The sequence below is a fragment of the Taudactylus pleione genome, unplaced genomic scaffold (genome assembly GCF_031769625.1).
Source record: "Taudactylus pleione unplaced genomic scaffold, aTauple2 ptg000660l, whole genome shotgun sequence".
In the NCBI taxonomy this organism is placed as follows: Eukaryota; Metazoa; Chordata; class Amphibia; order Anura; family Myobatrachidae; genus Taudactylus; species Taudactylus pleione.
Genome location: NW_028285062.1, coordinates 793,226 through 1,081,583, shown reverse-complemented (window position 1 = coordinate 1,081,583; position 288,358 = coordinate 793,226). Strand labels below are relative to the sequence as shown.

At 48.0% G+C, this 288,358-nt stretch overlaps 3 protein-coding genes and 2 pseudogenes across 7 annotated transcripts; 2 read left to right on the top strand and 3 right to left on the bottom strand.

The window, feature by feature from the left end:
* Positions 1-10,281: 10,281 nt before the first annotated feature.
* Positions 10,282-10,400, bottom strand: LOC148478358 (5S ribosomal RNA; annotated as a pseudogene).
* A 29,358-nt stretch (positions 10,401-39,758) lies between these two features.
* On the top strand, positions 39,759-41,159 carry LOC148478357 (uncharacterized; annotated as a pseudogene).
* Positions 41,160-63,208: 22,049 nt separating this feature from the next.
* Positions 63,209-173,211, top strand: DGLUCY (D-glutamate cyclase). Of its 4 annotated transcripts, none has more exons than XM_088455546.1 (14): positions 63,209-63,270; positions 75,129-75,243; positions 90,109-90,262; positions 90,342-90,540; positions 91,298-91,448; positions 96,198-96,320; positions 102,357-102,554; positions 106,876-107,136; positions 109,915-110,014; positions 110,743-110,891; positions 111,017-111,136; positions 111,538-111,689; positions 112,097-112,241; positions 172,549-173,211. In XM_088455546.1, the coding sequence occupies exons 2-13, from the start codon at positions 75,141-75,143 to the stop codon at positions 112,235-112,237; spliced, it is 1,851 nt and encodes a 616-aa protein (XP_088311672.1). In that variant the 5' UTR covers positions 63,209-63,270; positions 75,129-75,140; the 3' UTR covers positions 112,238-112,241; positions 172,549-173,211. The 4 variants fall into 4 exon arrangements, with proteins under 4 accessions (XP_088311672.1, XP_088311671.1, XP_088311674.1 ...); XM_088455545.1 differs by lacking the exon at positions 63,209-63,270 and adding an exon at positions 64,826-64,880; XM_088455548.1 differs by lacking the exon at positions 63,209-63,270 and adding an exon at positions 66,667-66,751.
* On the bottom strand, positions 118,470-141,877 carry GPR68 (G protein-coupled receptor 68). Its single transcript, XM_088455542.1, has 2 exons — positions 141,829-141,877; positions 118,470-119,668 (listed from the first exon to the last, which is right to left on the bottom strand). Exon 2 carries the CDS (start codon positions 119,577-119,579, stop codon positions 118,470-118,472), a length of 1,110 nt encoding a protein of 369 aa, XP_088311668.1. The 5' UTR covers positions 119,580-119,668; positions 141,829-141,877.
* On the bottom strand, positions 165,731-267,504 carry CCDC88C (coiled-coil and HOOK domain protein 88C). Of its 2 annotated transcripts, XM_088455544.1 has the most exons (31): positions 267,323-267,504; positions 259,782-259,882; positions 253,184-253,292; positions 225,640-225,709; positions 220,402-220,460; positions 216,540-216,623; positions 216,048-216,188; positions 212,214-212,398; positions 210,816-210,897; positions 209,413-209,571; positions 208,046-208,192; positions 207,036-207,180; positions 203,444-203,625; positions 201,012-201,149; positions 199,860-200,930; positions 199,493-199,620; positions 198,499-198,640; positions 197,747-197,896; positions 196,390-196,551; positions 195,950-196,227; positions 195,022-195,165; positions 183,180-183,366; positions 181,281-181,426; positions 180,371-180,460; positions 179,737-179,969; positions 175,042-175,230; positions 173,066-173,134; positions 172,542-172,610; positions 170,520-170,822; positions 169,810-170,027; positions 165,731-167,869 (listed from the first exon to the last, which is right to left on the bottom strand). In XM_088455544.1, exons 1-31 carry the CDS (start codon positions 267,380-267,382, stop codon positions 166,949-166,951), a joined length of 6,162 nt encoding a protein of 2,053 aa, XP_088311670.1. In that variant the 5' UTR covers positions 267,383-267,504; the 3' UTR covers positions 165,731-166,948. The 2 variants fall into 2 exon arrangements, with proteins under 2 accessions (XP_088311670.1, XP_088311669.1); XM_088455543.1 differs by lacking the exon at positions 169,810-170,027 and having other exon boundaries at positions 170,524-170,822.
* Positions 267,505-288,358: the final 20,854 nt, after the last annotated feature.

The following is a 288,358-nucleotide window of genomic DNA, read 5'->3' as shown; positions in this document are numbered from 1 at the left end:
GTCTTCGTAGCTCCCTTAGCGAATCGATGATTTGCTATTCTACTGAATAAGGCACAAGACCAATCACCTAATAATTGGATCACTTGTTATAATGTGATGTGCACTGGCCCTGATTTATTAGCTACATTTGGAACGCATGTTGTGATCCTATTTGTTTGTATGTTTGGAAATCACAACAGCAATCACCTAATAAATGTTTCATTTGTTATGTTATTTGAAATGTGCTTGTTTTATTTGCTATATTTTGTACGCATGTTGTTGGCACATTTCCTTAGTTATTTTAGAGCACAACACCAATCACCTATGTTTGTTTTTTTGTGGGAGTTTTTTTTGTGTTTAAATACACAAAGATAATCACCTACTAATTGCTTAGCTTGTGTTATTTTTTACTTACCTGTTGGGTTTGTTTTTGTTTGGGTGCAAATATTTTAGTATATGATCTCTCTCATGTATTTAAGTATGTTTGTTGCAGTCCCTTTTACCCAGTTGATAAAGAAATTTCAAACCATTTTTTGTTTTGTTTTTTTTGATTTGCACAAAAATTTTATTAATGTAATTTTTTACAATTTTTTTTTTTTTTTGGGTCAGCCAAAAAGGAAAATATTGTCAATTGCACAAATATCAAATATTACAAAATAAAAAAAAAAAAAAAAATCACAAGAAAGGAGATGGAGGTTTTGGACTGTACAAATATGGGGCAAACACAGATGGATTTTGTGGAAATTAGCCAGTGCTGTCAACGCCTTTTCATCCGCTTGGCCTGGTGTTGCTGGGAGCATGACTTTGTCCGTGTGCTCCTGCGCCTGGCCTGGCCAGAGGTAGACGTTGTTGCCTCTGGCCTAGGCATAGGGCTAGGCACATTTTGAGGGATGGCCGATGTTGCGCCTGAGGTGGAGGGCCCTGATGTTCCGTCAGGAAGGGAGGGCGGCTCCAACATGCGCAGGCGGATGAGCTGCTCCAGGGCATTTGCTATTCTCACATTGGCCGCAGCATTTTCCTCCAGGGCGTCTGCCACCCGTAGCAGATTGGCGTCCATCCTCAGAATCTCGGTGTTCTTATCCGTTTTTTCATTGAGATCTGTGAGGAGGGCCACTGCCTGCGAGGGGGAATGCCCTGGACTGTCTGCCACAGGGTCCCTAGCCGGATATACTGCTTCCTCCCCTGCGGAGCCAGCAGATCTACTGCGGCCAGGGCTGCCATCAGAAATCGTGGGGCCCGGGACTCACAAAATAGGCAGGGCCCCCCCACCTCCCCATGTTTCTGCAACTCCAGCCCCACAGTGTCTCCCTAGCAGCACCCCTCTGTCTCTATTCTGCCCCCTACAGTCCACAGACATTTACCTTCTCCTGTATCTTCTGGCTGTTCCTCCTCGGGCTGCAGCCGGATCCTCTGTCAGTGGTGCGGCGTGCATGATTTAATGGCGTCATGCGTGCCTTGCCTCAATAAAAAAAATTAAAACTTTATTGTACCAGTTGCAATCCCCCCACATTTCACTCTCTCTCAGCGATCCCCCCACATTCCCCCATCTCAATGACACCTCCTACTTTCCCCTCTCTCAATGATCCCCTCCACATTCCCCTCTGTGACCCACCACACACACTCCCGTCTGTCAGTGACCCCCCCACACACACTCCCCTCTGTCTGTCAGTGACCCCCCCCACACACACACACACACACTCTCCCCTCTGTCTGTCAGTAACCCCCCCCCACACACACACTCTCCCCTCTGTATGTCAGTGACTCCCCACACATTCACCTCTTAAACCTTCTATCGGATGAGGTGTTGTCATGTGTGCAAACCACTTATCATACTAAACATAAAATAAAGACACTGAGACGTGGATTTGGCAGATAACTTGATGGCGATTTATTGGAGAAATTAATATTATTTATTAACTCTTAAATTAATTAAGGATGTATGGTGGCAAAGAAAGGACGGCCAGAAATCAGCCAGATCTGCTATGCCCACACACAAACAACAAAAGACATAGCAGGCGTAGATCGCCCAGAGTGCATACACATAACCATGTAAACCATGTCAAACACAAAAGGTAACGCTCACCCTCTAACTTGACTACCCACCCGTTTAGGTGATGATACTGCCCCCCGTTAGGTTGGTACAGCCAACTACCAGTCAACGAAGGGAACGCCCTTAACTCATAATTGCACCCGGACTGGTGAACTGCCGTTCTTTCCGCCACTACATAATTAACTACAACAACCTGCCAATAATTGCAAAGGGAAGGGAGGGTGGGCAATCTGGAACAAAGAGGCTTTGGCCCTCACTTCTAGCCCCTTATATAATGTCTCTATTGAAAACCCGCCCCTGCTAACGATAGGCTAACTCTAAACAGTAATTTGCATACATGCCGGCCCCCATCCTAGAGGTTTAACACACCTCTTTTCTTATGCAATCTTTCGGTTTCACGTCTGTCAGTAACCCCCCCCCCCCCCCCACACACACACACTCTCCCCTCTGTATGTCAGTAACCACACACACACACACACACTCTCCCCTCTGTATGTCAGTAACCCCCCCCACACACACACACTCTCCCCTTTGTATGTCAGTAACCACACACACTCTCCCCTCTGTATGTCAGTAACCACACACACACACTCTCCCCTCTGTATGTCAGTAACCACACACACACACACACTCTCCCCTCTGTATGTCAGTAACCACACACACACACACTCTCCCCTCTGTCAGTGTCCTCCCCACACACTCCCCTCTGTCAGTGCCCCCCCCCAGACACACACACCCTGTTTGTCAGTGCCACACCACAGATTCCCCTGTCTGTCAATGCCCCCCCACACACACATTCCTTTCTTTCTTTCAGTGCCCCCCCAGACACAGACATTCCCCTCTGTCTGTAAGTTCCCCCCCCAGACATTTCCCTCTGTATCATTGCCCCCCTCCCCCCTGTCTCTCAGTGGTGCCCCTCCCCAATTAACTTACCTCTGTCAGTGTCCTGAGAGGTCCTCCTGCTCACTTCCATCTGTTGCAAGGGGCTTGACTTGCAGAGAGTCCTTGTGAGCAGACTGGTGAGTCACACTGCAGCTCTCTCAGGCATATGCTGTCTGCTGAGCTGCTCTGTCTGTGCTCATTGTCAGGTGGTTGGTCTGGAGGAGGGGCCAGCCACCAGGAAGTAAAGGAGGCTATGGAGGCTATGCTTGCTCATTAATCACTGTCAGTGACAGATGCCCTGTGCTGCGGTGCGGATCCTCAGTGAGAAGGATCTGCTATGTGCCGGGGAATACCTGCGGGCCATTACTCCCAAGGGGCACCTGCTGCATGACTGGTAGGTCTGTCCCTGTGCGGGCCCCCCTTGCTGCCCGGGCCCGGGCCTCCAGACCCGGCAGTCCCCCCCTGATGGCGGCCCTGACTGCGGCCAAAGCTCACCTCTGGAGCAGACTTGTCCTCTTCTGTGCCTGTGTAAAAAAATGAAATTAGTAAATTAGAAACTTTACTTCTACATTTTTTTTATCTAATTCTCAAACATTTTTACCTGCGGCAACATGTGGAGCCGCAAAGTCTGGCGTGTCTGTGTCCATGTTGGACACACCAAACACCTCCTCTTCCTGCACACACCCCTGTGCCAGCTCCTCAAAATCTGTTAGCTCCAATGACACAGGGGTTGGCCACCACCTGTCCCATATAAAAGTACTTCCTGCAAGAAGCAGAGGAAAAGGATAAATATGCCTTTGTAGGGGCACTCTTATGACAGATAACTGTTTATATATGGATGATGATGGAATGATTAATGTGAATAAAACTTAACGTTTAATATACACCTTTAAAAGGAAGTTCTCCCAAGAGAGTGATGTGTAGATATAACAGAAATCTACTAAGGAAAGAAAACAACAATATAAACGTCCTTTGAAGTGTAAATGAGAATTATTATTTATTATTGATAAAAATTCAATGAGTAATCGGCTCCTGTTAAGGGTAATGAACAGGAGCGGATTGGGCAAGCGGGACAGTTCCCACTGGGCCGGTCCCATACACCCCTCTGCCGGGCCGGCTGACTGCCTGCCGGGCCGGCTGACCAGGCCAATTTCTATGTGTTGGGCCGGCTGCCGTGCTTCCTAGATTTGCGTTCCTAGGGAATGCAAACAGGAAGCTGTTACCTGCTCCGGCTAGCAAGCACTTCATAGTGCCGTTAGGCTGGAGCAGCGCTACACCGACGCGGCAGTGCAGCAGTGTATGGAGCTGTTGCTCCAGCCAGGGAACAGTCAAAGTGTGGCTGTGTTAGAAGGGGTGGTCCATTTGGGCACAAGACCACCCCCCAGAAGTGCGGGCAGCGGGAGACACCAGTTCGGACTCAGGAGCTGAGGAGCGGGATTACCGGGGCGGTTCCTCGTCCTCCTCAGCTTCTATTCACAGTGGTACTCCAGCATGGTCTGATCATCTGAACCGTGCAGCCGCCGCACTACTGTCAGACACAGCATGACCTGGTGCTCTAGGTAAGAAGCCCAGGTGTCCTATATGCAAATACTGTAGATCACTGTCTGCCTGTCCAGCTGTGAGGAGACTACAAGCCCCAGCACACACTTTGTCAACTGGATGTGCTGGGACTTTTAGTGCCATCACAGCTAGATAGGCCATAAAAAAACCAAATGAGAGAGATATATATATATATATATATATATATATATATTTACCAGCTGCGTGTGTGTGTATATGTGTATACATATACACACACACGCAGGTAGCTGGTAAATGCCTGGGTGCCTTCAGGATAAGTGTATATGGACAGTAAAAAGCTGTGCACTCACAGGTCTTGGTAACTCACAAAAAAAATGCAGGTGACATGACACCACTTTGAGAGAGTGATTACTGGTGTCATGTCACCTGCATTTTTTTTGTGAGTTACCAAGACCTGTGAGTGCCGCAGCTTTCTACTGTCCATATACACTTATCCTGAAGGCACCCAGGCATTTACCAGCTGCGTGTGTGTGTATATGTGTATACATATACACACACACACGCAGGTAGCTGGTAAATGCCTGGGTGCCTTCAGGATAAGTGTATATGGACAGTAAAAAGCTGCGGCACTCACAGGTCTTGGTAACTCACAAAAAAAAAAATATAAATATATATTATATATATATATATATATATATATATATATATATACACAAATTTATAGTAAGAGGAATTTAATGAAATTCCTCTTACTATAAATTTGTACACCTTGCTTAGTCTGCTTTAGTTACACACGCACATTATATATATATATATATATATATATATATATATATATATATACATACATATATATATATATATATATATATATATATATATCATGCCGGTACTCTACACAATATTGGTACCTGTCAACATGCCCTCCCTCCTCCTGGATACTCTCTTTCTCTATACATACGTACTCCCCCTCAGTGTCCGTGCCCTCACCCTCCCTGTAACTCACACTGTGCGTACTTACCGTGCTTGTCACCTTACTCTCAATATTCCTGCCACTCATACCCACTGTCACTTACTCTTACCACATTCACCTATGTATCACTCACACTGACCCTCAACGTCCCTACACTCATCAATTACAGTCCTGCCAGTCACACTATCACTAAAGTACAGTACCACACAAACAACCACAATGTTACCGTCACACACACTCACCCTAAAGGTGGGTATCCACTTGCCGACAATGAAGGAGTTTCAGGGGCCGTAAGCAGGGCCGTTTCTAGGGGCAGACGACCTGTGCAATCGCACGGGGCGCGCCGCCTCCGACCTCTGCAGCAGAAACAGAATATTAACTGCCGGGCGCCCGCTGAGATTCAGTTACCAGCGGGCGCCTGGCAGAGCAGAGCAGAGCAGCCGGAGAGACGGAGGCTCCGGCTTCCAGCTCCCGGCTCCCCCAGTGTGCACTATGGGAGGACGTCATGACGTCTTTCCCATAGTGCAGAGGAGCAGCCGAGCGGAGCGGACGCCGGAGCGTGGCTGAAGGTAAGTGTTACTGTTTGGTTTTTTTTATGTGCAGGCAGCCTGGGGACATTACTCTGGGGGCACTTCTGCGGGGGGAGACACCACTACTGGGGGCACCTGGGCACTACTACTGGGGACATTACTCGGGGGGCACTTCTACTGGGGGCATTGCTTAGGAGGTACCATTACTGGGGGCATTACTCAGGGCCCAGGGGCACTACTACTGGGGGCACTACTACTTGGGGCTTTACTACTTTGGGCACTAGTACAAAGGGAGCATTACTATTGGGGGGACTAATACAGGGGCATTAATACTGGGGACACTATTACAGGGGGCATTACTATTTCAGGCAATACAACTGGGGACACTACTACTGGGGCACTACAGCAGGGACCATTACTATTGGGGGCATTACTGATGGGGGCATGACTACAGGGGGCACTACTACTGGTGGCATGGCATAGGGGGCACCACTCCTGAGGGCACTACTACTGGGTGCACTGTATAAAGGGCATCACTACTGTGGGCTCTGCATAAGTTGCACTACCACTGTGGGCACTGCATAAGGGGCATAAATACAGGGGACACTGCATATGGGGACAACTACAGGGGGCACTGCATAATGGGCACTTTTGCCTGAGAGCCAGTGGGGGGGAAGCCTAAGACCTGTCGGGATGGAATGGCAAGGGAGGGGGCTGGAATGAAGTGTGTATTATGTGAATCTTGTTTTTTCAATGTGTTTTATGTGGTTCTGGATTTAATAATGTATTTGAAGTGGCTGTGGTTTTAAAACGTAGTTTATGTGCCTCTGGCTTTTCCAATCTATTATGTGGAAGTGGTTTGTTGCAGTGTATTTTATGTGGATCTGGCTTTTATTTTCAATGTGCTGGGTTCGCTCCCAACGCGACTAAAAACGAGTGTGATGCAAGGTCATACTTCTGCAAATGTCACACCAAAGGCATGCACACAGAAATGCGGCGTGGGCTTGTGACAGCTAGGCCACACCCCATTTTTTGAGCGTGCGCCTACGGCGCGTGCATGCTGTCTGTCTTATGTTTAACTACATATATTTTTCAGCGCTTTGCCCCTGACAGGTTAGCCAACCCAGTACTCAGTAGTCACAGTGGCTGTCATTCTGTGGTCTTTCGAGATCACACTCCCTTACTGTGATACCACACCCCCTTACAATGAGGCCACGCCCACTCCACAATATTACTGCTTCGAGGGGGGGGGTGCATTTTGACTGCTCGCACTGGGAGCCTCAAACCCTAGAAACTGCCCTGGCCGTAAGGTTATTGTTCAGTCGTTCATTATACTGTGCAGTGGCTATTGTGCCTACACTGAATGATATGTCGTTCTGGGCAGGCACCCTCCTTCATCCACGAACATGCTCAACCTGACGCTATCATCAGTTTGACCATTATGTTCGGGCGATGCCAACAACGACCAGCGGGAGCGTGCATTGCTGGTCGTATCCGGCATATCCACTGCACAATTAATGAACAACTGAATGATAAAGTCGTTATCGTTCATTTATATCAGCAAGTGGATACGCGGCTTAACACTCAAACTACGTAACACAATCACCATCAATTTTCTCCATAACAAAAAATTTGCAGGAAAGGACGGAAACAGACACATACAGAGGGGAGGAGAGCGAGAGGGGGAAAGTGGAAGATGGGAGGGAAGAGAGAGACAAAGTAATGGGATGAGGGAGAATATTAGAGCAAAAAGGGAAATTGTGGAGGGAGAAAAGAGATATGGGGAAAAGACAGAGCGGAAAGTGAGAGATGAAATAAGACGGGGAAGAGGGGAGGAAAAATGGGGCAGGAGAGTGAGTAGGAAAAAAATAAATTCCGGCAGCACTGGGAAAAGCAATAGTTAAAAAAAATAAAAAGAAACCTAGGCAACACTGGCCATTACATTTAGTGTGTGTGTGTGTATATGATGTTTTTAAAAGTTAATTTTTGTGTGGATGTTTTTGCTTTAATGTGTATTTTGGGAAGAGTATTAGCCGTATCCACACTAAATTTTCACACACACACACACACGAGATTCACACTGGGATCTATGTAAAAAGCAAAGTAAAAGAGTCATAAAAACATATTTTTGCATCCAACTCAGAATCAGGCCTAGTGAGGAGGGATCCCGCCCCCCTCAACAGACCCCGCCCCCATTAGGGCTGCTTCCTTAAATTTCCCGGGCTGGTTTTCCATCCCAATCCACCCCTGGTAATGAATATACTAATGAACCCTAATTCAATCTACAGGGAGGCACATATGATTACCTCATACAGTACATATCTGGCGAACTATAGTAGTTTTTAAATTAGATTTCTGTTGTGATCGACATATACATAAATGATAGTCGGTCAGAAACAATTGTAAGAAACCACACTATGATAACTTATACCCCTTTTACACCGGAGCTAAAACCCGGGTTTTTGAAGGGTTCAACGGGCAGCTCCCTGGTGTAAAAGGGGAGAGAGTTGGATTGCCGGGTCGAGTGACCCGGCAATCCAACCCAGGTAACTAGCAGGGTTTAACACGGGCATAGCCCGTGAAACCCTGCTATGGGAACAGCGCACTCCGGGTCACGAAGACCTAGAGTGCGCTGCTAGCCGGCCGATTGGTCCAGCTTCAGTGGCGCTTGGAGATGACATCATCTCCAAGCGTCCACTTTCACTCTGCAAAAGCCGGGTCTATGCAGACCCGACTGCGGTGTGAGCAGCGCAGACTCGGGAATATCCCGAGTCAGCGCCGGCAAAATTCTGGGTCTGATCCGGATAGGAACTTTGTTCCAACTCCGGGTCAGACCCGGAATTTAGGTGGAAAAGGGGTATTAGAAAGATGATTTATTAGGATAATCCAGCAGCTTTGAAATCTGTGTCCCCTGTAGATGAGTGAGGGATATATATTGTAATTAAATATCAGTACACATATATAGACATTGCTGATATTAATAAAGTCTGTGTCCTCATATAACTAAGAGGATTGTGTTTGGGAGGACTTTTATCCCAAGTATGTTAACTCATATTGGTTTTAGCAGATATGCTAGGTAAAGAATAGTACACCATGGAGTAGTGATAAATGCGTATATTAAATTGCCATATAATAGCAGTTTGCACTGTGAGAAACAAAGTGATATCTCAAAACAGAAAATATGTATAAAAAAGAAAAAAAAATCCAAACAATAATGGTAAGTACACAATGACAGTGTTACATGTACTGAATAATGACACTGTCTTCAGTGCAATAAAGAAAAATAACAGAAAAATTATACTTGTACTGAATATTAACCTAAACCATGGACAAATACAACATATTTGTGTACATATGTAATAAGGATGTGCCCTGAAAAAAACAGGGTTATGTGTCACAACACAAGGGTAAGTAAATGCATAAGGTGAATTACAATATATAAAGAAAAAATCATTGATAATTAAAAAAAATGTTCATGAACAAAGAGAAGCAATAGTATATATACTGAGTAGTGACACTCTCGTCAGTAAAAAAAAAAAAAATTTTTTTGCACGTGTACTAAATGAAAACAGAATTTGACATTTATATAGCATAAATAGATATATATGAAAGGGTTTAAGCTGAAGGAAGAAAGACATGGAATAAAGTAACGTGGAGTCACTTCTACTTTCCCCTGTCTACATCAAACAGGGGATGAGAGAGTGACTACAGCATTTATTCCAGGGGAAACAACAGACAGCGCTTCTGCTGTCTGAGAATAGAACTAAGTCTCACCCCTGTTACTCTCAGGCATTGCAGGGGGAGTCACAGACTAGGACTCAGATGAGAGAGCGCAGGAGAGCAATAGAAAGATACCTCACAGGAAAAGTCCGTGGGTCAGAGCTGCTGGTGTGGTTATTTAGAGATTAGCATGCTAAATGAGCATAGACAGAGACAGGACACATGTTTCACCAGGAGTCTTGTTCACCTAATCACCAGACTTTGCTCTGGCTTCCTGCCTTTTACAGAAAGTCTGCCCAATCATAGGGCTGTGTTGCCGAGTGGCTGTACATCCAACCAATGACCAGGGGATGTCAAACAGCCCATCATGAAAGGAAGGGGTGTATCCAAAGAACAAAATTAGCAAATGTAAACAAACTGAGAGATTTTGTGTGTCTGACAGCACACAAATGTTGGATAATGCACTATCATAGTGCAAATGAACAAATAACGATAATCTTATGAAATTCATGCATAAACTTCATAAAACATAAGTATCAAATAAAAGTTTGTGAGAAAATATTTTTAAAGAGGATATATTAATTATAGTAAAAATATATACTTATAAACTTAATAGATTAAAATAATACATACAGCACCTGGTATTCCCAGGTGGTCTCCCATCCAAGTACTAACCAGGCCCAACACTACATAGCTTCCAAGAGCAGACGCGATTGGGCATGTCCAGTGTGGTGTGGCTGTAGGTTATAATAATGATAATATATCAATATAATAAAAGTGTGAAGTGATGTGAGTGACTATAATGTAAATATATAAAAGGATGAAGTGATGGACAGAAAAATATTAAAGAAGTTAATAAATTTAACATAATATACAGTGTAAAAGATAAATGATGAAAAAAATAATAATGTGAGTACTGGGGTAGTTGGAGAATAAATGATATAGAAAATTGATATAGGAGTGCAGAAGAAGCTCTAAAAAAATAAATAGAGCTAATGAACTGGTGTAATTGTAAAAAAAAAAGGGGGGTGCTTGGTTATGATGGGTGTATTAACCCAAATTATTGATGAATATGTGTAAAAGACAAAAGATATATTGAAAAAAATAGAAGTGATTAATTGTAAATTATCTGTAGAATCGGTTGGTAAGAATAGGAGTACATAACATTGCTATATAGAAAATAAATAAATATTAAAACGTAAACTTCAATGAAAGAAAGTGAAAAAAAAAAAAATTATAATATATAAAGGAATAAAAAATATGACGATGAAGACTTATTGAAATATATATCAGTATATATAAACCCTTTGCTATAAGAAATTATACTAGTATGGACAGTGGGAAAATGTTTGTAGAGATATAACAAGTTAGAAATATTGAGAAAGTAGAGTGATTAGTCAGTCAGGAACACACTATAGTTTATATTTTCATTGAGACCACCAGGTATCAATATTCCTAAACGAAAGATCCATTTGCTTTCTTTTTTCTGGAGGGCTTTATTCAAATCTCCTCCTCTAAGACCTAGTTTGACTTTTTCTAAACAGAAAACCTTCAGATCTTGTGTCCTTCCAGAGTGTACATGATGAAAGTGCTTCGCCACTGTAGTAATAGGGTAATAGGTCACATGCCCAGGTGCACTCTGCTATACTCTGCTAATAGGTCACATGCCCAGGCGCACTCTGCTATACTCTGCTAATAGGTCACATGCCCAGGCGCACTCTGCTAATAGGTCACATGCCCAGGTGCACTCTGCTACAGTGTGCTAATACAGGGCTGATTCAGCATGGACCGCAATAGCAACCGTGTATGCAGACTTGCAGATTGTTGCGTACTGCGCATGCGCGGCGATCGCACTGTGATTACAGATGCACTGTGGAATCCATGGCAGAGTGAGTGACAGGCCATGAGCGTGTGGGGGTGGTGACTGTGGAGTGGTTGCAGAAACACAGGTGTGCCTGTCCGTTTGAACTCCGTTGCTTGGGCGTACATAAATTAGCCACTGCGATTGCCTGCGCAGCTTTAGTGCTCACTGCGTGTGACGAGACTTTTTGAGTCAGGTCAGACCTGCTGTAATTGTGCATGAGAGGCTGATGTATACTCAGGACTGTGAGGTAATACGTATGCGAGAAAGTATAGTGGGCTGAGCGGTGGCAGACATTAGCATATTTTACAGCTTCATTGCGTGCGATCGCAGTTGTGATCCGTGCTGAATCAGGCCCGCAGTACATGCTTGCTCAGTACCAGGTTAATAAATGTGCTTTTTGTTGTGACTTTGCACCATAAATTGAAATGTCTGTTAGAAGAGACTATTGAGGCCGCAAGCAGGGAATTGGTGAAAGGGTATTTCCATCAGAACAGTCTTTTGTTTGGATGCTGCTGAACATACAGCTGTGATTCCTGGATACTGGGGAATTCAGGTCACTGCCGTGTTTGCTTAGTAAAGAAACAATATAGAAAGCCTGGACGCATAAATAAAGGTCTCACGTGGGTGTTGAGTGGTTTTACAGTAAGTACAGGCAAATACAAAAACTATACTGCAGATCTCAAGGTTAAGTAGCCAAACACAAAAATGGTTCCAAAAGCTGAGTATACCTTTCAGAGCAGGATCTATGAAATGGGCAAGACTGTAATATCTCCAGAAATATGCCCATAAGCTGAACTATGTTTGTAGGCCTGCGCAGCCTAGTTTATTAGGGCGTGCACCACTGGAGGGGCATGTCTAGCACCACCCAGGGGCATGTCTAGTACTGTGGGAGAAGGCAGCCAGTTTGGCAAAACAGGGGGCGTGGCACTGCACAGGTGGGCATTGCAGGGGTGTGACAGTGCTTTCATGTCACTGTGGCCCTGCCCACCAATATACAATGCAGAGAATACTGGAATTGCAAAGCAGGGGAGGGTCTATGATTACGCAATTCCGCCCAGACCACCCACTTACTCGGGAAGAGCTATATTCAGGTTTGATTGAAAAAAAAGGGGGAAAGGGTATCTGGGAAGAGATTATGCACAGGATAAATTATGTATTCTGTAAACCAGCTGTAGAGAATGTAATTCTTGGAGAGTGAGTCTCTCCTTCTATTTTTAATGGCTGGTGGTACTCCCTGGAGTCAGTGGGGGGACATTTTTTGGAACAAAAATGTATACTGTTAAAAAAAACTTGACTTTAACTATATTTTTTAAATAGTTAAAACATTTGTTATATATATATATATATATATATATATTCCATAGACAAAAAAAATTACGGTTTCACATGTCCCATTATAGCTTCTTAAACATGATCTGAAATATCACAAAACCTACTGAATTTCTGACACTCAAACTTAAAAAAGCAGTGAAATTGCGATCATTAAGGCTAACGCCTTAATGGACATGTTCCTTGCGCAATACAGATATGGTATGCCATCACACCCTGTGGTTCACTGCAGATTCAGCACTCTCACAGAGTGAGATTGCTGTCACTCACACAATGGTCGAGCTGCTAATTCACAGAATTGTGTGCTCATTGGAATACACACATGCAATCTATGCAACTGAGGTCTGAGCAGTTATGTGGCTCCCACAACCCACTCAGTGCCCACAATCTTTCCATTCGTTCACCAGAGCAATCCCTCTGGGTTTCAACATCCTTCTCACTTCATACATCTATCTCATTTAGAGTACACATTTAGCCCCTAATTGCTAAAACTATTATACTCTGTCTATGCATGTACACTATCTTCCGTTAAACGTCTCCATGCTGCTATATCTTCCCCAATCCCTACTGCTGTGTGGTCTCCCAACTTTGCTAGTAGGAATTCCCCATCCACACCACCCTGTCTTCCTGCATCCGTGCCAATCTGTTTCCTTAAATCTGCACCACTACCTTCCCCCCAGCCACACTGCTCTGCCTTCCCCTCATCTTTGCCACTCTTTCTACTGTTGTGTGTTCTCCCATCTGTGATAGTCTGTATTCTGTCATCCGCACCAATCTGTCTTTACACATCTGCACTGCTCTGCCTTCTTGGGTCCATGCCAATCTGTGCCACTCCATACACATTGCTCTGTAGCCCCAAACCTTCCCACTCTGTCTCCCCCCATCCATGCTGCTGTCTTCCCCCCACCACTGTTTTCCACCTATCTGCATCACTTTGCCCCCCCCCATCCACACTACTGTTTTCCACCCATCTGAATCACTTTGGTTTCCCCCCATCTCTACTGCTTAATCTTCCCCCTCTCCACGCCTTTCTGTCTCCCCCATCCACACCGCTCTGTCTCCTCTCCCCATCCACCCCAATCTTATCCCATCTGCGCAGCTCTATCTTCTGCTCAGACCTCAGTTGCAAAGACTGCATGTGTGTATTCCAATGAGCACACAATTCTGTGAATTAGCAGCTCCACCATTTTGTGAGTGACAGCAATCTCACTCTGTGAGAGTGGTGAATCTGCCGTTAACCACAGGGTGTGATGGCATACCATATCTGTATTACGCAAGGAACATGTCCATTGAGGCGTCAGCATTAATGATCGGAATTTCATTGCTTTTTTTAGTTTGCTAGTGTCAGAAATTCCGTAGGTTTTGTGAAATTTCAGATCATGTCTAAGAAGCCTCAATGAGACATGTGAAACCGTAAGTTTTTTCGTCTATGTAATGTCATAGCTTTTTTTTATAATTTATTAACCGTCAGGGATGGGAGCAGCAAATCGGGCCACCTGCAGGGAAGAAGGGCAACAAAAAGGTACACTAGCACTGGTGGTGCAGGGCACAGCACACGTAAGGTATTTTGGGGGTGCAGAGGGAGAGAGGGCTGTAGGGGGCAGGCTGCAGGTATGCAGGGCAGTGGGACAGTGCACAGGGGCAGCAGCGGGGGTGCGGAGCAGTGGCAGCAGCGGGGCAGTGCACAGGTCCAGCAGCCGGGGACAAAGGGGCTCACTGGCACTGATGGCCCTAAACTGCTTCTTAAGGCCCCTAAACACAGAACGATGTGCTCATGATACAATATACTGTAAGATTTCCCTTGAACACTCCCTGGCACTCCAGGACACGATATGAAGCCTAAACAGCACATTTTGACATAAGAACTATTGTGCAAGATTTAAAGATAGCTGACTGCATGCATGAATCATGAGATCTGTGATGCAGGCATCTGTGTTAAAAAAAATGACTCAAAGATGCCAACATGGATCAGTAATATTGGTGTGTGCATGCACCTGAGGAAAAAACATAACATTAAGACTCAGATGCATGGACTGAGCAATGAGATCAGTGTACATTGTTTTTTTTTTTTAAATGGCGTGTCCCCTCCTCCCTAAAGCACAACCAGTCGGTCCTGGTTATGAAAATACAGGGGACAAACGACATAGAGGTCCCCTGTGTTTATCACAACCAGCACCACGCTTTTTAGAGCCAGTCCTGGTTGCCAGAATACAGGGGGCAAAAGACGTATGTGCCCCTGTATATAGTGCAACCAGCACTGGGCTCAGCAGTGCCGGTCCTGGTTTTGGAAGTACAAGGGACAAAAAGTGTAGTGGTCCCCTGTATTACCCATAACCAGCACCAGATCCTTTCTAGAGGGGAGGGGGGGTAATGCCACAGCCAGAAGAACCCATTTGCCAGGTCACCCGGCCACTAGTCATACCAGGCTGGGGATCCCTGGGGAGGTGGGAAACCCCCCCCAATAAAGGGGTCCCCATCTCCAGGGCACCCCAGGCCTAGGCTGATAGCCCGGAGCTATCCTCGGCACCCCTGGAGTGTTGGGTGCTGGGTTGAAAGTGTATAGTGTAGTGCAAAAAAAGATTAAATAATATTGTCTTTTGTAGGAGAACTACAGGGTCCAGCAAGCCTGCCCCACATGTTGGTACTTGGAGAACCACTCGTACCAGCATGAAGGGCATTACGAGCTCACTGGTACCAGTAGTTCCACTGCCAAAGAAATATTTAAAAAAATACATTACACACACACTTAGAAAGTACAAGTTTATTAACACATACATGCACACTCACTATCTCACATACTCACCTAGTATCCCTGCATGCATCAAAACACAGATGCCCATACAGATCAGTGTGACAAGCACCTGTGATAAAAGATACAGATGCATGGACGGATCAGTGAGATTAAAATAATTTAAAAGTATTTAAAAAATAATAAATGGCCTGCCCTCACCCCAAAGCTCAACCAGCCCCAGGCTTTGAAGACCCAGTACTGGTTGTGTTAAATAGAGGGGACAAACGATGTAGGGGTGCCCTGTATTAAGCACAACCACCAACAGGCTATTCAGAACCAGTCCAGGTTACCAAAATACAGGGGACAAATGACGTAGGGAGTCCCCTGTATTTAGCGCAACCAGCACTGGGCTCTGATCCGGTCATGGTTCTAAAAATACAGGGGGATAAATGTGTAGGGTTCCCCTGTAAATTCCAGAACCAGTACCACATTTTTTCTAGTTGGAGGGTAATGCCACATGCCAAAGCATTACCCCTAACTGGTAGTCAGCCCAGGCCGGGGATCCCTGGGGAGGTGGGGACCGCTCAATAAAGGGGTCCCCCTCTCCAGGGCACCCCAGGCTTGGGCTGATAGCCCTGGCTATCCCTGGCACCCCTGGGCGTTGGGTGCCGGGAGGATTGTGTATAAATGTGGTGCATAAGAGTTAAAATATTGTCTTTTGCAGTAGAACTACAGGTTGCAGCAAGCCTCCCCTGCATGCTGGTACTTGGAGAACCACAAGTACCATCAGGTAGGGCATTAAGGGCCTGCTGGTACCTATAGTACCCCTGTAAAAGAAATATTAAAATAAAAACAGAATACTGATTGTTTTAATATTTTATTCTCCTGCACCTTCACTCGAGGGGTGGCAGCCTTTAAGCTCTTTTATATGGCTGCCACCTCCCCCAGGAATTCCCAGGCGTCTTCTTTCTTCGGCAGCTCTTCACTGCTGCCTCCCTGCCATAGGACTGCCATGTCAGTGCCTCACGCTGGCTTATATAAGCAGCTGAGGGGGCGGGCCGATGACATCGCGAGCCGTGATTGGCTCGTGGCGGCCATCTTTTTTTTTTGTTTTTCAACAACATTTTTTCTTTATTGAAGTATGACAGATATACGAAGTAAAATTTGAAGTAAGCAATTTCATTTGTGGGTATAGGAAATTACATATTAATAACCATTGGTCAGTATACCAATAAAATAAGTTAACAGCATATTTCACATTGGTGTATCCAAAAGAGAATATAAATAGAATAAGTTAACAGCATATTTCACATTGGTGTATCCAAAAGAGAATATAAATAAAATGGTGTACGCCTGGGTCCGCAACCATCATTTCCCAACCAAAAGCTAGATAGTATTAAGGGATATCGTGGGGTCTTGCGCGCAAACTCATGTTTCGTACCAAAGCGTATTTCTGAAACATTTCTATATCTGTACTTTGACCATCTGAGACAATGTGTCTATGTAGCTTTCCCATGTCTCGAAAAATTTCTCTGTGAAACTTTCTTTCTGTAGCAAGATTTCCAACCATTCCATTTGGAAAATATGAAAAAAAAAATACCCAAAAATAGGGTAAGTGTGGGAGCTGTGGGTTGTATCCATACTTGTAAAAAAAATTTTTTGCTACTGCTGATTTCATTATTAATAATTTCCGAACCCCGTGTGCCATTTTGGTACCTGCAGGTGTAATACCGAATATTGCCCATTCAGGTGACAAGGGTAAGCAATTTACCAAATGTCTATTAACATAGTTCCCTATCAGGGTCCAAAATCTCCGTATTATTGGGCATTCCCATAGGCAGTGCATCAATTTAGCCCCATGTGCCCCACATCTAAGGAACGACGGATTCTCTAACAACCCCATAACATATCTGCGATGGGGTGATAGATATGTCCTGTGTAGTATATTCAGGAATAATTCTGTATATGATGCTGCAGGTACCAGTTTAACAGATAATTCAAATGTTCAACAATGTTTCTGTACTTAGAGATGGAAAATAGTCCCTCCATTGTGCCAGACCAGTTTTCTGCTTATCGTATTGTATAGGAGTGTGTAGGAATGAGTGATGTATTGAAATGGCCTTATAGGGGGGATTTTCTCTCAACAATAAGTCCTCTAGCCTGTTATTATAATCATCTGGTGAGAGTATCCTAGAAAGATTGGCTACATAGTTTTAGGTCTGTAAATAAGCCAAGTATTGGATATTGTTCCACCGCCTGTATAAACCTCAGTGGGTTTCTGGAATCACAGTTTATAAGTTGTCGGATCATGTGGTCTCCAAGTACCAGCATGCGGGGAGGCTTGCTGGAACCTGTAGTTCCACACAGGGGCGCCGAGAGGGAGGGGGGAGCGGGTACAAATTACCCGGGCCCGGACTTGCTGGAGGGGCCCGGCGGGGGCCTGGGTCTGGTACCGCCCCCCTCCCTTCTACATCACAGCAGCCCAGCACACGCTGCTGTGTGCTGGGCTGCAGTGGGAGACTGCTCACAGCAGCTGGAGCAGTCTCCTATGCCTATGGGGGGAGCGATCACGCTGCTCGCAAAAGACAATGGGCCTGATTCATACCCGGATGCAAGTGGCCGTTCGCACGTTCGGCGTACGTGCCGAAAAATGTAAATTCAAGCGCTCGCTCGTAATTTCGTACGCAGCTAATCTTCCGCCCCATAGTCTCCCAACCCCTCCTCTAGCTAACGAGCGAGCCAAATTGCGACCGTACATCTCCAATTTTGCATGCAGGGAACGCTCGCACAAGTCCAAACTGGAAGTGGGCCTGTCAGATTTCGATTACCTGCTCGTTCATTCTGCATACCTACTTCAATCGTATCATGCCAATCAAGAGATCAATTAGCTAAATTGCTCTTCACATGTTTGAAATTCGTTTTTTTTTCCTTTTCAATAAACTTTACTCTTGTCCGTGTTTGTTTTTTCACGCAGAATACGTACGGTTTAAACAATGGTTTCCTTTATCCAAAATACATGTTTTTGTCATTTTTCCTATTGTTTTCCGTGTTTTGCCTGACGCATATTTTACTTGTTTCATTTTTTGATTTAAATTAGCTAACGCATGTCACTGCATTGAGCCAATCATAACTCACATTAGATTTTTGAGCCTGTCGAACACATGACTCATACACTAACCAATAGAATGGTTCCTGTTAATTTTCCAAATACATTAGCCAATCAAAATTATTATCTTGTCTTTATTAAAACTGTTTTTTCCAAAATCCACCATTGCCATCATGAGAGCCTCTGCGTTCACCAGGCGGGAGCTTCTTGTCCTGATGGAGGTAATGGACCGGCGGATAACCAGCCAGCCTCCCCCCATCAGCAACAGAGAGAAGTGATCCGCCTATGCGGAGGTTCGCCGCCGCCTGCGCTCCTTCGACTCACGCCGACAGATTGGCCAGCTGAAGCGCAGGTGGTCGGATCTTCAACGCCGCACACCACGCTTGCTGGCATGTTTTAGACAGCGTATAGCTGAAAGTAAGATTTTTTTTTATCGCTTTCCTTTTTTATTTTGCGGCCCTATCTGCGTGTGCATGTTTTCATTCTTGCCCTGTTTGTTTATTTACTACATATTTGCGTGTGCATGTTTTCAATCTTGCCCTGTTTGTTTATTTACTACATATCTGCGTGTGCATGTTTTCATTCTTGCCCTGTTTGTTTATTTACTACATATCTGCGTGTGCATGTTTTCATTCTTGCCCTGTTTGTTTATTTACTACATATTTGCGTGTGCATGTTTTCATTCTTGCCCTGTTTGTTTATTTACTACATATTTGCGTGTGCATGTTTTCATTCTTGCCCTGTTTGTTTATTTACTACATATCTGCGTGTGCATGTTTTCCTTTTTTTTTTTGGTAAATAAATTTTGACGATGTTTTCAAGGTTATAAATTAATCAAAACTTAAATTGTTATCCATCATTTAGGGGCAGAGCGCAGACTACGCCATCATCGGCAGCGATGCCGTCGGCCACGTCCCCTATCCCCAACTCCCAGCCAATCCTCCTTTCCCCACCCTACCCCTAATTCACCCTCCAACCCAGCCTGGCCAGACCCGGATGCCCCTCCCTCTAGGATACTTCCAATCCCTCAAAATTCCCCCTCCCCTCAACCCCCCTCTCTCTTTTCATCACCCTCCCCTCCAACCACCCCTCTCTTTTACACCCCCTCCCCCCCTTCAGAAATCACCCCTCCTCCAACAGACCTGCATTGGCCTACCTCCGAGGAGGACGATGGTGGGGCTACAGGTCCAGGCGGCATTGTCAACGGTATGTTTCCCTTTTACCTTTTTTTTTTTGGGGGGGGGATGTTATCCTTTGCCTGTGCATTTTTCAAATTTTACTTATTTATAATGTTTGTTATATATATATCTTGGTTTAAAAATGTCTATGATGTTTGCCCCTTACACATATCACACATGTCCAAACACTCATACTTGTATCTCTTGTTTACGGTACCCACCAAAGTAGTTTTTCTGCGTACTTCTCATTTTTTAAAATTTTTAGTTTTCTGAGTCATTTTTGGGAATTTAGTTGGGCCAAGAATGTTGGATTTGAATTGTAATGTTTGTCCAAATTGTCACTTTTTGTAAAGTTGCATTTCCTTTGGCAGTTGTTTGTCAAACAAAATTATGTTGTTTTTTTTATTAAGCACCTCAAATTTTTAACCCACAGAGGACCATAGGCGGGTGACGGAGGCAGCAGCGTGTGTGCAGAGGCTGAGGGGCCATGTTATAGGCATGCTGGTGGTCCTCGATCACATGGCGGGGATCCTGCGCCATTAATTTTTGTGTTTGCCAAATTTGGACATTTAAAAAAAAAAAAAAAAAAAAGTTTTGTTTAAAGTCTCATTCCTTCTCTGTAAATATTATATTGTTTAACCTTACATAAGTCGACTATTGCAGCAAGTATTTTAAAGTACTGTAACTTAGATTGTAGAAAGCTGAATTATGTAAGCTGGCACATTCAACACCTAACAATACCAATAGGTTTGTAGAATATTCTTTTTTTTTTTTTTTTTTGGGGGGGGTTAAGGTAAATATTAAATGAAACCTGTTTAGGCCAAGATTCGAAAACATACTGATTCACCATAATACCTTGGGGTGTTTGATTTGAGCCACTAAGCATGGTAAAATACTGCAAAATTTAAATCATTACAGGATTAGCCCTTAAGCAAGTTTTCATTTTTTGAACCAGGTTACACTTGCATGTAATTTAGAAAGGAAATGTTTTTTTTAACGTAACTAAAATTTATTTAATCAAAATTAAGAAACACAAAGTGATTAAGGACAATCAATACACACAGTGAAAATCAGCCTACACCCAAAATATACAAACACAAAACAATCAAGAACTGTTTGACGAAGTAGCATGCCAACATGATTCCACAAATGAGTTGACGACAAATTTGGTCCAGAAGTTAAATCTAATGTGTCCACATGAAGTCAATTTTTACGATCAGGTAGTAGTCATGGTTTTCACGAAAAATATTATGGAATAAAACACACAAAAAATAAAAAAAAATTAAAATTGTTAATTACATTATTACATGTCTACATTGTGTCATCTAACTTCATTTGGGACAATAATTACCTAAAAAAACGGGCCACAACATCATCGCGTATGGCCCCCCCCACATACTGACCTCCGACCAACCTCGGCGGGCCATCCTCAGGCAAGGCATCCTCTGGCTGCATTGGGACACCACTCCTTATGGCGATGTTGTGAAATATCCCACACAGGACCACAATTTTCGAAACCATATCCGGCAAATACATGAGCTCGCCACCATAGCGGTGGAGGCATCTGAATCGGCCTTTTAAAAGGCCGATACAGTGCTCCACCACTTGCCTGGTGGCTGTAAGTGTGGAATTATACTCACTTTGTGGCCCTGGTGTGGGAGCCAAATAAGGAGTGAGCAGCCAGGGCGTGCAAGGGTAGCCACTGTCTCCTGTGAAAAAGAAGATACAAAATCAGGATCACTGTGTATCAAGCTTTGCATTGGTATCTTAAAAAGGTCTCCACTTACCCAGAAGCCACGCATCACCAGCTTGTAGGTTGTTTAATTTATGCCAAATCCCTGATTGCCGGATGACGAATGAGTCATGTGCACTCCCGGGTAATTTTGCATTCAGGGACAGGATCTGGAGGGAGGCATCACATACCATTACATTCAGTGAGTGATAGTGTTTTCAGTTCCGAAAAATGGCCTCCAGCCGTGCTGGAGGCTGAAGTGGTATGTGAGTACCATCCACAACCCCTATGATGTGTGGGAAGCCAGCTATTTGGTAAAAATTGGCCTTCGCCACACTAAGGGAACCCATATTCAAAGGCATTTTAATAAAATGATGGATGCTTGAAAAGGGCCTCCATCACTGCCCTCAGGATCCTTGAAAAGGAGGATTGGGAGATTCCCGCAACTATTCCCACCGTGGTTTGAAAGGATCCTGAGGCACAGAAATGTAACACAGCCATAAATTGTGTAAGTGGTGGTATTGCTGTAGGACTGTCAATTTGCCGCTCAAGATCACTCTCTATTAATGAGAGAGTGTCTATGATGATTTGGGGCGGAAGACGGTAGCGCCTTAACACCTCATCATCGGGCATTCCAAAAAGGTGACACGTGTTCTATATATATGGGGCCTTGCATGCCTACACCTGGGACGAGATTGAGGTTGGTCGGCTTCCGGCAGCATGGCCACAATAATACGACCAACATCAACCTGAAATGGTAAGAATTGTAGTTAAGGTATGTTGCCCCCAAAAAAGACAAAAAAATACTTATCTTTACGATAAAATCCAAAGATGCTTACATGCCGGGGTATTGTCATGATTTCAAAAACCTACATTTCAAAATACCAAAAAAAGTTTAGAATTTGGGGTGGCCATTTGTAATCTTGTGTTTTTTGAAAATGGTTCAAAATAAAGGGGGTGAACACACATTTTGAACAATAGTAAACCTACATTGAGAGGACTTCCACAATTTGCCCCAAAAAAAACAACCAAGAATTTGAACGCTAAATGGTTCGCATTTTTACAAGGGGAATAAAGCCTACAAAAGTGCGCTAAATGGTTCGCATTTTTACAAGGGGAATAAAGCCTACAAAAGTGCGCTAAATGGTTCGCATTTTTACAAGGGGAATAAAGCCTACAAAAGTGCGCTAAATGGTTCGCATTTTTACAAGGGGAATAAAGCCTACAAAAGTACAGTAAATGGTTTGCATTTTTACAAGGGGAATAAAGCCTACAAAAGTGCGCTAAATGGTTCGCATTTTTACAAGGGGAATAAAGCCTACAAAAGTGCGCTAAATGGTTCGCATTTTTACAAGGGGAATAAAGCCTACAAAAGTACGGTAAATGGTTCGCATTTTTACAAGGGGAATAAAGCCTACAAAAGTGCGCTAAATGGTTCGCATTTTTACAAGGGGAATAAAGCCTACAAAAGTACGGTAAATGGTTCACATTTTTACAAGGGGAATAAAGCCTACAAAAGTGCGCTAAATGGTTTGCATTTTTACAAGGGGAATAAAGCCTACAAAAGTACGGTAAATGGTTCGCATTTTTACAAGGGGAATAAAGGCTACAAAAGTGCGCTAAATGGTTCGCATTTTTACAAGGGGAATAAAGCCTACAAAAGTGCGCTAAATGGTTCGCATTTTTACAAGGGGAATAAAGCCTTCAAAAGTGCTATGGTTCGCATTTTTACAAGGGGAATAAAGCCTACCAAAGTGCGCTAAATGGTTTGCATTTTTACAAGGGGAATAAAGCCTACAAAAGTGCGCTAAATGGTTCGCATTTTTACAAGGGGAATAAAGCCTACAAAAGTGCGCTAAATGGTTCGCATTTTTACAAGGGGAATAAAGCCTACAAAAGTACGGTAAATGGTTCGCATTTTTACAAGGGGAATAAAGCCTACAAAAGTGCGCTAAATGGTTCGCATTTTTACAAGGGGAATAAAGCCTACAAAAGTACGGTAAATGGTTCACATTTTTACAAGGGGAATAAAGCCTACAAAAGTGCGCTAAATGGTTCGCATTTTTACAAGGGGAATAAAGCCTACAAAAGTACGGTAAATGGTTCGCATTTTTACAAGGGGAATAAAGGCTACAAAAGTGCGCTAAATGGTTCGCATTTTTACAAGGGGAATAAAGCCTACAAAAGTGCGCTAAATGGTTCGCATTTTTACAAGGGGAATAAAGCCTACAAAAGTGCGCTAAATGGTTCGCATTTTTACAAGGGGAATAAAGCCTACCAAAGTGCGCTAAATGGTTAGCATTTTTAACATCCCCAAAAACCATAAAAAAAATTTAATGAGTCCAAAATGTGCGAAAAACAATACATGAACATTTTACAATCAAGTTAAAAACAAAACTTACCAATACACGATAAATAAGTCACAGAACAAAAACATCGTTGGGGCACAGTCAAAAAAAACCTAGAAAAAAAAAAATAAATTATTTTTGGACCCAAAAAATATGAGATATGGTAAGAACTTACCCTTGTTATCTCTATTTCTACGAAGTCCATAGTGTTCCACAGGATACCTTGGGGTATAGGCGATGGCGGCAGACATCCAGGCACCACAGAGTTAAATTTTAAGCCTCCCAGGATGCACTGGGGTCCCTCTCCTATACCCCGCCCCCGAGCCTCAGGCCACTCAGTTTCGTAACAAGCCATAGGCCGGAGCAGGAGCAAAAAAGAGAGAGAAGAAAGTCTGGAACACACAAGAATCACATTCGCACCAGAAGGAGACGGAGAAACCGGTGACCAGATCAAAGCCCATCTGCAGTACAGGTGTGACAGGGCGGGAGTCCTGTGGAACCCTATGGACTTCGTAGAAATAGAGATAACAAGGGTAAGTTCTTACCATATCTCATATTTTCTACTGCAGGGTCCATAGGGTATCCACAGGATACCTTGGGGATGTCCCAAAGCAGTATCCTTTAAGGGTGGGGACGCTCCTGTGCTGTAAGGAGAATCCGCCGCCCGAAGGAAGCATCCTGAGAGGCGAAGGTATCAAAAACATAATACCTTACAAAAATATGGACAGATGGCCACGTGGCTGCCAATCACTGCTGAACCGCTGAAGCGCCACGTCGAGCTGCCCACGAAGGACCCACAGACCTAGTGGAAGAGCTTTAAAAGAGGATGGAACAGAAAGACCTGTGAATCCATCCTGCCAAAGTTAGCGCAGTGGCAGGCCAACCTATTTTATGGAAACCAGAAAGGACAAAACCGAGAGTCTGATTTCTTAAATGGACTGGTACGGTCAACTTAAATTCTTAGAGCCCGTACCACATCCAAAGAGGCCTCACCAGCAGAAAGGACTGGGGAAGTAAAGGCAGGTACTATAATTTCCTCATTGATGTGGAAACTAAACACCACCATAGGTACAAAACCAGGGCAAGTGCGAAGCACTGCCCTGTTCCTAGGAAAGATGAGAAAGAGGGAGGTCTACATGACAGAGCCCCCCATTCTGAGATCCTACCAGCCAAATCAATGGCCAGAAGGAATACATTCCTAGCCATAAGCCATTTGAAGTCCACTGAGCCCAGTGGATCAAATGGCGGTCCTCAGAGAGCCCTAAAGACCACAGCCAAATCCCAAGGAGCCACAGGTGGAACAAAGGGATGTTGAATATAATGTATACCCTGCACAAAGGTGCGGACATCAGTAAGAGTAGCAATCCTACGATGAAACCAACAGGGCAGAAACCTGCACCTTCAGGTAAGCAAGGCGAAGACCGTTATCTAAGCCCACCTGTAGGAAAGCCAATACTCTGGATATCCGGAATACCCGAGGAGCAGAGCCTGTAGGGCGACACAACTGAAAGAAAGTATGCCATACCTGATGGTAAATTCTTGCAGATAAAATCTTCCGAGCTCTTAGCATGGACATAGGCCCTGTTAACTATAGAGCTGGAAAAACTCCTAGACCTTAAGAGGGCAGTCTCCACCGCCACACCGGCAAGGACAGACAACCCAGGTCTGGGTATCAGCCAGGATCCTGAGACAACAGGTCTGGTCGTAGAGGTAACAGCTTCGGAGTGTTAACTGAAACACTCCAAAGATCTGAGTAATAGTGCCGTCTGGCCCACGCACAAGCTATCAGCAGGAGCGCGCCTCCTTCTTGCTATTACTGGAGGAAGGGATAACGGAGGGACGAGGTACACAACTTAGAAGGTCCACTGGACCAACATACGTCTACCATAAGAGTCTCATCTCTGAAAGGCTCCACTTGTTCACCAGAAGATTGAACACCTCCTGATGAAGAGGACATTTCCCTGAATGCACGTCCTGACGGCTGGGAAAGCCTGCTTTCCATCTGAGGATTTCTGAATGAACACTGCCGATGACGGCAGGGATATAGCCTTCCACCCAAGCCAGAATTCGAGACACCACTGTTAGTGTCGCCCGACTTCGGCAACCACCTAGGTGGTTTACATAAGCCATCATGATGGCGTTGTCAGACCGTACCTGCACGGTATTTCCGTGGAGGACCTGTCCTGCATGCTGGAGAACCGTGAATAGTGCCCAGAGTTCTCAGATGTTTATGGAAAGCGCAAAAACTACTTGAGTCCACCTGCCCTGGAACAAGTGTGGACCTGTCACTGCTTCCCAGCCACGGATACTGGCGTCCGTTGTCAGAAGGACCCGGTGCGCAATCCCAAAGGGGGTGCCCCTTGTTTAGGTAAGCTTTCCGCAGCCACCAGGCCAGAGAGAGACAAACCTTCGGGGAAAGCACTATTGACTTTATCCTATGGGGCAACCCATCCCATCCGGAGAGGATCAATTTTTCTAGAGTGACACTGGGTACTCTCCAACATGTCGAACAGCGACACCCTGGAACCCAGGAACCACATTGCCGAGTGAATAGACACTCGGCGACTCTGCAGGCAACTGCGTACCTTTGCCTGTAATGCAGAGATCTTTTCCTCAATCACAAAGATCCTCAGATGTTGGGATATGGAGCATCCTCTGTGAAGAATCAGAGAGGACCATTTCCAGTGTATCAGTCAGCCCTAACGTAGCAACACAGATATTGTCCGTTGCAGATGGCACTGAAGGTTCTCTGGAGACTCTGGTAACACCAGGAGGTCGCCCGGATTGGGTAACAAGCGGACCCCCTGCATCTGCAGGTGGGCTGCCATAACTGCCATGACCCTGGTAAAACTGGAAATGCTTATCGACCACTGCAAACCTGAGGAAAAACACTGGTGTTCGAAGAAAATAGGGACATTCAGGTAGTCACCCTGAATATATCCAACGACACCACAAAATTCCCAGGCTCCATTGAATGATGGAATGCAGGGTCCCCCTCCTGAACCAAGGAACCCTTAAGAATTTGTTGAAGGATTCGAGGTTGAGGATGTCCAGGTAAGACCCATTGGGTTTCCATACAAGAAAGAGGATGGAGTAATACCTCGTTCCCCTTGGGGCAACGGAATAGGTACTATAACTCCTGCCTGTAGCATAGAGTGTAACACCCTCAAAAATTACAGGGCTTTGTCTTGTATTGACAGAAGACCTGTAATGAAAAACCGTCTGAGAGGCTTTTACCGGGAGGAGAGGACATACATTCAAGAAAATACTTCTCTTACCCCAGTGTCCGTGGAGGTCAGACACCAGCACTGGGTGAACTGGAGAAGCCGGCCTCCAACTCTGGGGTCCCCCGAGAGGAGGCCCGTCCCTTGAGGCTGAAGGCTTATAGTCCAACTTGGGAGTAGGACGTCTTGTAATCCAAGCCTGTTCTTATGGCTGAGCAGATTTCCTGGCTACTGACTGTCTTGGAAAGCTATATTTTAGACTTACCCTGGCCTCACAGGGCCGAAAAGACAAAACCCCAGACCCCGATGCGACTGTAGCCGATGGCAGACAGGCAGACGTAGCTGCTGCCTGCGGGGCCACAATTGTGTCCAGATGAGGGCCAAACAGGACCTGTCCCGTAAAAGGCAAAGCATTCCAAATGGAATCTGCATCCACTTTCCAAGAGCGCAACCACAGGGAACGGTGAGCCGCTACTGCTGCCGAGCCGCTACTGCTGCCGAGGAGATTCTGGAAAGGAGTAGGCTATATGTAAGACTGTCTCATTATGAACGTGGCTAAGTCTCTGAGAATTTGCCACTATCCACCTGCTCTGCTGGAGAGTCAGTGTGCAGAGATCCAGTTACCTACCCAGCGCTCCATGGCTCTGGCCCCCCAGCACACGGTCATAGCCGGCCTGGAAGCCCCTCCAGCAAGGGAATAATTGGATTTTAGATATATTTGCACCTTGCAATGTGTAACCTCCTTCAAGGAGGACCTGGAGGGCATGGGCCACGTAACACTCCTCACTAGGCGTGTAACATGAGAATCTACCCGTAAAGGTAACTCCCATTCGGAAAAATAATTATCCGCAAAGGGGTATGCAAAAGGTCAACCATTTTTGAGGCTGGAACCGCTTACCCGGATTTTCCACGCCTCCTCTAAATGATCCACCTGACCAGATAGAGGAATTACAGTGGCAACACCCTTATCCTTAAAGAAGGCATAGTTGGATTTAGCCACGGGGGATATGTAATAACCAAAGCCGCACGGACTGCCCGTATAAGGCCAGGTATATAGACTTTAGACCCAGACTACGCCTCCTTTGCACTAAGGGGCTCGTGTCTGAAAAAGTCAATAATGTCACAGTCATCAGACATCATGTCCTTACCCGTCTGAGACCCGAAAGGCCGTTTAGAAGGCCGAAATGGTGACTCCCCCTGCAAAAAACGTCCATCAGGTGCTATACCATTTGGACAATAAATTCACCCACACAGGCTCCTGCGAGACCTGGGGGGGCGAAAAACAGGATACACTGGGGTACCATCAACTGTCCAGGGACCCCTGCATGTGATGAGACCACCACTCGCTGCGATAACCCCTATGGGGAAACGCAGGGAGTGTTGCCCACAAGGGCTGTAAGCATCTTAGCCAGCCGAGGGCGGTCGCTTTTTGTGCAGGCACGGTGACAGAAATGGGGCGTGATATATAATACAACATGCCCTCCATAAACCCTCAGCGTCTACATATCCCTCCGCTAACTGCACATGATATCAGTACATTATAGCTGGAAGAGGATATCCTCGTTCACTTTCAGACATGAGGATTGTGAACGGAGCGCATGTGACCTCCCACACAGAAAAACCACGTTTACTGTGAGGTAATAAACACCCTGCAACACCGCACCGCAAGGGCTGTAGCAGAAGAACAGGGATAGGAAAAAAGGCTGACAGTCAGAAATGAAAGTACAGGCAAACAGCGCTAGCATTTAAGTCACATACAATGCAAAGATAACATCCTGCATTACAGGCACTGCAATCAACTACACAGACCAGAGCCTGGTAGGAAACAGTGCTGCATACACTGACCTTATTGAAGGAGAGGTATGCGGGGGACCCGGACCGCAATGGCACCTGTAACAGCTTCCAGCAGCGTTTGTCATTCCCAGCACATGTAGTGAGAAAATGGCCACCGAGGAGCAGAGAGGAGGCGGGCCCGGGGGAGGAGCGCTGACACAGCCCGCTCAGACCGCTGTGGAATGGCACTGTGCAGCGGGGGAGACGCCGGCTGTGAGACAGGGAAGGCGTTCTCCCCTGGCCTGCTATTAACCCCTGGGACACCGCGCTGTACCGCACATGCTGCGGTCCGCTGTCCCTGGTGGTCTAGTGGAAGGCGCAGGATCAGTACCTGGCCCCACGCGCAGCCGGTCCCCAGGGAGCCCCCTGCCTGGGGACCAAAAAGGACTGTGTTACCGTCGGGTGCCCACCGCGGGACCCCGCCGCTTACCTTGTCCCCCGTGCATCCGGCCACAGTCCAGGTAGCCGGGGTCACCGCTAGCTGTGACCCCAGCTACCAACCAGCATCCCCGGATAGGTACCGGCGTACTGGTACCAGCGGGGTGTAGGAGTGACAGCATGGACGTCAATACTGACTGTCCTATGCTGGAGCACTCTAGTTGTGCAGCCACAGCTGCGAAGAAATCTTCAGGGGCCTTGAAAAGACCCCCCTCTGTACGGTGCGACTGGTCCGGCCAGGCACCGACGAAAACTGAGTGGCCTGAGGCTCGGGGGCGGGGTATAGGAGAGGGACCCCAGTGCATCCTGGGAGGCTTAAAATTTAACTGTGGTGCCTGGATGTCTGCCGCCATCGCCTATACCCCAAGGTATCCTGTGGATACCCTATGGACCCTGCAGTAGAAAAAAAAAATGTAGATCCATATTTTACACAAGGATGACGGGAAAAAACTTACACCAAAAATACACCACAAATAAAATAACCACACCAAAAAATGCGAACGGAAAGTTGGTTAAAAAAAAACGCCTCGAACACACTCCAAAAAACCTCCTCCAAACACTACTCCCTCCAACAATACACTCCGAACCACGCAACCTCCAACAAACAACACCCGCCACCTCGACTCGAGTCGCCAAAAGCCATAAATAGTGTTTAGTTTCCCGCTCAAATTAAGGACGGATCATAGGAACGCACAATCAATGATGCGGTCGAATAATAAGGACGCATGTATAAATACGTCACGTAAAAAAACAAACGGTCTGGTGTAGTTCAAGTTTTTTCATGAAAAATGGCTACAGACCAGCCAAACAATGGCCAAGAGGCGGCCGGTAAGTATTTCTCTCATTTCTATTCAAGGATTATTTTGAACCAGAATATAGTGAAAGATTGACATCTAAATTTAAATTAATTTAATTTAAATAGGTGTTGAGGATGACATGGAAGAGACTGCTGGGCCCAGTATTCCGGATAAAGCTGGCAAAAAGAAAAGGCAGCCACAATTAACAAGAAAAGAGATGGAGGTTTTGGTTCAGAAGTGTGTGGACATCCTTCCACAGGCAGACAGGAATATGGGTGTAAGCCAGAAGTGGAGAATATGGGAGGAGATAGCCAGTGCTGTCAATAGGGTGGGTGATTATGTCCGTCTAGCCCGGGATGTCAAACGCCGGTAAGTTAAAACTAAAAAAACAAAAATGGATACAGAGCCAAATAATGCAGGAATAATGCCAACTTTTTCACCCACAGATGGCAAGACTTCAAATATCGCCTGAAGCAAAAACTGGCTGACAGGGCTAGGCATGCAAGGGGGACAGGTGGGGGTCCCACCCCTGTGTCATTGGAGCTGACTGATTTGGAAGAGCTGGCACAGGGGTGTGTGCAGGATGTGGAGGTGTTTGGTGTGTCCAACATGGATACGGACATGCCAGACTTTGCGGCTCCTCATGTTGTCCCAGGTAAATGTTGTGATGTAACCAACTCTGAAATGTTATTGTGACAATATGTAGATTCTAATGTGACTCTTTTCTCTTTTTTCTCACAGAGACACAGGCGGATGAGTCTGCTCCAGAGGGGAGCCTTGGCCGCAGAATTTCTGCTGGCTCTGCAGGGGAGGAACCAGTACATCCTGCTGAGGACCCTGCAGAAGCCAGTCCAGGGCAATCCCCCTCGCAGGCAGTGTCCCTCCTCACAGAACTCAATTTTAAATCGGATTACCATACGGAGATTCTGCAGAGATGGACGCCAGTCTGCTACGGGTGGCTGAGGCCCTGGAGCAAAATGCTGCGGCCAACGTGACCATTGGTCAGGCTCTGGCTGAAAATACCAGGGCCAACATCAGAATAGCCAATGCCCTGGAGCAGCTCATTCACCAGCACATGGTGGAGCCGACCTCCCTTCCTGCTGGAACATCAGGATCCTCCACCTCTGGCCCAACAACAGCCATTCCTCCAAATGTGCCTAGCCCTGTGCCTAGTCCAGAGGCCACAACATCTGCCTCTGGACAGGCCAGCCAGAGGACATCCCGGACCCGGTCTGGCGCCCACCCTACCCCACCCAAACGGGGAAAAAAATGATGACAGCACTGGCTACTTTTCCCACACTCCTTCTGTGCTTGCCCCATATTCCTTTAGGGCCAAAACTTCCCTCCCCTTTCTTGTGAATTGTTTTTAATGTGTTTGTTTAAGTTGGCCAACACTGGTGGTAATATGTTTGTCAGAATTATTTAAGTTATTATTGCCTAACACTGCCCAAAAAGTGTATTTGCAAAATGCACCAGAAAACTTTAAAAATGTGTGTATGAAATTAAAAATTTGACAAATGTTCTCCATTGTATTGTGACATTATTTTAAAAATGGTTTAGAGTTAATCCTGGCCCACAAGCCAAAAATGACCTAAAAAAAAAAAAAAAAAATGGGTTTTAAAAAAAGGGTTCTTTAAGGAACACTTTAAAATTAAAAAAAGGATGCAAATTCTCCTGGCCAAAGCAAAATGGGAAAATACACACAAACATGATGACATTATTGTTACAATAGCACAACACCAAAATAAAAAAAAAAGAACATTCCTACAAATGTACGCTAATTGATTGTGTAATCCTGAAATTAGCAGCTGAGATTTTCATCTGCATACGGTTTTGTGCTAACCAAAAAAACTATTTTCCAAACACATTACAAGCTGGTTTGCAATTCAAAGTTGATTGTTTTTCTGACAAGCCGTGATAAATCGATGAAACATCGAGGAGGCCCGGACCGGAGGACAAGGCCATCGCCATTGTGGTCGAGTAATCCACACCCCAATCTGTGCGAGCAAGTTGAACGGAAAGAGGATCAGCCAGTGACGTATGACTTGGTACGAACACATTTGACGTTCGCATCTGAAAATATATGTACGCCCCAAAAACGCCTCACCACGCCTGCGTTTTTCCATCTCCACCCACGTCAATGCCCAAAACGGCCTGTTCTGTCAATCACATTTGACATGTCACTTCCTGTTCGCAATTTGACGAACGAGAGAAAAAAAAATCGCAATCTGCCGTACGCACATGCGCGGTGTAACACCGGAGCATGCGTGGTTTCACAACATCGGAATGCAACGAGCGTACTGATGCTAACGAACGGCTCTGAATGAGGGCCAATATTTTTACTATCATTAAATACACCACACTATACACAATCAATCCAGCACCCACTTCTCCTGGGGTGCCAAGGATAGCCCTGGGCCCTAGAGAGGGAGACCCCTTTATTGGGGAGTCCCCAGCTCCCCAGGGATCCCCGGCCCAGGCTGACTAGTGGTCAGGGGTGACCAGAGGCGTCACTAGGGTTGGTGTCACCCGGTGCTAAAACTCATGGTGACACCCCCCCTCCACCCAAAAAAAAATAAAAAATCAGGACCAAGGTGCACAGCTCCAGGCTCTCTCCCCCCTTACCAGTCACGCAGTCCAGTACTCACACTGCAGTGCTCCTCCCAGAATGCCGGCGGGCATGAGCAGAGAGAGAGAGGGACTCGTGAGATGATGACATCATCATCTCATGGGACCTGTAGCGCTGCATTGGCGAGATACAGCGGGCACTAACTATGATGGCAGCATAGCCACTTAACATAACAGTACCAGTCCAGACTGGACATTGGACTGGCCCAGAGAGCCTACTCTTGCTTGCAGGGACAGTGACAGGGCCGTTTCAATGGGCTAGAGCTCCCAGTGCAAACCTCCAAAATACGCCCCCCTTCCACAAAAAAAGGTAAAGATAGTAAATGTGGTCTCACGATAAAGAGCATGGTCTCAAATGAAAAGACTACCTTATGAATAAATAACTTTGACATAACCACAGGATTAGGGATAGCAAGACCTGTTAAACTTTCCAAGGTACACCATCAGTCGTCACCCCCCCCCCAAGGGGAAAAAAACACATTGCTCCCCACTGAGATAAATAACAGTGCTCTCCATAGAGATAAATAACATTGCTCCCCCACAGAAAATAGCATGTGTCCCCAGTCAACCAGCCCCCCTTGTGTCCCCACCCAGCCTGCCCCTCCCTTCTGTGCCCCCAGACAGCCCCTCTTCTGTGCCCCCAGACAGCCCCCCTTCTGTGTCCCTAGACAGCCTGTGCCCCCTTCTGTGTCCCCAGACAGTCTGCCCCCCCTTCTGTGTCCCCAGACAGCCTGCCCCTCCTTTTGTGCCCCAAGACAGCCTGCCCCCCCTTCTGTGTTCCCAGACAGCCTGACCCCCTTCTGTGTCCCCAGACAGCCAGCCCTCCATTCTGTGTCCCCAGACTGCCAACCACCCCCACTTCTGTCCCCAGCCAGCCACCCCCTCTTTTATCCCCAGCCAGCCACCTCCTCTTCTGTCCCCAGCCAGCTTCCCCACTTCTGTCCCCAGCCAGCCAGCTCCCCCACTTCTGTCCCCAGCCAGCTTCCCCTCTTCCGTCCCCAGCCAGCCACCCCCTCTTCTGTCCCCAGCCAGCTCCCCCACTTCTGTCCCCAGCCAGCCAGCCCCCCCACTTCTGTCCCCAGCCAGCCAGCCACCCCCTCTTCTGTCCCCAGCCAGCTCCCCCACTTCTGTCCCCAGCCAGCCAGCTCCCCCACTTCTGTCCCCAGACAGCTCCCCCACTTCTGTCCCCAGCCAACTTCACCTCTTCTGTTCCCAGCCAGCCAGCTCCCCCACTTCTGTCCCCAGCCAGCTCTTACCCTCTTCTGTCCCCAGCCAGCTCCCCCACTACTGTCCCCAGCCAGCCCTCTTGCTTCCTTTACCTTCATCTTGACTGGCTCCTCTCTTCCAGCGGAAGCGGTGAGGCAGCAGGTTCCTAACTTCCAACAGCGGCGGCGGTGGGCGGGCTTCTAACTTCCAACAGCAGCGGCGGCAGGCGGGCAGGCAGGCAGTGGGCTCCTCTCTTCAACCACAGCAGCGGCGGTGGGCGGGCTTCTAACTTCCAACAGCAGCGGCGGCAAGAGGGCAGGCAGGCAGCGGGCTCCTCTCCTCAACCGCAGTGGCGGCGCAGGTTGACGCCATGACGTCACTCGCTGCGCGCTGCCTTCTTTAAAAGAAAAAAAAAAACACTTTTAAGCACAGCAGCCAGGACTGGCGGCGGCTGCAGAAGAGGGTGGGGGAATGGGCGGGCAGCAGGCAGATTCCCTGTCTGTGACGTTGCAGCAGCTACTGTAACAGTGGGGGAGTGTGCGGTTTTTGGTGTCACCCCTTTGGAGGGTGACACCCGGTGCGGTCCGCACCCCCCGCACCCACCTTGTGACGCCACTGGGGGTGACACTTCGGCTGGGGGACCTGGTGAATGGGCTTCCCTGGCTATGGCATTACCCCGCCCCCCCACTAGAAAGGGTCCGGTGCTGGTTCTGGTAAATACAAGGGAACACTATGCATTTTTTTCCCCTGTATTTCCAGAACCAGGACCGGCTCAGAGCCCAGTGCTGGTTGCGCTGAATACAGGGGACTCGTAGGTCGTTTGTCCCATGCATTTTGGCAACCAGAACTGGTTCTGAGAAGCCTGGTGCTGGTTGTGCTTAATACAATGGATCCCTACGTCGTTTGTCCCCTGTATTTAGCACAACCAGTACTGGGTCTCCAAAACCCAGTGCTGATTGTTCTTTTGGGGGAGGGGGGCAGTTGGAAATTCAGATTACTCTAAAGTCCTCATTTCATATTGTTTTGCCCTGAAATTTAGCATGCAGCACTGAACAGCAGTTCTACCCATCCATGCCAAATTTCAGCCCGGTAACTCCAATAGCTTTTGAGGTGTAGCCCCTTAAATGCCATGACCCCCCCCCCCCCTCTGGAGTTCTCTATGGGAGAAATCTTTTTTTTTTTCACTTCAGCCTTTATATAAATATATACTGTATATACATACATCATAAACTTTTTTTAATCTATATAAACATTTTACTACACTTCTTATAGAACTTCACAGTCCTGCAAGAAGAGCAGCCAGCAACAGGGGGCGATCTTTAGGAGTGAATTTGCCAGGCATCACAATCGCCCCTTGGTATTGACTGTAGCCAGGAAAGAGAAGGGAAGCTGCAGATTCCTGCAGATGCAGGTGGGCCCTTCTGAAGCCTGGCCAGCAAAAAGGGGCTGAGGAGAGGCTGCTACAGCAAAACTGAGAGGCCTGCCGGCTGGGCTGAGCTTGGCAGCTGCAGTAAGATTAGCTTGCAGCAGCCGCCAGCAGGCTCCTCTGAGATGGTTGCATCAGATGTGACCGTGTGAGGGAAAGCCCACCCTGGAGTGGTCACATTTGATGTAACCACGCTAGGCAAGTACTGTAGTTAAGGTCATAAATGTCTACTAAATCTTCTTAGCAATATGTCAGTTTTCATATGAAACGATAATCCACTCCCCAAATTCCTTGAAGATCTTCAAAACTTCACAGCCCCTCCCACCAAGTGAAATTACCTTTAGGAAAGAGAGATAAATATGGTAGTATCATAATAATTGAAGACTACTGAATTATGTGTTCATGTCTTGTATATATTAGTTCATAATGAGATGCTCTTTTGTTTGAACCTAATATTATCCTTCTCTGATGTACACGTCCAGCACACTTTCTGAAAGCCATCAAACCTAATTTGCATTCTCCCAGAAAACTGACCAGACTACCAGAAGGGGGTCATTTTTAGTGACAAAAACTTTGTTCAATTTTTTTGGAAGCTAATCTTGAGTTGGAGGATTGTTCCATAATCCTGCGACTCCCCACAAACAGTTATGATTATGCAAGTGAGATTTCTTTTAATTCTTCCTTTTGTTTTATAAGAAATTATTTACCTAAAAATGTATTTCTATGTATTTTTATTCATTGTTCTTGCATATCCTTTAGGCATTGTGAGTATTTTATCATAATAAACTTTACTTAATAAGCTTGGACCCTGTGATTCTTAGTAGATCAATTTGCCTGTGGATGCCGTTAATCAATGCTACATACTGAATCTGTACTACAGATTGCTATTTGGGTAATGATAAGTAATTATGTCGGGAGAACATAAAGCTTCATATTTGGAGTGGGTAGGTCATGAATAAACCTTATTGATGGCAGAACCTGAAAATTAAAAGTAAGCGTGTGAGATACTGAGGGGTGTAATCATTGTTAGTCAGACCTGTTTACCTGGTTATTTTTTTTATTATTAACTCGGCCTGATTTACCTAACTCTCTAATGTTTATTGATTTGCGCATGTGCAGATCTGGTCCTGCGATGGTGGTTGCAGTGCCCCAAAGGATGCAGCATGTCAGTGCTGCTGGCATTTGGGGATGGTGATTTTGAACATTACAGAAAACGGGGGCGTGCCGAAGCCAGCGTCCTTGGCTTCACTGCCCCCAGTAACGTGATTTTGCTGGACATCCTGAGTAACCTGAAAGTTGATCCCATGTTTGGAGGCAGCAGCAGATCAGGGAAGTCATCAGTGGGAATCTTTTTACTTAAGATGAATCCTGTGGTTTTAGCACTTTATAGCACAGCCGCTGCGTACAAAGAAGCATCAGGTGTGCCCTAACAGGGCTTTAATGCCACCTGTGCTGGCCTTGCCCCCACTGCGCATGACATCACGCATAAGGGGTGGGGCCAGCCAGCCCCCTGAAGCTCAGTGCAGCTGTATACATGGCAGAGGGGCAGCGTTACTGACTGCAGGGTGGTGTTCCAGGCACCGTGCTAGCCAGAAGCAAAGGCCATTCAGCAGTAATGATGCCCTGTGAACGGTGCGGCGGTAACCCTTAGTTACGGCCCTGATCATTACTGTATAACTCTGATTCAGGGCTACGGAATGTAGCGACCAGACATTTACTTTCATTGTGTAACTTACGCTCAATATCAAAGCGCATCTCTGGTTGTTGGGTATTGGTTCCTGCATATATACACTATGGAGCTCATCCAGACCCGCTTGCAAGTTGCGGTCGCTCGCTTGCAAAAAGGGGCCGGACATTTAAATGAAGTGCTCGCACTGCGTCGCGTAAGGATGCCCACTATATTTTAGCGAGCTACGGCAAAGTGCGCTCGCAAGTGTCTGAAGACGCCCCCTTGCCACTCGCAACACACGTCATCTCCGGGAAATGAAGGATTAATCGGGACCAACGTGAGCCATCGGAGCTGATCGCAGCCCTTGGGGTTGCCTTAACCCGCTGCAAGTACAGCGATCAGTGCTGGCTGAAATACATGCAGGTGACGTGTACAATGACGCCACTTTGCTAATTATGCACGCCGTTAAACTGCATTTTGGCGGCCTGACACGCCTGCGTTCACACATCCACACCCCCATTCACAAGCACCTTCCCCTGTTACCACCCACACGTGCACTGCGAATTATACGCATGCGCAGATGGGCTAAAATCGCTCAGAGCGAGCGATCGCGCCTTAGCGAGCGGGTCTGAATCAGGTCCTATATTAGTAAATGCATCCTCAGTTCCCTGGTGTTTGGGTAACACTGAAGGACTATGGGCTGCAGCAGAAAGGTTTTATGTTGCATGTTGAGTATTTATCTGCAGAACATTCATTCTGCTTCTAATGAACCTATAAAAAGGGGAAGTGAATGTTTCCTTTAGAAACAAGAGAGGAAATGTCAGTATTACGCCACAGTGTGCGCAGATTGTGTGTGGAGATTCTGCAAACCGCAGCCTGCCACGCGCTGTACAGATATACTGATGTTACAATTGTAAAAAGAGGTCACTAATTATCTGTTAGGGATTTAATATTCAGTGCTCTGCAACACTTGCTGGCAACTGCAGAACAGATGAACAGGCCTAAAAGCTGCACGCTCCATTTAGTGCAAAAATTGACTATTTTACTAGAGAGCATAGCAATGGTCCTGGTTCAGAGATGGACCCAAACCCGATATATTCACTGTTGGCCGAAGTTATAATCACTGGTCATGTGTCTGAGTCGCGTGGCGCATGCGTCCCGATGGATTACCGTTGTCGCTTGCAGTGAGGATTCATTTGCAAAGTGACTGACAGGCAGGGGCCATTTGCGGATGGAGGCTGGTAGCGACCGCTTTCGGGGCATGTCTCAGCCAGCGATTGCGATCCTGTGCGCTGTTGCAAAGATTCTGGCATCTCAGTTCTGACAACCATTCTTAGTTACCATAAGGTTACTCAGAGGTCCGGTGATCTGCGTCCGATGGTGCGTCTATGTATGCAGACGCTTGGATTTGGGAAGCCGTTGGTGGCTGCGCCATTTGCATCATTTAGCACAGTCGCTGCGGACAAAGACACAGTCACAGCGGGATTTGTGTCCATCCCTCAATTGGACCTAACGTGCACAACATTACGCTCCGTGTAACCATTTGTAAGACTTCAGGCCTGGACCGACGGTGTGGACGGTGGCAGAACTACTAACGCCACTTCCTAGTCCTGCGCACTGGCACTCTATGTCCACCCAGTATGTTTCCTCCTACAATGCTGCTTTTTGTAACCACATTTATTTCCTAAACAACATGAGATAAAGAGGACTGAGATCTGTGCAGCACAGTTTTTTATCTGGGCTGATAAAATCAGGGCTCTTCCCAGCACCCCTGGGCAGTGGGTTTTGGGTTAATAGTGTTTATGATTGTAACCACTATTTAGGGTTAACCTATGTGACCTCACTATAATATGTATACTGATTTTATAAACTGTGTGGTAAGAATTGAAGAAGTATTACTATGTGTTTCTTATCCATGCTTACTAGTTGATAAATATGTTGCTATACCACAAATGTGTATTAAATATATGTGCTTATATATAATTATTAATTGGTGGTATGGGCCAGAATCGGCCAGAAGGTTTTGGCTGCCTGAAACCGGTTAGGGCCGGTGCTGCAGATTGTGCACACGGACACTAGAAAACAGTGCCCCATATACAGGGAGAGTTGGAGAGAGAGGTCGGTTAGAGATGGTGTTTAGCCGGAGGTAATGGCTAAAAGAGGAAGGAGAGGAGATGTGGTCAGGTACCTGTAGTGCGACAGACGGAGCCCGTGCTCTCGCTGGGGGGAGAGAGGGAGAGGCAGTGCTGTGCTGAAGCCACAACCAAAGTCCTCTAATAGGCAGAACCAGAGGAGGAGAGAAGGATAGTTGGAGCACAGAGAAAGGACCCCTGACTGAATAGTCGTACAGAGGGTCCTGAGCCAAAGGAACAGTAGCTGCATTGTAGCAGCACCGACCAGTGACACACAGTCAGCGTGGTGATAGATCACAGATCGGCAGTGTTATCACCTAGCTGAGGAGGGGACCTGGTGCGGGTGCTGTCAGCGAGACAGAGCATCAGGTCATAAGAGGACCATCCCTGTACATGGTGCTAGAGTCAGGGGAGGAGAAAAGTCTCCTCAGCTGGTGTATGTGAGGTACGAGGCACTGGGGAATGCTGTTTAAACTGTGTTTTTTGACCAAGGTGGCCCTGAAAGTGAAGCAGTCCTCTGGTATAATCTGGGATCAGGTCGGTAATATTTCACAGCGCCACTCACCGCTAACAGTTATATCCAATCCCCTGCATAGCGCCACTCACCGCTAACAGTTATATCCAATCCCCTGCACAGCACCACTCACCACTAACACTTATATCCAATCCCCTGCACAGCGCCACTCACCACTAACACTTATATCCAATCCCCTGCACAGCGCCACTCAGCGCTAACAGTTATATCCAATCCCCTGTACAGCACCACTCACCACTAACACTTATATCCAATCCCCTGCACAGCGTCACTCACCACTAACACTTATATCCAATCCCCTGCACAGCGCCAATCACCACTAACACTTATATACAATCCCCTGCACAGCGCCACTCACCACTAACACTTATATCCAATCCCCTGCTAAGCGCCAATCACCACTAACACTTATATCCAATCCCCTGCACAGCATCATTCACCGCTAACACTTATATCCAATCCCCTGCACAGCACCACTCACCGCTAACACTTATATCCAATCCCCTGCACAGCGCCACTCAGCGCTAACAGTTATATCCAATCCCCTGCACAGCGCCACTCACCGCTAACAGTTATATCCAATCCGCAGCACAGCGCCACTTACCACTAACAGTTATATCCAATCCCCTGCTCAGCACCACTCACCGCTAACAGTTATATCCAATCCCCTGCACAGCACCACTCACCGCTAACAGTTATATCCAATCCCCTGCACAGCACCACTCACCGCTAACAGTTATATCCAATCCCCTGCACAGCACCACTCACCTCTAACAGTTATATCCAATCCCCTGCACAGCACCACTCACCGCTAACAGTTATATCCAATAAACAGTTATATCCAATCCCCTGCACAGCCCCACTCACCGCTAACAGTTATATCCAATCCCCTGCACAGCCCCACTCACCGCTAACAGTTATATCCAATCCCCTGCACAGCACCAGTCACCGCTAACAGTTATATCCAATCCCCTGCACAGCGCCACTCACCGCTAACAGTTATATCCAATCCCCTGCACAGCCCCACTCACCGCTAACAGGTATATCTTATATCCAATCCCCTGTACAGCACCACTCACCGCTAACAGTTATATCCAATCCCCTGCACAGCGCCACTCACCACTAACAGTTATATCCAATCCCCTACACAACGCCACTCACCACTAACAGTTATATCCAATCCCCTACACAGCGCCACTCACCAGTAACAGTTATATCCAATCCCATGCACAGCACCACTCACCACCAATAGTAATATGAAATCCCCTACACGCCACTCACCATCAACAGTTATATCCAATCCCCTACACAGCGACACTCACCACTAACAGTTATATCCAATCCCATGCACAGCGCCACTCACCACTAACAGTAATATCCAATCCCCTACACAGCGCCACTCACCGCTAACAGTTATATCCAATCCCCTGCACAGCGCCATTCACCGCTAACAGTTATATCCAATCCCATACACAGCGCCACTCACCACTAACAGTAATATCCAATTCCCTACACAGCGCCACTCACCACTGACAGTTATATCCAATCCCATGCACAGCGCCACTCACCACTAACAATAATATCCAATCCCCTACAGAGCGCCACTCACCACTAACAGTAATATCCAATCCCCTACACAGTGTCACTCACCGCTAACACTAATATCCAATCCTCTGCACAGCACCACTCACCACTAACAGTTAAATCCAATCCCATGCACAGCGCCACTCACCACTAACAGTAATATCCTATCCCCTGCACAGCACCACTCACCGCTAACAGTTATATCCAATCCCCTACACAGTGCGACTCACTGCTAACAGTTATATCCAATCCCCTGCACAGCACCACTCACCGCTAACAGTTATATCCAATCCCCTACACAGCGCCACTCACCGCTAACAGTTATATCCAATCCCCTGCACAGCACCACTCACCACTAACAGTTATATCCAATCCCCTGCACAGCAACACTCACCACTAACAATTATATCCAATCCCCTGCACAGCACCACTCACTGCTAACAGTTATATCCAATCCCCTGCACAGCACCACTCACCGCTAACACTTATATCCAATCCCCTGCACAGCACCACTCACCGCTAACAGTTATATCCAATCCGCTGCACAGCACCACTCACCGCTAACAGTTATATCCAATCCCCTGCACAGCACCATTCACCGCTAACAGTTATATCCAATCCCATGCACAGCACCACTCACCGCTAACAGTTATATCCAATCCCCAGCACAGCGCCACTCACCACTAACAGTTATATCCAATCCCCTGCACAGCGCCACTCACCACTAATAGTAATATCCAATCCCCTACACAGCGCCACTCACCACTAACAGTTATATCCAATCCCATGCACAGCGCCACTCACCACTAACAGTAATATCCAATCCCCTACACAGCACCACTCACCGCTAACAGTTATATCCAATCCCCTGCACAGCACCACTCACCGCTAACACTTATATCCAATCCCCTGCACAGCACCACTCACCGCTAACAGTTATATCCAATCCCCTGCACAGCACCACTCACCGCTAACAGTTATATCCAATCCCCAGCACAGCGCCACTCACCACTAACAGTTATATCCAATCCCCTGCACAGCGCCACGCACCACTAATAGTAATATCCAATCCCCTACACAGCGCCACTCACCACTAACAGTTATATCCAATCCCAAGCACAGCGCCACTCACCACTAACAGTAATATCCAATCCCCTACACAGCGCCACTCACCGCTAACAGTTATATCCAATCCCAAGCACAGCGCCACTCACCACTAACAGTAATATCCAATTCCCTACACAGCGCCACTCACCACTGACAGTTATATCCAATCCCATGCACAGCGCCACTCACCACTAACAATAATATCCAATCCCCTACACAGCGCCACTCACCACTAACAGTAATATCCAATCCCCTAAACAGCGCCACTCACCGCTAACACTAATATTCAATCCCCTGCACAGCACCACTCACCACTAACAGTTAAATCCAATCCCCTGCACAGCACCACTCACCACTATCCAATCCCCTGCACAGCACCACTCACCACTAACAGTTCTATCCAATCCCCTGCACAGCACCACTCACCGCTAATAGTTCTATCCAATCCCCTGCACAGCACCACTCACCGCTAACAGTTATATCCAATCCCCTGCACAACACCACTCACCACTATCCAATTCCCTACACAGCGCCACTCACCACTAACAGTTATATCCAATCCCATGCACAGCGCCACTCACCACTAACAGTAATATCCAATCCCCTACACAGCGCCACTCACCGCTGACAGTTATATCCAATCCCCTACACAGCGCCTTTCACCGCTAACAGTTATATCCAATCCTCTGCACAGCACCACTCACAGCTAACAGTTATATCCAATCCCCTGCACAGCACCACTCACCGCTAACAGTTATATCCAATCCCCGGCACAGCACCACTCACCGCTAACAGTTATATCCAATCCGCTGCACAGCACCACTCACCGCTAACACTTATATCCAATCCCCTGCACAGCACCAGTCACCTCTAACATTTATATCCAATCCCCTGCACAGCAACACTCACCGCTAACACTTATATCCAATCCCCTGCACAGCACCATTCACCGCTAACACTTATATCCAATCCCCTGCACAGCACCATTCACCGCTAACACTTATATCCAATCCGCTGCACAGTACCACTCACCGCTAACAGTTATATCGAATCCCCTGCACAGCACCACTCACCGCTAAAAGTTATATCCAATCCGCTGCACAGTACCACTCACCGCTAACAGTTATATCCAATCCGCTGCACAGCACCGCTCACTGCTAACAGTGATATCCAATCCCCTGCACAGTGCCACTCACCGCTAACACTTATATCCAATCCGCTGCACAGCGCCACTCACCGCTAACAGTTATATCCATTCCCCTGCACAGCAGCACTCACCGCTAACAGTTATATCCAATCCCATGCACACCACCATTTACCGCTAACAGTTATATCCAATTCTCTGCACAGCACCACTCACCGCTAACACTTATATCCAATCCCCTGCACAGCACCACTCACTGCTAACACTTATATCCAATCCCCTGCACAGCACCACTCACAGTTATATCCAATCCCCTGCACAGCACCACTCACCGCTAACTGTTATATCCAATCCCCTGCACAGCGCCACTCACCACTAATAGTAATATCCAATCCCCTACACAACGCCACTCACCAGTAACAGTTATATCCAATCCCCTACACAGCGCCACTCACCACTAACAGTTATATCCAATCCCATGCACAGCACCACTCACCACTAATAGTAATATGAAATCCCCTACACGCCACTCACCATCAACAGTTATATCCAATCCGCTACACAGCGACACTAACCACTAACAGTTATATCCAATCCCATGCACAGCGCCACTCACCACTAACAGTTATATCCAATCCACTGCATAGCGCCACTCATCACTAACAGTTATATCCAATCCCATGCACCGTGCCACTCACCACTAACAGTAATATCCAATCCCCTGCACAGCACCACTCACTACTAACAGTTATATCCAATCCCCTGCACAGCACCACTCACCACTAACAGTTATATCCAATCCCCTGCACAGCGCCACTCACCACTAACAGTTATATCCAATCCTATGCACAGCGTCACTCACCACTAACAGTAATATCCAATCCCCTACACAGCGCCACTCACCGCTGACAGTTATATCCAATCCACTACACAGCGCCATTCACCGCAAACAGTTATATCCAATCCTCTGCACAGCACCACTCACCTCTAACAGGTATATCCAATCCGCTGCACAGCACCACTCACAGCTAACAGTTATATCCAATCCCCTGCACAGCACCACTCACCACTATCCAATCCCCTGCACAGCACCACTCACCGCTAACAGTTATATCCAATCCCCTACACAGCGCCACTCACCGCTAACAGTTATATCCAATCCCCTGCACAGCACCACTCACCGCTAACAGTTATATCCAATCCCCTACACAGCGCCACTCACCGCTAACAGTTATATCCAATCCCCTGCACAGCACCACTCACCACTAACAGTTATATCCAATCCCCTGCACAGCACCACTCACAACTAACTTTTATATCCAATCCCCTGCACAGCACCACTCACCGCTAACAGTTATATCCTATCCCCTGCACAGCACCACTCACCGCTAACAGTTATATCCAATCCCCTGCACAGCACCACTCACCGCTAACAGTTATATCCAATCCCCTGCACAGCACCACTCACCGCTAACAGTTATATCCAATCCTCTGCACAGCACCATTCACCGCTAACAGTTATATCCAATCCCATGCACAGCACCACTCACCGCTAACAGTTATATCCAATCCCCTGCACAGCGCCACTCACCACTAACACTTATATCCAATCCCCTGCACAGCACCATTCACCGCTAACACTTATATCCAATCCGCTGCACAGTACCACTCACCGCTAACAGTTATATCGAATCCCCTGCACAGCACCACTCACCGCTAAAAGTTATATCCAATCCGCTGCACAGTACCACTCACCGCTAACAGTTATATCCAATCCGCTGCACAGCACCACTCACTGCTAACAGTTATATCCAATCCCCTGCACAGTGCCACTCACCGCTAACACTTATATCCAATCCGCTGCACAGCGCCACTCACCGCTAACAGTTATATCCATTCCCCTGCACAGCAGCACTCACCGCTAACAGTTATATCCAATCCCATGCACACCACCATTTACCGCTAACAGTTATATCCAATTCTCTGCACAGCACCACTCACCGCTAACACTTATATCCAATCCCCTGCACAGCACCACTCACTGCTAACACTTATATCCAATCCCCTGCACAGCACCACTCACAGTTATATCCAATCCCCTGCACAGCACCACTCACCGCTAACTGTTATATCCAATCCCCTGCACAGCGCCACTCACCACTAATAGTAATATCCAATCCCCTACACAACGCCACTCACCAGTAACAGTTATATCCAATCCCCTACACAGCGCCACTCACCACTAACAGTTATATCCAATCCCATGCACAGCACCACTCACCACTAATAGTAATATGAAATCCCCTACACGCCACTCACCATCAACAGTTATATCCAATCCGCTACACAGCGACACTAACCACTAACAGTTATATCCAATCCCATGCACAGCGCCACTCACCACTAACAGTTATATCCAATCCCCTGCACAGCGCCATTCACCGCTAACAGTTATATCCAATCCCATACACAGCGCCACTCACCACTAACAGTAATATCCAATTCCCTACACAGCGCCACTCACCACTGACAGTTATATCCAATCCCATGCACAGCGCCACTCACCACTAACAATAATATCCAATCCCCTACACAGCGCCACTCACCACTAACAGTAATATCCAATCCCCTATACAGCGTCACTCACCGCTAACACTAATATCCACTCCTCTGCACAGCACCACTCACCACTAACAGTTAAATCCAATCCCATGCACAGCGCCACTCACCACTAACAGTAATATCCAATCCCCTACACAGCGCCACTCACCTCTAACAGTTATATCCAATCCACTGCATAGCGCCACTCATCACTAACAGTTATATCCAATCCCATGCACAGTGCCACTCACCACTAACAGTAATATCCAATCCCCTGCACAGCACCACTCACCACTAACAGTTATATCCAATCCCCTGCACAGCACCACTCACCACTAACAGTTATATCCAATCCCCTGCACAGCGCCACTCACCACTAACAGTTATATCCAATCCTATGCACAGCGTCACTCACCACTAACAGTAATATCCAATCCCCTACACAGCGCCACTCACCGCTGACAGTTATATCCAATCCACTACACAGCGCCATTCACCGCAAACAGTTATATCCAATCCTCTGCACAGCACCACTCACCTCTAACAGGTATATCCAATCCGCTGCACAGCACCACTCACAGCTAACAGTTATATCCAATCCCCTGCACAGCACCACTCACCACTATCCAATCCCCTGCACAGCACCACTCACCGCTAACAGTTATATCCAATCCCCTACACAGCGCCACTCACCGCTAACAGTTATATCCAATCCCCTGCACAGCACCACTCACCGCTAACAGTTATATCCAATCCCCTACACAGCGCCACTCACCGCTAACAGTTATATCCAATCCCCTGCACAGCACCACTCACCACTAACAGTTATATCCAATCCCCTGCACAGCACCACTCACAACTAACTTTTATATCCAATCCCCTGCACAGCACCACTCACCGCTAACAGTTATATCCTATCCCCTGCACAGCACCACTCACCGCTAACAGTTATATCCAATCCCCTGCACAGCACCACTCACCGCTAACAGTTATATCCAATCCCCTGCACAGCACCACTCACCGCTAACAGTTATATCCAATCCTCTGCACAGCACCATTCACCGCTAACAGTTATATCCAATCCCATGCACAGCACCACTCACCGCTAACAGTTATATCCAATCCCCTGCACAGCGCCACTCACCACTAACAGTTATATCCAATCCCCTGCACAGCGCCACTCACGACTAATAGTAATATCCTATCCCCTACACAGCGCCACTCACCACTAACAGTTATATCCAATCCCATGCACAGCGCCACTCACCACTAACAGTAATATCCAATCCCCTACACAGCGCCACTCACCGCTAACAGTAATATCCAATTCCCTAATAGCACCACTCACCACTGACAGTTATATCCAATCCCATGCACAGCGCCACTCACCACTAACAGTAATATCCAATTCCCTACACAGCACCACTCACCACTGACAGTTATATCCAATCCCATGCACAGCGCCACTCACCACTAACAATAATATCCAATCCCCTACACAGCGCCACTCACCACTAACAGTAATATCCAATCCACTAAACAGCGCCACTCACCGCTAACTCTAATATTCAATCCCCTGCACAGCACCACTCACCACTAACAGTTAAATCAAATCCCCTGCACAGCACCACTCACCACTATCCAATCCCCTGCACAGCACCACTCACCACTAACAGTTATATCCAATCCCCTGCACAGCACCACTCACCGCTAACACTTATATCCAATCCCCTGCACAGCACCACTCACTGCTAACAGTTATATCCAATCCCCTGCACAGCACCACTCACCACTATCCAATCCCCTGCACAGCACCACTCACCACTAACAGTTATATCCAATCCCCTGCACAGCACCACTCACCGCTAATAGTTCTATCCAATCCCCTGCACAGCACCACTCACCACTATCCAATTCCCTACACAGCGCCACTCACCACTAACAGTTATATCCAATCCCATGCACAGCGCCACTCACCACTAACAGTAATATCCAATCCCCTACACAGCACCACTCACCGCTGACAGTTATATCCAATCCCCTACACAGCGCCATTCACCGCTAACAGTTATATCCAATCCTCTGCACAGCACCACTCACCACTAACACTTATATCCAATCTGCTGTACAGTACCACTCACCGCTAACAGTTATATCCAATCCCCTGCACAGACCACTCACCGCTAATAGTTATATCCAATCCGCTGCACAGTACCACTCACCGGTAACAGTTATATCCAATCCGCTGCACAGCACCACTCACCGCTAACAGTGATATCCAATCCCCTGCACAGCGCCACTCACCGCTAACACTTATATCCAATCCGCTGCACAGCGCCACTCACCGCTAACAGTTATATCCAATACCCTGCACAGCAGCACTCACCGCTAACAGTTATATCCAATCCCATGCACACCACCTTTCACCGCTAACAGTTATATCCAATTCTCTACACAGCACCACTCACCGCTAACACTTACATCCAATCCCCTGCTCAGCACCACTCACTGCTAACACTTATATCCAATCCCCTGCACAGCACCACTCACAGTTATATCCAATCCCCTGCACAGCACCACTCACCGCTAACTGTTATATCCAATCAGCTGCACAGCGCCACTCACCGCTAACACTTATATCCAATGCCCTGCACAGCGCCACTCACCGCTAACAGTTATATCCAATCCTCTGCACAGCACCACTCACCTCTAACAGTTATATCCAATCCCCTGCACAGCGCCAGTCACCGCTAACAGTTATATCCACTCCGCTGCTCAGTGCCACTCACCGCTAATAGTTATATCCAATCCCGTGCACAGCACCACTCACCGCTAATAGTTATATCCAATCCCCTGCACAGCACCACTCACCGCTAATAGTTATATCCAATCCCCTGCACAGCACCACTCACTGCTAACACTTATATCCAATCCCCTGCACAGCACCACTCACCACTAACAGTAATATCCAGTCCCCTACACAGCGCCACTCACCGCTAACAGTTATATCCAATCCCCTGCACAGCGCCACTCACCGCAAACAGTTATATCCAATCCCCTGCACTGCGCCATTCACCGCTAACAGTTATATCCAATCCCCTGCACAGCACCACTCACCGCTAATAGTTATATCCAATCCCCTGCACAGCACCACTCACTGCTAACACTTATATACAATCCCCTGCACAGCACCACTCACAGTTATATTCAATCCCCTGCACAGCACCACTCACCACTAACAGTTATAGCCAATCCCCTACACAGCACCACTCACCACTGACAGTTATATCCAATCCCATGCACAGCGCCATTCACTGCTAACAGTTATATCCAATCCCATGCACAGCACCACTCACCACTAACAATAATATCCAATCCGCTGCACAGCACCACTCACCGCTAACACTTATATCCAATCCCCTGCACAGCGCCACTCACCACTAACAGTTATATCCAATCCGCTGCACAGCACCCCTCACCACTAACAGTTATATCCAATCCCCTGCACAGCACCACTCACCGCTAACAGTTATATCCAATCCCTTGCACAGCACCACTCACCGCTAACAGTTATATCCAATCCCCTCTACAGCACCACTCACCACTAACACTTTTATCCAATCCCCTGCACAGCGCCACTCACCACTAACAGTTATATCCAATCCCCTGCACAGCACCACTCACCACTAACAGTTATATCCAATCCCCTACACAGCACCACTCACAACTAACATTAATATCCTATCCCCTACACAGCGCCACTCACCACTAACAGTAATATCCAGTCCCCTACACAGCGCCACTCACCGCTAACAGTTATATCCAATCCCCTGCACAGCGCCACTCACCGCAAACAGTTATATCCAATCCCCTGCACTGCGCCATTCACCGCTAACAGTTATATCCAATCCCCTGCACAGCACCACTCACCGCTAATAGTTATATCCAATCCCCTGCACAGCACCACTCACTGCTAACACTTATATCCAATCCCCTGCACAGCACCACTCACAGTTATATCCAATCCCCTGCACAGCACCACTCACCGCTAACTGTTATATCCAATCCGCTGCACAGCACTACTCACCTCTAACAGTTATATCCAATCCCCTGCACAGCACCACTCACCGCTAACAGTTATATCCAATCCCCTGCACAGCACCATTCACCACTAACAGTTATATCCAATCCCCTGCACAGCGCCACTCACCGCTAACAGTTATATCCAATCCCCTGCACAGCACCACTCACCACTAACAGTTATAGCCAATCCCCTACACAGCGCCACTCACCACTGACAGTTATATCCAATCCCATGCACAGCGCCATTCACCGCTAACAGTTATATCCAATCCCATGCACAGCACCACTCACCACTAACAATAATATCCAATCCGCTGCACAGCACCACTCACCGCTAACACTTATATCCAATCCCTAGCACAGCGCCACTCACCACTAACAGTTATATCCAATCCGCTGCACAGCACCACTCACCACTAACAGTTATATCCAATCCCCTGCACAGCACCACTCACCGCTAACAGTTATATCCAATCCCTTGCACAGCACCACTCACCTCTAACAGTTATATCCAATCCCCTGCACAGCACCACTCACCGCTAACAGTTATATCCAATCCCTTGCACAGCACCACTCACCGCTAACAGTTATATCCAATCCCCTCTACAGCACCACTCACCACTAACACTTTAATCCAATCCCCTGCACAGCGCCACTCACCACTAACAGTTATATCCAATCCGCTGCACAGCACCACTCACCACTAACAGTTATATCCAATCCCCTGCACAGCACCACTCACCGCTAACAGTTATATCCAATCCCTTGCACAGCACCACTCACCGCTAACAGTTATATCCAATCCCCTCTACAGCACCACTCACCACTAACACTTTTATCCAATCCCCTGCACAGCGCCACTCACCACTAACAGTTATATCCAATCCCCTGCACAGCACCACTCACCACTAACAGTTATATCCAATCCCCTACACAGCACCACTCACAACTAACAATAATATCCTATCCCCTACACAGCGCCACTCACCACTAACAGTAATATCCAGTCCCCTACACAGCGCCACTCACCGCTAACAGTTATATCCAATCCCCTGCACAGCGCCACTCACCGCAAACAGTTATATCCAATCCCCTGCACTGCGCCACTCACCGCTAACAGTTATATCCAATCCCCTGCACAGCACCACTCACCGCTAATAGTTATATCCAATCCCCTGCACAGCACCACTCACTGCTAACACTTATATCCAATCCCCTGCACAGCACCACTCACAGTTATATCCAATCCCCTGCACAGCACCACTCACCGCTAACTGTTATCTCCAATCCGCTGCACAGCACTACTCACCTCTAACAGTTATATCCAAACCCCTGCACAGCACCACTCACCGCTAACAGTTATATCCAATCCCCTGCACAGCACCATTCACCACTAACAGTTATATCCAATCCCCTGCACAGCACCACTCACCACTAACAGTTATAGCCAATCCCCTACACAGCGCCACTCACCACTGACAGTTATATCCAATCCCATGCACAGCGCCATTCACCGCTAACAATAATATCCAATCCGCTGCACAGCACCACTCACCACTAACACTTATATCCAATCCCCTGCACAGCGCCACTCACCACTAACAGTTATATCCAATCCGCTGCACAGCACCAGTCACCACTAACAGTTATATCCAATCCCCTGCACAGCACCACTCACCGCTAACAGTTATATCCAATCCCTTCTACAGCACCACTCACCACTAACACTTTTATCCAATCCCCTGCACAGCGCCATTCACCACTAACAATAATATCCTATCCCCTACACAGCGCCACTCACCACTAACAGTAATATCCAATCCCCTGCACAGCACCACTCACCGCTAATAGTTATATCCAATCCCCTGCACAGCGCCACTCACCACTAACAGTTATATCCAATCCGCTGCACAGCACCAGTCACCACTAACAGTTATATCCAATCCCCTGCACAGCACCACTCACCGCTAACAGTTATATCCAATCCGCTGCACAGCACCACTCACCGCTAACAGTTATATCCAATCCCCTCTACAGCACCACTCACCACTAACACTTTTATCCAATCCCCTGCACAGCGCCACTCACCACTAACAGTTATATCCAATCCCCTACACAGCGCCATTCACCACTAACAATAATATCCTATCCCCTACACAGCGCCACTCACCGCTAACAGTTATATCCAATCCCCTGCACAGCACCACTCACCACTAACAGTTATATCCAATCCCCTGCACTGCGCCACTCACCGCTAACAGTTATATCCAATCCCCTGCACTGCGCCACTCACCGCTAACAGTTATATCCAATCCCATGCACAGCGCCATTCACCGCTAACAGTTATATCCAATCCCATGCACAGCACCACTCACCACTAACAATAATATCCAATCCGCTGCACAGCACCACTCACCGCTAACACTTATATCCAATCCCCTGCACAGCGCCACTCACCACTAACAGTTATATCCAATCCGCTGCACAGCACCACTCACCACTAACAGTTATATCCAATCCCCTGCACAGCACCACTCACCGCTAACAGTTATATCCAATCCCTTGCACAGCACCACTCACCGCTAACAGTTATATCCAATCCCCTCTACAGCACCACTCACCACTAACACTTTTATCCAATCCCCTGCACAGCGCCACTCACCACTAACAGTTATATCCAATCCCCTGCACAGCACCACTCACCACTAACAGTTATATCCAATCCCCTACACAGCACCACTCACAACTAACAATAATATCCTATCCCCTACACAGCGCCACTCACCACTAACAGTAATATCCAGTCCCCTACACAGCGCCACTCACCGCTAACAGTTATATCCAATCCCCTGCACAGCGCCACTCACCGCAAACAGTTATATCCAATCCCCTGCACTGCGCCACTCACCGCTAACAGTTATATCCAATCCCCTGCACAGCACCACTCACCGCTAATAGTTATATCCAATCCCCTGCACAGCACCACTCACTGCTAACACTTATATCCAATCCCCTGCACAGCACCACTCACAGTTATATCCAATCCCCTGCACAGCACCACTCACCGCTAACTGTTATATCCAATCCGCTGCACAGCACTACTCACCTCTAACAGTTATATCCAATCCCCTGCACAGCACCACTCACCGCTAACAGTTATATCCAATCCCCTGCACAGCACCATTCACCACTAACAGTTATATCCAATCCCCTGCACAGCACCACTCACCACTAACAGTTATAGCCAATCCCCTACACAGCGCCACTCACCACTGACAGTTATATCCAATCCCATGCACAGCGCCATTCACCGCTAACAATAATATCCAATCCGCTGCACAGCACCACTCACCGCTAACACTTATATCCAATCCCCTGCACAGCGCCACTCACCACTAACAGTTATATCCAATCCACTGCACAGCACCAGTCACCACTAACAGTTATATCCAATCCCCTGCACAGCACCACTCACCGCTAACAGTTATATCCAATCCCTTCTACAGCACCACTCACCACTAACACTTTTATCCAATCCCCTGCACAGCGCCATTCACCACTAACAATAATATCCTATCCCCTACACAGCGCCACTCACCACTAACAGTAATATCCAATCCCCTGCACAGCACCACTCACCGCTAATAGTTATATCCAATCCCCTGCACAGCGCCACTCACCACTAACAGTTATATCCAATCCGCTGCACAGCACCAGTCACCACTAACAGTTATATCCAATCCCCTGCACAGCACCACTCACCGCTAACAGTTATATCCAATCCGCTGCACAGCACCACTCACCGCTAACAGTTATATCCAATCCCCTCTACAGCACCACTCACCACTAACACTTTTATCCAATCCCCTGCACAGCGCCACTCACCACTAACAGTTATATCCAATCCCCTACACAGCGCCATTCACCACTAACAATAATATCCTATCCCCTACACAGCGCCACTCACCGTTAACAGTTATATCCAATCCCCTGCACAGCACCACTCACCACTAACAGTTATATCCAATCCCCTGCACTGCGCCACTCACCGCTAACAGTTATATCCAATCCCCTGCACTGCGCCACTCACCGCTAACAGTTATATCCAATCCCCTGCACAGCACCACTCACCACTAACAGTTATATCCAATCCCCTGCACTGCGCCACTCACTGCAAACAGTTATATCCAATCCCCTGCACTGCGCCACTCACCGCTAACAGTTATATCCAATCCCCTGCACTGCGCCACTCACCGCTAACAGTTATATCCAATCCCCTGCACTGCACCACTCACCACTAACAGTTATATCCAATCCCCTGCACTGCGCCACTCACCGCAAACAGTTATATCCAATCCCCTGCACTGCGCCACTCACCGCTAACAGTTATATCCAATCCCCTGCACTGCGCCACTCACCGCTAACACTTATATCCAATCCGCTGCACAGCACCACTCACCGCTAATAGTTATATCCAATCCCCTGCACAGTAGCAGGGAGTAATACACATTAAGATCTTGTCTGACTGTCATCATAATACAGGACACAGGTCAACTACTACATTAGCTGTGAGGAGATAATATACAGAGGTCACTATACTTGCTTTAATACTGACAGACTGTCACTTGATATATTTAAGAACGGAGCGAAACACTGTGATAAGAACTTTATAGCATACTTTAATGAGACAGCATACTTCCCAGCTACTGGATCTATTTAGTGCAGACATACCTAAAGACTATTCTACGTAGTATAAAGAGAGGGCTTACTCTCAGACTATGCCTCAGTAAGGGATACAGGCCCTGATTCAGAGCCGGACGCTCTGACAGAGCGCTCGCTCTGAATCAGGGCTGTCCCTCTTCATTTTTAGAGCGGCCTCCTGGCCGCTCATATAGCTGTGGGTGACCACCCACAGCTATAGCGAGCGGCCAAAAAGATGGTCGCGATCGTCAAGACCATCGCGACCATCGGGCTTGCGATGAGACCCTTGTGGTATGGTCTCGTTGCCGCAAGCCCTGGAATGCTTTCGGCTCTATCAGAGCCGAGAGCACTCCCACTGACATCACTTGTGATGTCAGTGGGGCCGGCCCCAGACGGTAGGCGTTCCCATGGGAACGCCTCCGCCATGGACAGCCACGCCCCCGGCACGCCCACCAAAGGGGGCGTGCTGTCACTCACCATCGACAGCACGCCCCCTTTGTAGCGAGACCCATAGCGACGGCTTGGCCGTCACTATCCGGGTCTCGCGCATGCGCACGACGGGGCCGGCTCCCTCGTGTGCATGCGCAATGGGCCAACATCGATCCGCTTGTGAGCGCTCAGCGCTCGTGAGCGGGTCTGAATTAGGCCCACAGACTACTACACCGTGTAGCCTACAAAGCAGAGCAGATAGTAAAATATTATATCTTCAAGTGCAGTATAGACAGTACAGGATATCGTCAGCTGGTGAAACATCAGATTGGACTACCTGTATCATCTATAATCTATCATCCACCAGCATAGATACTACTTAGTCAGCATTAATAAACTGTTTCAACCACCGGAAAGAGCTTGCCTACATAACAATTTAGGAAAAACCTGTTGACAACTTGAGACTTGACTTACCACAGCTTCAGTAACTAGTGGTTACTTTGTGACATCTATTCAAGAAAAGGATTCTGCAAATGTTGCTATAGTATACTCAGGAACAATTAATAGAATAGATATCAAGCCCAGATTTTAAATTTAAAAGAGCGCACTCCAACTTGGGACTTAAGTCCTGATTCATTCGCATGGGAACGCCTCAGTTTGTGAAGCCACCCCCACGCCACGCCCTCTAAACCGGTGCGAGCTGTTGATCAAAATCGACAGCCGCCCCCTTTTGGTGTGAGACCCGGAGCGACAGCGCCCGTCGCTAGCCGGGATCTCGCGCACGTGCACGTCAGAGCCGGCTCCGACGTGCGCATTTGTAGTGGCCTAACATTGATCCGCTCACGAGCGCATAGCGCTCGCGAGTGGGTCTGAATCAGGCCCTTAGTAGTAACTCAGTATGGCCATGTCAGGTTTATAGGTTAAAGTATAAATATAGTCATTTATTGAAAAGAAGTGTTATTAACTTGGCTACATATTTCTATTGTTGTATGTAAAGTGAATAAGGGTACGTACGGAGAGTGTAAAGTTAGGGAACACATAGCTGGGACCAGTAATAGGTACAGTACATCAGGACACATTTAGGGATGAGGAAAGAGCACTTAAGTAGAGATTCATGAAGCTATAACAAAGTGGTACTTATGCAGAAACTGTACGTTATTTCACTTTTAGGTTTGATGATCGCCTTTCCTACGGAGGGTCCTGTACAATCAATAAATGTAATTGCTTCTTTTTTTAATGTGCCACTTTGAATGTATATCTGACCATTTGGTGGAGCATATGTTATTTGTCTATTCACATTCAGCCTTTATATAATCCATTCCTTTTAAAGCTTGGGTGGAGGCACTTCAGCTCATATACTGTCATAACCAGGTATCACAGAAGAAGGAAATAGTATCATCTAGGGCAAGCTGAACCCCGGTTACATAATGTTTTTATACTGGTGCACTAAAGGACTCAGCAAGCCATGTCATGCCCAGATGTATTGACTGTCAGGGCATGCAGTCAATTGGAGAACCACAAGTGCCAGCATGCCCTGGCATACAGGATGCTAGACAGGAGCAAGTGCCACGGGGCAGCACACAAAGCCTCTGCGCTCTGTGTGGTGGTACTGGTCTCTCATGGCTAGTTACGGCTCAGAATATATATTCCTGTAGGCATCCACGTACTAGCCACAGAAAACAGAACAATGCTGAACTTGTCCCCAGAGGGATCCCACTGCGAATGGGCAGCATAGCGCTTATCATTCCTATTAAATTTAATGGCTGCACTTTTATTGGTCAGAACATGAGGAAAACCATCTTGATTTGTTAGAACCCAAGGGAGGAATAAGTTTACTAGTAGTAACTAGTTACTAACTAACTACTAACTAATCCGATTGGCTTATCTCACGCTCTGACCATTATGCAGGTTCTCCCTCATCCGCCGGATCTAGTAAGGGCACTAAAGGGGATGGATCACATGATTTAGTTCACAGGTTCTCAAACTCGGTACTCAGGACCCCAAACAGTGCATGTTTTCCAGATCTCCTCACAGAATCGCAAGTGACAGAATTAGCTCCACCTATGAATCTTTTAAAATGTGTCAGTGAGTAATGAATACACCTGTGCTCCTGCTGGGTGACCTGGGAAATGTGTCAGTGAGTAATGAATACACCTGTGCTCCTGCTGGGTGACCTGGAGAACTGTGTGGGGTCCTGAGGACCGAGTTTGAGAACCACTGATTTAGTTGACCACGTTGCATATGACCTTTTTTGGGATATGGGGATTACATGAAGGCGCACACACGTTTTCAGTTGTGATTACCAGTACAGAGGGTTTCTCATGGGTTTCATGTACTGCACCAGTGCCGTAACAGGGATTTAATGCGCACTGTGCAAGCTCTGTCGTACATAGGGGGCGGGGCCAGGCAGCCAGCACACGGAAGCTGTATACATGGCATGGTGCCTGCCTGTAGCGTCCGGTCCAAACGTTGTGACGGGCGGCATTGCAGCAGCATTACTGGCTGCAAGGGGCCGTTCTAAGCCAGAAGCAAGGGCCATGGGGCAGCAACAGTGTTATCCACAGAGCACTGTTTTAATGTGAAAATATTATTATTATCATTTATTATCATTTATTTATATGGCGCCATAAATGTTCCGTAGTGCCTCACATGGGACATAAACAAGTTGTAGACAAGCGACTTACAGAACAATACAATACAATATGTCTTTATTATAGCCCTGTTTTGCTTTGTGTATTAAAGGAGAGCAAAATATATAAAAGAATGTAAAATATAGAAGGTGATTATCACGGCTAGGTTTATCTGGCTAGGTGCCTGTGCCGCGGTGGCTTTATTCTGAGCAGCAAGCCTCCGCAGGGCTGTCCGGTGTGTCCTTAGGTCTTGGGTCATTAGGACTTCTTGGTCCCAGTGGCCCTGCCAACTTGTTGTGACATCATGAAGTCACATGTTTGGAGGCGGAGCTGGTACATTTATACCGCACAACTGCCCTGGTGACAGACCTATAGGAGCTATAAGCATTATTTTGTTAATGGAGGAGAACAAAATAAGATCTGACTGTATATTGGAACCTTATATAGACGGATGCAAATGACGGTTCCAGCCAAACTTATTTGGTATTATATCTATTGCTGAGTGGTTCAGTTTTGCTGAAAACCGAACAGAGAACTTATTAATAGCTTGATAAAACGGCCAGATGCTAGCCTCCTATTTCTGCAGCTGTGAGGAGCCTGCGCCTCTGTAGAGACGTATTTCCCTGTATATAGACAATGTTTATAGCTATCTTTAACTCTTGCAGTATTAGATATTTGCAGTGACAGGGTTAATGCTTTCTATTTCATTGTAATAATTTAGGATTCATTTTAGAACAACTGTAAGGTCATTATATATTGTATAAAGGGATTCTTCATCAAACATGATTCATTTATATATTCTATATGTATGTGCATTGTCCTGATGTCATTGCTTAGAAGTGTAGGATCATCCGAGTCCCATAACTTGTATATAAATGTTTATTATTTGCAGGAGGAATTCGCTGTTTACTGCCCGAACTGGCAACAGGTGAAGACTTCCCAGGAGAATTGCCTCCTCTCTCCCCAGTATTCCAGAGCACGGGCAGCATATAATGGGTTCTCTAGCTGGCAGCGCTGCCTCACATAAAAGGGGGGATGTAAGGACAAGACAGCAGTAAGAAGCCATAGTAATGACTGGACAGTGCGTAGCTACTGTAGCTTTATCCTTTGCTCAGATAAGCAGCACACCACTGCATAAAGTCTGCATAAATTCCAACGGTCCCACATTAGGCAGACAATCCCACTCTAAAGGCCCTGTCCCTGATTGGGGCAGCTCTGTCCACATCCTGTCTGTATAGGCGGATGCAGGTCTTCTACCTTATGTTCACATTCCAGGACAGTCATGGCCAAACCACAGAAGGGTTAGAAACTTAGAACCATGGCCCTCATTCAGAGCCGTACGCTCTGAGCAGAGCGCACGCTCTGCATGAGGGCCGGGCTCCTTTTTCATGGAGCGTCCTCCTGGACGCTCGTATAGCTGTGGGTCACCACCCACAGGCTATACGAGCGTGCATTTTGATGGCCGCGATGGTCGTGACCATCGCGACCATCGAAATTGCGAGCCGGAGCCTGCGGTTGAGGTTTTCAACCGCAAGCTCCGGAGTGATTTTGGCTCTATCAGAGCCAAAATCACTCCCACTGACATCACTAGTGATGTCAGTGGGCCGGCTTCTGACGGGAGGCGTTCCCGTGGGAACGCCCCCGTCAGGGAGGCACGCCCCCGGCACGCCCACCAAAGGGGGCGTGCTGTCAATCAACATTGACAGCACGCCCCCTTTGATCGGACACAACGAGCGAAGGAAAGTCCTTCGCTCGTCGTGTCTGGCGCATGCGCACGACGGAGCTCCCTCCGTCGTGCGCATGCTCAGTGCAGACCATCGACCCACTTGCGAGCGTACAGCCGCTCGCGAGTGGGTCTGAATCAGGCCCTATGTTATTTGTCAGATTTCATGATCTATTTTCTTACCACTCTAATGGTGGGTACACACTAGATGATATGGTCCCTGAGCGATATCGTGTAATGTTGTCCCCGGCAGGCTGTGCTCAACGTCGTTCATGACATTGAGCACAGCCGCTGAACGATATCATTAACGATATCGCTCAGCGCCGGGCTCTCTCCCCCATTCCCTGACATGCAGCAACCTGACGAGATCGTCAGGTTGGCCTGCATGTCAGCCCGATGAACGATGATGATGAACGACCAGCGGGAACGCGCGTCGTCGTCATCGTTCATCTTTTTGGTGTTAAAAATGGACGATAAAGTGGACGACTGAACGATAACGATATCGTTATCGTTCAGTCGTCCACTTTATCGCCCAGTGTGTACGCACCATAAGGGGCCCATTTATTAATACTCACATGCTCAATGCAATCTGGGCTCAATATTAGCATCCATGATTTGCAGTATGCGATAATGCTACCTGAATGTATTATATAGCACATACAGGGGCAGGGGCTACGAAAGGATCAGACCCTTCCACATTCCCCTTTATATGCCATCAGACCTATCACTCCTAAACATAACCCCTTTATATGCCATCAGAGCCCCAACATGTCCCTTTATAAGTTATCAAAACCCCCACATGCCCCTCCCCATTCACCTTTATATGCCATCAGGCCCATCGCTCCTCCACATACCCCTTTATATACCATCAGAACCCTCCACATTCCCCTTGATATGTCATCAGATCCCTCCTCCACATACCCCTTTAAATGCCATCACACCTCTCCACATTAATCTTTATACGCCATCACTCCTAGTAACTCTCTTCTCAAACAGGAAAGGGTCCATTCTGTGCCACTGACAGAACTGCTGAGTCTCTTTAAGCAGCGTTAGCATTAGGCACTAGTACCGGCAGTCTGTGCAGGTCTGGCGCATGCGTCTAAAAAGGGGGTGTGGTCTAATGTTTATAGACCACACCCCTAGATGATGCCACTTAGGGGGTGTGCCTGGATGGCATGCCTCCCTTTTTCTGTCATGCTGAGGGCGAGCCCAGTATTTCATCAGCAGCTGAGCTTCCACCAGCCATCTCTTTGCACTTCATGTGCGCGTCATCCATTCTGCTCTCCCGGCAACGCTACTCTCTGCTTAGCAAAGCAGAGCTGCGGCAGTGCGTGCTCCCGACCACCCGCAGGACACTCAGGAAGGTTGGGAGGACTACGCCTATATGGTGTGGTGCCCCTGTTCCACCGAACTAATCGAACACCCCAAGAGACATCCCTAAGCCAGAGGAGGCAGGAGCAGAGAGGGCTGGCAGATCTCATGAGGTTGTGATTCTAAAAAATTCAAATGATTTTACATCATTTCCAGACAGTACGGGGTTACTAAGACTCTGGACAGATGTCCTGATTTCTGGACTGTCCGGAGTAATCCCAGACAAGTGGCAACCCTAGTGTGCGGCATGCAAATTATGTTTTCGGGGGAGGAGAAAGGGACAGAGGATAGTACAACATGTCTGAAGTGCTGTTCATGCCACTGTGATGTGACCACACCCCTGTGACGTGACCACACCCCTGTGACGTGACCACACCCCTGTGACGTGACCACACCCCTTTGATGTGTTGTCATGGAAGCAACGACAGTTGTGAGTGTTAAGTAGACTAGCAACCACTAGCAGACCATGAAAATGATAGCACGATTACGCCAGTGTAATCGTGCTGTCGTTTATAGGTCTGTGATGAGCCTGCACTGAATGAGCAGTCGTTCAGTGCAGGCTCATCAATCATCTGGTAACATGCTGAACCTGACGTTACCGTCAGGTTGACCTGCATGTTTGCCCGATGAATGATGTCGGAAACAACCAGCGTGCACGCGCATCGCTGGTTGTTTCCGACTTTGAAGTGCCCGATTTATGGACGATTTGCAAGCGATTGCACGATAACGACGTCGTTATCGTGCAATTGCCTGTCAAAATCGCCTAGTGGAAGGGCAGCATTAGTGGTTCATTCACGATCAGCCAGTAATGAACGGTTCCTTTGTGCTGGTAACCATCACTGTCAGCATCACCTGACCCTGACCAGCCGCTATAATGTAGTGTTCTCAGGCGTATTCTGCCTCTCCAGGAGCAGGCGTAGCCACATCAGCATCCTCTCTTATCTGGGCACATAGAAGGTATGCAACGTAGGTCTGTGTCGTACTCACTCTGCGTCAGCCCCCAAAGTGATGAAACCGGGTGGCCGCACCTGTTCCCCGTGACGTCAAGCCCCCTTTCCAGGCACATGCAGGGGGGCTATTTGCTGCACCAGGTGTCACTGACCCCAGGGGCTAAGTGACTCAGGGCCTGACTCAGAGACGGACGCTCGGCCAATATTTAGGCAGGTGTGCAATGTTTTGCTACTGCACATGAGCGGAAAGTCTTGAAAACCCGTACTGCACATATGCGAACCAAAGTGAGTGATGGCGTGTTATGGGAGTATCGGCATGTCTGGGACCGCTGCTAAGTTCCCAACTGCAAATGCACAGCTTCAGGGGCCATGTATAGTTGGATTAGAGGACAGTTGCTGGAGTAGACCCCAGACTACCACAAATATCGATGGTGCAACCGATGTTGTAGTGTTTATAATCTCCATTGCAAAGGCACAAACCACGCAAAATGAAAGTGGGGGTCTCATCGCTCGTTCCCTCCATCGCACCAGAAAACTAGAGATTGGCATTAGCTTATTCCCATAACCGTTATTGCGAGAGTGCCTGTGACTGCGTCTGTGATCGTGGATGCATTACCAACCATCTCTGACTCAGGCCCTCAGCATTATATTTGCACAGTGGTATAAAGCACAGGTTCTCAAACTCGGTCCTCAGGACCCCAAACAGTGCATGTTTTCCAGGCCTCCTCACAGAATCACAAGTGAAATAAATAGCTCCACCTGTGGATCTTTTAAAATGTGTCAGTGAGTAATGAATACACCTGTGCACCTGCTGGGTGACCTGGGAAATGTGTCAGCGAGTAATGAATACACCTGTGCTCTTGCTGGGTGACCTGGAAAACATGAACTGTGTGGGGTCCTGAGGACCGAGTTTGAGAACTGCTGGTATAAAGTAATTCCTGCTTGATCACATACTATTTCTGTGTTGCAGATTGCTCTGTATTGTCAGTCTGATTTCTCCCCTCTAGATGTCGCTGTGGTACCCAGAACTTATGTTCCCTTGCAGGAACCTTTGCTCTGTGGCTGTGTATCACTCAGTGGTGTGTTTCCTGCCTGTTCTGTCATTTATACTACAAGGTGAGTAGCTGCCTCCTTCCATAAGTGTGTATGTAGCTGGCCAGAGTCCCCATACACAGTGTAATAAGCCCTGCACTGCTATATAATGTATCCAGCCCATATGCCCTGCACTGCTATATAATGTATCCAGCCCATAAGCCCTGCACTGCTATATAATGTATCCAGTCCATAAGCCCTGCTATAGTATGTATCCAGTCCATAAACCCTGCACTGCTATATAATGTATCCAGTCCATAAGCCCTGCTATAGTATGTATCCAGTCCATAAGCCCTGCACTGCCATATAATGTATCCAGCCCATAAGCCCTGCTACAGTATATATCCAGCCCATAAGCCCTGCACTGCTATATAATGTATCCAGCCCATAAGCCCTGCTATAGTATATATCCAGCCCATAAGCCCTGCACTGCTATATAATGTATCCAGCCCATAAGCCCTGCACTGCTATATAATGTATCCAGCCCATAAGCCCTGCTATAGTATATATCCAGCCCATAAGCCCTGCACTGCTATATAATGTATCCAGCCCATAAGCCCTGCACTGCTATATAATGTATCCGGCCCATAAGCCCTGCACTGCTATATAATGTATCCGGCCCATAAGCCCTGCACTGCTATATAATGTATCCGGCCCATAAGCCCTGCACTGCTATATAATGTATCCAGCCCATAAGCCCTGCACTGCTATATAATGTATCCAGAGGGAAACTCCTAGTGACCATCACATGTACACAGTAATTATCCTCATATCAGATGGAAGACTAATGCACCGCGCAGGGCTGCACTGATTGCAGATCAATAGCATTTATAGGTAATGGATTTCCAAGCATCACTGCAATGAGATCAATAACAGGACCTGTGCAGTACCTGAGCTTCGCTGTATCTCTAACTGAAGGACAGTAAAGGGAAACATGGCTGAGGGCGGCGACGTTGCCTATAGGTGGACAGAGGGGTCGTTTATTACATCGCTCAATGTGTACCCATGTCGTCCGGGTACAAGTGTGCACCCAGCTTTAGATTTGGGAGCTCAAATCTCAATTGTAGTGTAAGAATAAAGCTGTCCAGCATCTGTGGGCTACATACAACGGCATCTGGTATTTACCCTGCATGCACACATAATACAAGTATTTGCCCCCTTTGCATTGCAGCGTGGTTTGCTCAGGTGTAAAGTTACTGTGGTTCTTTGCTTCCACCCCAGAATCAGGACGGGAATCGCTGCCTTTCCTCCATGTGGGTGGCAGATATGTAATAATCTAGCAAACAAATAGTACACATGTACTCCAACTCCTATCCTCCAGTACCACCAACAGGCCATGTTTTGTGGATTGCTTTAATCACGCCCAGGTGAGATCATCTATATTGCTGGGTCAGTAATTATCTCACCGGCTTCTGCAGACAGAACTCCTCATCACATGACCTGTTGGGGGTACAGTACATGCGGGTTGAGGCTGAGAACCAGTGTGTCACTAGATTAAAGTCAGAGATTGCAGATCTGGGTCTGTGAAAGGCCACATAGTCTTGGTCCTCAGCGTCCAATTTACATGAGTGATGATAAACCCTGTTTCTTCTATATGTTTGCCAGCATTGAATGATGAGGTGCGAGAGTTCCGGGTAAGACCCCTCATGTACAGTATTAGTGATTATACAGTCAGGTGCATAAATATTGGGACATTGACAGAATTTTCATATTTTGGCCTCTATTCACCACCACAATGGCTTTGAAATGAAACAAACAAGATGTGCTTTAACTGCAGACTTTCAGATTTAATTTGAGGGTAATTACATCCAAATCAGGTGAACGGTGTAGGAATTACAACAGTTTTTATATGTGCCTCACACTTTTTAAGGGGCCAAAAGTAATGGGACAAACTAAACAATCCTAAATCTAACTTTCCCTTTTTAATACTTTGTTGCAAATCAATTGCAGGCAATTACAGCCTGAAGTCTGGAATGCATAGACATCACCAGACGCTGGGTTTCATCCCTGGTGATGCTCTGCCAGGCCTCTACTGCAAATGTCTACTGCAAATGTCTTCAGTTCCTGCTTGTTCTTGGGGCATTTTCCCTTCAGTTTTGTCTTTATCAAGTGAAATGCATGCTCAATCGGATTCAGGTCAGGGGATTGACTTGGCCATTGCATAACATTCCACTTTTTAGCCTTAAAAAACTCTTTGGTTGCTTAATGCAGTATGCTTCGGGTCATTGTCCATCTGCACTGTGAAGCGCTGTCCAATGAGTTCTGAAGCATTTTATTAAATATGAGCATATAATATTGCCCGAAACACTTCAGAATTCATTCTGCTGCTTTTGTCAGCAGTCACATCATCAATAAATACAAGGGAACCAGTTCCATTGGCAGCCATACATGCCTACGCCATGACACTACCACCACCATGCTTCACTGATGAGGTGGTATGTTTTGGATCATGAGCAGTTCCTTTCCTTCTATGTACTCTTCTCTTCCCATCACTCTGGTACAAGTTGATCTTTGTCTCATCTGTCCATAGGATGTTGTTACAGAACTGTAATGGCTTTTTTAGATGTTGTTTGGCAAACTCTAATCTGGCCTTCCTGTTTTTGAGGCTCACCAATTGTTTACATCTTGTGGTGAACCCTCTATATTCACTCTTGTGAAGTCTTCTCTTGATTGTTGACTTTGACACATATACACCTACCTCCTGGAGAGTGTTCTTGATTTGGCCAACTGTTGTGAATGGGTTTTTCTTTACCAGGGAAATAATTCTTCTGTCATCCACCACAGTTGTTTTCTGTGGTCTTCCAGGTCTTTTGGTGTTGCTGAGCTCTCCGTTGCGTTCTTTCTTTTTAAGAATGTTCCAAACAGTTGATTTGGCCACACCTAATGTTTTTACTATCTCTCTGATGGGTTTGTTTTGATTTTTCAGCCTAATGATGGCTTGCTTCACTGATAGTGACAGCTCTTTGGATCTCATATTGAGAGTCGACAGCAACTGATTCCAAATGCAAATGTCACACCTAGAATCAACTCCAGACCTTTTACCTGCTTAATTGATAATGAAATAATGAGGGAATAGCCCACACCTGTCCATGAAATAGTTTTTGAGTTGATAGTCCCATTACTTTTGGCCCCTTAAAAAGTGGGAGGCACATATAGACACCATTGTAATTCCTACACCGTTCACCTGATTTGGATGTAATTACCCTCAAATTAAATCTGAAAGTCTGCAGTTAAAGCACATCTTGTTTGTTTCATTTCAATGCCATTGTGGTGGTGAATAGAGGCCAAAATATGACCATTCTGTCAATGTCCCAATATTTATACACCTGACTGTAACTTACAAAAATCTTCTCTTTTTTTTAGTTTGTAATATTCTAAAGATCCTTTTCGTGTATTATGGGAATATAACCAGTGTGACCAGCCGAGGAATGACAAAGAACAGATAGAAAGAAATATCCCCATATCCATGGTATTGGGGTGGGCAATACACTGAGAGGTGTCCCCGGTAAGCAATGATTTGATGGGGAACCGTAACTAGCTATGTGCAGGTGTGCTCACCTCTGCTAGGTGTAGGCTCGGAGCCTGTAGGTGCATCGGGATCAGGATAAAGGGCTAATGCCTAACATCATGATGATTTCCCATCGGAGGTAGAGAATCCTCCCCTAAACGCTTTCCTGCCCACCTGCGCATTTTCCCTACCACAGGTCTGAGGACTGCTAATCACCAGTAGGTGCAATAAGGTGTATGGCGGCCGACGCGTCACGTTGTGCAGGAAGTAGTCTCTGAATCACCTACCAGGCTGCTACAGCGCAGATTTGCTTCTCTGTGACATCACATTACACCACCTGGGAGTGTACGCTCCCCTGTAACATACGGCAGGAGTTTAGTTTCCAATTATATTTATTTTCTCGTTATAGGGTGCAGGTAGCGTTGTTGTTGTTACACCGACCATTTGGGAGTGTGAGGAAACAGCCACTATCAATTCCCCTATAATGAAAGTACACATACAGCGAAGTCTCTAACATCGCCACGTTATATAGCTCTTCCCTGGTGATAAATCCCGGAGCTTGCTCTATCTCATCCATAGATGTAGGGTTGGATGACAGCTGGTGTTTGGGGACTGATACACATTCACTGTCATACTAAGTGTAGTATCTATATGTACATTGGCATGTAATAGTAAGGTGAGGTAGTGTATTATGTACATTGGCATGTAATAGTAAGATGAGGTAGTGTACCTTTATGTACATTGCCATGTAATAGTAAGGTGAGGTAGTGTACCTTTATGTACATTGCCATGTAACAGTAAGGTGAGGTAGTGAACCTTTATGTGCATTGTCATGTAATAGTAAGGTGAGGTAGTGTACCTTTATGTGCATTGTCATGTAATAGTAAGGTGAGGTAGTGTACCTATATGTGCATTGTCATGTAATAGTAAGGTGAGGTAGTGTACCTATATGTGTATTGTCATGTAATAGTAAGGTGAGGTAGTGTACCTATATGTGCATTGTCATGTAATAGTAAGGTGAGGTAGTGTACCTATATGTGCATTGTCATGTAATAGTAAGGTGAGGTAGTGTACCTTTATGTGCATTGCCATGTAATAGTAAGGTGAGGTAGTGTACCTATATGTGCATTGTCATGTAATAGTAAGGTGAGGTAGTGTACCTATATGTGCATTGTCATGTAATAGTAAGGTGAGGTAGTGTACCTTTATGTGCATTGTCATGTAATAGTAAGGTGAGGTAGTGTACCTTTATGTACATTGTCATGTAATAGTAAGGTGAGGTAGTGTACCTTTAAGGATCATACAGCATAGAAGGACATGTGATCAGGAAGTGGAGATATAGGGGAAAGGAGAGCAGCCATGGGGAGATGATGCATTAGTACAGGTAAATAAAGACAAGTATTACTGATAATAAATAACCTACATACACAGCATACTTGATGATTCATTGCTATGTAGAAAGGTACATCAGGATATGACACTAAGGACTGCAGCTACTAGGAGCTCTATCATTAGCTATTCTGTGCTATCCAATCTTTATCCTCTCCTACTAATGGCTGATTCCACTTCTAGAGAGGCACAATTTAATCTTCTGGGCCCTTTCCTGGAAGACAGAGGTTATCCCCTCCAGGCGTATGGCGTGAGACTCTAGGAATCGGGGCCTCCGCAGAATTGGAACCAATGAAGGCCGCAGTCGAGCGTATGCTGGACACACCCCTAGCGGCGGAATTCCAAGCAAAATATATATATATATATATAATATAGGGCTGGATGACAGGCAGTTCTGATCCTCCAATTCCACAATTTGAGTTTTCTGGTGCGTACACACTACACGATATGCTCCCTGAGCGATATCGTGTAGTGTTGTCCCCGGCAGGGTGTGCTCAGTGTCGTTCATGACATTGAGCACACCCGTTGAACGATATCATTAACGATATCGTTCAGCGCCGGGCTCTCTCCCCCATTCCTCAACATGCAGCAACCTGACGACATCGTCAGGTTGGCCTGCATGTTAACCCGATGAACGATGATGACGAACGACCCGTGGGAACGCGCGTTATCGTTCATCGTTTTTGTGTTAAAAATGGACGATAAAGTGGATGACTGAACGATAACGATATCGTTATCGTTCAGTCGTCCACTTTAATCGCCCAGTGTGTACCCACCATTACACTTTTGAAGCCCGATTTGATGAGACCCTAAAGCTGGCCACACATCTTAAGATTATCTGTCCAACCAGCCAACTAGTTGATCGGTTGGAATGAAAATCTGGTAAGGTATGAAAGCAAATGACAATCAGCAATTTGCTCCTAAATGCTGGAAAATGGACAAAAACTGTTGTTTGAACAAATAGTTTAGATCAAACATTTAACAAACTTGTCTGACGACCATTATCATCCGTTTTCTGGCATTTAGGAGCAAATTGCTGATCATCATTTACTCCCATTCCTTACCAGATTTTCATTCCAACCAATCAACAAGTTGGCTGGTTGGATGTAAGTTGGTCTAGTCTGTGTGGCCAGCTTAACTCTATTTCTTACAGGGACACGGACACATTTACTTGTGTTACAATAAGGCTTTTTCTAGCACACCTACTTATTTCTCTGGGGAATTCTCACCGCCTAAGACCAGCGAGTACACCGGCCACGTTACGCCCTTTCCGTGCAGTGAGTATACACTAAGATAGAGTAGACAAAGCATCCGGGGCTGACACTTTGTGAAGGAGCTAGTGGAGACCATCACTAACAGTGCATACAACACCCCATTAATAACACTTTCTGCTTACCCGATAAGGAGGGTGGTGTATAGTAGCCAATCACTGCTGTTCCCATTGACACTTTGTGTTTGATCTTTGCACTGTTGGTGAGCCTGTCCTAACACTCTTCTGCTCTAATCGGCTTGATTGGCTTCTGACCTGAAGGCCGGGCTACTACAGGGCTGGATTTTGGGCCACATGGGCCTGGGGCAGAAAATGATCAAGGGCCTATTGTGATGAGGGGAGGTGGTGTGGCCAGTGCCAGGTGGGTGTGACCAGTGCCAGGTGGGTGTGACCAGTGCCAGGTGGGTGTGACCAGTGCCAGGTGGGCGTATACACCTTTTGCACTATCAGCCCCAATGTTTCTCTATATTCATAAAAGTATAAAACATTTTGTGATGAAAAAAGAAATATAATTTCTGATTTATGGCCGACAGTGTGGAGAGCTGGTCGTCGTCATATTATCATGATGATGGACCTATTTTTATGTGGGGCCCCAGGGCTATTGTCCCATCCGCCCCTTTGTTAATCTCCTGATTACAAAATGTGAGAATATTAGGGGGGGGGGGGAATTAAATTCCTCGTAATCGATTCCAGTTCCCCCGGGACCGTGGGGTGAAGGCGCTCTGACTGTGATGGAGCTTAGCTGCTGTGGTGGAGGGTCCTCCGTCCTCAGAGCGCTGGTGTAGTGCGGCTGGTCTGGGATCCCTGCTTTGTCCTCCACAATGTGGTCAGGATTTATGTTGCTGGAGCACCCTCTAGGCAGGCGCAGTCCCGCAGTGCTTTTGGCAATATATGTCTTTTGGTCAGCTGACTAGTGACATCAGCTGGGCGCCATGATTTCATTATTGTGTCTAACGTCTGTGCACTATACTTAACGGCAGAGTATCCGGTAACTTCTGTGCTCCAGCGTTATAGTTATTAGCATCCTGCCTATGTATGGAACCAACCTGCCTAATCGTTCTGCACCTCTGTGACCCAGACTGCAGCCTGTCTAATCGTTCTGCACCTCTGTGACCCAGACTGCAGCCTGTCTAATCGTTCTGCACCTCTGTGACCCTGACCTAAGCCTGTCTAATCGTTCTGCACCTCTGTGACCCTGACCTCAGCCTGTCTAATCGTTCTGCACCTCTGTGACCCAGACTGCAGCCTGCCTAATCGTTCTGCACCTCTGTGACCCAGACTGCAGCCTGTCTAATCGTTCTGCACCTCTGTGACCCTGACCTCAGCCTGTCTAATCGTTCTGCACCTCTGTGACCCTGACCTCAGCCTGTCTAATCGTTCTGCACCTCTGTGACCCTGACCTCAGCCTGTCTAATCGTTCTGCACCTCTGTGACCCTGACCTCAGCCTGTCTAAGCGTTCTGCACCTCTGTGACCCAGACTGCAGCCTGTCTAATCGTTCTGCACCTCTGTGACCCTGACCTCAGCCTGTCTAAGCGTTCTGCACCTCTGTGACCCTGACCTCAGCCTGTCTAAGCGTTCTGCACCTCTGTGACCCTGACCTCAGCCTGCCTAATCGTTCTGCACCTCTGTGACCCTGACCTCAGCCTGTCTAATCGTTCTGCACCTCTGTGACCCTGACCCCTCAGCCTGTCTAATCGTTCTGCACCTCTGTGACCCTGACCTCAGCCTGTCTAATCGTTCTGCACCTCTGTGACCCTGACCTCAGCCTGTATCTCCGTTGTGAACCTGTAATGTGACCATGACCTCTGACTAGTCTTATTGTTCTGGATCAGTCCCTGTGACCCTGACCTTTGCCTACTGGAGCTGATTCTGTACCTCGCCTGCACCCCCACATTGTCTAAGGGGCAGTCAGAGGGCCACGACCCGCAGGCTTCCGGCAGCAAAGTCCACCCCACCTTGTGGTAGTTCTTGTTGAATACCCAGGGGGTCTCAGGGGTCTGCACCTTGACTCTGCCAGGCGGTAACCCTGGTCTGACAGCAGCTAATTCCCAGAAAGTGGCACAACGACCTCTATCTTTGTATATGTCTCCTCGCACCCCATAGATATGTGCAGTACAATTAGCAAAGATTTTCTGTCCTAGAAGACGGTCGTGTCCAGAACACATCGCTAGGAATGTGATTCCCCCTTTAGGATTTAAGCGGGGATACAGAGCGCATATAACCCACCCCCATTTATTTATACCTTGCACCCACATTCACCTACATCACAATAACACACACATACTGCAGTGACGCTGCATATTCTTGCCTCCGGGCCATTACCTACTCACTGATGATTGTGCCCACTGAGGCTGGGTGCAGTCGCCTGAATTCGCCTGTCGCTGAGTGCGGCCATAGTCTGGACAATGTATACACATGATCTGTAGCTTTATCCCCAGAGTACTGCCAGCAGCCTATGTATTACTGTGTAACCAGTTAGTTAACAATTGATACTTGGGAGTGAACCCTTGGAACACAATAATACACAGTGCTGTCCTCAGACTGAGCTGACGCCTCTCATGGATTTACCTGTAGAGTCATCGTCCCAGGTAGGTTACACAGTAAGACTGATTCTGCAGTGCTGATGTACACGTAGGTGAGTGGTTTTTTTACACGACTGCGCATGTGCGTAAATTTCTGAAAACCCCAACAGCATGTACATGAGTGAAACAGTGTGTGCGCACATAAGTACGTAAAGTGATGGCGTTCTTGTGCGGTGACTGGAAGGTGACTAGACGTGCACGCAAATAAAGTCTGTCTCATGGGAGTAATATGAGAGTGACGCAGACGTGCCAGTGACAGCAGCTGAGTTCTCAGACACACAGCTTCAGCCATAGGAGACCGTGGTCAGACGGAGAAGCCGCACCTGTCATAGAGCTGGCGATGGTGCGCCGATGGTGGCGAATCACCGGCAGTGTGTAGAGACGCAGAAAGTGGGCGTATCAGTGCTTGCACATTCAGACGCTGGATACTACACCAGGGGATGGGCTGACACTAGCGTTTGCATATCATCGCAGCCGCGACTCCAGCAACAGACGCTAGGGCGGACGCAGCAGCCGCCATCTCTGCATCAGGTGTTAATAGAGATTTAGGGGTTTATTTACTAAGCTGTGTTAGGAGATAAAGTGAACGGTGATAAGGTACCAGCCAATCAGCTCCTAACTGTCATTTTTCAAACGCAGCCTGTGACATGGCCGTTAGGAGCTGATTCGCTGGTACCTTATCACCATTCACTTTATCTCCTAACACTGCTTAGTAAATAGACCCCTGTGCGACACAACGCCGGTATAACATCTCTGCTAGTACAGCTCTCAGTCACTTATATGCAGGTCAGTATATATTACTCCTTGTGCGAGCGTATTATCAGCCTACCCTCGGCCCTTTGCTGGCCGCATCCTAATGCCGGGAAATCCTGGGGAACAGGTAAAGGAACCAAAAAGTGAATTATATCTGTTCTCTAATGTTTCATTTTTGGGGGACTAAATTCCATTTGTGATGCAAGTTTATGCCCTGATCCGTCGCTAGGGGGCGCTCAATGCTCTAATGTTCAGTTGTATGAGAGTCATTATACCTTTGTAGCATTTTTTTGGTTTTTCTGTTAGTGCCTTCTTACCCTTGTAGATCCAGGATGAGTAGGAATAAGTAACGGTACAAGTAGATATCGCAGCGACGGATACGTCTTATGGCAGATCTTGTGTTTGCTGGAGGTCGGGTAGAGCATTAATGAGATGATGATGTGGGCTAACCCCAGCACTACCTACTTACCATTCATTGGATTATTGACCCTTCTAGCTGATGAGACAAATTGTTAGTGTGACGATTGTATTATATCTAGTTGTGGGAACCTATTTCCATTAGTTAATTGACTTTTCCATTTGAACTTCTGCAGGAAGATTCCCCTAGAGGGGGAAAACTGCATCAGACAATATTCCTTCTTGTGTACATGACATGTTACATTATTATATTGTGTACACATAGGGTATTACAGATTACACTGTCAGACCCTTAGTGTTCATTCTAGCATCCTGCACCTGTCACAACTACTGCAGTTCTTCTTTCCTGCCTGGAGTGTTGATCTGGTGCTTCTAGCACACTCAGCTAGTGCAACAAACTGCTGAGACACATACCACAGTGTACTAGAAGCACCAGAGCAGAGAGTGACACCCCAGGCAGGAAAGAGTAACTGCAGGGGATGTGACAGGTGAAGGGTGCTAGAATGAACACTAGGCCCCAGTGACGCTATTGTGGGGTGTAAGTGTAGACACCTGTGTGCTAGAAGTGCACCTTGCACAAATGTCCGGCTGTACACTTACATATATATATATATATATATATATATATATATATATATATATATATAATAAATACGCCTTAATACGCACATGTACTCTGCGCTTGTGCTTCTTCCGCTAAATGCGCCCACGTGTGATGCAGTACCTTCTGTATCATTGTACTAATCCCATTGTTCTCAATATGGAAAACACCTGTACAAATAGTCTTCTACTTCCTGCAAGTGAAATAGTCTTATTGTAATGACCTTCTATTAGACACTGTAATACTTTCTCAGAGATATATATATATTATATATTATACATGACCCCAATCTCTCTTCCTCTCCTCTCCTGGCTGTGCCAACAGGCACATGTAACACTTTTGGGTCAGGCTGGCAAATTATGGCATTGCCACCCTTTGTATTCCCTACAGAGTTACTCCACAGTGGGCTCATTTTGGCTCCATGGCAGAACAGCCTAATACTCCGCAATAGTACAGGAAGATGCTATTGATTTTGTCAGCTGAAAAGCGATATTACAGCAGTGGATACATTCTACACCCCCTCTCTGTGAGAATGTTCCGGACTGACTGGCTGGGGATTACATATAATAACTTGATATCTCTCCAAAGCTTGATACATCTCTCCCTATGGATGGAATTCAATTGCGCCCGATCGCCCATCTAAACTGATGGACCGATATTCAATTATCTAAGTTTTTTTGCACATGTTACGCCCAAATATATCGGGTTTAGATGCGCAAAGTGGCTAAACCCATCTAAAGTCCTACTTAGCGCACTCCAATGGCAGTTTGGCTGCACAAAAGAGGGACTTATCGCCGATTTCTGCTCGACATCTCAGGAGGCGGCGAACGGGAATCGCGCATTTGCACCCGTCAGCTGAAGGGCGCACAAGAAATTGGCAGCACGTGAATACGATAGAATTCTCCCCTATGTGAGCCCCTTGCCATGGCTGTCATTCCTTACCTGGTTATAGTTTCTCGTTAAGGTTTTGCCAATTTGATCCTTGCACCATGATAACGCCTTGTGTGACTTGCTCCCTGCCGCACTGAGGTATTTAGATACTGTATATTTCCTGGGATATACATCTAAGGGTCAGTTTTATTATTCCAAATATTCCCAAAGGCTCTATACGTAGTCCCCTCTGTCTCTTTACACCTTGTGGCATGGAGATCTCCCTACTCCTTTGGTCCATGGTCTCTTCTCTCTCAGAGCACTGGGGTCAGGGGTACGATTCTAAGTTGGGCTCAGTATGAGCGGAGTTTGTATGTTCTCCATTGAGGAATAGAATGCATATATATTACTGTCACCTGAGCAGAGGTCATGGCTGTGACAGGTGTCTCTGGTGGTTTCTGTGGGTTTTAACACATGGTTTGTTTACTAGGAGGCCACGGGTATGGTCTGCCTCCATGCGCTGAGGTCCCTCGCTCCAGCCGCTGTCCGAGGTCTCATCCGACGCAACAAAATCAATGTCCGCAACACATCGGGGATGTCTGCAGGTAAGAATCACTGTGTATAATGCTGGTCAATAAACGTGTTCAGCGGAAACGCAGCCGGTTATAAAAGGTAATTATTATTTTCCTGTTGGCATAGATATTGCTCAGTATGAGGAACGTACGTAAATGACAAAATCAATTTCTTGTATCATCCAGGAAAACGTTGGTTTGTACAAGAAGCTACATACACACACATGCAGCATTTACCTGAGTATCTTCTACTGCGTTTTTCAGACCATAAAGCGGAATTTATTATTATTCACAAGCTGGGTAAATAATGGCCTGCGTCCTATAGGTGTCCTTAAATCAAAGCGGCCGCCATTACTAACACATGAGGTATGATCCTAAGGTGAGGCACCATCACTGCACAACCTCATACCTCTCTCCCTGGGGTGGGATGGTATGGTCCATGTGAGTTACACAGGTATATATCACCATTGATGTGATAACGGCAGCTATGGTTGGTCAGAATTCTGGTGCAGACATACTACAAGCTGTACAGACCTGGCCAGCCCCAACTTACAGAAAACGTATTCTTGAAACCAATGGTACATATGAGCGTGTCGGAGACGTGTGTTGTCCTTATCTGCAATTACTTTGTGATCCATTTGTGTTTTTTACGAATGTCCAGTTATTATATACAAGCAATGTGGCCGCTGCTGTCCTTTAGTAGCATTGACATTTTATTTGCACTATTTTCTGTCCAAGAAAACAGAGTGTTGCAGCTCCCATAAGTGGTAATAATTCAGATAGGCACCGCAGGATAACTGCTGTACATATATTACTAGCTGCAGTGTATGTGTGTGTGTGTGTGTGTGTGTGTGTGTGTGTGTGTGTATATATATATATATATATATATATATATATATATACACACACACACACACACACACACACACACACACACACACACATACAGAAGTGGTTTTAAACTCTTATGACCGGGTAATATTGTTTTTATTATTATTTGATATGATCTTTGTCCTTTGTGGGCTACCTCTCTGCACTGTGCGGGAACAAACCCATTTTAGTATCTGTGCAAATGTGATATTATTGTGAACACATAATGACGTTACACGGGTATCATATGCACAGAGGACAGATGCAGGAAACAGAAGTACAAACTCCAGAAATGGTGACTTGGTAAATAATTAGAGACTCAGGCCAATGTACAACTACTGAGATGGAGATTAACCTTTTCTTGACCACCAGCGCAGTCCGGTATCTATATATCAGAGAGTATGTAGAATCGGCGCGCAGATGTGTATTCCGTATCCTGATTTATGTCAAATACAAGTGCAAATAGTTGAAACGTGCGTCAAAATCTTTCACACGAGAAATAGCTGTGTTTGGAGAGAGTGTAAAAATGATTTTTCTACTTCAGGGTCCATAGGGGGTCCACAGGGTTGACCTTGGGGTATAGCTGGATCTGGATCCACGGGCACCACGCAGTGAAAGCTTTAGCTCCCAGGATGCACTGGGTCCATCCTCCTCTATATCCCGCCCCGAGCCACAGGCACCTCATTTTAAGTTTGTGCCCGGCCGGAGTCGGGTCACCGTTACCACAGGGGGGCTGATTAACAGCCCCTAAGCTTTTTTTTTTTTTTTTTGTCGTTTTTTATTTTTATTAACTTTAAAGACTCTTCAGAGCGGCAGCGTCGGACTGTTCACCGGACGTCCAAGCTGCCGCTCCTACACCCCGCCGGCACCGCAACGCCAGTACAGATCTGGGGATCACGGTGGGACCCCAGAGTCTGTGCTAGCCGGGCTCTGGGGGATCCCTAGACTGCTACCGGATCGACAGGGAGCAGGTAAGGATCGCATTCACCGCATGTGTATGATGCAGTCTTCTGCCTCTGGTCTCTGGGGACAGACTGGAGGCGCTGGCAGTGGCCGCGGGCCCCGCCTTTCCGGAGGCATACCCCGCGCGTCTACTAGACCACCAGGGAATGCGGCAAGCGGGAGCCGGCATCCCGGGGTTAATAGCTGGCCAGGGGAGGCAGCCTTTCCTGTTTAGTGGCTGCTCCCCTCAGCTCAGCGCGCCTTTCCGCACAGGTCTGGTGTTGCTGAACTGTTCTCCGACGGCCACTCCTCCTCTCAGTTCTCGGGCGGCCATCTTTTTCTCTGAAGTGGCAGCGCTGATCTCCCAGGCTGATTTGTGGACCAGTCCCCCTGTGTACCTCTCCCCCTGCTAAAGGACAGTGTATACAGCACTATAGCCCTCCCAGACACTGAATCTGGGCGGTTGATTATAGTGGTAAAGGTGCAGTGAGTATTACTTCTGCATTGTATGTGACACTTGCTAGTGCTGACTGTCTGTGCTATTTTCTAATCACTGTCAGTCCTTGCCTGTCCCTTTCTCTCTCCTACTGCCCTAACAGGTGTGTGTGTGTGTGTGGGAAGGGTTGCTCTGTAACCTCACTTATATAGATTCAAGTATTTGTGAGATTTGTCACATACAGTTGTTTGCTACACGGTGCCATGTCTGTGGATCGGCGTGTTGCACACTTGTGGGTTTACCAGTGGTCCGCTTTTGTGCCTCCCAATATATTATATTTATATATCTGTATATATTTATATTTCTACTTCAGGGTCCATAGTTTTCCACAGGATACCTTGGGGTATAGGTGATGATGTCAGGCATCGGGCACCATAGAGTAAAGTTTTCAGCCTCCCAGGATGCACTAGGGTCCCCCTCCTATACCCCGCCCCCGAGCCAAGGCATCTCAGTTTCGTTGGTGCCCGGCTCGGAGTCGGATGCACCTGTTGAGAGGGGTGCTAAGGATAGCCCTGAAGTTTTCTTCAAGGCAGCTGTGGCTGCACATCTGGAAGTACAGCATGGACAGTCATTCTTCACGTCCATGCTGTCTTCCCTACACCCCGCCGGTACAAGAACGCCGGCACTGATCCGGGGATGCTGGTAGGCATCTGGGGTCACAGCGGTGACCCCAGATGTTTGGGACCATGGCCGGATTTAAGGGGGACAGCAGGTAAGCAGTGGGGTCCCGCGGTGGGTCCCCGCTGGAACATGGTCCGGAGTCCCCAGGCAGGGGGCTCCCTGGGGACTGGCTGCAGCGTGGAGCCAGGTTACAGACCTGCGCTTCCACTACCCCCCTGGGACAGCGGACCGCAGCTGAGCGGTAGCGCTGCGGCGTCCCAGGGGTTAAATGCATGCCAGGGGAGCGCGCCTTCCCTGTACACAGCCGGTGCCTCCCCCGCTGCACACAGCCTCTCTGTACTTGCCGATTGGCCCTGTGGCAGCGCTCCTCCCCCAGGCCGGCCTCCTCTCTGCTCCTCAGTGGCCATCTTTACAAGAAAGCATGGTGGACGCTGAAGATCGGTGGCATCGCGGTCTGGTTTCCCCGGCATACCTCTCCTCCGTTGGAACAGGTCTGTGTATGCAGCGCTGTGTCCTACCAGGCTCTGTGTCTGTGTAGTTGAGAATCAGCGATCAATTTCTTTGCATTGTATGTGACTGCTGCTAGGGTCTGCTGCCTGTACTTTCACTTTCTACTGTCAGCCATTTTACTGTTCCTGCTCTTCCTCTGCTAAAGCTCTTGCGGTGCGGTGATTGCAGGGTGGTTCTCCCACTATACTAACGAGTATCAGTGAGAGGGGTCACATACTTACCATCATGTCTGAGAGTGATTTTCCTCTCCAGCTTCTGTGTACTACGTGCAAGGCACCTATAGCGGAGGGGGAGGGTAACGCGGAGGGGTTATGTCGGCAGTGTTATTTATTGGCGCGACCAATTACTGTCACGGCTCCGGTACAGGAACCGCCCTGGGCTTGTTTCGCTAAGGCGCTTACAACCCTAGTGGGCCAGTTAGCTCCACCACCTGCGTTTTCTCAGATGGGATTGTCCCAGCAGTCAGTGGTGTCGTCACCCATGCAGGGGTTCCCGAGACAATTGATGGTACCCCACAGTCTCCCCATTTCCCCTCCTCAGGTCTCTCAGGAGCCTGCGTGGGTTAATTCTCTGACAAGTTCTGTACAGCATTTGTCAGACGTGTTACAAGGGGAGTCTGTGTTGCGGCCTCACAAGCGGCCGGTGGCGTCTGTCCACTCCTTATGAGGATGACGAGGGGACGACCGATGATGGGGGAGATTCTGGATCTGTCGGACCAAGAACCTCTCCATACTAAAGAGTCGGACGCTAAGTCCAAGGTTTATATTCCTGGCCTTATTCGGGCAATCCGCACGGCTTTAGTTATTGAGGATGATGAACGTCCGGTATCAAAATCCAAATATGCCTTTTTCAAGGATGTTAAGGGTGACGCCACAGTGTTTCCTCTTTCGGGTCAATTGGTGGACCACTTAGAGGAGGCGTGGAAACATCCTGGCAAACGGTATCAGCCTCAAAGACTCTTAGCAGTGGCGTATCCGTTTGCGGACAATTATTTTTCTAAGTGGGAATCCCCGCCACAGGTGGATTCCCATGTGACACGCCTGGTCCGAAGTGCCACGTTGCCCATGCCCTCCTTAAAGGATGCCACGGACTGTAAGGTGGAGATCTGCCTAAAGTCCATTTATTCCCTCGCTGGGGGGGCAGCCAGGCCGGCTATGGCCATTTGTTGGGTAGCCAGAGCTATGGAGCGCTGGGCAGATAGTTTAGAGGCGTCTTGCGATTCCGACTGTTCGGCTGAACAGACCGAGTTGATAGGCAATCTCCGGGATTCGGCCACTTACATTAATGAAGCGGCTTTAGATATCAGTACCCTGACTTCTCGGATTTCTACGCCAGCTGTGGCGGCTCGTCGCACCTTATGGTTGCGATCTTGGAAGGCGGATCCTGATTCCAAAAAGGGCTTGGAAGCTTTGCCTTTTAATGGAGAAGTCCTATTTGTTCCGGATCTGGACAAAATTGTAGCCACGCTGGCGGCAGCCAAATCGGCATGTCTCCCGTCTGCTGCAGTTCCTTCCAGTTCAGGTACGTCATCCTTTCGACTTTACAGGGCCCAGGGTAGGCCTAAAGCACAGTCTTTTCCCTGACAGGCTGGCCCCAAGAAATCGGCCAAGCCCCGGAAGCAGGCCTGGAGTACCAGACGTCCGGCCCCTAAGTCCGATGACAAACCTGCGGCCTGACGGTCCGGACCTCCCTTTGGGGGATCCCAGAGTGGGAGGCCGCCTGCTACGGTTCGCCCAGTGTTGGTCGGTAACTACGACAGACAATTAGGTTCACGAGGTGGTTTCTCACGGGTATGCCCTCTCCTTTCGGCACAGACCCCCATCCCGATTCTTCACCACGGGTCTTCCATCAGACCGGAACAAAGCCACGGAACTGCGGAAGGTTTTGCACACTATGCTCCAGGCTGGAGTTATAGTGCCTGTTCCTTTCTCCCAGAGGGGCATGGGTTTCTATTCCAATCTGTTTTTGGTGCAGAAACCCAATGGGGTCGTACCGTCCGATCCTCAACCTCAAAGCACTCAACAAGTCCTTGCGGGTGCCGAGGTTTCGGATGGAGACCCTATGGTCCATCATTCTGGCGCTGGAACCAGGGGATTACATGGTGTCGTTGGACAAACAGGACGCTTACCTGCATGTCCCTATTCTTTCGCGCCATCAACAGTTCCTCAGGTTTGCAATCCGCAACGATCACTTCCAGTTCCGGGCGTTACCTTTTGGCCTGGCGACAGCACCACGTGTGTTCACCAAGGTTATGGCTGTCATGGCGGCTTCCCTGCGGCTGCAGGGAGTCCGCATGTTGCTGTACCTAGACGACCTTCTGTTGGTAGCAGGATCTCCGGAGCTCCTTCTACACCATTTGGATCTGACGATTGCAGTACTGCAACAGCACGGCTGGTTGTTAAACTGGCAAAAGTCCATCCTGATCCCGTCTCAGAGGATTCTGCACCTCAGAGCCTTGTTGGACTCCAGTCAACAGAGAATCTTTGTGACTGGGGAAAAGATCTCTGCCTTGCAGTTGAGGGTGCGCAGTTGTCTGCAGAGTCGCCGTGTTTCTCTTCACTCGGCAATGAGGTTACTGGGCTCCATGTTGTCCATATTCGACATGGTGGAATATGCCCAGTTTCACTCCAGACCTCTGCAGCAATTGATCCTGTCCAAATGGAATGGACTGCCTCAGAGTCTCAAATCCCAGACGATGGTGCTCACTCCGGAGGTTCGCCTGTCCCTTGCCTGGTGGTTGCAGACGACCCATCTCAACAAGGGTCGTCCGTTTTGGGTGGCGAACTGGGTCCTATTGACAACTGACGACAGTTTTCGGGGCTGGGGAGCGGTCACCGTGGCCTACATAAATCGGCAAGGAGGAACCCGAATTCGGGCGGCACTCGTAGAGGTGTCCCGCATCCTGATCTGGGCGGAGCGCAATCTCCCGGCCATATCAGCGGTATTCATCCCGGGAGTCCTCAACTGGGAGGCCGACTTTCTCAGTCGCCAGGACGTTCATCCGGGGGAATGGTCTCTGCACCAGGACGTCTTTCAACTTCTGGTGGACAGGTGGGGTCTTCCAGAGATCGACCTCATGGCGTCACGGCACAACAACAAGTTGCCGGTGTACGGGTCTCGCACAAGAGACGAAAAGGCGTCTCTGGTGGATGCTCTGTCCGTCCAGTGGACGATCTGGTTTGCTTATCTCTTTCCTCCGTTTTCCCTTCTTCCACAGGTAATCCGGAAATTCAAACAAGAAGGAGGGACGCTCCTTTTGATAGCTTCCGTGTGGCTCAGACGGCACTGGTTCTCAGACCTTCAGGGTCTGTCCGTGGACATTCCTCTGCGGTTGCCACTACGACCGGACCTACTGTCACAGGGTCCTTGTCTTCACGTGGACCTGACTCGGCTGTCTTTGACGACGTGGCTGTTGAGACGGCCATGTTAAGGTCCAGGGGGTTTTCCAGCTCTGTAGTACGCACTATGCTGAGAGCTCAGAAACCGTCTTCTGCAAGAATATACCATCGTGTGTGGCATACATTCTTCCAATGGTGTCGACCGAGAGGTTATGCACCTCGGGCGTTCCGTCTGTCTTGAGTGCTAGCCTTCCTACAGGCGGGACTAGACCATGGGCTTCGCCTTGCTTCTTTGAAGGTGCGGGGTCTGCCCTGTCTGTCTGGTTCCATCGTAGGATTGCTACAATCCCTGATGCGCGCACCTTTATGCAAAGTGTTCTTCGAATTCAGCCGCCATTTGTTCCACCGGTGGCTCCTTGGGATTTAGCTGTGGTCCTGAGGGCTCTCCAGGGACCGCCGTTTGAACCACTGGGCTCAGTGGATCTTAAATGGCCGACAGCTAAAACAATTTTCCTTCTGGCCATCGCTTCGGCCAGACGTGTTTCAGATTTATGGGCTCTCTCTTGTAGACCCCCTTTCTTGATTTTTCATGGGAACAGGGAGCGGTGCTGCGCACTCGTCCTGATTCTCTTCCCAAAGTTGTTTCCCGTTTTCATATCAACGAGGAAATCGTTGTGCCGGCTTTTAACTCACCTGATCTTTCAGTGGGTGAGGCCACTTTGGACGTTGTGCGGGCCTTAAGGATTTATGTTGACCGCACTTCTTCGTTTAGGAAGTCGGACGCCTTGTTTGTCCTCTATGGCTTCCGTAAAAAAGGTTGGCCTGCTTCAAAGCAAACTTTGGCAGGTTGGATCCGTATGGCAATTTCAGAAGCTTATCTTCATGAAGGCCTGCCGGTTCCATCCTCTGTGAGGGCTCATTCCACTAGGTCTGTGGGTCCTTCGTGGGCAGCTCGACGTGGTGCCTCTGCAGTCCAGATCTCCAAGGCTGCCACGTGGTCCTCTGTACATACCTTTTGTGAGGTATTTCGCGTTTGACACCTTTGCCTCTCAGGATGCTTCCTTCGGGCGGCGGATTCTCCTTTCAGCACAGCAGCGTCCCCACCCTAGAAGGATACTGGGAAATTCCTGAGGACTCTGACTCCTGTCCGGGAGGTGGAAACCAGGTCTTCTATTAATGTACCAGCATTGGTTAGGACGGTACAATCCTTTCTTGACAAATCAAAATTCCCAAATTTCAAACCGGTAAAAATGAATTCAGCTGTTTTTCCTCTCGCTGACCAGTTGACTGACCACATGGCGGAGGCCTGGCAGTCGCCTAGTAAGAGGTTCCAGCCGCAGAAACGTTTGGCCTCTAGCTACCCGTTTCCTGTAGGTCATTGCAAGAAGTGGGAATCCCCGCCTGCGGTGGATTCTCATGTTACTCGCTTAATCAAGAGCGCTACGCTGCCTTTGCCTTCCATCTCCTCCCTAAAGGATTCCACGGACAGGAAAGTGGAGACTTACTTGAAGTCAATCTATTCTCTCTTGGGGGCTGTGACCCCTCTGTCTATGGCCATCTCCAGAGTGACTAAGGCCATTGAGAGCTGGGCCAATGTGCTTGAGGATAACCTTGCTGAAGAAGCTCCTGAGCTCCAGAAAGCTTTGGTGGGACAGATGAGAGATGCTTTGGATGCCAGTCTGTTGACCTCCAGGGTCTTGGCCACAGCTTGTGTCTGCTCACCGCTCTTTGTGGTTACGCTCTTGGAGGGTGGATGCTGATTCCAAGAAAGGCCTGGAGGCCTTGCCCTTCAATGGAGAGTTATTTTTTGGTCCAGACTTGGACAAAATTGTAGACACCACAGTCTGCTTTTCTGCCTTCAGCAGCTGTGCCTTCCAAGGCTAGAACCTCTGCATTTCGGTCCTTTCGTACTCAAGGGAAATCCAAGGGTCAGTCCTTCCCCAGGCAAGCGGCCGCCAAGGCAGCCGCTAAGCCTAAGAAACAAGCTTGGAGTGCTAGACGCCCTGCTTCCAAAGCAGAGGATAAACCCTCTGCCTGATGGGACGTGTCTCCCTCTGGGGGATCCCAGAGTGGGAGGCCGACTTCTTCAATTTGCCCAGTGTTGGTGCAATACCACCACGAATACGTTGGTACGAGAAGTGGTCTCTCAGGGGTACGTCCTCTCCTTTTGTCACAGGTCTCCCCACCAGTTTTTCTGCAAGAGTTCTCCATCGGATGAAGCCAAGGCCTTGCAGATTCAGGAAGCCATAGAGTCCTTGCGGAAAGCAAGGGTTATTGTTCCATTCCCGCTTTCTCAGTGCGGGACGGGTTACTACTCTACTCTGTTTCTGGTTCAGAAACACAATGGGTCTCATCAGCCTACTCTCAACCTGAAGTCTTTGAACAAGCTCCTCATAGTCCCCAAACTCAGGATGGAAACTTTGCGTTCCATCATTCTGGCTATGGAACCTGGGGACTACATGGTTTCCCTGGACATCCAAGATGCATACCCTCATGTTCCTATAGCACCTTCACACCAGCTGTATCTGCGGTTTGCTATATGGCAGCACCACTTCCAGGTTCAGGCTCTAACCTTAGGCCGCTCCTCGGCCACAAGGGTATTTGCCAAAGTGATGGCAGTCATGGCTGCCCATCTTCTGAGCTAGGGTATACGGCTTCTACCGGATCTCGTCGACCTCCTGTTGCTGGCGAGTTCTCTGGAGGTACTTCTACAACCTCTACACCTGACGATCACTTGTCTGCAAGTGCACGGGTGGCTGATAAATTGGAAAAAATCCTCCCTAATTCCCTCGTAAAGGATGGTACATTTTGGAGCCCTTCTGAATTCTCAGCAGCAAAGGATCTTTCTAACTCCAGAAAAGATCTCCTATGTACAACTACGGGTGCGCAGTTGCCTGAACAGTTGCAGAGTGTTGGTCCACTCGGCAATGCGGGTTCTGGGGTCCATGGTGTCGGCATTCGACCTGGTGGAATATGCCGAGTTCCATTCCATGCCACTGCAGGGGCTGATTCTATCCAAGTGGAACGGGTTACCACACCGGATCAGAACTCAGATGCTGGTGTTGTCTCCGGAGGTGCGTCTGTCCCTATCTTGGTGGCTTCAGACATCTCATCTCACCAACGGTCGCCCCTTTTGGATCGCAGACCGGGTTCTCCTGACAAGAGATGCCAGTCTCTGGGGTTGGGGTGCAGTGATGGTTCACTCTCCCTTCAGGGCCGTTGGACAGCGGAAGAAGCAATTCTCCCGATCAACAGTCTGGAAATTTGGCCCATGTATCGGGCCTTCCAGTTGTCAAGTCACGTTCTTCACGGAAGAGCTGTGCAGGCTCAGTCCGACAAGTACATCAACATCAAGGGGACACTCGCAGTCGGGCAGCATGACAGAGATGTCATGCATCCTGTCTTGGGTGGAGTGCCATCTTGCAGCCATCTCGCCAGTGTTCATTCCAGGAGTCCTCCCCTGGGAGGCAGGCTTCCTCAGCCGTCACGACGTGCATCCCGGGGAATGGTCGCTTCACAAAGAAGTGAAAAAGTGGGGCCTTCTGGAGGTGGACCTCATGGCCTCCCGTCACAATCATAAGTTGCACGTGTTCGGATCCAGGACAAGAGACGCACAAACTAGTCTGGTGGATGCTCTGGCGGTCAGGAGGTCCTTCCAGTTTGCGTATCTCTTCCCTCCGATATCCCTTCTACCTCGGGTTCTTCGGAAATTCAATCAGGATGGCGGCAAGCTTATGCTGATGACTCCAGCTTGGCCCAGACGTTCTTGGTACTCAGATCTTCGGAGTCTCTCCATCGACACTCCGTTCCTTCTGCCTCAACGTCCGGACCTGTTGTCTCAGGGTCTCTGCCTTCATCTGGACCTGGGCCGTCTGTATTTCACGGCATGACTCTTGAGACATCCATCTTAAGGTCCAGGGGTTTTTTCTAGCTCAGTCATTTGCACGATGCTTCGGGTGCATAAGCCTGCCTCTGCCAGTACTTACCTCAGAGTGTGGCATACTTATTTTCGCTGGTGCGCCTCGAGACTTTACGATACCTAAGTGTTTCGTGTTTCTAGGATTTTGGCGTTCCTTCAGTCTGGTTTGGACCTTTGCTTACGCCTGTCTTCTCTGAAGGTTCATGTCTCCACACTGTCTGTGTGGCTTCTTTACCAGATGTCCACACCTTTTTCCAGGCTGCTCTCAGGATTCAGCCTCCCTTTTTGCCCCCAGTGGCTCCTTGGGAGTTGGCGGTGGTTATTTGGGCCCTCCAGGGGCCTCCATTTGAACCCCTTGAGTCTGTGGAGCTCAAGTGGTTGACTTCTAATACTCTTTTTCTCCTGGCGCTTGCTTCGGCGCTTTCCTGTCGTCCTCCCTTTCTGACCTTTCACCAGCACAGGGCAGTGCTTCGCACTCGCCCTGGTTTTTTTGCCTAAAGTGGTTTCTAAGTTTCACATTAATCAAGAAATTGTTGTGCCGGCCTTTCAGTCACTTGACCTTTCGGCTGGTGAGGCTTCCTTGGATGTGGTCCGTGCTCTCTGAATTTATGTGGACCTGACTAGTTCTGTTCGGAAGTCGGATTCCTTGTTTGTTCCACTTTGGTTTTCACAAGAGGGGTTGGCCGGCCAACTAACAAACTTTGGCCTGTTGGCTTCGTTTAGTTATTTGTGAGGCTTATACACAGGAGGGTTTATGAATGGAGTAAGGGGAATAGGGAAATGATTGCACAGGAATGAATAATTAGTGAGAGGTGTAAAAAACAAGAAAAAGGTGGTGCAGCCCAGGAGTAAACTATATCAGTAACAAAGGGTAGAGAAGGAAAGACTCCATATACGGGGCACACTCCTATAATATTGAGAGTTGTAAATAAAAACTTAAAATTTTATTAATATTCATTAAAATAGACAAGGAAAAGATGGCTAGAGTAACCTATCAAGGTAAATAATTAAAGGACACAACAAAACAACAGAACAAAGGGGAGACAAATTCTCCAATTCTAGGAGATCACTGAAACGTTTCTATAGTAACTGTAGGCTCTGATAGAGCCAAAATCACTCCAGGGCTTGCGGCAGCGAGACCCTACCGCAGGGTCTCGTCGCCAGCCCGATGGTCGCGATGGTCTTGACCATCGCGACCATCATCATGGACGTTCGCATAAGCTGTGGGTGGTAACCCACAGCTATGCGAGCGTCCAGGAGGACCCACCAAAAAAAACCAAAACTCCCTGATTCAGAGCCGGCGCTCGTTCAGACCGTCCGGCTCTGAATCAATAACAAAGGTAAGTTCTTACCATATCTCTTGTTTTTTGATCCTTACATATGCTGAATAATTTTACTTTTTCTTATAAAATTTTGCAGTGTAAGTGTATGTGATATATGTAACGTGTTTGTTCTTCACCAGATCCTCCAAATTGTGCTTAGGTTTTTTTTGTTAGTTTTAAATTCCTGTGAAGCCTGAGCAGTACTCTGTCTCTGCCACAAGATGGAGCCCGTGCTCTTGTAAATGAATATTAAACCAGGGTTTCATAACCTGTGGGTTGAGAGACCTAGATGGGCCCGTAATGAAACACTACTTCTCCGGGCATTGTATAGGGGGCACTACTACAGTGGGCATTTTATAGGGGGCACTACTACTGTGGTCATTATGTGTAAGGGACACTACCACTGTGGACACTGTATAGGGGACACTACTACTGTGGACATTGTGGGCGTTGTGTATAAGGGGCACTACTACTGTGGGCATTGCATGTGAGGGGCACTACTACTGTGGGCATTGTGCATAAGGGGCACTAGTGTGTGTAATAATGTGAATAAGGGACACTACCATGTGGGGTGTAATGTAAATAAGATTGTGTTACTGTGTGGCGTCATTTGAATTGTGGGTGCTATTGTGGCCACTCCCCTTTCTTGAGACCACACCCCTTTTTGCAGCTGTCCCTTTATAAAGAATGGGAGGGAGGGCACAAATGTATAGTTTGCTGTGGGGCGCTGAGCACCCTAGCACCGCCCCTGGCTGTGTAATTGGTTTGCTAAGCAGACATGCAGTCATTTTGGTCTCAGTGGGAAATGTAAGACCCGTTGGCTTAGCGCGTTTGCAGACTGTACAGGTCCTTGTCTTCTAGTCGCGGTGGCGTCAGCCTGCGCGTCATCTCCTGCAGTTTCAGCAACCGTCACATAGACCGTGATTGCTGGGAAGGACTTTTACACTGTAACTTAGGGTCACTGTAATTTAGGGTCACTAAAGTTTTTTTTTTTCGTTAAACCCTGCTATGGATTTTCTAGCCATAAGGGACATTGCACTTCAGTTACCCACAGGCGTTAATGCCGGTCACCATGTGTATGCCAATCACACTATATATGCCAGTCACCCTGTATAAGGCCGGTCACCCTGTATAAGGCCGGTCACCCTGTATAAGGCCGGTCACCCTGTATAAGGCCGGTCACCCTGCGTAGGCCGGTCACGCTGTATAAGGCCGTTCACACTGTATATTGCGGTCACCCTGTACAGGCTGGTCTCACGGTTTATGCCGGTCGCCCTGTACAGACGTTGGCAACCTGGGGCACTCTCTAGCGGGTGTAGAACTACAACCCCCAACTTGCCCCTGGGTAACGGACACAACACAGCTGGAAGTGCCGCACTCAGGAGGGAACCTTCCTTACTCCATCATTCCCCCATAGCACCGTTCCAACATAGCACACTAGCCCCGTTCCCCCCTAGCCCCGTTCCCCCATAGCACCATAGCCCCGTTCCCCACTAGCCCCGTTCCCCCATAGCCCCGTTCCCCCATAGCCCCGTTCCTCCCTAGCCCCGTTCCCCAATAGCACCATAGCCCCGTTCCCCCATAGCACCGTTCCCCCCTAGCACCGTTCCAACTTAGCACCGTTCCCCCTAGCCCCATTCCCCCATAGCACCTTAGCCCCGTTCCCCCCTAGCCCCGTTCCCCCATTCCACTATAGCAAGATTCCACCGGGAAGCAGTCAGGAAGCCGATGGACGGAATCCCGACCGTCGGCTTCCCGACTGTATAATCCCGGCAAGGGTTAAATGACAGCCGTCGAAATACCGACTCCTGTCATTTTCCCTATGTCGGGAGCCCGACACCTGGCTTACCGATCAAAGGTAAGCCGGGTGCGGACAGCCACGCGGGGGGGGGGCACTTAGGATTAGGCACCCTCCCAGGAGGTTAGGTTTGGGCTAGGGGAAAGGAGGGTTAGGCACCCCCCCCGGGGGACAGGTTAGGCAATGGGGAAGGGGGGATTAGGGTTAGGCACCCCTAAGGGAGGGTTAGGGGGTAGAATAGGTTAGTCAATACTTACTTTTCGACGATCAGGATTTTCACTGCTGCTGGGATGCCGCTGTCGGGATTTGAACCATGCCATGCGGCCAGCGGTAAATCATACTGAATCCATTCCACCATGGCACCATTCCACCATAACACATGCCCGGACCATTGTATTTTATTTTATCGACAAGACACCAATGTTTAAACAATTTGGTATTTCTGCAAACTGTGATGAGTACAGGTAACCCAACTCCCCACGCCTCCATTAATTACCCCAAATAACGTCTTTTATGGAAAAATATAGTCAGTGCCAAAGTCTACATTGGTGATTTATTCTTCAGGAAAGTAACATTGCATTATGGCGGGATGTAACATTACATTATGGCGGGATGTAACATTACATTATGGCGGGATGTAACATTACATTATGGCGGAATGTAACATTGCGTTATGGCGGGATGTAACATTACATTATGGCGGGATGTAACATTACATTATGGCGGGATGTAACATTACATTATGGCGGGATGTAACATTGCGTTATGGCGGGATGTAACATTGCGTTATGGCGGGATGTAACATTACATTATGGCGGGATGTAACATTACATTATGGCAGGATGTAACATTACATTATGGCAGGATGTAACATTACATTATGGCGGGATGTAACATTGCGTTATGGCGGATTGTAACATTGCGTTATGGCGGATTGTAACATTGCATTATGGCGGATTGTAACATTGCGTTATGGCGGGATGTAACATTGCATTATGGCGGGAAGGTCCTGCCCAATAACTAGTAACATGAAACGTCAGATCAGAGGATGTGGAACCTGATAATTTATTTATATGTTTTAGGCTATAACCAGGCCAACGTGGTGATCCTACAGAAATCCCTGGCAGATGACTTTGAGAGGTTCTGCCAGGCCAACAGCGGCCCTCTCCCCCTGCTGTACCGCAGTGCCCCCGGTGAGTGGCAGTGTCCCCCGCTGAGCAGTGACTCTGACATCCGGTGAGTGATCCCCCTGTCGGGCTCCTCGTTTATCTGTCTGTGGTGCGTTTGTCATGTTCCCACCTGGATTATGTTGTAGGACAGACTGCCTTCAGTATCGGAGGTATGAGCATGGCGTCTACACTGGGACTGTCACCAGCCTGGAGACTTACTCTGAGCAGCTGAAGGACATGGTGACCTTTTACCTGGGCTGCAGTTTCTCCTTTGAAAGTGCCGTGCAGAAGCTGGGGGTCCCTGTGCGGAACGTGGAGCAGGAACGGAACGTCAGCATGTACAAGGTAAGGGGTGACTGCGCTGTGACCCCGGGTAATGGGGTCTTTGTCTGAATCTGACCAACCTGGTCAATGTGTGCTAGCAGCCACATGCTGTTACAGTAGATCTGTCATTCCATGTCACGTGGACCAGGGGTCCTCACCTGACCATCTCAATTGCACCCACGGGATGTAATCAGGAAGCTGGCTGTCGAAATGCTGACCACCAGCCTCCCGACTGTGAAATCCCGGCATGGGACTAGTGATAGGCGTCTAAATACCGACGCCTATCATCAGCCCTACGCCGGAATCCCGACGCCCGGCATACCGATTGTAGATAAACCGGGTGCCGGGGGTGGGGGGTTAGGGGGCGTTAGGATTTGGGACTCCCGGGTGAACTTAGGGTTAGCACCCCCCTGGGAGGGTTAGGTTTAGGCTAGGGGAAGGGGGGCTATGGTCAGGCACCACCGGATGGAGGTTAGGTTTAGGCACCCCCTCGGGAGGGTTAGTTTTAGGCACCCCAGGGGGGAGGTTAAAGTTAGGCACTAGGGGAGGGGGGTTAGGCACCCCTAAGGGAGAATTAAGGGGGGGGGGCAAAGGGAGGGTTAGGGGTGTTACTTACCTTAGTCTGGATCGACGTCGGTATCTCATCCGCCGGGCTTAGGTCCGGTGGTGAGCATTATACCATCTCTGCATCTGGGGGAGCTCTCCGTATAGGCACAGGGAACAACGTGTTATATCAGGTCCCTCTCCTGTTGTTCATTCTGGGCTCTCTCTCCTGCAGACTGTGGTTCCCTGCCAGGCGGTGGGTCAGTTCTCCTGCAATCTGGTGGTCACCATGAGACCGATTCCTCAGGACAAGCTGCTCGCCGCAGTGATAGCCACACACCCTATGGAGAAGTACCACGGGGCACCCGTCCATATTGGCTCCTCAGGTCAGAAGTCCTCATAACCATCTCATTATAATGTAATGTATATACATCACCTCATCCCAACTTATCATTTATACCGATGTCATATACAGGAGATTATACAGATATTAGCACCACTTGTACTTTAAAGATTACTATAAGATCATCTGTCCAGTCTGGCTGGTCGGACCGTTAAACTGGTAATGTATGGGAGCAAATGACAATCCGCCATTTGTTCCCATACACGGGCGAACAGACAAATTTGGTTAAGTCCTTTTGATCTATCCAGTATCTCCGGTTTTGTCGGTTTTGCTGCTTCCTGCTCCTGTGAGTGTCCGTGAACAGCCGTGTGGATTCCCTCCCCATTATTAGTAGCCCTGGAGCGGTGCGCCTTCTCACTGCACCCACCATTTACAGCCTGTGAGGCCAGTTACCTGCTCTTAGCGTTACCCAACCCAACAGGAGACACAGAACACTGTGGGCCTGATTCAGAGCCAGACGCTCTGACCAGAGCGCTCGCTCTGACTCAGGGCCCTCCTACCTAAACTTGGAGCGGCCTCTCGGACGCTCGCATAGCTGTGGGTTACCACCCACAGCTTATGCGAGCGTCCATGATGATGGTCGCGATGGTCTTGACCATCGGGCTTGCGACGAGACCCTGCGGTAGGGTCTCCCTGCCACAAGCCCTGGAGTGATTTTGGCTCTATCAGAGCCAAAATCACTCCCACTGACATCACTAGTGATGTCAGTGGGGCCGGACCCAGACGGCAGGCGTTCCCATGGGAACGCCTCCGTCTGGCAGCCACGCCCCGGCACACCCACCAAAGGGGGCGTGCTGTCAATCAACATCGACAGCACGCCCCCTTTGGTGCAAGACCTGGAGCGACGGCTTCCCCGTCGCTCCCGGGGTCTTGCGCATGCGCACTAGGGCACCATCGACCTGCTTGCGAGCGTTCAGCGCTCGTGAGCGGGTCTGAATCAGGCCCTGAGTCGGGTTATACTTAAAAAGTTTTCTCGATTATCTGCTTCAAATCCTGCCCCCGCGGTGCTTCCCTGTACTGCTGTCCCTCCTGTGGAGGCTATTGTCCCCACCTTTCAACGGGTGCACCTGGCAGTGAAAAAAAAAAGGTCACCGGCGAGGTGCAGGTAGACAACAACCTTAATAAGGTCCTTATATGTCCATACGTTCTGACCGTCAAAAATATGAGTGAGTGCGATGGTGAGGCAGAACATTGCATCTCCACTCTGCAGGATCCCACGTCCCATATGTAATGTCAACTCTGTGATCTGGCCTCTCAGCTGGACTTCTGCAAGAAAGAGATATCAGACCTGGAGGGTCGGCTTTGGGGAAATTATTTTAGTCTTTGTGGATTTGCTGAAGCGGGTGCTGAGGGAGCAGAGAAGTTCCTAGAAGACCGGCTTGTCCAGGTGTATGGTCGGGATGCTGTGTAGTGAGTGCATCACCCTCCCTGTCAGTCACCCCAGCTGGGAGCTCCTTCTCAAGAATGCTTTGCTCTTCTCTGCTCTGTTTGATACGTCTGCATGGATATGAAAACCACTCTGTTTCTATCTAAGCTATGGAGGTAAAAGTCACTCCCAATTCGCTATTGTCAAGCGCAAGCTCCGGGATCTACACCTCCCATACCCCATGCGTTTTGCCGCCCAGCTTCGTGTTACGGATGGAGCTACACACTCCTTTACCTCCCCGCAGGGCGTCAGTAACTGGCTGAGGCAGAGACTTTGAGCTGCACGTTGACTTCTATGGTTGGCTGCCTTTTACTAATTGTTTTTCCTGCCACAGTTGCTGAGCTGGCTGCCTGCCTGTCCTGGACTGGTGCCTGATGCTCGCGGGCCTGGTTTTCCTTGGGTTCCTGGCTCTCATTAAGCATTGCTCTGACCATTCTGTATGTATATATTGTCCATGTAACTCTGGGTCTCATTCAGACCGGCTTGCAAGCAGGTCGATGTAGAGACCCTGCACACGCGCAGTGGCCGCACTGCGTGTGCGCAAGCCCCGGAGCGAGAGAGAAATTCTCTCGCTTCGGGGCTTACTACAAAAGGGACGGCTGTCGATGGTGATCGACAGCTCGCACCATTTTGTAGGCGGGGCGGGGGGGTGGCTTGCCAAACGGAGGTGTTCCCAAAGGAACGCCTGCCATTTAGGGGTGGCCCCACTGACATCACTCATGATGTCAGTGGTGAGCTTCCGGCTCTAATAGAGATGAAAGCTCACTGGGGCTTGCGGCAGACGAGACCCTACCACAAGGGTCTCGTCGCAAGCCACAACCTGGCCGCTCGCTAAAGCTGCCTAGCGAGCGGCCAGGAGGCCGGGCCGGAGAATAGATGCGGCCGCCCTCATTCAGAGCGAGCGCTCGCTTTTTTCGAGCGCCTCTGAATGAGGTCCTCTGTCTTACTGTGCGATGAGAGACAGCTGTTGGAAATGCTCTTAGTTTTTTGCAGGACAGCTCCTGCTAAGGATAGCTTTATTGGTTCAGTTCCTACTTCCCTGCCCGCTGGGTACACACTTAACGATGTGCAGCGGGTCCCGGCGGGGGTGTCGGCATCAGCAAGTGTATGCACACTTGCCGATGCCGGGAGTGATGGCGCGACAGCAGGTGCCATGCTGCATGCAGGTCTGACGGGCGATGTCGCTGACGACGCATGGGAACGCGCATCATCACTGATATAGCGTGTGCACACTGGCCGATTTTCCCGATTATAGTCTGATCCGCCGAAAGTAGGAGTTGCCTGCTCCGGCTCCTTCTGTCCCGACTCCTAAACTGATTGCTGAACTGGGTTTAATTCATTACTGGAGACACCGTAATCCTCAGGACTCTCCCGTCACTCCACCACTCTCTCATTGACCTCATGCTGGTGCCTCCGGTTCTGATCCCTTCCACTGCTGACATGCAGTATTTCCCTCCTCCTATATCGCACCACTCCCCAGTATACTTGGATCTTGATCTGTCTTTGTCTCAGGGGATCCAGTTCTGGAAGTTAAATCAGAAGTGGCACCCATCAATTCCAACCAGAAGGGATTTAACTATACCTGGGAAGATCTTTTTCATGGACAACGTGGGAAGTACTAATGAGGCCCTTTTATGGGATTCCTCTCAGGCATTTCTTTCCGGGCCCCAGGTGTTGATGATATTTTTATTGATACAAAAAAGTTCCACGAGTTCTTCATCTGTCGTTTGTTGGAGAAAAGTAACAATTTGCTAGAGACTGGTGTTCCCCCTCCCCCCACACCTCTGTGCCCGAAGCCCTGAATGTACTGTTACACACTCTGGGTAAGGATCCTTATCAAATGCAGTTGTATAGGACCATCTCCTTCCTATCTACTGATGTAAAAATTCTTATATATTCACATGGTGCCACACCTATCTCACCAATGTCACTGTGTGCCCTGTGCACAGACTGCTATGTAGCCTATCCTATTCATCCACCATTCACACCAATGTCACTGTGTGCCCTGTGCACAGACTGCTATGTAGCCTATCCTATTCACCCACCATTCACACCAATGTCACTGTGTGCCCTGTGCACAGACTGCTATGTGACCTATCCTATTCACCCACCACTCACACCTATGTCACTGTGTGCCCTGTGCACTGACTGCTATGTACCCTATCCTATTCATGTGACCGCAGGCCCAAAGCCCCTCTCCCCTCACCCCTTACCAGCCGTGTGTATGATGCCACACCTATCTCACCAATGTCACTGTGTGCCCTGTGCACAGACTGCTATGTAGCCTATCCTATTCATGTGACCGCAGGCCCAAAGCCCCTCACCCCTTACCAGCCGTGTGTATGATGCCACACCTATCTCACCAATGTCACTGTGTGCCCTGTGCACAGACTGCTATGTAGCCTATTCTATTCATGTGACCGCAGGCCCAAAGCACCTCTCCCCCCCACCCCTTACCAGCCACACACATGGTGCCACACCTATCTCACCAATGTCACTGTGTGCCCTGTGCACAGACTGCTATGTAGCCTATTCTATAACTAACGGATGGAGATGAAACAAAGTGCAGGTTTTTTCCTAGGTTATTTCCACTACACAATGATGAAGTTTTCATGAAAATAGGTTCCATAGTGTCCTTATTATATTGGTATAGATTTGAAATGTAAAAAAATAACCTTAGTGTCCCAGTTTACCCCTTCTTAAAGGGAATACAATGATTTCGCTTATGTAAGAAGTTTCTGCATGTGCATATGTCATGTTACATGCAGATATTCTTGTCATGTTACATGCAGATATTCTTGTCATGTTACATGCAGATATTCTTGTCATGTTACATACAGATATTCTCGTCATGTTACATACGGATATTCTCGTCATGTTACATACGGATATTCTTGTCATGTTACATACGGATATTCTTGTCATGTTACATGCAGATAGTATTGTCATGTTACATGCAGATATTCTTGTCATGTTACATGCAGATATTCTTGTCATGTTACATGCAGATATTCTCGTCATGTTACATACAGATATTCTCGTCATGTTACATACGGATATTGTTGTCATGTTACATACGGATATTGTTGTCATGTTACATACGGATATTGTTGTCATGTTACATACGGATATTGTTGTCATGTTACATACAGATATTCTCGTCATGTTACATACAGATATTCTCGTCATGTTACATACAGATATTCTCGTCATGTTACATACAGATATTCTCGTCATGTTACATCGCACAGCTTTTATTCTCTACCATGAGATGTACTTATGATTTTCCGGGCTGTCTCTGTGCAGATTTCCTCGGTATCAGAGATCTGCAGGAAACCGATTATGGAGACGCGGTACAGCCGCAGCCGGGCGATGTCCCGGTATTCTGGGCGTGCGGTGTGACTGGAGTGGAAGCTGTTCTTAGCTGCAGTAAGTATCCCTGTCTGTCTACCTGTAACGATTGATGAATTCTTGTGCAATTTATATATTAATAATATAATACTGGTTGTGGGTTTGTCAATACTACATGAAACTTTACTGATGTCTTTATATACCCAAATGAATAACTGCGGCTATACAACAGCTCATTCAGCACAGGTGATACATAGTCAGGATTGCTGAGGAAATGTAACTGATCTATATACACTTATGTACAGTATATCCTGCGCGGATCTGGCCGATTTCCTGGCTCATTATAATTTATAACGAAAGCTGTGTTGCTAATATATATCACAAGACCTTTATGTTTTCTTCGTATTTATTTTCTTTTACGGTTGGGTGTTTGCTTTATGGGCCCAGCTTAGCTCTTTTTTTTGTGATCCTTGCAAACCATGAAATGAACATGATTAGATAAAAATAGCGGGCGAAACGCGTCATTTCTAATTGGCAAGCAAACCCCCCCCCCTATTTTATGTCAGTTGATAGAAGATATATAGAAATCTGTTACAATATTATTGGGCAGTGAAGCAATTTAATCAATGGTTAAATCCGACACCAATAAAATAGCCGGGGGCGCTGAGAAGGATAACAGCCCACATACACTAGCCAACAGATTCCCGGATCCTGTGATTGGATCGGAAACACCGATCTGCCGGTCGGATATGCCGACCGGTGACCATCCATGTTCCGCCATCTGTCAGAGGATCGATGAAATCATACATGTTAGAATTCACCTATTTGCAAATCATGATAATATTTTGATCATGATCGGCAAATCAGTGAAATCCAACTCGTTAGATTTCACCGATCCTCCAACCCGGCATCTCTGCATGGAATGGGTATGTAATGCCGGCTGTCGGGATGCCTCCTGTCACATTACCGACAGCGGCATCCCAATGGTCGGCATCCTGATAGGTCGGGTAAGTATACTTACCCCCCCCCCCGACCCTAACCCTCCCTTCTTGTAGCCTAACCCTAACCCTCCGCAGCCTAACCCTCCCCTTTAGAGCCTAAGCCTAACCCACCCTCCTTCGTGCCTAAACTTAACCCTCCTCCCTTAGTGCCTAACCCTAACCCTCCCCACTAGGGGTGCCTAACCCTAACCTCTCCCCCCCCAAAAAAAACAAACAAACCTAACTCTAATCTCACTATGGTACCTAAACCTAGCCATCTCCCCGCGTGGCTAAGGTCGCCCCAGGCTTACTTAGTTCGGGCAGGCGTCCTTCTGTGTTCCGGCGTCTGGATTAAGATAGGTGTCTGTATTTCCACGCCTATCTTAAATCCCTTGTCGGGCATCAGCCATCAGGAGGTCTCATAACTACATCCCCTCTGCATTGCGACAATCCGTCGGTAGTGTCCGGGTGCCATTACTCTACTTGAGGTAGGAACAGTAATAGTTATAAAACATTTTTTATTCAATTAACATAACAATCACGTATCATAATATCACATTTCTTTATTTTTAAAACAATTTTATTGGTGTAAACTAGAGGAAAAACAGGTAGCAGAACTGTATATGAAACATAAAAAATAATAGTACATAATCATTAACACATAATATCACATTTCATGTGTAATCGATCTAATAATTATACACTCATCTGAACCATAACAATTTTAATCAAACTGGATAAACTAATTATCCTCTACTAGGAAACATACAGGCGACCAAGTGATAAACTTTCTGCAATTATAGGGAAGGAGGAGGCTTATGGAGGATAGGATGAAGCCAGGGAGTGAGGGAAGGAGGAGGCTGATGGAGGATAAGGTGAAGCCAGGGAGTGAGGGAAGGAGGAGGCGGATGGAGGATAAGATGATGAAGTGAGGGAAGGAGGAGGCTGATGGAGGATACGATGAAGCCAGGGAGTGAGGGAAGGAGGAGGCTGATGGAGGATAGGATGAAGCCAGGGAGTGAGGGAAGGAGGAGGCTGATGGAGGATAGGATGAAGCAAGGGAGTGAGGGAAGGAGGAGGCTGATGAAGGATACGATGAAGCCAGGGAGTGAGGGAAGGAGGAGGCGGATGGAGGATATGATGAAGCCAGGGAGTGAGGGAAGGAGGAGGCTGATGGAGGATAGGATGAAGCCAGGGAGTGAGGGAAGGAGGAGGCGGATGGAGGATACGATGAAGCCAGGGAGTGAGGGAAGGAGGAGGCGGATGGAGGATACGATGAAGCCAGGGAGTGAGGGAGGAGGATATGATGAAGCCAGGGAGTGAGGGAAGGAGGAGGCTGAGGGAGGATACTATGAAGCCAGGGAAGGAGGAGGCTGAGGGAGGATACAATGAAGCCAGGGATTGAGGGAAGGAGGAGGCTGATGGAGGATAGGATGAAGTCAGGGAGTGTGGGGAAGGAGGCGGCTGATGGTGGATACAATGAAGTCAGGGAGTGAGGGAAGGAGGAGGCTGATGGTGGATACAATGAAGTCAGGGAGTGAGGGAAGGAGGAGGCTGATTGAGGATCCGATGATGCCAGGGAGTGAGGGAAGGAGGAGGCTGAGGGAGAATAGGATGAAGCCAGGGTTTGAGGGAAGGAGGAGGCTGATGGAGGATAGGATGAAGTCAGGGAGTGAGGGAAGGAGGAGGCTGATGGTGGATACAATGAAGTCAGGGAGTGAGGGAAGGAGGAGGCTGATTGAGGATACGATGATGCCAGGGAGTGAGGGAAGGAGGAGGCTGAGGGAGAATAGGATGAAGCCAGGGAGTGAGGGGAGGAGGATAGGATGAAGTCAGGGAGTGAGGGAAGGAGGATAGGATGAAGTCAGGGAGTGAGGGAAGGAGGATACGATGATGCCAGGGAGTGAGGGAAGGAGGAGGCTGAGGGAGAATAGGATGAAGCCAGGGAGTGAGGGAAGGAGGAGGCTGATGGTGGATATAATGAAGTCAGGGAGTGAGGGAAGGAGGAGGCGATGGAGGATACTATGAAGCCAGGGATTGAGGGAAGGAGGAGGCTGAGGGAGGAAATGATGAAGCCAGGGATTGAGGGAAAGAGGAGGCTGAGGGAGGATACTATGAAGCCAGGGAGTGAGGGAAGGAGGAGGCTGAGGGAGGATACTATGAAGCCAGGGAGTGAGGGAAGGAGGAGGCTGAGGGAGGATACTATGAAGCCAGGGAGTGAGGGAAGGAGGAGGCTGAGGGAGGATACTATGAAGCCAGGGATTGAGGGAAGGAGGAGGCACAATGGGAACTAGCTGGAGACACAGAGAGAGGGGGGCTGGCAAGACAGAGTGTCTGCTGGCTGGAGAGACAGAGAGGGGGCTGTCAGTGTTGGCTGGCTGGAGAGACAGAGGGGAACTGGCAGGTGAGACAGAGAAGTGGCTGGCAATGGAGCTGACTGGAGATACATAGAGGGGCTGGTTGGAGAGACAGTGGGGAGCTGGCTGGAGAGAAACTAGGGGCGCTGGCTGGAGAGACAGAGAGAAAGGCACTGTCAGGTGCAACAATGGGGGCTGGCTGAAGATGCAATAAAAGGGGGGCTGACAGGTGAGACAGCGGGAGCTGGCTGAAGAGACAGAGGGGGGCTAGGTGGTTTGAGAGACACACTGGGGGCTGGTTGGAGCTAGAGACACATTGGGGGGGCACCACCATCTTTTTTGCCTCCGGACACCTGGAATGAACTTACGCCACTGTGCACAAAGATGTAATAAATATTGGGTATATTGAAGTGTTCAATTGTCTTTTATGCTCACTCCAAGGAATATAAATTGACATATTTTTCCTAAAAGCAGGCGGACTTTGATTAATATGCAATGAAGTGGTCCTACGCTTTATATTCTACAGTCCCAAAGTATTGGCAAATATATGGAAGTCTCAGGCAGTAGTGAAAATTCTTTGAGGGTCTGTTAGTATATAATCTGCAGTATATAAAATCATTTAAGGAATCCCAAGTACGGCATGAAGATGTCTGAGGTCCACTGAAGCGATGTTCTGAAGGAGCCGCAGTAATATGGTATCTACAGGGCTTTCAGATACACAGCCACGTTACGCTGCAGTGCCGCACAATCCAGCTCCGCTGGCTGCAGTACAAGTAATCCCCAACAGGCTGATTACACTGACCGATCCAGTTACACGCCACTGCCCACAATGCTTTACCACTGCCTGTCCCTCTGGCAAACATAGATGCACTAAATGAGACTAAGGGTCATTTTCAATATGGGGCGAAAAGTCCGTTATCGGCGGTAATTTATCGCTGATGATGTCATTTTCGCCTGTTTCAATTATCCCCGTATTCAATTTCAAAGACTTTTTCGCAGGTGCAAAAAGTCTTTGTAAAAAAACGGGGATAAGTTTTCACCATGTAATAGATTGCGAAAAAAAGTGCAGATTTGTGGTTTAGGGGTGTAGAATCAAATAAAATAGCCTGCAGTCTTTTTAATGTCCATTAAAAGTAATCTGTGTCCAAAAAAAATGTAAAACTTTTCCTCAGGACACCCCAAAAAAATTACTTTCATTTTGGGGGCGAAAAAAAAAATGTGGGGGAACAAAGTTTTAAGCTATCGAAATTTGTTCAGGGGGGTGTTCCCAAGTATGCGGCAGGTGTTTTCTAGAATGCGGGTGGTTGCGGCTGGTCCATTTTTGAAGAATTTTATACAATGACTTTAGGGACTTAAAAATATGCTTGCACCCAAATTTAATGGGACAAGTTATTTAAAAAACAAACCTAAGTGCTATTTTTCACCCTTCTTCTAAGCCGCATTTATGCACCTATCACGGCTATAAAAACCCAGACTGCCTTCATCAGCCCAAATCGGGGGTACCCATAGTGATCCCCCATGTCAGGACATCTTTGGGGCTGACAGGAAGATTTCCCGAAAATTGAATGGACTTTTCGATACTTACTTTTCGCCGGATCCTAATCGAATACTGGGATAAAGCGGGCACGCGCCCGATACTTTATCCTAGAAAAAGCAGCGATGATGGCGAAAACGTGCGTTTTTTTTTAAGGTAAGTGGGTTTTTGGGGTTTTTTTTTGTACAAGCAGCACTACAGGGGCGTTATATGGGGACACTACTACAGGGGCATTATATGGGGGCACTACTACAGGGGCATAACTATGGGGGCACTACTACCGGGGCATTATATGGGTGTACTACTACAGGGGCATAACTAGGGGGCACTACTACAGGGGCGTTATATGGGGACACTACTACAGGAGCATTATATGGGGGCACTACTACAGGGGCACTATATGGGGGCACTGCTACAGGGGCATTATATGGGGGCACTACTACAGGGGCATAACTATGGGGGCACTACTACAGGGGCATAACTATGGGGGCACTACTACAGGGGCGTTATATGGGGACACTACTACAGGGGCATTATATGGGGGCACTACTACAGGGGCATAACTATGGGGGCACTACTACCGGGGCATTATATGGGTGTACTACTACAGGGGCATAACTAGGGGGCACTACTACAGGGGCACTATAGGGGGCACTACTACAGGGGCACTATGGGGGTACTACTACAGCGGCACTATATGGGGGCACTACTACAGGGGCATTATGTGGGGGTACTACTACAGCGGCACCATATGGGGGCACTACTAGGGCACTTTATGGGGGGCACTACTACTGGGGCATTATATGGGGGCACTACTACAGGGGCATAATTATGGGGGCACTACTACAGGGGCATTATATGGGGGCACTACTATATTATTTCCTTCCTTTCAAATCAAGGGGGTAACGTCGGCGTATCTAAATATATTTTGGGGTAAAAGGTAAAAAAGTTCCCTGACCCCTGCCCTAACATTTTTTTGTCGTTATGCTTCAGATGAGTGGATAATTATTAGATTGATTACACATGAAATGTTATTATATGTGGTTCCTACCTTTATTGTAGCGCTGTGTAATCTCTGTATAAATCTGACACCTGTACTGTAACCTGCTGCTTTAGCAGGCGTAGGCTGCCTGGCTACGTAATACAGCGCAGGAACACTTCCGTACAGCGCCTGGCGAGTTAGTGTACACCGCGGCGGAATTATTGCCTCTCCTTTATGTGTAATGTGTCTTTGTTCCTGCAGAATCCCCCCTGGCCTTCACCCATTCTCCAGGCTGCATGTTCATTACTGACGTGAACAACGAGGACACAGCAGATCCTCGTGCCGCAGAGGTCCCGGAAGTTGTGCAAATCTCCTCCAATCCCCTTCATTACAGCCTGGTCTCCCAGTGCACAGCAGACAGGATCCGAGCATTGGAGACCATCATTGGGGTGGACCCAGGTATGAATAGAAAACTCTGTATAATATATGTACAGGGCTTATTATCACACTGTGGCCGGACCATTGTTCACTTTGGCCGCACACAGATTTCTGCTTATTGTCTGGATGATTATGCTTAGTACATACCTGAAGGATATATCTGCAGATGACGGTTGTTCATACACACTGAACATCCATCGCTGCCATATGGCTGGGGGTCTCGATGCACACGCAATGTGTCAGCCGTTCAATGGCCGATATATGTCGTCCAGTGTGTACCCAACATTAATCGTCTCCATGGAGATGACCACAGGCATTGGATCATCATCGATCATTTTGACCACTGCCTAATATCGGCTGCGATAGTGCAGCCTGCGCGGCCATTTGTTGAATTTTCCCATTGGGAAGCCTGGACCCCTGATTAGTCTGTTACTCTCCTTGTAGAAGGTTTTTGGGACTGTAGCAAAAAAAATATTATTAAATTATGGAGATAAAAAGCTCCTCCAGCTCTGGGTTTGGTTAAACAACGGTTACTAGAGGTATTACACCATGAGCGGAGGGGCAGTTACTATTAGTATTGAGGTGGGGGTTTATAATATAAGTGGTGGGGCCCCTATGTTGAGTCTCTCCCCACTTTGCCTCAAGGTAATGTCCTCAAGGTTTATGCACATAAAGGGGGCGATTAAAAAAATTTTTCACCTGCTTTTTTTTTTTTAAGGCGCCCGACGGAGCTATTCCAGGATGCAAGCAGAAATGTGAGAAACCCCCTGGTTAGGGTGCGCTAACCGCAGTTAGTACGCCCTAACCAGAACTTTATATGGGTTTTGCCGTTTTACACGTCTAAACCTGGGGCGCAGAGGGCGATAATTAGTGAGCGTCCAGAGCAAATGAATTGCAACACTGGGCGCTCATTAATTATCACGCCTAAAAAAAACAATTGAATCGCCCCCAAAGAGTGGTACTTACTACGCCGGGTTAATTAATCTAATTTACGTATAACAGGTTGGCTGTCGGTGCTAAATATTCTCAGAGGTTTTCTGTGCTTAGACCTTTTTTTTTGTCTCGTGAAAAGTTGAAATCCGCCACATTTATTTGCTATTGCTGCCTTTGTACTTTTTAGTTACATTTTTGAGTTGTACCGTAAAGAGATTAAAAAAAATAAGTAAATAAGATTTCCCGCTGAATTGTTTTTGTCGGATTTCAAGTTATTTTTATGCTACAGTGACTAAAAAGTCTAACATATTTTTATTTTTTACTTGTTACATAGGCGAATGATATCCTCATGTTTTTTTTTTTTTAGTTTTTTTAATTATTATTTTTGTCATACATCAATTGTGCAACCTTTGATAAATAGGTGCAGGCAGATTGATGCTTGGACCTTTAAAGAAACGCATCGCAAGAAGCTCCTCGCCTCTAGAATAGAAGCAGTGTTTTTTTTCCCTCTATCGTGCTGTCTAAGGCATCGCTAGGTTAGTATTTCATTGTATTGTATTTTATTTTATTTTGCTACTGCAGTGATAGCAGTTATCAGGGTCTGCACACGGCGTACTGAATACGGAGGAGGTGCTGGCTGGCAGCTCTTACTGCTGTCCCCATTCTCTCGGGGGGGGGGGGGGGTGGAACCCATCACCACCGCCGTAAGTAGTGACAGCAGAGCAGACCCACAATGGCAACTTCTCCGAATAAGACTGTGCTCTGGAGGTGACATAGGTGTTCATTGTGTGGTGTGATTCTAGCCTAGGGGCTTGCACACAGTAGATGGTGCAGAGCCTCCGGCAGTTTCAGAAGACCCCACTCTCACTAGACACAAGTAGCCATTTTGCTTTGATGGTCTGTAACTAGACCGTGCTGGGCCTGGGAAGAGGAGGAGCATATCGCAGCTGTATGAGTATCCTCATTGATGGGAATACCGCCCTAACCTGACAGGCACTGAGACCCTCCCCCTCTATGTCTGCCTAGCAGGGAGGTGATAGAGTGTATTTGTACTGTTACCCTGTCTGGTCTTGTCTGTGTAGTTCATGCTCTTTCCTATGATTATATACAGTATTACACCCGTCCACCTTGCTCATCTTGTTCTGTCTCGTCAGACAAGGGGAGTACTTCCCGAGCAGGACAAGGTCGTCGGGCCACATAAGCAACTTTTTTTTTTTTTTTACATGTTTAAAATGTCACCCTAAGTTACCTATTGGACAGTATGGAGCAACCGATCTGGCAGAGCCGGCCCAGGCAAAAATCTTTAGCGTCGTCCAGGGATGGCCACACGCATCGTTCTTTCGGATTAATGCGGGATCGCCATGTTGGCATTTAATGCAGAAGATGATCAGCAAAATAATGTTGATTTTTTTTCTTTCTGGAAGAGCGATATTATTTTCACGTGTGCACCCTTGGCGGTTGGATTAGTGTTGCGCTTGTGCAGTTAATAGATAAATGCGCAGCAGAGTAAGAGACGCTGGGGACCAGGTAAATATATCGCTGCTGCTGCCTCTGGGTTGTTTGGATCGATGCTATTAACACTCAAGGTCTCCAGAGTCCATCCAAAAATCCTGACCCATCTGACCTGAAAGTCGATAAAAAATTTTTTATATAGCACACATAAATCGAAATTGTTAAAGTTACCAGTTTCTAGATTGGTGTGAAAAAAGGTTAATAATGCAGAGGAGATCAGTTACAAAATTCTGATGGTCATAACTATAAGGAAGTCCTGGTTAATAAAATAATGTTCATGTGTCGAAATTCTGAAAAAACACAAGGAGGGTTCCTGGTAGATGGAGGAGTAGGGGAAATGTGAAGAAAAGTCTTGTGTATAGAACGGTGATGGTATCAGCTTTCTTCATTCCAAGTTCCGTTGTGCTACATACAATATATACAAATGTTGCATATCACATTAATCAGCGCAGTCTAATAGAGTTGGACGGGACTCACGCCAGGCAAGTCGCGCTGCATGGTGCATTGAGACTCGATGTATGAGGACACACGTTGTACAGTGCTGGCACATGGTCATTTGTCCATACTGTCACAGGCTCAGTGTTTTCCTGTCCACAATCATTACTTTTGTCCTGTTTGTTTTGTACACAGCGACATCAGGGTGCACCCGCCCATAGCTGCTGGTTCGGCTTGTTCCCATGCTTTCCAGTCTCCCCCAGTTGAATGTGTTAGGAAATGGGAATTTTGTTCTTCCTTCCTCCCCCTCTCACTACTGTCCTGTGGGGCTTGTTCAGTTACATAACTGATGTTCTTGTATATAGATGGGGGGAAGCTAAGACCTTATACAAAGGGTTTATTAACGCACCCATGCATGCTCCTGTCTGCACCTCTGTACCCCATAGTCCCAGCTCCCACCAGTGGATTTTGATAGAAGAATTTAGTGTAAGTACAAATATCCCAAATGTTTTATCGGGTGAACCAGAACAGTGTAACAATACGGGACAGATGAAGGCTGCAGGATTGTCCTGGTGGTGCAGAGTCCGTCTCATTGTACATTGGCACTGATTGTGGTATAGTCCAGGGGAGGGAACTCCCAGCACCACCTGATAATAATGAGTGTACATCTGTGTCCTATATATTATTCTATTGCTGGATTACTGTCTTTATTTACAGAGGGGCACAACACCAATCTACGCTGCGGGGAGCCGGATTTCTGGTTGTCAGTCAGCGAGTGCCAGGGGGAGATGTATCTTCCAGAGTGGCACGCTAGGTTAGGTTGATACGAGCGCAGTCAGACGATGCTGTAGGCACTGTGCGTGTGCCCGAGTCTCCCTGATTGTTACCGCGGCGAGACGCAGAACGTATTTGGCCACATGGAGTGTGTTTGGTTTTTTTTTAGTGAGCGTTCCCGGGAGGTAACTGGGGCTGGATGGGCAGGCGCGGGCATGTCGCTGACAGCGCACTGCATCTAGAGGCGCACAGCCGCTCACACAGGACGCCATGGTCAGATAGAGAGATTGCATCTGCCGTGCGGCTGGCGCAAGTTTTGATGGTGGCGTCTAGGCGCTGCACGTGCGGCGTCTCAGTTTTAAAGAGATCGGTCTCGTGACATTAGCATAAAGATACAACTGCGGCAAAAGACGCGGCCGCGTGCAATTCTGAATCAAGCCTATAAAGTGGAGAAGTTTCCCACAGCAACCAATGGGCTCTTAGCTGTCATCGTATAGAGTCTATGCCGTAGACTGCGCTAGATACATGACCGTTAGACATTGATAGGTTGCTATGGGTAACTTCTCCACTTTATCTCTCAGGGTTTGATTCCCCCCAACCCCCGCCTGGTGTGTAAGAGAAGATAAGAAAAATATTCTAATATAACAATACAGATGTATAAACCGCAATATTTTCTGATCTGTTCCAGGTGAGCGAGGCATTAAACACCTGCTTATTAAGGACGAGCTGCTGAAGTCCTGTCTGTCTCTGTCTCACGCCAAATCTGTGCTTATAACCACTGGATTCCCCACCCACTTCCAGCACGAACCTCCAGAGGAAACAGATGGCCATCCTGGAGCGTTCGCTATTGCTGCCATGCTGCAAGCCCTGGGGAAGGAGGTTGCCATAGTAACAGATGACCGCGCCATCAACATGAACAGAAGTATTCTGGAGAAGGCTATAGAGCAAGGTATATTTCTATCAGGTTATATATATATCTAATAACAGTGGCAGATGCTTCATTTTCTGAGATAAAGCTGTGGTCATGGGGGGATAGCATACCTCCCAACATGACCCTCTCCAGGAGGGACACAATGCTCTGGTCCTGGACTTCCCTGGTAAGAGGTTGGGGCTGCAGCGCGGTTCAAAATTCAAATAGGGGAGTCACACCAACTGTCATATCACACGCTGCCCAACATCACTGGCTGGGACTCACTGGCAGTTGGTGTGACTCCCCTATTTGAATTTTGGACTGTGCTGCAGCCCCGCCTCTGGAGCCTCCACCAATCATAAATTACCAGGGAAGTCCAGGACCCCAGAGCATTGTGTCCCTTCTGGAGAGGGTCATGTTGGGAGGTATGGGATAGGTGAGAACGTATTACACATCATGCTGCAGCCTGGACATAGGAAGGTCTCCTGGGGGTGTCAGGAAGTTTGATCTAATCGCACTTTCCCCATCCTCATACACTGAACTGACGATTGTCATAGGATAGATGCCTAATATCGTGTAGGACCCCCTCTAGCCTGATGAAGTGTAGCAACTCGACATGGCATCGATTCCACAAGTGGACGGAAGACCTCTGGAGAGATGTTGACCCATGCTGTATGGATAGAATAGTTTGGACCTCTCCACCATGTCCCATAAATGCTCGATTGGGTTCTTGTTGGGTGATTGTGGCGACCACAACATTTGTAGGAACTCTCCAGAATGCTTCTCATACCATTATCCTGCTGGAATATCCTATCTTTGTGGGGGTACATAAAGTCCATCAAGGACTGCAAATGCTCATCAAGCACTGCAACACAGCGGTTACTGGTCAATGACATGTTCAGGTGTACCAGCGAACCAAACCCATGCCACGTGAACACACCCCACACCATTATGGAACCACCACCAGCCTTCATGGTGCCTTCTTGACAACTGGGGTCCATGGCCTCATGGGTTCTGCGCCACACCTGAACCCTACCATCAGCCAGAAACAACTGGAAACCATGACTCATCGGACCACGCCACATGTTGCCAGTCCTCCAGGGTCCAATTAGCGATGTCACCAGCCCAGGTGAGGTGCTGTGTCTGGTGTAGTATTAACGGGCACACTGGTGGGTCGTCTGTTGCCATATCCCACAGAAGCTAAAGAACTCCAACTCCAAAAATTCACACTGCCTTGCCATGAGCAGCCTAGCCAGTGTCCAAACTGACTCACGAGATATCAGATTACAACTGATGGGTCTGGGAATTTCAAAGGCATCACAGTATGAAGACACTAATTACCATTACCTGTACATACTGCTATCCAATGACTTTTGGCACGTCAGTGTATACTAATATACTAAGATTGCTAAGCAGTATCACTCGCATGTATTTGGCACAGGGTCCCTGGTCTCTGGGGCTATAAGTCAGGGTCAGACTGAGCCTTCAGTGCTAGGTGATTGTTTAGTGTGTGCGCTTGGACTCACTGCAAGCCACCTGATCTGGAAAGGCTTACTGTATACTGATTCGGCTGTGATGTCTGACTGCTCCCTATAGCTATTGGCCACCCTGCATATCAGACCCTGACGAGACCCAGAACATGCATTTTCCTGCCCCTGAGCCATTGCCTGCTGTCTCTGTGTACTGGACCTCTGCTACGGCCATTGACCATGCTCCTAGCTGACCGTTCCACCATCTTGCCCATAAAGTGCATCAAACCTCTGGATTGGAATTGCCTGTGCTGTTGTTTGACCCCTTGCTCCTGCCACGTATCCTATACATATACCAGACCCAGGACTGTTCAGATTACACTTTTGTCTATTGTAAATTAATCTGTTGCTCCCTATATCATCAGTATCATTTCAGTCCTACTGTATATCTGCATCCCTGTGTGCTAGGGCTCCTGCCATTGGGGTCCTCTTCAGATTCATCTGAGTAAAGGTTTGACCCTGGTATTAGGACAGAGAGTCTGTTCAGTTTTTTTTTCCTCCTGTGCAGCCCTTCTACCGATATATGAGAGTAGCTTTACATTGCCCATCACTGTTGTACATTGTTAGACCATCGTTTGTGATCATGCACATACATGTACTCCTCGTCATTTACCGCTTACCGCGCGTTTCTCCGCCATCATTGCCCTGTGCTTTCTATTGAGCTGTTCTCGAGACCCTAATTTTCTTTCTTTGGAATATTGCAGAAGTCAGAGACTCTCTCCAAAGCCTTGGCTCAGCCTCTCGTGCATACTCTCACAGTATATCCTGCTTGGACTACTGGAACCTCTGATACTGCAGCCCATCATCAGTTCTGCTACCAGAGTCATCACACCCAGATGCAGAGCACTTCCTACAGTCTCACCCACCATATTACTCTTAGTGTTTTCCTTGGCTGCTGCTAACCCTACAGTATAACACACTGCCCCTTACTCCTGGACTGAATCCTCCATCTCTACCTAACCTCTAATATTGTAGCCTCTGCCTTTGTCACTTACATCCATGCCTGTGACTTAAACCATCACTGTTGGGGATCTGTTAGTGTGAGGCACAGCAGTTATTATCTAGCCTTGTGTCGCTGTATCCATTATGAAGAACACATGGTTAGTCCTGAGTGTACTTATGACAACCATCCACCAGACATAATTAAGCGAGGTGCCTTCGGGCTGTTAGAGTAAGTACACTCGGTACTGATGGATTGTTGCGCCGTTATCTATTGGCCCTTGTTTTGTTCTCATTGTATTATTGTTGCACCATTGGCTCATCGTTGATACTTTTGTTTTATATCCAGGAGTGCTGAAGGCCTCTGTGCCGCTGCTTTCTTACAAAGAGGAAGCTCCGGATTCCGCTTTGAAATTCCTGTGTGAGAATGGAGACCCAGCCTTGCCCAGGTTAGAGAAGACTATACCGACTAGCAGTGCTCCACCTGTTATGTAACCCCTCTGCCAGCCTCTGGCAGGTACTGAACTACAAATACCAGCATTATTTGCTTGTGCTCCTCACAGATATTACTCTCTGTTGCCTAGTAGACCATGCCTATCACATTCTCTGGTGCCTAGTAGACCATGCGTATCACATTCACTGGTACCTAGTAGACCATGCCTATCACATTCTCTGGTGCCTAGCAGACCAGGTGTATCACATTCTATGGTACCTAGCAGACCATGCCTATCACATTGTCTGGTGCCTAGCAGACCATGCCTATCACATTGTCTGGTGCCTAGCAGACCATGCCTATCACATTCTCTGGTGCCTAACAGACCATGCCTATCACATTCTCTGGTGCCTAGCAGACCATGCGTATCACATTCTTTGGTGCCTAGTAGACCATACGTATCACATTCTCTGGTGCCTAATAGACCATGCGTATCACAGTCTCTGGTGCCTAGTAGACCATGCGTATCACAGTCTCTGGTGCCTAGTAAACCATGTGTATCACATTCTCTGGTGCCTAGTAGACCATGCGTATCACATTCTCTGGTGCCTAGTAGACCATGCGTAAACCATATAGTGTATATATCCCTGATTGAATATCTGTGAGGCTTCACCTGTATATTGGTATATTTTTGCATATTTGAATTTAGGCCAAATCATTTTTATTCTCATCTCTCTCATTTAGGTTTGACCACTTGGTAGCCATAGAGCGAGCTGGACGGGCAAGCGATGGCAATTATTACAATGCCAGAAAAATAAACATTAAACATTTGGTGGATCCCATTGATAGCCTATTTGTGGCTGCACAGAATATTCCAAGCATCACCACGACCGGTATGTACGCGATTTTACACCTAGCACCTTCCTCTGTCTCAGCGTAATCACCAGTGGGGTCGTTATGGATAGCGGTGATGATTATATACAGCAGTAAGATGTGTGCCCCTTTCTTCTGTCATCAGGAATTGGCGATGGAGGAAATGAGCTCGGAACAGGCAAAGTTAAGGAGGCTGTAAAAAAGTATATTCCAAACGGAGACACCATTGCGTGTGATGTGGCCGCAGACTTCGCGGTTATCGCTGGTGAGTGAGTGACGCTGGAAGGCGATGGAGCGAGGACAAGAGATCTGTCTGTGTTTATAAATGAAACCTTTGTGATTTTGTTCTTTGCCCTTGGCCACAAAGTGGACACTAGGGCAGCTCGGTTGCACAGTGGTTAACAGTGTTGCCTCACAGCACTGGGGTCATGGGTTCGATGCCTTACCAGGACCTTATGTATGTTCTCCTTATGTTTTAGTGGGTTTCTTCCAGGGGCTCTGCTCTCCTTTAATAAATGTGTACAGGTAGGACCATTGGCTTCTGATAAACAGTAATTTTAATGGTACGTAAGCTGCCAGGTTACTGTGGCCGGCGCTGTGTCAGAATGTGGCTTAAGCTGCTATAGATACTGCCATAGATCTGACACTCCTCTTCTTCTCCTCTAGGTGTGTCTAACTGGGGCGGTTATGCTGTTTCCTGTGCCTTATACCTCCTAAATACCTGTGAAGTCCACGAACGTTACCTGAGAAGAGCTGTTGGATTTTCCAGATGTTCAGAGCAAGAGCCGTGGGTGTCATCGCTGCCTTCTGTCAGTAAGGTAAAGTACCCTGTGTAAATGTATGTCGTTCTTCTAATACGGATGAGAGTAGATAACTAATTATACTGCCTCATTAAGAGGTCTTCTCACTATTGGCACCGACGTCCCAGCCCCTGCAGCAGGCGGGAGCCCATGCCTTGGGTTTGTATTTCATAGGTCAGACTCCAGTCATCGGGAGCTTCTCTAGCTCTGGCTTAAGGGCAGTGGTTTTACTTCTATCTGTCCAGCAAGCTTTCTCAGTGGTGAATGACCACCTAGTGCATGCCGTGCAGGGGGTGGGGCTTCTCTGTCTTGCACCACTCTCAGTTTGGGGCAGTTGGCCACAGACCTAGTTATATAGGAGAAAATCCCCAGCAGTACAGGATGATTGCGGCCTCTGTGTGAAGTATAGTTTGTATATCTAATAGGAGGAGAAGCTGCTGAGGATACTGGTCAGCCATGGAATCCGCAGTGGGAAGACAGGAAATCTGGCCATGGAGGTTGACGGTCTGCCATTCTTCAATACCCATTCTGAGATGATCCAGCGTCTCCTTGATGTCACGGTGTAACCAGGTCAGATGCAGCCCTTTGGTTCTTATCCATAACCATACGTCATTGTACTACGTACAAATGAAATGACAGCCGCACTGTAACACTGTGTTATTATTGGTGAGTACAGGACGTCTCTTATATTCTGTGAGACGTACAAATGACATGACAGCCACACTGTAACACTGTGTTATTATATGTGAGCACAGGACGTCTCTTATATTCTGTGAGACATACAATATGAAATGACTCCCGCATTGTAACACTGTGTTATTATTGGTGAGCACAGGACGTCTCTTATATTCTGTGAGACGTACAATATGAAATGACACCCGCACTGTAACACTGTGTTAGTATTTGTGAGCACAGAGCGTCTCTTATATTCTGTGAGATGTACAATATGAAATGACATCCGCACTGTAACACTGTGTTATTATTTGTGAGCACAGAGCGTCTCTTATATTCTGTGAGACGTACAATATGAAATGACATCCGCACTGTAACACTGTGTTATTATTGGTGAGCACAGGACGTCTCTTATATTTTGTGAGACGAACAAATGAAATGACTCCCGCACTATAACACTGTGTTATTATTGGTGAGCACAGGACGTCTCTTATATTCTGTGAGACGTACAATATGAAATGACATCCGCACTGTAACACTGTGTTATTATTTGTGAGCACAGGACGTCTCTTATATTCTGTGAGACGAACAAATGAAATGACTCCCGCACTATAACACTGTGTTATTATTGGTGAGCACAGGACGTCTCTTATATTCTGTGAGACGTACAATATGAAATGACATCCGCACTGTAACACTGTGTTATTATTGGTGAGCACAGGACGTCTCTTATATTCTGTGAGACGTACAATATGAAATGACATCCGCACTGTAACACTGTGTCATTATTTGTGAGCACAGAGCGTCTCTTATATTCTGTGAGATATACAATATGAAATGACATCCGCACTGTAGCACTGTGTTATTATTGGTGAGGACAGGACGTCTCTTATATTCTGTGAGACGTACAAATAACATGACGCCCGCACTATAACACTGTGTTATTATATGTGAGCACAGGATGTCTCTTATATTCTGTGAGATATACAATATGAAATGACTCCTGCACTGTAACACTGTGTTATTATTGGTGAGGACAGGACGTCTCTTATATTCTGTGATAAGTACAAATGACATTACAGCCGCACTGTAACACTGTGTTATTATTGGTGAGCACAGGACGTCTCTTATATTCTGCGAGACATACAATATGAAATGACTCCCGCACTGTAACACTGTGTTATTATTGGTGAGCACAGGACGTCTCTTATATTTTGTGAGACGAACAAATGAAATGACTCCCGCACTATAACACTGTGTTATTATTGGTGAGCACAGGACGTCTCTTATATTCTGTGAGACGTACAATATGAAATGACATCCGCACTGTAACACTGTGTTATTATTGGTGAGCACAGGACGTCTCTTATATTCTGTGAGACGTACAATATGACATGACTCCCGCATTGTAACACTGTGTGTAACGTGCCCTAAGCGCAGACTGAGCGGAGACACAAGTAACATTGTTGTAAAATCCTGATATGTAATACAATTGTTATGTAACTTAGCTTTGCGCTGAAATGTAATACTTACTATTGTCATTTGTTGTGTAACACTTGGCCTAAGAAAACGCCGTCCATTGTCGTCCTCTTCAAAGTATTTTGCGCTACAGTTCACACAACTTTTTGTCGTCGGCCGTCATCTCCTCCCCGTCTGCTTGTCCTCAGGGTGTACAATCGGGAAGCCGGCTGCTTTATCCCGCCGTGGGATAAATGACCGGCGTCTATATCTAGACGCCGCTCATTTCCCCGACGTTGGGAGACAGGCCCCCGGCATCCCAATCGAGCGGATGCCGGGCGCCGCGAGCGGACAGCCGTGGGGGGGGGAGGGTTAGGTTTAGGGCACCTGGGGGGACTTAGGGTTAGGCACCCCCCCGGGGGACTTAGGTTTTGGCAGCAGGGAATGGAGGATTAGGGTTAGGCACAGAGGGGAGGTTAGGGTTAGGCACCCCTAAGGAGGGTTAGGGTTGGGTTACATTAGACAATACTTACCTTACCACAATCAGGATTTTCAGCGCTGTCGGGCTTCCGCTGACGGGCTCTGCTGTTTTGTCGGGCTGCCGCTGCCGGGGATTCGTACTCCCGGCCATGCGGCAGCCGGGATATCATACCGATTCCGTCCTCAGATATGAGGATGACAGGGATGGACAAACTGTATCCAATCAGGTCTCCAGGAAGTTCACAGCAGCACAGAGAATTTAATAGGGGATCGTCTGATTGTTAATTGATTTTATTAAATGAAATACCAATAAAATTCAATATGCATTGATCCTTATTTTCACATATATGTTTAAAACATTGTAAGAAATATATACATGAAAAATGAATGACAAATGGTCATTCATTGGTCAATGGCCGTGCCCCCTGCCTCTCACATCAGCCTGTGGTATGGGCCGTGTCCCCTGCCTCTCACATCAGCCTGTGGTATGAGCCGTGCCCCCTGCCTCTCACATCAGCCTGTGGTATGGGCCGTGCCCCCTGCCTCTCACATCAGCCTGTGGTATGGGCCGTGTCCCCTGCCTCTCACATCAGCCTGTGGTATGAGCCGTGCCCCCTGCCTCTCACATCAGCCTGTGGTATGGGCCGTGTCCCCTGCCTCTCACATCAGCCTGTGGTATGAGCCGTGCCCCCTGCCTCTCACATTACTGATACATGCTCATTCCTCCTTGTCTACCTCATCTGTGTCACGCTTGTCTATCTGCCTGTCCCCTTTAGAATGTAAGCTCTTACGAGCAGGGCCCTCTACCCTCTTGTGCTTCTCCTTACTTTATTTTCATCTACTTCTTACTCCCCGCTAGGGCACCTAACACTTGGTTGCTTATGCTCTGTTGCTGGTGTTATGGTCGCTAATGTATCAATGTATATTATCCTTGTCCTTTATTGTATTGTACTGTAAGTCACTTTTTGGTTATGTACTATGTAAGGCGCTGCGGAACACTTGTGGCGCCATATAAATAAGCGATAATAATTATTAGATAGATTATATATATATATATATATATATATATATATATATATATAATCTATTTGTTTGTAAGAATGTAAGCTGAGTGCTTACATACACTGCTTTCCTATGTTGTACATAATAGGGGCTAGACACCCCTATAGAGTTAGCAGTTTGCTTCAAATATAATACATCAGTATATTGTACCTGCACCTTTTAACATTTACATTATCACTGGCAATGTTTACCTTGTGGCCTATAATAATAGTCCAACTCCACTTCATACGCGGCTCCCCGAGTCACTATGGCCGTCCCCCTTATTAGACGTGCATCTGACACTTGTGTCCCCGAGTCACTAAGGCCGTCCCCGTTATTAGACGTGCATTTCACCCTTGGCTCCCCGAGTCACTATGGCCGTCCCCGTTATTAAACGTGCATTTCACACTTGTCTCCCTGAGTCACTATGACCGCCCCCGTTATTAGACGTGCATTTCACACTTGGCTCCCTGAGTCACTAAGGCCGTCCCCGTTATTAGACGTGCATTTCACACTTGGTTCCCCGAGTCACTAAGGCCGTCCCCGTTATTAGACGTGCATGTCACACTTGGTATCCTGAGTCACTATGGCCGCCCCCGTTATTAGACGTGCATTTCACACTTGGTTCCCCGAGTCACTAAGGCCGTCCCCGTTATTAGACGTGCATTTGACACTTGGCTCCCTGAGTCACTAAGGCCGTCCCCGTTATTAGACGTGCATTTCACACTTGGTTCCCCGAGTCACTAAGGCCGTCCCCGTTATTAGACGTGCATGTCACACTTGGTATCCTGAGTCACTATGGCCGCCCCCGTTATTAGACGTGCATTTCACACTTGGTTCCCCGAGTCACTAAGGCCGTCCCCGTTATTAGACGTGCATTTGACACTTGGCTCCCTGAGTCACTAAGGCCGTCCCCGTTATTAGACGTGCATTTCACACTTGGTTCCCCGAGTCACTAAGGCCGTCCCCGTTATTAGACGTGCATTTGACACTTGGCTCCCTGAGTCACTAAGGCCGTCCCCGTTATTAGACGTGCATTTCACACTTATCTTCCCGAGTCACTATGGCCGTCCCCCTTATTAGACGTGCATCTGACACTTGTGTCCCCGAGTCACTATGGCCGCCCCCGTTATTAGACGTGCATGTCACACTTGGTATCCTGAGTCACTATGGCCGCCCCCGTTATTAGACGTGCATTTCACACTTGGTTCCCCGAGTCACTAAGGCCGTCCCCGTTATTAGACGTGCATTTGACACTTGGCTCCCTGAGTCACTAAGGCCGCCCCCGTTATTAGACGTGCATTTCACACTTGGTTCCCCGAGTCACTAAGGCCGTCCCCGTTATTAGACGTGCATTTGACACTTGGCTCCCTGAGTCACTAAGGCCGTCCCCGTTATTAGACGTGCATTTCACACTTATCTTCCTGAGTCACTATGGCCGTCCCCCTTATTAGACGTGCATCTGACACTTGTGTCCCCGAGTCACTATGGCCGCCCCCGTTATTAGACGTGCATGTCACACTTGGTATCCTGAGTCACTAAGGCCGTCCCCGTTATTAGACGTGCATTTCACACTTGGTATCCTGAGTCACTATGGCCATCCCAGTTATTAGAAGTGCATTTCACACTTGGCTCCCTGAGTCACTATGGCCGTCCCCGTTATTAGACGTGCATTTCACACTTATCTTCCTGAGTCACTATGGCCGTCCCCCTTATTAGACGTGCATCTGACACTTGTGTCCCCGAGTCACTATGGCCGCCCCCGTTATTAGACGTGCATGTCACACTTGGTATCCTGAGTCACTAAGGCCGTCCCCGTTATTAGACGTGCATTTCACACTTGGTATCCTGAGTCACTATGGCCATCCCAGTTATTAGAAGTGCATTTCACACTTGGCTCCCTGAGTCACTATGGCCGTCCCCGTTATTAGACGTGCATTTCACACTTGGCTCCCTGAGTCACTATGGCCGTCCCCGTTATTAGACGTGCATTTCACACTTGGCTCCCTGAGTCACTATGGCCGTCCCCGTTATTAGACGTGCATTTCACACTTCGCAAACAACAGGGAGCCATCTACAACTAGAGAATTTGAAGTGTGCAGCTAAGAAAGACAGGGACATGACATGTCAGAGCAGAGGTCCTATTACCTGTATTATAGCAGGGGTGGGGAACCTTTTTTCTGCCGAGGGCCATTTTGATATGTATGTAACATTATTGCGGGCCGGTGCAGGCCATTCCCCCTCCGTGACACGTCACACTTGGGTGGGGCCACAATCGCTGGTGATTACAGCAATGCCCGGAGCAACCTGAGGATACTTCGGAGAGCTGTAAGGGCAGCGGTGTGACCATCTTAGGACGTTCCAGGCAGCACTGCTGCATAGATTCCGGCAGCAGGGTGACATTCTAGAGGCTAGCAGAAAAAAAGCTAAAAGGGCCAGACCAAATTATTCCCAGGCCTTATACGGCCCCCGGGCCTGAGGTTCCCCATCCCTGTATTACAGTATGGACTATAATACATGATAAGGGGACCAATTTTGAAGATGGTCCCCACCTGCTGAGGGCCAAAGTTTTGCTACTATTGTGAACTTGTAATGGACCCTATACTTACTGCAATTCTGTAACTCCTGTTGTGGAAATACGGAGCGCAGTGGTGTCAATTCAATTAGCTGCTACATAGTCGCAGCTGCGAGCAAGTGCTGCTATACTCCACGCTTACAGTACCGTCGAACTTGTGGATTTTTGTTCGCAGCCCCATAAGGCTGAGTGCAAAAATCCACGAGAACGGGTAAAGATTTGGGCCACAAGAGGGGTGAGTTCCGCTGCCGGCGTTTCTACCCCATTTCAGTGGTAGCGCCAGCCCCTCACTCCTAATTCAATTTACCCCAGTAAATGTCTGAATAAATAATATACATTAGCAAACTGTAGCTATAGAGACATACAGCAGTGTGCCTGTTGAAAACTCTGAAACCAAGATATAATTATTGTTTCAAGTATCAGAAGATATTCTAGTACGTCGTAATGCCAAAAATAATTGGGCAACGTAATTTCTGAGCGGAATACAGCTATTATTTTTAAACAATTGATTTTTTTTTTATAACACTCTAATCCAGAAATAAAAAAAGAACATTGTACAGTAACATCTCTCCTTATCCGGCTCGTTCTACATCCTCATTTCCGTCGTTTTCTACCTTAGAAACCGTTTGTTTGTACAGAGCAGAAGTCTCGGTGTCCACCGGAGACGGCTTTATCCTGCCAGCCTCCATATTGGAGACATCCGTACAGTTTAATTCATAGGAGTCTTTCCTTCTAGCCTTCATGCAGCTTAAAAAGTTCAAGCAGGAGTCTTTAACCCTAACAAAATCTTTGTAGGTGTTCTCGCTGGCGAAGCAGTAGAGCGCCGGGTCTGCCACACAGTTGAAGCTGGTGAGGAGCAGCGAGAAGTGATAGGTATTGAATATTTTTGAAGCAAATGAACAGTTTTTCTCAAACAAACTGCGAATGACCACCAGTACGTGGTAGGGGCCAAAGCAGGTCAGAAATATAATGACTGTACTGAGGACCAGCTGCTTGATCTGGAGCTTCTTCCTTGTCTGAGTTCCCTGGCTCTTCCGAACAACTCTGAAAATACGGCAGTAAGAGAACAGCAGCAGGAAGATTGGGAAGAGAAACCCAGCAAAGAACCGGTAGTAGTTAATACTGTGTTCCCAAGTTTTGATAGGGTAATGTTCAAAACAGACAATATGGCTGTCAGGGTCTTTGCTGACCTCCCCGTGTTCAAAGAAGATGTAACTGGTCATCAATTCTTTCAACCAAATGACCATGCTGACCAGAAGAGCTGCCTTAATAGTCCTCAGCTTGTGGAACCTGAAAGGGTGTACCAGTGCCAGGTATCGGTCCATAGAGATGCAGCACAAGAACGCAATACTGATGTATATGTTCTCATATAGGAGGATGCCACAGATCTTACACATGGTCTCATTGTAGGTCCAGTTGTCATGTTGGAGGACATATTGAAGCCAGAAGGGCAGAGAGAAGATATACAGAAGGTCTGCCAGAGTTAGGTTGACCAAATATATTCCAAGCTCGTTCTTGGCCTTGATTTGTAGATAGCCATAGTACAAAGAGAAGCAGTTCGCTGGGAGGCCAATGACAAACACCGCTACATATACCACCGGGAACAGCGTCTGATGTATGGTGTGGTCAATGGTGCAAAAGGTGACATTGTTCTCCAGGTCTTCATCTGTTCTGTTATCCATGTCACAGGAGACAGGCAAGGAAATTGTTAGCCTTGGGTGTCATACCGCGCCACTTGATGATCTCTTATATGTCATCGTAGTTAAGATCTCTGTGAATAACAAATATTAGCTGGTATTAAAAAAAAAAATAATAAGATCAAAGCCGTAACCCATGTATTTGTGTTTTAGTATATAGCATTAAAAAAAAAAATCATCCCCTTGGTGTTGCTTTATCTCTCTCCCATGTTCCTTCACCAGTTTCCATTCCCAATCACCCATGTCACCCCACTTTGTGCCCTCCCCCCACTTCTCTCCTTTCACTTCTACTGTGCCCCCCCCCCCCCCCTCTCCCCATTGGGTCCTCCCACACCCCATCTACCCTTTGTGTTCCCCTTACCTGTGCCATGTCTTTTCACCTGCATCTCCTCCGCACCTCTCCCACATGCCTTCACCTTCCCTCTCTGCATCTCCTCCACACCTCTCCCAAGTCCCTTCACCTCCCCTCTCTGCATCTCCTCCGCACCTCTCCCATGTCCCTTCACCTCCCCTCTCTGCATCTCCTCCGCACCTCTCCCACATGCCTTCACCTTCCCTCTCTGCATCTCCTCCGCACCTCTCCCAAGTCCCTTCACCTCCCCTCTCTGCATCTCCTCCGCACCTCTCCCATGTCCCTTCACCTCCCCTCTCTGCACCTCCTCCGCACCTCTCCCATGTCCCTTCACCTCCCCTCTCTGCATCTCCTCCGCACCTCTCCCATGTCCCTTCACCTCCCCTCTCTGCATCTCCTCCGCACCTCTCCCGCGTCCCTTCACCTCCCCTCTCTGCATCTCCTCCGCACCTCTCCCATGTCCCTTCACCTCCCCTCTCTGCATCTCCTCCGCACCTCTCCCGCGTCCCTTCACCTCCCCTCTCTGCATCTCCTCCGCACCTCTCCCATTATCCCTTCACCTCCCCTCTCTGCATCTCCTCCGCACCTCTCCCATGTCCCTTCACCTCCCCTCTCTGCATCTCCTCCGCACCTCTCCCATTATCCCTTCACCTCCCCTCTCTGCATCTCCTCCGCACCTCTCCCATTATCCCTTCACCTCCCCTCTGTGCATCTCCTCCGCACCTCTCCCATTATCCCTTCACCTCCCCTCTGTGCATCTCCTCCGCACCTCTCCCGCATCCCTTCACCTCCCCCTCTGCATCTCCTCCGCACCTCTCCCGCGTCCCTTCACCTCCCCTCTCTGCATCTCCTCCGCACCTTTCCCGCGTCCCTTCACCTCCCCTCTCTGCATCTCCTCCGCACCTCTCCCATGTCCATCCACCGCCCCTCTCTGCATCTCCTCCGCACCTCTCCCATGTCCCTTCACCTCCCCTCTCTGCATCTCCTCCGCACCTCTCCCACGTCCCGTCACCTCCCCTCTCTGCATCTCCTCCGCACCTCTCCCGCGTCCCTTCACCTCCCTCTCTGCATCTCCTCCGCACCTCTCCCATTATCCCTTCACCTCCCCTCTCTGCATCTCCTCCGCACCTCTCCCATGTCCCTTCACCTCCCCTCTCTGCATCTCCTCCGCACCTCTCCCATTATCCCTTCACCTCCCCTCTGTGCATCTCCGCACCTCTCCCGCATCCCTTCACCTCCCCTCTCTGCATCTCCTCCGCACCTCTCCCATGTCCATCCACCGCCTCTCTCTGCATCTCCTCCGCACCTCTCCCATTATCCCTTCACCTCCCCTCTGTGCATCTCCGCACCTCTCCCGCGTCCCTTCACCTCCCCTCTCTGCATCTCCTCTGCACCTTTCCCGCGACCCTTCACCTCCCCTCTCTGCATCTCCTCCGCACCTCTCCCATGTCCCTTCACCTCCACTCTGTGCATCTCCGAACCTCTCCCGCATCCCTTCACCTCCCCTCTCTGCATCTCCTCCGCACCTTTCCCACGTCCCTTCACCTCCCCTCTCTGCATCTCCTCCGCACCTCTCCCATGTCCATCCACCGCCTCTCTCTGCATCTCCTCCGCACCTCTCCCGCGTCCCTTCACCTCCCCTCTCTGCATCTCCTCCGCACCTCTCCCATTATCCCTTCACCTCCCCTCTCTGCATCTCCTCCGCACCTCTCCCATGTCCCTTCACCTCGCCTCTCTGCATCTCCTCCGCACATCTCCCATGTCCATCCACCTCCCCTCTCTGCATCTCCTCCGCACCTCTCCCATGTCCCTTCACCTCCCCTCTGTGCATCTCCGCACCTCTCCCGCATCCCTTCACCTCCCCCTCTGCATCTCCTCCGCACCTCTCCCATGTCCATCCACTGCCTCTCTGCATCTCCTCCGCACCTCTCCCATGTCCATCCACCGCCTCTCTCTGCATCTCCTCCGCACCTCTCCCATGTCCCTTCACCTCCCCTCTGTGCATCTCCGCACCTCTCCCGCGTCCCTTCACCTCCCCTCTCTGCATCTCCTCCGCACCTTTCCCGCGTCCCTTCACCTCCCCTCTCTGCATCTCCTCCGCACCTCTCCCTTCACCTCCCCTCTGTGCATCTCCGCACCTCTCCCGCATCCCTTCACCTCCCCCTCTGCATCTCCTCCGTACCTCTCCCGCGTCCCTTCACCTCCCCTCTCTGCATCTCCTCCGCACCTCTCCCATGTCCATCCACCGCCTCTCGCTGCATCTCCTCCGCACCTCTCCCATGTCCCTTCACCTCCCCTCTCTGCATCTCCTCCGCACCTCTCCCATGTCCCTTCACCTCGCCTCTCTGCATCTCCTCCGCACCTCTCCCATGTCCATCCACCGCCCCTCTCTGCATCTCCTCCGCACCTCTCCCATGTCCCTTCACCTCGCCTCTCTGCATCTCCTCCGCACCTTTCCCGCGTCCCTTCACCTCCCCTCTCTGCATCTCCTCCACACCTCTCCCTTCACCTCCCCTCTGTGCATCTCCGCACCTCTCCCGCATCCCTTCACCTCCCCCTCTGCGTCTCCTCCGCACCTCTCCCGCGTCCCTTCACCTCCCCTCTCTGCATCTCCTCCGCACCTTTCCCGCGTCCCTTCACCTCCCCTCTCTGCATCTCCTCCGCACCTCTCCCATGTCCATCCACCGCCTCTCTCTGCATCTCCTCCGCACCTCTCCCATGTCCCTTCACCTCGCCTCTCTGCATCTCCTCCGCACCTCTCCCATGTCCATCCACCGCCCCTCTCTGCATCTCCTCCGCACCTCTCCCATTGGACCCGGTTAGGTTCATTTTATAAAGTAAATACAATAAAAGTAAAGTTTTACTTTCTAAACTAAATTACATAATTTAGGCCTGATTGAGACCCGGTCGCTAAGCTGCGCTCGCTCGCTCTGAGTGATGGTCGCACAACTGCACATGCGTATAAGTCGCAGTGTGCGTGCGCAAACAAGCGTCTGCAATGTGAAATCGTCCGCTCGTAGTACACAGCCTGGCCGCTACTTTGAGTGCCGTTTGTGGGTGGTAACGGGAAGTTGCTTGTGAACGGGGGAGTGCCCGACCGTCAGAACGGAGTTTAGTGGGTGTGCATAATTAGCAAAGTAGCGTCATTGAACATGTGACTTGGATGAATTTTCCATGAACTGCTCGCACTGCTTGCGGGAGCCTAGGTCTACCTTAAGTGCTGCGAGCAGCTCCAATGGCTCCCGATGGTCCCGATTAATCCTACATTTCCCGGAGATGTTTGTTGCGAGTGGCAAGGGGGTGTGTTTAAACACTTGCGAGCGCAATAAGCCCTCGCCCGCTAAGACATAGAGGCGTCTTTACACCGCAAAGAGCGAGCGCATGTATGTTTTGCATAGGCGGCCCCTTTTTGAGAGCGAGCGGCCGCAAATAGCGTCCGGGTCTGAATCAGGCCCTTAGTGCCCCATTTTCAGGACAGCGTGTCTTTCTTTCTCTTGTGATTATTTCTCTATTGTTTTTTGGCAGCACCCCTGACAAGAAAATAGCCACTGTATGATATAATGATACAGGGCTATATGAACACTCCCTTACATCAATATATATGAAAATATAAATGTGTGCAGGTTTATATTCACATTTCTTCTATAATCCTATGGTTATTCAGACTGGCTGCGGGAACTGGGAGGACGGGGGTGAGACCTTTGTATGGGCCTGGCCTCATGAAGTGTGAGGCCAAGTTCCCTGTTGCAAACGTCCCTCTTCTCATCACGCTGGGGGCTGCTGTGTAGCCTCCAGCCTCTCCCTGAACAGTGCTATGCAGGGCAGCGGTGACCGAGTGCTCCCCCAACCTCCCCCCCACCTCCAGGACACTGCAGCTCACTGGTGGAACAAAAAGACACTGTCCGATAAGCAGGACTGTCCTGGTGAAATTGGAAGGTATGGGATCCCCAATGTGGCCCCTGAATTGTACAGGGAGGCAGAAGTTGCTGTGGCACTCACTGGGACATGGGGACCGTACCCCTGACATATAGGCTATCCTGACTGGCTGGTGGTGGTGTAAGGTCGGGGAAATGATGCCATACAGCAGGGATGGGGAACCTCAGGCCCGGGGGCCGTATAAGGCCCTCGGAATCATTTAGGCTGGCCCTCGTAGCTTTTTTTCTGCTAGCCTCATCTGGCTAGTGGGGTGCCTAGAATGGTACATTGCAGCCAGAATCTATGCAGCAGTGCTGCCTGGAGCGTCCTTAGGACACCTTAGACGGTCACACTGCTGCCCTTACAGCTCCCGGGCATTGCTGTAATCACCGGCGATTGTGGCCCTGCCTCATGTGATGTCACAAGGAGGGGGCATGGGCTGTACCGGGCCCACAAATAATGTTATATATATCAAAATGGACCTCGGCAGGAAAAAGATTCCCCACCCCTGCCATAGCTGATGGAAGTGTATATTCCCATGTGATGTGTGACTGTTGGCAGCGGGCTGGTACCATGCCACCCACATTGGTCCCATTGTACAAAGAATGAAATGATCAGGGATGACCTGTAATTTAGTGCATAGATTTCCATACAGCCAGAAATGTATCATCTTGATTCCTGTAACGCTCCCAAGCTGTAAATACAATTTACTGAGACATATCCGCCATGGGAGCCAGTCTCTGTCTAATCATTGCTATGGGATTGTGCTGAGGGTGGTGCAGTCAGACACACAAGAACCATCAGTCTCTTCCTACTGCCCACAACACTATCATACATATGTGTGGGGGCCTCGGGGTCAGCTCATACATAGGTGGGGGCCTCGGCTCATTCATTTGTGGGGGGCCCCGGGGTCGGCTCATACATATGTGGGGGGCCCCGGGGTCGGCTCATACATATGTGGGGGCCCCAGGGTTGGCCCATACATATGTGGGGCACTCGGGGTCGGCTCATGCATATGTGGGGGCCCCGGGGTCGGCTCATGCATATGTGGGGGGCCCCAGGGTCGGCTCATGCATATGTGGGGGGCCCCAGAGTCGGCTCATGCATATGTGGGGGGCCCCAGGGTCGGCTCATGCATATGTGGGGGGCCTCAGGGGTCAGCCCATACATATGTGGGGGGCCTCGGGGGTCAGCTCATACATATGTGTCAATTATACTTGGTGATCAGATTAGCTTGAAACCAGTCTATGTCAATAAAACCAAGTGCAATGTTCTGGCAAACAGCGGCCTTATGAATGTAAATACATATGCACTGGTACAATCGCCTCATCTTTGTTGAGTAGTAGATGTATACATTAATATAGGATATATATTTCTATTCTATATTTATACAATAAAACATAAAATAAGGCATTTCATCAAGATAAAACAGGTTCCAAAAATGACCCAGAAATACATAACAGTACTGGGGTAAATTTACTAAAGTGAGAGTTTTTAGAAGTGAGTTTAAGAAGTGATGTTGCCCATAGCCTCTAGCTATTATCTGCTAGATAAATGAGAAGTAGAATCTGATTGGTTGCTATGGGCAACATCTCCACTTCTAAAAAAAACTCTCACTTTAGTAAATTTACCCCCTAAACTCCACAGCATGAGTTGCATGATTTTGGCTTCTCAGCACTTCCCAAAATCAAATATAAATCTAATTGATCTTGCTGAATTATGCCTTAGTCCAGACTATAAAATAACACCATATTTTTCCAACTAGCATAACGTTAATTTTTAACAAACCTGACACCCGTGCTGCTTACTGAACCTGGGGGGTGCGGCCCGACACCCGTGCTGCTTACTGAACCTGGGGGGAGCGGCCCGACACCCGTGCAGCTTACTGTACCTGGGGGGTGCGGCCCGACACCCGTGCAGCTTACTGTATCTGGGGGGGAGCGGCCCGACACCCGTGCAGCTTACTGTACCTGGGGGGAGCGGCCCGACACCCGTGCAGCTTACTGTACCTGGGGGGAGCGGAGCTAGTACCAGAGCCTTGGAAGGATCTGTATAAAACAAACATACAGTGCCAGTCCCAGTATACATAGCCAGTCCCTGAATCCCTGTATACACAGCCAGTCCCCTGCATACATAATCAGTTCCTGTATACAGAGCCAGTGCCTGAATCCCAGCATACACAGCCAGTTCCCGCAGCTTCCTCTAAACGTAGGCAGTCACATTGGGATATGTAATATATATACGTAGGCAGTCACACATTGGGATATGTAATATAAACGTAGGCAGTCACACATTGGGATGTGTAATATAAGTGTAGGCAGTCACACATTGGGATATGTAATATAAGCGTAGGCAGTCACACATTGGGATATGTAATATAAGCGTAGGCAGTCACACATTGGGATATGTAATATAAGCGTAGGCAGTCACACATTGGGATATGTAATATATACGTAGGCAGTCACACATTGGGATATGTGATATAAGCATAGGCAGTCACACATTGGGATGTGTAATATATATGTAGGCAGTTACACATTGGGATATGTGATAAAAGCGTAGGCAGTCACACATTGGGATATGTAATATATATGTAGGCAGTCACACATTGGGATATGTAATATAAACGTAGGCAGTCACACATTGGGATATGTAATATAAGCGTAGGCAGTCACACATTGGGATATGTGATATAAACGTAGGCAGTCACACATTGGGATATGTAATATAAGCGTAGGGAGTCACACATTGGGATATGTGATATAAAGGTAGGCAGTCACACATTGGGATGTGTAATATAAGCGTAGGCAGTCACGCATTGGGATGTGTAATATAAGCGTAGGCAGTCACACATTGGGATGTGTAATATAAGTGTAGGTAGTCACACATTGGGATGTGTAATATAAGCGTAGGTAGTCACACATTGGGATGTGTAATATAAGCGTAGGCAGTCACACATTGGGATATGTAATATAAGCGTAGGCAGTCACACATTGGGATATGTAATATAATAAACACTGCTAGGGGATGTACTAAATAAACACTAATAAGGCGTGTCTGATAATACAGCCCTATTATTACCAAGTAAGTGAGTCTGGAGCATCAGCCACTAACGTGATTGACATGCTGCCGCCATTTGGGGAAGGGGCAGTGACGGACAGCGTCTCAGAAATTGGGGGCGTGCAGAGTCCAATCCCTGAGTTACCGTGAGGGTTATGCAGATGTCTGATGGTCACGCAGGTGATCCAATGGCTGCATCTCTTGATGAAGCATCGGATCAGAGAAGTCGGCAGTGGGCGGCTTATTATGACAAATTCTGGATAAATGACTGCACATAGGGTAAGGCGCTAATGGGCAGGTTGTGCTGCGTCTATGAAGAAGGGTATCTGACTTTCTGATAGTAAATTAAACAATGATGGTATAGATGTGCTCAAAAACCACTTTTGTTCTGGTGTGCAAATGAAAATGATAAAAGAAACAAGGTATCTAAAGGTTTAAACTAATCTTTACTATTCAAAACTGAAAGTAAACATGCAAAGAAAAATGGCATACAACTATACATTACCAAAACGTAGCTCTGATCAATGTCAATGATGCAATTAAAAAATGCCCATACTAAGTAGCAAAGACAGCTAAAGCAGTAACGATGGTGGTGAACACCTGAATAAATTGTGTGTGGGGGGGGGGGAGTTAGAGCCTCCACAATGTTCACTAGAAAAAAAAAAACAGTAAGGGAAGAAAACATGGGATACTGAAATAACTTGTTGCAGAGTTTAGGTCTTATAGGGAGTAGCCCCGATAGGTTGGTGTAAAGTTGAGGGGGTACGGAGACCACAATACCGTACTCCTACCCCGAGAATCATATCCCGGGCAACATCATCTGTGCATACCATTACTTAACTAGCAATTATCAAAGTGCGGGATGCCGCATTATCACTACACTGAGCTATCCAGGACATAACCCCCCCAAGACTTTCTATTGTGGTCTCCATACCCCCTCAACTTTACACTGACCAATCAGATATATTCCCTATAAGACCTAAATTCTGCAACAAGTTATTTTAGTCTCCCATTTTCTCTTCCCTTACTTTTTTTGATCGCGATTAACAAATCGGGAAAATCCAACATGTTGGATTTCTGCGATCCCGCGATGCCGGATTGCAGCATCACGGGATCGTGGCAATCCATCGCTGATGGATGGGCCCCATTAGTATGGACATTTTTTTTTTGCATCATTGACATTGATCAGAGCTACGTTTTGTTAATGTATACCATTTTTCTTTGAATGTTCATTTTCAGTTTTGAATAGTAAAGATTAGTTTAACCCTTTAGATACCTTGTTTCTTATTACTTACGACGCCTCCGGCAGCTTTTGCGTATTGTAGCACAGCTGCTGGGTACAAAGACGCTACAGCGACCGTCTCAGAATCGGGGGCATAGTCCCATAGTGAGGGGAACAGCAGCATTTTGTATCTCCTGTAGTTTAGAGATAAATGACCTAGCACATTAATATTATTATTATTATATTATTATTATTATATGCTGCCGGTGATTCTGAATCTGCCAGATACCTCGTAATCATTTCATTAGCTTTAATATTTAGCTGACAATATGTCACTATTCTCTGCTATCTTGTCCATGAGGTAATAACGTTATAGAATACACAGTAATGGAAGTAACAATAAGTACAGCAGCTGTTGTCATAGCCAGGTGTAGCCCTATTGTGTGCGGGCTGAGGGACATCATCAGTCAGTAAATCTTTAATGAAAGAACCTGCAGGATTATCTATAGGGACATTACAATCACCCGATAAGATGATTCTATCACAATCAAACACAAAGTTTAGCCCTGAATGCAGAGAAGTTACTTCCTCCCCTTGATGGATGATGATATATAAGTAGCAGCACTGAGACATCAAGTGATAACTCAGATCCCCTGATTGATGTGGTTATAGTAAGATGATCTGATTACAGTGTTGCAGCACCAGCTTATAGCATGGGGAAACGTACTGTATGATTGGGGGGTGATGTTACTATTAAGCACATGGTCCCTGCGGTACCTAGCCAAGGGATGTACTTTACATCCCGGCTGTATGATTGCTGCCGCTCAGAATGCCCGCGCCAGAATCCCGGCACCAGTCACAATCCTGGTGCTGCCATCCCGTCTGTACGTAGTGGGGTTAGGGGAAGGATAGGCTGCAGGGGGGTTCGTTTTAGGCAGCGGGGAGGGAGGGTTGGGGCTAGGGGGAGGGTCAGGATACTTACAGTATCCTAACCCTGTTGGGATGCCGGCATCGGGATTCTGACCGCCGGGCATCCCGTACCCATTCCCTAGCTAAGCCTCAGCACGCATCATAGTATCCAACTTGTAATTGCAAAGTCTCATTGGTCGATAACCTGACATTAAGTGAAGCAAACTTGAATAAAATCTTTGTCCTTCAAAACTTTGTTTCCCAGAAGAGGTACACAAATAATGTATTTTGTTGCCCATAGCAACCAATCAGATTCTACTGAGCTGAGGGGCTCACAGTGCCCCCCCTCCCCAGCTTGGCGGTGCTGTAACTAAGTTTCTTTTTCCTAAAGGGGGTGTGTCCACACCTCCTAGTTAGACCACGCCCCCTTCACCCAGCCCGGCTCTTATCCGCCCTGCCTGTAGTGTCTACATGGCCATATTAAAGGGTTATAAAAACAACAACGTATTTTCACTATTAGCTGAACTGAATCGATCTGGTCACTTTCCTGCAAGATCCATCTGGAAATATATTTGCTTGGAAATAGCTGCAACTGTCTTAATATTTTGCTACAAACTAAATGTATTCTTTTGTAAGGTTACATTACACTGGCCTCTGGGCCTGATTCAGAGCCGATCGTAAGCGGCCGCTCGTTCGTTACGAGCGATGTTTGCACAACTGCGCATGCGTACGGATCGTAATACGCATGCGCGAACCAGTCAGTGCGGCCGAAAATCGTTTGTTCGCTAAATAGCGAGTGCCTGCTATTTTGAGTGACAGGAGGAGGCGTATGTGGGTGATAACAGGGGAAGGTGCTTGAAAACGGGGAGTGGAGATCCGAACGCAGGCGTGCTTAAAGGTCAAAACGATTTGTTTTATGGGTCTGCATATTTAATACAGCAGCGTCATTGACCACGTCACTGGGTTATTTTTTAGTCAGATCTGCTCGCAAGATTGCGGTAGGAAAAAACTACCACAAGAATAGCGAGCAGTTCATACGCTGGTCGATGTACTCGATTAATCTAATAAATAGCGGACATGACGTAGGATGCGAGCGGCCAGGGGGCGTAGTTTTCAAAAAAACGACCGCATGTTTGGTTCACTCGTTCAGACCTAGAGGCGTGAACAGACCGCAAAGAGCAAACGGTTCATTTGAATAGCCACCCCTATTTTCTGAACGAGCGAGCGCAAATAGCGTCCGGCTCTGAATGAGGTCCTCTATCTACTGATCTGCAGAACTCTGCTCTGTTTCAGCTATCAGATGACGGATACATGTAGCAAAGCCAATCCAGGAACCAAAAATGTCTGGGTTTATAATCATTAAATCTGGGGAATAACGGGAATCAAAATACACTGTGGATTGGGCCAGGGTCAGTGGGATAATAACAACCTTCTTGGTTCTGGTCGCCTTATCCGGCCCTGTCAGACTCTCCCAGATGCCTGTAGAATAAATGGAATCCCATGATGCATTGCTCTCAGTCACTGATTGCTCTCCAGAGCTTAATACATCTGCCCTTATCTTTTACTTTGAGGACTGAAGAATCAGCTGTATCAGCAGAACCACTTACTAGTAAATGTATTTGCAGGAATGTACTTAGATGTATCCCTATCCTCCACTGGTACTGCACAGGAATCACCTTGTATTCCACGGGAAACTCTTTTGGCAAACCCAAGCAGTTTCCCAAGCTAGATATGATGTGATTGGCTGGCAGTGTCCTACAGACTCCACCCTCTTGAGCTCCATTCATGTCAGTTTATTTCACTATCCCATTAATTTCTGGAGGCGGGAGATCAGCGTGATTGCCACTACCGGGCCACTCCGTCATGCCTGGGTAATTAGTACCAGCTCCCCCCTCTTGGCGCCCCTGTTTAGATGTAGTGCACAGCATTCACGCCCATGACACGCCCAGGGGACTCCCATGACACGCCCAAGGCACTCCCATGACATGCCCAGGGGACTCCCAAGACACGCCCAAGGCACTCCCATGGCACTGCCTCTTTTTGCATCCACTTCGAACCACCTCCCAGTCTCCACCCTAAATCGCCCAGCGGTCACAAGTGCTGTTATACGTAACTGCATACGCCATCGCACACCTAGGTTCATGCAGTAAGGGTTTCTTAGACTTTTCCCGCAGGTGCACAGAATCGCTGAACTGCTAAACATCGGCTTTATATAAGTGGCGACATGATTTGAACGCACTGGAATATAGTGAATAGTACCCAAAAAAGTGCTGTGTGACGCAAACTGTATTGACGCAACTACACACACACTGGGAATGGACGCACGGCATAGGATGTGTATTAGTCCGCTATAGGGGCTTACTTAGTAATTATTGGGGTTTAGATTAATTATAGTTTCTTATCAACCCTATTCGTAGCAATGAATAATTAAGCTTTGCTGAAATATAACAATATACACCCACAGGGAGAGGGACTACGAAAATAGCCCGTCCCTGCAATGTGTGACTGAAAATGTCGGGGAGGGTCTTTCAGTGATTGTGCAGAGTGTAACTCATAGGATACAGCAACTAATGCAATCTGAAGATGGCATCAGCTGGCAGGGCCAGGCGTGCTATCTGACAGTATAGCAGCCCCCATAGAAGTGTTCATTTGCAGTTGTAAATGGAGGGACCGTGGTAGATATTTATGGGGTATCCGGGGGAAGCGTAATAGGTGCAGGGATCCCCTGAATGAGTGCTTTCAGGGAATATCCCGCAAATATAGTTTCATAATTATGCCCCTTAGTCTTTTACACTAGTGACCAGCAGAATGTGTCTGTAATATGTTAAAATGTATTATTTATAATGGACAGGGCTGGTGCTTATTCTCTAGGTCTCAGTCAGAGACCCCTCCCCCCACCCCCAATTCCTTGGGAGTCCCTGCCCCATAGCCCCTTATCCTTTTGGGGTGTCACAGCATGGTGCGGGGCATAGGGAGGAGTCACATGAATTAAACGCCTCCCTGATGATACATAGATTACAGTACAAGGCATTAACAAAAGCAACAATAGACTGTAGTTCAGATACACACAAATGACGTCAGTGCGGGTTTTGCACAGTTCTGCTACATGTTTTGGGGCTTTATAAATAGAACAATGACAAAAATAATTGTCAGTAAATGGGTTTATGAGTGTGGTTTGTTCTTACATGAAGGTGTACCCACATACCTCCCAACATGACCCTCTCCAGGAGGGACACAATGATCTGGTCCTGGACTTCCCTGGTAAGAGGTTGGGGCTGCAGCGCAGTTCAAAATTCAAATAGGGGAGTCACACCAACTGTCATTTCACACACTGCCCAACATCACTGGCTGGGACTCACTGGCAGTTGGTGTGACTCCCCTATTTGAATTTTGGACTGTGCTGCAGCCCCACCTCTGGAGCCTCCACCAATCATAAATTACCAGGGAAGTCCAGGACCAGAGCATTGTGTCCCTCCTGGAGAGGGTCATGTTGGGAGGTATGCACCCATTGCCTACATAGTGGTGTCATACTTGGGCCATCCAGCTGCAATGGAACTGCACATCCCAGCATGCCCTGCCACAGTTTTAGTAAGAGCAAAACTGTGGCAGTGCATGCTGGGATGTGTAGCTCCACAGCAGCTGGATGGCCCGAGTTTGGCAACAGTGGCCTACACAGTGGAGACCGCCATTTTGTTTGCTGAACTAATCAGTGCAGCCTTTCTGTTCTTTAGCAACCAGGAACATCCCTAAGTGATGTCTATTGGATCTACCACAATATGGCTGCCGGGCTGTTCTTATACCACAATATGGCTGCCGGGCTGTCTGTATACAACAATCTGGCTGCCGGGCTGTCTGTATACAACAATATGGCTGCCGGGCTGTCTGTATACAACAATATGGCTGCCGGGCTGTCTGTATACAACAATATGGCTGCCGGGCTGTCTGTATACAACAGATGCACTGATGACTCTGGTAACTGGATCAGTAAATTACCAGACTCTGTCTCATTAAGTATGAACACGATATGAACACTGACCGTAAAATCATCCAGTCACAATACACTGTCTGCCAGGAAATCGATACCGACTCTCAGGCCCCAAGGACCATTTTCCTATGAAAGCCGTTTCCGCACATGAAGACATCTGGTTGTGTCTCATATACACTGAGTCAGACACTAGAGGGATGAATGTACTCACTGCTCATTATTTCCAATCATTCAGAAAACCACTCTAGAAGAGGAAGAGATAGTCCGGGAGTCAAAGAGTTAAATGATTCTTCCTGCAGAGAGGATTTAGGAGAGGGTAGCTTATAAAGCTACAAATCAGGACTTTATAAAGCAGACGGGTCTACGTGTGAGCTCGCAGGACCCACTCGGCACAGTCCCCACACTTGCAGGACCCACTCGGCACAGTCCCCACACTTGCAGGACCCACTCGGCACAGTCCCCACACTTGCAGGACCCACTCGGCACAGTCCCCACACTTACAGGACCCATTCGGCACAGTCCCCACACTTGCAGGACTCACTCGGCACAGTCCCCACACTTGCAGGACCCACTCGGTACATGCACAGAATGGGTCATGCGTTTGCGCAGTCACCGCCATCGGATATGTACACACGCCATTGAATTGGCCCCATGTCTTTTACTGACTGTACGAAACTAATTATACATAAGACTAGTAATTAGTAAGTGATACTGTCCTTACAAATAATGAGAGGCTTATCATGACTGGTTTGTCTAATCTTACGCTGGTGTCTTATTAATGAATATTAACGAATCACTCCCAAGCAACCGTTACATTACTTCATTGACAAAAATGTGTCATCTCCCAGGGAAAAACAAACAAACAGTATTTTGCCAGGATTCGGAGGGCCTATATTTTCAGAAGGGCCTGGGACTGCTCTTGGGTATGGTAAAATTCCCTCTTTAGGTTACAACTTTCAAGTTTCCTTCTTGTTCATTTACTAAACACCTTAGGAGTACAAAAAATGTCATGTGGCCACGCATTATGGGGGAGTGGTCATACCGCATGGGGGCGTGTCTTCCTGCAACGCTTACTGATAGCTTCGCTTTCTAACTCCATCTTCTGCTCCTAACCCACATCTTTATACCGTCAGGCAGCGTTGGCCATGCGATACAGCACAATGCCTTTTAAGAGTAAGTGAGCAGTTAAGAATAATGTGAAATGTTCTGCATTTTGTTTTTGGACCACGCCGATAGAGCAGAGCCCACATTCTGTATAACAGGTTGGTCATAGTAGCAATATAAATTGCATGTAAAAGCAATCCGATGATCAGAATGAATGACATGGTATCTGTTGCGACACAGGGTGTCCAATATAATCCACAGGTATGAGAACACACTGACATAGACAATAATTGGTGACAGTTCTGTTCCCTCATGTCCCGGGAGCTCTGCTAATCTCACAAGTTAGGATTATCTCGGCATTAGTAATATTTACAGTACACGATAGAGCTAAAGGCACTGTCTCTGTATTGATGAGGAGCTTAGTGGTTAATGATTGTGGCTTTACGCAGAAGGCCTCTCTGGAAGAGTCAGCTAATCTACCATACGCCCCCTGAGTGTCTGCTAATGACTGATTCTTCTAGCCCACTAATGTATGCACAGTCAGTACACCCAGCACATCGGCCATATACAGCGGGGACATGGCCAGATAATTTAGCCACACTTAACCAGGAGAGCAGCATGACAGGAGCTTATGAACACATAAAATTATTTAGGTAGTGTCGCTGTTAGGAGGGTTATCACCACGTACAGTCAGCCACAGGAGAGGGTTATCGCCACGTACAGTCAGCCGCAGGAGAGGGTTATCGCCACGTTACAGTCAGCCGCAGGAGAGGGTTATCGCCACGTACAGCCAGCCGCAGGAGAGGGTTAGCGCCACGTACAGCCAGCCACAGGAGAGGGTTATCGCCACGTACAGTCAGCCGCAGGAGAGGGTTATCGCCACGAACAGTCAGCCGCAGGAGAGGGTTATCGCCACGTACAGTCAGCCGCAGAAGAGGGTTATCGCCACGTACAGCCAGCCGCAGGAGAGGGTTATCGCCACGTACAGCCAGCCGCAGGAGAGGGTTATCGCCACGTACAGCCAGCCGCAGGAGATGGTTATCGCCACGTACAGCCAGCCGCAGGAGAGGGTTATCGCCACGTACAGCCAGCCGCAGGAGAGGGTTATCGCCAAGTACAGTCAGGTACAGGAGAGGGTTATCGCCACATACAGCCAGCCGCAGGAGAGGGTTATCGCCACGTACAGCCAGCCGCAGGAGAGGGTTATCGCCACGTACAGCCAGCCGCAGGAGAGGGCTATCGCCACGTACAGCCAGCCGCAGGAGAGGGTTATCGCCACGAAGAATGCTCTGCCCAGACATAAGCTAGTTGTAGCTGAATTGATCCCCTGTAAGGAGGAATACTGTACAGTGTAGACTGTAACAGAAATGTAACAATAGACAGTTGGATAAAAATAGTAAAACTATTGCTCTGCTAAAACCGCACAGATAAAAAAAGGGTTCTCTGTCAGCCGTCAGCACAGCAGGCAGGCAGCACTGCAGACACTAGAGGCTGTCACTACTGTGTATACAATCAGGCAGGCAGGACTGCAGACACTAGAGGGCTGTCACTACTGTGTATACAATCAGGCAGGCAGGACTGCAGACACTAGAGGCTGTCACTACTGTGTATACAATCAGGCAGGCAGCGCAACAGACACTAGAGGCTGTCACTACTGTGTATACAATCAGGCAGGCAGCGCAGCAGACACTAGAGGCTGTCACTACTGTGTATACAATCAGGCAGGCAGCACTGCAGACACTAGAGGCTGTCACTACTGTGTATACAATCAGGCAGGCAGCACTGCAGACACTAGAGGCTGTCACTACTGTGTATACAATCAGGCAGACAGTAGAGGCTGTCACTACTGTGTATACAATCAGGAAGGCAGCGCAGCAGACACTAGATGGCTGTCACTACTATGTATACAATCAGACAGGCAGGACTGCAGACACTAGAGGGCTGTCACTACTGTGTATACAATCAGGCAGGCAGCACTGCAGACACTAGAGGCTGTCACTACTGTGTATACAATCAGGCAGACAGTAGAGGCTGTCACTACTGTGTATACAATTAGGCAGGCAGCGCAACAGACACTAGATGGCTGTCACTACTATGTATATAATCAGACAGGCAGGACTGCAGACGGCTATCACTACTGTGTATATGATCAGGCAGGCAACGCTGCAGACACTAGAGGGCTGTCACTACTGTGTATTCAATCAGGCAGGCAGCGCTGCAGACACTAGAGGCTGTCAATAGTGTGTTTACAATCAGGCAGGCAGCGCTTCAGACACTAGAGGGCTGTCACTACTCTGTATACAATCAGGCAGGCAGCACTGCAGACACTAGAGGGCTGTCACTACTGTGTATAGTATCAGACAGGCAGCGCTTCAGACACGAGGGTTACCACTAATGTGTATACAATCAGGCAAGCAATGCTTCAGACACTAGAGGCTGTCACTAATGTGTATACAATCAGGCAGGCAGCACTGCAGACACTAGAGGGCTGTCACTACTGTGTATACAATCAGGCAGGTAGGACTGCAGACACTAGAGGCTGTCACTACTGTGTATACAATCAGGCAGGCAGCACTGCAGACACTAGAGGGCTGTCACTACTGTGTATACAATCAGGCAGGCAGGACTGCAGACACTAGAGGGCTGTCACTACTGTGTATACAATTAGGCAGGCAGCACTGCAGACACTAGAGGCTGTCACTACTGTGTATACAATCAGGCAGGCAGCGCTGCAGACACTAGAAGCTGTCACTACTGTGTATACAATCAGGCAGGCAGCGCAGCAGACACTAGAGGGCTGTCACTACTGTGTATACAATTAGGCAGGCAACACTGCAGACACTAGAAGGATGTCACTACTATGTATACAATCAGACAGGCAGGACTGCAGACGGCTATCACTACTGTGTGTATGATCAGGCAGGCAGCGCTGCAGACACTAGAGGGCTGTCACTACTGTGTATGCAATCAGGCAGGCAATGCTACAGACACAAGGGCTATCACTACTGTGTATACCATCAGGTAGGCAGGGCTGCAGACACTAGAGGCTGTCACGACTGTGTATACAATCAGGCAGGTAGCGCAGCAGACACTAGATGGCTGTCACTACTGTGTATACAATCAGGCAGGCAGTGCTGCAGACACTAGAGGGCTGTCACTACTGTGTATACAATCAGACAGGTAGGCCTGCAGACGGCTATCACTACTGTGTATACGATCAGGCACGCAGTGCTGCAGACACTAGACGGCTGTCACTACTGTGTATACAATAAGGGCTGCAGATGGCTATCACTACTGTGAATACGATCAGGCAGGCAGCACTGCAGATACTAGAAGGCTATCACTACTATGTATACAATCAGGCAGGCAGCACTGCAGATACTAGAGGGCTATCACTACTGTGTATACAATCAGGCAGGCAGCACTGCAGATACTAGAAGGCTATCACTACTGTGTATACAATCAGGCAGGCAGCACAGCAGACACTAGAGGGCTGTCACTACTGTGTATACAATCAGGCAGGCAGCACAGCAGACACTAGAGGGCTGTCACTACTGTGTATACAATCAGGCAGGCAGCGCAGCAGACACTAGAGGCTGTCACTACTGTGTATACAATCAGGCAGGCAATGCTACAGACACTAGAGGCCGTCACTACTGTGTATACAATTAGGCAGGCAGCACTGCAGACACTAGAGGCTGTCGCTACTGTGTATACAATCAGTCGGGCAGCGCTGCAGACACTAGAAGCTGTCACTACTGTGTATACAATCAGGCAGGCAGCGCAGCAGACACTAGAGGCTGTCACTACTGTGTATACAATCAGTCGGGCAGCGCTGCAGACACTAGAAGCTGTCACTACTGTGTATACAATCAGGCAGGCAACACTGCAGACACTAGAAGGATGTCACTACTATGTATACAATCAGACAGGCAGGACTGCATACGGCTATCACTACTGTGTATATGATCAGGCAGGCAGTGCTGCAGACACTAGAGGCTGTCACGACTGTGTATTCAATCAGGCAGGCAGCACTGCAGACACTAAAGGGCTGGCACTACTGTGTTTACAATCAGGCAGGCAGCGCTTCAGACACTAGATGGCTGTCACTACTGTGTATACAATCAGGCAGGCAGCGCTTCAGACACTTGAGGCTATCACTACTGTGTATACAATCAGGCAGGCAGCGCTGCAGACACTAGAGGCTGTCACTACTGTGTATACAATCAGGCAGGCAGCACTGCAGACACTAGAGGGCTGTCACTACTGTTTATACAATCAGGCAGGCAGGACTGCAGACACTAGAGGGCTGTCACTACTGTGTATACAATTAGGCAGGCAACACTGCAGACACTAGAAGGATGTCACTACTATGTATACAATCAGACAGGCAGGACTGCAGACGGCTATCACTACTGTGTGTATGATCAGGCAGGCAGCGCTGCAGACACTAGAGGGCTGTCACTACTGTGTATGCAATCAGGCAGGCAATGCTACAGACACGAGGGCTATCACTACAGTGTATACCATCAGGTAGGCAGGGCTGCAGACACTAGAGGCTGTCACGACTGTGTATACAATCAGGCAGGTAGCGCAGCAGACACTAGATGGCTGTCACTACTGTGTATACAATCAGGCAGGCAGTGCTGCAGACACTAGAGGCTGTCACTACTATGTATACAATCAGGCAGGCAATGCTGCAGACACTAGAGGGCTGTCACTACTGTGTATACAATCAGGCAGGCAGGACTGCAGACACTAGAGGGCTGTCACTACTGTGTATACAATTAGGCAGGCAGCACTGCAGACACTAGAGGCTGTCACTACTGTGTATACAATTAGGCAGGCAGCGCTGCAGACACTAGAAGCTGTCACTACTGTGTATACAGGCAAGCAGCGCAGCAGACACTAGAGGGCTGTCACTACTGTGTATACAATTAGGCAGGCAACACTGCAGACACTAGAAGGATGTCACTACTATGTATACAATCAGACAGGCAGGACTGCAGACGGCTATCACTACTGTGTATATGATCAGGCAGGCAACGCTGCAGACACTAGAGGGCTGTCACTACTGTGTATTCAATCAGGCAGGCAGCGCTGCAGACACTAAAGGGCTGGCACTACTGTGTTTACAATCAGGCAGGCAGCGCTGCAGACACTAGAGGGCTGTCACTACTCTGTATACAATCAGGCAGGCAGCACTGCAGACACTAGAGGGCTGTCACTACTGTGTATAGTATCAGACAGGCAGCGCTTCAGACACGAGGGTTACCACTAATGTGTATACAATCAGGCAAGCAATGCTTCAGACACTAGAGGCTGTCACTACTATGTATACAATCAGGCAGGCAATGCTGCAGACACTATAGGGCTGTCACTACTGTGTATACAATCAGGCAGGCAGGACTGCAGACACTAGAGGGCTGTCACTACTGTGTATACAATCAGGCAGGCAGGACTGCAGACACTAGAGGGCTGTCACTACTGTGTATACAATTAGGCAGGCAGCACTGCAGACACTAGAGGCTGTCACTACTGTGTATACAATCAGGCAGGCAGGACTGCAGACACTAGAGGGCTGTTACTACTGTGTATACAATTAGGCAGGCAACACTGCAGACACTAGAAGGATGTCACTACTATGTATACAATCAGACGGGTAGGACTGCAGACGGCTATCACTACTGTGTGTATGATCAGGCAGGCAGTGCTGCAGACACTAGAGGGCTGTCACTACTGTGTATACCATCAGGTAGGCAGGGCTGCAGACACTAGAGGCTGTCACTACTGTGTATACAATCAGGCAGGCAGTGCAGCAGACACTAGAGACTGTCACTACTGTGTATACAATAAGGGCTGCAGATGGCTATCACTACTGTGAATACGATCAGGCAGGCAGCACTGCAGATACTAGAAGGCTATCACTACTGTGTATACAATCAGGCAGGCAGCACTGCAGACACTAGAGGGCTGTCACTACTGTGTATACAATCAGGCAGGCAGCGCTGCAGACATTAGAGGCTGTCACTACTATGTATACAATCAGGCAGGCAATGCTGCAGACACTAGAGGGCTGTCACTACTGTGTATACAATCAGGCAGGCAGGACTGCAGACACTAGAGGGCTGTCACTACTGTGTATACAATCAGGCAGGCAGGACTGCAGACACTAGAGGGCTGTCACTACTGTGTATACAATTAGGCAGGCAGCACTGCAGACACTAGAAGGATGTCACTACTATGTATACAATCAGACGGGTAGGACTGCAGACGGCTATCACTACTGTGTGTATGATCAGGCAGGCAGTGCTGCAGACACTAGAGGGCTGTCACTACTGTGTATACCATCAGGTAGGCAGGGCTGCAGACACTAGAGGCTGTCACTACTGTGTATACAATCAGGCAGGCAGTGCAGCAGACACTAGAGACTGTCACTACTGTGTATACAATAAGGGCTGCAGATGGCTATCACTACTGTGAATACGATCAGGCAGGCAGCACTGCAGATACTAGAAGGCTATCACTACTGTGTATACAATCAGGCAGGCAGCACTGCAGACACTAGAGGGCTGTCACTACTGTGTATACAATCAGGCAGGCAGCGCTGCAGACATTAGAGGCTGTCACTACTGTGTATACAATCAGGCAGGCAGCGCTGCAGACACTAGAGGCTGTCACTACTGTGTATACAATCAGGCAGGCAGCGCTGCAGACACTAGAGGGCTATCACTACTGTGTATACAATCAGACAGGCAGCGCTGCAGACACTAGAGGGCTATCACTACTGTGTATACAATCAGGCAGGCAGCACTGCAGACACTAGAGGGCTGTCACTACTGTGTATAATAATATTTTAAAACCTATAAAAGAGAAAAGCCACGAAACATCTAAAATCTATTTAATATCTATTTTAGAATGTTTTATTGAACAGTAAAGGAGCATATCCACTTAGCGATTGAACGATAACAACATCGTTATCGTTCAGTCGCTAATTAATTGTTTGCAAATCGGCCATGTACATGTCAAAAGCGACCAGTGATGCGCGTGCCCGCTGGTCGTTTTAGACATCTGTCATCACCTGAACATGCTGGTCAATCTGATGATGTCGTCAGGTTGCCCATGTTCGGGGATGATGGATGTGCCTACACTGAATAACTGAACGCTCAGTGTAGGCACATCACAGACTGTGAAACGACAGCACGATTACAATGTGGTAGTCTTGCACTCATTTCTATGTCTATTAGTGGATACGCACCTTTAGAGGCCGCTGTATGTGAGGAAAAGTGTGAGTGCAGGCAGGAATTGTGGGTACTGTATCGTGATTAATCTGTTGTAATATCTAACATAGGATACATCGTATTCTTTTCTGTTTATAATTTCTTCTTCTTTTGTTCATGTAACTAACCCTACTGTTGACCAAAAGGCTAACACTGTGACCTTAATTCATTTTATTGTATTATTTATTTATTGGGGTGCCGGGGGTTTAAATTAAGCAGCCATGATTTTGCCAGATAAAAAAATAAAGTAGGAAATGTATAATTACAGTATATCACTGAATGTGTCAATCTGTACAAGTCTCTATAAACCCAGTATATTGCTCTTGCTTGCCCTGATCCACAGAATGCTAGTATATATTTCGGGCAGATAAGATGCAGGTGATGGGGTGTGATTAATGGGTTCTCACCTCAAGGTTCCTGGCTTTGTAGAATGTCCCTTGAGAATCAGCGAAACTTGTCACCTCTATCCATAGAGCTTTTCCTCCTAGCGTACAGTATCACCTCCTGTCCTCCTGCTGTACAGTATCACCTTCTGTCCTCCTAGCATACAGTATCACCTTCTGTCCTCCTGCTGTACAGTATCACCTTCTGTCCTCCTAGCGTACAGTATCACCTTCTGTCCTCCTAGCGTACAGTATCACCTCCTGTGCTTCTGCAGTACAGTATCTCCTCCTGTGCTCCTGCTGTACAGTATCACCTCCTGACCTTCTGTGCTTCTGCCGTACAGTATCACCTCCTGTCCTCCTGCTGTACAGTATCACCTCCTGTCCTCCTGCTGTACAGTATCACCTCCTGTCCTCCTGCTGTACAGTATCACCTCCTGTCCTCCTGCTGTACAGTATCACCTCCTGTCCTCCTGCTGTACAGTATCAGCTCCTGTCCTCCTGCTGTACAGTATCAGCTCCTGTCCTCCTGCTGTACAGTATCACCTCCTGCCGTACAGTATCACCTCCTGTCCTCCTGCTGTACGGTATCACCTCCTGTCCCCCTGCTGTACAGTATCACCTCCTGTGCTCCTAGCGTACAGTATCACCTCCTGTGCTCCTAGCGTACAGTATCACCTCCTGTGCTCCTGACGTACAGTATCTCCTCCTGTGCTCCTGCCGTACAATATCGCCTCCTGTGCTCCTGCCGTACAGTATCGCCTCCTGTGCTCCTGCCGTACAGTATCGCCTCCTGTGCTCCTGCCGTACAGTATCGCCTCCTGTGCTCCTGCCGTACAGTATCGCCTCCTGTGCTCCTGCCGTACAGTATCACCTCCTGTGCTCCTGCTGTACAGTATGTCCTCCTAGCGTACAGTATCACCTCCTTTCCTCACAGATATGCACCGTGAGCTTGTAGTCTCCTTCATCCCCACTGCGTCCGCCTCTGCTCTCCTCCCGGCCCCTCCCTGGGCTCCTGTGTGGGATATAGAAACAGGGCTGTATACATCTCCCACAAGGCTGCCTGAGGTATCTGCATGGAGCAAAGCCCTGGCCACAAAACCTATTAGGAAACAGAAAAAGAGATGAGTCAAATATATAAAACAGAGGAACAAAAGACAAGAAGGTCGTGTCCTCAGTATCTGAGCATTAAACAAGCTTTCATTTGTGTTTTGTACTTGGATAATTATTTGCTGTATTCTCAGACTGGGACAGGGGGCTGATTCAGACCCAGTCGCTATGAGCGTACGCTCGCTCGATGCGTATGCAAATATTTGAAAGTGACGCGGCGAGGAGCGATCACTTGCCAAGGCATAAGCACGCCCATCTTACCTGTACGAGCGTTCGCTTTGTTTATGCAGACTCCCCTTAGCGAATGCAGAGACGCCCACTGCCCCGTGTCATCTCCTGGAAGTTTATGCAAACATTGGTACATCGATCACTATCGGATGTGAACGCAGTGCTTGTGGTAGCTTTGTTCTTCCGCAAGCATTGCGAGGAAAACAGAGTATAAAATAGCCGGTGAAGTGTACTATGACGCTGCCTGTTAATTATGCACGCCTCTAAACGGCGTCGAAACACTCAGGCACGCCTGCATCCGCATCTCCAACCCCCCCGTTTTTACTGGACTGCCCCTGTCACCTCCCACACATGGCCTCTCCTGTCACTCACTCTGCTGGGCTGGCTGCGATGTGCGAGCGAGGGATCTGCGAACGCACTGTGTAGTTTGCACACGCGCACTGCGATGCATGCGCAAATTAGCAACCATCGGCAATAGCGAGCGCAATGCGGATAGCGTCCGGGTCTGAATCAGGCCCAGCGTTCGGTGTGGTGCCCATTCTGGCAGCTGCATTTACAGACACTGAGAGAAGAATATATAAAGTGTCACCCAGCCCCCCTCACAGCTCGGAGAATGGCGGGGGAGCTCAGTATTTGGGGGTCTGCATGTTACATATAATGGCTGACCCGGAACTCATTTTAAATCATTTTATATATTTTTGGGCCCAATTTTCCTAACAGGAGCTCCTGCCTCTAGGCTGCCAAAGTCACCGGTCACTTCTGTATTCCTCCTACTCGCTCTATCTGCTGCCCGTCACCCCCTCCTCCTTCTCGCCCTATACGCTGCCCGTCACCCCCTCCTCCTCCTCTCTCTATCCGCTGCCCGTCACCCCCTCCTCCTCCTCTCTCTATCCGCTGCCCGTCACCCCCTCCTCCTACTCTCTCTATCCGCTGCCCGTCACCCCCTCCTCCTACTCGCTCTATCCGCTGCCCGTCACCCCCTCCTCCTCCTCGCTCTATCCGCTGCCCGTCACCCCCTCCTCCTCCTCGCTCTATCCGCTGCCCGTCACCCCCTCCTCCTCCTCTCTCTATCCGCTGCCCGTCACCCCCTCCTCCTCCTCTCTATCCGCTGCCCGTCACCCCCTCCTCCTCCTCTCTATCCGCTGCCCGTCACCCCCTCCTCCTCCTCTCTCTATCCGCTGCCCGTCACCCCCTCCTCCTCCTCTCTCTATCCGCTGCCCGTCACCCCCTCCTCCTCCTCTCGCTATCCGCTGCCCGTCACCCCCTCCTCCTCCTCGCTCTATCTGCTGCCCGTCACCCCCTCCTCCTTCTCGCCCTATACGCTGCCCGTCACCCCCTCCTCCTCCTCTCTCTATCCGCTGCCCGTCACCCCCTCCTCCTCCTCTCTCTATCCGCTGCCCGTCACCCCCTCCTCCTACTCTCTCTATCCGCTGCCCGTCACCCCCTCCTCCTACTCGCTCTATCCGCTGCCCGTCACCCCCTCCTCCTCCTCGCTCTATCCGCTGCCCGTCACCCCCTCCTCCTCCTCTCTCTATCCGCTGCCCGTCACCCCCTCCTCCTCCTCTCTATCCGCTGCCCGTCACCCCCTCCTCCTCCTCTCTATCCGCTGCCCGTCACCCCCTCCTCCTCCTCTCTCTATCCGCTGCCCGTCACCCCCTCCTCCTCCTCTCTCTATCCGCTGCCCGTCACCCCCTCCTCCTCCTCTCTCTATCCGCTGCCCGTCACCCCCTCCTCCTCCTCTCTCTATCCGCTGCCCGTCACCCCCTCCTCCTCCTCTCTCTATCCGCTGCCCGTCACCCCCTCCTCCTACTCGCTCTATCCGCTGCCCGTCACCCTCTCCTCCTCCTCGCTCTATCCGCTGCCCGTCACCCCCTCCTCCTCCTCTCTCTATCCGCTGCCCGTCACCCCCTCCTCCTCCTCTCTCTATCCGCTGCCCGTCACCCCCTCCTCCTCCTCTCGCTATCCGCTGCCCGTCACCCCCTCCTCCTCCTCGCTCTATCCGCTGCCCGTCACCCCCTCCTCCTCCTCGCTCTATCCGCTGCCCGTCACCCCCTCCTCCTCCTCGCTCTATCCGCTGCCCGTCACCCCCTCCTCCTCCTCCTCGCTCTATCCGCTGCCCGTCACCCCCTCCTCCTCCTCTCTCTATCCGCTGCCCGTCACCCCCTCCTCCTCCTCTCTATCCGCTGCCCGTCACCCCCTCCTCCTCCTCTCTCTATCCGCTGCCCGTCACCCCCTCCTCCTCCTCTCTCTATCCGCTGCCCGTCACCCCCTCCTCCTCCTCTCTCTATCCGCTGCCCGTCACCCCCTCCTCCTACTCGCTCTCCATTCTATTGGTCTCTTGGTTTATCTTCTACCTCACTGACCGATCATTTTCTGTCTCTACCTCTTACACCACCTCCCACCCCCTTCTGCTACCTGTCAGCATTCCCCCAGGGTCTGTCCTTGGTCCCGTCCTCTTCAGGCTCACTCTCCTTCTGTCTCCCGCTATCATCATATGCTGCAGTCACTCAGATCTACCTGTCCTCTCCTCACCTCTCTCCCTCCGGCCTTTCTTGTGTCTCTTTCTGTCTCTCTGACATCCCATCCTGGGGGTCCCAACATTTTCTCAAACTAAACATGAGAGTTGTGATACTACTGCGTATAATGAGGCTATATATATATATATATATATATATATATATATATATATATATATAATATGTATCCCTTACATTAGGAAGAATGCCAGATTTGGTTGCACAGGAGAGAGAGAGATAAGGTGGACAGGGATAATGTACCAACCATTTAGCTCCTGTCATATTCCAAACACAGCCTGTAAAGTGACAGTTAGGAGCTGTTTGGTTGGTACTTTAGTACATAGACCCCTATATCTTTGCCCCGGGCTGTCCATGTGCTCTCACCCATCCTTTGACCTGACAAATTTATCTTTTCAAAGGATAGAAATGTGTCAGGAAAATGAGTTTTTGCTCCTGGCCTTCCCTCTGCGGAGAGACTTAAACACCTTGGGAAGTCCTAGAGGCCCTGTGTAATGTAACACTCCCCAGTGGCGTAACTAGGGGGGGGTGCTGCTGGCTGTGGTCCAGGACAGTGGTTTCAAGTAAGCGCAGTGCGTTCCACACTACACAGTAACAAACACACAGTACCCGGCGGCCATTGAGAATCACACAGACTCTCATTGCGTGCTGCACCAGGGCCATAGCCGGGCTGGAGCTCACTCATGAGGTCCGCCTTCCGGCTCACGCAGTCTGTGATAGGAGAGACGTCATGGGGCACTGCATAAGGAGGACTACTACTGGGGGAACTGTATAAGGGGCACTCTCTAGGGGGGACCACTACTGGGGGAACTGTATAAGGGGCACTGTATAGGGGGGACCACTACTGGGGGAACTGTATAAGGGGCACTGCATAGGGGAGACCACTACTGAGGGCACTGTATAAGGGGCACTGCATAGGGGGGGGTACTACTGGGAGCACTGTATAAGGGGCACTGCATAGGGGGACTACTACTGGGGGAACTGTATAAAGTGCACTGTATGGGGGACCACTACTGGGGGCACTGCATAGGGGGGGGGACTACTATTTGGGTCACTGTATAGGGGACACTGCATAGGGGGGACCACTACTTGGGGCACTGTATAGGGGACACTGCATAGGGGGGACCACTACTTTGGGCACTGTATAGGGGTCACTGCATAGGGGGGACCACTACTTTGGGCACTGCTACTGGGGACATTGCATAAGGGGCGCTACTACTGGGGGCATGAAGGTGCATATGGAATGGAATGTTCCCATAGTGACGAGAAATGGTGATGTCATGTTGACACGCCCCCATTTTTTTTCAGTGTCCGCGCCCCTTGTGGAATGTGCCAATGTTGTAATCGTACTGTCGTGCCACTATCTGCTAGTGGATACGCACCTTAAGAAAATAACTTTTGGGGCATTTACAACCCAGAAGGTAATTAATAAATGTATCAAATGTACTAAATGATTGCACTTCATATGACTCTGCAATTGTTTATCCCTTCTTGTAATATGTGAGCTCTGACAGGCAGGGCCCTCTTCTTCATGGTCAGCCCCCAGCCCTAACCTCGCTTCCCGGGCTCCTCGTCTCTTGCGTCCTAGCTGGAACCAGAAGGGTAATTTTAGTCTGGGGGGCAGCACTGGCCCATGAGCTGTTTTTAGGTATAAAGCACAGACTTATTTCTCAGAAAGTAAAACTCTTTTACAGAAATGGTTGTTTTTTACATTATATCTATACCAGTAGAATAGCCCTGGTCACTTCCCCTTCCTGCGATACCCACTGTTCCCCCTGCAGGGCGGATGTCCGTTCTCTTCCTTCTATGGGAGCACATAGTTTGAAACAGGGGACTCACGAGGGTGCCCCAATCTTTCTATTTTACACGGTGGGGGAGGTAGGCTAAAGAGACTTATACCCTTTCAGACATACAACCCGGGAAATTTCCTGCTCAGACCCGGGAATTTCTCCTGTGCAAATTCCCGGGTATTTGGTCGAGACCCCCCTTTCACACTACATTTTCTTCCCCGGGAAATTCCCAGGTAGACCCCTTTCAGACAAGAGCAGGGTTTTCCTGCTTACCTGCCTCTTCTCTGCCGTCTGCTCCTCCCAGCCAAAAGCCGGCCAATCGTAAAGCAGTTTTTTTTTTTTTATTATAATTTTTTTTAACATTTATTTTAATTCCCTGGTGGTCCAGCGGGACTGCGGGTGGCCCGCTGTGGCACAGCCGGCCGGTGCTGGGGGTGGTGAGCAGCAGCGCTGAGCGTCCTATAGGACGCTCTGCGCTGTCAGCTACATGCAAAAGCTGCTTGGCGCTGCCCGGGAGTAGTAAATTCCCGCGTAGCACCATTCAGACAGAAGCAGGGTAATTTCCCGGGACTTAAGTCCCGGGAAAAACCCTGGTCGATTGCAGGGGCGGCTTCCCGGGTAGGCACCTTTCAGACAGACTCGGGTACCCGGGAATTTGTCCGAGGCAGGCCAAATTCCCGGGATTCTCGAGATGTCTGAAAGGGGTATTCAGTCCCTCCCCCACCTTTTACATTTTTTAAAATTCTTCTATAACATTATAGTTCCGTTGTCGCGAACTCTATCAGTAACTCCCAGCGGCTGTCAGCATGTCCCCACCAGGCCTGATGTAGGCTTTTCTTTTTTTAAGCCCTTCATGGCGGGCGACAAATCTCACTTGTCATCCGCATATTTAGTGTACAAGTGGATGAAGAGAGCGAAGGTTTCTTCTAATAATACGTTTACTTTTATTTATAAAATATATATTTATTTAAAAAATGGTGGTTGCTTAGTTATAATGGCATCACTGTAGTTCACAAGTGGAAGATTTGTAAACAGCTGGTTTAAGCAGCATGAAAACAGTAGTGTCTGTATAATAATTAGTGCTAAACAAATTAATAAACTCTATTCATTTATTATAATGTTTGGCAGTAGTATAAGCCCTCTGCTTGTCCCTTGTCCGGGTTTTTAGGATGCAGTGGTAAGCCACTAAATTTGATTTGACTAGGGCCCAAATTGAATCTGCTCCGATTTGCTGATCCCGGCGCGATTTCTAGCCGCTAGATTTTAAGTGAGCAATTCGTTTTAAGGGAAACTCAACCTGGTTTAGCCTTCAAACTAATTGCTGCTTTAAAGTTTGCCAGAATTGTGCAAGCAAACCGGAGCCCATTATATTGGCTCCGGTTATGCCTTGTATGGTGTCTGGTACGTGGGGCTGTGTCAGTGATACTAGTGATTGTTGGGTAATGTGTCAGAAATCAGAGCCTATTACATTGGGCCCTATGCCTTGTATGGTGTCTGGTACGTGGGGCTGTATCAGTGATACTAGTGAGTGTTGGATAATGTGTCAGAAATCAGAGCCTATTACATTGGGCCCTATGCCTTGTATGGTGTCTGGTACGTGGGGCTGTGTTAGTAATGCCAGTGATTGTTGGGTAATGTGTCAGAAATCAGAGCCTATTACATTGGGTACTATGCCTTGTATGGTGTCTGGTACGTGGGGTTAGTAATGCCAGTGATTGTTGGGCAATGTGTCAGAAAAAATAGCGCTAATATATATGAGGCCAGTTATAAGGTCACTCGACTCTGTTCAACCAAATGTTTGAAACCTAAGTGCATTACAGCGCACTCATAATGCATTAATGGGTTATTACCCCTTATCAGGGCAGTGAAGTAACCAGTTAGCAGAGATGACTGCTGGACCCCAGTAAGCTGCCAGCACTGCTGTGAAGGAGAGCTGCTGTCATTGGCCAGGTTATAGCTGATGTTAGTCACTGTAGCACTGGTGAGGAATGACGGCGTGCTGGTGGTGCACTTGTACAGTTACTAATGTGGCCATGAATGCTGAACGCAGTCGGGGGCTTGGTACATCTTATCGACAGTCATCATGTCAAGATGATCAGAATGTGGATAAAACATCCCTGGTGGTCTAGTGGTGACTTTCCTGCTACGGCGGCTCCAGCAGCGTCTTCTGGGTCTGGCACTGACATCAGGATGACTTCTGGCGGATCCTGTGCGGCTTCCAGCAGTATGACTAATCATAATCCCTAACCCCCCCCCTACCCTAACCTGACCCTAACCCTCCCCTCCCGTAGCCTAATCCTAATGTCTACTTTTCAGATGACATAACTGTCGACATTGTGGTGTCAACATTATAATTTTAGTCCCCCATGGCAATCATAATCATCCTCCTCCTCCTCCTCCTCCTCCTCCTCCTCATGCCCGGGAGCCGAGCTGCTGCCGGCGTGTTTAGAGGACACACCCTGAACCAGAGCCAATAACAGATATACAAAGACATCCTCAGGAAATACAACTGTTTATTCCTCCTGGATGATCTGCCCGTTATTGGCTTCTCTGCGATACTGAATCATGACCTGGAGACTGGGCGATAAAAGCACTTAGCTGGGAGAGCAGAACATTTCACAATAGTCTCACATCAGACCCAAGTTCTCTCCTTAATGGAATTATGCAATTACTACAGGAGCCCAAGTGAAAGTTACACCCCAGCCCCGATCGCATTATACATTTATGCATCTGTTCTGCTCCCCTCTGAGTCTGAGAAGGTCGGGTTAGTTAGAGTATAAGCTCTTGGGTATAGTTCTGGCCACCTTGTGGATTGTAGAGCTCCAGGCTCAGACTAAAACCCAGCACAAACTGCTCTGAAACAAAATGTCAGAATTATAGTACAAGTTTCTCTAAAGCTGCGTTCACACTTAGCGATATTTACAGGATTTGCCCGATTCCGACAACTCGTGTAAAATATGCCCAGATCGCGAGTGTCCACTCACGATCACGATGCGTGTCCCCGCAGGTCGTACATCACATCTTCAGATCTGCCGTGCTATAGGCAAGATCTGACAATCTATAGTTAGGAGGCGCGATGCACTGGGATAGTTAGGAGGCGCGATGCACTGGGATAGTTAGGAGGCGCGATGCACTGGGATAGTTAGGAGGCGCGATGCACTGGGATAGTTAGGAGGCGCGATGCACTGGGATAGTTAGGAGGCGCGATGCACTGGGATAGTTAGGAGGCGCGATGCACTGGGATAGTTAGGAGGCGCGATGCACTGGGATAGTTAGGAGGCGCGATGCACTGGGATAGTTAGGAGGCGCGATGCACTGGGATAGTTAGGAGGCGCGATGCACTGGGATAGTTAGGAGGCGCGATGCACTGGGATAGTTAGGAGGCGCGATGCACTGGGATAGTTAGGAGGCGCGATGCACTGGGATAGTTTGGAGGCGCGATGCACTGGGATAGTTTGGAGGCGCGATGCACTGGGATAGTTAGGAGGCGCGATGCACTGGGATAGTTAGGAGGCGCGATGCACTGGGATAGTTAGGAGGCGCGATGCACTGGGATAGTTAGGAGGCGCGATGCACTGGGATAGTTTGGAGGCGCGATGCACTGGGATAGTTTGGAGGCGCGATGCACTGGGATAGTTTGGAGGCGCGATGCACTGGGATAGTTTGGAGGCGCGATAGTTTGTCACATTGGACACTTTTTACACCAAATCGTGCCCACGACTGCTGGGGAGCTGCTGGGGAGAGTTCAAGGGGGAATCGGACACAATGTCGGAGACGTGAGCACATCGCCAAGTGTGTAGGCACCTTAAAAGATATTTAATATATTATTATAGAGGGGAATTTCCCCATATTAGCCTTCACTGGTTGCCAGGAATTGTACTGGATGGCTTAGGGGTGCCACCTTCCCTCTAATAATATGCAGGTTACCACCCTCTGTGCGACTGGTCCATGTTGCTGGGTGCGGTTACCAGGTCAGCTCCCATCTACTCACTTTGTGGCACCAACCATTCTGCACAGCGGCCTATGGACTTTAACCTGCACACAAGAGGTTAAAGCATATATATGATGTGCGGCTGCGAAAACATCTGTACAGCTTCAGACGCACAGCCTACATTTAATTTACACGATTACAGCATCTGCTGCTGGAGGAATGAGAGAAGCAGCTATGAGTGATTGCCAATGAGCTGATTAATTCTCCTGTAATATATGTGGCTTACCGCACAAGGCCAGACGCAGATGGATAATGAGCCCCATGTATGTGTCAGGACAGATGGTATACAGAGGAACAGCCCTATATACACACTGCCTTGCAAAACTGTTCATCCCCCCCCCTCCCCCCTTTGCATTTTTCATGTTTTGTTGCCTCACAACCTGGAATTACAATGGATTGTGTGAAGCTGTGCATCATTTCATTCACAGAACATGCCTACAACTGTGAAGTCGTGTTTTTAATATATTGTAAATCCAACATTTAGGACAACATAACAGAAAACTTCAGCGTGCATACCCAAATGCAGTGCCCTATGTAGTGTTCCCCCTTATGCAGTGCCCCCAGTAGCAGTCCCCACAATGCAGTGCACCCAGTAGTGGTATCCCCTTATGCAGTGCCCTTTATATAGTGTCCTCAGCAGTAGTCGTCCCCCCCTATGCAGAGCCCTTTATATAGTGCCCTCAGCAGTAGTCCCCCCCCCTATGCAGAGCCCTTTATATAGTGCCCTCAGCAGTAGTCCCCCCCCCATGCAGTGCCCTTTATATAGTGCCCTCAGCAGTAGTCCCCCCCTATGCAGTGTCCTTTATATAGTGCCCCCAGTAGTAGTCCCCCCCCATGCAGTGCCCTTTATATAGTGCCCTCAGCAGTAGTCCCCCCCCCCCTATGCAGTGTCCTTTATATAGTGCCCCCAGTAGTAGTCCCCCCCCTATGCAGTGCCCTTTATATAGTGCCCCCAGTAGTAGTCCCCCCCCCCCATGCAGTGCCCTTTATATAGTGCCCTCAGTAGTAGTCCCCCCCTATGCAGTGCCCTTTATATAGTGCCCCCAGTAGTAGTCCCCTCTCCCTATGCAGTGCCCTTTATATAGTGCCCTCAGCAGTAGTACCCCCCCCATGCAGTGCCCTTTATATAGTGCCCTCAGCAGTAGTCCCCCCTATGCAGTGCCCTTTATATAGTGCCCCCAGTAGTAGTCCCCCCCTATGCAGTGCCCTTTATATAGTGCCCCCAGTAGTAGTCCCCCCCATGCAGTGCCCTTTATATAGTGCCGCCAGCAGTAGCCCCCCCATGCAGTTTTCCCAGTAGTGGTCCCCCTTATCCAGTGCCCCCTGTAGTGATCCCCCCTATCCAGTGCCCCCTGTAGTGGCCCTTCCTATTATTGCTCCCAGTAGTGGTCCCCCCAGTGCAGTGCCTCTAGTAGTAGGCCCCTCTTATAATGCCCCCAGTGGTAGTTCCCCCCCCCCCCCGAGTAGTAGTCCCCAGTAGAGGTTCCCCCTCCCGATTAAGTGCCCCCAGTAGTAGCCCCCCCCCCAGTAGAGGTCCTCCCAATAATGGTGCCCCCAGTAGTAGCCACCCCCCTCCCCCGTTGTGCCCCCAGTAGTAGCCACCCCTCCCCCGTTGTGTCCCCACCCCCAGTAGTAGACACCCCCCTCCCCCGTTGTGCCCCCAGTAGTGCAGACAGGTTTAAAAAAAATATATATAAAAATATACTTACCTCAGTCCACGCTGCTTCTCCAGACCGCGACATCGCTCCCGCCGCCCACCAGTCCTCCCGGCCTGGCGCGCTCAGCATAATGGGACAGACGTCATGACGTCTGTCCCATTACCCTCTGCAGGAGCCGGACGGAAGCCCGGCTCTTGCAGTGGGTGCTGCAGCAGTCAATGAGAGTCTATCTGACTCTCATTGGCTGCTGTTTAACACACGCATCGCCGCCAGCGGCGATGCGTGTGTTATGCACAGCCTGAGCCCACCTCCTAGTGCTATTGGGCAAGCGCTCAGGGGGAGGGAACGGGCTCAGCTGTGCAGCACAGGACCGGCGCTGGAAGCCTAGCGCCGGTCCTGTGTAAATGTGTAGCGATGACCGCACTCACTGCGGTCGGCGCTACACTGGCTAACTAGGACGGGCCGGACCGTGGCCGGCGGCGCCCACCCGCGCCGCCGGTCCCACGGTGCCCAGGACACGCACCCCGCTCACCCTGCCCTAGTTACGCCACTGATATCCGTGTGTACACCCAATGTCTATCATATATATCTATCAGTATGTACACCCAATGTCTATCATATATATATATCAGTGTGTACACCTAATATCTATCATAGGCATCAATCAGTGTGTATACCCAAGGTCTATCATTATATATATATATATATATATATATATATATATATATATATATATATAATCAGTGTGTACATCCAATGTCTGTCCTGCACTACAGAAAAGTTGAAGGGAAATGGTTCAGCGAGATGGTTGTGCAGATGGTAACGTGTGTATGCAGCATAAGACTTGGGCACAGTCCTGGGTGTTATTCTGCAGTTTTCTTTTAGGTTACTCCTCTCCTTCTGGGGCAGTAAAGGCTTTTTTACATGGTTACATGTATTTGTTATCAGTAAACTTCATATTGAAAGCCCTGACTACTATCTCATTAGTGTAATGCAGTGCTAGCTTTCCATATTCAGCATAATTGCAATGATTATACTGAGCAAAAGACTCCAAATCTAAAGTGGTCAGGAAAAGGGCAATTAATGCTGCTGGGGACTGGAGGCAAATAAGAACAGGCACAAGATATACAGGATCATTCAGAATACCCCCGACACCTGAAGCAGGGGGTCACATTACTGCGTGGGGAACCTCTGGGCAGTACTGGAAATCCCCATAGACTGAGATCTTGTGACTCATGTAATTAAGGTCTGTGTGTAACTCACATGCTGGAAACGGGATCTGAGGAATGGACACATTATATAGAATTGGATAAACTTTGAGATAGTTCAACAATTGCTGGTACAATAAATAATAAAAAAAAAGAAATCTGCAGAATAAGCTGCAATAGCAATGAAAGTCGCTACAACATAGATTAGAGCGCGGGGAATAATATATAACCGACTTTTATGGATTTTATTTTTTCTATAATTGGACACATCAGTTAGTTTGAACATATGTGTGTGTGTGTGTGTGTGTATGTATATATATATACACATATATATATACACACACACACATATATTTATATATATATATATATATATTTTTTAGTTCTACTATAAACAGGACCTAATATTTCAGGCCAGTTACCAGCAATATTGGCCTTGGTTGGGAGAATTCCGGTACGCAGTGTGAGGCGGTCTCCTGGTGTTCTCCAGCCTTCGGAGTCTGTGTGTAGGAAGGACATGGTGTGCGGGAAGCTCTCAGTAACTTTCCTCTTGCCCAATGGCTTGTAGCTGTGGAGGCCGCCTACTACAGATTGTAGAACATACACGGTAGCTGTTGGCTGCATTATACGATTCTAGAGAAAATCGTTAGCGGTGAGCTGCACTATTGGGACGGGTGTCTGCCCTCCTATATTAAATGCAAATACTTGATCTATGGTCATAGATCAATATAATGCGCTCAGAACCTATAACTGGATAGTGTATATTTAGTTGTAGGTATGTGAATTACTGATATTCGAAACTCGATATGTTGTTATAAGACTTTATTTGGATAAAGGTGGAAACTAATAAACTAAAGGATGGTAGTTCATTGACTGAATATGACAGTCAATTTGTGGGACATATGCCGTATATTGGCAATGTTAAGTCTCTGAAGGCAAAAATAGGGGGGTTGATAAAAACAAGAAAAATGCAAAATCAATCACTATTGATCTGTTGAAGCAATGGTGCTTCAGTGGTGAAGCAGGAACTGGAGACCATAAAGTTCACAGTCAGTATTATGATGTAATTGAATGTTGGTGCGGCGTCCCGCACTTATGAAAAAATAATTAAAGGGGGCTGCTGATGGATGATTCACAGCTGGCAGTTCTTAATATGATCTTCCCGGAGTAAGTAGTACTGACCCTATTCCGAGTGTGTGGAGGTGTGTTACCAAACCCTAACGTGGCCGTAGAGCGCACCCGCAGCTCACCCGGCAGTGCCAGGTAGTCTGTGGTGCGTCCCGCCGGTCCGCGGTCAGGTATGCAGCAGGAGGGGGAGAGACGGCTGTGGTGCTGCATACCAGGCACCGTCTCCCCTATCTTCACTGTGGACTCACCTCCCAGGGACTCAGCAGAGTCCGCTCTTCCCCTTGCCGGCGTGTTGCAGTCGCGTCCTCCTCTTCTCCGGTGTCTCTCGGCGGAGTCAGCTGCTGGTTGGGATATCCGCTAGGTGCTGTCTGCTCGCGTAGAATGTCCTTCTGGTGTCCGGTTCCTTGCTTCCTTGTTTCTTTAGGGGTATTGTGGTCAACGCGTTTCGACCCACGTGGGGTCTTCCTCTGGGCAGGATTGATGGTATGTCTGGGTCGTTGGTTTGTTTATGTACACAACTTCCGGCTACGCCTTCTTTCTAATTGGGTAGCAGGAGATGAATATTAAGTGTTCCTGGATTGAATACGCTGCCAGTTTGACAGGTCCCTATCTTAATGTGATAGCAGCGTCTCTCAGTCGGCCTTGATCTCTTTAAATAATTATGTTAGTATTAATTAAATAAATAAAGTACTGAGTCCTGCACATGTAAGTTATACTTTGTAAGCCAGTATCTGGTTAACTTTGCATTGTGTATATTGGTGATAGAACGTGTTTCCCTGTTATTATGGCACTCACACAATCTGACTAAAATTCACTGAAGGTTGCGCTCTTCAGTGGGCCTAGAGGGCTGTGTTTATTATAAGGAGCAAACAAAACATAAACAAAACCAAAAACACAAAACATAAACAAACACATTAGGGCTAGTGGTGGGCAGCATTGCTAATAGTGATATATAGTCAGAATTTGGGTGAACCTAAATTAGGTGGATAGCATTGCTAATATTGATGCAGAGTCAGAAATTTGGATGGACCTAAGTTAGACATCACTGTTCTAAGGCAATGTGTACCTGATGACTGAAGGTGAGACTGACTTTTCAGTCTCTGATTATAGGGTTATTTATAATGGTAGCATCAAATTAGAGATAAATCGGTTATTGCCCCTCTGTATTTAAATACTAACACTGACTGTATTGGTCGCATAAAAGGTGTTCGCGTGTTGGTGCTGCCTAATTTAGTCACATACAATGGACTTGATTTAGTTATCTAGATTGAGTCCCTTTGGGTATAGGGTACCCATCTGAATCATGGTTTTGAGTTCCTCTTTATTGATGCGTTTGATAAAGTCCCCTCCCCGCCAGTTGTGCCTAACTAGCCTTAATGCGCAGAATTCCAGATTTGCTGGATCTGACTGATTAAATATTTTGAAATGTGCTGAGAGGGGGTGGTTGTCATTGCCCTTTGTTATATTGTAAATGTGTTCCTGTAGTCTTGTTTTTAGCGGGCGAATGGTTCTCCCAATATACTGTTTCTTGCATGAACATTGTAATAAATATATAACCCCTTTACTGTTGCATGTTATATTGTCCTTGATTTTCCACATTGTATTATTGCTTGTTGATCTCACAATTAATTTTGGTTTGGTACTCCTTTGTTTAGTTACGGTACATGCCTTGCATTTTCCACAATAGAAAAAGCCTCTCGATTCCCCTGGTTGTTTTAGATGCCAAGTCTTTGTCAGTGTATTTCCTGTGGAGTCGGTGTTCTTTGGGGGTATTTGGTTATTGGTAATCTGCATCTTGATGTCAGAGGATTTCCGGAATATTACCTTGGGTTTCAGTGGCAGAGTTTTGCTCAAAATCTCATCGCCTAGTAAGTTAGGCCAATGTTTGAGTACTAGCTTTTTAATGTGATTAGCTTGGTTGCTATACTCAGTGATAAAATAAATATCTTTATCTCCATTTGTATCTGGCTTTGGTCTATATGTTAAGAGAGGATCTTGGTCACTTTCCAGTACTGTCTGGAAAGCTGACTCTACTTTTTTTATGTCATATCTTTTTTCTAGAAGTTGTGATTTAAGTTGTTCACTTTGTATTGTGAAATCTTCTGGTCTGGAGCAATTTCGCCTAAGTCTTTTAAATTGGTTTGTCGGTATACTGTCAAGCCAGATGGGATTATGGTTGCTTGTGGCTAAGAAAAAGCTGTTGACATCAACTTTTTTATGATGTGTGCTAGTATGAATGTCATTGTTCTCTATAAAGATGTTCAAATCTAAAAATTCAATTTTATTTTTACTGTAATTAGTTGTGAATTGTAAATTGTGGTTATTGGTATTAATGTATTGGGTAAATGATATAAGTGACTCTTCATTCCCTTGCCATATGAAGATCACATCATCGATGTAGCGAGCCCAGAGAACGAGGTTTGCGCCAAAGTCACTTTTGGACCAAATGTATTGGTCCTCCCAGTGACTCATGAAAAGGTTGGCATAACTTGGCGCAAACCTCGTCCCCATCGCCGTGCCCGTAGTCTGTAGATAAAATCTATCTCCAAACCACAGGTAATTGTGTGATAAAATAAATGATATGCTCTTTAAAATAAAATCAGCTTGTGTTGGGTTCATATTTGGGTCATTTTTAAGGAAATACTTGATGCTGTCCACACCTTGAGTGTGTCTGATTACGGAATACAAGGAAGTGACGTCACTCGTTGCCAACCATAAGTTCTCATTCCAGTCTACAGTCCTGAGTCTATTAAGAATACTTGTGGTATCCTTGAGGTGAGATTTCTGAATTTTTACATATGGTTGTAGATATTTGTCCAGATATTGTGATAAATTTGAAGTTAATGATTTAATCCCCAATATTATTGGTCGGCCGGGTGGATTAGTGGGGTCTTTGTGGACTTTTGGGAGATGGTAAAAGAGTGGAATGATGGGGTGTTTACTGTCTATGAAATCATATTCTTTCTGGTTTAGGATCCCTTTATCCAGACCCTCCTTTAGTAGTGACCTGAGTTCGTGTTGGTACTTTTGTGTGGGATCACCGGGTAGTAATTCATATGTGGATGGGTCATTTAAGATCCTCTCTGCTTCTTAAATGTACTTATCTTTATTTAGAATCACTATACCCCCCCCCTTATCTGCTGGTTTTATGATTATTTCAGTATTTTGTCTCAACTCCTTGAGTGCTAATAATTCTCTCTTGGTCAAATTCTTATGTTTTGAATAAGGTTTTTCTGTTTTGTCGCACAGATTTTCAAGGTCTTTAACCAGCATATTAGTAAATGTTGCAATGTGGTTCCCCGTAGCTTGGATGGGATAAAATTTGGAAGGTGGTTGAAGTCCTGTGTGCAAAAATTCATCCTGAGCCGGTTGGTATTGGGGTAAGGGTTTATGATGGAAAAATCTTTTCAGGGTCAACTTCCTAGCAAATTTGTGTACATCTAAATATGTATTGAACTTGTCAGGTTGAGTAGTAGGGGCAAATTTGAGTCCTTTATCTAATACTGTTATGTGATCCTCTGTTAATTTGAATGTACTTAGATTAAAGATGCCTGTCCCTCTAGTTGTGCATGATTTTGTCCTAGTTTTTTTGCTGATCTCCCCTCCCCTGCACCCTCTTCTGCTGAGTCCCTGGGAGGTGAGTCCACAGTGAAGGTAGGGGAGACGGTGCCTGGTATCCAGCACCACAGCAGTCTCTCCCCCTCCTGCTGCATACCTGACCGCGGACCGGCGGGACGCACCACAGACTACCTGGCACTGCCGGGTGAGCTGCGGGTGCGCTCTACGGCCACGTTAGGGTTTGGTAACACACCTCCACACACTCGGAATAGGGTCCGTACTACTTACCCCGGGAAGATCATATTAAGAACCGCCAGCTGTGAATCATCCATCAGCAGCCCCCTTTAATTAATTATTTTTTCATAAGTGCGGGACGCCGCACCAACATTCAATTACATCATAATACTGACTGTGAACTTTATGGTCTCCAGTTCCTGCTTCACCACTGAAGCACCATTGCTTCAACAGATCAATAGTGATTGATTTTGCATTTTTCTTTCTTTTTTTCTTGTTTTTATCAACCCCCCTATTTTTGCCTTCAGAGACTTAACATTGCCAATATACGGCATATGTCCCACAAATTGACTGTCATATTCAGTCAATGAACTACCATCCTTTAGTTTATTAGTTTCCACCTTTATCCAAATAAAGTCTTATAACAACATATCGAGTTTCGAATATCAGTAAATCACATACCTACAACTAAATATACACTATCCAGTTATAGGTTCTGAGCGCATTATATTGATCTATGACCATAGATCAAGTATTTGCATTTAAAATCCAACTAAGGCCCTAACTGTGTGGAGTTTGTATATTCTCCCTGTGCCTGCATGGGTTTCCACTGGATGTTCCGGTTTCCTCTCACACTCCAAAAATAGGCTGTTAGCTTAATTGTGGTAGGGAATATAGAGTGTAAGCTCCACTGGGGCAGGGACTGATGTGAATATGGGCCTGATACAGACCCGCTCACAAGCGGGTCGATGGTGGCCCAGTGCGCATGCACACGATCGAGCCGGCTCTGTCGTGCGCATGTGCGAGACCCGGATAGCGACGGGCAAACAGTCGTTCCGGGTCTCGTACCAAAGGGGGCGTGCTGTCGATGTTGAGTGACAGCACGCCCCCTTTGGTGGGCGGGCCAGGGGCGTGGCTGCCCAGACGGAGGCGTTCCCATAGGAACGCCTACCGTCTGGGGCCGGCCCCACTGACATCACGAGTGATGTCAGTGGGAGAGATTTCGGCTCTGTTAGAGCCGAAATCTCTCTGTGGCTTGCGGCAACGAGACCCTACCACAAGGGTCGCGTCGCAAGCCCGATGGTCGCGATGGTCTTGACCATCGCGACCATCTTCCTGGCCGCTCGCTATAGCTGTGGGTGGTCACCCACAGCTATGCGAGCGGCCAGGAGGCCGCTCTAAAAAAACCAGAAGGCCGGCCCTGATTCAGAGCGAGCGCTCTGTCAGAGCGTCCGGCTCTGAATCAGGCCATATGTGTGCGCTATATACATAACTGGTACTAAATAAATAACAAATAATAGGAGCTGGGGGCCACAGATGAGGGCTCGGAAGGTCATAAATGGCCACTTATATCTTCACACTTTCACCATTGTTCTATCACCCATTGATAAATATTTACCATGAGCTGTAGACATTTGTGCTAGCGGAGTCCATCTACTATATTGCACAGACCCCATTATCAGCCACATCATTATACTATAGTGCCACCCACATTACACAGACACCATTGTCAGCCATATCATTATACTCTGTGTAATGTGGCCGGTACTAGAGTATAATGATATGGCTGACAATGGTGTCTGTGTAATGTGGCCGGTACTAGACGCCATTGTCAGCCATATCATTGTAGTCTAGTACCGGCCACATTACACAGACGCCATTGTCAGCCATCTCATTGTACTCTAGTACCAGCCACATTGCACAGAAGCCATTGTCAGCCATATCATTATACTCTAGTACCGGCCACATTACACAGACTCATATCGTTATACTCTAGTACCGGCCACATTACACAGACGCCATTGTCAGCCATATCATTGTAGTCTAGTACCGGCCACATTACACAGACGCCATTGTCAGCCATATCATTATACTCTAGGGCCGGCCACATTACTCGAAACATCATTGTCAGCCATATCATTATACTCTAGGGCCGGCCACATTACACAGAAGCCATTGTCAGCCATATCATTGTACTCTAGTACCGGCCACATTACACAGAAGCCATTGTCAGCCATATCATTGTACTCTAGTACCGGCCACATTACACAGACTCATATCGTTATACTCTAGTACCGGTCACATTACACAGACGCCATTGTCAGCCATATCATTGTAGTCTAGTACCGGCCACATTACACAGACGCCATTGTCAGCCATATCATTATACTCTAGGGCCGGCCACATTACTCGAAACATCATTGTCAGCCATATCATTATACTCTAGGGCCGGCCACATTACACAGAAGCCATTGTCAGCCATATCATTGTACTCTAGTACCGGCCACATTACACAGAAGCCATTGTCAGCCATATCATTGTACTCTAGTACCGGCCACATTACACAGAAGCCATTGTCAGCCATATCATTATACTCTAGTACCGGCTACATTACACAGACTCATATCGTTATACTCTAGTACCGGTCACATTACACAGAAGCCATTGTCAGCCATATCATTGTACTCTAGTACCGGTCACATTACACAGACCCCATTGTTAGCCATATCATTATACTCTAGTACCGGCCACATTACACAGATGCCATTGTCAGCCATATCATTGTACTCTAGGGCCGGCCACAGTACACAGAAGCCATTGTCAGCCATATCATTGTAGTCTAGTACCGGCCACATTACACAGACGCCATTGTCAGCCATATCATTATACTCTAAGGCCGGCCACATTACTCGAAACGTCATTGTCAGCCATATCATTGTACTCTAGTACCGGCCACATTACACAGACTCATATCGTTATACTCTAGTACCGGCCACAGTACACAGAAGCCATTGTCAGCCATATCATTATACTCTAGGGCCGGCCACAGTACACAGAAGCCATTGTCAGCCATATCATTATACTCTAGGGCCGGCCACATTACACAGAAGCCATTGTCAGCCATATCATTGTACTCTAGTACCGGCTACATTACTCAGACGCCATATCATTGTACTCTAGTACCGGCCACATTGCACAGATGCCATTGTCAGCCATATCATTGTACTCTAGTACCGGCTACATTACTCGAAACGTCATTGTCAGCCATATCATTATACTCTAGGGCCGGCCACATTACACAGAAGCCATTGTCAGCCATATCATTGTACTCTAGTACCGGCCACATTACACAGAAGCCATTGTCAGCCATATCATTATACTCTAGTACCGGCCACAGTACACAGAAGCCATTGTCAGCCATATCATTATACTCTAGGATCGGCCACATTACACAGACGCCATTGTCAGCCATCTCATTGTACTCTAGGATCGGCCACATTACTCGAAACGTCATTGTCAGCCATATCATTATACTCTAGGGCCGGCCACATTACACAGAAGCCATTGTCAGCCATATCATTATACTCTAGTACCGGCCACATTACACAGACTCATATCGTTATACTCTAGTACCAGCCACATTACACATGCGCCATTGTCAGCCATATCATTATACTCTAGTACCAGCCACATTACACAGATGTCATTGTCAGCCATATCATTATACTCTCGTACCGGCCACATTACACAGATGCCATTGTCAGCCATATCATTATACTCTAGGGCCGGCTACATTACACAGACGCCATTGTCAGCCATATCATTATACTCTAGGGCCGGCCACATTACTCGAAACGTCATTGTCAGCCATATCATTATACTCTAGGGCCGGCCACATTACACAGACCCCATTGCCAGCCATATCATTGTACTTTAGTACCGGCCACATTACAGAGACGCCATTGTCAGCCATATCATTATACTCTAGTACTGGCCACATTACAGAGACGCCATTGTGAGCCATATCATTATACTCTAGTACCAGCCACACTGCACTTTTTACTTTGCAGTAACCACTGACCCCATTATCCGCCAGCCCAAACCTGTCTGAAGCACAGATCAATACTTAGTAGTAGGCGGCTGTACCATTGTCCCTTCTGTGCTAGCTTTCATGTGTCTGTTACACTAGGTTCCCGGGATCATTGCTCCGTATTCACCTATTTATTGCTAATACTTGTTAGCTGTAGTGTCTGGATTGTGTAATGACTGTTAATGATAATAGGTGGATAGCGCCTGTTTATTTCTGCTTGTACTCTAATGCCGCCCTGCAATAGCCATTATTTATACAAGCAGCACAGGGCAGAGTATTAGGTAAGGGCCACTCAGTCTGCATCTCTCTCTAATTGTGTGTTGGCTCAGCGCCTGCATATTATACTGAGAGCAGCAGGGACCTGGCCTCCTGGTGATGTAACTGCGTTCTGCTAGAGAGAAGCTGCATTACCATCCATCCCCTGCAGGTGTCAGACACTTCCCTGGTGCACAATGGCGGCTTCCTACCCCAGAACTGGGCGCATTTACATCAGAGGCCTCTCTCTCGGCTCCTAAGCTGCAGATCATTCATTTATGTACGTGGCAGGGGAAGCAATGAATAACACTCCTCCCAGAGCATCTACTATTAATCGGAGGATATGAATTTGAAATACAAATTTTTAATTATCACGGTGTCTGGTCAGAATGTCGACAGTAACCATGTAAGCACCACAATGTCGATATGGTTCAAACTGTCGACCGGCACCTTGTAAAATGTTGACAGTCTGAAGATGCCAACGGTTAGCGTTAAGCGCCCTCGGGAGGGTTAGCGTTAGGCTGTAGTGCGAGGGTTAGGGGTTTATTACTCACCAGACGCCACAGCGACATCGCGCCAGGACCCAGAAGAAGCTGCTGGGAGAACATAAGACACCGCTAGACCACCAGGGACCGTTCGTCGACATATCCATGTCAGCATGATAAATGTCGACCAATCGTTCCCGACTAAATCAGCACTAATAATTCACTACACACAGAGGAGCCGGATACAGGAAAACACTTTTATTTCATACATCTCCATACAGCAAGTACAACTCGGACCTGGATTACATTATAGAGATCTGACAGAACCATGGTCGGAACGATGAGTTGGCAACAGCGAATGTCAGGAGTAAACGTTGCATGTGACAGATCCATGGCCGTGTATGTGAGAATATAGTGCCCTGTGTGTGGCAGATACTCCTAGCAGTGGGAGTAACACCCATCCCGCCCTGGAACGGGTCAGTGAGCAGCTATTGTCTGCAAATTAATTTAATCACAAGCATTATTTACATAGCAATACTGTACAATACAATCATTTACATCCTATGTACAGATCCAGTTGCACAAGACTATTCAGTGTTCATATCCCGTCGCCCGCTGCGGGCGTGCCCTGACTGGCATAGCTGCCATGTAATTAGTAGTATTACACATCGGATGCACCAGGGTGACTAACAAATATTGCCCTAGTCCATCTGCCCCTAATAGGACTTCGGTTCTCCCTGGTTCAGGAGGATAATAACAGCGTCTCTCAAGTTGCAAAGGTAAATTTCATAAAGCGCACGTGTACCAATGCCGACTGTCGCACAACAGGTTACTGCGCGGATCTCACTGACCCTTACCAATCTCTTCACATGTAACAAAGTAACTAAACGGATAATTAACAAGTAAAACGGATCTGTAAATACAGAAATATATATCTCGCAGAACCTCCGGCACCTGTCTCCTCAGCAGCATAGACAGGGCTCCGTATATACCAGACACTATCTTTCTATAGGTCTCTTGTAGGCACAAACCTGCTGCACGGTAGTTACACTAAGTGTTGCAGTGCAGCCTGTCGCCTGTCAGTAGGGACCTGCCTGTCACCTGACCGTAGGGACCTGACTGTCATGATTCCTAATGCAATATATATATTTCAGAATATATCTTGCAGTCACCACCAATGTGCTATAAATCGTAAATATTCAGTAGTAACAGTTCAATAAATTAAACAATGATAAAATATAATATTTTTTTTTATTTTACAAAAATCTATGTGCAACGTGAGTCTGTAACTATAATATTAATCTGCATATCTAATTCATTGTATGTTCAATATTCCTCTTCTGGTCTGCACAGTGAGAAGTGTAAAGAATGTAGATGGGATTTATGGAAGGATAAAGAAAGTGTGGATGATTTTGGAATGAAGGTGGAAGCACCAGGAACGCATATATACAGGACATTACTGGCAATGCAGATATATACAGGACATTACTGGCAATGCAGATATATACAGGACATTACTGGCAATGCATATATATACAGGACATTACTGGCAATGCATATATATATACAGGACATTACTGGCAATGCATATATATACAGGACATTACTGGCAATGCATATATATATATATATATACACAGGACATTACTGGCAATGCATATATATATATATATATATATATATACATACATACATACACACACAGGACATTACTGGCAATGCATATATATACATACACAGGACATTACTGGCAATGCATATATATACACAGGACATTACTGGCAATGCATATATATATATATATATATATATATACATACACACAGGACATTACTGGCAATGCATATATACAGGACATTGCCAGTAATGTCCTGTATATATGCATTGCCAGCAATGTCAGCTGCTGCTGCAGAGAAATGTTATAGTGAATTCCTTAAATGACAATGCTGAGGAACCTGTGCAGATTATTAGTGATGAATCGTCCTGCAGTGGGAGTACCAACATTATAAGCACCAGATAGAGATCTACAGCGAGCACAGAATTTCTGTACAAAAGACATTTTTGGCATTTAGCATAATAAAGACCATTAACCCTTTATTCTACCCCTGCCTGTGCAAGTCTAGACGGCAATAACTTTGCCTCTCAGTAGCAAACAGTTCAGATGCATCGTGCAGTCTGCTGTAACCTTATTGCATGGTTATCTTTGTGCATGTGCAGGACTGTTCTTGAATACAAGGTAATAGTGCAGGACTGTTCCTGGATACAAGGTGACGTATTGGTGCAGGACTGTTCCTGGATACAAGGTGACGTATTGGTGCAGCACTGTTCCTGGATCCAAGGTGACGTATTGGTGCAGCACTGTTCCTGGATTCAAGGTGACGTATTGGTGCAGCACTGTTCCTGGACACAAGGTGACGTATTGGTGCAGCACTGTTCCTGGACACAAGGTGATGTATTGGTGCAGCACTGTTCCTGGATACAAGGTATTGGTGCAGCACTGTTCCTGGACACAAGGTGACGTATTGGTGCAGCACTGTTCCTGGACACAAGGTGACGGATTGGTGCAGCACTGTTCCTGGATACAAGGTATTGGTGCAGCACTGTTCCTGGACACAAGGTGACGTATTGGTGCAGCACTGTTCCTGGATACAAGGTGACGGATTGGTGCAGCACTGTTCCTGGATACAAGGTGACGGATTGGTGCAGCACTGTTCCTGGATCCAAGGTGACGGATTGGTGCAGCACTGTTCCTGGATCCAAGGTGACGGATTGGTGCAGCACTGTTCCTGGATACAAGGTGACGGATTGGTGCAGCACTGTTCCTGGACACAAGGTGACGTATTGGTGCAGCACTGTTCCTGGACACAAGGTGACGGATTGGTGCAGCAAGCAGGCGGTGATGCTGCAGATATTAGCTGCGCGTGCAAGCAGTCTGACGCACACATCAGTCAGCGCCTCATAGCTCTGTGCTCTCCTTGTTTATGGAAACCTGAATCTGATTAAATGAAACTCGGAAATAATTTGTGCTGAAAATTCCATGTCAAGAAAGTGTAAAAGGTGACACAGTAAGTTTGTTCTCTATGAATAGTGACGATCACACACAACCATACTCGTACCAAACAGTCTGTGGGTCTGCATTGGGATCTGGAGAGGCAGGAGTACTTTTGGGAGACGTTCCTTTGTTGGGGTCGTCCTCAGTGGTTGGTATAGGGTGGCAATCGAAAGAAGAGCCTGGCAGCTTAGAAGTGACAGTAGTCGCCTGACCATCGACTTCTGGGATGCTGGATATCGGTCTGACCGGCGAAACCATGGCCACTTCTCCGAAGCGAGAGACGGTTCTAGGCTTACCCCTGCCAGCAGTGTGGGCAGATGTATATGGTTGCTGCAGGCTGCTAGGTGACAGGGCTGGTTGTAGTGTCCTATTTTCTTTGGGGACGGCCAAAGACAGGCGGCGTGTATCTAGAGATTGGCAGCGCAAATCATCCCCTCGTTGTGGGTTGGACATCCTCGCAGATTGTGGTCTGTCCCTCGGGGAGCCAGCTGGTGTCGATGTTCTCAGTATATTACTGCTAAAATCCTTCCCCATAGGAGTCTCTATCTCTGTCTTCTCCATTCTGTTCATATCGGGACCATTGGCCTTCAGGAGGTCGGCGGTGGCCAAGCTAAAAGACCTGCTGAGGGAGTTTCTCCTGCTGCACATCCACCCGGGATGTTGGGGTTCAGGGGTTTGCTTAGACACCAGGACAGAGAGCTGCTCTTGTGGTCTTCTAAGCAAAGCAGCTGGATTACCAGCCGGATCCATTTGTCGCAGACTGGGCTTAACAGACTGGCCTGGCTTGCCCGCCGTGCCACCTGTCGCATCGCCTGATACTTTGACTGATGGGCTCACATAGTTTGTTGGCATGGCTAAACAGTCTCTGTAACTGGGCTGAACCAATGGGCTTCCAAAGTCAGGAGGGTCACCGGTCTTCTTAAAGTAATCACCTAGCATGTCATCCCGATTGCTTGATGCATCCTAGGAAACAGAGAGATGGATAAATCACAGGATGGTAGATTATTGTGTATGAACTTTCAATTTGATATATAAATTTATATTTATAAAGGATCCATGCACTGTAGCGGCCATGTTGTCTGCAGGCTGTGTCCTCTCTAATGGTTGGCCAGGCCTCTGGTGGCTGGCCACATCCCTTAAGCATGGACCAGTGCCATTCCTCCAGTGGGCCCTTCAGCCACAGTCAGATACTGGTGGGCCCCAACCAGCCATAGTTCCAATAGCACTAGAGCTCTTCTTTGTACCCCAGGGGCTTTGGGTAAAGAGGTAATCTGTAAATAATACTATTAACAATAATGTTCTTTACAGGTGGTCTACTGGTCCCAAGCAATGCTGTCTGGGTATAATGTAACCACAAGTGCCTGCATGCCTGAATTTTTTATTTGCAGGCCCCGTTCCCCTTTGGATACCAGCCCCGGTACAACTGGTCTACGGCTGGTGCCAACTACATGTCTCTTTCTACGCTTCCATTAGCCCTAGGTGGTCATGCCTAGTGCTGGAAGTGGAAAAATTGGGGGGTCTCACGCTGTGTATCTCCCAATCCCCAATTTTTTCAACACCAGCCTAGGCAGAAGCACTTGTGCTGCAATGCTTAGAGGGGATGGGGGGGAACCCACTTTTTTTTTTACTTAAAATTACTTATTTAAATCATTAAAACAGAAGTGGCGCAGTGGGAAACAGGACAGTCTATTTAGCAAATTATTCTGACAAATTTACATCTTGCTATTACAAATTGTATGTTTAACATCTGGGGTGAGATTCTGTTGAGTTTGGCTATAGTTGCATTCTAATACATACAGTGGCTTGAAAGTCGCCAGAATGGTGCTACTTTACTAAACTCGCACCCTATTACATTATCCCCCATAGTCTGTTATTGCTGGGAATGTGATTGTGCATACAGCTAATTAATACCGGGGAAACAATGTCTTAACTCATGAGTAAACTTTATGGTGAATAATAAAACTAGAGATAAAAGTTGACTTTTCATTTAGAAAGGAGCAACAAAAAGAGTAGGCAGGTCGTGCAGGGTCCCCCGGCTTTACCTGCACCCGAACCTCCATCTCCTGCTCTGGGGGCACAATGGGAAGTTTGCTGGTGATGCGGCATCAGCCTATATGGCCAATGCAGCATTATTTATTACTGGTGGCAGTAGGGGCTCTCGCTGTGCAGGTTATAGACACACGGTACAGATATAAAGGAGAACATCGCTGTGCAGGTTACAGACACACGGTACAGATATAAAGGAGAACATCGCTGTGCAGGGTACAGACACACGGTACAGATATAAAGGAGAACATCGCTGTGCAGGGTACAGACACACGGTACAGATATAAAGGAGAACATCGCTGTGCAGGTTACAGACACACGGTACAGATATAAAGGAGAACATCGCTGTGCAGGGTACAGACACACGGTACAGATATAAAGGAGAACATCGCTGTGCAGGGTACAGACACACGGTACAGATATAAAGGAGAACATCGCTGTGCAGGGTACAGACACACGGTACAGATATAAAGGAGAAAATCACAGCATATCTGTCAGAAACATTAGGATACACATAAATCATTTCATATGAGTAATTTCTACCTGTAAAGCCAGAGGAGGGGAAAATACAGTCACCTCGTAGTTTAAAACTAACATAACTTTGGGACAGAAATATATAAGGAATCTGCAAACATAACAGAGGGTTAATGCCGCTCTGTGCAGTGTGAAGATCGTATCATTATCTGGGTAAAGTGGTCACTGTCTCCTACACACTTATTGAAGCCACAAAGTCCCGCAGGTGAGTGAGGAGACTGCAATGGTGATGGTCAGGCTAGTGCCGACTCGCCACAAGGGGGCAGCATGACCAGCACAAAAGGTTAATTAGGGTCAGGCCTGCAATATTGGTTTGGTGAGACTGTGCATGGCACAGAAAGATGCGCTCCCCTGTTGGCCCGGTCTGCGTGCTGGCCCATTGTACAGTTCTCAAGCAGTGGCGAGGAGGCTCCTGATGATGGTTCTGAAGGATTCTTGCCGTGGTGTGTGGGTGAGGGGGAATGAGAGGAAGGGTGGGGAGAGTTGGTCTCTAATAGAAATTGCTGTAGACTGATGAGCTTGCTGCCATTTAAACTGTGCCACCATCGGAGAGGAGAGAGAGGGGTAAGATCAAATTCCATTATCCTCGGGTATAAAAGCACAGAGATCCCTGGAACCTTTCACTTCCTCACATCAAGCTTGGGATAAAAGTCACTGCTCAACTGTACTTTGAATTTCCAATAAGAATTGTTTAGAAGTGTAATGAAGTATTCCTTTCTGCTTTATCCTACACCTCAACAACACTCTATAGAGCAGTGTATCTCAAACTCATCCTCATGGAATCCTAACAGTGCGTGTTTTCAAGGTATCCTCAGGAATAATTAGAACCACCTGTAGATCTATTGTGTTAGTCAATTAACACACCTGTGCCCCAAATACATGTGATTTATGCACAAGCAATACGCATTATATCATACATTTCCACTTTTAGTCCAACCCTAAATATTGTGAGATCCATATGCGTCTCAAAGTCAACTGAAAACACAAATAAAGACCAGACTGTCACCGACACCGATCAGTTCTCCTCTAGTACTCACAGCGGGGGGAGACAGCTGCTTACTTTCCTCCAGAAACTCTTCCAAGGTCACCATTTCGCTGCCCGGGGAGCCTGACCGCCGCCTCCTCCCAGCACGGCTCTGTGGTCTCTTTTCAGGGTTGTTGGAAGAGATCAGACTGTTCCTGTTAGACGCGGGCTCCGGGTTACTGCCAGTAACCAGTATGGTGGAGTTGGCGTGGCCTGGGTAGGCGTCCCTATGAATAGCAGTAACGTCCTTGGTAGGAACCAAATCCTCGTTGCTGATACTCTCTGTTCTGGCTGGAGGGAAAGTCAAGGATCCTAGATGAGCAAAAAGACATTGATTCATTCATTAAAGCTGCCTTCTTACCCCTACAATAAATGAATTTTCATGTGTGTGCAAAAAAAGAAAAGAAAAGAAGTTTGTCCAAATTCTTTGAAACATGGGAGAGTAATATAGATAAATGTAATAGATAAATCTGCACAGGAGTATTATAATTTGTGACCAGTTATACTATGCAGATACTCTTTTTATAGCATTTTACACTGTACAGGGGTGCTCCCCAGAATAAGATTCACAGAATTAAAAGAGAGACAATTACAGTGATCTTTATTGGGGGGCTCAGACTGAGTGCCCCGATAGAGATAGCCGCTCAGACTAAATACTACATTAGAGATAGCCGCTCAGACTGAGTGCCCCGATAGAGATAGCCGCTCAGACTGAGTGCCCCGATAGAGATAGCCGCTCAGACTGAGTGCCCCGATAGAGATAGTCTGAGCGGCTGAGTGCCCCGATAGAGATAGCCGCTCAGACTGAGTGCCCCGATAGAGATAGCCGCTCAGACTGAGTGCCCAGATAGAGATAGCCGCTCAGACTGAGTGCCCCGATAGAGATAGCCGCTCAGACTGAGTGCCCCGATAGAGATAGCCGCTCAGACTGAGTGCCCCGATAGAGATAGCCGCTCAGACTGATGGAGCTTCAGTAAAAATATTTTCAAAAGGGAAAAAAAATTTAAATGATGCTCAATGATGACCTTGATTATTCTGGTCCCCAATTGTAAACTGTCACGAGCAGGGCCCTCTTCCCTCATGTGCTTTTCCTTCCCTCACTTATATCATGATCTCCTCCCCACTACCTACAGCTCCATCTACCCCTTGGGTTCTGCCGCCCTGCATTACAGTATGTGGGTATTATGCCAGCTGATGCAGCAATATCTATAAACCCTACCCATGTCCTGCAATGTTCTGTACTGTAAGTCACTTTGTTCATACGGTTTCTGTTTATGTACTTTGTGTGACGCCATATAAAGGTTACCAATAATAATAGTAGGGACAGCTCTGAGAAATGGGAGAAATAAGTAAATATGAAGTCGCTGGTCCTAGTGCCTCTCTATGGCTGTATCTACAATTTATGCTGCAATAAAACCCATCAATTGCTCCAAGTACTGGCTGATTTCTCTCCTCATAGCCCCCAAGACCCCCGAGCAGAATCACTTCTCCTCCTTATCCTACTGCACCTTTCTGTTGCCTTTGATACAGGTTTTCTACTGCAGACCACTCATTGCACCGGGTCACCTTCATACAACAGATCTCTCCCTATACATCCGCTCCACTAGTGTCCTCTACTAGGGGCACAGTCTCCTCTCCGCTCCCACCCCCTGCAGGGTCCAACCAGGTTGTGTTCTCTGGCCTCTTCCCATTGGACACGTCCCCTCTGTGACTCTTTGCCGCCAGTGTTGGGCTTCTGCTATAAATCAGCCCACATTCTGCACAGGCTCCAATGCGCAATGTGTGGTGAATATCAGATGACTTATATCAGTAGTAAGATGATAATCTGTGAGCCTCCGGTAAGGCCACCAGGCCAGGCCTGTATTCTACTTTGTAATCTATTCCCATTTGTTTTAAAAGAAAACCCTGTGCAACATTGTATTATTATTATTTGTTCTCTAGGATAGGTTTTAATATGTATTCTCTTCTCTACCAGATATTTCTATCGTCATACTCCGTGTGTGCCCCCAGACTCACGTGCGGTTTTCTTACCTTTCAGGGTCAGCGGCGAGCTGCTGTTGGATGCGCTCCGGCTGCTCTCCAGACTATGCGGCCGAGGGACTGAAATGAAGACTATGTTAATGATGACGTTTGACAAAATAAAAAATAATAAAAAAAAAGACACATGAAACGGGTCAGAAGACAACGCGGGGGGCACATAAATGGTCATGTATCATTTGCTGGAAAACAGCTGTAAGATGCTGCAGAGGAGGTTGGTCCAGGTAACCGACTGCGCCATAAAGGGCCACAACGCCCCCTGGAACAACCCCACATAAAATCTATGTACTATGAATGAGCAGATCCGTTACGGCTACACACACACACACACACACACACACACGCATTGGGCTAACATGGACACAACCAGCCAGATGAGCATGTGACAGGTCCCCGGAAGTGATAACCTGCCATTGGGCGCGGCCCGGCTTATAGAAGGAAACACACGTGACGTGTGAGAATAGAGAAAACGACCAGAGACTTTCCTACCTCTAATACACAAATACAACATTTATTACCTCGGAGTCCTCCAGGGCTCGCTCTATTATCTTGTAGCGGTTCAAAGAGATTATCATCAGAATTGTAACCTAAAGGCCAAGAAACAATTGCAGAACGTTATATCTGTAACATGAATGTATCCAGAATTAAACCTCCAGCTCTTCAACATTGTGACATTATTCTTGATCCCACCAACATTACTGACCTCATTCATCCCTATATGTCATTATGTGGAGAGGCCGATATAGCTGGTCTCATACACGAGTGGCGCAGAGGGGCCAGCAGTAGCCACACAGACACATGACCGAGCCGACTATAGATCAGGGGTGAATACAACCTGAGTCAAATCAGCGCTGGAATGGAGCAGCTGAAAATTCTTACCAGTGTTGTCAGAAACTGGCCACAATAAATATACAATAAAAACAATAACATTTTCAGCGCTCTATAGTAGGGGTGTATATAAAGTTGGAGGATATGCATGTAATACACCAAAAATTACCCTCCTTTACTCTGATACACGTCTCTATGTAGATGCTCCCGTTCAGTCAAGATTATCTCTCCGAAGACATAAAAAATAAAACAAACAATATTCTCATAGTATAGTAAGTTTGAAAGTACATTTATGGATCTCAAAACTATGGGAAAAGGGTCCAATTCTTCCTTATTTCATCAAAACCAATCGTGCCCTGATCGTAGGAGAATCACCCACAAGCGCGTATACTGTAGGAACACGGGATGATGCTTACATCAATCAGATCATTCCATGTAAGTAGCGGTATCTTTAAACCCTGTGCATCTGTATAGAAGTATAGGATCACCTCGTGTTTTCAAACTTCCATTGAAAAGACACTCCAGCTGTAAATGGCTGGCTGGATAATTCTTATAGAACACACATTGTCCCACCAACGCGTTTCGACCTTATATCAGTCTTTTTGAAAAAGACTGATATAAGGTCGAAACGCGTTGGTGACAGTGTGTGTTCTATAAGGATTATCCAGCCAGCCACTTACAGCTTGTGAAACAAGGTGAGAACAGGGGTTGCTAATTTTGCCCACCTGTCCTGTTTCTGAAAAGCTGATTTGGTATACGGATAAGTGCCGGCTGGTACATATTCAATTCTATTTGTTTTTTACTCTTTTGGATATTTGGAAATAGGTGTTTGTCTTTTTTATGTGCGTTTTAATAAATATCTACTCAATCAAATTGCTTTTTTGAGTGGAATTATACGCATTATAACGTTGAATATTTGGAGGAAGATTACAGATACCTTTATGTGATTTCTCTGCACTTAATACAAGTAAGCACAGTGTGAGTGTTTGAAAACACGAGGTGATCCTATACTTCTATACAGGTGCACGGGGTTTAAAGATACCGCTACATACATGGAATGATCTGATTGATGTAAGCATCATCCTGTGTTCCTACAGTATACGCGCTTGTGGGTGATTCTCCTACGATCAGGGCACGATTGGTTTTGATGAAATAAGGAAGAATTGGACCCTTTTCCCATAGTTTTGAGATCCATAAATGTACTTTCAAACTTACTATACTATGAGAATATTGTTTGTTTTATTTTTTATGTCTTCGGAGAGATAATCTTGACTGAACGGGAGCATCTACATAGAGACGTGTATCAGAGTAAAGGAGGGTAATTTTTGGAGTATTACACTTACATGCATATCCTCCAACTTTATATACACCCCTACTACAGAGCGCTGAAAATGTTATTGTTTTTATAGATCAGGGGTGTTCAATATGCGCCCCCACCCAGCTGCTGTGGAACTACACGTCCCAGCAAGCCCTGCAACAGTTATGCTGGCATTCCACCACAGCTGGAGGGGCGCTTGTTGAATGGGAATGTAGTTTAAATCCGGGACACCAGTCAGAATCCCGCTGCCAGCATCCCCGGGAGTTTTGGCCGAGAGATCCGGAGGGTCGGCATCCCGTACCCAGCCCGTTGAATACCCCTGCTGTAGATTGAGAATTCTGAGCTCACCTTTGGGTCTGTTTGGCTGCTGAGACCTCAAGTTTGATGCTGGGGTCAGGTGGATTGCAGAAGTGGAGTAGGCTCTGGATCCGGGTTCCATCTTCTGCGAGCGTAAGTTCCGCTCCAAACCTTCCATCTCTTCGCTGCTTCCTCCGTGATAGGACATCCTGTGCTGCCTGTGGCCAATATCAACCAGGACTAGAAAAGCCAAAGAAGAGGAGAGAATGAGCAGAGCAGGTCGGGGGCAGCGCACAACACCTGAAGCAGCGCACAGCGACGGGGACAAGCACAACAGTGAATCGGAAGAGGACGTCCTTACTAAACAATCCCACAATTCACTGCGGCCAGGCCTGCTGCGCTTCAGGTCAAGTGGGCAGCACAAGGAACTTCAAGCGACACACAATCCACGTCACATCAGGCAGACGGGCACAGGTTGCAGGGCTGGTAAGCACAGGGACGGATATGGCGCAGCCACGGTGGATCGGGCTACTAGCTGGAGATCACATCTTTCATGGCTGGGAACCAAAGCACCTATGTAACACTGTTCTGCCACCCTCGGGTATTAATGTACTGAGAGCCCATAAAGAGGAGATCCTCAATAAAATGTACTGAACGTTACAATTCAGAGACCTCAGAAAGAGGTTATGGGATCCCAGAGGTTGTACGTCTCTCCTACAGCTCAAACTGAATATAGACCTTTCTGTCAATCTCTAAAATATGGTAAATGTCCCAATCTCAAGATTACGGGCAAATGACAACACCAAAATGGAAATGACTGGCGGGTTTAATACAGTCTGCCACGAGGGCTAGAACGGCCATGGGGGGGCAAAAGGGGGTCAGTATTATCATTTCACCACCTAGCGCCCAACAGCGGCGCATCATAGAAGTTTTGGGGGGTTTTTAGCAGGGAAACCCTTTGGCTGTTGATTACAGAGTGCTCATCAATATTACTATCATCACCATTCTGTAAAGGAAAGACAATACTTCAAAGCGGCACCTACAGCTTCTTACTACAACCATCCATGTGTACAATCCGTCCAGCTCAGCCGCACTCCGGCTTATCCGCATACTGGCGGCACCTTCATTGTCTGAGCTCCTAACACAGCAATAGTTGGCTGAACGTTCGCAGAGAATGAAGCCCAGTTTGGTGGAAGCTTCTCCCACATTACTGTAGTGAAGTTGATTCTCTCTTGGTAACAGCAGAACCTGGCTGATTATGTTTAAGAGACGTTTCTCCAAAATCTAGTAATTGTGGGCAGCACAGTAATGAGCACATTGTACAAAGAGCAGAGTGACTGGACAGGACACGGTGTGCACACGAGCCACATCTGACATGCCGACAGAAGACGCACAGGGAACGTTAATACACAGGACGCGCAGTGCAGGTTAGAGGGGGAAGCGGAACCTGACATGCGGAGCAGTTACTGACGGCGGAAGGAGAATGGGGACAATTTGGTAATCATGAAGGAAAGCCATGGCATGCCTTAAAGGGGAAATATTATATTGCTTTATTCTCTTTTATTCTAGTGAAACAAAGTCCCAAAAATGAAAACAATTATTTTAAAAAACAGTCTGGGAAGCTGAGAGTGTGACCGGCACCTGAGGGGCGTTACTGGCACCTGAGGAGCGTCACTGGCCAGAGTGCGTGAGAAAAGAGCCAACCTCTTTGTGGGGCCACCTTCAGTATATGATTAATACGGTTTCACTGACATACCTAATGTATAATGCACAGGTTCTCAAACTCTTTCCTCAGGACCCCACACAGGTCACCCAGCAGGAGCACAGGTGTATTCATTACTCACTGACACATTTTAAAAGTTCCACAGGTGGAGCTAATTATTTCAATTAAGATTCTATGAGGAGACCTAGAAAACATGCACTGTTTGGGGTCCTGAGGACAGAGTTTGAGAACCACTGGTATAAAGCAATAAATACTGAAGGAATATATGGACTCAATAACATTATGCCAGCAGCACACGCACCCCTACACGCCAGCAGTGCAACCCCCACGTATCCCTACACGCCAGCAGTGCAACCCCCGCGTATCCCTACACGCCAGCAGTGCAACCCCCGCGTATCCCTACACGCCAGCAGCGCACCCCCCGCATATCCCTACATGCCAGCAGCACACGCACCCCTACACGCCAGCAGTGCACCCCCCGCGTATCCCTACATGCCAGCAGCACACGCACCCCTACACGCCAGCAGTGCACCCCCCACGTATCCCTACACGCCAGCAGCAGCACCCCCCCCGCGTATCCCTACACGCCAGCAGCAGCACACCCCCCGCGTATACCTACGCCAGCAGTACACCCCGCGTATCCCTACATGCCAGCAGCGCACCCCCCGCGTATCCCTACATGCCAGCAGCAGCACACCCCCCGCGTATCCCTACACGCCAGCAGCAGCCCACCCCCCGCGTATCCCTACATGCCAGCAGCACACGCACCCCTACACGCCAGCAGTGCAACCCCCACGTATCCCTACACGCCAGCAGTGCAACCCCCGCGTATCCCTACACGCCAGCAGTGCAACCCCCGCGTATCCCTACATGCCAGCAGCGCACCCCCCGCATAGCCCTACATGCCAGCAGCACACGCACCCCTACACGCCAGCAGTGCACCCCCCGCGTATCCCTACATGCCAGCAGCAAACGCACCCCTACACGCCAGCAGTGCACCCCCCACATATCCCTACACGCCAGCAGCAGCACCCCCCCGCGTATCCCTACACGCCAGCAGCAGCACACCCCCCGCGTATACCTACGCCAGCAGTACACCCCGCGTATCCCTACATGCCAGCAGCGCACCCCCCGCGTATCCCTACATGCCAGCAGCAGCACACCCCCCGCGTATCCCTACACGCCAGCAGCAGCCCACCCCCCGCGTATCCCTACGCCAGCAGCATTTCCACACGTATTCCTACGCCAGCAGCACCTCTTTCCGGTCTGTGTAGCTCATTCAGACCCACTCGCTAGATGCTTTCGCTCGCTCCTAGCGTATGCAAATCCAGCGCACGCCCAGCAAGGCAGGTGATCGCACAGCAAGGCATTAGCACGCCCACTATGTCTTGGCGTGCGATCACTTTGTGTATGCAGACGCCCACCTGCGCACATCATCGGCCTCTTCTGTCACTCAATCCTCTGGGCTGTCTATGCTGGGCGACCGAGCGCTTCCCGATCTTTCGCAGTGGTTCGCGCACGAGCATTGCGATAAATGTGAATGCGCAGATTGCAAATATCGGCCAGCTACGAGCGATCGCTTCCTAGAGAGCGGGTCTGACTCAGCTCCTAAATGTCCAGCAAGAAAGTTTGATACATCCTGTAAAAGGTGCTTATAGGAGCGAGTTCTATGGGAAAGGTGTAACTGCAATCCACAGTCCTTTACTTTAATACCGATATTTTTTTGGGACTTTAGTTCCATTCTAAATAAATATTATAGGATTTGACTGTTCTTGCCAATTAAAATGTAGTCTTTGGGTGTTATTTTCTATTATTCTTGTATAAACCTGTCTAACAACAAATTGCAAATAAAGCCCCGTGCGGTGTCATATTGCTGCTAAATCCACTTTGCAACAGAGCGGATCTACTACAGTGTCTCATACACACACACGGCAATAATACACCACAGTGGACCTATGAGAGCCAGATCACCATCAGATTAATCAGCAGGAACAGTCAATTTTAAAGATATAGGCTTCAAATACTTCCCCTTTTATTTTAGCAAAGTAATCCCTGCTGGTGGCAATGGCGGTCGGCGACACAGCAGCGAATACATCACCGGATAAAGCATTGGTGCTGCGGAGAACAGCAGAACTTACGCAGCCTGGACAGAGGTCTCTGGAGGTTGTGATTGGGTGTAGGGTCAGTATTATGGGTACAAGTCACCACTCCTTGTAGTGCTTAGATTCCTGGTCAGCATGCAGCTTACACACAGCTTGTACAGGTTATGTATGTGGGTGGTTTGGTCCATGAAGTATATATTTATAATGAAGGGATTTATGCTCCGGAAGAGAGACCGCAAAGAGAGAGGAATCAGAAGTCCCTGATCTCCGGAAGAGAGACAGAGCCTTTATGAGTAGATGAGATGTCGGTGGAGGACCAGAATCGCAGGCGCTCAGAGAAACGGCGCTGATTCTGGGATGAAGCCTTCTTCTCCTGGCTCTTGCTTTTCAAAAATGGAAACTTTTTGCGAGTGGCTGCGACATAGACAGATTACCGAGCGGGATAGGAGAGAAGTGAGAGTTACAAGGATTATACTGAGAGAAACACAGACAGATGGCTGCTATAACAACAAGATGACATCCCCTGTACCCTATAGGAGGAGACATGGCGGCTACACGTCAATGTTAGCATGGAACGCACCGAGAACTAATAAACACTTAAAACTCGTTGTTAAATGAGGCCCCATCACTCGCGACCAGTGATAAAGCTCGCTGCGTATGATAAATGTTGCTCCAGCCAATCAGCTCCCAACTGGAATTTTTCAAGCAGATGACAGTTGGGAGCTGATTGGCTGGAGCGCTGTTTATCATACGCAACGAGTTTTATCACTGGTCGCGAGTGATAAAACTCATTGATAAATGCGGCCTAATTGGCTGTTACAACACATTTGGGAATATAGCGCTATTTTATTAAATAAGACCCACTGAACATCCAGATTGGCGATACCAGGAACGCAATGCGTTTTCATTTACACAACTTACCTTTACTCGTGAACACCTTAGAAGCGTCCTTCTCATCGGAGCCTAGAGAACCGTTCTCTGCGCTTTCATGCTGCACTCGGAGGGGCCGGGAGCAGGACGGGGATGCTGTGCTGTCCAGGTGGTCTGCGGCCGGGCTGACCACATCCCCCGATGACTTTGGTCTCTCTCTGGAGCCGTCTTTCCGTGGTTTGATGAGTTTAGCGAGCGCTCTAGCACCAGACCAGTGATTTTTTCTGTGGACACAAAAACCCAATAAGAAAATCCCATAAATGAGACGGCACAGAGCTCGGCCACTGACATGAAAAGCGCTAAACGGTTTTGCACATATGAAGACTCCCATAAGTGATTGTTATAGACCCAGGGAGGGGAGATGGGGTGACCCACAACTTTACACATTACTTTCTAATTTCCTCCATGAAGCCATAGTGATAATGACCCATCTCTCTTTTTAACCTATAATTGCAGCATAAAAAGCCGCTGCCGGTAGGGAGGAGCCAGATAAATAGACAACTCAGACAGACGGCGAGACGTAGCCTGCGCAATTACAATTTAGTGTAGTTCATAGTTTCAACTGAACTCAAATTAACGCTAAACACACAGAACGTGGTACAAACAATGCAATAAAAGCACCTACTTTTTTGGAGCAGGGTCATAAAATTTATATTGGTCCATTATCTTTTCCTCTAGTTTCTCCTTTTGTCTTCTTAAATCGTTTAGTTTATCTCTGTGAGGAGAGAATGAAACGCTGATTATACAAAGACGCAGCCAGGTCCTCCTTATATCAGGGCGGTAATTCCGGCATGCAGAGAGAAAATGCTTCTACCACACATTACTGGCAGCAATTCGCCAAGTCATACGAATGCAATGTAACCTGCACCACATCGTCCTTTGCAGCCCAGTAACTGTACGGTCACGCCCAGCGATGCGGACGGGTCACCGACACCTGATCTACCCTTGGATTTTAGTCTTCCCATGTTGCCATCGCCAGTTTTCTGTAGACCTCAGCACTGGTTGGACTGGGAAAGTTGGTTTAGATATTCTGTATATTGTAATTACTTAGGATACCTACACCGCTGGGGAGGAGACAACCTCCCACCTTACTTTCTCATTAATAGTAGGTGGGAGACGTTATCATATTGGAAGCCATGACGCTCGTCCATTTCAGAGACCACTTGAATATCGCTATAAGCACGCTCTATAAGCCCCCAGCCCTCCTCACCTCCATGACTATTTGGGGGGTTTTCAGGTAACACTAGTACCAGGATGGTGATACAAGCCTGGGCGCAGGACCCCTACCACGGTCTTACTGTACAGAAAGGTGGACTGTACACTCCGGAGCCTGCGCTGGAGAGAAACTGGGGCCAGGCCCATAAGAGAAAGCAGAAAACCTGATGTGCTCATGTTATAGGCTCTGAGCTTGGAATCGACATCAGGCTGCCATCGCTGCGACCGAAGCCCCCAATCACCGGGGTCGTCCATTGGTGGCGTCTCTGGGTACAGGGCGCAGTACGGGTAGCATGAAGCCAGCGCTGCTGTCCACCTACATGTACTGTTTCTGCTCCTCGTGATAATGCTCCTTGCTCTCCATGCTCTGCTCCAGCAGCATCTGGTTCTGCCGACTCAGTATCTGTATCTGGCTGAGCAGATGGTGGTTCTCTTCCTCCAGGTTACTCTTCAGCCGCGTCAGAAGCTGCACAAAACAAGGGCGACATCTCCTATAGATCTCAGTGTGCACCAATCACACAGTCACAGCCAGCAGAGCATCGCACCGTACAGCACGGACCTGCTTTATCTGCATATGCGATACAAAGTACCAACAGACCCCCCCTCCCCCCTAGTGTTACCTTGTGCTTTTACAGACCTGCTCTGTGACTTCTAAATATCTCCACCCCCCCCACCCCCCCCAAGTATGGAGTATATTACCCTGTATACAATCAGCACCTGAGGGGTCGTTCTCACCCGTCAGCTGATGGCAGAAATCCACATTCCCACAATACCGGATTGTACTTTTATTGCTTCCATTTGTAGAATGTGGCACGACTGGTTCTCATGCGTTAGCGCAAACTACCGGCGCAACAGACTGTACTGAGAGAAGTGCAACACATGAAAATAATCCTATAAATACAAATCACTAAAATGCATCTAAAGAGCATTAGATTACATGCAGATCTCCCAGGGCATACGGAGACAAGCCCTAAGTATCTATTAATCTGTATTATACACACACACACACGTACATACACACACAACACATATACACACGCACACACAGTATACACACACACACACAACACACAGTATACATACACACAGTATACATACACACACATTCATACATAGACACACATATACATACACACTCACAACACACATATACACACGCACAGTATACATACACACATACAGTATACATACAGTATACATACACACATACAGTATACATACACACACACACAACATACAGTATACATACACACACATACAGTATACATACACACACACATACAGTATACATACACACACATTCATACATAGACACACATATACATACACACTCAACACACACATATACACACAGTATACATGCACACACAACATACAGTATACATACACACAACACAACATACAGTATACATACACAACATACAGTATACATACACACATACAGTATACATACATACAGTATACATACACACATACAGTATACATACACACATTCATACATAGACACACATATACATACACTCACTACACTACATACACACACAACATACAGTATACATACACACATACAGTACACATACAGTATACATACACACATACAGTATACATACACACACATTCATACATACACACACATTCATACATACACACACACAACACACTTGATGGTTCCTCCATGTAACGATCACAGGCTATATGGGGGATTACAGCACAAAAATACAGATCTATGTCGGTCGGTAAAACATATGAGGGCAGGAACCCCTATAATCTATAACAGCAGCACGGTCCGTTACCAGTGACAACTACACCCCCCATGTTCCCCTGTGTATATGATGGGATTGTGTGACCGGATACCCCACTGCCCACCAATCAGATGCTCCTGATGGTGCTAGAGAAACAACAGACTCGGGTTGTTGGTTACAGAACATTATATAATTATAATGCTCCAACTTAAGGTGCGTACACACGGTACGATATCCATGAATGATATTGTTCAATTTTTATGCAGAGAATGACCAACGATGCACGTTCCCGCATGAACGATAACGATATCTATGATTGTCCGTACATGCAGGCCAATTGCACGATATAGTCATCTTTGCCTGGTCAGAGATGTGGCAGGATGACTCACTGAGAGATATCTTCCCAGGCGTTGGTGGTACAGATGGTTCCGTGTGTCTGCTACGGTAAGGAAGGTGCAATGTGTCTGCCCATCTCACCTCACAGTGGTTGTCCAGCTTGGTGAGAGATATGTCCATGGTCTGATGCTGGTCCTTCAGCTCATCGAATCGCGCCTGCCAGCGATTTAGCTCCATCTGTGCGGAGTTTAGCGAGCCCTTCATCTCCTTGGTGTGTTTGTGTAGTGCGTTGTACTCTCCTTCCAGCTCGCCATGCAGGAACTTTAACCTGCAACATACACGCGGAGCAACGTAAACAGCTGTGACGCGGACTCGGCCCAGCCGGGATAGATGTATGTAATCATATAAAGGTTATAAAACGTGAACATGTAGTAAATAAAAGAGAGACAGTGTGTTCTTACAATACGGGGCACTTACAGTTACACACACACACATATATATATATATATATATATATATACACACACACACACACACACATATATATATATATATACATACACACACACACACACACATATATAGAATATATATATATATATATATATTATACACACACATATATACATATAAAACTGTTATTAAATCTTCATGTTGTATAAAAGAAATCCTGAATTCCATGTACAGGCAGCTCAGGATGAGCCCAGAGTAATATATAACATTTCTAGTAAAGAGATAAGAATAGAAATTTAGAGCACAGTGAGGTAGAAAATGTGAAATAAAAGATATATTAAATATCCTGCTGAGTCTTCATTTATTTGTGTCTTATTCCAACAATATTAGATTCATCTTTTGTTCATATACTAAAATGCCGCGTTTGTCCTGTTTATTATTTCACCAATTTGCCTTAGTACTACTGTAGTGATAAAGGTACATATTCACCATCCAATATATAACATTATTATACTCCAATCACTGTGCCCGCACTACGTTTTCCCTTCCAGTATGCATCACTGATCGCTACACTTTGGATGTTACTATATTGTCAGTTAGATAGATGTTGCTGACTATAAACCATGTTGCCAATAATAGCTGTATTCACAGCCTAATGGTGCATACACACAGTCATATGTGACAGATGAACGATTTGACTATTTTTATAATGATTTGAACTATTTTACGAACGATTGAACAATTTTTGACTGCATTAAAATGACTGAAATCGACCAAATCTGACTGCAAACACATCAGTTGTCAGATATCGTTATCTGACAATCGGGAACACGTATCGTTCATCGTTGAAGCCTCACGTCAGATTTTCCTTCGGATATGAACGATTTTTAAAATCATTATCGTTCAGATCTGAAGAAAAATCTGACCGTCTGTATGCACCATAAGTGTTACATCTGATTCCTTTAATGTGAATCCAATGCACTCACAAGCATGTATAACATTATACCTTCACCCAGTCTGTGTTACAGGATAAAGCAGACTGACCAACTGTAATCGATTAACTTCCCTTTACACACAGGTACATGGTGACAATCTGTATAACAGGTTCCATGTTTGTCATTCGTATGCTGCTTGTCACGTAGGTGATTACTAATTTTACCCCTCATTTCATTTCAATCTCACAAAATAATTTCTGACATTGGGCCTGATTCAGAGCCGCTCGTAAGCGGCTGCTCGTTCGTTCCGAGCGATGTTTGCACAACTGCGCATGCGTACGGATCGTAATACGCACGCGCGAACCAGTCAGTGCGGCCGAAAATTGTTTGTTCGCTAAATAGCGAATGCCTGCTATTTTGAGTGACAGAATGAGGCGTATGTGGGTGGTAACAGGGGAAGGTGCTTGAAAACGGGGAGTGGAGATCCGAACGCAGGCGTGCTTAAAGGTCAAAACGGGCGTTTTATGGGTGTGCATAGTTAATACAGCAGCGTCACTGACCACGTCACTCGGTTATTTTATAGTCAGAACTGCTCGCAAGATTGTGGTAGGAAAAACCAACCACAAGAATAGCGAGCAGTTCATACGCTGGTCGATGTACTCGATTAATCTAATAAATAGCGGACATGACGTAGGATGCGAGCGGCCTGGGGGCGTAGTTTTCCAAAAAACGACCGCAAGTTTTGTTCGCTCGTTCAGACTTAGAGGCGTGAACAGACCGCAAAGAGCAAACGGTTCATTTGAATAGCCAGCCCTATTTTCTGAACGAGCGAGCGCTAATAGCGTCCGGCTCTGAATCAGGCCCCTTGTCCAGTGTTCTGAGAGTGTAACATATGAGGGCAGATAAAGCCTAGTATGTAACACAAGCATCTGGTCTTAGCCAAGGCTGGATCTCCTGTCTCACAGCTCCATCTAAATCTTTCATTCAACTAATTGTTATTATAACTGCGGCGAGGGTCTCACACAGTGTACTTATGTTACAGAAGTCTGTCTGTATACTACAAAATACATAAGAACTAAGGGGCCAATTCGGACCCGGACGCTAAGATGCGCTCTCTTGCAGCCATCAGGGGGCGGATATGCAAATGCCGCTATCGCACAGCCAGGCTTAAGGATGCCCTCTATGACTTAGAGAGAGACGGCAGAGTGAACGCTCGCTGGTGTTATGACGCCCACTTTTCATTCTAAGCACACGTCATCTCCAGGAAGTGTATGATTAATCAGTAACATCGAGAGCCATCGGAGCTGCTCGCAGCCCTTAAGGTGGACCCTACCCCGCCGCAAGCACTGCGATCACTGCATGCTGAAATACACCCAGGTGATGTGTACAATGACGCTTCCATGCTAATTATACATGCCCAAAGTACGCCGTTTTGATGCTCAGACACGCCTGCGTTTACACATCCACTCTCACATTTTCCCGGACCTTCTGCTGTTACCACCCACAAACGGCACTGTCACTCATAGGAGCGGCCTGTCTGCGGGGTTCAAGTGAGCATTTCCCCATCGCACAGAATAATTTGCGCATTCGTATTTTTCTGCATGCGCAGACGGCCGACAATCGCCCTTAGCGAGTAAATGCGGCTTAGCGTCCGGGTCTGAATCGGCCCCTAAGTTCGGATCACACACACTGTGTATATCCGTATGCTGCCAGAAGATATCTATAATAAAGATTTAGATGGAGCTGTGAGACAGGAGATCCAGCCTTGGCTAAGACCAGATGCTTGTGTTACATACTAGGCTTTATCTGCCCTCATGTGTTACACACTCAGAACACTGGACAAGGGGCCTTATTCAGAGCCGGACGCTATTTGCGCTCGCTCGTTTAGAAAATAGGGCTGGCTATTCAAATGAACCGTTTGCTCTTTGCGGTCTGTTCACGCCTCTAAGTCTGAACGAGCGAACAAAACTTGCAGTCGTTTTTTGGAAAACTACGCCCCCTGGCCGCTCGCATCCTACGTCATGTCCGCTATTTATTAGATTAATCGAGTACATCGACCAGCGTATGAACTGCTCGCTATTCTTGTGGTTGGTTTTTCCTACCACAATCTTGGAAGCAGTTCTGACTATAAAATAACCCAGTGACATGGTCAGTGACGCTGCTGTATTAACTATGCACACCCATAAAACGCCCGTTTTGACCTTTAAGCACGCCTGCGTTCGGATCTCCACTCCCCGTTTTCAAGCACCTTCCCCTGTTACCACCCACATACGCCTCCTCCTGTCACTCAAAATAGCAGGCATTCGCTATTTAGCGAACATAACAATTTTCGGCCGCACTGACTGGTTCGCGCATGCGTATTACGATCCGTACGCATGTGCAATTGTGCAAACATCGCTCTGAACGAACGAGCAGCCGCTTACGAGCGGCTCTGAATCAGGCCCTAAGTTCGGATCACACACACTGTGTATATCCGTATGCTGCCAGAAGATATCTATAATAAAGATTTTGATGGAGCTGTGAGACAGGAGATCCAGCCTTGGCTAAGACCAGATGCTTGTGTTACATACTAGGCTTTATACCTCATATGTTACATCCTCAGAATATTGGACAATGTCAGAAATAATTTTGTGAGGTTGAAATGAAATGAGGGGTAAAATTAATAATCACCTACGTGACAAGCACATACGAATGACAAACATGGAACCTGTTATACAGATTGTCACCATGTACCTGTGTGTAAAGGGAAGTTAATCCTCAAACAAATGATTACAGACGGTCAGTGTGCTTTATCCTGTAACAGACTGGGTGAAAGTACAATGTTATACATGCTTGTGAGTGCATTGGATTCACATTAAAGGTATCATATGTAACACTAGAGCTGGCCACACACTAGACCAACTTACATCCAACCAGCCAACTAATTGATTGGTTGGAATGAAAATCTGGTAAGGAACGCAATCAGCAATTTGCTCCCAAAAGCTGGAAAATGGACCAAAACTGTTGTTTGAACAAATGGTTTAGATCAAACATTTAACAAACTTGTCTGACGACCATCTGTTTTCTGGCATTTAGGAGCAAATTGCTGATCATCAGTTACTCCCATACGTTACCAGATTTTCATTCCAACCAATCAACAAGTTGGCTGGTTGGATGTAAGTTGGTCTAGTGTGTGGCCAGCTTTAGGCTGTGAATACAGCTATTATTGGCAACATGGTTTATAGTCAGCAACATCTATCTAACTGACAATAATATGAGATATGGTAAGAACTTACCCTTGTTATCTCTATTTCTACGAAGTCCATAGGGTTCCACAGGATACCTTGGGGTATAGGTGTGACGTCAGTCATCGGGCACCAAAGAGTTAAGCTTTCAGTCTCCCAGGATGCACTAGGTCCCCCTCCTATACCCCGCCCCCGAGCCAAGGCACCTCAGTTAGTTACCAAGCCATAGGCCGGAGGAGGAGAAGGAAGAGAGAGAAAAAAGATCTGGACACACACAAGAATCACATTCTCACCAGAGACGGAAAAACCGGTGACCAGAGCAAAGCCCATTTGCAGCACAGGTGCGACAGGGCGGGAGTCCTGTGGAACCCTATGGACTTCGTAGAAATAGAGATAACAAGGGTAAGTTCTTACCATATCTCATATTTTCTACTTCAGGGTCCATAGGGTATCCACAGGATACCTTGGGGATGTCCCAAAGCAGTATCCTTTAAGGGTGGGGACGCTCCTGTGCAGAAAGGAGAATCCGCCGCCCGAAGGAAGCATCCTGAGAGGCGAAGCTGTCAAACCTGTAATACCTCACGAAGGTATGGACAGAGGACCACGTAGCAGCCTTACAGATCTGGACTGCAGAGGCACCACGTCGAGCTGCCCACGAAGGACCCACAGACCTAGTGGAATGAGCCTTCAGAGAAGCAGGAACCGGTAGGCCTTCATGAAGATAAGCTTCAGAAATAGCTATACGGATCCAGGCTGCCAAAGTTTGCTTTGAGGCAGGCCAACCCTTTTTACGGAAGCCATAGAGGACAAACAAAGCGTCCGACTTCCTAAACGAAGAAGTGCGGTCAACATAAGTCCTTAAGGCCCGCGCAACATCCAAAGAGGCCTCACCCACGGAAACACCCGGTGAGTTAAAGGCCGGAACAACGATTTCCTCGTTAACATGAAACTGGGAAACAACTTTGGGAAGAAACTCGGGCCGAGTGCGGAGCACTGCCCTGTTCCCATGAAAAACCAAGAAAGGGGGTCTACAAGAAAGAGCCCCTAAATCAGAAACACGTCTGGCCGAAGCAATAGCCAGAAGGAAAACAGTCTTAGCTATCAACCATTTAAGATCCACTGAGCCCAGTGATTCAAACGGCGGTCCTTGGAGAGCCCTCAGGACCACAGCCAAATCCCAAGGCGCCACAGGTGGAACAAAGGGCGGCTGAATGCGGAGAACACCTTGCATAAAGGTGCGCACATCCGGGATTGTAGCAATCCTACGGTGAAACCAGACAGACAGGGCCGAAACCTGTACCTTCAAAGAAGCAAGGCGAAGCCCATGATCTAGTCCCGCTTGTAGGAAGGCGAGAATCCGAGACAGACGAAACTCCCGCGGTGCATAACCTCTCGGTCGACACCACTGGAAGAACGTATGCCACACGCGATGGTATATCCTCGCGGAAGACGGTTTCCGAGCTCGCAACATGGTACGCACTACAGAGCTGGAAAACCCCCGGGACCTCAGCATGGCCGTCTCAACAGGCACGCCGTCAAAGACAGCCGAGTCAGGTCCGGGTGAAGGCAAGGACCCTGAGACAGAAGGTCCGGTCGTAGCGGCAACCACAGAGGACTGTCCACGGACAGACCCTGAAGGTCTGAGAACCAGTGCCGTCTGGGCCACGCGGGAGCTATCAACAGGAGCGTCCCTCCTTCCTGTTTGAATTTCAGGATTACCCGTGGAAGAAGGGAGACCGGAGAGAAAGGTATGCGAACCGGAACGTCCACCGGATGGACAGAGCATCCACCAGAGACGCCCCTTCGTCTCTTGTGCGAGACCAGTACACCGGCAACTTGTTGTTGTGCCGGGACGCCATGAGGTCGATCTCTGGAAGACCCCATCTGTCCACCAGCAGTTGAAAAACGTCCGGGTGCAGGGACCATTCCCCCGAATGAACGTCCTGGCGACTTAGAAAGTCCGCCTCTCAATTTAGCACTCCCGGGATGAAGACTGCTGATATGGCCGGAAGATTGCGCTCCGCCCATACCAGGATCCGAGAGACCTCCACGAGAGCCGCCCGACTTCGGGTTCCTCCTTGCCTGTTTATGTAGGCCACGGTGGTAGCGTTGTCCAACTGGACCTGTACCGGGCGACCCTGGAGAACCCGATGTGCCTGCTGGAGAGCATTGAAGACCGCACGGAGTTCCAAGATATTGATTGGAAGCTCCGCTTCTGTCGGCGTCCACCTGCCCTGGAACAAGTGTGGACCCGAAACTGCTCCCCAGCCCCGAAGACTGGCGTCCGTTGTCAACAGGACCCAATTTGGAACCCAGAACGGACGTCCCCCGCTGAGATGGGTCGTCTGTAACCACCAGGCAAGGGACAGGCGAACCTCCGGGGTGAGCACAATTGTCTGGGACTTCAGAGACTGCGGCAGCCCGTTCCACTTGGACAGAATCAGGTGCTGCAGAGGTCTGGAGTGAAACTGGGCATATTCCACCATGTCAAACACCGACACCATGGAGCCCAATAACCTCATCGCCGAGTGTAAAGACACCCGGCGACTGAGCAGACAACTGCGCACCCTCGACTGTAAAGCAGAGATCTTTGCCTCCGTCACGAAGACCCTCTGCTGTTCCGAGTCCAATAAGGCTCCGAGGTGCAGAATCCTCCGAGACGGGATTAGAGTGGACTTCTGCCAGTTTATTATCCAGCCGTGCCGTTGCAGTAGCGCAATGGTCAGACCCAAGTGGCGTAGAAGGAGCTCTGGAGATCCTGCCACCAATAAAAGGTCGTCCAAGTACGGTAACATGCGGACTCCCTGCAGCCGTAGAGAAGCCGCCATGACCGCCATCACCTTGGTGAACACACGTGGTGCTGTCGCCAGGCCAAAAGGTAACGCCCGAAACTGGAAGTGGTCGCTGCGGATTGCAAACCTGAGGAACTGTTGATGGCGCAAAAGAATAGGGACATGCAGGTAAGCGTCCTGTATGTCCAATGACACCATGTAGTCCCCAGGTTCCAGCGCCAGAATGATGGACCGTAGGGTCTCCATCCGAAACTTCGGTACCCGCAAAGACCTGTTGAGAGCTTTGAGGTTGAGGATCGGACGATACGACCCATTGGGTTTCTGTACCAAAAAAAGATTTGAATAGAAACCCTGGCCCCTCTGGGAGAATGGAACAGGCACTATAATTCCAGCCTGGAGCATAGTGTGCAATACCTTCCGCAGCCCGCTCTGCTGCGGTCCGCTGTCCCAGGGGGTAGTGGAAGCGCAGGTTGGTCGCCTGGCTCCACGCTGCAGCCAGTCCCCAGGGAGCCCCCTGCCTGGGGACTCAGGACCATGTGATCAGCAGGGACCCACCTCAGGACCCCGCTGCTTACCTTTGTCCCCCTTGAATCCGGCCATGGTCCGGAACATCTGGGGTCACCGCTAGCTGTGACCCCAGATGCTCACCAGCATCCCCGGATCGGTACCGGCGTTCTGGTACCGGCGGGGGTGTAGGGAAGACAGCATGGACGTCAGGACTGACTGTCCATGCTGTACATCCAGATGTGCAGCCACAGCTGCATAGAAGAAAGCTTCAGGGGCTCTTCTAGCCCCCAATCCGACAGATAAACCCGACTCCGGCCGGGCACCAAACTAAACTGAGGTGCCTTGGCTCGGGGGCGGGGTATAGGAGGGGGACCTAGTGCATCCTGGGAGGCTGAAAGCTTAACTCTTTGGTGCCCGATGACTGACGTCACACTTATACCCCAAGGTATCCTGTGGATACCCTATGGACCCTGAAGTAGAAATAGTAACATCCAAAGTGTAGCGATCAGTGATACATACTGGAAGGGAAAACGTAGTGCGGGCACAGTGATTTGAGTATAATAATGTTATATATTTGGATGGTAAATATATACCTTTATCACTACAGTAGTACGAAGGCAAATTGGTGACATAATAAACAGGACAAATGCGGCATTTTAGTATATGAACAAAAGATGAACCTAATATTGTTGGAATAAGACACAAATAAATGAAGACTCAGCAGGATATTTAATATATCTTTTATTTCACATTTCCTTCCTCACTGTGCTCTAAATTTCTATTCTTATCTCTTTACTAGAAATGTTATATATTACTCTGGCCTCATCCTGAGCCACCTGTACATGGAATTCAGGATTTCTTTTATAGAACATGAAGATTTAATAAGTTATATTGTATCTGTAACTGTAAGTGCCCCATATTCTTAGGTCCACACTTTCTCTCCCTTATTTACTACGTAGTTATTAGTTGTTGTACATGGTGACACCCCCACATGAGGTATCTATTGTGTAAGATATTTTATATAGGGCTCTCGTATACTAAAGTTGTAAGTAATATCCATATATGAACAGAATACAGTGTGTGCAGGCGTACATCTATATTCCTTTTAAAACTTGAACATGTCGGAGTTACACAAACTCTACATATGGACAAACATTATTGAACTCTCATTACTAAAGCCAATCAATTTTTAAATGATTATTTGTTTTTTTGCTCAGAATATTCTAGAACGTTTATGATGAAGGATGCAGAGAACATAGGCCCTCATTCAGACCCACTTGCGAGCGGCTGTCCGCTCGCAAGTGGATCGATGGTCCGCACTGCGCATGCGCGAGACCCGACGAGCGAAGGACTTTCCTTCGCTCGTAGTGTCTCATCAAAGGGGGCGTGCTGTCGATGTTGACTGACAGCACGCCCCCTTTGGTGGGTGTGTCGGGGGCGTGCCTGCCAGACGGAGGCGTTCCCAAGGGAACGCCTACCGTCTGAAGCCGGCCCCACTGACATCACTAGTGATGTCAGTGGGAGTGATTTTGGCTCTGATAGAGCCAAAATCACTCCTGGCCTTGCGGTTGAAAAACTCAACCGCAGGCTTTTGCTCGCAGTTTCGATGGTCGCGATGGTCAAGACCATCGCGACCATCATCCTGCACGCTCATATATGCTGTGGGTGGTGACCCACAGCTATACGAGCGTCCAGGAGGACGCTCCATATTAATGGAGGTGGGCCCTGATTCAGAGCGAGCGCTCTGGTCAGAGCATCCGGCTCTGAATCAGGGCCATAGACTTATCACCCATAGAGAACAATCAGATATTGGAGCAAATGTAATATACTGAGATTTGCGGGAGCCGGAGCGATTTCGGTGAGATAATCATTATATTTAAAATGGCACTTAGTTATAAAGGCAAAACCAATCTGGTTTTGCCTTTCAACTAATTGCCACTTTAAATCTAGTGACCACGGGGGAGATGTATAAAGCCATGGAGCGAGATAAATTGCCAACCAATCAGCTCCTGTCACTTTTTAAAATGTGAAAAATGACAGTTCCTGTAACAATGGCGACTTGTGTTTAGTAGATATGAATATACGAGGTAACAAGACCTCTCATGTGTGTAACGTTCTCTATTTCGCTCTAGTATCCCACCAGGCCAGAGTTTCCCACAATTGTGACACATTGAGCTGGTTGCGGAGGCCAATTGGTCGCAAACAACCTGGATTGCTGCGAACAGGTGTTGTTACTGTGATGTTACGACGCTACCATTGGGGGTTACTGGACCATCCTCCATACAGCCCTGACTTGGCACCAAGTGATTTCCATCTCTTTGGACCATTGGAGGAGCACAAGGGTGTAAGGAGCTTGGCACGGATTTATTCTATGCCGGGATAGATGCCTGGGTGTAAGGCCCTTGGCACGGATTTATTCTATGCCGGGTTAGATGCCTGGGTGTAAGGCGCTTGGCACTGATTTATTCTATGCCGGGTTAGATGCCTGGGTGTAAGGCGCTTGGCACGGATTTATTCTATGCCGGGATGGATGCCTGGGTGTAAGGCGCTTGGCACTGATTTATTCTATGCCGGGATGGATGCCTGGGTGTAAGGCGCTTGGCACTGATTTATTCTATGCCGGGATAGATGCCTGGGTGTAAGGCGCTTGGCACTGATTTATTCTATGCCGGGATAGATGCCTGGGTGTAAGGCGCTTGGCACGGATTTATTCTATGCCGGGATGGATGCCTGGGTGTAAGGCGCTTGACACTGATTTATTCTATGCCGGGATAGATGCCTGGGTGTAAGGCGCTTGGCACTGATTTATTCTACGCGAGGATAGATGCCTGGGTGTAAGGCGCTTGGCACTGATTTATTCTATGCCGGGTTAGATGCCTGGGTGTAAGGCGCTTGGCACTGATTTATTCTATGCCGGGATAGATGCCTGGGTGTAAGGCGCTTGGCACTGATTTATTCTATGCCGGGATAGATGCCTGGGTGTAAGGCGCTTGGCACTGATTTATTCTATGCCGGGATAGATGCCTGGGTGTAAGGCGCTTGGCACTGATTTATTCTATGCCGGGATAGATGCCTGGGTGTAAGGCGCTTGGCACTGATTTATTCTATGCCGGGTTAGATGCCTGGGTGTAAGGCGCTTGGCACTGATTTATTCTATGCCGGGATAGATGCCTGGGTGTAAGGCGCTTGGCACTGATTTATTCTATGCCGGGTTAGATGCCTGGGTGTAAGGCGCTTGGCACTGATTTATTCTATGCCGGGTTAGATGCCTGGGTGTAAGGCGCTTGGCACTGATTTATTCTATGCCGGGATAGATGCCTGGGTGTAAGGCGCTTGGCACTGATTTATTCTATGCCAGGATAGATGCCTGGGTGTAAGGCGCTTGGCACTGATTTATTCTATGCCGGGTTAGATGCCTGGGTGTAAGGCGCTTGGCACTGATTTATTCTATGCCGGGTTAGATGCCTGGGTGTAAGGCGCTTGGCACTGATTTATTCTATGCCGGGATAGATGCCTGGGTGTAAGGCGCTTCTCACTGATTTATTCTATGCCGGGATAGATGCCTGGGTGTAAGGCGCTTGGAACTGATTTATTCTATGCCGGGTTAGATGCCTGGGTGTAAGGCGCTTGGAACTGATTTATTCTATGCCGGGTTAGATGCCTGGGTGTAACGTAGGAACAAATGCCTAGACAAGTATGAGGACTTAGTGGAAAAATAATTTTGTACCAAGGCCATACTACTGATTACACGTATATGTACGCGTTGAATAAATTTACGCAATAAGACGTCTTGTTACCTTATTTATTGAATGACCCTCGTGCCTACGTGACCCAACAGACTCTGGGCCTACACCCATCTGTCTGCCTCTAACAGCCCATGGTGAATGGCTGCATACGGACAGTGCGCATACTTCCGGTACCATGTACACGTCACTGATAATAACGTGTACATGGCAGTGGGAGGTGTGTTACAAAGCTGGGAGAGGACTCAGTAATATCTAGTTCTATGACTCTGTGTGTCCTAAGTCTGCTCATCTTCACATGACCGTCTATGACGTCTGACAACACTGACCTCTCCAGCTCGCCTTGTAGCCTCTCATTCTCACTTGCGGCAATGACATTTTTCCTCTTTTCCTGCTGTAGAACCTCACACTCATTAGTTATTATCTTGTCTCGTTCCTCCAGCTCCACCTTGTAACGCATCAAGTTGTTATAGCTGCAACGAAGACCGAAAAACTTGTAAAGAGAGAATGACGCAATAATAAGTAACCAAAATTATATTTTCTGGGAGTGTATTCAGACACTAGGAACCAGTGACATCACTGAGAGTGCAGCCTATCCAGTCACTAGGAGTCAGTGACATCACTGAGAATGCAGCCTATCCAGTAACTAGGAGCCAGTGACATCACTGAGAATGCAGCCTATCCAGTCACCAGGAACTAGTGACATCACTGACAGTGCAGCTTATCCAGTCACTAGGAACCAGTGACATTGGGTAAATATGATGGGAACTACATCACGCCTACCTTTAACAAATACATTTCTAAGCGGACATTTATGCTGGAAATACATTAGTTATTAAAAATTAAATTACAAAACATACATTACAAACCCATGCAATTGTGTAATGCAGGATTACGTTGCATCATACATTATTCTGCAGAGAAGACGTGCTTTTCTATATAACGGCATGTGTGCACACCATAGGAAATCTCCTGGTCAGATCATAAAGCTGCCTCTGTTACGGCCCATAGGGATTATAGTGATCCCAACTGCATCTAATAAAGTATAACCAAAGTGGACATGAAGGAACATCCTTTCCCTAGTCCTGGCAGTGATCAGTAATAAATGTCCCTGCTGTAAGAAGTCAGTGTAGCTCGGCCAATAGCGTCTGATGCCTGGTGATCACATGACATTATATGACTTCTCTGCATCTCAGCATCTTCCATTGTAAGGACAAAGTGATAGAACATAAATGTACAATCCACCGGATCCCCCACCTCTCCTCCAGGCTGCGGTGCGTCTGCTCCAGGCCCTTGTGTTGGGATTTCAGGGCGCTATGCTGGCCGATCAGTCCCTCATACTCCGTGGACTGACGTTCATACAGGGACACCAAGTGTTCGTGGTCCCGGAGCAGGGACTGGTGGCTTTCCATCGCTTCCTCCCGCTGGCGTCCTGCTTTCTCGTTCTCACTCTCTACAGCGGAAAGTTGGTTCTGCAGCTGTGATATCTGGCCCTTCAGGGAAGCGCTTTGGGCGGCCGCCGCTGACCTCTCAACCTGGAACATTTAACACAAATATGTGGTTGTATTGTATCCCAACAGGTCACCTGCACCCAGCCTAGGACACGGACAGGCAACCTATTTACTAACGTGGATGAGCCGTTAGCGGCTTCTCCCGCCGCCGAACGCATTATAAACACGAGCAGCGGAAACGCTCACCTGCAGATTTGCCGTCTGTGTCTGCAGTGCAGTGTTGTGTTCCTGCAGGAAAGTGATCTGTTTCTGTAGTGTCCCCATCTGATTACTGAAGGTGACGTTCTGCGTCTCCAGATGCCTCAGCTGGTCCTTCATCAGCGTCTTCTCGGCTTGTAAGGCTGCATTCTAATAATGAGAGCACGCAGTGAAAGCACACTCGCCACGGATGTCTCACACTCACCACCAGCCACACGGAAAAAAAAAAAAAGTCTATATATCATCGCTAATAACAATGATCTGAAGTGTAACGACAGACTTGGAGAAATATGGCAGGGTGCAGCAAGTCATTTCAGGAACATTTTCTGTACATACAGAAATGTAGGAAGAATTAGAGACGCTACAATTTTCCGCCATCCATAACATTGCAGAATATTTATTTATCTATATAGTTGAGCACTTTTTAAATCCTTTATAAAACGTTAAAAATATATCGTGATTAAACCTTGCAGGTATACGTGTAACATCATGTAATAAGGGAGGCAAAAAATGTGCACAATTAGCATAAAAACAATAAAGTAGCCTTCACTTCATTGGGACATAACGTCCATGGTGCTGTTATAGCCGTATAATAGCTCTGATGGATGCAATTAATGCATATTCATTCTGTATTATTTATGGTATCTTGCTTATTATATAAACACGGAGAACCTATGTGCTAGACCCATCTGTACCGATCCCCCTCCCCGGCCCAGCTATTTCCCCCTGCAGCCGTTCTCACGGGTTTAGAATAACTAACTAGCAAAGTGTAGCTAATATGTAAAACCCTTGAAGCATTTCCAGCGCAGGAGACGATCACTACAACGCAGATTACAGGAAAAACACAAATATCCTCACACTCCGTATTCGTGAACCAAAAGTCTATATTACAGTTATTTGGGGAGGACGGAGGCAGAGATCAACCGGTTATCTCTAGGACGGTGCCCGGGTTCCCTAACGCTCTGCTTTGGGCGCCAATTAAGAGGTTTTAGGCCTGATTGCCTCCAAATTGCAGCGTGAAAAGAAGGAGCCATCAGCTGTTGTTCACGGACATTCTATCCGGACACTGGGGCCAAACCCCAGAGAGCCGGGTTCTAGCAGATGTAGCCACACTTGTATATACACACGATTAGTGTAATCTGTGATGATGGTGGAGATGTCCAGGACTGGCCAGGAGCATCAGACAGTCAGGGGCCCGGTGGAGTCAGTCAGGGGCCCGGTGGCGTCAGTCAGGGGCCCGGTGGCGTCAGTCAGGGGCCCGGTGGCGTCAGTCAGGGGCCCGGTGGCGTGGACTTCAGCAGACACAAGAGAGAATTGCTGATAACATTAGGGAAAGAGAACTTACTTCCCTCTCCAGATGGATGGCTCGGTCTTTCACCTTCAGCAGCTCCCGAGTGGTCTCCTGCCCATTTGCCGGGGTCTCTGTACTGTGGATATGAATCGTGCGCCTCCCCTGGGAATTCTGAGGGGGCTGCTCAGCAACGTCTTGTCTCACCTGAAATGATATTTATATAGTAGCAGCATCAGAACTCTGCTTTCACTATTCAGACCTGATTAAATACGGCTTATATTTTCCCATCCGCAGACTCTAATTGTTGATTATCCAGCTATTACCAGTCACCTCATGGTTCAAGGCCTTAAATCCTGCAATGACATGGAATACCATGACCATGTACTGTACACCGTATTCCAATCAGAATTCCAACCATGTTTAGCTGATGCACTGGGGGCTTCCGCAGGAAGTACTTCCGCAGGAAGTATTGGAGAGGGGGGGGGGGGGGTTCAGTGTGGACGAGCACGAGGGTTACAGGTTGTCACATTCAGCAGATTAATTAATGTTAATACTAAATTAACAAATATATAAAACTTACCTTAAGTACACATCTGTTAATTTACTAAGAACCGCACACAATAACTGACCACAATGGTGGCACAAGTGCGCGGACGAGTTGGGAAGTATATACACACACACACGTCTGTCCAGCTGTCTATAGGTGTGATGCACATATTAATCTAAATGTATACGATGACCGACCGCAATGCCAATACAATACAAGTGTACGTTCCCTTAGACCCATCCCTCCGTGTGCTTCATACCGAGTTGAGCTCATTCTGCAGCTGATGGTTATGGCTCCGCACTTCAGTCACCTGACTCTCAAGCGCCAGAATTTTACTTTCTTTAACGGCCAATGTGGTCTTTAGCGTTGATTCAATCTTACTCTCCAGAACCTTGTACTTCCTGCAAAATACAATACATGGTCACACCCGCACGGATCAATAACAGCCACTGCACACATGTAGCGTTATAGTAAGATATTCTCGTTACAGCAGCCCTGGACCCAGAGGTAACAACCCAATATAGATCTTACAGACACAAGCACGGCCCCTTACTTCTCAGCATTGCTGTTTTCATCTTACAGACACAAGCACAGCCCCTTACTTCTCAGCATTGCTGTTTTTGATCTTACAGACACAAGCGCGGCCCCTTACTTCTCAGCATTGCTGTTTTTGATCTTACAGACACGAGCACGGCCCCTTACTTCTCAGCATTGCTGTTTTTGATCTTACAGACACAAGCGCGGCCCCCTTATTTCTCAGCATTGCTGTTTTTGATCTTACAGACACAAGCGTGGCCCTTTGCTTCCCAGCATTGCTGTTTTTGATCTTACAGACACAAGCGCGGCCCCTTGCTTCTCAGCATTGCTGTTTTTGATCTTACAGACACAAGCGCGGCCCCTTGCTTCTCAGCATTGCTGTTTTTGATCTTACAGACACAAGCGCGGCCCCTTGCTTCTCAGCATTGCTGTTTTTGATCTTACAGACACAAGCGCGGCCCCTTACTTCTCAGCATTGCTGTTTTTGATCTTACAGACACAAGCGCGGCCCCTTACTTCTCAGCATTGCTGTTTTTGATCTTACAGACACAAGCGCGGCCCCTTACTTCTCAGCATTGCTGTTTTTGATCTTACAGACACAAGCGCGGCCCCTTACTTCTCAGCATTGCTGTTTTTGATCTTACAGACACAAGCACGGCCCCTTACTTCTCAGCATTGCTGTTTTTGATCTTACAGACACAAGCACGGCCCCTTACTTCTCAGCATTGCTGTTTTCATCTTGCAGCATCAACTCTTTATTCAGGCCGATCTTTTCCAGCTCTAGACTCAGCTTGTCCAACTCACTCGACATCTGTTGTGTCTTTAGCTTCTCCAGGACCAGATCCTACATTAAAATTTCTGTGTTAGCAGCGGACACAAGAGAAACAGACCAGGAGGGGCTCATGAACCCTGTGGATCTCTCAGATGTTGAAGAACTGCAGGGAAATGCCAGAACATATGGCACAACAACTGGAGAGGACACAGTGTGCCGGGTCTGAGAGTCCATAAGTCCCTCATGTACAGACTATTGGAATAATTATTAGTCCTATATTATGGAGCTACACAGCAATCTGCATTCTATACCTCTCTTAGTGTCGCTAGTGTCCTCTTATCAACAGTCAGCTGCTGCACAAGCTCTTTGCTCTCTTTCTCCAGCTCCCGTGTTCTAGACGATGACTCCCTTAGCTTGGAAACCTCCTTCTCTAGTGTCCTGTTCTCTTTCTCCAAGTCGGCCACTTTCACAGTGTTGTCGTCCAAGATGGCATCTTTCAGCTCCACCTGTTGCCAGAGTCTCTTAGATTCTTTCTCTAACATTTTCTTGTCCTTCTCCAGCTGCGTTATCTCCAGCTCCATTGCCTTCTTTTCTTGCTCCAGCCTCTCTAGTCTTTTGTTGGAGATCTTCAGCTCCTCCAAGTTCTTTTGCATTTCCTTATTTTCCCTCTCTGTTTCCCTAAGCTCTGCTTCCAGCTCATTGAGTTTGTTATTCCCAGTCTCAATCATCTGTTGAAGCCTCCAGTTTTCCTCACTCAAGCCTTGGTAGCTGACCTCCAGGCGCTCGGACTTCTTCCCCAGGGCCTTCAGCACTTCAACGTTCTTCTGCAGTTCCTCCTTCTCTTTCAACAGCTCATTGTTTTCTCTCTCGATCTGTGTGATTTTAGTGCATGAAAACCTCATGGCTTCTACTGCTCTCCTGAGCTCCAGGTTCTCTTCGTCAAGCTGCTGGTTCTCGCCCTCCAGCACCTGCAGCCGGATGGAGACATTTTGCAGTGTGTCAAGAGACTTCTTTAGTACTCTGTTTTCGCCTTCTAACTTGACGTGTTCTTTCTCAAGAGCCTCTACTTTCTCTTCTATTATCCTCGCAGAGGACACTTTCTTGGTCAACAAATCGTTTTGCTTCTCCAAACGCTGGACCTCCTTCTCCATCTCCTTCACGCATTCCACCTTGTCTTTCACCTGATCAAAGGCCTTCTGGAGCTGCCGCTTTTCGTGTTCCATCTCATTCAGCTTGCTGCTGGTGTCCGTTATGGTCTCATGAAGCATTTTATTTTCCATTTCAACGTGCTTCACTCTGGAGTCTGTGCTGTCTTGCGCCCTCTGCTGAAGAGCTGCCATTGCCTGAGAGAGGTGATTATTTTCCTGTTCCAGCTCTTTCATCTGTAATACAGTTTGCACAAGTCATAAAAGTCTTGTACGATTACATTACATGGAGAAACGACATCATTTAGCCAAACTCACCCGTTTGTTCTTTTCGGATTTAACGTTCTCCAGAAGCCGAGAGAGATGTTCCTTCTCCTTCAGCAGATCTTCTCCGAGACTCTCCAAGTCAGAGCTGCTCTGCTTCTCCTTCTCAATCTGCAGCTGCAGGTTTTCAATCTGGAAAGAAAATTTTATAACATGTTCTTCGATTCCCCCATTTGTGGCACACAGGACAACGCTGTTCCTATGAGTAATCAGTACAGCTAAGAGGAGCACCACAATTATATGGCCAAGGCGGCTTTCATTCTCGGCAATAAAGCGGTCAGGAACCCCGTCTAGGTAGTAGCATTCTATTCTTTACATAAAACCTATAGCAATTCCCCAACATGCCAGTCACCCCAAACCAGCCCAGACATTTGTGGGGAGGCAGTCACCATGCGGACTATCAAAATGTTGACACCAGAATGTCATCTGCAGAATGCGGACATGTGAAATTCCAAAATTAGGGATACGCTGCAGTGGTAGGGTCAGGCTGTGGGGTCAGGCTGCAGGGGCAGAGTTTGGGTTTAGGCTGCGTGGGGGAGGCTTAGTGCGAGGCTGTCCGGGCATGGTTTTGGCTAGGCTGCGGGGGGCAGGGTTAGTGTGAGGCTGCGGCGGAAGGTTTGGGCTACGGAGGGAAGGGTTTGGGCTATGCTGCAGGGTGAATGGATAGGCTGTGGGGGGCAGAGTTAGGGTTAGGCTATGGAGGGCAGAGTTAGGGTTAGACTGTGGGGGGGCAGAGTCAGGGTTAGGCTGTGTGGGGGCAGAGTTAGGGTTAGGCTGTGGGGGGGGCAGAGTTAGGGTTAGGCTGTGGGGGGGGCAGAGTTAGGGTTAGGCTGTGGGGGGGGCAGAGTTAGGGTTAGGCTGTGGGGGGGGCAGAGTTAGGGTTAGGCTGTGGGGGGGGCAGAGTTAGGGTTAGGCTGTGGGGGGGGCAGAGTTAGGGTTAGGCTGTGGGGGGGGCAGAGTTAGGGTTAGGCTGTGGGGGGGGCAGAGTTAGGGTTAGGCTGTGGGGGGGGGCAGAGTTAGGGTTAGGCTGTGGGGGGGGGCAGCAGAGTTAGGCTGTGGGGGGGGGCAGCAGAGTTAGGGTTAGGTTGTGGGGGGGGCAGCAGAGTTATGGTTAGGCTGTGGGGGGGGCAGAGTTAGGGTTAGGCTGTGGGGGGGCAGAGTTAGGGTTAGGCTGTGGGGGGGCAGAGTTAGGGTTAGGCTGTGGGGGGGGCAGAGTTAGGGTTAGGCTGTGGGGGGGGCAGAGTTAGGGTTAGGCTGTGGGGGGGGCAGAGTTAGGGTTAGGCTGTGGGGGGGGCAGAGTTAGGGTTAGGCTGTGGGGGGGGCAGAGTTAGGGTTAGGCTGTGGGGGGGGCAGAGTTAGGGTTAGGCTGTGGGGGGGGCAGAGTTAGGGTTAGGCTGTGGGGGGGGCAGAGTTAGGGTTAGGCTGTGGGGGGGGCAGAGTTAGGGTTAGGCTGTGGGGGGGGCAGAGTTAGGGTTAGGCTGTGGGGGGGGCAGAGTTAGGGTTAGGCTGTGGGGGGGGCAGAGTTAGGGTTAGGCTGTGGGGGGGGCAGAGTTAGGGTTAGGCTGTGGGGGGGGCAGAGTTAGGGTTAGGCTGTGGGGGGGGCAGAGTTAGGGTTAGGCTGTGGGGGGGGCAGAGTTAGGGTTAGGCTGTGGGGGGGGCAGAGTTAGGGTTAGGCTGTGGGGGGGGCAGAGTTAGGGTTAGGCTGTGGGGGGGCAGAGTTAGGGTTAGGCTGTGGGGGGGCAGAGTTAGGGTTAGGCTGTGGGGGGGGGGGCAGAGTTAGGGTTAGGCTGTGGGGGGAGGGGGCAGAGTTAGGGTTAGGCTGTGGGGGGGGCAGAGTTAGGGTTAGGCTGTGGAGGGGGCAGAGTTAGGGTTAGGCTGTGGGGGGCAGCTGAGTTAGGCTGTGGGGGGGGGCAGCAGAGTTAGGCTGTGGGGGGGGGCAGCAGAGTTAGGCTGTGGGGGGGGGCAGCAGAGCTAGGCTGTGGGGGGGGGCAGCAGAGTTAGGGTTAGGTTGTGGGGGGGGCAGCAGAGTTAGGGTTAGGCTGTGGGGGGGGGCAGCAGAGTTAGGGTTAGGCTGTGGGGGGGGGCAGCAGAGTTAGGGTTAGGCTGTGGGGGGGGGGCAGCAGAGTTAGGGTTAGGCTGTGGGGGGGGCAGCAGAGTTAGGGTTAGGCTGTGGGGGGGGGCAGAGTTAGGGTTAGGCTGTGGGGGGGGCAGAGTTAGGGTTAGTGATCGCCGCACCATTGGCACCCGCTGTTTTCTGTTTGTCATTCTCGGCATGTCCCTCGTTAATCAGTCTCAACATGATGCATGTGAACATGGGGACCATGCGGACAAAACATACTGAACCCCATTTGTGTAGATATAACAGCAGTGTGACTGTAGCTCCCCTGGGGTGCAGTCCTCTGTGTGGGTGAATGTCTGGCACTTACCTTCCTGGTGAGCTGCTGATTCTCCTTCTCCAGCTCCTGGCCTTTGGCGTTGCTCTCCTCCAGGCTGAGCGAGGCCTCTCGCAGCTCCTCAATAACCTGCTGGAGACTCTGATTGTCCTTCTCCAGCTTCAGGATGCGGCTGGACGTGGACTCGTTCAGCTCAAACACAAACGATTTCCTGGCTGTTAATGAGGGGAAGAAAGGGTCAGCCGCTGCCTGGCCATGGAGCACACTGCGGGGGAATATTACATAGGCTTCAGGGACCTAAAAATGTCCTAAATATAACAAATTGCGGCCACTTTTTACATGTTGGCAAGAGATATAATGCTACATCTATACTATTACAGGGTATAAAACAACTATTCTAAAGCAAAAGTTACATTCCTGCTATTTTATAGAGTATCCTCCATTAATGATTTCATTATAAACCATCACTCTCCTAATGTCCGAGTCGCCGTATGTCTAATCCTCTGTGCCTGCCGATTGCAGTAACCATATGAACCAGTATCGTCCCTCAGGAACCACAGCCGGACACTGGGAAGTGAGGAGACACGAGATGGACTTGTCCGGGCGAATAATGACACGGGCGAAGGCTTTATCCTCAATTGTGCAGCAAACTCTGCATTGTGACTAATATGGCGCAAACCAGGAGGTAAGTACAGGTGCGGTACCACCATATAACCAGGGACGATCGTAGGCTGATACCTGGACAGTTCTAAACACAACGGCTGGAAACACAAATGTTGTAGTTGTAGGAGAAGAAAGGGAAAAATTTTGTTATGTAACATGACAGAACTAGATTATTTTACCCCCCTGACTATAAGTTATGAAAGGTGAACGAGGCTCCAATCACAGCAGCAATCTAAGGAACAATGTTCTGTTTTCCTTTATACATATAGAACTCACTGTCTCTCTTTCTCCAGGCTGCTATCAACGGTTTCTAACCCAGCAAACTGCAGCAACGTGGACCCAATGCCGTCTGGATCGATTCCCACAGCTCCCTGATATTTGTAGGTGCAGGATCTTGGGTACGAATGGATCTCTCCACCACGTCCCATAAATGCTCGACTGGGTTCATGACAATGGAATGTGGTGGCCACATGATTCATCGGAGCTCTCAAGAATGCTCCTCCAACCAATTCTGGACAACTTGGGACCGATGACACGGTTCATTATCCTGCTGGAATATTCCATCGTTGTGGGAGCACAAGAAGTCCATCAAGGGCTGCAAATGGTCATTAAGCACTGCAACATAGCAGTTACCGGGCAATGAGGTGTTCAGGCTGACCCAACCCATGCCACGTGAACTCACCCCACCCCATTATGGAACCACCACCAGCCTGCACGGTGCCTTGTTGACAACTGGGGTCCATGGGGTCAGCAGTACACCAGACCCCTACCTTTAGCCCGAAACAACTGGTACCCAGACTCATTGGACCACGCCACATGTTGCCTGTCCCCAGGGTCCAATTAGCGACGTCACAAGCCCAGGTGAGGTGCTGTGCCCAGTGTTGTAGTGTCATCAGGGGGACTCTGTTTAATCTTCTACTCCCATATCCCAAGGAAGCTAGAGAACGCAGCACTGACCTGCTGGATATGGGTCTGTACCTCCTGCAGTGAATGTGGATGTGATCTAAGCCAGTGTCACTTGTCTGTTACCACGGACAATTCTGGCCAGACGCTGCTGGTCACGATCATTAAGCACCCGTGGTCGGCCTTTGCGCTGTCCCCGGGTGGGTAGTAATGGCATCTATGAGCTATTCCCGGGATACACGTGACACTATAGATTAAGGAATGCTGAATATCCGCACAACTTCAGAAATAGAATGTCCCATCCGTCACCAGGCACCCACTATTGTTCCAACTCTGATAACTCAAGTCACCTTGCCATGAGCAGCCTAGCCGATGTCCAACCAGACTCAACAGCTGTCATATTACAACTGATGCAGGTCTGGGCATTTACAAGATGTCACAGTATGGTGGCACCACCTACCATTGCCTTTACATACTGCTATCCCATGACTTTTGGCACTTCAGTCTATGTATCTTTCTATGTTTTTAAACTTCTTGGAGATTGACCTCTAAAACTGCAACCGTCTAGCAGGAAAACATCTTGATTAAATTAGAAGTATGAACAGGTCCGATAGGATTATTGTGAAGTACTTAAACACAGTAGTCAGACTATACACAGCAGAACCACTAGGAGGAGCTGCTGGGCTGGGTTTGGTCACCACAATAGACAATTCCTAGCTACATAGCACCCTGCAGCGCCTGGCAACACCATACACATATACTCCTCACTACTTCTCATTCTCTTCCCAAACGCCAGCCAGCTTCCAGATTGCACAATTGTTTGGGTCATTTTCTTACTTTTGTAATTACATAAAAGAAACTTGTCCAGAAAATGAAGAGATAAAGATGTACTAAACAGTGATAACAGCCCCCATCCCACCCCCCATCCTCGGTATGACCTGAGTAAGGAGAAGCAAAGCAGGTGGGATTTCTCTCTCAGCCATTCTGTAGCCGGAACCAATATAGGGCCGTATTCAATTAGAAGCTTAAAGTCAGTTGCCGGACTTTACGCCGTCATCGCTGGTTTTGGGTGCGAAAAAGTATCGTGCTCCTCCCCACGTATCCCCATATTCAATTCCAAATCGGCGAAAAGGGGACCCGGCGAAACTGAAATTGGTGAAAAGTTCTGTCAGTTTTGGGGAAATCAGCCTGACACCCCCCAAAAGATGCTCCGACATGGGGGGATCACTATGGGTACCCCCGAATAGTCCTGCTAAAGGAATTTGGGGTTTTAAATGGTCTCAATAGGCACTATTTAGCGTCTTTCAGCAAGTGGTGAAGAATAGCATTTTGCAACTTTTTGGGGGTAAAATAAGTAGTTCCTGTAAATTTGGGGTACATGAAAAAGGGGCGCAAGCATATTTTAAAGTTACTAAGGTCAAGCATTAAAAGTTGCCAAAAACGCACCTTCAGCGAACACCTGCAATCAGAAATACACCTCCCCCATACTGCAGACCCCCCAAAGGCTATTCCGATAGTTTTTTAATTTGGACCCCCACTTTGATTTTTTTTCGCCCAGTTTTTCAAAGTGCTTTTTTGGGGTGTCCTTTGTGGGGGAGGGGGGGGGTTCGTCTTTTGACGCAGTTAGCATGTCCAAAGGGTGCTTCCCGCAACATTGCACCCCAAAACCGCAATTCTGCACTTTTTTCCGCCATGTATTCACAGGCAAAACGTTTTCGCCTATTACATTGCATTGCGTTATTGTGCTGGCGAAAAGACGCTACAAATGAATATGGTGGTAAATTCGAAACCGGCGAAAATGAAGTCATCGGCAAAAAAGTATCGCCGAAACAAACTTTTCGCTTCTAATTGAATACGGACCATAAACGCAATGTATGTATTATTCCATTAAGAACCAGCGACATCGATGTCGGCGGATACGATGAATTCTCATGACTTGTGGATCAGGCCCGTATGTCACCATGAAAGCGATTTAGCATCAGGACACTCGTCTTCCACTGGATATAAATCCAGTAACAATTTCTGACTGATGGACTCAGGTAGTGTATTAGGGACTAACCATCGGACAGGTCAGTGCTCCGGGACACCTGCTCCAGCTCCCAGCCCAGCTGCGCAGACTCGTTCATACTCTGCTTATGAGCTATCTCCAACATCATGTTCTCCTCCAGCAGCTCCTCCAGCCGGTTCTTGTCCGAGTAGCGGTCCTGCCAATATAAGAGGGGCTCATCAGCAATTGCACAGGGAGATATTGTTCTCGGTAAGGAGATGGTTCCACACAGCCTACGCCAGGGGTAGGCAACCTGTGGCACTCCAGCTGATGTGGAACTACATGTATCAGCATGCCCTAACTGAGAAAGTGTGGCATGGCATGCTGGGATATGTAGTTCCGCAGCATCTCAGTTGCCACAGGTTGCCTACGCCATCTACAACGTTGATCACAAAAAGCCCATGCACACTGCCTGTAACATCCGCAACCATAAACGATGTAACTGTCACCCGGACAACCACTTTCATGGCTCTTACTCTCTTCTTTCCGGTTACCGTAAGTATAGCTATATGCCACCCATTATATAAGATGGCTGCACTCTCTGAGTGCCAGTTTACGCTATGTTGAAGACTTTTTTGTATGAGATTGCCAATTACAAAGACTATTTTGTGCTGTAAAACCGTGTAACTAAGGTGCAAATATGTCCACTATGTGCTGCAGAATACACGTGAGAACGCTATGACTTTATGCTGAATTTATCCACCATATTCTCTTGCACTTGTCGAGACTAACAGCTTTGTACTGTATGCTTGCTCGTCTGAAATGCACAAGGTGAATGCAGTGATGTCACAGCAGCTCAAATGACTGCACTCTCAGACTTCATCTGGACAGAGACATAAATATGTGGCAGCAGCTTCAGCTGCCTGGAGTGGGGAGATTATATTCTGTACCGCAGGGCAAAGTCTGGGTAACACTGTACAGTGTATTCTACCTTACATAAGGTGCCCCAATAAATAGCGCTGGTAGAGATCGGTGGTAACTAATAGCGCTGAGCGACTGCTGCTGCGACCAGGTTTCCTCACCAGCTCCAAGTCGTGTATCTTTGATTTCAGCTGCAGGTTTTCCTTCTCCAGTTCGTGCAGTTTATCGGTCCGGGCCCTGGCTGAGGAAAGCTGCTCCTCCAGCATGGATTTGGTCTCAATGAGAATGAGATTGTCTTCTCTTAGCTCCTGTAACAGACAGCAAAGGCTCCTGTCACTCGCTGGTTAGTCGCTCTCAGTATTATTTTACACCTCTGACAGCTATTTACTTCAATACAGTTCTTCTTCCCCTAGCGAAGCATCTTCCCTCAGGAACATCTCTAACCAGGGGCCCCTCCCTTTGTCTTATAATGGCGGCTGCTGAGCCAGGCCGCCATCTTATGGTCCCACGGGCGCTGGAGCCGCTGATTAAAGACTCAAACAGTTTTGGGAGGAGCCTACAGCGCGTCCTTTGGTCACACTGGCATTTGTGACATAAGGGAGAGAGTTCCTGTGCTAAGACCTCCACAAAACTTCTGCCCCTCCCCAAGGGTGATGGAGGCTTTCATGGGGGAGAACTCCAGTTTAACCATTTATTTGGTAAAGGTTTTGCCTTTAAAATGATTGCCGCTTTAAAAATACGGGATGTCTGCTCCAGTTACTAGTTAGGAGGTACTGATAGTGTCACTGAATATGCTGGCACTATATAAATTGACATAAAAAAATACTTACTAATAAACAGAACTTTTTGTATGTGTAAGTACTGGGAATGGCAACCGAAAACGGGGAATATAACTTCACAAGTGGGTGCATTTCGCACATGAACCAATAGGATACTGGCTTACATCAGGCTAACATGACACAATGAAACAGCACCTGATTGGGCAGCTGTTCTTGCGGTGTGTACCACAATACTAAGCGTGCACGTCTGCTGGGAGCAGCTTGCACCGTGTAGGAGGCAGGAACCTGAGGACACAATGCGACATAATAGAAGTGGGATCGGCCGCTCGGTTCCCCTGCAGAGAAACGTGAGAGCAGATCTGGGCATGTAATGTTAATGAGCTCACGTTTCTCCAGGGGGAAATCTGATCTTGTGAGGCAAAGAACGTCCCAGCACAATCCATTCCCAGGTACAGGAGAGTCGCCAAATGCAGAATCAGCTCCACCATCAGCTATTCCCCCCCCACCCAGGAAACACCCACATTTCATCTAATGGTGGAGGAGATGGGTTTTAATCTAAAATCACGTGAGAACTTCTGATTCTATGTTTATACGCCGTTATCCCTCAGGTAAGGGTGCGGCATGGAAGATTAAAGTCACATAGAAAGTAAACGAGAGTAGAATGTGAGACGGCAGAAAAGAACCACTTGGCCCATATCAGCCAGCGACAGAACGTATCGGCCTCTCGGATTACAGGGCCTCCAACGTACATCCATCCGGGCTTTGTAGAAGTCCACATCGTGCAGCTTCTCCTTACACCGGGCGAGTTCGTTCTCCAGTCGGTCCACTTTGCTGGCTCTTTCCTTCAGCGAGTCCAGCTCGTCCCTGTAGGTGCGCGCAGTGCGAGCCTCGGCGGCCAGCTGGATGTTCTGGGAGAGGCAGGAGATGGCAGAGGGTTAGGAAGAGCTAGAACCATATCACCAGGATAGAGAGGGGCAAATGGCTGCGCATCCACCCTGTATACCCTACGGACTGTTACTAATACACAAAACAAGACCCAACCCCAGGGACACAGCTCTCAGACATCAAATTATTCATAGGAACAAACCACAGATTTATTGTCTAATATCAGGTCTCCATTTGTTCTGACAGAGAAGGAACTTCAAATAGCGCAAAAAAAACAAACCACACATTAAGGCCCATATTCAATTAGGTGCGATAAGCGCTGTTCGGCGAAAAGTTATCGCTAGTGATGTCATTTCGCCAGGCGAAAACTGTTCCCAATATTCAATTCCAAAGACTTTTCACCGGTGCGAAAAGTCTGCGTATTAAAGCCAGCGGAAAAGATTCGCCTATGAAAGCAGGTGAAAAAAAGTGCAGAATTGGGGTTTTGGGGTGCAAAGTTGTGGGAACCCTCCAGCAGCCTCGGAATAGTCCCCCAAAAGGTAATCTGCGTAAAAATAAAAAAAGAAGACTACAGAACACCCCAAAAAAGTCCTTTAGTTTTGGGGGCGAAAAAGATAAAAGTTGGGGGACGAACTTAAAAACTAGCAAAATAGACTTGAGGGGTCCCCCAAGTATGCCCCAGCTGCTTTTTTATTGCAGGTGGTTGCGGCAGGTGGATTTTTCACTATTATTAAAACTTCACTTTAGCAACTTTAAAATATGCTAGTCCCCATTTTCATGTACCCCAAATTTGCTGGGACTACTTATTTTCACCAAAAAACACCGCTAAATGCTATTCTTCACCACTTATGCAAAGACGCAAGATAGCAGCTATTGAGAGCATTTAAGTACCCCAAATACCTTCAGCAGGGCTATTCAGGGGTATCCATAGTGATCCCCCATGTCAGTGCATCTTTTGGGGGGTGTCAGGCTGATTTCCCCAAATCTGACAGTACTTTTCGCTTGTTTGCGTTTCGCCAGGTCCCGTTTTCGCAGAATTCAAATTCAATGCGGGGATAAGCGGTGACTAGCGCGATACCTTTCCGCCGACAAAACCAGCGATGACGGCGAAAACCTTGGGGACTTTTCGCACCTAATTGAATGTGGGCCTTAATTATCTGTATCCATAAAATAGCCGGAATCCCTGACTTCCTAATTACTGTATGTGATATTACAGTGGATAACAATATATAACAGTTATTCCTAACATATCTACTAATGGCCTCACCTCCTGCTTCATTCTCTGAAGGTCCAAGCCCAGCCGCTCCAATTCATGCTTCGTGTCCATCAACGTCTCAGATTTCTCTTCCCTGAGAACAGGAAATTCCGCATGACCTCCACACCCAGCACTTTTTACCGCTCAGCGCGTGTACTACATGTACTAGAATGCCCCCCTGCTGTAGGATGTACTATAATGTCAGTCAGCGATGGGATGCGGCCCGTTTCCTCACCACACAATCTGAGCGCTGTAACCCCAGCGAAAAACCTAATGTGTTCTTCTGGTCCCTGCCCTGGACTTGGTCTGGTGCAGTCACAATGTCATACACAGAGGGGATGGTAATCTCAGTAAATGGGGACAGATAAACACTATGGGATGGAATCACTCTAATGGAGCACACACACCGTCAGATTTTTCTTCAGATCTGAACGATAACGATTTTAAAAATCGTTCATATCTGAAGGAAAATCTGACATGTCTGAATGATGCGCGTTCCTGATGGTCAGGTAACGATATCTGACATCTGATGTGTTTGCAGTGAGTTTTGGACGATTTCAGTCATTTTTAGGCCGGCCATACACGGGGCGATTTGAAAATGTACAACACCTTGGTACATTTTCAAATTCAGCCCGATGTATCGCATGCTGCTGTGAATGGTAAACGGTGCATCTTACAAGATGCTTCGGTTACCTATTTAACAGCTATTTAACAGCCTGACCGATCGCAGATCTGCACAACTGATCGTTGCGATCGATCGAAATCGTGCACATCGTCTAAAAAATCTTACCATATATGGGCCGCCTAATGCAGTCAAATATCGTTCGTAGTTCAAATCGTTGGTCAAATCGTTCAATCATTCATCTGACACATATGACATATCTGACCGTGCGTATGCTCCATAGAGCTAGAAGCCTGTGGTTTTTATATATTTTTTTATTATATAAAACCATTATAATTTTTCCCTACGGTTACCTTCAGCATCAGAACAGCAAACTGATAATTGCTATGTTCTGGGCAAATGTACAGAGGGGGAGATGTATCAAAGCTTCTAACAATGACAAGTGGAGCAGCTGCCCTTAGCAACCAATCTGCTTATCTAGAACATGAGAGCTACAGTAAGAGCTGATCGGTTGCTATGGCCAACTACTACAAAAGTCTGCTACAGAAAGATTTATGCATCTCCCCCAGAGTGCGTTACACTACATCTACCAGCATGCACTGCATAAGGGAGAACAACAGACCCCTGAGGGCATCTGTGCACCACTGACACTGTCACAAGGGAAGGGACACGGACAACCTTCACACCCATGGGCTGGTCGTGGTCACTGAGAGCAGTTCAGTTGGGGGGGGAAGTAAATGCAGTAGTATAGGGTAACCCTATAGCCGGAGCCATTTTTCTGTACTTACAGATCTTGCCGTATTCTGCGCAGTTTTGCTTTACTGTCGGCAAGTTCCACTGCAAGATGTTGCTTGTCCTCAGTGGCATGGTGGTTGGCCATAATGGACGATGGGTCTGGACTGGAAGACTTGACTGGACTGAGCGGGTTTAGAGACTGGAGATAGTCCCTTTCCTGGGTGAGTTCCACTATGACCTGCAATACAGACCAGAATAAATGCCAGTGGTGAGGGTATACTACAGCAGGTCAGGGGGGGTACAGGAGGGGAAACGTCAGGGATGTGAGGTAACATATAGGTCACAGTGATCAGTGGCTGCTCTACGCTGTACGGCATTACCTCCATCCTCAGTATTGTATCCCTAACACAGCAATAAGCAGATAGCCCACCCTCTCAGGACGGTTCATTCCAGACTGTCCCTCCAATACTCTATCATAGGGCCTGACTCAGAGTAGGGAATAGAGTATGATAGAGTAAGTAACTGTACCTGGAAAAACATGTGCAATGCAAGGGGGGCAAATACATACATTGGTTTGCATGTAGGTTAAATAGTGGCTGCTTTTGCATGTAGCCCACATATACTGTAGAGATTTACTCATACACTGCAATTCAGATGTCAGTTTGGACAAACCCCTCCCAAATCTAATTTCTGTGCACATGTTACATCTGCCTCCCCTGCGGTGTAACATGGTGTTACCCAGGGGCACAGTTACTGGCTCTTTACTCTGTTCCCAAAGCTGCAATCAGACCTATAGTGCGACATCACATTACTAACCTAGTGACGGGTCTGTACATTACAGAGATTACTGGGACTGCCGCCCCCCCCCCCCCCCCACACCCACCCTGCAGAGCCCTTACTTGTACCCACCAGGACCACCACTATTACCTGGGTATGAGAGGCAAACCATGACTTTTGCTAGGCACAATCAAGTAGAAATGTCCAATTTGTCTGAATAGGAGCCACCACCATTTAATAAAGTTCTGCACACCCCTATCTGTAAGGGATGTAGTCAGCACACCGGCGTGCGGGATGAGGACGGGCGAAATGGCAGCGCCGAAATCCCCGACACCGGCACCAGAATCCTGACCGCCGGCATCCCAAAAGGTAAGTATCGGGCGTTAGGGGGGACAGTTAGGCTAGGGGGGTGGGGTTAGGTTTAGGCACTAGGGGGAGGGTTAGGCGTTAGGGGGAGGGTTAACTTTAGGTGCTAGAGGGTTAGAGTTAGGTACCAGGGGGAGGGTTATGTTTAGGTGCTAGGGAGCGAGGGTTAGGCGTTAGGGGGAGGGTTAGGTTTAGGTGCTATCAAGGGAGGGTTAGGGTTAGGCACTAGGGGGAGGGTTAGGTACTAGGGGGAGGGTTAGGCACTAGGGGGAGGGTTAGGCACTAGGGGGAGGGTTAGGCACTAGAGGGTTAGAGTTAGGCACTAGAGGGTTAGAGTTAGGCACTAGAGGGTTAGAGTTAGGCACTAGAGGGTTAGAGTTAGGCACTAGAGGGTTAGAGTTAGGCACTAGAGGGTTAGAGTTAGGCACTAGAGGGTTAGAGTTAGGCACTAGAGGGTTAGAGTTAGGCACTAGAGGGTTAGAGTTAGGCACTAGAGGGTTAGAGTTAGGCACTAGAGGGTTAGAGTTAGGCACTAGAGGGTTAGAGTTAGGCACTAGGGGGAGGGTTAGGGTTAGGCACTAGGGGGGTGGTTAGGCACTAGGGGGGTGGTTAGGCACTAGGGGGGTGGTTAGGCACTAGGGGGGTGGTTAGGCACTAGGGGGGTGGTTAGGTTTAGGCACTAGGGGGGGGGTTAGGCACCGGGGAGAGGGGTTAGGCTTAGGCACTAGGGAGGAGGGTAGGGTTAGGCACCGGGGAGGGAGGGTTAGTGTTACCTTATTTCCTTATAGGTGTCAGTATTCTGTCGGGATGTCGCTGTCGGTATAGGGACCAACGCCATCCCGACAGCCGGGATCTCATTCCCAACCCATCTGTTAGCGCTCCAGCCTCCTGCCACATACGGTCCTACAGCGCTAACATCGCCTGTCATATGTTCCCGTTGGAGCCAATTGTCAAATAAAGTTGAAGTGTAAAACTTCCTTGAAAGAATCTGTACAGAGAACCCATATGACCCCCTCAGCTGACCCCAGCCCGACCCCCCTTTCCACCTCTCTTCACCCTTGAAACCCTTTTCGAAGCTGAAAAACTTTTGCTATCCCCTTCAGTGTTCTCCCCAGAATGTTTTATGCGGGTGCCCCACCCGGCACTTTGGGAGCCTGCAAGTGGGGACAGTATCTGGGAGCTGTATAAGAAGGACCAGATCCTACAGACTCTGCAGCTTATTCATAATCAGATGATGAGCCTCTAATAAGGAGAGGAGAATTTATATATAAAATGTTATTTCAAGTTTAAACCATAAGGTCAGGGTTTAAAACATTTTGTTATGGCAAGGGGTCCCCACCCGGCTACTTCTTGATGCCACCGGGATGGAAAAAAATTCTGGGGAGAACAGTGCCCTTGGTTTTGTTTTCTGCACACACATAGATCTGCAGTATATTATTGTTAGCGCCAACAGCAAAAGTTTTTCTGTTTTGTATACATTTATGGCATTAATATTGCCACGCTGCTGGTACCATGTATAATGTGGGTAAAACCGAGCGCGGGGCAGGGAGCAGAGGCGCACCAGATCGGAGCGCAGGGGGCAGAGGCGCACCAGATCGGAGCGCAGGGGGCAGAGGCGCACCAGATCGGAGCGCAGGGGGCAGAGGCGCACCAGATCGGAGCGCAGGGGGCAGAGGCGCACCAGATCGGAGCGCAGGGGGCAGAGGCGCACCAGATCGGAGCGCAGGGGGCAGAGGCGCACCAGATCGGAGCGCAGGGGGCAGAGAGGCACCAGATCGGAGCGCAGGGGGCAGAGAGGCACCAGATCGGAGCGCAGGGGGCAGAGAGGCACCAGATCGGAGCGCAGGGGGCAGAGAGGCACCAGATCGGAGCGCAGGGGGCAGAGAGGCACCAGATCGGAGCGCAGGGGGCAGAGAGGCACCAGATCGGAGCGCAGGGGGCAGAGAGGCACCAGATCGGAGCGCAGGGGGCAGAGAGGCACCAGATCGGAGCGCAGGGGGCAGAGAGGCACCAGATCGGAGCGCAGGGAGCAGAGAGGCACCAGATCGGAGCGCAGGGGGCAGAGAAATACCGCTCAGAATGTAATGTACTTTAAAAGGAACATCTGTAGATTATAAAGTGTTAGAAGTCACCCAGTAGTTCTGCTGCAGTTATAGGGGACAATATACAGCTTGGGGGCCACACTGGGCAGCCCTCTACCCTTCAAAGCACCGTACATTACTATTATTCCTAGAAACCAGTTACAGTGGCACATTTAATGAAAAAAATGAGACCCCCTATCTGTAACACCCAACTGGGGGCCACAAGTGAAGGGTCAGGGGCCAGCTGTTCCCATCACTGTTCTACAGCCAGACCTCTTGCCTCATAATGCATGGGTTATGATGACATCACAGTTTATTGGTTACACCACATGACATCACAGCTCATTAACAGTACAGTTCAACAAAAGGATCTAACACACAGAATTGTTACGTTTGTGCAAGAAACTGTGCGTATATATTTACTTTTAGAAGTAATGGAAAATACGCCCAAATATTGTAATTAGGCATCACCCAGAGCCCCGTCCCCAGGCACAGAATGCCACAATCAGCAGCTACGTCTAGTCATAATATCCTGTTATTTCCAGGGTGTAAATGTCAGGCAGCCACTGATGAGATGAGAATCCTTTGCAACCTACTCTTGTTGTCTAGTTGCCAGATGGTCCTGAGCATACCACCAGTATAGGAGGTCTGTTTATGTTTTACCTCTTTGCATTCATCCCTCTCATCGAGAAGCCTCCTTAGATGGAGCGCCATGTTCCGGGAGAGAGAGTCCAGCTCCTCCGGCGCCATATCTGGTAAATCCAACCATTGCAGGTCAAAGACGTTCTCCTGGTTATGGGTCACCTGGTAACAAACAGGTCACTTATCACATTACCCGTCACAGTGCTGGGAGCGTAGCAACAAGATATAGACCACAATTTACTGCACCTTATAAAATGCTCTGCAACAAGATAGAGGCGATCAAAAGGGTATACGTTCAGCGTGTCGACATGGGCAGAATATCGACATGTGAACAATGGGCCTGACGTATAAGCAAACTGGATGGGTCATCTGTATTTTGGCCAGTCCCTGTGATATTTAGTGGTATGCGTCTGTATAAAGGGCAGAATTAGGAGACCCCAGGAGAACACATTAGCCCTATTATGACCTGCTGCGGGCACTGAATAATTGAGGAGTTGTGTAGTAGCCGGTTACCTCCTGGATGTGAGATACAATTCCCGCTTGAGTCTCGATCTCCAGCTGTTTGATCCGCTCTATGTACTCCTCTTTCCTGTCACACTGGATACAGAACAAATAACAGAATTAGAAGAAGGGAACACGCAGAGAGTCACTGTGCCCCCGATATCGCACTGCACCCGCAGTACAATTATTACGCAGAACAGGAATACAGATAAACAAAAGCATTTTCCTTCAAATATCAATAACTAATATGAATATAGGTTGTTACAGAGGCCGCACAGGTGTATTACAGGAGGGGAGGCCGCACAGGTGTATTACAGGAGGGGAGGCCGCACAGGTGTATTACAGGAGGGGAGGCCGCACAGGTGTATTACAGGAGGGGAGGCCGCACAGGTGTATTACAGGAGGGGAGGCCGCACAGGTGTATTACAGGAAGGGAGGCCGCACAGGTGTATTACAGGAGGGGTGGCCGCACAGGTGCATTACACAGCTCTGAGCTATGATTACACCAGGTGTGTAAGGGGGGGGGGGAGGTATGATTACACCAGGTGTGTAAGGGGGGGGAGGTATGATTACACCAGGTGTGTAAGGGGGGGGAGGTATGATTACACCAGGTGTGTAAGGGGGGGGAGGTATAATTACACAGGTGTGTAAGGGGGGGAGGTATGATTACACCAGGTGTGTAAGGGGGGGAGGTATGATTACACCAGGTGTGTAAGGGGGGGGAGGTATGATTACACCAGGTGGGTAAGGGGGGGGAGGTATGATTACACCAGGTGGGTAAGGGGGGGAGGTATAATTACACCAGGTGTGTAAGGGGGGGGAGGTATGATTACACAGGTGGGTAAGGGGGGGAGGTATAATTACACAGGTGTGTAAGGGGGGGAGGTATGATTACACCAGGTGTGTAAGGGGGGGAGGTATGATTACACCAGGTGTGTAAGGGGGGGAGGTATGATTACACCAGGTGTGTAAGGGGGGGAGGTATGATTACACCAGGTGTGTAAGGGGGGGAGGTATGATTACACCAGGTGTGTAAGGGGGGGAGGTATGATTACACCAGGTGTGTAAGGGGGGAGGTATGATTACACCAGGTGTGTAAGGGGGGAGGTATGATTACACCAGGTGTGTAAGGGGGGGAGGTATGATTACACCAGGTGTGTAAGGGGGGGAAGTTATGATTACACAGGTGTGTAAGGGGGGGTATGATTACACAGGTGTGTAAGGTGGGAAGTTATGATTACACAGGTGTGTAAGGTGGGAAGTTATGATTACACAGGTGTGTAAGGTGGGAAGTTATGATTACACAGGTGTGTAAGGGGGGGAGGTATGATTACACAGGTGTGTAAGGGGGGGTATGATTACACAGGTGTGTAAGGTGGGAAGTTATGATTACACAGGTGTGTAAGGGGGGGAGGTATGATTACACAGGTGTGTAAGGGGGGGAGGTATGATTACACAGGTGTGTAAGGGGGGGAGGTATGATTACACAGGTGTGTAAGGGGGGGAGGTATGATTACACAGGTGTGTAAGGGGGGGAAGTTATGATTACACAGGTGTGTAAGGGGGGGAAGTTATGATTACACAGGTGTGTAAGGGGGGGTATGATTACACAGGTGTGTAAGGTGGGAAGTTATGATTACACAGGTGTGTAAGGTGGGAAGTTATGATTACACAGGTGTGTAAGGGGGGGAGGTATGATTACACAGGTGTGTAAGGGGGGGAGGTATGATTACACAGGTGTGTAAGGGGGGGAGGTATGATTACACAGGTGTGTAAGGGGGGGAGGTATGATTACACAGGTGTGTAAGGGGGGGAGGTATGATTACACAGGTGTGTAAGGGGGGGAGATATGATTACACAGGTGTGTAAGGGGGGGTATGATTACACAGGTGTGTATGGAAGGAGGTATGATTACACAGGTGTGTACAGGAGAAGGTATGATTACACAAGTGTATGCAGAAGGTATGATCGCACAGGTGTATGAGGGAGGTATGATTACATAGGTATGTTTGGGAGGTATGAATACACAGGTGTATAGTGAGGTATGAGTACACAAGAGTATACAGGAGGTATGATTACACAGGTGTGTACAGGAGAAGGTATGAGACCACAAGTGTATACAGGAGGTATGATTGCACAGGTGTGTACGGAAGGAGGTATGATTACACAGGTATGTTTGGGAGGTATGAGTAGACAGGTGTATAGTGAGGTATGAGTACACAAGAGTATACAGGAGGTATGATTACACAGGTGGGTATAGGAGAAGGTATGATTACACAGGTATGTTTGGGAGGTATGAGTACACAGGAGTATATGGAGGTATGAGTACACAGGTGTGTAAGGGGGGGTATGATTACACAGGTGTGTATGGAAGGAGGTATGATTACACAGGTGTGTACAGGAGAAGGTATGATTACACAAGTGTATGCAGAAGGTATGATCGCACAGGTGTATGAGGGAGGTATGATTACATAGGTATGTTTGGGAGGTATGAGTACACAGGTGTATAGTGAGGTATGAGTACACAGGTGTATAGTGAGGTATGAGTACACAAGAGTATACAGGAGGTATGATTACACAGGTGTGTACAGGAGAAGGTATGAGACCACAAATGTATACAGGCGGTATTATTGCACAGGTGTGTACGGAAGGAGGTATGATTACACAGGTATGTTTGGGAGGTATGAGTAGACAGGTGTATAGTGAGGTATGAGTACACAAGAGTATACAGGAGGTATGATTACACAGGTGGGTATAGGAGAAGGTATGATTACACAGGTATGTTTGGGAGGTATGAGTACACAGGAGTATAGGGAGGTATGAGTACACAGGTGTGTATGGAAGGAGGTATGATTACACAGGTGTGTACAGGAGAAGGTATGATTACACAAGTGTATACAGAAGGTATGATCGCACAGGTGTATGGGGGAGGTATGAGTACACAGGAGTATAGGGAGGTATGAGTACACAGGTGTGTATGGAAGGAGGTATGATTACACAGGTGTGTACAGGAGAAGGTATGATTACACAAGTGTATACAGAAGGTATGATCGCACAGGTGTATGGGGGAGGTATGATTAAAGGGGAAAACCACTTTTGAAAGCTACATGCCGTCTCCACACAGCAACCAGGGCAGAAGGGCAGCATTCAGGACCCCCGTTACCTGTAGCCAGGTGCCACACAGGACGGGAAGCTGCCCATTTCCCACCAATTCATTACACACCGCTCTATAAGAAAGCTCTGTCAGCTATGGATGGACCTCTGATTCCATTATCAGATTAGTTGCACTGGGACCAGTGGCCCCCAGCAGGGTCATCAGCCACTTTCATGTTTCACAGCAAGAGGAACACATGAATATAAATCCTGCTTTAATGCAGATTGTTCTACAATGGTCACAGAAATATCAGTGAACTCTTCCACATCACCTCCACAATATATTAAGAGTTTAGGCAGCCTGATACAGCGACTTGTGGTGGCGCAGATAAGAGGCAACACACGGCGGTGCAGATGAAATGGCGCAGATAAAGGCAACGCACGGTGGCGCAGATAAAATTCGCAGTGGTGAATATAAGGCGCAGATAAAGGCTGAGCGCGGCGGTTCTAGCTGAAATGACGGAGAAGATCAGGTGAGGTCAGCCAGTTACACTGTCACTATGAGGATTCTCGTTTTTGCATTGTTCATGTAAATTACTGATCCTGACCGGAGATTTCCACGGACGCAACAGGCGGTGCGCTCTGCTGTAACAAGTTAGCTCTGAGCCTGGAACGTCCGCTCTCTGCTCTGTGCTCCACACACGGCCGTCAGACGCCACCAACTGGGATCTGAGCATAATACCCCTGTACACTGCCATGGGAAACCCCAGAGGACATTTACCTGCACAGCACAGCCCAGCATTAGGAGAAGGATCTTCCTCAGCTCCTCCATGCTCTTCCCTGGGTAAAATCAGAATAAAAGACAAGGTAAATAGGTTCCTGCAGATGTGACAGACAATGCTGGTGTCTTACAGGTTCTGATATCAATAATGAGAAGTTTAATATTAACAGATTATACACCAGGGATCTACTTATCTACTTATAAAGCCAAGTGACAGAGGCAGCGGAGGTTTTCCTATTCTGTCACTTACAATCTTAAAACCCCACCAGGATCCCCCAGTTTAAGCTATGGATGGAAGAAGGGCAGAGAGTGGTCATTGATCTCGCAGTACAATTGGGCATCTATACAGGACACCAGCCAGGGGCATAACTACGCCATCACACCAGCCAGAGGCATAACTACGCCATCACACCAGCCAGGGGCAGAACTACGCCATCACACCAGCCAGGGGCAGAACTACGCCATCACACCAGCCAGGGGCGTAACTACGCCATCACACCAGCCAGGGGCATAACTACGCCATCACACCAGCCAGGGGCATAACTACGCCATCACACCAGCCAGGGGCATAACTAGGCCATTACACCAGCCAGGGGAGTCACTATACCATCACCCCAGCCAGGGGCATAGCTAGGCCATTACACCAGCCAGGGGAGTCACTATACCATCACCCCAGCCAGGGGCAGAACTACGCCATCACACCAGCCAGGGGCAGAACTACGCCATCACACCAGCCAGGGGCAGAACTACGCCATCACACCAGCCAGGGGCGTAACTATGCCATCACACCGGCCAGGGGCATAACTACGCCACTACACCGGCCAGGGGCATAACTACGCCATCACACCAGCCAGGGGCATAACTAGGCCATTACACCAGCCAGGGGAGTCACTATACCATCACCCCAGCCAGGGGCATAGCTAGGCCATTACACCAGCCAGGGGAGTCACTATACCATCACCCCAGCCAAGGGCATAACTACGCCATCACACCAGCCAGGGGCATAACTACGCCATCACACCAGCCAGGGGCATAACTAGGCCATTACACCAGCCAGGGGAGTCACTATACCATCACCCCAGCCAGGGGCATAGCTAGGCCATTACACCAGCCAGGGGAGTCACTATACCATCACCCCAGCCAGGGGCAGAACTACGCCATCACACCAGCCAGGGGCAGAACTATGCCATTACACCAGCCAGGGGCATAACTAGGCCATCACACCAGCCAGGGGCATAACTAGGCCATCACACCAGCCAGGGGCATAACAATGCCATTACACTAGCCAGGGGAGTCACTATACCATCACCCCAGCCAGGGGCAGAACTACGCCATCACACCAGCCAGGGGCAGAACTACGCCATTACACCAGCCAGGGGCATAACTACGCCATCACACCAGCCAGGGGCATAACTACGCCATCACACCAGCCAGGGGCATAACTACGCCATCACACCAGCCAGGGGCATAACTACGCCATTACACCAGCCAGGGGAGTCACTATACCATCACCCCAGCTAGGGGCATAGCTAGGCCATTACACCAGCCAGGGGCATAAACTACGCCATCACACCGGCCAGGGGCATAACTACGCCATCACACCAGCCAAGGGCATAACTACGCCATCACACCAGCCAGGGGAGTCACTATACCATCACCCCAGCTAGGGGCATAGCTAGGCCATTACACCAGCCAGGGGCATAAACTACGCCATCACACCGGCCAGGGGCATAACTACGCCATCACACCAGCCAAGGGCATAACTACGCCATCACACCAGCCAGGGGCATAACTATGCCATCACACCAGCCAGGGGCATAACTACGCCATCACACCAGCCAGGGGCATAACTACGCCATTACACCAGCCAGGGGAGTCACTATACCATCACCCCAGCTAGGGGCATAGCTAGGCCATTACACCAGCCAGGGGCATAAACTACGCCATCACACCGGCCAGGGGCATAACTACGCCATCACACCAGCCAAGGGCATAACTACGCCATCACACCAGCCAGGGGAGTCACTATACCATCACCCCAGCTAGGGGCATAGCTAGGCCATTACACCAGCCAGGGGCATAAACTACGCCATCACACCGGCCAGGGGCATAACTACGCCATCACACCAGCCAAGGGCATAACTACGCCATCACACCAGCCAGGGGCATAACTATGCCATCACACCAGCCAGGGGCATAACTACGCCATCACACCAGCCAGGGGCATAACTACGCCATCACACCAGCCAGGGGAGTAACTACGCCATCACACCAGCCAGGGGCATATCTATGCCATCACACCAGCCTAAGAATTCCCCTTCAAACCTTTGCTTTTTAGAGCTTCTTCAACTCAAACTTCAGCTGATTCTAAAATTGGGAGCAATCAAAACAACAAGTAACTTTGCACCTGGACCAAACCACACTGCACTGCAAGGGGAGCAAATACATGTATTACTGTGCATGCAGGATACATACCGGGGGCTGTAACATGCTGGGCAGCGATATTATACTGTAATGTAGATCTGAGCTAGGACACAACTCTCTGCACATGTTACATCCACCCCCCCACCTGCAGTGCAGAGAGATTTGTCCAGGTGGAAAGTTACTATCTTTTTATTGCTTTACTCCCAACTCCAGAATCAGACCCAAAATCTTATACCCCATTCCCCTTAGATTCTAGACACCTGATCACTCTGGTGCACCAAATGCTGATGTAACCCTTGTCTGCCGAGGGGAACAGGGACATAAACCAAAGAGTACTGCTGGGAGAAAGCCACCAGCTCATTTTCCACACAAATTATGATAGGTGGCCCTATAGCGCTGACATATAATATGAAATGTTTCCCATTCTCCACTATAAACATGATGGTGCTATTGGGGGCTCAGGGGTGTTTCCAAAAGGTCAGGTATAAGCACTGCGATCTAGGGGTTCAATGTATGACGAATCGCATTTTGTCCCCATTAACCATTATCCATTACTGATCCTTTTTGCAGAACTAACATATTAAGGGGTCTATTTACTAAGCCTCGGAAGGAGCTAAAGTGAACGGAGATAAGGTACCAGCCAATCAGATCCTAACTGTCATGTCACAGGCTGTATTTAAAAAATGACAGGAGCTGGTTGGCTGGTACTTTATCTCCTTTCAAGGTTTAGTAAATAGACCCCTAAGTAACGGATGACTTTAATAACAAGTAGAAATAATCATGCTAGGCCAGCGCCTCTGAGAAGACCCCTTCCTGGCCAGGAAACTATAGAAAAAGTGACAACAATCAAGATCATTTCACGTCCTGACCCGGCCTATCCACAATAACAATCTGTGACAGGAGGGAGGGGCAGCACTGAGCGTGTCAGAGACTCAGAGTCTGAATATGCAGCACAACGGAACGTGGAATAAAGAAAGCTGCAGACGCTATATTGTAGCACATCGCATGCTGAGAGACACTCACAGATATACAGGTGTCACATATCACATTACTCAGCACAGTCTCCCATATACAGACTCAGGAGCACACAGATATACAGGTGTCACATTACTCAGCGCAGTCTCCTATATACAGACTCAGGAGCACACACAGATATACAGGTGTCACATATCATATTACTCAGCGCAGTCTCCCATATACAGACTCAGGAGCACACAGATATACAGGTGTCACATATCACATTACTCAGCGCAGTCTCCCATATACAGACTCAGGAGCACACAGATATACAGGTGTCACATATCACATTACTCAGCGCAGTCTCCCATATACAGACTCAGGAGCACACAGATATACAGGTGTCACATATCACATTACTCAGCACAGTCTCCCATATACAGACTCAGGAGCACACAGATATACAGGTGTCACATTACTCAGCGCAGTCTCCCATATACAGACTCAGGAGCACACAGATATACAGGTGTCACATATCACATTACTCAGCACAGTCTCCCATATACAGACTCAGGAGCACACAGATATACAGGTGTCACATATCACATTACTCAGCGCAGTCTCCCATATACAGACTCGGGAGCACACAGATATACAGGTGTCACCTATCACATTACTCAGCAGAGTCTCCCACATACAGACTCAGGAGCACACAGATATACAGGTGTCACATATCACATTACTCAGCGCAGTCTCCCATATACAGACTCAGGAGAACACAGATATACAGGTGTCACATATCACATTACTCAGCGCAGTCTCCAATATACAGACTCAGGAGCACACAGATATACAGGTGTCACATATCAAATTACTCAGCGCAGTCTCCTATATACAGACTCAGGAGCACACAGATATACAGGTGTCACATATCACATTACTCAGCGCAGTCTCCTATATACAGACTCAGGAGCACACAGATATACAGGTGTCACATATCACATTACTCAGCGCAGTCTCCTATATACAGACTCAGGAGCACACAGATATACAGGTGTCACATATCACATTACTCAGCGCAGTCTCCCATATACAGACTCAGGAGCACACAGATATAAAGGTGTCACATTACTCAGCGCAGTCTCCTATATACAGACTCAGGAGCACACACAGATATACAGGTGTCACATATCACATTACTCAGCGCAGTCTCCCATATACAGACTCAGGAGCACACACAGATATACAGGTGTCACATATCACATTACTCAGCGCAGTCTCCCATATACAGACTCAGGAGCACACAGATATACAGGTGTCACATATCACATTACTCAGCGCAGTCTCCCATATACAGACTCAGGAGCACACAGATATACAGGTGTCACATATCACATTACTCAGCGCAGTCTCCCATATACAGACTCAGGAGCACACAGATATACAGGTGTCACATATCACATTACTCAGCGCAGTCTCCCATATACAGACTCAGGAGCACACAGATATACAGGTGTCACATATCACATTACTCAGCGCAGTCTCCCATATACAGACTCAGGAGCACACAGATATACAGGTGTCACATATCACATTACTCAACGCAGTCTCCCATATACAGACTCAGGAGCACACAGATATACAGGTGTCACATATCACATTACTCAGCATAGTCTCCTGGTGTTTTCTAGTCAACTCAAATTGTGACCATGATGGATATTCATCAACAAATATGCAAATAAAGACGCATAACACTAGCAGTCGCACTGTTTGGCGTGACTGCAGCAATGATGTACGAGGACACATCTGTAGGTCCTCAGAGATCATGTATACACATTGTCATTACTGATCACTCACCAGTAAGAGGGTCTTTACCAATTACCAGAACGTTGGGAAGACTCATTACAATCAGCTGCTGCAGAATTTCCTAAGAGAGAAGCAGAAATAATAAATAGGATCCAGCCTTCTATGTGCAGATAGTTATCAGTGAGTAGTGACGCGCGTCCTGGCAATGGCAGCGATGGACAATCTTCCTCAGCTTTGCTGTTATATAAAAGTATCATATTGTAGGGGGAGATGTACCAAGCCTTTGAGAGAGATAAAGTGGAGAAGTTGCCCATAGCAACCAGCTTGTAATTGACATTTATCGAGCACAGTCTTTAAAATGACAGAAGCTTCTTGGTTGCTATGGGTAAATTCTCCACTTCACCTCTATTGAAGGTTTGATACATCTCACTCTGTGCGCCCTTGGAGGTTATCGGATGCTGCAAATCAGTGAGTGCAGGTACAGCAGGGTTTAGTTTGACTTCTGAGGGAACCAATCAGAACAGAGCAGCTGTTCCCGATGTTGATCTAGTTTAGCAACCTCCAGGGCTGTAACTAGGGGTGTGCAACATATGCCGTCGCACAGGACGGAGGGCCCTGGGAGCGGCACTGTTGCAGACACATGGCCCTTGCTACTGGCTAGAAGGGTGTCTGGAACGGCAGCCTGTAGCCAATATCGCTGCTTTGGACGCTCCGAAAAGTCATCCAGCAGTCTTGTGCAGCCGCACGGAGCGTCCTCAGGATGCTCCAGACAATTGTGCACTTCCCTGGCTGGCGGCCAGGCCCCCCTCTGCACAACGTAACGCACTCAGGGAGGGTGGTCCCGACTCCTGTGCTAGTGAGGTACAGCCCCCCGCTAGCGAGGTACAGCCCCCCGCTAGCGAGGTACAGCCCCCCGCTAGCGAGGTACAGCCCCCCGCTAGCGAGGTACAGCCCCCCGCTAGCGAGGTACAGCCCCCCGCTAGCGAGGTACAGCCCCGTGCTAGTGAAACAACTTAATTTGAACAGACATACAACATTTTTATGTCCTGCTTTTTTTCATTCTTCTAAAATTTGATAAGTTTGTAAATCAAGTTTTAAGTCAGATGCAGGTAACCTACGATTCCATAGCTGAGGTGGAACTACAAGTACCAGCAAGCTGGATGAATACAGGTTGCTTATAAAGTTATATTTCAATCATGTAAATCTATAATATTACACACAAACCTTTACACCAAGGAGCACTCACAGAAGAAACAAAGTTACAAAAATAAATGTAAACACATTTAAAGAAGGTCTCTAAAAGCCAGGTATGATAAATACGAGCCCATCATTTAGTAACATACGTCTACAATTAACAAAGAACCAGCTTTGGGCAATATTTTAATGCAAAGCACATGATTGGTTACCCACATCAGCCAATTAAATCTGTGCACTCTTTAGTAGTACAAGTGCTCTAAAGCCCTGACTGGTTCCCAGATATAAACTACATGGACTTCCAACCACTGCTCTGTGCTGCTGGGGTCCCTGCTCCTCCCACTATGTAACTCTGTCTGTGGCTTCCTGTATCAGTGTGACAGCAGCCTCATATCACTGCTCTGTGCTGCTGGGGTCCCTGCTCCTCCCACTATGTAACTCTGTCTGTGGCTTCCTGTATCAGTGTGACAGCAGCCTCATATCACTGCTCTGTGCTGCTGGGGTCCCTGCTCCTCCCACTATGTAACTCTCAGTCTGTGACTTCCTGTATCAGTGTGACAGCAGCCTCATATCACTGCTCTGTGCTGCTGGGGACCCTGCTCCTCCCACTATGTAACTCTCAGTCTGTGACTTCCTGTATCAGTGTGACAGCAGCCTCATATCACTGCTCTGTGCTGCTGGGGACCCTGCTCCTCCCACTATGTAACTCTCAGTCTGTGGCTTCCTGTATTAGTGAGATACTCTGTGCCCTGCTCCTCCTATTATATAGTAAGCGTCACTAGGTGTACCTCAGATGCAGCCTAGGTGAAGTGAGAGCACAGTGTATGCCTCAGGGCTGCCATTCTGTGAGTAGTGACCGATGGGCCGAATTCCTGTCTGGGCCGTGCCCCCAGCATCTGTAGGAATTAGTCACGGCCAGTGCAGATTCCTGTATATACTAAACACAAAACGCAGTGGGACGAGAGGGAAAAGGGTTCACTAAATACACTGAGGGATGAAAAGAACTCTGGCTGTAGAATAGAAACAGCATGAGATCATCCCCCCTCCCCACATAACCCATTCAGGGACCGGTGGGGGAGGAGCCGCCTGAACAATGCTATTAACTTTCTCCACAGGAAAATAGGGGCCTTAATCAATACCCAAAATACAGCGACTGCACAGACAGCACAGGCGCGGCCGGAGAACTTTATTATCTGATATTTTACTTCTGTTTAACAAATAAAAAAAATTTTGTTTTAGAAAGTACAGAGTAAATATATATATATATATATATATATATATATATATTTGAACATCAACTTATTTAGTGCAAACACTTTGTACATTACGCTTATTCCTTTATGGGAAGCTCCTTTTTGCTGCTATCCGCGAAGCAACCATCAAACTGGGCAGTAAAAAGGTCGACAATGTCTAGATAGCCCCAGATGTTAGACAGGTAATAGGTCGACACATGAAAGGTTGGCATGGATGAAGGTCGAGGTGTACAAAGGTCGACAGGGTCAAAGGATCGACACAAAAGCAGTTGACACAAAAATGGTCTATCTAGACATGATCTATCTAATTCCTACAAAACCCACCAATTGTGAGACCAGACCCTAAGATAACATTGACAAGTCCCTTCTGGGAACGTGGAATTTCACGGTAACTTGGTTGGTAACCATGACAACCTGTATGTAAAGGATCACCATGGTGCATTTCTGTATGCAGTCGCTTGCCGATGTCACCGCTTGGTTTAGCTAGATGGTTATCTCCCTATCAGACTCTCCACCTCTCTACAAATCTTCAAACGGGCTATCAAGACCCCACTACTTCATCATGGCCTTCCAGCTCTCATCCTAACCCACCTCATGCTCTTTCCTCCCTATCTTCCCCTTCTGTGTCACGCCTGTCTATCTGCCCCTCCCCTTTTGTGTCACGCCTGTCTATCTGCCCCTCCCCTTCTGTGTCACGCCTGTCTATCTGCCCCTCCCCTTCTGTGTCACGCCTGTCTATCTGCCCCTCCCCTTCTGTGTCACGCCTGTCTATCTGCCCCTCCCCTTCTGTGTCACGCCTGTCTATCTGCCCCTCCCCTTCTGTGTCACGCCTGTCTATCTGCCCCTCCCCTTCTGTGTCACGCCTGTCTATCTGCCCCTCCCCTTCTGTGTCACGCCCGTTTATCTGCCCCTCCCCTTTAGAATGTAAGCTCTCACGAGCAGGGCCCTCTTCCCTCATGTGCTTCTCATTACATTTTCTTCTACTCCTTACTCCCCATAAGGGCACCTAACACGTGACTGCCAACTCCCGGCTGCTTATTGAGAGTGTTATAATCACTATTGCAGCAATGTATATAAGTCGTGTCCTTGTCCTGCACTGTGATGTACTGTAAGTTACTTGTTTCTTGTGCACTTATTATTTTATGTCCTGTGTAAGGCGCTGCGGAACACTTGTGGCGCCATATAAATAAAGGATAATAATAATAGTAATAATAAAGCAAGTACAATATGACTGGGTATTGGATGCAGTCTGGAGCAATTGGGTATGTTGGGCATTGTAGTGCACCAGGTGGAATTTGAGCATACACCTAGTGGTGTATAGTGCTGTGCAGCGGTAGTGATACAGCATCTATGGGGCCTGGAGTGGCTGTAACTCTGGGATGAGAGTCTCAGGGCTCGTCAACCTAACATGGACGCCAAGGAGAAAGACGTGCGGAGAAGCCGGGCAGACACAGTAGAGCATGTCAGAGGTCAGGCCCCCGGACAGAGCCACGGAGGAATCTAGAGACCACCGGCTCTACCGCCATTATGTACAGAGGCAGCAAAGCACAGTGCGCTCCCTCCCCATCTAACAAATAATTTGCCCATTTTACATCACTGAACGTTTGCCAATCTGGTCTCAAGTCCGCCCCGGGCACAGACTACATTTTAAACTTTAGATTATGTGGTCCTTTAAGCTGTGGCAACTTTGTAAGCCAACCTGCTGCGCAGAGGCGTAAATTGCGCCAGCAAACACCCATGTTGTCTGGGCATTTGGGGAAGTTATGGTAATAGTGTGGACTATAGAGTGACCCGGGTAAATGATCCATCCCCCGGCATTACACAACCAGGTAACACGATGCAGCTTTGTTACCGCGCTCACTGAAACCTGTTCTACAGCATTAACAGATTTATTTTCCTCCCCAGAACCTCAGACGTAGACGCCGGCTCTGACCAATCCCCTTTATATAAACACTCCACCGACTGTCTCAAAGTCCTTCTCTCCGTCTGGCATAAAGACAGCAAATCGGCATCAGACCGGCAGCCAAGACTGTCATGTACAATGCCGCAGGGTCAGAGTGCCAGAGACACAGGAACCATCACATCCTAACTGCAGGAGAGTCATCTATAATATATTATACCAGTAATTCACAATGTTCAGGGAATTTATTCTTTTTTACGTTGATGGCAACAAAAATATCTCCTTCCAATTGTAAAACAGACTCTTACTTACTTTGCATATGGCGATAGCTGCCAACTAACCCCCAATTCCCAGGGATAGCGCCAGTCCCTAAAGGTTAGTCCCTGGAATGGTCCAGGAATGGCATGAGGCCAGGCTACCAGCGCCATAACTAGGGGTGTCGTCGCCCCTTTCTGGGTAGGGGGGAGCCTGGAATGGGGTGTGGGAGTACTGCCAAAGCACCAGGAGGCTACCAGTCCCCTTCTCCTCCCCTACAACCAGATACAGAATATGAATCACACACGCTGGGAAGATTGGTGCAGTAACTTTATGGCCGGTTAATCACGGATCGCAACTGCAACAGCGTACACAGATCGGTGGATGGTGTGTACTGCGCATACATTGCAGTGTGTGAGAGTGAGGTAGCATTGCGAAGGCGCTGCGATCACCTAGGCAAATACAAAGCCATCGCAGATGGAGGGACGGGACGTCAGCGTGTGGGGGTGGTAATGGGGCAGTGGTTGGAGAAACGCAGACGTGTGTACGTGTGAATGCAGTTTCCTGGACGTGCATAACTTAGCCACTGTGACGGCATTCGCAGCCTGAATATTCGCTGCGTGCGACAAGGTTAGTGATGTCTGAGTGAGGTCAGAGCTGCTGTAATTGTGCGCGAGGGGCTGATGTTACTCCATGTTCCATGTGAGATAGCGGTAGAGGGCATCTCTATGCTGGCTGTGCGACGGCTATGCGATCGCAGTCATTAGCATATTTTCGCAGCAGGCCGTTGTGCGGAATCGCAGCGGCGATAGCAATAGCGATCCGTAGTTAATAAGGCTCTTTACCAGCACGTGTAAACTAACATACCTTGGAGGATGTAGCTTTTACACCCCAACAAAAACATCCTACAATACCGTACACACTGCCACGTATACAGCACGCAACGTTCCATGAGCAGCTCCAAACAATCCCGCCGTCGGGACAATAGACCTGATCCATGGGATCTTTTTCCCCTCAAATTGGGACGGATCTGCATAAATTGGGACAGTTGAGAGATTTACAATTCAGTGTTCCGCTGTATATCGGAGGCATTAGCCGCTATCCCATCCCATCCTCTGGGCTTTATAATGTAGCAATACATTTACATTACAGCCATGGTCAAAAAGCATGCTATGACAGGTAATGGCGATCGGCATACACACAGACACATGTACTGACAGACACGCACACAGACACGTGTACACACACAGGGACACACGTAAACAGAGACACGTACACACACATGTACACACAGACAAATGTACACACAGACACGTGTATACACACACACAGGGACACATGTAAACAGAGACACGTACACACACATGTACACACAGGGACACGTGTACACACACACACACACAGAGACACACGTACACACACGGACAAATGTACACACAGACAAATGTACACACACAGACAAGTATACACACACACATACACAGACATATGTACACACACACACACAGGGACACATGTACACAGACAAATGTACACACAGACAAATGTACACACATACAGACAAATATACACAGACAAATATACACACAGACAAATATACATACACACAGACACGCGCATGTACGCACACACAGACACGTACACACACACAGACACGTACACGTACACCCACACACAGACACACGTACACACACACACAGACACACGTACACACACACAGACACACGTACACACACACAGACACACGTACACACACACAGACACACGTACACACACACATGTACACACACACAGACACATGTACACACACACACAGACACATGTACACACACACACAGACACATGTACACACACACACAGACACATGTACACACACACACAGACACGTACACACACACACACAGACACGTACACACACACACACAGACACATGTACACACACAAACAGACACATGTACACACACACACAGACACATGTACACACACACACAGACACATGTACACACACACACACACATGTACACACACACACAGACACATGTACACACACACACAGACACATGTACACACACACACAGACACATGTACACACACACACAGACACATGTACACACACACACAGACACATGTACACACACACACAGACACATGTACACACACAGACACATGTACACACACTGGACCCAGCAATTGTATACAATCCAGCAAATTGCTGCAGGTGGCTGGTGGAAATGAGGTTATCGGCTGTGGGCAGACTGGTGCAGGCGTTGATCACTTTATAGATCAGGGGCTGGTGAGGAGGGGGCATAAATCAATATGCAGTAAGAGGATGAGTTGGATGATAATTACTCTATAACAGGAGCCCAGAGGGACAAGTCTGCAGGATAATTAGGTGAAGTCACCGGGTGCCGGCTCAGACCATGGTAACGGTCATACACTGTACACGGAACAACCCAGAGATCATAGTGAACAGTTAAGAAGATTAAATCCCAAAACAAACAAAGCTGAAGTTCATGGACCTAAACAAGATAAAAACTAAAGCAAACATGAAACAGGGAAGACAGAAATAAGGGACATTTACTGGGACTGAGGTGCTCATACATGTATATAACACTTACTAGTGAGGAGTTTAATAACACAGGCTGATGATAAATGAATGGCTTTACTCACTCACTGGCGTGTTATCCCATACCGCTATCATGTATGCGCTGTAGTTATATGTAGAATATTGTATACACCAGTGTGAGGCGTCACATAAGCTGGGTACACATTAGCCGGTATGTAGACGAAATTTCATCCAATCCGGCAGATCGAGCCGACACATCGTTAGTGTGTACGCAACAGAGACGAAAAATTGTGCCCCGTCTGGTCGTCAGTCGCACCATTAGGTCGTCCCTACATGCAGCTCAATCTGACAATGCGACAGACAACCCCAGGCAGCGGGATATCGCTGGTGCCAACGTATCAGGCGGACAAGCACCAGATTGTGTAATGTGTACTGGCTGCCCGATATGACGGCCCATCGGCGGTGCGGTCGTCCGTCACATCGTTGGGTACACACATCGTTAAGTGGGTACGCAGCTTTGCTAGGCGGGAATCTTACAGTAGTTTGGTATATTTGCGGATCATTTGTACTAGGAGAAGCCACGTTGCTTCTTCTAAAACCGGACAGCGCCCGCTCTGGGAGAGTAGCTATTTTTTTTTTTTTAAAAACAGACGAGTTCTAAAGTCTTAAATCGCTGCTACCAATTGTGAGGTCTCCTCCCTGTAACAGGCGCTAATCCCTGACTGCCGCAGCGCCATCTCAGGCCTGGGATACGGGGACCCAGTGCAAACACGGGATCGGCCCAGGTCAGAACCTGCGGGAGCCACAGCCCCGTTCTCATGTCCACAGGTGTAAGATCATCCACTGTACCCACACAAACAGCCCCAAACCCTAATGCTATTCTTTCTATAGTGCCAGGGGGAAGCCAATGATGGGGAATCGGGAGGCTGCTACTGATGGACAGTGGGAATGATACATTCTGACATGTGAGTGACAATAGGCTGACAGCTCGCAGTTTGTTTCTTCGGTTTAGCTACGGCCGGTCGGCACTCACTATGTGCACAGCGAGTATGTTGACCTGAAAATGCCGACGTCAATAAATAAATCATCCAATAAAATATCAGACATCTTGATTTTAGAATGGAGTTATGTTGATAAATATCCTAATTTTTTTCAATGCCCTTTTTTTTTGCTTTCTCGAGACAACTGCAAAGTTACCCGTCCGTCCCCTCTGCCCTACCAAGTGGCCAATTTGCAGCTAAACCAGGTAGAACATTGTCCCAATAGCTGTTAGCACCTCAATGGTCTAATAATTGCCAATCACAGGTCTGCATGTGGACATTAACCTGCACTATGGGCCCGATACAGAGCCGCTCGTAAGCGGCCGCTTGTTCGCTCCGAGCGATGTTCACACATCTGCGCATGCGTCGTAATGCGCATGCGCCAACCAGTCATTGCGGTCGGAAATCGAGCGCTCGCAAAATAGCGAGTGCCTGCTAATTTGAGTGACAGGATGAGGCGTTTGTGGGTGGTAACAGGGGAAGGTGCTTGAAAACGGGGAGTGGAGATCAGAACGCAGGCGTGCCAAACGGTCAAAACGGGCATTTTAAGGGTGTGCATAATTAACAAAGCAGCGTCGTCGACCACGTCACTTGGTTGTTTCTTAGCCTGAACTGTTCGCATGATTGCGGTAGGAAAATCCTACCACAAGCACTGCGAGCAGTTCAGATGCCTTTCGATGTACTTGATTAATCAAATAAACAGCGGAGATGACGTAGGATGCGAGCGGCCAGGGGGCGTCTTTACAAAATAGCGAGCGCATATTTCGTTCGCTCGCTCAGACATAGAGGCGTCAACAGACCGCAAAGAGCGAGCGCTCAATTTAAATAGCCGGCCCCTTTTTCTGAACGAGCGAGCGCAAATAGCGTCCGGCTCTGAATCAGGCCCTATGTCCCTACACAGCACAGGAAGGGACAACCAGCCACCTGCACTATGTCCCTACAGCACAGGAAAGGACAACCAGCCACCTGCACTACAGTATGTACCTACCCAGCACAGGAAAGGACAACCAGTCACCTGCACTACAGTATGTACCTACCCAGCACAGGAAAGGACAACCAGCCACCTGCACTATGTACATACACAGCACATTAAAGGACAACCAGCCACCTGCACTATGTCCCTACACAGCACAGGAAAGGACAACCAGTCACCTGCACTACGTCCCTACACAGCACAGGAAAGGACAACCAGTCACCTGCACTATGTACCTACACAGCACAGGAAAGGACAACCAGGCACCTGCACTATGTCCCTACACAGCACAGGAAAGGACAACCAGGCACCTGCACTATGTCCCTACACAGCACAGGAAAGGACAACCAGCCACCTGCACTATGTACCTACAGCACAGGAAAGGACAACCAGCCACCTGCACTTTGTACCTACACAGCACAGGAAAGGACAACCAGCCACCTGCACTATGTACCTACACAGCACAGGATAGGATCCCTCCCCAGTGTAGGAGATAATCTGACATGTATGTGATTGGGTACCAGCTCCTACGTATAGTAGAGGCAGCCATATTGCTGGCTTGACCTATATTCAAGCCTAACAATTTAACAGAAATTAGTGACATCACTCAGGTGAGAGTCACATTTCACCTCAGGGAGTTCACTGGCTCCAAGGGAACAGGTGGACTGCAGTCTCATAGATGACCCATACTTTTTGACTCTCCCTGAATTCCAGGGAGAATCCACCAGGGAATGGGGAGGGGGGTAGAGGGGATAATATGGTTACATCTTTGATAACATGTTCAATAATCTGTGTACACTGCTATGAAAGGGTTAAATCATCTGGCCTGGGCTGATGGAAATATGGATTAATAATAAAAAGGAGCACAATGGGGCATTTATGTTCCTCTGTGCCAAGAGCCTGTTTATTGCTTAATGTAAAAACATCCCAAAGACAGACAGACACACACACACACACACACACACACAAGTAACCTTCAGCTGTGCACCTCCAGCAGACATGGGGGCTAATTCAGCAAAGCACGCGTATCAGCCTGGTTTTCCGTGAGTGGCATGGTCCAAGGGCTGCGTCCAATTTCCTGACCTCGCAAGTTTGCCAGCCTGAGTAAGCTCTGATCCCAGCCTGGGGGTGTCTTAAGCTGGGTACACACTATACAGATATATCTGCAGATGATGGTTATTCGTACAACACTGAACCACCGTCATCTGTGTCTGCCCGCAGGTCCCGCGACCAGGGGCGTGTCCCGCCCCCCTCCTCGCGGCTACTGCTGTGTGTGTATGGGCGGTCGGTACCTGCCGATGGACAGATATGTCTGCAGACATTTCTGTCCTTCGGCTGTGCAGCACAGCCAATGCGATGTCGGTGAACGCCAGCATTCACCGACATTTCGCTGGTATACACCGCACGAAGGGCAGCAGATACACTGGCCGATCAATTGATCGGCCAATGTATCTGTCAGTGTGTACCCAGCTTAACACCTCCTGCTGCTTCCGCCTGTTTGCAAAGATGGAATTGCAAAGCTGCCTGCATGCATAAATCATATATCTATAACCTGCATGTATAAATCATATATCTATAACCTGCGTGTATAAATCATATATCTGTAACCTGCGTGCATAAATCATATATCTATAACCTGCGTGCATAAATCATATCTATAACCTGCGTGCATAAATCATATCTATAACCTGCGTGCATAAATCATATCTATAACCTGCGTGCATAAATCATATCTATAACCTGCGTGCATACATCATCTATCTATAACCTGCGTGCATACATCATATATCTATGGCGTGCGTGCATAAATCATATATCTATAACCTGCGTGCATACATCATATATCTATAGCCTGCGTGCATAAATCATATATCTATAGCCTGCGTGTATAAATCATATCTATACCCTGCATGCATACATCATTTATCTATAGCCTGTGTGTATACATCATACATCTATAGCCTGCGTGCATAAATCATATCTATAGCCTGCATGCATAAATCATATATCTATGGCCTGCGTGTATAAATCATATATCTATAGCCTGCATGTATACATCATATATCTATAGCCTGCGTGCATACATCATATATCTATAGCCTGCGTGCATAAATCATATATCTATGGCCTGCGTGCATAAATCATATATCTATGGCCTGCGTGCATAAATCATATCTATGGCCTGCGTGCATAAATCATATCTATGGCCTGCGTGCATAAATCATATATCTATGGCCTGCGTGTATAAATCATATATCTATAGCCTGCGTGTATACATCATATATCTATAGCCTGCGTGCATACATCATATATCTATAGCCTGCGTGCATACATCATATATCTATAGCCTGCGTGCATACATCATATATCTATAGCCTGCGTGCATACATCATATATCTATAGCCTGCGTGCATAAATCATATCTATGGCCTGCATGTAAAAATCATATATCTATAGCCTGCGTGCATACATCATATATCTATAGCCTGCGTGCATACATCATATATCTATAGCCTGCGTGCATACATCATATATCTATAGCCTGCATGCATAAATCATATATCTATGGCCTGCGTGCATAAATCATATCTATATCCTGCAAGCATACATCATTTATCTATAGCATGTGTGTATACATCATACATCTATAGCCTGTGTCTATACATCATATATCTATAGCCTGTGTGTATACATCATATATCTATAGCCTGCATGCAGCTTTCCATCCCAAGCTGAAACGTCCCCAGAAAGCGCTGATGATGGGCGTCATTGACCGATGGATTTAAAGCAGCAACATAAATAAAAATTCTGAACCAGGAAAACCTGTGACCTACAGGGGGAGATAGAAAGGGACAGAGTACAGTCTAATAATGTGACACCAGTACACCAACGGATAATGACGATCCCCATTAGGGTCGTCTGTCTATATTACCAGAGTAGGAGATAAATGAAAGATTGGTAAATGATAGCAACGCTGTGACCAATTAGCACAAATTTGGGTATCAGTACAAGGAATATAACTATGGGGCCCGTTTATTCATTACCAGGGTTTTGACTTGATTATTATAATTTCGTATCGCTGCTATTCGCGGCAATAAGAAATTATCTACCGGACGGATTTATTATTAAACACTTGCAGCAGAGTCCCTACGATGTGTAACATTAAAGTGATCACATTCGCATAACTGTCATTTGCCAGGGCCGGCTGCGATACCGTGTAAGTGTGCCCTGCTGAACGCACGTGCGCAAGAGGCTGGGGCCAGGGAGGAATCCTACGGATCCCTCTCCAGGTACTATTTGCAGACTGTAGCCTATGCATTAGCTCACAGGGCCGAGCTCCAGAATACTGCGCAGGAAAGGATTGGGGGTTTCCAAAACCTACGCCATAGAATAGTGGATTAAAGAATATAAACCAGCAGCCACTGAGAACTTTTATAGACCTGATAAAGGATTTTCACACCTGCAACCTTGCAATAAGGTCACATACTACCTGCAGTGTCATTATTACTGTCACCTTTCATATTTATATTGTGCCAGGAGGTGTCGGTAGTGCCATACAGGGGAAACACCACAACTGATCACCAATACATAGGATAGATTTAATACAACAATACAACCAAACGCATGGCAAAGTTACTGGGCGAAGGGAGGGGAAGGTAAAGGGGCTCATTATTACAAGTGCAAGATAGTAATGATAACTCTCAAGGGGGGGGGAGTGTAGGACGTAAATCAGTCTTCAGTGATCTTGTACCCAACAGAGAATCAGAGTCGCTGCTGGGGGATGGGAGACAGGGTACCAGAGGCGCACTGGTGACAAGGATAGTGCCAGAAGGAAAGTTACAGGAGACGAGGGCGCTGCCCATGAGGGCTTACAGGAGGTATATGAGTTACGAGGAGGGCTGATGGGCATTTATGAAGGGCCCGTTTGAAGGTGTAGATACCAGACGAGCATCTGACAGGGCATGGTTGTGAGTTCCAGAGCAGTGGGGCAGCTCGGGAGGAGAGGAGGTGATCAGCGTGGAAATGAGGGCGCGTTCAGTGGAGGAGTGGAGAGGGCGGGAGGGAGTCTGCAGAGCATTAAGGTTGGAAGGGGGGTTGGCGTGAGGGTTTTATATGTGAGGGGTGTAAATTATACTTTGAGATGGATGGGAACCCAGTGAACTCCCTTTCCCCCTTTTTTTACTAAACCCAGTGAAGTAGTTGGCAGGGGGATGAGCCAGACACAGAGTACTAGGCGTGGTAGATGAAACGGGCACCAACATTACGTATCAACTGAACTGCTGAGAGAAGAGCCAGAAAGAAGGAGGTTACAGTAGTTCAGGTGGGAAATGACAAGTGCACGGATGGGAGTGTTGGTGGCACCCGCAGAGAGAAATTATGATATATGCTAATGAGGCTATAGGCTAATGATGATATATGCTAATGAGGCTATAGCTGACTGTCTGTTTAGTCTGAACGTTTCTTTCCTGGTACGCCGATATCTTTTTCTCCTTGTCAATGTATTGGACTCTTGTACACCACCCTCCCTTTTCCCTCTACTGTATCCCCCTCCCCTCCATGTTTTATTTTCCAAATCGCTTTATTAAGATATTTGCAGAACATACAGGTAACACATAGGTGCATCTGAGCGACGTAAAAACAATCAGGATCATCCACCCAACTGTGGCGGTATCATAATGAAATCATTATTTACATCAATCGTTACTATAGGAAACAACAGCAGTACAATATGGTATGACAGATGTTCCCAAACTTTTTTGAATCACGGCGCCCTAAAGTATCAGAATAGGAAGTAAATTGTGCGGACCTGTCATCCTTAGGCTCAGTTAGATGGTGGTGGACAGGTTTGCGCTTCTGTTTGTCCACATATTACATTGACCAAAAAGAATTTGATTTGGTGCTGGACCACCAACCTGAGGCTCCCCTGTAATTGTCCCAAGGCACCCCAGGGTGCCACGGTGCACAGTTTGGGAACCACTGTGGTATGAGATAAAAACCAAAGAGATACACAAAGTTCGACAATCAGCTCTGAATGTAACCTACACTTCGCGGTAGATCCTCTAACCGTACAATAAAATAATAGTACCAACACACCGATGCTTAAACAATAATCCTAAAAACAAAAACAATGGGGGAAAGAAAGGAAAAAAAACAAAGAAATGGTAAGCGACCTTTCCCCTCCATGTTTATTAAAATGCCTTCAAAAAACAGAGAAGAGACGGAGGAGGAGCGGTTAGCGAGGAAGGTGGTCAGCCATGAGAGGACAGACACACTGGTGGTGATGGAGGGAACGTCGAACTCAGCCCTGTCCTCAGTGACCCCCTTAACTCCGCATTGTCTAAGCTTTTGTCAATCAGTGTAATCAGCCGTGGCTGTAATTATATCACTTGATCAAAGTCTGGGATATCCTGGAAACATTCCCCGCTGAGACACGTTGGTATGAAGTGCACATTACACACCCAGTTACTGTATCCAGCCAGTGTCAGAGCCTCAGCTCTTCCCTAACTGCCTATAGGCCGACATTGTAACAGTGTAATTGTACTGTAACTTCCAGCTATTTATAGGCGTCTCACTGCTACAGTAACAGTTGTTAGCACTTTAACAGATTCCAGGGCACTTTGTTGTAGAGTAAACACTTTACAGGCCGCATGTCCAGCCACGAGAGGTCTATTATATTTATATAGACTTTCTGCAAAGCTGAAACCAGCATCAGCGAGGCAGAAATAATTTGCCAACGCATTAAACATAACTAATCAGTGGCCATTTGGTTGTTCCAGCCCCTACAGCAATGGTACAGAGTACAAATAGCCAGTTAATTGGCATCACCCCCATTCCCTGCACCCCTAGCAGGGAGGAGCAGGACAGCTGTACAGCAGATCAGCTCCTCTCCTGTAGCCATCTGTTGCAGAGACAGCTGCATTACCTGCATTCATGAAAGATTAAGCAGCCACCACTGGCACAGCAATTATCAGAGACGCCCAAGGAGCCAGGCTTATGCACCAGGGGAGATGATGAAATGCCAGGCGCTGATCACAGCACTACTCGCTCTGGGCTACAGATGTGCAGCATAGAAACATCGTCCCTCTCGTACCAATCATAAACCCTGTACTTTTATATTAGCAACTCAGAGATGGACCCCTCTACAACACAGGTTCTCAAACTCAGGCCCTGATTCAGAGCCGGACGCTCTGACAGAGTGCTTGCTCTGAATCAGGGCCGTCCCTCTGAATTTTTACAGCGGCCTCCTGGCCCCTCGTATAGCTGTGGGTGACCAAAAAGATGGTCGCGATGGTCTTGAAAATTCAGAGGGACGGCCCTGATTCAGAGCAAGCGCTCTGTCAGAGCGTCCGGCTCTGAATCAGGGCCTGAGTTTGAGAACCTGTGTTGTAGAGGGGTCCATCTCTGAGTTGCTAATATAAAAGTACAGGGCTTGCGACGAGACCCTTGTGGTAGGGTCTCGTTGCCGCAAGCCCTGGAGTGCTATCTATCTATCAGAGCCAAAAGCACTCCCACTAACATCACTTGTAATGTCAGTGGGGCCGGCCCCAGACGGTAGGCGTTTCCATGGGAACGCCTCAGTCTGGGCAGCCACACCCCCGCACGCCCACCAAAGGGGGCGTGCTGTCACTCACCATCGACAGCACGCCCCCTTTGTAGCGAGACCCATAGCGACGGATTGGCCGTCGCTATCCGGGTCTCGCGCATGCGCACGACGGAGCCGGCTCCCTCGTGCACATGCGCACTGGGCCAACATCGACCCGCTCGCAAGCGTGTCTGAATTAGGCCCTCAGGACCCCAAACAGTGCAGGTCTCCTCACACAATCACAAGTGAAATTATTAGCTCCACCTGTGAATCTTTTAAAATGTGTCAGTGAGTAATGAATACACCTGTACTCCTCCTGGGTGACCTGGGAAATGTGTCAGTGAGTAATGAATACATCTGTACTCCTCCTGGGTGACCTGGGAAATGTGTCAGTAAGTAAAGCAATAAGGGGGTCATTCAGACCCACTCGCAAGCAGCAGTACGCTCGCAAGTGGGTCGATGTTCCCCACTGCGCATGCGCATGACGGAGGGAGCTCCGTCGTGCGCATGCGAAAGACCCGGACTGCGACAGCCAAGCTGTCGTTCCGGGTCTCGCACCAAAGGGGGCGTGCTGTCGATGTTGATTGACAGCACGCATAGAAACCTCGTCCCTCTCGTACCAATCATAAACCCTGTACTTTTATATTAGCAACTCAGAGATGGACCCCTCTACAACACAGGTTCTCAAACTCAGGCCCTGATTCAGAGCCGGACGCTCTGACAGAGCGCTTGCTCTGAATCAGGGCCGTCCCTCTGGCAGGCACGCCCACCAAAGGGGGCGTGCTGTTGATTGACAGCACGCCCCCTTTGGTGGGCGTGCCTGCCAGACGGAGGCGTTCCCATGGGAACGATTACCGTCTGAAGCCGGCCCCACTGACATCACTAGTGATGTCAGTGGGAGTGATTTTGGCTCTGATAGAGCCAAAATCACTCCAGGGCTTGTGGCTGGGAAACCCTACCGCAGGGCTTCCGTCGCAAGACCGATGGTCAAGACCATCGCGACCATCTTTTTGGACGCTCGTATATGCTGTGGGTGGTCACCCACAGCTATACGAGCGTCCAGGAGGATGCTCCATTTTAATGGAGGAGGGCCCAGATTCAGAGCGAGCGCTCTGGTCAGAGCATCCGGCTCTAAATCATGCCCTAAATCAGCAATTGATTGCAGCAATCGTGCAATTTGCAATCGATTGTGTATAAAAATCTTTCACTTTTTCAATCGATTGTGGCAATTCTGCTATCGATTGAAAAAGGGAAAGATTTTTATACACAATCACACACAAGTCACACACACACACAGTCAGCCAGACACACACACACACACAGTCAGCCAGACACACACACACAGTCAGCCAGACACACACACACAGTCAGCCAGACACACACACACAGTCAGCCAGACACACACACACAGTCAGCCAGACACACACACACACAGTCAGCCAGACACACACACACAGTCAGCCAGACACACACACACACAGTCAGCCAGACACACACACACACAGTCAGCCAGACACACACACACACACAGTCAGCCAGACACACACACACACAGTCAGCCAGACACACACACACACACAGTCAGCCAGACACACACACACACAGTCAGCCAGACACACACACACACAGCCAGCCAGACACACACACAGCCAGCCAGACACACACACAGCCAGCCAGACACACACACAGCCAGCCAGACACACACACACACACAGCCAGCCAGACACACACACACAGCCAGCCAGACACACACACAGTCAGCCAGACACACACACAGTCAGCCAGACACACACACACACACAGTCAGCCAGACACACACACACACAGCCAGCCAGACACACACACACAGCCAGCCAGACACACACACACAGCCAGCCAGACACACAGTCAGCCAGACACACACACACACACAGCCAGCCAGACACACACACACACACAGCCAGCCAGACACACACACACAGCCAGCCAGACACACAGTCAGCCAGACACACACACACACAGTCAGCCAGACACACACACACACAGTCAGCCAGACACACACACACAGCCAGCCAGACACACAGTCAGCCAGACACACACACACACAGTCAGCCAGACACACACACACACAGCCAGCCAGACACACACACACACAGCCAGCCAGACACACAGTCAGCCAGACACACACACACACACAGCCAGCCAGACACACACACACACAGTCAGCCAGACACACACACACACAGTCAGCCAGACACACACACACACACAGCCAGCCAGACACACACACACACACAGTCAGCCAGACACACACACACACAGTCAGCCAGACACACACACACACAGTCAGCCAGACACACACACACACAGCCAGCCAGACACACACACACACAGCCAGCCAGACACACACACACACAGCCAGCCAGACACACAGTCAGCCAGACACACACACACACACAGCCAGCCAGACACACACACACACACAGTCAGCCAGACACACACACACACAGTCAGCCAGACACACACACACACAGTCAGCCAGACACACACACACACACAGTCAGCCAGACACACACACACACACAGCCAGCCAGACACACACACACACACAGTCAGCCAGACACACAGTCAGCCAGACACACACACAGTCAGCCAGACACACACACACACAGTCAGCCAGACACACACACAGTCAGCCAGACACACACACACACAGTCAGCCAGACACACACACACACAGCCAGCCACACACACAGCCAGCCAGACACACACACACAGCCAGCCAGACACACACACACACACAGTCAGCCAGACACACACACACACAGTCAGCCAGACACACACACACACAGTCAGCCAGACACACACACACACAGTCAGCCAGACACACACACACACACAGCCAGCCAGACACACACACACACACAGTCAGCCAGACACACAGTCAGCCAGACACACACACACACAGTCAGCCAGACACACACACACACAGTCAGCCAGACACACACACACACAGCCAGCCAGACACACACACACACAGCCAGCCAGACACACAGTCAGCCAGACACACACACACACACAGCCAGCCAGACATACACACACACACACAGTCAGCCAGACACACACACACACAGTCAGCCAGACACACACACACACACAGTCAGCCAGACACACACACACACACAGTCAGCCAGACACACACACACACAGTCAGCCAGACACACACACACACAGTCAGCCAGACACACACACACACAGTCAGCCAGACACACACACACACAGTCAGCCAGACACACACACACACAGTCAGCCAGACACACACACACACAGTCAGCCAGACACACACACACACAGTCAGCCAGACACACACACAGTCAGCCAGACACACACACGCACAGTCAGCCAGACACACACACGCACAGTCAGCCAGACACACACACACACAGTCATCCAGACACACATACACACACACACACTATTAATGTCAAGACAAAACTATCTCAGAGCTAAAATGATCTGTACTGCAATTGGGCAGAAACAAATTAGCTGGCAGTCGGGTTACGACTTAACGTAAATGTACAAACACCTCTAGGAGACAGCACAGAGTTTGTGAAGTACCTCTGATAAGTGCCATACACAGTGGTTACTATAGGTACCTGGCACTAATAAAGTGACAACTAATCCGGAATAGGTCACTCTACTCCCATCCCAACCTCTCTCCGGCTAATCTAGTGTAATTAATCACTAACACACAGAGAGGAATCTGATGCACCAAGAAGCCCATTGTTAGAAGAGCAGGCGTGTATAGTAACACATCTGATGTATGATCACTTCCTAGCAACATGTAACTACCTAATGACAGGACTGTCAGCATTCTGCACAGGGACAACACAGAGCTTAGCACAGGAAGGGACAGCAGTCACAGGGGCTTATTAATGGGCCCGGGCCTCCAGAGTCCACCCCTCCCCATGTCTCCTGGGGATCAGTTAGTCTCCACTGCGGGAAGTGTGTGTATATGGGGGTACATACCAGCGCTCTTGTGCTGCTGTGGGAGCCATTGTGGGAAGTGTGTGTGTGGGGGATATGGGGGTACATACCAGCGCTCTTGCTGCTGTGGGAGCCATTGTGGGAAGTGTGTGTGTGTGTGTGTGTGTGTGTCTGTGCGTGTGTGTGTGTGTGTTAGGTTTATTCAGTAGCATCAGGCACAGTATAAGTGATTTGCATTGTACAATTCACAGACACGTCAGTCAGGTGATGTAAATGTGTTGATGAGTGAAGTATCATTCTCAGTTTAGGCACACGTACCCACTGCCTGCAGGCCTGTATTAGGGGCCACATGGATCTGGGGGTGAAAATGTTAAGGGGCATGGAATATGGATCGTCATAAACCTCCAGGCTGAACACACTGCATTGGCATGGCATTCTCAGGGTTAAGCGCATCTTAGTTTGCTGGTTAGGGCAACAGGATTGGTTGTTGGTAGTTTGGGGGAGGGCTTTAGTTGATGTGCCGGGGTCAGAGCAGCTGGCGCTTGGATGGGGTTTTTCATGTGTTATCCCTGGGATTTGACTCTTACCCTGGCAAAGGACAGGCGGGGATATCAGAGAGTACGGGACCACCGGCCCAGGTGGGGCATTAGCCTTTGCCGGGGTTTTTGGGGTCACATTTCAAGTTGGAGTCGATGGCGGCTCTCAGCCTCATCGCCTGGATGCCTTTCCCCGCAAGGGTGGGGGCTTTGGCCTTTCCCTTGCGAGTTGTCTGACAGGGAGGCAGGGCGAGTAGTTTTCCTCCTGGTCAGTGGTTTAAGGTTTCTTCGTATATTCGTTATATTTGTTACAAGTATATAGCTTATTATGCTGGGTTGTTCTTTACTCGCCACCATTCATTAGATTTAAAATTAGCTTTAAGAGGGAATAGAGTAATAAGAAATTGCCACTATATTAATAAAAAGCTGTCCCAGTTGTCACCCGCATTTCCTGTTGTAAGTGTTGTAATTTTATTTAGAAGTTAAGTGTGTGTGGAGTGTTCTCGGTCGCTAGAGAGTTTGGGGAGGTGTGTGTGTGTGTGTGTGTGTGTGTGTGTGTGTGTGTGTGTGTGTGTGTGTGTGTGTGTGTGTGTGTGTGTGTGTGTGTGTGTGTGTGTGTGTGTGTGTGTGTGTGTGTGTGTGTGTGTGTGTGCGCTGCCGAATTTAGTGGAGAAAAATATTTTTAATACTTAGGATTTATGGCAGACTGTGTGGCAAGCTGGTCATCATCATGCTGCCCCATAGTTAATCTGGACCTGACTTCATGTAATATTAGATACACTCTAGTCCCCTACTCCAATCAGCAACTGGCTTACATTCACAGCATCTGTTCTCTGAGGGGGACCGGCAGTCAGAGCGCAGGGGGGGGGGTTTTAGTCAGGGCGTGGGGGGCCGACTGAAAACACAAAATATGATGTGAAGTGGAATTACAAATCAAATCCTTGTGAATGGGGAAAATTATTACTTGCAGTTTCTAGAAGCTGGTTGTGAAAGTTATGGAGCATACACACGGTCAGATTTGTCAGATCTGTCAGAGGAACGATTGAACGATTTCTGACTGCATTAAAATGAATGGAATCGTCCAAGTCTGACTGCAAACACATCAGATGTCAGATATCGTTATCTGAACAGCGGGAATGCACATCGTTCACCTGTCAGATTTTCCTTCAGATATGAACGATTTTTTAAATCGTTATCGTTCAGATCTGAAGAAAACTCTGACCGTGTGTATGCTCCATTAATCTTCTATCCCACTTTATGTAAACGGAGCGGGGGAGATCCCTGTTATTACCTAGTGCGCCCTGATAGGAGGCCCCGGTTACACACCCGGCAGGTCACTGCGCCATATAGCGCTGTCCAGGTGGTTTTGGAAATAGACAAAGTAAAAACAAATGTTTGTATCAACCACACAGTTACTGTACAGCCCCTAACACCATATGTATCCACTTGGCCTAATTAATTGTATCAGAACAGAAGCAATCAGTAAATGTGGATCAATATCAATAATACATGTGTCCCCAGAGGCTGTTCCCAGTCTGCCTCCTGCGTAAAACACAGCTGCCCTTAATACATTCAGAATTAACCCATCTGACCCCCAGCTTCCTCCAATTTACATGAAGCACATTCAGCAAGGCGTCCGCGTACACCAGCAGCACAGTGCAGCACACCAGCAGTACAGCACAGCACAGCACACCAGCAGCACACCAGCAGTACAGCGCAGCACACCAGCAGCACAGCGCACCAGCAGCACAGCACAGAGAATATTCTCCTTATATCTAGTGGCAGCTGTGTTACAGAGGGCCTGCTTCCTCTAAGAGAATAGGGGGGAGATGTACTAAAGCCTTGGAGAGAGATAAAGTACCAACCAATCAGCTCCTGTCATGTTACAGGCTGTTTAGGAGCCGATTGGTACATAGCCACCTATTTTTCTTTCTAGGTGCCCAATACACTCAGTGGTTCCCATGCCAGCTTTCTGACTAAAGTGCTGTAAATCCCAGAATGTGGCTCCACTGCCCAGATAATCCTGGTTACTGGTGGGAAATCCAATGGGAAGATGATGACATGGTCTATGGTAAGGCTGATGTTATTTCATGTTGGACTATGGTACGGCTGATGTTATTTCATGTTGGTCTATGGTACGGCTGATGTTATTTCATGTTGGTCTATGGTACGGCTGATGTTATTTCATGTTGGTCTACGGTACGGCTGATGTTATTTCATGTTGGTCTATGGTACGCCTGATGTTATTTCATGTTGGCCAAACAAGCCTCATGGCAGCACCTGAACTGCACATAATTAGGTAATTAGGTAACTGAGGGTCTCTTCTCCATGTAAAACCGTATGGAACAGGAAAGAAGGTACAAAGCCCAGGGTGTTTGCTTGTAGACACGACATGGAGAGCAGTCACGTATTAAACATCCAGACCTGTATTGTGGTGCCCAAAAAGTAAAAATGGATGAATACCAAGCCTGGAAGGGCTGGCACTGTAATACGCTAACATTCTCTTCCTAGGTGATCTGCCGCTAACCAGTATTAGTGACTGGGAAGAGTGAGTGTGACATCACTGCGGGGGGAGTAAATGACAGATGTAGGGACTGTCCTCAGAGCTCCACCTCTCCGATGCGGTTGGCGTTAACCTGGTGACATCATATGAGCTTCCCCTGGGACTGGTATCATAGGCAATGTACACTGTATGCAATCTGGGCAGTCACAGTCCTATACTAGTGACGTATAGCCGTATTGTATGTAACAGACTGAGCAGCATTCGCTGTGATGGTGCATATAGGGAAATACCAACCACATCAGAGGAAATTCCAAGAAGCTATTTCAGGGATTGGCTGCCGGCTGTTAGGTCAGCTACACAACCTCAGTCACTATGGGACGACACCAGCCACCATATGCTCTACCACCAACAGAGCAGCCCAGCACTCTCCCTACTCACCCATGTGTACGTATGTACGGAACAATGATTCTGTGATGTCAGTGACCTTCTGACCACTCATCGATAATAATAGTGTTTGAGAACAATAAGGCATCACAGCTGCGTAACGGTCCTTCTGGGCACTTTTCATTCATTTAAAGTACGTCCATAGATCATGTTAATGCGTCAGGCCCCCGTTGTAGCCCATGGAAGAAAGTTCAGACCAGAGACCGCGAGGTGGTTCCTAAGTAAGATCACTAGCTAATGGGTCGCAGGCTGCAGTCAGCGGAATAGAGGCTCTGCCCCAGAAATGGGCGCCTCCAATCGTGCGCAGGTAATGGATGTGTTCTAATGCACAGTCGAAAACTGTGAAATCACAGAAGAGAAAGGTCACCAGTGCGAGATTAAATACATTTCACATATGTATAGGCTCTTAGTAGGTAATCAGGTGTGTTACACAGTACAGATGGAGCAGCATTTGCTGTAACATAGTGCATTACGGCAGGGGACTACAGGTGCCTATATGTGCTGTCATTTGTTGGCCAGATGGCTGAATGCTGCCTCATGCATGGGCACAATACAGCCATGGGTCCCGATCTACATCCGATGTTGAACAAGGCAGTTGGTAGGTGTAGTAGGACAATGACCACATCTGCGTTGGCCAGACTAAGCCGCCGATGACCAGCCTCCGCACACGTTTTGCCTTGCGGTGGATCTCCAACGATCATTTCTGTGACTAATGTCCAGGACACCTGACAACGGCCTCAGACTGGTGAGGAATCTGCTACAATGGGGCCAGGGAAGGAAAGGTTATTATTATAATGAGGCCGTTCAGCTGCCTGTCTCCAGAGTGACGCAGACAAGAGGGTGATCCTCCGGGGACCCCAGCAGCCTGTATAACAAGGGCGGAGGAGGGGGGTGCCAACCTCCACAACAGAATTTAGTTAACAACATGAACAGAGGCAGCAACTTAGCTTATAGTAGATGACCCCTAATAACTCAAGCCAATGAGAAGCAGCGGATACTTGCTGGGAAGGCAGACATGGCGTTACTATTATACTGGTACATCCTGCGGTGCCTCCATTATACACAGATGAGCCCCCTACAGCCGGCCACACGTGACACGTGCCAGGTAATACAACAGCACAAACCATGAAAACGCACAATAATCGTCTGGATCATTATGGGGAAGGGCTGGCACTGGTGACTGACCGTGACCCCTACAAGGCTGGTATGCTGGGCACAGAGGCTGTGGGGGCAAAGGAACTAAAATGGGACCACCACATCATTTTGGTTCAACATTTACACAGAACAATTGAAGAGAAGATTATTTGTATCATGCTAACTTTTTTTTTAACCTATCCACTTGTGAGTTGAAGATTTCAGAGGGCATGTATCAAGCAAGTCTGAAAGGAGAATAGTCTAACACCTCTCTCCACCCCCCAAAATCAATATAACAAGCATTGGCTCTCGTACAAAGGTGTCACTTCCCCCACGGCAGGCGTGAGAGACACTAACACATTCTTTCAGTCAGCAGCAGGTAAATATGGAGCTGCTACAAAAGGCCAGTGTCTGACAATAGGGATAAATACATCCGTCCTCACACAGGGACAGTAGCCGCAGCAGAGCCTGGCACTATGGGCCATGAGGTGTTTACTCTGCAGAGAGCACAAAGCGACAAGTGGCTGCAAGTCTGCCGAGTAAACAGCTTTTCCCAGACAGTCACCGCACGGCCTCCAGCTTGTTTGTAGATGAATACAATGGGAAGGCAAAGGGGGAGATGTCAGCTGAATCCTTCGCACCCCCCAGTTGTGAGTGAGGGGTTCCCACCCCCCAGACCCTACTCACCCCACCACCCAAAATGTATATTCTACAGTGAGTGTGGTATAATAGATCGACAATGTTTAGATAGACAGTCAAAAGGTAGACACCAGATGATCGACATGGTCAAAAGGGACAAAAAGGTCAACACGCAAATGGACAACACTTTGTAATGCTAACCCACCCCCTAGCGCTTAACCCTAACCGTCTCCTCCGGCAGCCTAACCCTCCCCCAAATGCCTAACCCTTACCATGATGAAAATAATAATAATAATATGTCGACCTTCTGCACGGTCAACCATTTGACAGTAGACCATTTGTCCATGTCGACCTATTGCCTGTTGACCATCTGGTGTCGACCTATTGAATGTCAATCTTCCATCCTGATACCCTTTACTATATAATATAATCCAGATTGAGTGGATTTCTTCTGCCATGCATGGGCAATGCGCCCAGCCCCGACATATCCAGATCTGTCAGATTCGGCCAAAATGGGGACAGATTTGCCGCTTTGTGATTGGCCGAACAAATCATGGTGCACAATTGAGCAATGTAATTGTCACAAAGGGAAGGACAAGACAAATGAAAGTAGGCATAGGAAATGTAATTACCTCAACATCTACAAACCAAAATCCCAGGAGGTCTCCACCAGTTGTACTAGGTCCAAGTACAAATATTTAGCAAAAGAACCGTATGATGCAGTTTGAGCTATAAGCAGAACTATTAATTTATTACCATTTGAGAGTAAGTAGCTGCTGACGAAGGCGCTAACTCTGCGCCAACACCACACACACACACATCTTCACTCGCGGTAACGTTTGCTTAGAGGCTGTGTGTGAGCGCAACCCAAATAATTATTTATTTTACACTCTATATTCCCTACCCCATGTACACACACACACACACACACACGGGTTACTTTTTGTTGGGAGCCAATTAGCCTACCAGTATAACCCGGAGGAAACCCACGCAAGCATAGGGAGAATATACAAACTCCACACAGTTAGGGCCGTGGTGGGAATCGATCCCACAATCTCAGTGCTGTGAGGCGGTAATGCTAACCATTACACCGTCTGTGCTGTGAGGTAGTAATGCTAACCATTACACCGTCTGTGCTGTGAGGCAGTAATGCTAACCATTACACCGTCTGTGCTGTCAGGCAGTAATGCTAACCATTACACCGTCTGTGCTGTCAGGCAGTAATGCTAACCATTACACCGTCTGTGCTGTCAGGCAGTAATGCTAACCATTACACCGTCTGTGCTGTCAGGCAGTAATGCTAACCATTACACCGTCTGTGCTGTCAGGCAGTAATGCTAACCATTACACCGTCTGTGCTGTCAGGCAGTAATGCTAACCATTACACCGTCTGTGCTGTCAGGCAGTAATGCTAACCATTACACCGTCTGTGCTGTCAGGCAGTAATGCTAACCATTACACCGTCTGTGCTGTCAGGCAGTAATGCTAACCATTACACCGTCTGTGCTGTCAGGCAGTAATGCTAACCATTACACCGTCTGTGCTGTGAGGCAGTAATGCTAACCATTACACCGTCTGTGCTGTGAGGCAGTAATGCTAACCATTACACCGTCTGTGCTGTGAGGCAGTAATGCTAACCATTACACCGTCTGTGTTGTGAGGCAGTAATGCTAACCATTACACCGTCTGTGCTGTGAGGCAGTAATGCTAACCATTACACCGTCTGTGCTGTCAGGCAGTAATGCTAACCATTACACCGTCTGTGCTGTCAGGCAGTAATGCTAACCATTACACCTTCTGTGCTGTGCACATTATATAGCAGCCTTTACACAATGTAACGAGAAGAGCCCTGAACACTCAATGACCAGCTCTACAGTCACTTTGTTATGAAGGAAAAAACAGGGCGCAGGAAACGTTAGCCGGATAATGTTCCTGTTATCGCTTTCTAACAAAATAGTCATTAACAATATGGAAACGGTCAATTCTGTAAGAAAACAGAGAGTAGCCGGCGGGCTCGGGATGGGCTCTGCGACACCAAACGGCACAGCAAGCAGGGACTGGCTTAGGGTCACACTTAGAGTGGCTGCAGCAGTGTGTGTCCCACCTATCTATATGAGAGACGGTGGGTGATGTGGTAGCAGAACATAACCTGGTTCCCACAATAACCCCTTTAGATCCATGGCGTTTTGTTACTCACTGTGCATACTGCACATTCTCTCAGCGGACCAGGTATTACTGGGGTAAATGGGTAAATTTACTAAGGTGAGAGTTTTTAGAAGTGGAGATGTTGCCCATAGCAACCAATCAGATTCTACTTAACATTTAACTAGCACCTTCTAGAAGATGATAGCTAGAATGTGATTGGTTGCTATGGGCAACATCTCCACTGCTAAAAACTCTCACTTTAGTAAATATACCCTAAAATATTACTGAAAATAAATCGGATTAAAAATGCAGGACACCAAAAAAAAAAAAAAAAAATCAGAGAATAAACGGTTAAAGACACAGTGCTGAGTAACCAGCTCGCTGAGCACGGGCGCCCGACAGATAGGAGGTTAATACAGAGGACTTCCTGTGTATATATGTACAGGAAACACAAGTCATCATACCTGATAGTAAGTCTTGATGTGCCGCACCAGTATAGCGAGGTTCTGAATGCGCAGATTCATGTCGTTATTCACATGCTTGTTGATGCGCTGGTTAGACGGTCGGGGGTCTCTGCGGGCAGAGGCACAGACAGATCAGTCACGGACACTTGTAGAGGTTGTGGAAATAGATTAATAAAGAGAGAAACTATACAGACGTCTGATTAAAGCATCAAATCAGCCACTTAAATAATCATTAGCTGATATTTTGGTCACTTTATGAATCCTGGGTTGGGGGGATTGTAAAGGTCACTACTAGAGAATGGGACATGCTGCAAGGTCTGGTCACAGAATTGGCCCAATACGTTATACCCCCAAAATTATTTTGTGAAAGTGTTTTGTTTTTTTTACAGTAAAAACTTTAAAAAGTTAAAATGATTATTTAAATTAAAGCAATGGATTCAAAGTAATTTATTTCCTAATTGCTGGTAAAATGTTATAATGCAGGGGTTATGTAAGTATTTACAATTTCCGCCATACCCCACACACACACACATAATTTTATTTTCCTACAATACTAAATCAAAATAGATTTCTTTGGGAACTAGTGCTCCTCAATCATTTTTTTTTTCTTCATATCGGTTTTAAATGTTCTTCGGTCTTCATGATGAAGTTTGTATTTATTTTTTAAACAGTAAATGGTCCCTGACACAAACGTATTTATTTTTAAATGATTTGGAACACACACTGTACACTCGGTGTGTAAATTGTGGACTTCAATCAATCATGTGACCTCTGCGTGTTACATTCACCGACTGTTATACTACTCAGGATAGAGGGAATATGACTAAATTATTCAGCAGGCTGCATGAAATCGCTGGAGAGGTCATTATTAGCAGCGTGGAGATGGGGCAGGTATTGCTCAATCTGACTTTAGCAGTAACGTTCTATGGGACAGTGTCATTTCCAGTTACCCCAGTAACAAGCCTGAGCTGACAACCAGCGCTCTCCAATAACCATCAGTCTGCTGTTATGTGCCAGGCCCCAGGAGAACGCTTCTTACAGTCATAGCAGCAGCCTTGTACAATTGTGAGAGGATAATTCAAAATTAAAACTAAGATTATCTGACTGTCACCGACCCTGCTGGATCTCAGCACCTCAAAATCCTTTTTATACTATCAGATTACAAATAAACAAACTCCACAGCCATCCTGGGCAATCCTACCAGCTACCGCAGCACTACAAGTCCCAGCATGTCCCTAATCAGCCTGCACCACAGTTAATGAGTTGCAGGCTGCCCATCTCTGTGCTGTAGACGTTTGCAGGACTTCGTCTTGGCTCAGTCACCTCATGACAGACACATTCTGAGATATTACACAGCGCCCCAAACCGGCCTCATGTGGATTTAATCTTATAGGTCCCTGAATACTGTCAAAATGTTTCTTAGCACGAAGAAAAAAAAAAAGAGACAATTATCTGCTGTTTGTATGCGGATATCCCTGTTTATGAGAGAGACTCCGCGCTCTCCGGTGTCACACAGCCGTGGATCCTCGGACACGGAATAATCCTATAACTAGCTGATTAGGGCAGACAGGTTCTCATGTGTCTGTCACATGTAAGTATAGCTCTCAGCTGCTCGGGGGTCTGGTAAAGACCATAAACATACTCAAACAGCTTTGTCAACTGTTCCTCTTGTCCTTCATGTGTGGGTTTTTGGAATAACAGAATCTCAGGCTTCAGACAGCTGCTTACACCAAAAGCTAAGAATCAATAGACCTCCGCCCAACTATTTACATGTAGTTATACGAGTGTCTCAGTCTATAACCTGCGTGACCATCACAGGGGACGGCCACCGAATGCAACAGCGCCACACGATGCGAGAACATAGCGCCTTTCCCCTCAGACTGTCCGGCCTCTGGCTACACACTTACCAGGCCCCCTGGCAAACCCAACTGCCCGATGACTGAATATGGCGCGGTCACCAGATAAACAGACCTGACCAATCATGCAAGTGGCTACATTTCCGACAGATATTAAGCATATGGCACAGACTACCTTATCTGACCGGGTCTGGTCACCCTCCTGCCACGTGACTGGCGTTTTCATGCGACAAAGGGCCTGATTCAGCTAGGAACACAGTTGCTAATACGCACGCAATTGGTCAATTAATTTGCACTGCGCATGAATCACAGCGCGCAAGCCATACGCTGTGGTCAGAACTGCTATGCAGACTCGTGAGTGTGATTGACAGGAAGTGGCATTTGTAGGTGGTAACAGGGGGGCGGGCAAACCAGTGCGTTTCAGCGCCGTTGCATGGGCGTGCATAAATTAGCCACTCCTGAGTGAGGTCTGACCTGCATTAACTGTGCGTATGGGTCCGATGTTACCGATTGTTTATCTATGTTGACCAAGTATACGGATGTGAGTAAGGGGAAGTGGGCGTCCTTATGTCAGGCTGCGATCGCAATGCGAATGCACACATTTACATATCACCGCTGATATTAGCAACGCAGTTGCGTGCGTATAAGCAGAATAGCGATCCGTAGTGAATCAGGCCCAAAGACATTATGAAGCTCGAGGTGCGCAGGAACAGAACCATGAGGGGGAAACTGGATTGGTAGGGGACGTGGGAACCATTTCAATGCTGCCCCCTAAGAAGCCCCCTCGGTAAGTGCCTAGTTTGGTAAAGTAAAGCCCTGCTGCCCAGCACGTAACCAGCATAAGGTACACACAGGGCTGTGCACACATTGATTAAGGGGTGGGGGATAGAGGTGGGCTCCAAATCTCACTAACATCCCGACCTCAGCCTTTCATCCACTGAGACAACAGAATATCCGCTCGCCCAGCAGGTGATGGGAAGAACAAGTCGTCCGAGTTACACGTTCTCCTGCAATTGTCACATCCATCAGTGGGATAATCTGCACCCACTTCAGCTACAACGCACATGCCCTAAATACACTGTTATGCCAGCGTGCCAAGGTCTCTTCCAAAAACACATATTTCCTATCGCAATCACTTTACTTTCAGTTCCCGGGGCCGGCCGCCCTATTGCGCGGTCTGCTGAGAGAGCCGGGGAAGGGTCCTATCTATCCCACTCCCGGTAACTTTTGCGGAGTGTACCCTATAGACTACAATGGCTGACGCCAGCTAGCTACCCGGACAGAGATGGGTAAATTCGTCCCCCATAGAAATATTCAGGGGATAGTTAATATTTGCTGGTACTTCCCCAAAAAACATCTCAAAAATATTCTTTGATAAATAGGCCCCTTAGCATCATAGAGACCAAGTAATCGTTATCTAGGGACAAAGAAAAAACATTCATTACACGAGGGCGAGAGGACTAATCAGAGGCTGCAACTACAGCCCCCAACCATCATCTAAAGATATTAACAGGAGGAAATATGAAAACACTAAGGACAAAGGCACAACACAAGGCGTCACCCTGTAGATCAGCCCAGCGATATATGGCAGAGCAGTGCTGGGTGGCACGGGGCACTTGCAGGGGTGGCAAGGGGGCAAACACTAAGGACAAAGGCACAACACAAGGCGTCACCGTGCAGGTCAGCCCAGCGATATATGGCAGAGCAGTGCTGGGTGGCACGGGGCACTTGCAGGGGTGGCATGGGGGCAAACACTAAGGACAAAGGCACAACACAAGGCGTCACCCTATAGGTCAGCCCAGCGATATATGGTAGAGCAGTGCTGGGTGGCGCGGGGCATTTGCAGGGGTGGCATGGGGGCAAACACTAAGGACAAAGGCACAACACAAGGCGTCACCCTGTAGATCATCCCAGCGATATATGATAGAGCAGTGCTGGGTGGCGCGGGGCATTTGCAGGGGTGGCATGGGGGCAAACACTAAGGACAAAGGCACAACACAAGGCGTCACCCTGTAGATCAGCCCAGCGATATATGGTAGAGCAGTGCTGGGCACTTGCAGGGGTGACACAGGTGGGTGGTCTAGAACCAAACCAAATGTATGGCCAATGTGACTTGCAGCCACCAGCATTGGTCTTTTCTATCATATGATATGTGGACAATCAGAAGCGCAATAACACATAACTGACCCCAAGGTGACAGATCAGCACAAGTTACTGAGAAAACTAGTGAGAAAATAGTCTAATGAAGGAAGAAACTTTTGGGTGTGTGAAAACAAATGCTGATACTCTAGGGCGCTGTGATTCAAGAAAGAATGGGACGCAATGAGCCAGAGGCACCTGGTTATACTGAGAAACGCACCTTTAGGCTGAGGAAACCATTAACGCAGAATGAGGACAGTGATTATACATTAATACAGGGATCAGGAAGATACAAAGTGATGGATCTGTGTCATCGTACAGCATAATGCGTCGCCACACGCGGCTGATTCTCAGCAGGAAAGGAAGTGGTTTAGATGCAAGTTACAGCTTTCGTGATGGAAATACATTCATACGCGGCCTGTGCGAGGTACCGGTTAGTGACTCAGATCTGGAGGAGCATCTGCAGCTGAAAGCAAAGCACGAAGCCCCATTGTACCATCCAGATGAAGGAGCAAATCCTGGCTAAGGGGAGATAATTAGCAGCGAGGTGTTTAAGGGCCAGTAATCAATACTGAATAAAGGTTTCCTTAGCTGCTGTCCAGTCTCTGTGGCTATTTGGGTCGGTATGATAAAGCCCAGAGATTTACACAGCTGACAACAATGAGTCTCTTCTCTATGTCCACGAACTAGAGCCTGATACATGCACTGGTTGCTACATGCCACGAATAGCACCAAACACCTGAGTCTACATGCCACGAATAGCACCCAACACCTGAGTCTACATGCCACAAATAGCACCCAACACCTGAGTCTACATGCCACGAATAGCACCCAACACCTGAGTCTACATGCCACAAATAGCACCCAACACCTGAGTCTACATGCCACAAATAGCACCCAACACCTGAGTCTACATGCCACGAATAGCACCCAACACCTGGGTCTTCATGCCACAAATAGCACCTAACACCTGAGTCTACATGCCACAAATAGCACCTAACACCTGAGTCTACATGCCACGAATAGCACCCAACACCTGGGTCTACATGCCACGAACAGCACCCAACACCTGGGTCTACATGCCACGAACAGCACCCAACACCTGGGTCTACATGCCACGAACAGCACCCAACACCTGAGTCTACATGCCACAAATAGCACCCAACACCTGAGTCTACATGCCACAAATAGCACCCAACACCTGAGTCTACATGCCACGAATAGCACCCAACACCTGGGTCTTCATGCCGCAAATAGCACCTAACACCTGAGTCTACATGCCACAAATAGCACCTAACACCTGAGTCTACATGCCACGAATAGCACCCAACACCTGGGTCTACATGCCACAAATAGCACCCAACACCTGGGTCTTCATGCCACAAATAGCACCTAACACCTGAGTCTACATGCCACGAATAGCACCCAACACCTGGGTCTACATGCCACAAATAGCACCCAACACCTGAGTCTACATGCCACGAATAGCACCCAACACCTGAGTCTACATGCCACGAATAGCACCCAACACCTGGGTCTACATGCCACGAACAGCACCCAACACCTGGGTCTACATGCCACGAACAGCACCCAACACCTGAGTCTACATGCCACGAATAGCACCCAACACCTGGGTCTACATGCCACGAATAGCCCTGAGGCAGCAGAATAATAGCCACAGAGACTGGACAGCAGCTAAAGAAACCTGAGTCTACATGCCACGAATAGCACCCAACACCTGGGTCTACATGCCACGAATAGCACCCAACACCTGGGTCTACATGCCACGAATAGCACCCAACACCTGGGTCTGCATACCACGAATAGCACCCAACACCTGGGTCTGCATGCCACGAATAGCACCCAACACCTGGGTCTACATGCTACGAATAGCACCCAACACCTGGGTCTGCATACCACGAATAGCACCCAACACCTGGGTCTACATGCCACGAATAGCACCCAACACCTGGGTCTACATGCCACGAATAGCACCCAACACCTGGGTCTGCATGCCACGAATAGCACCCAACAGCTGGGTCTACATGCCACGAATAGCACCCAACATCTGGGTCTGCATGCCACAAATAGCGCCCAACACCTGGGTCTGGCAGGGAGGAAGAGAGGTTTCTGTATAACATCACAAACATTTAATTTCTGACTTCTGGGCAGTGATCAAATGGTTGTAACATGCAATTTTGTCAAAGAAAGACTGACAACGTAGAGGAGAGATTTATTTTTTAACACAAAGTATTACTCTTTTAAATGTCACAGGTTTGTAATGAGAGGCCTCAGAAATGATAATACTTCCCCTAAGGAGGCCAGAGGCACCGCAAAGCAGACCTCTCTCTCACAAGTTCCTCCCACAAGTGTCCTGCAAACACGAATCATTCCATCTTTACCCAGCAACAAGCACCTATAAGGGAGGAGTCCGTCCAACACGCATGAGCAACAAAAACAAGTTCCACCTGCACTAAACTGCTCGACAGCAAAAACACATAAAAAACAAACACCAATATAAAATGTGTATAAATGTTTAGTGACACCTATCACAGCCGGGACTCATTATAAGACGTTTGACGTCTGAAACATCATTTACTTACATCTGAAGCATGATCTTATTGAGGAACACGCCGTCTACAAGATCCATGTAAATAGACAGCTTATTTTCATTCTCGCTGCCGCACGGGCCGAAGGTTTTCACCTACAGGAGTAAGAGGAGAGAAAACGGAGAGTGAGGGGACGGAATGCAGGCAGATTACACACAATTCCAAAGGTAGAAAATGAAGTCACAGCCCTGACCTGGAGCAGAACACATTCCACTAGGATAACGTAATGGCTGGTGGTGCAGGTTACATATGAGACACCATAAATCTGGGAGCACCTGTCGGAGACGGTCACATTCTGGCCCTATCAGGTGTAGGAGTGGTACCTGGTGCTAGCACGGTGTCCCTAGAACTTATATATTTGTGGCTGCTTTAAGGTTTATAATTTACCTCCAAATCACCTCCATAGCTCCCAATTCTCTACCCAGACTGCACACTGTGTACTACACGAAGGGGTCTATTTACTAAGCTTTGGATGGAGTTAAAGTGAATGTAAGCTCTTGTGAGCAGGGCCCTCTACCCTCTTGTGCTTCTCCTTACTTTATTTTCATCTACTTCTTCCTCCCCACTAGGGCACCTAACACTTGGCTGCTTATGCTGTTGCTTATGTGGGTGTTATGGTCACCAGTGAAGAAATGTATATTATCCATGTCCTTGTCCTGCATTGTATTGTCACTCTTTTGGTTATGTACTTTGTGAGGCGCTGCAGAACACTTCTGGCGCTATATAAACGATAATAATAATAATAATAATAATAATAATAATAATAAAGGGCCTGATTCAGACCCGGACGCTATGCTGAGCTCGCATTTAGCGATTTTTCGCAATCTGCGCATGAGTCGCAATGCGCGTGCGCGAACCAGTCATTGCGATGGGAAAGTGCTCGCCCGTAGCCCGCAGTCGGGCCGCTATTTTGAGTGACCGATAGTGCCGTTTGTGGGTGGTAACAGGGGAAGGTGCTTGTAAACGGGGGTGTGGATGTGCGAACGCAGGCGTGCCCGACCGTCAGAACGGCGTTTAATGGGCGTGCATAATTAGCAAAGCAGCGTCATTACACATGTGACTGGGTTGTATTTTAGCCTGAACTGCTCGCACTGTTGTGGCGGGATTAGGCTACCACAAGCGCTGCGAGCAGCTCCGATGGCTCTCGATGTTCCCGATTAATCCTACAACTGCCGGAGATGACGTGTGTTGCGAGTGGCAAAGGGGCGTCTTTATACAGGTGCGAGCGCATAGTGCGGCCGCTCGCTATTACTTAGTGGGCGGCTTTACGCGACGCAGTGCGAGCACATGATTTAAATAGCCGGCCCCTTTTAGCCAGCGAGCGGGCGCAAATAGCGTCCGGGTCTGAATCAGGCCCAAAGTCCCAAGCAATCAGCTCCTAACTGCCATGTCACAGGTAGTTTTTAAAAAAAATGACAGTTAGTAGCAGATAGGTTGGGACTTTATCTCCATCCACAGCTTAGTAAATAGACCCCCTAACTCACCAATCATTTTATGTACACAACATAAAACAAGTCACCGTACCTAGGACTAACTGCGAAACTGATCTGACAGCCAGCAAGGACGCAAGAGCTCAGAGTGACGCCGCTCCGTATACTAGTGCGTGATATGCGCAGCCTCTAGCGTTGAGGCCTGGCCAGGAGAAACTCTTCGGGGCATATTTATCAATTATCTGGTCTTAGTGCTGACAAATTGTAATTTCTTGTCCCTGCTATTCACGGCAATAAAACATTATATACTCACAGACTGTATGAAATAACACATGGAGGGTCCCTGCGATGTATTAGGAGTGAAGTGATCACCTCAGCGGTTACTATTCCTTTGTGGGAACTTCCGCGCATGTGTGGCCTACTGACCTTGCAGGTGCGGCAGCCATTGCCGGAGGACGTGTTCCAGAGAAACTTTCTCCTGGTAAGTTTGCCAAAATGTAGCCCAAAGGCGACAGGAGCTACCGTAATCCGAAGATGGCGTTAGCTGCTGGGACCACGCATTGCGGAGCTTGGTAAAGCGGACAGCTTCGCAGCCCCCCATAGAAACCTACGAGAGCTGCAGCTGCTGACAGAGATGGACGGGACCGCGGCAGATATGGAGATTTCTGCCGAGATCCCTCCTTAATATTTGCAGCATAATCCCCGAAAGTGGGTGTTTTGGGGGTATATGCCACAAACATTCAATGATAAATAGGCCCCTCCGTGTCCTGGCAGCCACGGGAATGCTGACAACTGTTGTTCCTCAAACGCCAGCATACGCAAGCCGTTTAGCGCTGCCAGGACTTGCTGGAAGCAGGAGAGAACACTAAAATCTATATTTTATCCATTTATTGCCGCAACACACACTGAGCTATTCCAATTATTGTTCACAGGGATATACTGCAACATGGGCAGGACATTTTCGCCAGTTTCAAGGTGCCTACACACTTGGCGATGTGGTCACGATCCAACATTGTGTCAGATTTCCCCTTGAACTCTCCCCAGCAGCTCCCCGGCAGTCGTGGGCACGATTTGGTGTAAAAAGTGTCCAATGTGACAAACGATCTATCGCGCCTCCTAACTATTCCAGTGCATCGCGCCTCCTAACTATTCCAGTGCATCGCTCCTCCTAACTATCCCAGTGCATCGCTCCTCCTAACTATCCCAGTGCATCGCTCCTCCTAACTATCCCAGTGCATCGTGCCTCCTAACTATCCCAGTGCATCGCTCCTCCTAACTATTCCAGTGCATCGCGCCTCCAAACTATCCCAGTGCATCGCGCCTCCTAACTATCCCAGTGCATCGCTCCTCCTAACTATCCCAGTGCATCGTGACTGAGATTGTCAGATCTGCCCTACAACACGGCAGATCTGAAGATGCCATGTACGACCTGCGGGGACACTGAGGGGGAAAGCTGGTTTTCTTTAGTAATTCCTATGACAGCTAAATCCCCAAACAACAAGTTTCCTCAGATCTTCGCCCATCATTGTACATACTGTACATTGTAAGATAGGCGCAGCTGAAAACAAACATGTAAATGCGCTACGTTATAGAACACATGTTACAGCAGCGTCCCTTGGTGTAAATGGGACCGACTCTAAATAAGCCCCTAAGTGTGGAAGCTTCACCGACTCAAGAGACGCTGCGGTGTTTATAGTAGACCATGGTAGTTTTTAGGAGCCTCTTGTGGCTCTTTACGATTCTGGGAGCCCCCACCGTCCTCTCTCATGCAGGGAATCACTTGGACGTTGTTACGGCAGACCAGGGGCAGCAGAGCGATAGCCTGAGGTTGGCAGACAGACCCTGCCCCTGCTGCCAGCAGCCTCCCCGCACAGACTCTGCAGCCAGGACACTTAGCATTCTAGCCGTTACAGGCAAACAAAAGCCGGCAACTGAGAAGGACGCTATTGTTATTATCACAATCCAGGGCCAGCACAAAAAAACCTGCAGAGACAGATCCTCCGCCAAGACTCCCCAACCCAGCAAGGAGTATTTCAGTCCCTCTCTGGAGATTCGTTATCCCCAGCACACCTGTCTCAGAGTGACAGCCTGTCTCATTTATAGACCCTGCCATAGAGAGACAGTCATAGTAACATGTGTGCAGGTCAAACACTGGTGTCAGTGTGTGTGGTCTGTGCTTTGGGGGCCATCCTGTCACAGGGGAGGGATGGAAATGCGGCCTAGTATGGTCATTCCTGCGACTCCATATTCTATTACGTTACAGTGAGGGTGTGGCGCGGTTAGGTTAAAGATAACTCACTTTTATAGAACACATGTAATGTAGTCCCTATTGTTTTTCTGATTGAATCAACACTACACATTACAAAGTTGGAATTTACCCTGTCTGAGGATGTTAGAGGACTAAGGCCTGATTCACAGCGCTCGCAAGCGACCCGATGGTTTGCGAGCATGCATGTGCACGCTTCGTTCTGCGCGTGCGTGAACTACTCTGTGCGATCGCAGGCCGCTCGCTCGCCCAGCAAAGAAAACCCAGGGAAATGAGTGACAGGAGAGGCCGTTTGTGGGTGGTAACTGGGGCAGGACACTAATATCGGGGGAGTGGAGGTGCGAACGCAGACGTGCCTTGGTGTTCCAACGCCGTTTCTAAGGCGTGCATAATTAACAGGCAGCGTCATAGTACACGTCACATGCCTATTTTTCACACTGAAGTCCTGGCAGTGCTTGCGGCAGGGTAAGGCAACCACAAGCGCTGCGATAGCAACCGATGGTGCTCGATGTACCAATGTTTTAATACATTTCCCTGGAGATGACGTGCGCAAGTGGGCGTCTCAACATACGCTTATGGGTGTCTGCATACACAGAGCGATCGCTCGCACAGCCAAAGTGGGTGTGCTTACGCCTTGGCGAGCGATCGCTTCCCATGTCGTCACTTTGAAAAATTTGCATACGCTGGATGCGAACGATCGCATCTAGCGAGTGGGTCTGAATGAGGCCCTATATTCCTGTCACAGCTGATGGCAGCAATCCCATGTGTCTCTTCTCAGTATAAAGCAGAAGACTATTGGTAATCAATATTTTTGCTTAGTTTGTTTCTTCAGGCTGCTTTTAAATGATTTATAATCTGCAGAGTATCAATAGGGTCAAGTCACTACAACAGTCACATGATGTACTGAGCAGGGAGACTTTAAAACACAACTCTGACCTCTGTTGTCACTGTGACATCCCCCCCTCCCCCAACAAGCCATGCTGAGACCTGTGCTCCTCTACCTGTCCAACATACTTGTTTTCTTTCCAGAGAAATGTCTAAAAAGATATACAGTAACGATTCATGGGAGGAGGGGGGGAGTAATATGAATAGCTTAAAAAGAAAAAAAAAATATGGTACAAAACCGGCTGCCATTTAAAGGAATAAAAATTAAATAAATACAGTATTGCTGATTTAAGAAAGCATAAACATATTCTACTTTAAACAGCAAATAAAAGGACATACTACATAACAATTTAAACACATGTAACATAATATTGATAGTAATTTCATTAAAGACCATTTAAGAAATTCTAAACATTCTTTCACATTTCATATTTCCATTTAAATTTCAATAGAATGGTGATAACGCATTGTACTCCTGTTACTGGGAGTACCACCACAATCTATTTTCACAGGACACAAAGTTCTATTGGCTAATACACGTTCTCTAATGAAAATAGACAACAAAAGTGAATACTGTAGTAATTAGAACCATCTATGTTGATGGAAAATCGCCACTTGCCATCAAAATACGATTCACGCTGTGCATTTTCCAGAATGGCGATCCTAGCTAAAGTTTGCAGCAGAGGTGAAATTATAACAGCAACAGGTCATGTATGTTCTATGGACGTCTGTGTGCGGCAGCAGGTCATGTATGTTCTATGGATGTCAGTGTGTGGCAGCAGGTCATGCATGTTCTATGGATGTCAGTGTGTGGCAGCAGGTCATGTATGTTCTATGGATGTCAGTGTGTGGCAGCAGGTCATGTATGTTCTATGGATGTCAGTGAGTGGCAGCAGGTCATGTATGTTCTATGGATGTCAGTGAGTGGCAGCAGGTCATGTATGTTCTATGGATGTCAGTGAGTGGCAGCAGGTCATGTATGTTCTATGGATGTCAGTGCGTGGCAGCAGGTCATGTATGTTCTATGGATGTTAGTGTGTGGCAGCAGGTCATGTATGTTCTATGGATGTCAGTGCGTGGCAGCAGGTCATGTATGTTCTATGGATGTCAGTCCGTGGCAGCAGGTCATGTATGTTCTATGGATGTCAGTGTGTGGCAGCAGGTCATGTATGTTCTATGGATGTCTGTGTGTGGCAGCAGGTCATGTATGTTCTATGGATGTCTGTGTGTGGCAGCAGGTGGGATCATTACTGACCCAGCAAACATAAGTTACTTGGGGTATGATTGAAGACATCCACAAAACATGGCTAGTTGGGGGTACATGACTACTAGAGATGAGAACCCCTGTTATACAGTAAAAGCATGAGAGGATGCAGCACTGCAGGAGTAGTGTATACAGGGATTACTGCTAGCTAACACACCAGGGACAGGGTATATGCTTTACTACACATTAGTAAGTCGGTGCTGAACCTGGATTTTACACCACATCTGGGGGTGGAGGACAAGGAGTGACATTTTGGTTATTTGGGGCTGTAACTAATACCCCATTTGTTCTTGAGAAGAGATCAGAAGAAGGAGTAAGACGATCACTATTCGTGCTCAGTGTAATAGGGTGTTTCACATTACATTACATTCATAGACTCACCAGGAGGATTTATAATGGTTGAGGTGCAGCACTGCCCTGTAATCTGTGGGAGAGGTCCCTACTAAGGCCATTCCTGGTAGCCACAATCAGATCACAATAATAATAATAATAATAATAATAATAATCTAGTTATAGTGAATGGCACCTGTCATCAGTTTTGGCGGCTTCCAATAGAAAATACATTATAGTAGAATATAAAAACAAGTTTCAACACATCATTAATGCAGAAAAAAAAGCAAATTCCAATTCAGGACACTCCATGGATAAATGCTGATCCTATATAGGGTATTACATTCTACACATATGTGCTTCGCTGGCCTGAAGAGCTGACAATCCAAGTGCAGTCCAGTGAAAATACATTACATACCTCAGCTATTACCTATAGTGCTGTCACCACACAGGGTTACCCTGTGCCCCAGGCAGAACAGCCCATTTCCTACCAGTGAATTATAGTAACCGGGCTATAAACTTTCAGAGGGTGAGAATGACATTATCAGGGTGTTATCGTCTGCTTGTTGCCCCAGTTCTGCAAGTATAGATAGGCTGGGGGAGGGCTGGAAGTATTGGGGGTACATTCAGCTGTGGGCAGCTCCCCCCAAAACACAGAGCAGAAAAACAAAAAGGTCACTGCCCTGAGAATCATTTCCTTTCAGGCAAATACAGCGGCCCCACAGGTGGTCTGAGCACAGGGGGTGGGAGTCAATTACACACATGTAGCATGTAGTTTGCATGCAGCAACCTGACACACACACAGGGGGTAGGGGTAAGTTACACACATGTAGCATGAACTTTGCATGCAGTAACCTGACACACACACACAGGGGGTAGGGGTAATTTACATACATGTAGCATGTACTTTGCATGCAGTAACCTGAAACACACGCACACGGGGTAGGGGTCATTTACAAACATGTAGCATGTACTTTGAATGCAGTAACACACACACACACACACACAGGGGGTAGGGGTAATATACACACATGTAGCGTGTACTTTGAATGCAGTAACACACACACGGGGTAGGGGTCATTTACACACATGTAGCATGTACTTTGAATGCAGTAACACACACACAGGGGGTAGGGGTAATATACACACATGTAGCATGTACTTTGCATGCAGTAACCTGACACACACACAGGGGTCTGGAGATCAGAACAAAACAAAAAAAGTTTATAAAACTTTGAGCAAACTTTGAAATACAAATATAAGTCTTCGGTCCCAGCACAGATCATTAGCCACAATGTAACGACGTTTAGGGGTCCTCAAACCTTCCTCCAGCGCCCCCAGAAACCCGCCGGACACTCACCCAGGTCACCAGTGGGCTGTCCAGTAACTGCTCCATGAGCTGGGAGATGGTTATATCCATGCTGGGGGCTAGTTGTGGTACAATAGGGAAGAGCCCATCTTGTTTGTGCCCTTGGAGGGAGCAGATTGCTAATAGCTGAACAATGAGAGTCTCATCTCTGCAGGGGGCAGAGCAGCACTGAGCACACCCTCCTCCCCACATCCCCTCCTCCCGCTTCTCCCCCTCCCCCTCACACCCCCTGTGCCAGTCCCGGCAGCCGCACACATGCCCCCTGTAGTGGGTGCAGACACTAGTGTACTTGCTCGGACACCCGCTCACTGCCTGTCCTGCTCCCACCCACTACCTGCTGCGGCACATGGAGAGGGGAGGGGGCTCAGTAGCGCTGGCTGCACCTGTCTATAAGCCCCTCATTGCTGCATAATAATAATGGTGGTTGTGTGATTGCAGCCTCGGTCTCTGTATTATTCACCATTAATAATTACATACAGGTACAATAGATAGTAAGCTCTGCGGGGCACACAGCCAGCGCGTAGCTGCTTCATGGGCTCTGAAGTTCAAAAGGAAAAAAAATTGCCAGAAGTCCTATAAAATGGATGACAGCAGCAAGTGCCACAGGGATGTTCCTCAGGTGGCAGGTTATAGGGGGCAGCAGAGGGGACCTGCAACCACTGTGCCAGTTCCTATTTATGTCTTACTGGACGGTGCTTTCCGTCATTAGACAGAAAGTGCGGCTCCCAGGTCACCTCAAAAGAGGAAGGGCCCCTTTACCCCCAAACCTAGAACCATGAGGACCTTTGGGGGGGCGACACCCATTTGCCACAACCCTGGGTTCTGCCAAAGCTTCCTCCAGTGCCTCAGAAGAAGGGACCTAAGGAGGATGGGGGTATCGGGGCCTTACCCCACCCCTAGATATTGATAAGGAGCCATGAGGTTCTCTGGGCCTGATTCAGAGGCACTCGCAAAAAGCGAGCACTCGCTCTGAATCAGGGCGGGCGCTGGGTTTTTTTAGGAGCGGCCTCCTGACCACCCACAGCTATAACGAGCGGCCATGATGATGGTCGCGATGGTCAAGACCATCGCGACCATCGGGCTTGCGACGAGACCCTTGTGGTAGGGTCTCGTGGCCAGAAGCTCTCCCACTGACATCACTGGTGATGTTAGTGGGGCCGCCCACAAACGGCAGGCGTTCGCATGGGAACGCCTCCGTTTGTGAAGCCACCCCCCCGCCACACCTACAAAATGGGCCGAGCTGTCGATCAACATCGTCCAGGAGCGAGTGTAATGAGTCCAGGAGCGAGTGCTTTTTGCTCGCGCACGTGCGCACTGGGCCACCATCGACCCGGTTGCGAGCGGGACTGAATCAGGCCCTCTGTACCAAAACTTTTCAAGTGAAAAGAACAAAAAAAAGTGCAGTTACAGAACAGAGGAGAAAGAAATGATGAATGTGGCGGTGAATTAGGGCCACCGCCTCATACACCCTTCCTTTCACCTCAACCACCAGTCATGGCCGCTGCTCCGACACTCACCCTGTTACCCATCCTCGCTCACCTACTCGGGTCAGTAATGGGCAGGTTCTCTGCTCATATGGAGGAAGTGATTGGGTCAGTGCCCATGATTAGAGGTGGACGCAGTGTCTATAGCACACGCATTTGGCTGATGTAAGTCTGCGCAGGCGCCTGAGTCACACAACGCATGCGTCCTGATTGTTACCGCTCAGAGACGCAGCACAGAATCGGACACAGGGTCTGTGGATCTTAGTAGACGTACCTGGGAGGTAACGGGGTGGCTAAGCCGGCGCAGGTGTGTGACTGAAAGCCGCTGCGTCCAGAGATGCACAGCCGCTCACACAGGATTCCATACTCATACTGAGATACCGCACTTGCCATAGGACTGGCTGCGTCCGATGGTGGCGTGTAAAGACGCTCGCAGAAGGAAATGTACAGTCTGCAAGTGGGGCGTCTCACTTTAAAAAAATTGTCAGCGAAAATTTGCATAAGACGCATATTTTACTGTGGCAAAGGACGTGTCCGTGCCCAACGCAGATATGACACGGGGGCCTCTGTGTTTCCTGTGTTCCCATGACAATTGGTACAGCCCACAAAATGGCTGCCACACTGTACAGGCATCAGGTGCACTTTAATTAGATATAAAATAACAGAACCACTCATTTCAGGAGTACGTCACCAATCTCGCACCAGCTGGCCGCAGACTGTGCGACTGGTTACTCACAATCCCTACACAGCGCTATTATCCTCCATTGCATAATATTTTCTACAGTATAGTGTAAGATTAACATGGAAGTTGCCAGTACATGTAACAATACCGATCAACCCTTATTTCATGTTTTAAAGATCTGAAAGTGGCATTAACAAGTCCAATCCGAGGTGAATTGTCTGCACAGCGCGTGTGAGGCAATGTTACACAAGGGGTCACATGGGGCTGCTGCAGAATTGCTCCCACTTTGCGTGCATGGATATTCGCCCGTATGTACCTCTGCAAACACAGGAGATGGTTGTTGCTAATGACAAATCGGCTTACGGCCAATATGCAGTTGTGATTATGGTGCCTATTTATCAAATAATATTTGCTGAACTATTAAGTATCCCCTGAATGTACCATGGAGGGATGCAGCAGCTGTTTCCTATATCTGCCGCAGCTCCTCCATTTCCGACAGTAGCCGCAGCCCCCAAAGGTGGATGTGACACAGTCAGATTTAGCAGATGGCGTTATCCTATAGTAGCCTATGGGCTTCCTCTTCATCGCCGCCCCCTCCCCTAGTGATACATGGGCCTGCCGATGGTTGCGCAAGCGTAGTGTGTACCGGGGGGGCAGGACCAGGCAGCAGTGTGATAGCGTTACGCTCCTTCCAGCTCTTCTTAGGGCTGGCTCTTACGGGAGCCCATCTCCTGCCAAGAGATTGTTAGTACATTGGCGTGAAAATATAATTTTCACTTTGCGAATTTATGCAAAAAAATCGTTCATCACATTATGACAGATATGCCCCTTATAGGGGCACATCCACTGGCAGCCTGTGCTGTGCCTACACTGAACGATCAGCCGTTCAGTAGGCACATCAATCACCCATGGTCTAGCTGTCGTTATTGGCAGACTGACCAGCATGTTCGGGCGATGATTGATGTCAGAAACGACCGGCAGGAGCGCGCATCGCTGGTCATTTCCGACATTAACGTGCGCGATTTGTGCAGAATTACTGAGCGATTCCACGTTTACAATGTCGTCACCGTGCCATCGCTCAGTAATGTCGCGTAGTGGATACGCGGCTTACGACACACTAGCAGCATACTGACTGAGCACAGTAACATATACATGCCATACTGTCACTGACTGTAACAGGAAAGCACTCCGGTAAGTCCAACATGCCAGACATACAGCTCATTCTGAGACTGGTTATACACCACCATTATATTTTCTCCTGTGCTGTAAACAGCTATTAGTAGTGACATGAGAAAACCTGTAATTAGGGGAGCAGGGTGGAGAAGTAGAAAGTAACAGGATCACTGAGGCGGAGACCGGCTGAAAGGAGGAACGAACAGCATCTTCCAGGAGTGTGTTACTGTTATTATAGACGGGAAAGAGATTAGATGGAGGTGCATGTTATACAGCGAGGGTGGGAGATGGGAATAATGAAGGATGTGGAGAGGGTTTACAGCTAGAAGCTGCCCATTGGGGACAGTTGTTATATCTGTATGCTATGTAATACATATGGAAAGAAGTTAATCTATGGGAGCTGTCTATCAGCGCACTGTGCATGTAGCATGGGACCGCACTTTTCATACTGCCCAAACAGATGCCACCATTTCCCTTACAGCTGATGGGTTGGCAATTGACCAATCAGAGCTTGGAGCAGGGTTCCTGCCATGCGTCATAGAGTCTAAAGCTGGCTACACACTGAGAAGACATTGCAGGCGACCGAGTAGATAAGCTATGCACACTTACCAATTGGTGGCTCGATATAACGGGACAGACATCACAGCATTACATTTGCCCGCCCAGTCAGTGCCGGCGGTCCCTGCAACCAGTATATGGGCGGTAGGCGGGTCGCTCGTACACACAGACAGATGTTCCGATATATCAGCATCAGCTGTACTGCAGGGCCGAACTGATAGGTCTGGGAACGATGCCGATGTACTCAGCGATATATCGTTTGTCAGCTGTATGAATGATATATCGCATAGGGGACCTGATTCAGACCCGGTCACTAAGGCGCGATCGCTCGCTCTGAGCGATTTTCACCCATCTGCGGATGCGTATAATTCGCAGTGCAGGTGCACTGATTTTGGTAGCTCGTAAGCCACGATCAGGCCGCTGCTTTGAGCGACAGATAGTGCCGTTTGTGGGTGGTAACAGGGGAAGGTGCTTGTGAACGGGGGAGTGGATGTGCGAATGCAGGCGTGTCAGGCCGCCCAAATGCCGTTTAAAGGGCGTGCATAATTAGCAAAGTAGCATCATTGTACACGTCACCTGCATGTATTTCAGCCAGCGCTGATCGCTGTGCTTGCGGCAGGCTAAGGCAACCCCAAGAGCTGTGAGCAGCTCCGATGGCTCTCGATGGTCCCGATTAATCCTTCATTTCTCGGAGATGACGTGTGTTGGAAGTGGCAAGGGGGCATCTATAGACACCTGCGAGCGCACTTTGCCGTAGCTCGCTAAAACATAGTGGGCGTCCTTGCACGACGCAGTGCGAGCACTTAATTTAAATATCCGGCTCCTTTTTGCCTGCGAGCGACCGCATCTTGCGAGCGGGTCTGAATGAGCTGAATGACACTGTTGCAATTCATTGTAAAATATAATTATCTGATAGTTACCAGTGGTCTCTAGTTTCTAGCGACAGTCTCAGGTTTTAATTATTTGCCCTCGGAAATGTCCCTATTTTCCAACACTTAAAAAATGTACATTACAGTAACTTATTCAATATATTTGATGCCATTATATGTAAATTTTCTTGTATATATAGATTTATACTGTAAGTGAATATATAATGAAGCTGAGTATACTGACACATCATTATTTGTACTGTGTGACACCTTGGCCCGCAGACCGCATCGCTGCATTCCTGCCAGCTAACACTTCTGTATGGGTAGGGGGCACTGGGAAAGTTTCAGGGCAAAGTTAATTAAAGAAATCTCCTATCATTGCAGGGGCCATTATAGATTATTTTATTATTTGTGATCACACAGGCCATTTCTATTTTATTGACACTTCTAAGCAGCTGATACCTTACAACTGGACTACCCTGACTGCAGCCTCCATAACCACTGAGCCATGATCACCTCTACCGTCCAGCTGCCTCCATAACCACTGATCCATGATCCTCTCTACCATCCAGCTGACTCCATAACCACTGAGCCATGTTCACCTCTACCGTCCAGCTGCCTCCATAACCACTAAACCATGATCACCTCTACCGTCCACTTGCCTCCATAACCACTAAACCATGATCACCTCTACCGTCCACTTGCCTCCATAACCACTGAGCCATGATCACCTCTACCGTCCACTTGCCTCCATAACCACTGAGCCATGATCACCTCTACCGTCCACTTGCCTCCATAACCACTGAGCCATGATCACCTCTACCGTCCAGCTGCCTCCATAACCACTGAGCCATGATCACCTCTACCGTCCAGTTGCCTCCATAACCACTGAGCCATGATCCTCTCTACCGTCCAGCTGACTCCATAACCACTGAGCCATGTTCACCTCTACAGTCCTGCTGCCACCAAACCTGGAGGCACATGTCACTGTGGGCAAATGCAATATGTCACACACAGGGGCGCAGATACGGGGGGGGAGCTAGTACTAATTCCCAAGGCTTAGGCTTGTCTAAAAGGGCCAGGACAGCTGTGGGAGGGAAGAATGCCCCTTTCCTCGGCTGCGCAGTGGTACATCCCCCCATGATTTGACCACTCCTCTCCTTTCCCCCAGGCCCACCATTGCTCTCTATGGTCCTGGTCACACAGTCCCACTACAATAGAGCTATAGTTCTCATGTCACATGTTCATTTTTTCTGCTTTGGATACCTGTCCCACCGTGGGGTGCACATTCCCTAAATTAGTGTGTATTCACTCAGAACGATCAAAGCACAACATCAATGCTAAACTGTGACCTGATATCATGGAAACTGGCTAATCTGTGCCTTATTGCTGTGTTCCTGGAGTACTGGCTAATCTGTGCATTATCGGTGTGTTCCTGAATTGTTGTCTATTCTGTGCCTAACCCTAACCTCCCCCCTGGGGTGAGTAAACCTAACCCCTCCTCCCCGCACCCTCAACCTAACACTCCTGGGGGGTGCCTAACCCTAACCCCCCCTTCCCCTAGCCTAACTCTAACCCTCCCGGGGGGGGGTGCCTAGTCCTATATCGCCCCGGGGTGCCCTAAAACTAACCCTCCCCCTGCGGCTATGAGGACACATGGGCCGTACTTACCTCGTTCAGTCCCGCGTCGTTCTAGATTCCTGGGTCAAAATTATGATAGGCGTCGGTATTTCGATGCTTATCAATTATCCATTCTGCCGTCGGTCACATGACTGCATCCCATCAAACCACTCTGCAATGCAAGGGGTGATAGTACATGTCTTATTGTGTATGCAGTGTATAGAATACCCCTTTTCCACCAAAATCCCTGGTCTGACCCGGGATTTGGAACGTACTTCCAAACAGGGACAGACCTTTTTCACACTGTGACGCTAACCCTGGTTATTCCTGGGTCGGCGTTGTTCACACTGTACCAGTCATCATCTCCATGTGCTGGGAAATCCAAATCTCCAACCTGGGTTACCCGTTTACATTTCCCTTAACCCAGGTCAGAATTGCCGACTTTACAGAACTTCTCCCTGGGAGAAGCCCGGAGAGGAGATTCAGCTGACATTTTTGGGAGGCGGACTGTAGATAGGCCCTGCCCCATCACAGAAAAAGGCAGCGATTCGTGGGTCTGTGAGGAGGGGGGTATGGCTAAATGACAGTTCGCATCATTTTAGCCCCTCCCTACGGACCCATGAATTCCCCGTAAAATCTCCCCATGCTGCTCTCTTCACTAGGTCGTGGGCAGGAAGCGGTAGATCTGCCTACTCTTTCAGGGGTATGGGGGGCTACCCAAAATATCAGGAACATGCCGAAACTTTTGGGAGTAGGCAAGTATGACCCAGGTCCTTCCCATGTCGCTACCCAGGTTGGATTCCCAGGTCACTGGACCCGAGTTATTTTTTTGGGACCCTTAGAATCAGCCCCTTGGCTGATATAGCTATGGTTCTGTCAAACATATAAACAACATTTATCTCTGGCTCCATCTAGTGGTCAAATCAGGTTTTGCATTGCTAGTAAATAGATGTAGAATCAGGTGTGGCAGGACAGAACATGCTTACCTATTTAATATTGTGAAAACTTTGTTAAAGGGGTTTGAAACGTCCATCCATAGAATATGTACCCGGTCTGATGACAATATAATTGCATCTCATCCTGTTCAGTGGTCCAGGCTTAAACATGTACTGAGCAACTCAAGCTGTGCAAATTCAATTTCTTCCCAAACTACAGTAATAATAATCACAAGCACACTCAGGAAGCATGAGCAAAAATGAGCGAGTTCAGCATTACCTACATGTCACATGGAAACATAATATGCAAGGAAGCCTGGATGGCATGGTGCAGTGGTTCCCAAACTGGGTGCTGTGGCACCCTGGGGTGCCACAGGGCACGTTATGGGGTGCCTTGTGTTGGTGGTCAAGTACCAAATAAAATTATTTTTAGTCAGTATGATAGGCAAAACCAGTGCTAGTAGCTGCTGCCAATCAAAGAATATGTCGACAAAATGAAGGTCAGCCCTGTCCATAACTGACCCTAAGGGTGACCACCCTATAACTGACCCTAAGGGGGACCACAACATAACTGACCCTAAGGGAGAGTGGGGGACCATCACATATCTGACCCTAAGGGTGACATATAAGCACAATTTACTTCATTTCATTTTTATTGAATTGCTCAATAAGAAGCATTTGGCCCAGGGGTGCCGTGGAAAAAATGCTGATACTCTAGGGCGCAGTGATTCGAAAAAGTTTGGGAACCACTGGCATAGTGGTTAGCATTACTGCCTCACAGCAGTTAGGTCATGAGGTCAATTACCAGTGGTGGCCCATTGGTGTGGAGTTTACATGTTATGTCCATGTGTGTGAGTGGATTTTCTCGAACAATCCAAAAACATACTTGTAGGATAGTTGGCTCCTGACATTAACCCCTGTGTTATAGGGAATATAGATTGTAAGATCCATGGGGGCAGGGAATGCCAGGGACTGATGTGAGTGACCAAAATAATCCCCGTAAATCAGAGCGTAATTAGCTGCGTTAAGCAGCTTCTTCTGTGCTGGGCACCGCAGTTAAGGCATCCCCAGAACTCACGTGCAGCCTCTAAGCCGTACTTTTAAGCAGATTTATTCTCGCACCGCAGGAGGGTATGAACAGAAATCCAGGGCAGCCTCAGGGCTGGTCGCCCAAAACATATAAACTGTTCCCGGTCACTTTAGAAGGGAGCGATAAACTACTGAATCACCCTTGCAGTGTCTTTTCAAATAGAGGATCATGTTTAGTGCCCAAGGAGTCATTGAAGCATTGATTGTCAGGACATACTATCAAAACCCTACTTAAATACCAAACTCTAGAAAAAAAAGGATTCCCTCCAGCACACTGCAGAAATGTCAACAAACTTAAATGTCAATACTTAAATCCTATATGCTAATAGAGATTCAGAGGTATTAGTTACATACATTTGCAAATATATGACTAAGCGCTAGGCCACAGTCAAGGCTCCTCTATACTGCCGTCGCTAACATCAAGGGGTTCATGTCCGAGAAGCAAGGTACCCCAAAAAATTCCAGCCAAGGACCATCCCCAGGGCATCACACGAAAAGGGGAAAAAAGGTGATAGTGAAGTGTAAAGAATAGATGTGTGAGGATAAATCAATAAGTGTTAATGAAATGTGAAAGAATTAAAATTTCATAAATAATAAACATACAATTAGAAAAGTGGTAAAAAAATATCTATGTGAATTAAGTGGTGATGCCCTGGAAAAGGCCCAGCCAGAACAACTGTGGGGGCCCCACTCCCAAACGCTCACCCCAAAATAATTATTGCTACATAATAGTAGCACCCACTCTGGGTTATATAATTACAAATTGGTGTACTGCATAATAACAGCACATGTATAAGCCGAGAGCTAACTCACCTAGGAGGTACCCCAGAAACCTCCAAATGGCACTATAAGTACCAGCACATCCTCCCAATGCTGGCTCCCTTCGTGCCTCTCAAGACTGCAAAAAAGTATTTTGCTTGCTCAGATCAGCTTAATGACTTAGCACAGGTGCTTGTAAAGGGCAGGGTTTACACTGAGCACAGAAAAAAAGATTCCCTCCAGCACACTGCAGAAATGTCATAAAAAAAGACTTAAAGGGGGGCATCCACTACACGATTTTAGCAGGCGATTGAACGATAACGACGTCGTTATCGTTCAATCGTTTAAAAATCATTTTTAAATCGTGCACTGTTTGGTCGTTAACGATCAACGATGCGCGCTCCCGCTGGTCGTTTGATCGTCTCGTCACTCGACCAAACATGCAGGTCAATTTCACTTGATCTATTAAAGATCGTTTGCAAATCGTTCAGACTGAAAGATAAAATTTCAAGGGTAAAAATCAAGGGAAAATCATTTAGAGATTGGACAGGGAGTAGATCATCTAGTGGATGTGCCCCTTTAATCCTACATGATAATAGAGATTCAGAGGTATTAGTTACACACATTTGCAAATATAAGAATAAGCGCCAGGCCAATTGTCAAGGCTCCTCTATACTGGCATCCCTAACAAGGGGTTAACATCCGAGAAGCAAGGTACCCCAAAAATTTCCAGCCAAGTACCATCCCCAGGGCATCACACGAAAAGGGGAAAAAAGGTGATAGTGAAGTGTAAAAGATAGATGTGTAAGGATAAATCAATAAGTGTTAATGAAATGAGAAAGAATTAAAATGACATGAAAAATAAACTATGGCTCAGTGTAAACCCCGCCCTTTACAAGCACCTGTGCTATGTCATTAAGCTGATGTGAGCGACCACCATACTATTTGTTTTTTTAAATACCAAACTCTCCAAGACACAGGGCAGGGTGCATCAAAAGGAGAAATGCGGTCAAGTCCCGAAAATACGGGCTTGACCGCATTTCTCATATGCACCGAGCCCCAGAATGCACTCTGGGGTTTGGATGCAGTGGGTAACGTGGGTAACGCCATCTTTAAAACCACCCACGACACTGTTACACGTACAGTATCTTCCTGACGTGGTAGCTTAAAGAGGTACCGCACACAGTATTGTATGTGCGGCAAATTCATAAAAGTTGCACAATTAGATGCATAAAAGTCTGTACAAGCCACCCGGTTCCACAACAGCGTTAATGTCACATGGCTTTTGTCATAATATATGCAACTAACATGGCAGTGAGATTTCCTTGTAGGGAGCTGGAGGTCCTTATTTAGTGGAGGCACAGGGCCTAATTCAGAGTATTACGTAAATCTCTGATATATCTGCAGATCTGTGTCTGAGACATTGGTCATAGTGCCCCAAAGCTGCAGCATGAATGAGACGCTGCTGGCACTGGGGGGTGGTGACATGGAGTGTTCCAAAAAACAGAGTTGTTTTGTCCCCATTTTCTGGGTGTGCAGAAGTCAGTGCCTGCATCCCTGGACGCAGCTTCACAGTCCCCGGCAGCGCGATTTCGCCGGACATCCCGAATAACCTCAGGGTTATAAATGTAAACAATGTTTTGTGAAGGGGCGAAGTGAAGACGCACATTTATATAGTAAAATGATTATTAATGATCAATATCAACTTTTATTTCTATACAATGAAAATAAAGAACAAATGGTGCGTGTAGCCTGACACCTGTTCATAATTAGCCAGAAATAATTGTTATTAATATATCATACTACAAAGCAGGAGAACATGTACATTTTGATTATATTGCTACTTTACCTAATGGTGCAAAAATATAACAATAGGCCTCGGATATAAGGGATAGTAGTATGAAGCGTGAATTGGTCATACTGAGACTATTGCCAGTCATAGGTGAGAAGGTCACTAACACTCAAGTGCAACACTCACAGGTGACAAAAATGAAACTTGCACCAACTCCTGGTAATGTAAGCACAGGGCCGGCTCGAGGCATGTTCCACCAGTGCAGTCGGAAAGGGGCGCCATCCCACAGAGGGCACATCCCTCCCAACATACTGATTTCAGCGGGACAGTCCCACTTTTCGGTCACTGTCCCGCTGTTCCACCCGTGTGCCGAAGTGTCTTGCGGGTGGTTGGGCACCCCCACCAGCGACGGAGCTGGACCCCGGAGAAGCTGAATGGATGCTGCGCGGCATGCGTCCGGCATCCATTCAGTGCAGGCAGAGGGCTGGGGGAAGCCCAGCTAGTGAAGGAGTGCTGGGCTCATCCCCAGCCTGATGTTACATGGGAGGTGTGCCATGCGGGCACGCCCCCAAAAAACAACATTTAGCGGGAGTGGCCTATGGTAATTAGGTCACACCCCCATTTTCGGTCACACACGGCTTTGCCACGCGTGAATATGGGGCAACTATTACCCATCCTGCACAGGGCACGGCTACCCCTGGAGCCGGCCCTGCATAAATACCACAGTTAACCATGAAATGTATAAAACTCCTTTGAGAATGGAAATACACCCTGGATATAGCGGTCATGTGATATAATACAACTGCTATATTGGAGGGTACAGTTGGTACATAGTAACCGTTAGAATGAATCTGGGCAGTCGTTGATCACAGACACATGGAAAGTGATAAAGTACAGAGTGATAAACAACCAGCCAATCAGCTGTGTTTGACAAAAGACAGTTAGGAGCTGAGTGATTGGTCGCTTATCACTCTGTACTTTATCACTTTCCAGAGCTTCATACATCTGGCCCCACTGTGCTAGTTCCTGGCTATGGGCAATCGGTGACTACAGGCACTGTGCTAGTTCCTGGCTCTGGGCAGTGGGTGATTACAGGCACTGTGCTAGTTCCTGGCTCTGGGCAGTTGGTGATTACAGGCACTGTGCTAGTTCCTGGCTCTGGGCAGTCAGTGATTACAGGCACGGTGCTAGTTCCTGGCTCTGGGCAGTAGGTGATTACAGGCACTGTGCTAGTTCCTGGCTCTGGGCAGTGGGTGATTACAGGCACTGTGCTAGTTCCTGGCTCTGGGCAGTCAGTGATTACAGGCACTGTGCTAGTTCCTGGCTCTGCGCAGTGGGTGATTACAGACACTGTGCTAGTTCCTGGCTCTGGGTGATTACAGGCACTGTGCTAGTTCCTGGCTCTGGGCAGTCAGTGATTATAGGCACTGTGCTAGTTCTTGGCAATCGGTGACTACAGGCACTGTGCTAGTTCCTGGCTCTGGGCAGTGGGTGATTACAGGCACTGTGCTAGTTCCTGGCTCTGGGCAGTTGGTGATTACAGATACTGTGCTAGTTCCTGGCTCTGGGCAGTAGGTGATTACAGGCACTGTGCTAGTTCCTGGCTCTGGGCAGTAGGTGATTACAGGCACTGTGCTAGTTCCTGGCTCTGGGCAGTGGGTGATTACAGACACTGTGCTAGTTCCTAGCTTTGGGCAGTGGGTGATTACAGGAACTGTGCTAGTTCCTAGCTTTGGGAAGTTGGTGATTACAGATACTGTGCTAGTTCCTGGCTCTGGGCAGTAGGTGATTACAGGCACTGTGCTAGTTCCTGGCTCTGGGCAGTAGGTGATTACAGGCACTGTGCTAGTTCCTGGCTCTGGGCAGTGGGTGATTACAGACACTGTGCTAGTTCCTAGCTTTGGGCAGTGGGTGATTACAGGAACTGTGCTAGTTCCTAGCTTTGGGAAGTTGGTGATTACAGGCACTGTGCTACTTCCTGGCTCTGGGCAGTGGGTGATTACAGGCACTGTGCTAGTTCCTGGCTCTGGGCAGTGGGTGATTATAAGAAATGAGGTAGTTCCTGGCTTTGGGAAGTTGGTGATCACAGGCACTGTGCTAATTCCTAGCTTTGGGCAGTGGGTGATTACAGGCACTGATAGTTCCTAGCTTTGTGAAGTTGGTGATTACAGGCACTATGCTAGCTCCTGGCTCTGGGCTGTGGGAGATTACAGGCACTGTGCTAGTTCCTAGCATTGGGAAGTTGGAGATTACAGACACTGTGCTAGTTCCTGGCTATGGGCAGTGGGTGATTACAGGCACTGATAGTTCCTAGCTTTGTGAAGTTGGTGATTACAGGCACTATGCTAGCTCCTGGCTCTGGGCTGTGGGAGATTACAGGCACTGTGCAAGTTCCTAGCTTTGGGAAGTTGGTGATTACAGACCCTGTGCTAGTTCCTAGCTTTGGGAAATGGATGATTACAGGCACTGTGCTAGTTGTTAGTCGCAGGCAATTGGTCATTATAGCTCTGTGCTAGTTCCTGACTGGCAAAGGTTATCTAGTGAGTGAAGTCTCTATACTCAGGTATAGTCTATAGTGAAGTATATATATAAATATATTCTGATCAATACAGCTCAGCTCCTTGTACTGTTATTCTATCTAATCTATCCAGCGGAGACTAAATGACCAGAATTTAGAGTGAATAGCGCAGTACACAGCCGTGTGGGCCTTCATCATAAAAGTGCCTACGTGCCACAATGTAACAAAGCTGGTCAGTCACATACATAGATTCTCATTACATATGTGATTCTATGAATACTGAACTCACATAATACCCAAAAAACAGAGGTGTGTGATATTGTTAGCCCCCACAAAGCAGTGATAGCAATAATAAGTGGGGTAGCTCCAAGCCAAACATTATATAAATAGCTCATCCGAAGTTCTTCTACTTTCTCTTCCATAGGAGACACCCGTATGGTCTCCGTAAAAGCCATCATCATGGTGTAGTATACAAAGGTCAGCATGTGACCTATCACAACATGCGCTGACCCGAATGTCCTGATTACCAATTGCTGTGGAATTGTTACTCCAAACTTTTCACTCCGAATGCTTTGTGAATGGACAAATGTATATGCAGCAAAGTGTATAAACCTTGTCCTACACTGTATTGTTCTGTCAGTCACTGTCATTGTGACTGGACGCCTTTCGCCTAGGCCGTCCCTGGTCACGGGTTAGCGCTTTTGGACTCCCACTCACCGTCAGTGACGCCTGTCAATGACTCCGCCCACTGCGCCGTGGGCATTTAACGATGCTGCCACCACCAAACTCTACCATCGGTCAGTGTTTGGAACCGCTTATTAGGTACCCTCAGGCTCCTACGTCGGCACCTGGAACCGCTTCTGCTGCGTATGCGTTTGACTAACTGCGGACACACCTCCTGTTTAGTGTCGGCTGTTCCCACCTGATCCCTCGCAATGGACCAGGTCTGCACAGTAGCTTGGCAGAGGGCTTGAACTTTGAGACACGGAGCTCTTACCCAGAACAGCAGGAGAACGGAATAGCGTTTTGGCGCAACTCTGTTGGTCGCAAGATTGAGGCAATTGAAGTAAAGGCAAACGGTGTTTATTTGCTCAATGTCTTAAAGAAGACCCTCCCTTCCGTCTGAAGGGGAATATCACACAGAAATCAAACAGCAATTCTCCACAAAGGATTTTCAAAGATGTACAACATACAGGAATCTTATCAGCAGCTCTTCTCCTCAAAGAAGTTACAGGGTTGTCCTACAACAGAGGCCCTGTATATATATTCAGAAAACACACTACAGCATGGTGACATCCTCCCACAGTTGGTCTTGTAACCCAATCAGACCATCTGTCCCAAAAGTACGGTAATTACAACTCACATTCCACAGGAACTGGTAATTTACTCTCATCCTTTGATACATTTATCACACAGTGACAAAATATCTATGTAGTAGAATAACCAGCAATAGTATTCGCTTTGGTCTTCCTGCAATAATCATGAAAACACAAACATTTTCCCTCAGAAGTGCACACACACAGGGGATAGTCTCAGACCATTTCACAGGAAGATTTGGCCATTTGACTGTCTTCACACCTTCATACAGAAAGCTTCCAGCCAGAGCTCACTGACCATAACAGGTCTTTCTTTTCATCAGACCTCCTGCTAAGGGAATGACAATTAGCATCTAGTTTCCTGCACCAGAGGCTGCTAATGTCATATACAAAAGTGCATTTAAAACCAGTTTACATTTAAAATCATACATTTTAAATACATGTCCTGGCTCAGTGCTGCACATACCATCTTGAATACGTTTTTATGTTTAAACACTCGATGCCTAGCGCCGGTAATACATTTAAACACGGCGCCAAGCACCCTTTGTCTCTTTAAATATGACGCCACAGCACAGGGTTAACCCTTTCAGCGCCGTGGCAGCCATTTTAATCACGTGTGGTTGGCCTCCGGCCACACTTCTCCCCCCCCTCAAGCAGGCCACCAGAGGGCCATGTCTCAACGATTTGGCTCCTGGTCCCGCAATCTCTTGGGGGGTTCAGGGAAGCTACCTGGGGGGCTTTGGCTCCGGCCTTGACAGTTCATCCATATTGCAGTGGGCCTTCCCTTGTCTGTGCACAATGTCCAAATAGTTACACTGAAGTCCAAGGCTCCACCACAACAGTCTGTCAGTTTCCCTTTTGGGGGGCCGGTCGCACCATAGTGCTGAAGGTGGTCCAATGCCCAAACAACTGCCAACCACTGTGTTCCAATTGTGGCATACCCCACCTCCCACTGTAGCAGTATCCTGCTCAAACAAGCCAATGGGTGCTCCTGCCCATATGGCTCCTCCTGGCTCCGTACTGCTCCCAGTCTGTGCAATGACGCATTAGTTCGTACCACAATGTCCTGGTCCTGAAATTGCGCCATCTGCACTGGAGTTGGTATCAGAGCCTCCTTCAATGACTGGAATGCCAACTCACAAGTGGGTATCCAGTCCACTGACTTGGGAAGTCTCTCCCTGGTCAACTCTGTAAGGGGTGTCACTACAGCACTGTCAGGGACAACTCGTCCGTAGGGCCTTACAGTTTCTAAGGTCAGTACCTGTCTTGGGGTTGTGGGACGGGGACAGTTTCTGGTTGCCTCCACCCCCACTGGTCTGGGCCTACCACTGTCTCCCCCCACTCTATACCCTGGGCACTGCACCTCTGTCATCTCCACCTGGCATCTGTCTGCACTAACTGTCAGACCTGCCCTACCATCCTCCTCCAACGACCTATGACTAAGGGAACCTACCCTGTCACCTAGTCCTTTTCTCACCACCTCGTCCGCTACCTGTTCCATAGTGATGGCGGACAGATCACCAGCCTCTGAACTCCGTATGACATCCACCACGTGTAGGCTTCATGTCTTCCCCGATCTACTTGGCACAAGCAGGGGACCTTGCTCCCTAACTGGCCTATCCCCTCCTACCTTCCTGGCTACCCTGTACGTTAACCCTCCCCGCCAGGTAACACTCACTGCCGCTATCCCTGAAAGGCCACTGCCAGCTTGGCACGATATGCCTTCCAGATATGGGTCAGCAAGCTGAGCTTCCCTGAACTCCTGTCTGGGGCCCTCACTTCCTTCTAAGTAGGGACATTCTACAGGGGGATATGGGTTGGGATCGCTAAGGTCAGTTTGGTTGAGGTCAGTCAAAGGGAAGTCAGTGTGGTCCTTCATACTCACCGCCGGAGTTGGCAAACCACTAGGGACAGGAGCATCACTGGGCACCCTCACAGGATGCAACGAGCCGGAACCAACATCCTCTGCGTTGCTAGGGGACGTAGGCATACCAGAGGCAAAAGGCATGCTGGGTAGATGTGCTGATCTAGGCGCTGTAATCTTTTCCTCTGGGCTGGTTGATGCTGTGGTAAGCTGCACTGGCAGTTGTCTAGCCACTGTGGTCTTTTCCTCTGGGCTGGGCTGTTCTGGTGCAGTTGAGGTAGACTGTGATCCGGAAACTTGACTCCGGGCGATGGCGTCAGCAAACGTGGTAACGATTCCACCACCAAGGTCATTCCCCAGGACCACATCAGTTGGAAGGCCATCCATGACGGCAACATCCCTCAACTCTGGGCCAGCTCCCCAGTCCAGGTAGACTCTCGCCACAGGTACCTCTCGCTCCGTTCCGCCTGCCACGGTCACTTTGGTAGTGTGACCTGGCAGTACAGCAGCAGGATCAATAAGGTAGGGGCTCACAACAGTGATTGAGGCCCCAGAGTCTCTTAATCCTTGTCCCTGTAGGGGCCCCACTTTGACCGTCTGCAGGTGCCGCCACATATTTTGGGGTGGCCCCTTGGCCATACAGGTGACTCTCTCCGTAGAGTTCACCTGATTCTCCCCACACTCCATTGGCCTGACTGGAGTAGGAACAGTCTCTTTGAGCTCACCTCCCCGGGTCAGGCAAGCAAGCCGGGCTCCAGCATTCGGATTTGGGGCACGAGTCTGGGGTGCTTGGGATGTGGGACAGTTCATCCTCAGATGTCCGATTTTCCCACAGTCATAACACTTCTTGTCCAGTCGGGGCCCCGGTGGTCTCTGATGATTTGCAGGGACAGGGCAGGGTGGTTGCTGGCCAATAGCACCCGGGTTGGAAGATGCCCGCTTTGGGGGGTGATGAGCAGAAGAGGGGTGTTCCCCTGGTTGTACAGTCCATTGGGGTCTGCTGCTAGTCGTGGCCGAATTGCCACGTACTTGTCCGCTAACTGGGCTGCCATCTTCAAGCTGGGTGGCTCCCAGTCTAGCACCCACTCCTTCACCTCTGGGGCGCACCTGTGGTAGAACTGCTCTTGGCATAGCAGATCAATCAGTGCGTCCCAGGTAGTGGCACCAGATCCCTTCACCCACTTCACCATGTACTGCCTCAGCTGGGTGGCGAACTGCTCATGGGTGCTGGTAGGGTTCTTGGGCAAGTCCCTGAACTTTTTCCTTTAGGACTCAGGAGTGACAAAGTATCGCTGTAGGAGGGCCCTTACGACTTCATCATAGTCACCGCAGTCCTCGGTGGCCACTCCTCGATAGGCCTCTCCATGCAGTGTGGGCACCAGTTTACAAGTCCTTTCAAATACTTGCAAATGTCCATCAATGTCCCCATCACTGTCTGCAAACTTGGCAAACTGTATACGATCTGATCCCGGTACAGCAGTCAGCAATGGTGCTTGGGGTACCACGGCCCGTGGTGCTCGCTCGTCATGCCATATCCGAATGATGAGCATACGTTCTTGTTCCGTTGCCTTTTCTCCCAATTCCGCTAGCCGCTTCGCTAGGGTATCCATTCGTAGGGATCCCTGCCATGCTGGGGAATGCTGAGAAACATAACTGCTGCAAGAGGGGGCGGGACTTGTTGCTCTCACCATGTTCTGAGGGGCGTCCATTGTTACGCTGGCCGCACTTTCCACCTCCGTCTGATGCAACTCCATTCTGTTGTTATCAGTCATCCTGCGCGTTCTCCTGAACTGCAGTTACTCCTCTCCTGAGTAACTCGGCTTCTCTCGTCGGATGACCGAAAAGCCGCCTGGGATTATCCCACCGCTATGCCACCAGATGTGACCGGACGCCTTTCACCTAGGCCGTCCCTGGTCACGGGTTAGCGCTTTTGGACTCCCACTCACCGTCAGTGACCACCTGTCACTGACTCCGCCCACTGCGCCATGGGCATTTAACGATGCTGCCACCACCAAACTCTACCATCGGCGTTTGGAACAGCTTATTAGGTAGCCACAGGCTCCTACGTCGGCATCTTTTCATCAGACCTCCTGCTAAAGGAATGACAATTAGCATCTAGTTTCCTGCACCAGAGGCTGCTAATGTCATATACAAAAGTGCATTTAAAACCAGTTTACATTTAAAATCATACATTTTAAATACATGTCCTGGCTCAGTGCTGCACATACCATCTTGAATACGTTTTTATATTTAAACACTCGACGCCTAGCGCCGGTAATATATTTAAACATGGCGCCAAGCGCCCTTTGTCTCTTTAAATATGACGCCACAGCACAAGGTTAACCCTTTCAGCACCATGGCAGCCATTTTAATCACGTGTGGTCGGCCTCCGGCCACAGTCACTTATTTATGTACTCTGTAAGGTGCTGCCAGACACTTGTGGCACCATATAAATAAAGGATAATAATTGTGTATTAATTAGTAACAAACTTACTGTTGTAAGAAAACGGATTTATTTTTTTATTATCAGAACCACATTCAGTTTTCTGAACCAGAAACCTTTGCTAAATTTCACCTGTGACAACATAATAAGTCCTCAGTCTCAGCTGTGATGACATCATAAGTCCTCAGCTGTGATGACATCATAAGTCCTCAGTCTCAGCTGTGATGACATCATAAGTCCTCAGTCTCAGCTGTGACGGCATCATAAGTCCTCAGTCTCACCTGTGATGACATTGTAAGTCCTCAATCGTGAGGATTGCCCCACTTGTCCTTTGCTGTATCACATCACTATTAGAGGTGTAACGGCATTTATTATTATTATGTGTATAATTTACACTCACAGGTTGCTCCATACATTGCAGCCAGTCCTCACCACTCAGCAATGCAGCTCAGTACTTTCTCCTGCAGAGCGGCTGAGCTGCGCCATGTGTCTGGGACAAAGGATACATGTATGAGTACACACATGTATGCACAATAAAATTATGTATCAATGTGCTATGTAACTATGGGGCCTATTCATCATCGAAGGCCGTATGTCCTAAGATGATGATGTATTGAACTCGCTGTGAGGGATGGATTACACTGGAGCAATTCATCATTGCTCTGGTGAGGGGACAACTGCTCCGAAAAGCAGCTATCCCCTCGGTTAGTATCGTAGCTTCTATTGATTCCTACTAGTCGCCATTTAGCGCTGCAAGTCGCTTAAGAAAGAATTGCTTTCCAGTCCAATCATGTGGTTCCAAAGCACAAAAGTTATTTATGTAAAAAAGTAACACGATATAAAATTTAACAATTAGAGTACAAAGCAAAGAAAATAGTACAGCCCGATACATACGCGTCCGCACTGGTCCCAGTACACAGTCATCAATCCAGAAGCCTGCGGTCACAGAGAAGATGTCCCTACACTGAGATCGGGACATAGCTTATATACCTTACAGGTTTCAGAGTTAAAAAAGGGACTAAGTAACAGGTTTCCATTGGTTCTTGCTTCTGTATAATCTGGTCATTGGTCAGTTCATACGGTGTCATCAGGGGCATGTCTCAGTCCTCAAACGGTCACATTGTGTAGCTTCCCGCCGAACAACTCGTTAAAACTTATGAATACCTAATTTAAACCTCTATGCAATCCTACCTATACCTTCTAAAATCCTGCTAATACCTTCTAAAATTGTCGCAATTTAGCGTAATGAGTTGCACAGTAAATAAATGCCTTCAGACTGTGGTTCCAAACCACAAAAAGTTATTATTCAATATAAAAACAGATGGTTACACGCTGTGATCTTCTCACCGATGGTACCGGAAATCTGTTGAGACACAGTGGATCAGTACAACACCAAACACGGTCTGCTTACCATGTACTAAACCTTAGATATCAAATAACCTTTATTACACAGCATTAATAATTACTGAATAAACCTTGAATATTACACTTTAATACTAGGGAACCATATGTGTAAGTGTGCAGTGTGTAAGTATTGGGGAACTGGGAAAAGACGCTAGTTAGCGTTGTGCAACTGTGTTTTGTGGAGTACACTATGGTGCGTGATTTGGAGGAATAATTCATTTATATGTTTTAATGACTGTCTATTTATGTGGTGAGGACTTTTAACTTCTTTCTCTTGCATGGGAATCGCACAACGCTAAATAATAGCATCGCCGTATGTACTTATAATGGCGAGTTTCACTAAAATGGCGCTGGGCGGCCAGTTGCAAAATGGCGTCTCATTGCCATTCGCAAAATGGCGTCGCGCAGATCTAATTTTTAACCGATCCTGTCTCAGCCAATTATCCGGCTTAGACAGTCCACCCTTTGATAGCAAACAACATGCTATCATACTCTGATTTTAAAATTAATTTTAGGCTTAC

What these genes read in the sequence shown, in the direction of transcription:
- DGLUCY (XM_088455546.1), top strand. Translation starts at nt 75,141, where the DNA reads ATGGTCTGCCTCCATGCGCTGAGGTCCCTCGCTCCAGCCGCTGTCCGA. An exon ending in CGTCCATATTGGCTCCTCAG is followed by an intron (nt 91,449 to 96,197) that starts GTCAGAAGTCCT and finishes GTCTCTGTGCAG; the next exon opens with ATTTCCTCGGTATCAGAGAT. An exon ending in CATCATTGGGGTGGACCCAG is followed by an intron (nt 102,555 to 106,875) that starts GTATGAATAGAA and finishes GATCTGTTCCAG; the next exon opens with GTGAGCGAGGCATTAAACAC.
- GPR68 (XM_088455542.1), bottom strand. Translation starts at nt 119,579, where the DNA reads ATGGATAACAGAACAGATGAAGACCTGGAGAACAATGTCACCTTTTGC.
- CCDC88C (XM_088455544.1), bottom strand. Translation starts at nt 267,382, where the DNA reads ATGGATATAACCATCTCCCAGCTCATGGAGCAGTTACTGGACAGCCCA. An exon ending in ACATCAAGACTTACTATCAG is followed by an intron (nt 225,710 to 253,183) that starts GTATGATGACTT and finishes CTTCTCTCTTAG; the next exon opens with GAAATTCTGCAGCAGCTGAT. An exon ending in TGGTAAAGACCCTCTTACTG is followed by an intron (nt 220,461 to 225,639) that starts GTGAGTGATCAG and finishes GATTTTACCCAG; the next exon opens with GGAAGAGCATGGAGGAGCTG.